This window comes from Erithacus rubecula (assembly GCF_903797595.1).
Source record: "Erithacus rubecula genome assembly, chromosome: 6".
Taxonomy (NCBI): domain Eukaryota; kingdom Metazoa; phylum Chordata; class Aves; order Passeriformes; family Muscicapidae; genus Erithacus; species Erithacus rubecula.
In genome coordinates, this window is record NC_136688.1 from 18603093 (window position 1) to 18891450 (window position 288358).

At 40.4% G+C, this 288358-nt stretch overlaps 1 protein-coding gene across 1 annotated transcript; it reads left to right on the forward strand.

The window, feature by feature from the left end:
• The first annotated feature begins 18123 nt into the window (after nt 1-18123).
• Nucleotides 18124-182540, forward strand: GALNT18 (polypeptide N-acetylgalactosaminyltransferase 18). Its single transcript, XM_079310158.1, has 11 exons — nt 18124-18658; nt 80713-80905; nt 90531-90697; nt 120917-121100; nt 122409-122606; nt 125211-125325; nt 136948-137133; nt 139590-139727; nt 142979-143074; nt 169527-169691; nt 182072-182540. The coding sequence occupies exons 1-11, from the start codon at nt 18424-18426 to the stop codon at nt 182216-182218; spliced, it is 1824 nt and encodes a 607-aa protein (XP_079166284.1). The 5' UTR covers nt 18124-18423; the 3' UTR covers nt 182219-182540.
• Nucleotides 182541-288358: the final 105818 nt, after the last annotated feature.

The window sequence follows — 288358 nt, forward strand, 5'->3', positions numbered from 1 at the left end:
TTGTTTCCCAGTGTCCAATGATGTACAGGCTTATGTTCTGATAGTTCCACTGAAGTTTCACACAAAGATCAGGGAGGTTTGGATCAGAGTCATTCCCTGGTGTGTGATATCCACTCCTGTCCTTTGCATCCCCACTCCCAGTGAGCCTTAATTCTGTCCCAGTGTCACTTCAGCAGAGAAAGCCTCAGGAAATGCTGCATGAAGGGCATGATTTTATTCCTTTGTGGGCAGAACCCCTAATCCTGTTTGCAGTCACACAGGCTGCTGCCTGGGAAGGGAATCACAGAAAGGAAAGCTCCAGGGAAGGAGTCACAGTGCCACTGCTGTGCTATTAAACACTAGGTGTGTTATGTGGGAGTGCTGTTAAGGGTTAAAGAGCAATTTAAGAGCAAACTTTGCTGCACAAAAAGGCAAAACAAACACGTTTCCTTCCTCCCCTTCCCAAAAGCAAAGCTGGGTATCTGGAGACTTCTGAAATGAGATGGTGTTAGCAAGTTTCTTGGAGAAAAATTAAATGTAGGGTAACTAATAGAATTTATTGAAACCTGGGAAATTATATTGCCCGTTTCCAAGCACAGCAAGCTGTAATATTCCATAGGAGAGCACTGAAATCACTTGACTGTCACAGGCTGCTGTGACAGATGAACCTGAGGAATGCACTTCTTGTCTTGCCTGTAAACCCAGCCCCCCAAAAAACCAGCCCTGTGGTGAGCCCAGACTGTGTGCCAGGAGCCAGTGTCCTGCTCAGACACCCTGCAGCAGCTGAGGTGGACAGGGGGATGCCAGGGGCTCCTTTTGGACCTGCTGGGCTTCAATCCTCTGCAGAGCTGAGTGAGCTTTACCCTGGGACAGGTAACCTCACCAAACAAAGCAGGGGTCTGGCTGTAGGTGCTGCAAGAAGGAAATGGATTCAGTGTGTGCCTTTCCCCCCCAAAAAAATACTACATTCCTCTTTTTTTGAAGGTCATAATAACACAGTGCCCGTGCTTTGTATGTGGATTGTGCATACAGACATGTGTGTGACCTCTGTGGGGTCACAGAAAACGTAATTCTGAACTGTACATCTCAGTACCCAAATGGAATGGTGCAAAAACCTAAAAACAAAACAAAACAAAAAAATCAAGAGAGAAATGAGGGCAGCAGCCTGCCAAATGCTGCTCAACTGTGCTCTTTGTCAGGGTGATTTCTTTAGATGTTGACCTGTCAGCAGCTATTTTGAAAGAAGCCAGGATTTTGGTCAGCAAATATGAGGTGACCTGATGCTTGCAGTCAGCAGGAGGTTTTCAGAGTTAGGCTACTGGGGAGCAAAGATTTCTGTGCTATTTATATTCCTTTTCAGCTGTGAATTTTCAAGTACTTTGCATCATTTAAGCCCAAATACGGGCAGATGTTGAATGCCTTCAGCTAGCAGTGAGGTCACAAGGATGTGAGGTAAAATCCACATAATGAGCTGAGCTCATCAGGTTAGCCCTATCCCAATTACTTGAGGAAATTTTACTGAAACACCATCATGTTAGTTTAGTCCTCATGTTCTCCCACATTTATTAAAAAGGCTACTACTCAAGCAGAGACAATCTCTGCAGGTGTTAGGCAAGGGAGGGGGGCTATTAAAGAGTGGTTATTGCAGTGCTGTCTTGGACCCCAGCGTGGTCTGGATCAGCATAGTTGTGTTGTGATTAATGGCCTTATCAAAACTCAGAAAAATTACAGGACTTACACAAAGGAATGCAATATCCTGTGCTACCAGCACAGAACTTAATAATGAGTCAAAGCATGAGAGCCTTTGATGTCATTAATAAAATCTATCATGGGATGCAGGGAAGCATTTGCAATTGCATCAGTCCTTGGGAAAAAGGCAGACAAGACAGCTGTGGTGATGGAAAAGATAATACATTAAAGAAAAATTAACATATCTTTGGGGATCTTTTTAGCAGGAGGTGAAGGGAAGCTTTACTTCATTAAGGGAAGCTGCAGTTGTCTGAAAGCTGGAGAACATCATGGACAGAAATCTTCACTGTTAGAGGAAGCGTTGCTAAAGTGGGCCCCCTTTGAGGGGCCTGGGTGTTTCATTAACCTCCTTCTTCAGGTGGAAGCTGCACCTGCTTTACCTTTGTGTCAGCTCAGGAATCCTTCTGGAGAATGCCCCCACTGCTCCTCCCATCTATTCCAGCTGATGGTAGCAGTGAAAATGCAGTCAGTGCTAAGGTTCTTAGTTTTAGCTAAGCCGTGCTGTAAAACTCCTTATATCTCCAGAACCTGGAGTTATTGTTTTCTTGGCTTGTTAAATTCTTGCCTGGCTTGGCCTTTCCTCGAGCACTGAAATCTGCAAGCCTTGTGGCCAGTTCATTCCCTGTTGGCTTCACCCCCTGAAAAGATGGGGATGCTTTTATCCCTGTACACTCCTGTGAAATAGGAAACAACAGGATTCAAGTCAGCAGATCAAGACAGGAGGCACAGGATGCAAACACTGAATCTGGGAATCACCTGAGAGCCTCTGGAAGGTGCCTGCTTTTGTGTCCTGCTCCTTCACAATTCAGAGGAGCAGCTGGGGGAGCTGGGCTTGTTCAGCCTGCAGAAAAGGAGGCTCAGGGGAGACCCCGTCACCCCCTCCAGGAGGATGGAGCCAGGTGGGTCAGTCCCTTCTCCAGGTAACAAGGGATGGGAGGAGAGGAGATGGCCTCAAGTTGTGCCAGGGAAAGTTCAGGTTGGATATTGGGGAAAAATTTTTCAGCAGAAGGGTTGTCAGGCATTGCAGCAGGCTGCCCAGGGAAGAGGTGGAATCACCATCCCTGGAAGTTCTCAAAAATAGGAGGATGTGCAGTGCTGGATTAGCAGCAGGACCTGATCATCTCCAAGGTCTTTTTTAGCCTGAACTGTTCTGGGATGCTGCACTTGCCAAAAAAACTGTGCCCAGACCCGAGGAGAGGGAGTCCCAGGTGGCCACTGGCATTTGGTCCCTTGAAATCTGGCACAAAACAGAGAGGCAGGGTCGAGAGAAACAGGAAGGTCTGCAGGATATCTACAGATTTTTCACCACCCAGCCCTGGTACACAGCATGAACATGAACAGGCATGAACAAAGGATGAAGATGAGCATGAACAAAGTTCCAGGATTGCTGTGGGAGGCTCCTGCTCCTGCCCAAGGTCTCAGTGGCTGCTCCCACCTGTAGTTCTGCTGGCAGTGATGCTCACCAGGCACTGCAGGAGCTCTCAGCCTCTCAGTTCTCAGTGTTGCTGAGATCATCCTGGTTGTGCTCAGAGGAGGAGCAAAGGCCAGATTCCAGGTTTTTCTTCCATCCTTCCTAACACTCTAAACTGGCTCTTAAACACCTAGCTCTTATTAATGAGCAGATATTTTCTGTGCTGTGGCTGAATGACTTAAAATAATTGAGAGCTCACTGGGCACATGGCCAAAGTTATGAGCAAGAAAAATCAAATCATTTATGGATTTTTCTCCTTATTCAGCCTACTTGAACCACCTACTGATGCAAAGCCTGGAGGTCACAGGTTGTCATAAAGCTGAATGTGAGATTATTTTAAATGAATCTCATTGAGCTGGCTTGGTTTCATATAAGACTGAGGTGTATTCATTTACCCCAGCTAAGCTCATCTTTTTACAGGGCTTTCTCAGCTCACCTTCCTTTTTTCTGCTCTCCGATATTTGTCAGCCTGAACCATCCAGAGGGCTTGCAAAAGGACCACTCAATGAGCTGTAATTTGAACAAGGAGCCTCCAAACTTGGAATGGTTCAGGGATGCTCTCTCAGGGTGTTGCCTACATCTGCTGCTTGCTTCTTGAAGCGTTTCTTCAGCTGCAACCTGTTCACTCCTCCCAAGATGCTTGCCAGGGGAAAACCTGCCAGGTGCTTCAGGGATGCTGAAGATGCACACAGGCTGCCTGTGACAGGCTTTGTTCCCTGCAGGGAGCATCTCTCTGGTGCTGGCTGGGCTCCCTGGCTTCAGGAGATCCCTGCAGGTCACTGATCCAAGGTACCTTCAACTCTTGCACATCAGCACCAGCCCAGGCAGGAGCAGAGGATGGAGCTGACCTGCAAAGGAAATGCTGGATGCTCTCACTTTATTCACCTGCTCTGCTTTTTATAGCACAGCACTGTTAAACACAGTGCCTGTCAGCAGAGTTCCAGTTTGTTCCCTTTCAATCCTCCTGATTATTTGTCAGGAGGCTATTAAAATAAAATCTGAAAGGAAAACACACCTGCTAGGTGAAGACAGATTATTGAAGTGTCAGGAGAAAACCTCCTCCATATGCACTGCAATAAAAGCAAAGACTCTTAAAATAGATTTCTGTGGCTTGCATAATAATTGGAGCACCATTTACTGAGGAGACAGCAGCAATGTAAGCAAGGAAACTTTCCTGTCTGGTGGTGGAGGGTGAGGAAATGCTGTATCAAAGTGCCTCAATCACTGCTTTAAAACTATAATCTGTGCCAGTCACACTGAGAACACATTGTGTGTTCTTTTGCACCATCTGCCCAACAATTGGTTGAACTTAGTTTGAAAGTGATGGAAAAGCAGCCCTCAGTAACTTGAGAATATGACATTTATCACATTTAATATCTAACAAAGAAAATGCCTGCTAATAAAAGGGTGTGCTAAAATAATAATGGAGAATTTCTTTGGGTTTCTGTCTTCATTTCTGTATAAAAGTGGTGATGAAATGCTACCATCTTGCTTGTCAATCTGTAATTGGCTTTTAATGGTTGGCTGCTAAGTAGTAATTTTTTTTCCTTTCACTGGTTGCAAAGACAAAATCTTTTGATGGGACTTTCCCAGCCTAGAGGAGGTGAAACTGTTTCACTGTTTCTAATTGTAGATGTACCTTAAATGCATCCTATGCTTAGGTGAGCCTCTCCTGTCCCATCACCTTCACCCTATCCTATGCACAGGTGGCTTTTGTTTAAGTTCCCCACTGTTGAATTAATTCAATTTTTAATTTAAATTGTAATTTTTAATTTAATTCACACAATTGAATGAATTGTGTGTTGCCTGATAGTGAGGGCAGGTGCATGCACAGAGCAGGCATTACCACACCACAATGCCAAGCCCTGAATAATTCAGGGTGTGAGGTGGTGATTTTGCATTTGTCAGCTGTGGCTGTCTTGCCAAAGGCTCCACTTGCCTGCAAGATCTTAATAAAATGACAACAGTAACCAGTCAAATCCTGAAATTATTCTAATGAGAGCATGGACTAATGCTCCACATGGTGATCAGTGCCTTTATAAATCTCTCACCAGGGCTAGCAGAAGCCTGTTCCTGAGCACGCCAATGCTACCTGGAGCCACTCAGGTGCTCCTCTGCACCATGGAAATTCTCTCTCAGAGAAAAGACAAAAGACTCCTTGCAATTTTTGCTTGTGTTACAGGTCATCTCCATATCACAGTATTGAAAAAAACACAGCATTGTTTTTCTTATCCTGTGAATGTGACATTCTTATCTGTCTTTTTAGCCTGTGATGCCTGTCAAAAATAAACTGTAAAAGGAAGGGGTGGGGGGAGTCTTAGATATTGAGAGAAATGTAACTTGAGTGAAAGCCAATCTGAGTGACATGTTCACCTTCCTATTTCCTTTAAATAAGGAAGGCAGCTGAGGAAACTGAGTTAAGCTCTGCTGGTTTGCCAGCCAGGGGCAGTCCTTGCTGTGCCTGAGCTGGTTCAGGGGATGAGGAGCTGGATCTTCTGGATCTCCACGGGTGCTCAGGGCACGAGTGCTCTTCAGGGCAGACAAAAGTAAAAATGACTGCACTGCTGCCTGAACATGCAGAATGCCAAATGCACAAAAGACAGGAGAAGCTCCCTTTCATCCTGCAACTTAAATGTTAAACTTCTAAAATTCTGTGAGTTCTCGTTTTTGCCCTCGATGGGGAGTAATAGCAGTGGAAGGTGCACATTTGTGTCACAGAAGGGAGATGGAAATTGTGACTCTCTTACCTTTTAATGTCCCATCTATGATGTGAAAGGCTTGCTCTGTCTCATAACCTGAGGAGGACAAACATATTCTGAATGTACTTTTCCAGCTTAGTCATTGCAGACCTCACTTTTCATACTTGATCTGTCACCTAACTATGCCTGACATGGTTTTTTTTAACCGATGCAATGAAATTTATTGTCCATTAAGTTCCTTTATGAATGAGCTCTGTTTCCCTCAAAGAAAAATGTGTAAATATACACCCCCTAATTTACACTTTTGCCAAATATTTCATGTTCCAACCCGGCCAGTTTTGACCAGTTGATGAAACTATTTTTGTCAATTCTAAAACTTTAGATTTTTGGTGCCAAAACTATCTTTACTACAAATAACTGCCCAGCATTTAATAGCATATATTGATCTGGGGTATCATTCCTATAACAATTGGAACTAAGCCAAATATTTATTTCTGTAGGGAATAGTCAGAATCATGGTCTCTTATACATGAGACTGTAAGCAGGGAAATAAAAATTGTGCTCTCCAACAGGGCAAGAACTTTTCATCAGATCTGGTGGGAAAGATTCTCTCTTTCTAGTTCAGGAAGATGGTTATGAGTTATGTGATGCCTTATGTCTTGATTTAGGGTATTTATTAAATCTGGCTTGAAGGATGAAAGCAAATGTTCCAGGTTTTTGTTTGTTTGTTTGTTTTGTTTTGTTTTTTTCTTTTGTAAAAGCTTGGGCTTTGAGCTACAGGGGAGTGTGTGAGTTTTCCCCCTCTCTGACTGTTGCTTAGTTCTGTTTTAAAAAACAAAAATACTTCAAAAAGTCTTGTTAATATCCTACAGGGTTGTGAACAAACTCTTAGATTATATTTTTTTCTAAATTAGCCCACAGATTCTTTCTGTTTTGCAGGAACCAAGTATGTTTTTTGACTAGTTTCTTTTTATTTCCCTCTAAGAATGTCAAAAATTTGGAAGTAACACAACATTAGAAGTACCACATCATTAGAATGAACTCTAAGTTACAAGGGTAATAAAATGATACATAGATTTTTTTCTTTAAATAAAAATGCCTTTATCCACAAAAAAAAAAAGCCTTTCTGTGCAACAGCTTGGAGTTGCAGGGTAAACATATTTAGTTTTTAGGGAAAGGCTTTAATGTCAGATTAGACACTAATGCTTTTCATCTTTGTTAAAAGGAAAGAAATTAATATTTCTCAATGAGTTATTGATTCTATTTGTGGTGATGTTGCCCAAAGGTAATGGTCTTTAAGGAAATAATGTAATTATTTTAGTCATAGTTGTGTTTTTTAAAAAACATAATTTGTATAAATTGATATCTTCTTTATGGTAGACATGAATTAGTTTGAAATATTTTCTGCTCCCTGTTGTACCAATGTTCTCCAGCATTTGACCAACAATGGATGTTTTGTGTCTCTGTGACAGTGCTGGAGAGAAAATTTGGATCTGTGAACCAGTGGAAGGTATTTGCTGCACACACCCTCACTGCAAAAAGAAAGAATCTTCTTTCTTGCTGTTGGACTGACATGTGCTGCCTCATTTAACCAAAACAGAATAATGGAGCATTGCTGGATTGTGGGGATATTCCTGGGCCCTTTGACCAGGCACAGGGAAGTGGAAAATGTGCTTTAATGAAGGGAGCTGGCAGCACTTTGCTTTCACCCCTCCTTTTCAGTTTGCCACAGCCATTAACTCAGTTTGCATTATGAAAATAACAAAAGCAACAAACACCTCCCCCCCAAATAAAGGAAAATTATTTCCTAAAAGTCCAAATTAAAAAAAAAATATGAGTCCAGGAGGACTGGCTCACTCATAAAAACAATTTTCTTAGGGGCTTGGCATTTATTTTGCCCTTGAAGGCTTAAGGACATGAAACTATTCTGTTCAGGCCTTGTGAAAAGGACCTTGAAATGGAACTTTAAGATGGTGTGATACCAGTTTGACTTTTCAGAAAAACAGAAATCTGAGTTGCTAGGACAGTAAGAGAACCATTGCCCATTTCACAAGTTCTTCTCTTTGCCATAAAGCAGTTCCCAAACTGATGTCCTGTTTCCAAACCCCAAACTCACCTTATTGCTGAGTCTGAGAGTTCCCAGTGGATTGGCAGAATGTGTCACAGGAAACCTACAGGCATGAAAATTTTACTGAGAGGAATGGAGAATGATGAACTGGCTCAGTTTAGCAAACAGGAGGTCCTGTTTCATGAGAATCCCAATGGAAAAAAACCCCAAATTATGCCCACCTGGTTTTCCTATAATCAGAAATTGGAGCTGGAATTAGTAGAGGTAGCAGTGTGTTGAACATCACTGAGTTCTGCAGATATTTCACAGAAATACTATTTGACTGATGAGTCATCCCCAGAACTCGGCATTGCAATGAAATAATGCTCAGCATGTGATAGATAACTCCAAGTTAAAACTGGTGGAAATTGCTAGAGCTGGGGGAAGAATTGCATCGAAACAGGTTTGGGGTTTTTATCCCCCCCAAGTCTTTTACAGCAAGAAGCAAAATAGATGGATCTCACCAGGAAATAAACACCAGATTAGGTGTTTATTTTCTCTTCACCAGTGGTCTTTCCTTCCCCTTAGAGCAGGAAACAAAGCACAGAGCTGTATCTTGTGCCACAGGTGAACCCTTAATTCCAAATGTATCATTTTTATTGCACCTTGTTTTTTTCCCTTTGCTGCAGGTTGGGCTGTTTTCCTGCCTTTCCCCAAAACCTCCAGACCTTCATTCTACCCTTTGCTCTTTCCATTTCACTGCAGGAGGTTCCGATATTAGTTTTATACAACACAAATCAGTATGTGAATCCTGGCCCTGCACCATTTTTTCAGCTGAGAAGTCCAGCTGCAGGAGGAGATCCCACCAAAAAATGACATCAATTCTCAGAGTTAAAAGCTTTGCTTCTGAAACATTTGCAGCAGAACTTTTCTATGCACCCTGGAGAAAGAAACAAGTTTGTAAGGGTGGGGCTGCTGTAAATAACGTGAGCCTTGGGCAGAATTCCTGTTGCTACAATAGCTGAATTATTTACAATCCACACAGAAACTGTGTCTGGTGTGATTGCCACACCTTGCAGCCTGTGCTGCAGGTTTTTATCAGCAGCTGGGTGGAAACCCCACCCCAGTTCAGTGAAAGTGGTTCTCTTGATGGTTGATGGAGATTTCACCTCTTCTGGTCCCAGTGTTTTTGGCAGGAGGCCAGTGGAATATAATCCTACAGAGGAAATTATTAACAAAACCAAGGCCATGAAAGTGGTAAAAATGTGCAGCTGAGATGCTCTAAGGTGGGAGAGATGTGGTAAAAATTCAGATTGTGCCTTACACTCAAACCCATGTGGTCCTGTAACTTCTTTGAACTGTGCAAGCTGGACTTGTGAATATCCTTTATTCAACAAATTTCCATAGTAAAGCCACCCTGATTATCATTTAATCATGTGAGATTTCAATAACAGCAAGAATTCCAAAAGTTCTCAAAGTTCAAAGAACTGTTTTTAAGGAAGTTTTCTGTGGGGCATGAGAGGCTGCTCCAGCTATTATAAATCAAAGAGCATAAAGAACAGGAAGGTAAACTGGAATATCTGCATAGGGCAATTCAGCTGCTTGTTTCTTTAGATGACCTTGAAGTATTGCTGTTATTATTCTGTGAGTGAACATGCTGTGTGTTGAACTTAGAGTGGCAAACAGAAATTCATGCCCTCTCCTGCCTTGAACTGTACAAAAGTAGGCAATTTTTATAAAAAATAATTGTTATTCTTAGTGTTCAGGTTACTTAAGACCAAACAAAGGAATAAACAATTTGGTTTTTTTTCTGGAATCCAGTATTGGATTTGGCAATGAACAAGAAGTTAGCAATAATCACCATGTGAGTCCTGTTTATTCTTGAACTTGACTAGCAAAGACAATACCAGGAAGGGTAAAACCACTTCAGCACATTAAAAACGAAGTTTTCTTTTGCACTCCTCCTGCCAAAAAAACCCTTGGGATTTTTATAATCCTGTGATGTGATCATCAGAGTGAAAGCTGTGGGCTAGGGAACTGCTGGGTGCCTGTTACAAAATGCACTTTGTAGCTTTTCTTTGGCCTAAAGAAGGTGTGGATTGTGTGTGTGTTGTGCTGATAACAATTCAAGATGGAAATTCAGCTGGAAATAACATTGCAGTATCTGGCTGTATGTGAAACCAGCTTCTACACTGGAAATATTCCAAACTATGTGACAGTATCTTGCTTCTGCCCCTTTTGCTGAAGACCATAAAGCCAGTGCATCCCAAAGGAAAATAACTGAAGGGCTGTAGGTGTTGCACAGCAGAAGGGTGTGTGTATGTAACTCCAGTGTACACCACAGGGAAAATTTAAATTTCTTTGGTTTTGGTTTGTTGTTGTTGTTGTTGTTGTTCCTGGGACATCCCCAGCCTGGCAGCTGGAGCAGAGCCCTGAGTGCCACACCAGGGTTCCTTAAACACCTCCCCAAACCCTAATCACCTCTTCTGGGAAAAAAAAATGTCCAACCTAATATCTCCTGGCACACCCTAAACCCCCTTTGCTTTGCATCTGCTCTCCCTCATCCTTGCCCACCTGGCAGGAATCTGGAGAAGAGGCTGTGCCAGGGAGTGATGCTCAACTTTTAGGATGTTCAGAGGGGCTCCTCTCCTGATTCTTTCCATCAATCCACCCATTAAAGAAGAAAGCAGCAGCTCAGGAAACACCTGGCTAATGTCACAGGCAGCTGGTACAAGAGGAAAGGGCAAGAAATAGAGTGGGGAAAAGGGTGAGGCTGGAAAGCTGATTTATTCTGGAAGAGCTTTTCAGGAAGCACAGCCTGCCCTTTGAAGATGCACTTGGAGCAGCACACACTCCTAGGATGGGGCTGCTGTGGCAGCAGGACAATCTCCACCCCCTCCAGCCCTAGAGCCCTCAAGGCAGAGGAGAATGGAGCTCCAAAGCTGCAGAAATTGTCTCTGCTTCTCTTTCTTCTAGAAACTCATGTTTCTAAATTACATATTTGGGTGTAAATCTGGCAAAAGAGCATCAACAGAGGGTTTAGTGCTTTACTCTAACCACTGGCTGAAGGGCAGCTAGCCAAATCTCATCTCTAAAATGGTTTGGATAATGTTAATTGGGAAATGGAAGAGTTAAACCAATTGGTTTCACCAGCACTGTCTTTCGGTGGTGTCTGTCCTGCCTTACATTAAACCAGCAAAGCAGAATCATGCAACTGCTTATAATTTCTGGTTGAACAGTAAACTGAACCTACAGAAGTGATTCATTCTTTCTGACCATCAGTTTGAATTAAGAAGGACATCCACTTTTGTGTTCCATTTTCTCTGATCTCTGCTTTGAGTTTACAGTCACTTCTGAGGTTCTACCCTTCCAATCTTCAGGAGTGGTTTCATTAACTCTCTCTCCTCTGGCATAATGCTCTTGAATGCTTCCTCTGAAACTGTGTGAAGATCCAAGCCCTCAGAAAACAAAGAATTTGGAAGAAATAATCACCCCCTGTCTTGCAGGAATGGAGGAAAAGGAGTACTGCAGATTTTTTTTTTTTTTTTTTTTTTTTTTTTTTTTTTTTTGAGACATTAGAGTACATGGATAATGATGACAGTTGGTGTTGGATTTAACTGGTATTTGGGTTGCAAACCCTTCCTAGGAGTTTGTTCTTCATTATGGTTAAGGAGAAGCTCCATTCATGCATTAAAAACTAATTAGGACAGAAAGGACAAAGAATAGGAAGAAGTAATCAGTTTCCACAGAGAAGGGGAGGCTGGGCTCAGCACAGGCAGATGTGATCAGACAGGCATGTGAGCAGGGAGGGTACCAGAGCCTCAGCAATTCCACAGCTATGCTGCAAAAGGTGGGAGAAGCCATGACCCCAAATTACCAGTTGATCAAACAGCATAATGACGAAAAAATTTTAAAAAATCGCAAAAAACCCAATTGAAGTATGGGGTGACTGAAGTAATGTGAGAAGGAGCTGCATGGGTGAGACTCCCACTGGCCAAGAGCCATCCAAGAAGGGCTCTGGGACAGCCCTGCACAACCTGTTTGTGCTCCTTTGGAATATGAGAATGCACTGCTGCACAGCTTTGGGAATTTGTGTGAGCAATTTCTTGCAGCCACTGGCTCAGCCAGCCTTTGAGCCATTACATTTGTTGAGGCTGTTCCAGGCAGAGTCTGGCAGGAGCACTATTCTTGTCCCTCTGTATTCAGGGCTAGACAGTATTTGGAAATAGGATATTTGGCTGCCTCAGTTCTTGTTTGACATAGTACAATGATTTGTATTACTACAGTTAAAGATAGAAAAACCAGCACTCAGGGATTGTTTGAGAAAGCCAAGATTTTTAGATGTCAAAAATAATTTTGCATTTAGTCCTTTTTTTCATTTAATTTTTTTTTTTTTAAATCTAAATATAAAAAGATTCAGAGATTGCGTGGGCTGCAAACTCTGAAAATCTGTTTGAAGTGTTTCCAAGGTTTGACACCCCAAAATGAAGAGACTTAGGGACAAGGGAGGTGTAGGGTGTAGACATATGACAGCTCTGAGGAGAACAGAACCCAGTGCTTCTCTGAGGAACTGCAGACATGCCACTCACAAAGGACCATATGTTGCATCTTTTGCTCCTGCTGGTGAATTGCTGGTCACACATGAGTCACTTGAGATGGATCAACTGAGAGTTTCGTGGCTAAAAAGTGGTGCAGTGTAATGCTGCCAGAAAAAAAAGAAATCACATCAGCTCATAAAAGTAATGGACACAGCAGCAGAGCAGAGATCAATTACACTATGAAGTGATTTTTGATGGTTTTGCTAGAAAAACATTTCGGAAAGACAAATGGACAGGATGAGCTTGGCAAACACTGGGAATGGAAAATGCCATCTGGAAACAGAAAATGCAGACGTAAATTTAATAGCAACTGTATCAGGGAGAGAGAAAAATGCCTTCTAAGCATGAATCTGGTTCTGGAGCAGACAACACCCATGTGCCCCCAGCTCCTGCAGGTTGCTTTTTAATCTAAGTGTCCAGTAGGTGTTTCAATGTCCATTCTGGCTCTGTTCTGTTCCTTTGCAGGAGGTTCTTTCTTTTCCCATTACTGTGTGCAGTGAGAGCTCAGCCCAGAGGACAGGATGAGGCTCTTGCATTGTTTGTGGATGTGAGTTGGGTGTGAGTATTAATCTGTTGGAGGGAGGGAAGGAGACTCTGTCAGGGTTGGGATTGTTCTTTGTAATACTGTATTTCTATTTTAATTTTCCTAGTAAAGAACTTTAAAGCTATTCCTAATTCCCATATCTTTGCCTGAGAGCCCCTCAATTTCAAAATTATAATAATGATTTGGAGGAAGGGGGTTTCCATTCTCCATTTCAAAGAGAAGCTCCTGCCTTTATTGGCAGACACCTGTCCCCCAAACCAGGACAATCCCTTAGCTCAAACCCAACTCCAGAAAATGCAGAGGCATCTCTGCAATTCCTGCATTTGTCTTTTTATGGTTTAATAGAAGTTTAATATTGGTTTTAAATTAGTGCTAGTGATGACTAGGGATAATAGATACCAAATATCATCAGATCACTTCCCTGGGGACTCAACACCTGACCTTTATCATCAAAATAGGGAAAGCTGCCTCTTTTGAGGAGCTAAAACCCGGTTTTATATTTTGAATTTTTGGGAAGATCTCATCTGCAGAAGGGTTAATCTCTGCTTGGGATGTACAGGTGTTGATTTGTGTGTGGAGACTCAGATATCAGAGTTTCCAAAAAAAATTACCTTCTCAGAGTAATTCAGATTTTCCTAAATTTATTTAGCCATCTCTCTCCACAGTATAAAATGCTGTGTTGCTTAGTGAGTGCCTTTGGAATTTTTTTATCACCTTTCCAAACAAAAGACGTGATAATCATGGGTGAGAGGGAAGAAATAATAGAAGAAAATCTCCTCAGACTAGATAATAATAAAGATGATATCTACCCAAACTAATAGGATTTCAGCTAAGAATCTGAATAGAATGGGATAAAAATAAAATTTAAAAGTTAAGCTTTCCCACTGATTTCTAACAAGGTGTAAGAAACTTGTTCTTATAAAATGGGGTAAATACTTTTAGTTCTGAAGTTTCAAGTACCATCTTACACTTAAAAATGTTTTAACCTGCATCAAAATGCAGCAATAAAAATACAGTTGTTAAACATTCCTCTTCCATGACCTGTAATGATAAGTAAGAAATACCAACTGAATTACTTTACAGCTGCCACTTATCTTGCATTATTTTCTAGATTGTGAGGTTAATATTTCCTCAGCACTGTTTGAAATGGTGCCCTATTGCAGCAGTGTCATTGGGGGAAATCCACATTAAAACCATAAACACCACATTAAATACCAGTTTTAAGAAATATGAAGTTATTTGCATAGCATGACATAGCACAGCAGTATCAGGACAAGGATAAAATCAAGACACATTTTAATAATCTGCACAGTAGATTGTACTGCCTCAAGCTTAAACACCTGAAGCAGAAAACACCACTTTGATTTAAGAGAAAATATTTCCTAGACCTTCTGCTCCCCTATAATTTAAATGTTCAAAAAAGAAACATTTAAGGGTTTTACTGCCTAATTTTCTCCTTGACTATAATGTGAGGCTGGCAAGATTTCCATTCTCCTATTGTTCCTTTTCCTTTTTTTGTTCCCATTAAATTATTAAAGTGGACTGCTTATGTATTTATGTAATATGTTGCACGAAGGGGTCTCATCTGTATTGTAATACTAAACACTAAATCAAAATGACAAAACCAACCCATTTCTAAATGGTATACACTTGGATACCTCCAACTTTGAATAAACCCATAAAAGAAGACTTTTAAAGAGACCTGTCTAGAATATTTTTACTAGAGGCATGAAAGCAAAAGCATTTTTTTGTGTATCAAAGCATCTGAGGGTTTTGCTATGATGTCAGTTTTACAAGTAGCTTCAGTAAAAACAAGGCTCAAGTTAGGAGACAGGAGTGCAGTTTTGGCAGCAGGAAAACCTGCTTATAAATTAAATTTTTACATGATCAGAGGGCTGATGGGGACAAAAGGCTAAAGAAGTATTAATAGCTACTGTAGGTTAATCAATTATGTACTGCTATAAGCAACCTGTTAAGGCTGTGAGACACATTATCCATGTCTTTCCAAATGTCTGTGTCACTTATGGATGTGCTTATAGCCATTAGAAACAAGTATTGTTCATATTTGTTTATAAAAGCAGTTAGTGCTTAGGATTTCATACATTTCCATGGAAATTATGACTTATTAATGCTTGTTACTCATCCCTTACCTGGACTAATTTCAAATAAGTTGGGTTTTAAATTGAGAAGTCCCTGACTAAGTCCTGGATTCTGCCTAAATTGCTGAAGAATTTATATTTTGTGACTGCAGGCAGGATTTACAAAGATTAAAGGAAGTGTAGGTAACATTATTATTAAAGGCTTGAGCCACAGCACTTCCTGCTCTGGGCTCCTACCAGAAGCAAAGCTGTAACACTGAAGTGTTACACAAAGATAGGAAATAGGAAAAGAGGTGATGGTGTAGACAAACATCCATTGCAGACCAATGGATTAACAGACTTACAGGGTGGAACTGCTCTAATAAATTCTGTCAGTGTTTTGTCTTTTACAAAGCTTGAACTTGTTCATCGACTGCTTTGTCCAGCAAACTTCCTTCTATTATTGAAGACATTTTTTTTTTCTTAAAATGCAAATACTGTTTTCTCATTCAAATACCTTGTGTTCTATATTCTAATTTCCAAGTGAGTTCTCCTGGGCTCACCTCTTCTAGTGTTAGCACAGTACTTTAACACTGGCCAAAATTTCAGTAGGTTTTCAGAGAGGCTCAGGAGACAGAGGGGGCAGTTTGTTTTCCCAGCCTTGCTGGCAGAGCTGACTGCAGCTTCTGTTGTGCTGGTTTGTGTGTGAGCACTCATCATTTTTACTGTTTCTATGGAGTACCAGCGGATGGAAAAGAAGAAGTCACTCTGCCTTTTGGCAGGACACTTGCCTGCCTTCTCTCTTGAGCACTGGGTCTGGCTTGCAATTAATTTAAAAATAACAGCCTCAACACCTTTTACTTCTCTTAAGATGTTGCAATGTGCATTTGAGATGCTGAAAGGTTTGAACACTCACATGTTTATGCTTCGATTTTAAGTCCTGGTACCTTGCAGGGCTTTCTGCACATGGGCAAACCCCGGTGGCACAATCAGTTCTGGAGTGTGACTACAGAGTGCAGCCAATCCACAGCATCTGATATTCTTGTTTTCATTGGATAAGCGTTCAAAGTAATTTTAGAATGTTAATTAGCACGTGCCTCATTGTTTCTAATACTGGATGTGCTGGTTACATTTCTGTCTTGCAACTATCAAAAGAAAATGATCTCATATAGTACAGAAGCCCCTATTTAATAGGAATGGAAAAGATTCATCATGTGCCTTCTCTCAAATCAGTGACATTTCATATTGAGAGGAATTTGCCTTTTTAATGTGTTTTCAAAAATAACGTAAAATGTGAGGAGAAGAGAGGAAAGCAGCTAGGGGTATGCCGGACTAAATGGTGAGTTACTGATCCTGATCCTGGAGCTCATTCTGGATGCTCTCGGGTAGAGCGGGTCCGTAAGGAGGTGGGCGAGGCGATGAACGGAGGGACGCGGGGCTGCATCCCGGGATGCGGATGGGACGCGGGGCTGCATCCCGGGGGTGTGGATGGGACGCGGGGCTGCATCCCGGGATGGGACGGGAGGCTGCATCCCGGAATGCGGATGGGACGCGGGGCTGCATCCCGGGGGTGTGGATGGGATGCGGGGCTGCATCCCGGGGGTGTGGATGGGACGCGGGGCTGCATCCCGGGGGTGTGGATGGGACGCGGGGCTGCATCCTGGGGGTGTGGATGGGACGCGGGGCTGCATCCTGGGGGTGTGGATGGGATGCGGGGCTGCATCCCGGGGTGTGGATGGGACGCGGGGCTGCATCCCGGGGGTGTGGATGGGATGCGGGGCTGCATCCCGGGGGCGCGGATGGGATGCGGGGCTGCATCCCGGGGGTGTGGATGGGACGCGGGGCTGCATCCCGGATGGGATGCTCGGTGTTCCCAGCCCAGCCCCGCGGGGAGCGGGCATTCCCAGGGGCTCAGAGCCGGGCACAGGGCAGGGCTGGTGCTCGCCAGCAGCCCGGAGCCCGGTGCCAGCCCCGGTGCCAGCCCCGGGCTGCGAGCGGCGGCACAGCGGATCTCACAGCCCCGGAACGGAGAGAACCTCCGGGATGGGAACCTCGGGAACGGCCGGGAGAGAGGGAGAGGGAGGGAGGCAGAGAGGGGTGAGAGGGAGGAGGGGGAGAGGGAATGGAGGCAGGGAGGGAGAGAGGGACAGAAGGAGGGAGGGAGGGATGGGAGAAAGGGAAGCAAGCAAGGAGGGTGGGAGGGAGGGATGCAGGCAAGAAAGGAAGGAGACAGGCAGGGAGGGAGGGAAGCAGGGAAGTAGGCAGGGAAGGAGGGATGTAGGCAGGGAAGGAGGGAAGCAGGTAAGCAAAGAAGCAGGGAAGGAGAAAAGCAGGCATAGAGGCAGGCAGAGAAGCAGAGAAACAAGGAGAGAAGCAGGCAGGCAGGGAGGGAGGCAAGGAGGGAAACAGAGAAACAAGCCGAGCAGCAGGCAGGCAGGGAAGCAGGCAGGCAGGGAGGGAAGCAGGCAGGCAGGCAGGGAGGGAAGCAGGCAGGCAGGAGGGAAGCAGGCAGGGAGGGAAGCAGGCAGGCAGGGAAGCAGGCAGGCAGGCAGGGAAGCAGGCAGGCAGGGAGGGAAGCAGGCAGGCAGGGAAGCAGGCAGGCAGGCAGGGAAGCAGGCAGGCAGGCAGGGAAGCAGGCAGGCAGGGAGGGAAGCAGGCAGGCAGGGAAGCAGGCAGGCAGGCAGGGAAGCAGGCAGGCAGGCGCCGGCGGGTGCCCATCGAGCAGCCGCCGTGTCCCGGCTGGTCCCCGCCCCGCGGCCCCGCAGCGCCGCTGCCATTAGAGCCGGGCGCTGTCGGTCGGGCCGGCCCCGCTCCCCCGCGGCCTCCCGGGGCTCCCGGGGCTGCCAGCGCTCCCGACCCCGTTCCCCGGAGCTCCCGGCGCTCCCAGCCCCGCTGTCCGGCACAGGCACGGCGCTCCCAGCGAGCGGCGCTGGTGCCGGTGCCGGTGCCGGTGCCGGTGCCCGGGGCGGTGCCTCTCGTTGCGGGCACGCCTCGCTGTCTGCTGCCGGCATCGCAAACTTTGGGCTCTCCCGTGCGCTCACAGCCAGGATTCTAATTGCCAGCCCTCCCCCTCTCCTAGGCAGGCGGCGAGTGTTTTTTTATTCTGTGGATCGGAGGACTTTCTGCGTGGAGATGGACTGACTTCGGCGTGCTCTCCGTTTCGGGGAAAGGGTGGGAAAAAGGATTTCTTTTTGTCGCGGCTCATTTTTGTTTTCTGGATCACAGGATTTTTTTGGAGCTATATGGAGGGATCTCAGGATGGTGTGCACCAGGAAAACCAAAACTTTAGTGTCCACTTGCGTGATTTTGAGTGGAATGACTAACATCGTCTGCCTCCTGTACGTGGGCTGGGTCACCAACTACATTGCCAGTGTTTATGTGAAAGTGCAGGAGCCGATCTCGGAAAAAAAGTTAGAGGAAGACAAAGGGGACACTTTAAGGATTATAGAAAGGCTGGACCATTTGGAAAATGTCATCAAGCAGCACATCCAAGGTACCACCTCACCCCGACTCGCTCGCCCTCCTCTCCATCCCCTCCCGATGTGTGTCGGCTGGACACGTTTCCCATCTTGCTGTTTATATATTTTTTTTCTCTCTCTTTTTTTTTTCCCCCCCTTCTTTTCTAATTGTTATTTTCCAGAATGGTTTGCTGCTAGTGGAATTCTTGCTCTCCTCGCTCCCCCCTCCCCTTAAGCCTGGCTCTGCTAATCCGTGCTGGGTCTGCGTGTTCCTCGGGATGGTGAAGATGCTCGGGATCCTAACTGGGGCGATCTCTCTTTGTGTAATGCCTTTTAATTTGATCGCCTCTTAGTGGGTGCCCTGGGAGAAGGGTGAACATGGGGAGGCACTGGGAGAGAATATGGTTATTTCCTGTGAGTTTTGGATTTTGCATGACTTTATTTTACTGGGGGATCTTTAGTGTCTTCCTTTATATTTTCATCATTTGCACGGCATCATATCCTCTCAGCCTGACAGTGAATGGGATGGTGAGGAGGCTTGGGAATAGGTGAGAACTTGTACAAAATCTACAGGAACCATCTTTCTCTACTTCTGCATAACCTCCACTGAATGCTCAAACTCTAGTTCTACCCTCTCCTAAATCTGAAAAAGAGGAGCAGACCATGTGGTGAAGGATACCATCACCAGTGAAAAAAAGACCTTGCTCATTTCCAGGCAGCTTTGGCCAGCTGGGAATATGGAGCAAATGGGGTGAGCAGGGTGGGTAATCCTGGATGAGCTGGGCTTCCCTGTGGTCAATACACACAACTTTTTAGTGCTATTGAAGCCAGCTGCTTTGCTTTGACTGGAGTTAATATCTTTCTAAATATGGCATATCATCATTCATTTTGTATATGCACTCGTTTCTCAGTCTTGTCATCTTGCTCCAAGGAGTAAAAGGCTGAATTTTACTATTGTTTTTCCCCCCTTTATTCCCTGGAGAATGGGTTATAGCTGCTTCTTCAACTTTTAAGTTCTATCGTGCTGTCCTTAAGTTTTCCTTGGTTCCTGGCATGGGTTTGTAAAAGGAAATGTATTCTTGTCTGTGTGCCAGTGGAGTGCACTGTGGAGGCACATATGAGAGCAGGGATCTTCCAAAGGGCTCTGGCTGAGAGTGAGATACAGAGTCGGGATGCTGGAGTTCTGGGAAGCTGGAATACAATTCTGGAATGGTCTGCCTGGGGAGGTGGTGGTGTCACCATCCCTGGATGTGGCACTGGGTCTGGCCAGGGTCTGGCTGGGATGTTGGGCTGCACTGGGAGGTCTCTTCCAGCCTTGTAATTCTGTGAAAGTTAATTGACTTCCCTTAGGAGGCTGGAGCATAACTCCAGTTTTGTTGGTGTGAAACTCAAACAGCCTTGTTTGTTTTCATGGAAACTAACAGCTGTTCTCAAGGAAATGAACCATGTAGGTGCCTTTGGTCACTAGTTCATAGAGCAATAGAGTAAAGGTGCACTTCAATCAGGGGAGGGTGGAGGGTAGAGCAAAGGCTTTTTTTTTTTTTTTTTTTGTGACTATCCATCCATAAGCCAAACCACATGTTTTTTTCCTCTAATAATGCTTCTTTTAAAGTTGAAGAGGGTCTTTCAAATCAACTAAGTGAACAGCTTGGTGATAAGTACTAAAATATTAGTGGGTTAAGAAAAAAGCTTTGCAAGCTTCTCATGCTTTACTGAAACTACTGAGTCTTTAAGATAAATTAATGAATGAAATAAAAATTACAGATCCTTAGCTCAAAGTGGATTTTCTGTACTTTTATTTGCCAAATAGTTATAACTAGGGTTTGCACAGGAATTCCTGTGGCAGATATTGCAGAGTAAGGTGATACTCTAAACAGATTTTGCTTAGAACTGTGAGATGCTGTGAATTCTGGGTCATTCTGGTGCAAAACTCACTGAAGTTATTGAAAAAAAAATATCCGAAGCTTGACTGGGTTTGATTTGAACCTGAAGGTCTGCTTTAAGAAATTATAAGTGTTGTTGGCAGAAATTGAGTAAACTGGCTGCTGTAGTGGTTCTAGACATGGTTATAAAGGTTGTCTCTAGTTTGCTGTTAAACTTTTCCTTGGAGCATTTCTTTTTTGTTTTGGAGAGAGGTCTCAACAGCTCAGATGTTCTGCAGTGCTGAACAAGCATTGAAATTAGCAGAGGTAATGGAATTACATTCCATAGGATATCCTGCAAATACCAGAGAGCCTTAGCTGCTGCATTTTACACACGGGGTTGTGCTAATATTCCACTTTAATTTGCTTGCTGATTGTTTGATTAGATACCATCTGGGAATTCCTTTAGCATATAAATTGCAATCTTGTAATATTTTATCAAGTGTTCTGGAAATGAGAAGTAAGACCTTCATGTAAAGGAGTGCCTTCATATAAAACCCTTTTTAAGGAATGTCTTTTTAAAAAGGCATTTTTACAGTGAGAAGAGTGTGACACTGAAAAGAGATTTCCAGATAAGAGTGATTCAGAGGGAATCAAAGCTGCTGTGGCTTGTGTTGGGGAAGAACAACACGGACTGGGAAATCACAGAAAGAGGAATCTGGTGGAGCTGAAGCTCAGTGCTGAAACTTGAGCTGCCCAAAGCCTGGGAATCCTGGTTGCTGGCTTGTGGCCAGGCACAGCTCACAGGGTGGCTTTGGCCAAGTGACTCCACCTTTTAGCAGTGGTGTTGATTACTTTGGGATGCTCTCCAGCCAGTGCCAAGGAGATGCTCCTGCCCCCAGCCCAAACCTTCAGCAGGAGGAAAATGCTCCATGCTGGCAGAGAAACTGAGAGGAACTTCTAGTTCCCACTTGCTTTGGGGTTTGCAGACAGGATGGTGTCTTTTTTGAGATTAATTGTATATATGAAATAAACTGAGTAAGTCTTTTTCGAGATTAATTGTGTGTGTTTGTGTGTATGAAATAAACTGAGTAAAGGAGCAGCTGGGTGGCTTGGTGCCTTTCCTGCCTGACAGAGTTGTGTGGCACATGGGCTGTGAGGTATCCCTGAGCTTTATTCCCAGACAGCATGCTTTGCAGGGCTGAGCTTAACAACTGTTAAATGGGATGAAAAAATCTGTGTTCTGTTGAGTTCACATACACCAAATGGGCTCAGAAAACCCCAGACACTCTCATGTTATTAAAATCAATATGAGAGTGCTTCAGACAGATCACAACATATCCTTCATCTCAATAATGCATCATGCACTGGCTCTGACACCCAAAACTTGCCCTGAGTCGTATGAGCAGTTGGAAGATCAGGGGAGTGGGCAGGCTGCTGTTAATCTGATATTGGGTTTGTATCAGTGACAAAGTGACAAACACCAGCCAGAAGGGAGAAATGTGCTGTTTTCTGCAGCCTTGCTTCAGGCCATCATAGTTCATAGTTTAATTTTCCTTGAAAAGCTAAGCTGTGATTAAACTCATATCACTCAAAACACTGCTGCACATCATCCTGGCTGTCTTATTACACACTGTCATTTTAGTATTTTTCAGCCCTCCTGGTTTTAATCAGATGATGTTTTCGTTGGGGAATTACCTCAAAAGATTATAGATTGTGAAGTCTATGGCATGAACTTGCTTCCTTGCCCCTGCCCCATTCCTCCTCCCACCCCCTTGGACCTAAACAGTATTATTAAACAGTTGAGACATGGGCTAGATCTAAATTGAAGTTGTAACACAGAGTTCATTTCTGGACTAGCTGAATTTTTAGCTAGGGTCAATGGATGGTTCCTAAGACATCTTTGTCCTACCAGGACTTCAGTCCTCCATCCTTGCCAGCTGCTCTTATCAGTGGAATATCAGGCACTGTGTGGACTTGGGAAGATTTGTGAGAGAAGAGTTGTTTACATCATCTTTCATTCTGCTGCTTAGGATGATTTGCTGTGTGGATTTACTTGAGCTAATATTAGCTGTGCCACAGTTGGATATCTGATCACCCTCTGTGGTCAGCTGGGTCCCCAGTGTGTGATTCACTCAGTCCCTGTGTCAGGTGTTAGGGTCAAATTATTTGCTGTCACAAACTCTGTATTTTGAGCTTGGGAACTAGGTCAGCCCACGTTCTTAATTTTAGCATGGGAAAGATTTGAGTAAGTAAATGTCATTGTTTTTTATCTACTCTTTATTTCTTGATCTCAAACACAAAGAAGGATGTCTTCTGTCCTGTGCAGCGTGGCTAACTAGCCCTAGCTGGGTTCCATACAGCCAGCTCACCAGGGTCCAAATGGCCACTCCACCCTGCCTCTGACTCCTGAGCTGCTTTCCTTTGGGGAATAATTAATGGCTAAACCCCCCAGCCCATTTCCCTCAAGCTCAAAAACAATTAGGCATGTTTATCACTGGCTGCAGCAAATTTATTCTGCTGGGAAACCCAAGAGCACCAGGCAGCAGCCCTGGGAGCACTCAGCCCTTGCTCCACTGCAGAGGGCTCTGCACTCCCTGAGTATCCCTCTGCATTCCCTGAGTATTCCCCTGCACTCCCTGAGTATCCCTCTGCATTCCCTGAGTATTCCCCTGCACTCCCTGAGTATTCCTCTGCATTCCCTGAGTATTCCTCTGCATTCCCAGGGTCTGTGCAAGCACAGGGATCTGCTGTCCCAACACAGGTAATTGCAAGGGAAGCAGTTGCTTGCATATGTAAGACAGGCAGGATTAATCCCATTATTTTTCCTCTCTAGACTGTGACTTCTCAAGTCACTCTGGATGGCTGCATGTCAGCACAGATTAATTGGAATTTAACTTTCATGTTCTTTCATGCTTAGGGATGAGCACACTAAAGAAACCTTAATATAGTTATTTCAACTTGTAGACTTAATTTGCTGTAAATTTTCAAGCAACACTGGAAGTATAGGTATTTCAAGGACAATCTACTGAAGACTTAATGTTGTTGATTACATTGACTACACCTTGATATTACATTATTACCATTATTAAAATTAACTTTTTTGTGCTTTTAATATCTCTAGCTCCCTTCTAATTATATTCCTGCTGGTTCTTCCACTGAGGATATATGTCACTGGGATGCAATGGGCAAAATGGAGGGGTGGGAATTTGGCCTTGTTAAGGTAACTGGATTTCATTGCTGGATATTGAATGATTCCTTTCATGATTAAAGTTGTTTTCTTCAGAATGAGGTTTCTCTTGTTTTTCTTTTCCATTTCCTGATTTTCATCTGGATTGTTCTGTTTCCTCACATTTATACAGTGGCAATGGCATGGCAGATTTATTTGAGATTGTTTCTTTTGACAGAAACAAGAAAAGTTTTACTTGGCTGCAGAGTGAGAGTAGATGATAGTTTTGTATTTAGGAGAGGAATTGACCTCTTTCCTTCAGTCATGACAATTTCATGGAAGTCTTCAACAGAAGGTTAAAACACAGTGCTCCTGTGTGTCCCTAGTGTCACCTGGGCTGTGCTCAGGGTCTCAGTGCTGGGGCTCAGGGACATTTTGTTAACAGTGTCAGGAGGGCTGTGGAAATCCTGTTGTAGTTTTGGTTTTGGCATTTCCTATCTCCTAAATCAAGGCCCATATTTTAAATGTGAATGTTTGAATTTTTCTTTTATTAGAGCTGTCACAGGTGATCTCTGAGAAAATAGGATTTTTATAAGCAGTTTTCTGAAGTGTGTAGGAAAAAGATAGTATTTCTGGGTTTTTTTTCATCATAGATAAATGATCATTCATTTTAGGGAGATAATACAGATTTTCAGGCTGTGTTACTTGCTCATATGTAATCTGAATCTAGCTAAAGATCTTTTTCATGAATCATCCAACTAATGCAGAGAATTACCTGTCCCTGCTTTCATGGTGGATTCAAATTGCTTTGAAGCTCTCCTTTCTGCATCAAGTCATGACTTGCCAGAGGCTTTGCAGGAAGATTTGGCATGCTGGAGGTAAAAGTGAAACTTGTCAGATAAACTTTTCAAGCACTGCAGACTCAGTGAGTCTGTGCTCATCCATTACAGGATTATCCTTGCACTGAAATTCTGTGCACAGAACAAAAAGGGCCTGCAGAACTGAGCACAGAATCATTTTAAAAAATAACTTTGTTCTGTGTGTTTGCCTTTCTCTGAGGTGTTTGTATTTTTACCAGCTCTATCTGGAATGATCATACTGTGCCAGCCTTTCCCTCTTCTGCTTGTGCTAACAGGAATATTCTGAGTTGCTCAAGTGAAGGGTGTGGGAGTAGCATGGTGTAATTTCTGTGGAATTTCTGATTAGAAGATGTTCACATTTAACAGTTTGGAGGACAAGGAGGGTCGAGGAGGAGAAAAGCACAGCAGAAGCTGCACAAGGATACCTGAATGCTTTATCCTTGTTTAGTTGCTATGAAATTGCAGTTATGGGGTGGAAGCTCTGGATTCCCCACTGGTTTTATGGAAACTGCTGCTGGGGAGTTTCGATGGAGTGGAAAGAAGCAATGCACCATTTTTTGATTCTCTTCTGAGAGCTTTTTGCTTTCCTGTCTCTCTCAAAACCAATTTCACACTTAGTGGATTGCTACAAATATTTGCTTGTTAATTAACCCCAAATGTAGCATTCAAAGATTGAAGACTTAAATCGATTTGATTTAGTTTATATGGATCTTATAAAACACATGTAGGACCTTTAATGAAGGGTTTTTTTTGTTTTTTTGGGTTTTTTTGCATACAGCCAGACTATCATAAGCAAAATACTGGGCCTGGAACCAAAATCATGATGTTATTTTTCTCCAGTGTTATAATTGTGTGTGGTTGCTCTGATCCAGCTTTTTCAGAGTTAGAACCCTGATGTTAAAATTAAACTTAGGTGTAGCAGAATGAAGAATTTTGTGTTTCTCTTTAGCTGATGCTTTCACGTGGCTGTAAAGCTGTGCAAGTTTAAAATTAATTTAAAACTGTTGGACATAAACCAAGCAAACCAGCAGCAGAAAAACCCAAACACAAGCTCCAGAGGGATGTGCAGACTTCACAAATGCCAAGAAGACTGGTGAATTTAGGCACCAGCAGCAGCAAAACCAGGAAAAGAAATATAAAAAATAACTAAAATATTGTCTATATGATGTCTCCCTCTGAAAGTATGGTGAAGCTGAGGATCCTTTTGGAAGGTGCAGGTGGAATCCCAGAGTGAGTGGGGATTTCTTTTGGGAAAAGTGAGCAGAAATAAAGCTTTTGATATGGGCGCTGCCAGTTCTTCAGGGTAGGCTTTTAATTGCTCAGCCCTGCTTATTTTTTTAATTTTTCCTTAATTAAGCTGCTCTTGGAGAATTTCTAAATCTATGACAGGGTAAAATTCCTTGTTATGAGGAAACCTAGAGACTTGAAAACACGTAGAAGGAAATTCAGTGTTGTACTGTGGGAGACATCCCTCAGCTCCTTGCAGTAACAACATGTCAATATATTTCTGTCTGCTTGACAATACGTAGGAAAAGCCTTTGATTTTATAAAATTGCCTGTAATTTCTCCACATTTCTTTTGATTCTATTGATTAAAGCTTCCTCTGCCCGCCTGGAGACATTAAATAGCAAACCATCTGCTAAAAGTGGATTGGCAACATTCCTGAAAATTAACATTCCGAAAAAAAAGTTTAGTCTAAATATACTTCAAAGGCTGTTTCTATTCGTGTTCTGAGATGAAAAGGAAAACAAAAAGTTCTGTTACAGTCTGGCAAAAGGTTGCCAGGTAAGAATGTCATGTAGCTTCCTCAAAAAATTTGTTTATCTGTCTTAGGGAAAGAAGGAGCAGGGAGAAAGAGTTATTTCTTCAGTGCTCTATGTGTTGGCACAGGTTCTGTGGAAGATAATTCTGGATATTTGCTTCTCCAGCAGTTGGATTATTATTTCTAACTGTCCTGTTAAAACCAACTTTTAGGTAGTAAAGTCTTCTCTGAAGGCATTTACACCCTTTCTGTTACAAACCCCCCCCCAAAAAAATGTAAAAAAAAAAAAGAGAAAAGATACAAGGTTTTTATTTGAAAGAATGAGAAAGTCCTGGAGTGTCTCTTCTGCCATAAGATTTTTTTCCTTACCTTAAAAACCTTTAGGTACTGATAGATATTAAATTATTTTTTTAGACTGCATGCTAAATGTTTTTAATGTATCTCTTTCCCTTTCTGTTCAATGTTTATGTTACACATTTATTAAGAGTGACAGTGAATTTGCCTTTCTGCTGTTTGATGAGAACAGATGTTATTTTCTCCTAACTTCTTGACACCTGTCAGAATTCCCCATGCTCATTCAATTATCATCCAACAAGAAGGATTTATTCAAGCAACTTACCTAGAAGAGCCAATTCAAAACAAGATACCCTTTCCACTGCTATTGAAATAAACTCAAGAAGTCCTGTTTATTTCATTGGAATGAGTAGCTCTGTCTTTTAGATAAAAAAATAATTTAAAAAGCAATTTTCTGAAGTCACCTCAGACAGCAGGAATAACAGGGGGAGTAGAAGGCCCCAGCTGAAGGAATTTACACATTTACACTTTTCCCCTTTACCACTTTTTAAATTTTTTTTTTCCTGTTAATTAATTTATTGTGTTTTCTAGGAGTGGTTTCTCCCCCCCATTGCCCTAATTACCCCTTACCTTGTAATTACCCTAATTACCCTTTAAACCTTGTGCACCTGGGTTGTAATAAGTTAAGAGTTTTCAGTTGGTGGACTTTGGGAATTGCATATAAAAGAATCAGGAAAAGATATGGGATTTCTGTTACAAATGTGCAATAGTTCCTTTGCTGAAAGAGATTTTTAAAAACTGAGTGACTGCTAAAATATAAATATATATATAAAATATATATAAATAACTTATTATTACATATAAGTAATATTATATATATATATATAAAAATATACATACATACATTTTGAATTGGCTCTTGATTGCCCTGACATGTGTGAGCCTCTTACCTGACACAGAAAGTGCAGTTAAATCATTAGTATGAGTAAAATCCTTGAAATTGGAAATTATGCCAAAACACAGAGGGGCAGAATTTCAGCAAAATTGTTTTTTGAAATATTTGTACATCCCATTTCTATAGGTGTCTTAGAGAGGTTTTGAATTTTTTTTTCCCTGTAAGTTACTTTGGAGCCTCCAATGTTTAATCTCCTTTAGTATGTGTTACCTTTCTGAGACAAAAAAAAAAAATTAAATTGCTTGAGGCATACCTCAGGAAATGGAGGTAAAACCAGCTAATATAAATTCTGAGGAATTCACACAATACATTTTAGTTATTATGTAATTGCTTAAAATTATGTAATGTTTGCATTAAAAGGAGGAATCAGATACCTACTGGGTTGTCTCACAGTAAGCTTTCTATTTTTTATTTCTGAATTATTAGAAAATTATATTATTATAAGAAAGCAATCTGTCGACCTTTCTTTCTTTTATAATCTACCAGTCAAATTGATGTAATCAGAGGTTAAAAATCTTGGCAATAACTACATCCATCTCATTACATTGCCATTTGCCCTTCTACGGGAGCCTGAACCTGAAAACAAATCCCCAGTAAAGCTCTTTGCCACTGAGCAGCAGAGGCAAGAACATCAGGAGCATCTGCTGCTGGCCAAGCTGCAGTCAAGAATTCTGCTGCATTATCCCCTGTGTTTTCTGATTATTCTCAAACCAAAGCCAGATTTCTGAGACATATGATATTCCCAGTGTCTTCACTGTGTATTAAGGTGCAGACAGTCTGTAGAGAGTCACAGCATTATATTTACGTGGCAAATTGGTTTTTGGGTACATCCTAATCAGTGTATGAATATTTTTCTGAAACAAAGCACAGAAACTTGACACTGTTTGGGGCCCTCTGCAATAAACACAATGACTAAAAGAATGTTTGCAGCAGGAAGATAAATGCTGTTACATTTTTAATAAGTGCATTTTTTTTTTTCTCCCATAATGGAAATCCTTTTGCTGTTTTTGTTGGGCATCTTCCTTGTCAGAGGACACACTTATCTCCTCTTGTTTAGGCTCAATTTATGTGCTGTGACTGCTTGGGTAAAATGCCAGCTGACCTTGTGACAATTTTGTATTCAATGGGGCTGGGGCCCTTGTGGTGCTTGTTTCTGTCACTAGTTTGGATGCAATTCCTTTCCTTGCTTTGCTCTGCTCAAGGAATACTGCCTTATATTTTAAATTTGTGAAGAATAAATAAAGATGTGCAAGGAAGGTGCTGTGTTTCTTTCTGGGAACAGATTTTTATGGTGCAGATGTAGTTTCAACCCTATTTTTTTGAAATTCAAGGTGGCAGAGCAAGCACATTTGCAGGGTTACCATGTCAGCTTCAGGAAGAAAAAAAAAATAAAATTGTGCAGTTTGGCCTAGCAAGGGAAAAATTGATAGTCCATCACTTTTTGGTGCTGTCAGCTCTGCACTTTGTATTGCCTTGGCAAAATTTCAGCTAGAAGGGTTTTGTAGAGTTATGGATTGTCTTGACAATGACTGAAACTTGTAAAAAAAAAAAAATCTTGCTTCATTTGATGACTACAGTGTGGTTGCTTTGTAAAGCATATATTTCCTGTGGTTTCCTGTAATGTAATTTAGTGCAGTAGCAGATGTTTTATTCCTTGTTAGGAGTACTTTCCCTAAATGAAGTCTGGAAATTTACTGTAGAGGCAGCAAAGCCATTAGGAGCTGTAGTGGTGCTATACATGAAGCAGTGCTGTACAACAATTCCTGTCCATTATGGTGAGCTGATACTTCACAGTAAAACCCATTTGAATTTATGCCTCAGTAAGAACTGCCCAGCAGCTTACTGACAGGAGGCAACTGGTTTTCCCTGAAAATTTCACTTCCATGAAATTCTTTACACATGGATTGCAAAAAGCCCTCCAACAACAATACCAAACCCTCAAACCAATGTAATCACTTGAACCTTTGCACAGAAGACCAATAAAGACAATTCTGCTAGGTAACCAGGAATATTTTGTGAATTATTGCAAGCTTTAAACACTGTAAGGAACTACAGTTTAAGCATCCTTGAGTTTAGCATTAAATTGCTGGGGTAATGACAGATACATAGATTTCCCCATAATGACTCTTTAGAACAGAAGCATCCAAGATTTGCATGTTTGATTTTTCTGATTTTGAGAATATGTGCTTCCTAACCTCCCAGTTGCCTTCTACAAGTTCCCTAAGTGGTTTTTTTTTTTTCCTTGTCTTGGAGCTGGAAGTTTTCCAGTTGTATTTTCTGAATTGCATAGTACTTTACCCTTTTTTTATGCTGATGACTCCTGCAGTCCTACTGGCTTGGTCAGTAAAGCCACAGCCAGCAGGAGTGGCACTGGGATAATCTGCTTCACTGTGTATTTTCATAGAAATTAATTCCACCCTGACCCTGTTGTTTTTCCAGACCAATCTGTAGCCTTGACCAGTTTTCAAAAACTATGGCTGGAGCAATTACTGTTGAGTTTTTACAAGTACAGAAAAGCCCAAGTGATTTATTCTGTATATTCCAGATTGTTATGATGTGTAGTGTTTTCTTCTTAAAAGTTGTGGGGGTTTTTTTGTTGTTGTTTTGTTTTGCTCAGTTATATAAGAGTAAGAAAATGTGTGTGCAGAATGTTAAAATTTATTATGGCAGTCAAGTTGATGAATTCAGCTTATCCCTGTGTGCCAGTTAAAATGGAGAGGGCAAATGTTAGTTATTCACCTTGGGAAAAATGCATTTATTCCCTTGCAAAAGAGTCCAAGGTAAACTTTGAAAAACATTTTTATGAAATAACCTTCTTGAGAGAGAATTTCAGTGCAGCTTTTCTATGTCTTTATTTACTTGTGCAGCTGAGAGGAAGAAGGGGGAAACAAAAGCCCCACACAAATGTATTTGTACAACAAAACAGAGAAAAATATATACTTGGAGCTTGCTTTCTCCGTAGCACATTTTCTGAGTCAACAGTTTTGCTGTGATAACTTTTAGAATTTTGCTTGAGGTTTTTCAGTTCTTCACAACTTAGAGGGCAAAAATAAACCCACACCAAATCCACAAAGTTGGCCAAGAGCCTGCTGCCTTTGACTTGACAACAGGCAGGATTTATTAAAATACTTAGCCTGGAGTTGACTTTTGAATTGAGCTTTTTGTGCAGGAAAGTGTTGAATTAAGATAATGGGTAATTAAACTGAGTAATTCCCTCAGTTTCTGTATTTTGTGGTGCTGTCCAGGGAGAGGAAAGACAAGCAAGGTTTCAGTGCTGCTGAGGGTCTCCTGCTCCTCTCACATTTCTTCCTGGAAGTTTCTGTGAGTCTGAAACTACTGAAAATACTCCAATGACAATTAAATGTGTTGGGTCTCTTGCTGGTTCCTTGTGCAGGTCTGCTGAATGCTATCCTAAATGCTTTGATTTATGCATAGAGGCATAGAAGATGGGAAAAAGTCATAGAAATCATAAAAAAGTCATTTATTGTTTTCAAAGAAACAAAAAAAAAGAAAAACAGAGTTTGATTTTTAAAGGAAGTGTATTGTTAAATGTAACTGTTTCAAATTATTTCTGCTATCATTTTGATTGGCAGTCTGGGTGACTTTGTGCCTCACTAATATTTGAATATTTTGCTTCACTTGGGTAGCTATCTTGCATGTTAATTTAAAAATTGCTCATTTTAAACCAGTGTTTCACAGGAATTCTTCTGAAGCAGGAGCAGCCTTTCTTGTGCAGAGTGTAAAGGAGCAGGGTCATGCCCAAAGTGGATACTTCCAATAAAACTGTTCCTAGGTCTAGTGTGAGCTCTGCCTTCCTTTCCTCCTGCTTAGAGCTGCTTTGTCCATGATGAAAAAGGATTGTATTTAATTGTTGTGCCTCAAACCTGGAGCAGCACTCAGGTTTTGCCTTCCTGTCCCCATTGTGACCATTACAGTGGGAAGAGATTCAGCTGATGGGAATTTGTGTTAAGGCACCCTGGAAAGGAAGGGGCTCAGCCAGTCCAGAATATTTATTTTCATTTTTCCATGGAAACACCTGCGTCTCTCCATCAAAAACCTTTCATTAACCTTACCCTAGCATGCAGATCCCTGCTGTGAAAGGAGCCTAATGTGCAGATATCCACCCTGTAAGTGTTTACAGTCAGTGAGATCAACCCCACTTTAAAGGTTTGTCAGTCGAAATCTCTTGAAATCAATAGAGTTTTAAGCTGTGTCTCTGAGCAAGCAAAAAAATCCTGTTTTTTCTTGCCTGCTAAACTGGTATTTTGTTGTGTGTCGTGTTAGATATTAGCTCCTCTTATGTGATGCTGTAGCCCATTTAGGTTGGCTGTGTCAGCCATGTATGAGGTTAAAAATATGCTATTCAAATAAATGCAGTCCCAAGATGTTTATCTCAGTGTTTTAGCATGAATATAATTGTCTGTTGTATTTGTGAATATATACATAAATACATTGACATACTGGCTCTTTGTTCTCGTTGCATCTGTAATAATCCCCTGTTTCACTGGTAGTTAAATCCTCATTGTGTCCAGTCTTTTACTTGGGATACTCAGGCTCATAAAAATAAATAAATAATATAGATAAACCAGACTTGGGATGTGTTGTGCACAGTTGTGGCACTGCTGCAGAATCTCAGTCAGAAACTAGTAGATGAGGCAGAGTCTGGTAAGCAAACAAGGTGTTTCTGTGCAGGCTGGAGATTTATATATACAAACTCAGGAAATTATTTCTGCTGCCATGTGGGAATTTTGAGTGACAAGCCATTATGAGTCCTAAAAACCAATTTATGGCAATGCTTCAGTTCTGGCTTTTCCTTTAGGCTGCTGCTTCCACTGGGGATTGGGAATATGAGAGTGGTTCTGTTGTTTTGTGCAGATTTCAGTGCAGCATCACAGAGATAACACGTGTAAGCAGCACAAGTTCTGACTTTTCTTTTTTCCCCTTCATCCTGAAGCATTGCAACAGTGCCAGGGTCACCCATCTCAGCATCCTCTGTTACAGGCTTATCTTAAAAAAATGCCAGTATTGTAAAGGAGCAGTCATGGACAGGAAGGATTTGTTGTGTTTTGCTCTTTATTGTGGAAGTGACAAGAACAGGAAGGGTTTTGCCTGTGGATTGGAGCTGAAGGGCAATTCCCAAACCAAGGGGATAATTTCTCCTGGTGAAAAATGTGGCATGGGAGAAGTGAGAATGGAAAACTCCAGGGATTGAGGCCCTTGGCTGTTCTGGTGCCCCTGGCACAACCTGGGTGGTTGCCGCCCCCTGTTCATGGAAAGGGAAAAGGAAGCCACACACTCTGAAAACAATTTAATTATGCTTTAATTACCCAGGGCTACTGATCTGGTGGCTTTCATAAAGGCTTCATTAAAAAGTGAAAACAGGGAAAATGATAAAAATGGGAGACAAAAGAATGATTTCAGATGCTGCCAGTTAAGAGGAATTTGAAACGTAAAGATTACGGAGTGTTTTGATTTTTAAAGGCTTTAGATAAAGTCCAAGATTTGGGAAAAAAAAAAAAAAAAAAAGTTCTGGTAGGTGCAGTGCCATTTATACCTTGTGAATGTGTGTGTTCTTCATCTGCAGACAAACAAGCTAATGAGCTGGACTGGGGATGCCAGGATGAATATAAATATGTAGAATAGCATCATGTTATGCATGGATGTTGTCACAACTCCTTACCTGCCATGGCAGTGTCACCTTACAGGTTCTGATGTGTTTGTGACAGCAAACTGAAGGTCGTGCAGGTCTTACTTCAATGCTTTTTTATTCAATGTTTACCTTTCATATTTTTCTTCTTATTTCCCCCAGGATGCATTTTAAGGTTTTTTTTCCGTGTCAAATTAATTTTATTCAGTTTATTTATTTACTTCCAGAATGGCTCGGCATAAAAAGAGAAGATTAAAGGCAGAGGGAAAAAAAGGCAAGCAAGCAGAAGATTCTTGCACAGTGTGCATCTAGAAATTAAATGAATATTTAATTTGAGGCATCAGGCAAATTAAAGCTGGTTGGTTCCATCCACTTAACCATGGTTGTATACAAAGAGTTAAACAATTGCTGCTCATTAAATGTATGATACTAATTAGGGTGCTTAAACTGTGTGTGAAACAGCATATGGTATGTTAACTCATAAAGCAGGTTTTTTCTGGTCATAGGACTTATTCATTATTTAATAAGAATATTTAATTTATGGACACAGAATCAGAATCACAGAATAAGTTAATTAAAGTTAATTTTAAGGCTCTTCTGTGAGCTTTTTATATGTGGCCACATGTATAAAGAGCAGGTGACTGTCCAGTGATTGCCATCAAAAGTCCAGTCTGAAATTTCTGTGAGTCTGCAGCCTTTGAAATGTTTTTTTTCCTTTAGTTCAGTTCATGGTGCTCCAGACTCAATACCATTAGATCAGTCATGATGGTGATGGTTAAATTGTTTAAATTCTGAGGAGCATTTTTTTAATTTCTTGATTTGGTGGGGCTGGAGCAGCACAGGCTCTTTCTGAGCTCTGGGTGGAAGGAAGAGATAGTAAAAGGGTTTTGTCCAGAAATAAATTCTGCCCTTTGCATTAAGGAAAAGCAGCTGCTCTTCACCTCTGTGGCCATTCATGACAGAATAAAATTGTCTCAAAATAGGACAGGGACTCCTGAGAGTATTGTGGTACAAGGAAAGAATTTGTGGTGAAAAGTTCATCTGCACAGCTGGTGATTTTCTAGGAAAATCCTCTGAATTGCCAAATTTTGGTAGGCATTTCAAGGCAACAGCAATTTCTGGGAGGTTTTTTTTGAGGCTGGCAGCTGCAGTTGTCTGGGACTTGCCAAGAGCTGCTTATCACAAAGGGTTTTGGTTATTGGAATGGAAGATGTTTGATTGATCAGGAGATTTCCAGGACTCTGCTTTATTGAGTTTCTCACCCAGACAGGCAGTGACCAGTGTCCTGTGGGGTTTGCTGTAGATTTAATGTCTCTTCCTCCTGCTTTTGTTTCTCTCCCTTCCTGGAAATCCTGCTGCCTGGCAGATATTCTTGGATGATAACCCACAAAATGGAAATTTTCATCCCAGCAACACCTGAAAAACAAGTACAAACTCTGAGTTTCCACTGATGTTTGGATATAACACTGGCTCAACACCCCTGCCCTTTCCTGACCCCTCACTTGATTAAACAAACAACCTGCTGGCACCTGCAGGAAGGTGGGAGCTGGGAAAATCAGCTTTGCTTTGGTTGCCATAGTTCTGGCAAACTGGAAAATCAAATCCTTCCCATTTTCAGGTGGGCTTGGGAAGGATGTGGCTTCTCTGGGGGAATCATTCAGAGCCTGAGAGGTGTGAATGTTTTTATGAAGCCAAGGGGGAGAAAGGTATGACTGCATTATTTTTTTAAAGGAAATTTGTTCTCAAAATGTCACCCTTGTTCTCACTAACTGAATTGGCACTTCTGGCAGCTGAGCCTGCACAAAAATAAAACCTGGGTCCTAATCTTGCTTGTAATAAAGCAAATATCCCCATGAATATTTTATTTATAACCATCCAAAACAGAATGATCTAGAATTTATTAAGCAGCCAACAGTTAAAATTGCAGATTAAATGTATGTTAAGTGATTTGAATTGTAAAGAAGAAGAAAGACATTTAAACTATTATAAAGTTTAAGTTGAGGATCCCTTCCTGTTGTATGCATGCATTGAATTTGGGAGCATAAGTTCATGTTAAGCCACATGTAAATTAGGGCTGACATTATTCTGTCCTGTCTGACATCTCTGAATAATTAACAGGGAGAAAAATAGAATTTCACAGTATATCTTCAGTTTGGAATTCCCTAAATTTAAATATCTACTTCTGCATATATCACTGAACATTCCACTTCTTCTCAGTCTCCTTACAAATCTTCTTACATATGGTCTCCACCAAAAAAAAATTGTATTTTCACATAACCCAACTCTACAGGCAGTAGAGTGAAACTCCCTTAAATTTAAATGCTTAGCAAATAGTTTTGTTTCAGCTGGGAACCACAGAGTAAATTGAAGGGGGGAATTTAAAAATTGTATATGTGTCTATATTGTATAACATTAGTTCATGGAATTGTAAACTTTACTGTCAGTGCTGGAACTTCAAAATATATAGAATAATCATTTTAAAATACGGACAGTTAAAAAATTAGGACTAGGCAAACTTTTGTACTGTAGCCAGGAGCTGCTGACAGCTGTAGTGTCAAACACTTCAGTTGTTCTTCATTCCAATTAATTAGAATTTTTTTATTCAGTAAAAAATACTATTTCAGTATGGGGTGCAAACAAATTATATTTGTGAGTTTGAGCTGTGTTTACAGAATAAAGAGTTAATCTAGTTATTAGTACCAACCCCATTATATAAAAGTACAAAGAGTCTGCTTAGATGAGAAAGCTGCTCAGTGTCTGGAAGGAATTTGACTTGCAGGACTCTGAGATTGGGATTTGGTTTCTTTGTTGGTCATAAAAACAGAGTTTGCTGTGAGAGATATGGAAAGTTCATAAAATCTTCAGTAGGAATTAGCACAGAGGGCTGGAGCAGAATTTTAGAGCAGGTGTTTCCAGTTAAATGTGATCCCAGATTTGTCTGGTCCTGGTTTGCTGCAGGACTGTCTATTGGAATTTGCCAGTGCTGGGAAGGTGAATTCAGTTTGTGTCCACCAGCAATCAATTTCCAGATGCAGATAGCTAAAAGACATGTTAATACAGTGTTACTTGTCAGAAATGTTCTTTAATTTATTGAGATACTAAGGTAACACCTTGAGGGAAAGTGATGAAGTTGAGAAGACCTCGTGGTTCATTTCATGTAACTGGAATTTTTTAAAAGCTCTTCATTTTTCCAGCCAGCTGTGGTAGAGATGTCCCTTCTTTGGAGGGAATAATGATAATAATAATAATAATAATAATAATAACCAAGACTTCTGCTCCTTACACATGAACACATTGGAGCCCTAAAAAAAGAACTGCTCAATAGTCTATGCACAGGTTCTTGTGCTGCATGGTCTCTGTACTCTGCTTAAATTACTTTTTAAAAGTTTCTAACTTATCTTCAGTTTTGGTCATCAAGCATTTTTATTCCAGAATTAAAAAAAGTTCTTCTGTGTAGTTCAACAAGTGCTGGGTCAGATCTTGGACATGCCAGTTCTGCCACTGATTTCTGGGTTTGCTAGTTGTTAGCAAGCAAAACTTCCAACTATCCTGTAGGAAAGTGATAATTAGGGGGGAAAAAAAAAGGTGTGGAACAATACTGTTTGTCTGCAGAAATTTGATAAAGTCAGTATTTGACTTTTCCAAAGATTTTACCTCCTGTTCTTAACCTGTGTTGAAATTTAATGTTGTTGTTCTCTTACAGGGTTTCAATTACTAATGAAAAAGGCAGGTGAAAAAAGTGTTTAATATAGTAGGTTTCAAAGTAGCACTATCATCAAAGTTTCAATATGAAAATTATAGGAAATAACTTAGTTTATAATTTTTAAAATAGTTTTTATTAATTTACTTGGGTGAGAATTATTTTTTGTTTATGGATTTTTTTTAATAAATAGCTCTTTGTGGTTTTGATGTTGCAGTGATTAGTTGCTTGGGAGAATGGAATTTTGATTATTATATGCTTTTCAATTTAAAAAATAGGGTTTTTTAAAATTATTGAGGACTGTATTAATTATGGGGCACACTAAGGATTATATGATATAATATATATCATAATATCTAAGGATTATATCATAAATTTAAATAAAGGCTCTTTTTATTTTTGAAAAAAACAGGTTTTTGGGGGAGAGTAGCAGGGGTTTTTATTTTTTTATTATTTAAACTCAGGGGATCATAGCTATTTTAACATTTGCTTGTTTTAATGTCTTTGTTCATATTTGCAGTTAGTACAGTCACAATTACTTCATAATATTTTTATGTGTTATAGGAACAAGAGTCTTTCTGGTGGGGACAGGGATGGAGGGGCAGCTCTGTGCTGGGGGTGTCTGAAAGTGCTGCAATTCAGTCCCTGCACTCTGGGGCTGGTACATTTAATTTCTGTCACACCCCTGCCCTGGGTGGTGAAATCCTGCTCAAGTGAGCTTGTTTTGCTGTTGCCCTCTAAATCTTCTGCATGGATCTGAGTGTTGCTGGAGTATTCTCAGTCAGAGAAATGATTCATGCCAAGGTGAGTTATCTGATTTTCCATTTTTTTCTTGAGAACCTGACCTTGAAATGCACATTTGGCACTGAGCTGAGAAATTATTTTTTGTGAACTTCATAGATTCCTACCAAACTACAGAACTTTCTCTGGCTGATGAAATTTCTTTTTTTTTTTTTTTTTTTTTTTTTTTTTTTTTCTGGGGTGTAACTTGTGCCTTCACCTGCTTTATTTTCCCAGTTGGCAGTTTAGACTTGTAAATGTTGGTACTAACTTATTTTGGGGGATTTTCTTTAATGAGGTTTTTAGCCTGTCACCATCCTGTAAATAGAGGGAGATTCTCAAACTGATGTCTGAGCAGCCAATCTTCTGCTTGGGTGTGTGAAGCTGCTTCAATATGAAAAAAGGAAAAATATTTCCATAGCAACCCATTAGAAGCACAGAATGTTTTTTCTGTGCAGGGTTTTTGCTGTTGATGTTGTTACACCCTTCCAGTGGAGATTTTTGGCTGCTGTAACCAAGCCATAAAAAGCAGCCAGTAACAGCAACATTTGTTTTTCTATTCAGGACTTTGTTCTGTGTGTATACTTTTATAAATAAATGTGAGCTGTTCTTAATGAAATTACCTCAGGTTTCTAAAGCAGCTCCATGCTTTGCCCTCATTACGCAGCATTTCTTTTGAGACCTGAGGTGCCAGAATCAATTATTCAACCATTATTATTATCCATTTAAATGTCTCTATAGGGGAGCCTGAGAAAACTGTTTGGGGGTTTTTTAAACATATTTCCTGAGAAATTCCCTATATGCTCTGCAAAGAAATTATTTCTTTGTGCATTTATCCGACTTTGGGAGTAATTCCTGGAATACTTGAATTTTGCCCTTGACTTCTCTGCTGCCCTCTAACCCTTTTACCATTGCAAAAGTTAATAGCTTTGAATAAATATTGAAGTAGGTAGTGAGTGGTCTCTCAGAAAAGAGTTGATTGAAGAAGTGGGGCCTCATTCTACCTGTGGTGAAGGAACTGATGAACAAAGAGGATCAGAGGGTAGGGAGAGCTGCCCTAATCCTGTCACTTACAAGTTATGATTATCTGGAAGACTTTGCTCATTAAGTTCTAACTGATTTTTATGTTTTTTTTAAATCTGATGTCACTATTTAATTAAAAATGCTAAGGGGAAGTTCAGGACAGTTGGATTCAGTGTATGGGAACGTGACCCATGGGTTTGTGTGAAAAATCCCTTTCAAGCTGCAGGATTTGGTTGTCTGTAATTTGCTTTCCTGAGCCCTGCTGGCAGAGAGCCTTCAGGCTGACAGGGTAGCTCTTGCCTTGGTCAGTTTGTGAGCTGGTTCTCCTGGGGTTGGTGTCCAGAGCTCTTTGGGAGCTGTCAGTTCAGCTGGCAGCTGTTTATTCTGCACTGCTGATCCCATTGCAGAATGGCTGTGACACCAGTCAGCACTCAGGCTCACCTGTGAGAGGAAATTCAGATAGCTGGATCCCAAGGGCTGCACCCCATCAAGGGAAAGCCTGGCTCCTGGTGCCTTGCTAAATGCTGCCATGCCCCAGAACTCCATCATCCACAGCTCAGTGATCATCTCCCACTTACTGGTAAGGCTTCTAACACCAGAAATCCTGGTTTCCTAAAGCCTCCATTAACATTGTGCCATGCTGAGAAACATCTTGTCTTATCTGTGAAAGAAGAGTTTACTTTCTCATCTTTTAAACCTGAATATTTGTGGTTTTTTCTTACCAGCTCTTCTCTCATGGTTACTTCCTGCTAACATTCCTTTTCTCCTTTTTAGCACTGGAGTACTTTGCTACTAATAAGCTGCATCTTATAGCTGGAATATGTCCATGTGGCTGAAACCACAGGTCATAGAGGAATATTGAAATTAAACTGCAGTCAAAGCTTTCTTCCTGTCTGAACATATTTTACTCTCATGTTTTGAGCACATTAGTTTCTCAAGGTGTTACTCTCCTTTTGTGATACCTTTCAAGGCAGTGAAAATGTGTTAAAATTTAGTAGATAATGTACAGACATAATGTCAAAAAATGGCATTGCTTTGCAGATTAAGCACCTGAACCTCATCCCATGGTGAAATGCACGTTTAGTGTGATTTGGTGTGACCAGAAACCAATTTTCAAAGCAATTGGCTTTGCAGTTCAGTCAGTGCAGCATTTCATTACAGTGACTAGGAACTCTCTGCCTTCTTTCCTCTCAGCTAAATCCAGACTCTTCCAAGGCTCAAAGTAATGTGTACTTTTTCTTGCTTTATCTTTGCTCTCAGGATTTGCTAATACTCCCACAGCTGCCTTACATGTCATTCTGTTTTCCTCAGAGGCTTCGAGGCAATTCCTATTTTCTTCCCCCTCCCTCTGAAGAATTTCAGAGATTCAAAACCAGAGCCCCAAAGATTGGTTCAAGATGTGACAGGCTGTGTTCAGGTTTGAAAACTCCTCAAGTCTGCCACAGGTTTTCAAGTCCATGATCTCCCTGCCTGAAATCCCCCCCCCCTCCATGTACAATTTTGGCTGGTTTCATGGGTGAATGCTGAATTCTTGTGTGATATCCTGGGGGCACTCACTGGTGTGCCATTACTCTGGTTAGCTGCTGTCCCTTATCTCCATTCTGTTTTCCTGCTGCCATTCAGACCCCTCAAGGGTTCTGGTTGCTCAGAATTCTGTTCCATCTGGTTCTGCTTGGAAAAGAGCAGGAAAAATGTAATGGCTAAACTGGATTTTGCTGCATGCTAAGGCAAATCTTTTTTTGGTAGTCAAGAGCTGCGTTATGACCAGCACTGGAGAGAGAGAGAGAGTGTTAATTTAAAGTTTTAAAGTTAACTTAAAATTAAAAGTATGTGAATATTGATTCACCTATAATTAAAATAAATAAATAAATAAAAAGAAGTCTTTCACATTTTGAGAGAGAATCCTCCAGAGCCCCATCAGCAATGTGCTAATGCATTTTGTAAGAGTGAGTGTGTTCCTGCAGCACATCCCACCCCAGGTGAAGGGCAGGCCAGGCTGTTCTGCCCTTCTGACACATTTGGAATGCAGCAATGTGGAACTGAAATGCTGGGAGGGCTCCTGTCCCCCCAGGCTCTGTGGGATAATAAACCTGTGTCTTCCATGGGTGTGTGAAAAGGTGCACAGCACCAGCAGCACTGGAAATATCTGGGAATAGCAGTGCTGTGTGTTTCAGATCTGCCAAAAGTTGGAGACACTTTAATGCTGATTCAGCCCCTATAGTCTGAATTGATATAAATTATATTTTGAGGTATAATTTCTTTTTACTTTTAACAGAACCTACTTACACAATTCTCCAGAACTCTCTTCCATCGAGCAAACCTTATGTGTATGAGTCAATTGTATATTTCCATAAAACAGTACATGCACTCCTCTCCTCTCAAAATACCTTTTAAACAACCTGTGTGAGAGAGAACAGAATTATGGATTTGAATATTAATATATATTGAGTGTCCAAGTTATTTGGATACTTGCATGGCCAGAGTGGGTTTAGCTGCAGTCTGAGGTGTGTGCCTAGCTAAGCCTGGCTCAGCTGGGCTCAGCCTGCCTCTCAGCCCTTCCCAGGCTGGCATGCTGGGAGCATGCCAAAGTGCTTAACTATTAATGGCACCAAAAATCAGTGGTTATCTTATTTTTTCTCTTCTGCCTTCACTCAGAGTCAGGATTGAAGCACAAGAAACAGATTTTCCTGTTTAGACTCAGTTTATTAATTCTTGTCTAAAGTACAGAGGGTTCTGCAGCACCTCTAGCTAACAACTAAAAGTGAAAAAATGGAGCTGGATCTTGCTCATTACAAGGTCTTTTAAGGCCTAACTATCCAATTAAAAGCTATCTATATTATTTATACTTTTGACCCAATAACCAAACCCCTGTGACCCACACTGCAGGATTTTCTATCCAACCAAAAATTACTACCCAAACCCAAAAAGAAGAAGGAAAAATAGCCAACTCCCAAGAATCTCCATTTTGTCCCATACCTATTGCTATATTCCAAATCCCCAAATTCCAAACCCTTCACCATGTTAAATTACACATTTCTATTCCAACTACATACCAGTGATCCCCACTCCATCACTCAATTTTGGAAGCCTTCTCCAAGTCCTCAAGTCAGAAACAGAGTTCCCTTGAGGGTCAGTGCTAGAAAGCACAGAAAGTTCCAATTTTAAATCATCAGACTATCTTTCTAGTTTTCAACATCTGTAAAGGAGTAGTAGTTAGGATGTTGGATTCTTCTTACTGTATTTACTTGGAAATGTTGCATGGTGGACTTTGATTTTAGAGGGAAAAAAGCAGCTTTGTGCAAAACAGGTGATATTTTTCTTGCCACACATCACTATTGTAACTTTTTTCAGTTCTGGAACATGAAAATTTCAGTACAAAACAAAAAAATTGAATTAAAAATTACCTATTCAGCTTTGATAAAAATTTTAGTGCACATCCAGTGTCATTAGGTTTTGGACCAAATTTCTGGTAAGTGATTAGTAAGATGAAAGTCAGCTTGTTCTCTCACTCAAATAATATTTAACTCTCAACTAAAGATTAGAGAGCTCCCAAAAGCTGCCACAGTCTGCATTTGAAGACTAGCAGCAAACTCCCTATTGGATTATGAGTGGTGGGGAAAGAGGGGATTAATTAAAAATGTCAGTTTTTGAGGGAGTGGTGGAAAGGGTGACAGGGTTTTTTTGTCCTTCCATGTTTTCAGAGATGAGGAATGTAAATTTGGAGCAGTGTTCAAACTGAGATTTACATGCATAAAAGATTTTCTCAGAAGTCATTAAGAATTTTTTGGAGTTGGGTGAGATTCTCAGGAGAATTAAACTGGCCATGCTGGGCAGCACCCACTGTCAGGACCCTGATATATAATTTTAATACATATATCACAGGATTGTGGTAATATACAGATATTAGATTATATTTGTAAAAACATATAATTTTTTTCAGTAATATGCACATTTTTGCCATGTATTTCTCTGCATTTCTTTTCATCTGTGGAGATGTATACATAATTTCTATGAATAAGGACAACTTTTATGCATCTCTACTCTTGAGTTGTTCTGTAGAGAGTATCCAGAAAAATTATCATCTATATGGAGTATTTCCCTATAGTAATTTATTCTGTAGTGTGTAGCCTGCTGGGACTTATTATGTAAATGCTATATTTGTTGGCTCAACCCCATGTTTTTCTAAAAGAATGGTTTTTTCATTGCTTTGGGGAAAAAAAAAAAAAAAAAAAAAAAAAAAAAAAAAAAAAAAAAAAAAAAAAAAAAAAAAAAAGTTTTGATAAGGTCAGTGTTCACTTCTTTCCTCACCTGTTATCCCTGTACTTCCCTTACAACAAAATATGTGGAATGACACTGCTCAAGAACATGTTACAGGCAACAAACGAGTCTTAAAATTACCCTAATAACACAAAATTACCCTAAGCCATGAGAATTTTCCTTTCTGAGTTTCATAATAATTTCTTATTATCAGTTTTTAATTTCAAGCTGAGGAGCTTGGCAGCAGCTGTTGCAAGTAAATGCAATTACTGTGATCTTGGGAATTTTTTTTTTTTTTTGTGGCTTCATTATGCTCTGAATTCATTCTTGACTTCTGTATTGTCACAAGGATTTTGCAGAACTTCTTTTTTTTCCCAGTGAACCCACACACAGGGCAGATGGATTCTGTTTGTAAATTCCCAGCTCCTGTTTGTGAAAGTGCCTTGTGCTGCTGGAATGATGCAAAAATTCCCAGAGTTTGGTTTATTTCTTCTGCTTTTGGCCATGGGTGCCACTGACTGGAGAGAGAAGAGGAGCTTTCTTTGGGAAATAGTGATAACCTTCAAATGTCAGTGTTATCTACAATCCTCTCACCTTCTTCAGGCAGGTGTACAGAGGATGTTCAGAGCAGGGAGAGCAAGTTAAAAACTGGCAATAATGAACAGGCCATGTAACACTCCCCTTTCTGCTCACTTAACAACTCAAAAGTATGCTAAAAATTCTGGAAAGAAAAGGTTTTGTGTGGAACTAGAGTGGGAGTGAAGAAAAACAAGAGCACATTGTGTTTGGGAGGAAAACCAGACAAGTTCTCTCTAACCATGTTGTTTTTCAGACCTTGTGTGCTGGAGGTTTGGAGAATGAGGGATCTGCTCCAAATACAAACATCTCAGAGTTAGAAGGACAGAGGGAATAGGATTTATTTTTCTGCAGCTCTCATTTGGTTTTATCTGGAGAATAGGGTCAGTAACACCAATTCTGGGAACATTCTGTGATATTACATTAATGTAAAGCTGCTGGAATCTCATTCTGCTTGATAATATCCAAGTGATATGGCACAGATGAGATGTGAAGAATAATAAGGCTGGGAAACTTCATGAAATTTTGAAAATATTAATAAGAAAATGTGTTCAGAAATCTGAGAGCTGTATGAGAGAGCAGTACTGAGCTGTAAGTCAGATTTAGCCAGTGTGCATTGATGTCGCTTCACAAAGACAGATGAGGTTAAAGGAGTGCTCTGGTATATAAGAAATCAGGCAAATTGGCAACTTCTCTAAGTTTCTAAGAATATTTCCAAAGCAATAGATATGTGGCATCAACAGTGTTGTCTAAGTAGCTAAATATGCAGCAAGAAGATTTTCTTTTTCCTCAGCCCCTGAAAATACAGTTTTCCTGTGATGTGCTTCAAGGGACACCACCATAGTGTATCTACTGTAAATTGTCTTTTAATGTTCTGATCAGAGACAAAACAATGTTGTTCCCTAGTTAATATTGGTGCCTGTTCCTTGGGATGTAAAAATGCTAAACCAGAGTGAGATCTGATGGAGCACTGAACCTGGACTTCCCTGTGAGCAGAAAAGCAAGCTGTAGAATATTGAAGGTAGAAGTGCTGTGGACATAAGGCTGCCAAAAGGAAAATAATCCTGATTTGAAGTAACTGCAGTGATGCCCTGCTACTGTGCCACTTTCACTGCCTTCTGTGCATTTACATGAATTAAAATGAATTAACAGTGCCCAGCTCTTCACTTTCCTCCCAGACAGAAATAGGAGAGCTCTTCTGCAAAGCCAAAGTGGATCAATGAAGCCATGGAAGAGGGAAGGAGCCAGGAGGAAAATGGGGATGTTGCAGGAGGTGATGAGCATTCTGTTAAAAATAAGATGCCAAACTTGGACTTCATTATGCAGCTGACATTTGTTAACACAGTGAAGCTGCAGAGCATGAACAAATTGCCTTTGGGAGGAGGTGAATTCTGAGGAAGGACTGAAATGTGAGTCACATAGCCTTGTGTCAGAGGTAAAACCTGCTGCTCCTGCTGCTCTCCCAGAGAATCAGGATTGCTGCCATCCCCTCCTCACCCTCAGCTGTCCCCTGTCCTCCTCCTCCCCATTTCTGCTCTGGGAGAGGCTTGCCCTGCCCCAAACCATCTGCAACCCCAGCAGCACTCGTGGTGTGCACATGGAAGAGGATGGGCAGGACACCAAAGAACGGACAAAATCAGAGGCTGCTTTGGTTTTTATTATTATTGGCCTGACAATGTGCACAATCCCTGCAGCCCACAGCACTCTCATTTCTGATGGTGATGGACTCAGGCCAGCTGAGGGTTGTCATGTTGGCACCAAGTTTCACTGATGTGAAAGTGAATTTCAGTCAAATGTTGTTTTCCACGTGGAGTGCACCTTTTCTAGGCAGTGGCATGATGCTCTTGGTGTCTTCTCTCCATTCTGGTTTCCTGTTACACCACAGTTTCTTACCTAATTTCTGGATTAAACAGAAACCACAAACAACAAGAGCAGGGCAGGCATGCAGGATAAAGTTTTCCATTCCCTTCTGAAACAACCATTTTCACCCTCGGATTTACAGAGGCAGGTGTGGTTTGTGTTTAATGCTGTCTGTGGTTTTCCATGCCCATTCCCTCCATTTCTCCTTCCATCAGTATGACCTGCTCCTCACCAAACACTGTGAGTGTTTTTGGGACAAACACTCCCAAAGCTCAGCATTCCTTCTGCCAGCCTTTCTTCTTGCCATCAGGGATCTATTGATGTGATAGCCTGGCTGACAGACACCAAAAATGCACGTCCCTGCTCTGGTTCACATTTTCTTGTGAAAATAGCTCAGGTAGAAACAATTTTAACTGGGCTTTTCTGGTCACTGTTCCATCCCTGTGCCATGTGCATCCAACCTGTGCCTGTTCACATTTTGCTAAGAGACACCAATTTAATTTAATTTCTCAGCATTGTGCCTTTATTTATATAACCACTGATAGCTAAAGATGGCATGCAAAAGAGAGTGAGTCACTCCTCAGTGTGACTTTTTTGGTGATGCTTTATTTTACATAAAAATGATATTCTTGTTTCAGTGGCTCTTGGGTACTCTGAATTTCTCTGTCAGAACTGTGTGTCTCAAATGCCTTTAAAGCTTTAAAGTGAAGAGTAAATGAAGTTAAGATGCAGTCTCTCCTAGGTGTTGTTAGACTGTTACTAATAATGACTTTTTTATGGCTTTGGTTTTTAGTATTGGTTTCTCAGAATTGCATTTCTTCACATACTGGTTCCATATAACCTGACACTCTGACACAAAGGTTGAAAATATATTTGCTAAAAAGATCAGCCAGGAAATCAATAAAATTGTTGGAGGGGTGTTGTTTGTGGGTTTTTTTTTTCCGTTTGTTTGGTGTGGTTTTTTGTTTTTGTTGGATTTTTTTTGTTTGTTTTTTGATTGGTTTTTGGGTTTTTTTCTTGTTTTGTTTTGTTTTGCACTCAGGGATGTTTTCACTGCTCACTGCCAGCTTTGCTCCCCTCCTGCACTCAGAACTGAGTTCTTGTTACAGGTGTTGAGAGCAATACCAGAAGTCACAGGACTTATGGTTACAAGGTCTTTTAGGGATTTATTAACCAATAAAACACTGCCAACAAGGATATTTATGTTTCTCATCCAATAATAAGAAATTTTGATTACAGTGTGACCTTTCTCAGCCAGTCCTTTTCAGACCCACAAACCTATTCTGTCACCTTTTTCTTAAACTTTATAACTAAGCTTTTTGTACTTAACATGTCTTGGCTTTAAACTTTAAATCTACATTTTACTTCTAGCACCTAAGCTTGGGAGCTTTTCCCAAGGCCTCAGTTCAAATCCTGTGTTCTTTTCCAGGCTTTGATTTACAGGCTCAGTGTTCTGAGAATTTCTTGCATTCTGACTCCAACAGCAAAGGATGCCACAGCTCTTTAAAAGTTTCCCAAACATTATTGTGGCACTCCAATACTGTCACCTGATATACCAGGTGAGAGAAGGATTTTGGGCCAGATGTTCCTCCCCTGTGTCTCTTCCAGCCTGCTGGTCTGTGATGCTGTGTATGCCTCTGTTTCCTTAAAACTGGCTTATTTTAATAATCTAGAACAATTATTAGAACTATTATGTGTTCTTGAAGTCTTTCCTCAGCCTGGGAAGTCACAAGAAATAACACAAGATCTGGTATGATCTCAGCATATGCCTCTGTGTTTAGTTATCCTTTCCTTGTCAATGATTTGGCAGCAGTGTTGGAAGTGGAAATATCAGCAAAGAGAAACTGTCACTAAGAAAAAGCAGCTTGTAACACAAAATGCCTACTCAATTCCTCTGTTGTTGTTACCTGTTTCTAAGCAGATCTAGATTAAAACAAGGATTACACTGATCTCAAGGACTAAGAAAAGTTTAGCCAAAGTGTTTTTTGTAATTATATTTCGTGTGGTCTGTGGTAAAGGCTTCAAATTCAGAGTCAAATGATGATCTAGCAGTGCCATGGCAAGTGGACTACTTTTAATTTATTCTCTTTCCTAATAAATTCTGAACAGTCTTGGGTTGAGGTTGGGCTGAGTAGGTGCAGGGCTGCCAAATTTATTGTGCTTATCTGGACTTCTTTGATATTGAATCCTCAATTGCCCTTCTGTAAATGCTCTTTGAAACAGGCAGGGATCACCTCTCCCAGGCTGAGCTATCTGCATTTATTCCCCCTATTTCCCACAGCCTCCCCTGAATGCACACCCACACTTTTATTTCCTGTGTATTACAGGATTAATTCATGCAGGTGCTGCTCTGGGTTTTCTGAGCTTTCCTTTAACTTTTTTCCCTCTTGCTTTCCTAAAGGAGTGCTGCTAATGAGAGCTCTTCTCAGCAGCTTAGTCCTGTGCTCCCCTTGGAGGTTTCCTCACATTATGTCCATATTCTCCAGCAGCCTACAGGAAAGATGTCTGACAAAGCTGTAATTTAAAAAAAAAAAAAAAGTGTAAAATTGTAACCATTTTTCCCATTAAAAGCATGTTATCAAAACAGTTCTTCACAATTAGTTTCCCTTGATGGCTCTTCACAGGAGACATGTGGATGAGCTTCAGGTAAAACAAACATTTAAAGGGCAGCCTAGCATTTTAAGGGACAGGTGCAAGAATAATTTGTGTGTGCAGTTATATTTATTAACATGGCATTTAGGAAACCTCAGATGCTGTACAACAGCTTGTCACTACTTGGTTGTTACTAAACAGGAGGAAAAATTGTTAGTAATGAAACCATGCAAAAATAAGAGTTATCTGGTGTCACACCCAAGGAGCAGAAACAGATTGTTTGTTTCCCAGGTCAGGTTAAAACCAACACCAACAGCAAATTAACATTTTTTTCACTCTCCTTCCTTAGGTTTTGACTTTAGTTTTCTCACACTGAGGATGAGAAATGCTACAAGCAAAGTGGGATGTTTTTGAATTGCCAGGAGGAGATTTTGGTGGAGTTCATTGCCAGTGCTAACTGTGCAGTGGGAACATTCCTGCAAAGTGGAACTTTAATAATTTAACTATTTATTAATTTAGCTGTTTTAATTTTTGCTCAAGCTACTTCTGCATTATTACAACTGACTTTAAAGCAAGTGCTGTTTGCAGGTGGTGCTGTTAGTCAGAGAAGTCCTCAGCTGCTCATGCTGATGTCCTTAATTAAAATTAAGGAGTGGCTGGTGGCAGGGCCAGCAGTCTGATTTGTTTCAGGTGAAGGTTTGTTCCTGGCTGCTGTCACCACTCTGATCAAAATCTCATTATCAGTTTTACTGGAGAGATATTGGTCAGCAGAGAATTCAGTTTGTTTTCTCTTTCCAGCACTGGCATTGGCTGTGGAATGCAAGCAGGGAAAAATGAAATAAATCCAAGTCAGGCTGTTCCTCTGACCTTGTTCTCTTCTAATCCATGAGCAGCCAGGTAATTGCTGTGCCAGGCATTGTTTGTGAGGCTTTTCAGTTGTGATATCAAAGCTGATTTTTGTCAAATGTTTTTGTTTGCTGTGCTGATGTCCCAGGTTACCTAGGGCTTAGACACCATGACTAGCAATGGCCCTTAAAATCAGAGACTTTTTTAAAAAAAATTAAATTAATTTTTAAAAAGGCTTTTTTTAATTAAAAAAGTAGTGTAAAAGCTGGTCTTACTGTCCTTTGCCTGTGTTTAAAGGAGTGGAGTAATTGTATGTTCATTAGATAGAAGCATAGCAAGATACAAATGTTTTAACCTTAAAGTAAATTCAGATTGAAGACTAATTTTTAATGATCCAAGTAAGTGACAGAAGTGACTTTTTTTTTTTTTTTAATTCAAATTTAGTCCTTAAAGCTTTCTGTTCTAAAGTAGAGACTGCCACAGTTGAATCACTGAGTTTGGTGCAGAATTTACAGAATTAACACACCTGGTCTGGATGAAATTTTGGAAAAACTTGCAAATTCTTGGGGTAAAACTGGGAGAGGTCAGAGAGCTGCTGTGAGGGAGGTGCAATGTCAGGAGCACTGGGGCTTTCTGCCCTTACCCTGACATTGTAAACTAAAAAATCCCTTTGGGCATGCAATTGGAGTATAATGTACTGCAGGTCCAGGGGTTTTGGGTCAGTGCAAGGTCATCAGTTGCACTGTGCCAATTAAGTCAGATGTTAGAGTAATATCATAAGTTAAAGTCACTGCTTTGTTGTCCTTCCATGAAGAAGCTGAATGAGTAAATTCACTTGTGGTGAATTAATGTCTGGCCTGGCCATTAGCATGGCTCCAGTGCAATTATTCTGCAGATCATAACAGTCTTGAAAAGTAAATAGTTTAGAAAAGCAAAAACCTTGAAGGAAATTACAGAAGGCATAATGGCTTTTTGAGAGGCATGCCTTTGCCTCCATATATTCTTTTGTTTTTTTAATCCAACAAAATCAAATTGGTCTGTTGTTATTTCTGCAATATTTTTTTTTTTGTTTCCTGCAATCCAGGATATTTTTAATGAGGTTTGTCCAGTCAGACCAGCAGGGACCTGGATTGCCAGAATGTTTGTTAGAGGGGAGGAGAGTGTCCTTGTTCTTCTACTCTTCTTTTTTTAATAAAACAAGGATTTTTAAAAGAAGAAGAAGAAAAAAAAAAGGTTAAACAAAAGGCATTCTCTGCTTGCTGTGGCTGAAGAGTCCCACTTTTGTCACTTTGCCCTTGAACAGCTCCTGATGTCCAGAGTCACCTTACCCTGATTTTTCACACAGCTGCTCTTTAATCTAAGGAGCTGAGAGGGGCAGTGGGGGGAGGAAAAACATTCAATGTGCTTAATCAAATCTGCCTCTTTTTCTCTAAGAAAACAGACATGTTGCTCTGGCAGGACTTCTAGGATGCAGTTTTTGAACGTTTTTATGTACACGCACCTCCCTGCAGTCCATTCTTCATTCCACATGGGAAAGGAGTCTTGCAGGGGAAATCCAATGAAAGTTGGTGTGTTCATTAGTTTATTGGAGTATGAGGATTGTTAGCCCCCTGACTGATCATTTTAAACTTTTAAGACAATTTAAAGCAATTTTCTTTAGCACCTTAATGCAGCTCTTTTGGTTCATTATTGTATTTTTGACAGTACAAGTAAGCTGTGACCTCCACCAGACCTGTTAATTTCTTTAAAAGGCTACTTGAAAGTATTCAGCATTTCACTTCTGTGAGGCACCTAAGATTGCACTTAAGGAGAATAAATGCACTTTGGAATAACTGTGTTATTCCCAAAGGTGAGAGAGTAATTCATCTTTGAATGAGGAAATGTATCACACTGAAATCTTTGTAAATTCATAATGGAGATGTTTTAGCATCCAGTGTCCCCAAGCCATACCAACAAGGATGCCTTTTCAAGCTTTTGGGCAAGTAAATGTTTAAAATTATTTTGACTTTGGTGTAACTGTAGGTTTTTTTTTTTTTTTTTTTCTCTGCCAATACAAAAGATGGAACAATTCTGTTTTCTTAGATGCACAGTTATAGTTCTATTATAGTTCTATCATGTCTTTCATATTGAACAAACTCAGTATTTCCTTGAATTATTGCAATATTTCCATAAAATGAGTTGGATGAATGAAAAAATTTAAAAAAACCCCATAAAATAGGCAGTCTGTTTTCATCACTTTGGTAGGTCATCATATTAAATAAGGTCATTAAAAATTTTCAGCTGGCATTTAGAGTTGTGTACAGACATCAGATTGGAAGTTCTGCTGACTCTTAGAGAGGACAAGTTCTTTTCCATGCAAAAAATAGATTTTTTTGTAAACAAATAAAAATCTATGTCCATAAAGCCTGTGAACCTCCTAATGTGGTATTTGCTGTCCAGTCAGGAGTCACATTTAAAACCACACTTCTTAAAAACTTAAATAATGCACTGTTTTCAGCCTTGATCTGACACAACACATTACTTAAGCAAGGCTGGGTTTTTCTGTTTTTCCTTGTGTTTTGCTTATTTTCATTTTGAAATGCTGACCTTTGCATAGGAGTTTAACCATTATTAAACAGTACTTAGTTACCATGAAAAGAGCAGACAATAATTTCTGACCATGTACTGGTACAACCTTGCCTCTCTTACATGCTGATGTATATTTTGAGGTGTCAACCAAAAGCTTGTATTACTTTCTATTATAGAAACAGAATAGACAATAATATAGAAACTTTTCCCTTTTCCCTTTTTTTCCCCCCTTTTGCCATTTCCCCCCTTTTGCCATTTTCCCCCCTTTTGCCATTTTTTCCCCCTTTTCCTCTTTTTTCCCCTTTTCTCTTTTTTTTCCCTTTTCCCTTTTTCCCCTTTTCCTTCTATTTCCCCCTTTTCCCTTTTTTTCCCCCTTTTCCCCACTTTCCCTAATGAATGTTTTTTAATAAAACTCTGGCAAGTGTTGCTTTAATCTATTTAAAAGGAAATAGGTAATTTTAAGGAAGTTATATCTCTGTTTCCACACTTAGGGTACTGAGAGTTTTCCTCATAATTTGGCAGTGCTTTCCTGGCTTTTTGTGTCATCCAGTATTTGCTGAGCAGAACTGAGCTAGGTATGGAAGTTTTTTTTTCTGCAAAGAGCTGATTGATGAGCTTCGCTCTGGATACTGTTTTCTTGAATGCATTTCATCCTCTTAGCAATAGCACTGCCCACTTTCCTCTTAATATTTTTGAAATAGCAAGCAGACCTCTTTTCCACTTTAGTTTTGTGACTTTTTTTTTCTCCAGATGTGGTTCTTTTGTAAGGAAAAAAAAAAGAAAAAAGAAGGAAAAATCCCTACAAAAAAAAAAAAAATTTCAGCAAGAAATGGGTGTCAGAGGCACTGTGAGAATAGATGGAGTTCTATTGGAAACTTCAAAGAGTGGAGATAGTGAAGGTGTGGCTGCATTAGTGCACACAGAGGTGTTAGAAAGCAGTGTTTTATTTTACTGCTGTTGGCTGTTCTTCCCTTGCCCCAAGCTTGGCATTGCTCAGCCTGGTGGTCTCTGAGCAGCATCAGCTAAAATAGAATTGCTGTGCTGGGTAAGTTTTAGAATAGATTTCTGTGAGAAATAGGAAGGAACAAAACATTTTTAAAAAGCCCCTCAACTTGCTTAGTTGCATAAATGCAGGGACAAAGTAGTGTTTTTCATGCAGAAAATACTGTGGTGTGTCAGCATGTTGGCACTGGTGGTGAATAAGCTGTTTTAAACACGTGTCCCAGAAATAGGAAATATGCTGTGATATTCAGTCTGGGCACCTATCTTAAATGGAGGAGAAAGGACACAAAACAATTACCATGTCTTTGGAATTTTGGACTTTATTGAGAAGTGAATAAAAAATGATTGTGAACTCTGTAGACAGCTGTTAAGCAAGTAAGCTTTTAAATATGTCTAAAAAAATAGACTAGGAAGCAGCACACTGTGGTAATGAGCTTTGCAGTGTCCACCTTTATGCATGAATAAGTGTTTAGTATGTTTTAATGGCATTCCTGAGGCTGATGTTGTACAAGCTGCCTTCATTAATGACCTTTCAAAGCCTAGTGAAGGCATTACTGCAGAGATTAAATCCACCTGCACAAAGGTAATTTCCCAGTTGGTGAATCCCAATATATTCCTGGTGAATTGGGAGACTGTTCTGGAGAGAGAGAGCACCAAACACTGCAAGTTCTTGGACATGGTTGTAAAAATTTTGTTTAAAAAGTTTGGAAGATGATTTCCACTGTATCTGATTGCTTTCCAAACAATCATAAATGTCATCATCAACCTTGCTGGAAGCAGGAGGATGAAAGTTTGGGGAGGAATTAATTCTGTAATATTTGTTCATGAGAATGAAAATAGAAACAAGGAAACCTTTAGTTTTCCAAAGCAAAAGCTGCAAATCTTTTGAGATTTTTTCCTCCTTAGTTTGTTTTTGTTCCTGGTACCACTCAACAAGAACATCCTCCAGGCTGCATTAGAGAAATATTAAAACGAGTCAAATTTGAAAGTATGATAATTGATTAATAATAGGTCACTGTTTAAGCTATTTTAAAGTTTTTATTGGAATGAATAAAAGCAAAGCCATTGTTTTTAAAGCATACTTATTGTTGTGAGAATAAGTACTCCATTTCCTCCTGCTTTGGAGGCTGTAGAAATGTATTGCTGTTCAATAGGAAGTGCAGAACTGTTGGAATATTTATATTATGACTCAAATCAGGGGTTTCACTGGGAAGGTAATTGATAAATTCAAGAGTAGCAGAAATGAAAATTGTTTTGGAAGGAAAAACAGAAGTTTTCATGTTCAGAGATGCAGAGTTTTTACAAGCACTGATGTAAAATGAGTATGAACAAATATCTTGATTTTTTTTCCTCTATCATAGCAACACACATTCTCTGTCAATACCAGGAGGGAGAGAACATTACCAGACAAAACTACCAGGCTGGAGCTCACCCTAGGGATTTACTTTTAATTATAGAGACATTTTCAGTTGGGAAGTTGATTTTTCAATTCTTGCTAGATGTTTTCCTATAGATGGAATAATCCTTCCTTCATGAAATAGAATTATTAAAAAATGACTGTGTTGATAATGCAGATTTAAGAATCTTGACATGCAAATGTTCCTAATAAAAAGAAGAGCAAACTCTGTGTAGAGTGCTTAGTTAGCAAAGAATTCAGTATCAGAGTTTAGTATTGCTCTGGAGTGCAGTTATCTGAAAATAAAATGTATGAAAACAGTCAAATACAAACAGGATGTTTTAGGGCTTTGGGGGGTTTTGTGAAGTCAGGCAACTTAAGAGAAGTGGAAACATTTTAATTAATTTTTTGCAAAACCTCTCATTAAAACTTGCAAATGCTTAACTAAACAAAACCTTAATTGAAAGTGTCAGTAGTGATCCATGGCTGCATTACAATTTTCTTCTTTATGCATAATTTCCTTTGCCATTTAGCTGGATACCAACCACTCCTCTGACCTGTCAGTTCAGACACACAGTGCTCTGTAAAATGAGTTAAAATAGGCTTAGATTGAACAGGATGTGAGCTTTATTGGTTGGGCTTTTTTCTGGAGCAGCACCAGTGTTCTGAACAGTTTCATGGATGCAAAAAATGGATGGGTGCTTTATTCCATGTGTACTCTTTGCATCCTTGAGTGTGATTGATTATTAAAACATGTTTTGATGAAAGGTAAAAAATTATTTTAATGGCTGTAAGTCCAGATGTCTGTAGTAAAATGGATGATATAAAAATCCTTAACTTGCATAAAGATAGCAATCTAATCAAATGGTGTTGTTTTTAATTCAATAATAGAAGAAGCTGTTGAGTAATCCAGTTTATTGAATATATTTGAATATATTATTGAATATACTTTCCAGACCTTGGTGCCTTCCTCTGAATCATTATCAGAACAATTGTCCTGCTGCCCACAAGACCAGGGCAAAGTTGATTTTAGCAGTTTCAGGAGGAATGCAAGTTCTTTTGTGCCTTAGGGGCAGTCAGGCAAGCTTGCCCTATGTTCACCTGAGCTGCTTTGCTCTGTCATGGTTAAAATTAGGTCTAAAAGGTTTCTTTCTTTGAGGTATCAGCAGGCAAGACAAGTCCTCACAACCCAGGAGAGGAGATTTATCTGTTGCATCCTCACCCTGCTCTGCTTTTCAAAATGGTTTCAAAGACACACTCAGATATAAGGGAAATTCATTTTAAAGGGAAATCACCTGAGCCTTGGCCCCAGGTAGTCTTGGGGCAATATAGGATTTATCTGTCCTTTGAAGCTGACAGTTCTGTCAATTTACATCTTCTGTTTTAAAGTCCCTTTATGTTTTGAAGGGAAAAATTCATTATCATCTTTCACAGGAAAAAAAAAAAAAAAACCAAACCAATCCAAACCTTTCTGGTTTTCTCTCCAGTGAGAAAGTTTTGAAAAATGCAATAATGGGAAACCAAGCTAACAGGGAAGATCCCACTATGCTATTCTGCTGGAAATCCAAGGTTTGAACCTGAGCAGAATATGAGTGGATTTCAGCCCTTTTAATACAATCCTCTATTGTTCTCAATGGTGCTGTACCAGGTGAAATTCTGGACTGTCAGCTGCACTGAGAAATGAATGCCAGCCACAGCAAACACTGGATCCAGGTCTCTTTGTAAATTGTGACTCTTACAACAAATGTCATCTGGACTGAAAATAAACCCCGGCTGGAATTGGGATCCAAGGAACTTGGATCCCAGAGAAAAATGGATATAGAAATGCACTGTGTAGTTGGATTTCTTTCAGAGGGAGGTGGGGGAGCACAGGAAAAAGAAAAGAAAGCTCAGATCAGTAATTTCACATTCTGGCAGGAAGATGTGTGTAATAAAGTCCCTGGGCTATAAACAGTTTGGCATGTGGAGTCCTGTGAAAAAACTGATAGTCATCTCAGTTTGCCTGAGAGAAAACAACCCTTAATGTATAAACCAAGCCTAAACTGGGAAATGGAGCATATTGCAGGAATAGAAACTGGGTTTTGGGGCTGGTTTTAATGGCACTGAATGCAAAGCTGTTTGCACAGCTCCAGCAGCACGCTGGTGTTTGCAGTGCCCTTCCTTGCAGGTTTTGGCTCTGAGTTCCCCAGCTCAGGGAGGGAAGGAAGGGCTCACTCTGAGACCCTGGGGCTTCCACAGTGGCATTTATTCATCAGTTCTCCAGTGGGCTCACGTTCAGGCAGGGCTGGGTTCCCTTGAGAAAAACAGGAGGTATCTCACATTTGCACCCTTAAGAGGCTGTTACTAAACTTATTTTTGGAGTGTGGTGTGCAGCAGGGCATGGCAGGGGCTGAGTGCCATGCAGAGTGGCACAGCAGCTCAGGGAGATGGGCTTGGCTTGGCAATCTCGTAGTGGTGCTGTCAGTGCCCTCCTTGGCAGGGTTCAGCTGTGCTGGTGCTGTCCTGCTCCTGTGGCAGCATCAGGGGGCTGCTCTGGGCTCACAGAACAGGGTCACTGCAGGCAGGGCACCCAGATTAGTGTAATCCCATCCTGCACATCAGCTCTCACTCCCTGATTACAGCTGACCTCGTTTCTTTTTACAGCTGGCGTGTTTCCTGACATTTCACCTTACCAAGAATGTAAGGCACAGCCAAGTGTGGCATTGATTACCCTCTCCAGTACCTGTCACGCTCTCACCTTTTGGCAGAGGCTCACCAAGAAAGAGTTCCAAAAATGCCTTGTGTAAAACTGGAGAGAGAGCTGCTTGTTTTGCTTGGTTACTAAGGCTCCCGTAAATTAATATCTCACCATTATGAATAGTTAATCCTCTCCCTCTCACTAAAATTCAGAATAACAGAATTACATCTAATTCAATGTAGTAACTCATTTCTCCAGCATTCCACACCAATAACTCTCCCATTTCAGATAAAGTGATGAAAGCACATGCGTTTTTATTTACCTTGTTTCAGGCCACTGCCCAGAACCAGAAGGTTTCTTTTCTGAATTAAGTCCTGCAAAAACCTGCAAGTGATGTGTTTAGTTTCTGCATGACCAGCAGAGTTTGCTGCATGGCTTTTGGTTGTTAAGTTACACTGCATAATTACCTGCTGGAGAAATTGTCAGTGTGTTATATAACATGTGTTGTGTAACGAGCACTGCTCTGTGCATGCTATAATGTGTGTTATATAATGAATCTAGAGATACTCTTGGAAGGTTTTTCTGCTGTGTTTTCCTGTCTCAGCCAGTGCATATGGGGGAAAGAAAAAAATGTGTTGAGCATCAGCTTCCCTGAAATATTCTCCTGCTTTCAGGGAATTGTGGAGGTGGTTACCACTCACTTTCTATTCTGATTTCTTGAGATTGCAGATTCCTTTAAAGCAAAACAGTCAGATTTTAAAAGAACTGAATGCAAACACTTGATTCACTTGAATATTCTCTGTAAGAATCTTGCTTTTCTCCCATCTTTCTGGCTGGGGTTTAGGGTCCAGCTGGTTCTGTGGCATGGCACAGTCTGTAAGAGTTTTTCCAAGTGAAATTCCATTAGTTCTCTCCCAGCTGCTGCTCCCCAAAGTTTAATTTTGGCTCTGTGTGGGGATGTTCTGTCAAACTGCAAGTGATGGGTTTGAAATGGGTTTGAAGACTGAAATGTCCTGCTGGCAGGAAAGCTGGGTGAGCTGTGACTGAATAATGGCACTGTGGTCTGCATAAATTGCTTTTAATTCATGTAACTGTGGTGCTTAGATGGGTATTTGTGCACCTTTCAAGAGGAGCACGTGCTGAATTACACAGTTAATTAATAAATACACTTAATGAACTAATACATCCTGTATTGCACTCGTGGTCTGATGCTAACACCAGCTGGCAGCTGCTGGCCTGACACTCAACAGCAAACTGAAAATCTCCAAATTTCTTTTCCCTTCCTGCTCTTGTGTGAGGGTTCCTGATTTAATTTGAGCTAGAGGATGTGGCATTAATGCTCTGTCAGTAACAGAGAACCATGTAGCATCCAAATCTCAAGAGTCTTGTGCATATCTTGCTCTGTTTATTTCTTTAGCAGTTGGTTGCATTTATGAGAAGCAAGAGTGTTTAGTTAATAAAAAGGATAATTTTCTTTGAGCTTCATTACCTTGGAAATTCTGTAAAATAGGTAAGTTGGACCTCTAAGAGAACATCCATCAAATTGGAGAGTCTTGCTGCTTCTCCTGGTAATTGGGAAGGTGCTGCTGTTTAACAGACTCCCTAAATTGATTTATGCTACCTGTGAGCACCCTGTAGCAGCATTTGCAATGCTTTGGAAAGTAGATAATCATTTCAAAATTAAGAATTCTATCAAATATGACCTGGAGGGATCTAGTTTCATGTGTTGCCCTAAAATTTACAGAAATTCTGCTTTGGGTCCTCAGAAAATGTGAGATTAGAAGAAAAGCAGGCTCTGAGCAAGATTCTGTGCAACTACTGTGATTTTCCTTTTTAAACTGTCTCATAAAGTTAGTTAGTTCCCTCTCCTCTAGCAATTATAACTTAATTTCTTTATATTAATTTTGATTCTTATTCAGAGAGTTTTATCTCCTCATTACATACTCCAGCTGTAATTTAGCTTTTAAAGCATTGCTGATTAAAAAGAGATTTATTTCACTGAGCTAAACATTATTTTAAAATGAATACAGAAGCATCTGCTAACACACCTCCCTCTGAATATTGTTAATTGTATGAACAGAGCTATCAGGGAGTCAGTTTTGTCATTATTAGATCCTTCCAGGGATTGTAGAGTTTTTCATTTAATGACTTGCAAAGAGTTTTTGCCATTTGTCATTAAAAAGGGACTTGAGAATAAGTTGATTTTTCCTGTGGTAACCAGTCAGTAGTCAAGGTGCTCGTGTGGGATGAGGCTTTGAATCTCTGACCTTTCTTTTTTTTTTTTTCTTTAAATATCTTTTTGGCACTGATGAAAATTAAACTTCAGGATGTCACCCTTGACAGAGTGACATGACTGAATGTGTTTCAGCAAGAGATTTCTTTCTGGTGACTCACTGTTGTCTTACAATAATTTAAAATTTTCTGATAGGCCAGAGTTACAGGTAGAATAGGAGTTGATTTATTTGTTAGAACTGCTTTAAATATTGCATGAAAAAAAGAAACTCCACAGATGTGCCTTTCACTTCAGGAATATTAATGGCTTACATTTCTTTTTTTATTTAAACTCTGTGTGTGTGTGTGGTGGATTAAAGAGTCTTTGTGTTTCGTGTTCACATTTTGGATAGAATCAAATTAATCAGAGGGTTGGCATTTAGAAAAGGAAAATGGGGGCAGCATAACTGTAGCCTGAAGGTTTGTTTGAGTTATGCAGTCCTTGGGGAGGATAATCAAATCAGAAAAACCAAGCTGCATAGTCCATAACAATTAATAAAATCAAAAATTTGAGGAATGCTGGATGAGGTGTGTCTCACTAAACTGGGTGTGCAGTATGAAATTTAGAATTTGGCTATGATCCTGTAGAGAACATCAAATCTGAGTTAAAACAAAACCTGAACTGCTAGGTAGGTAGCTCAAATTTGAGACTTTTATAGGGAAACTTCTTCACTACTTGAATATACCCAGTATCTTACCCTTTTGATAAAAGGCTGAATTTTAGCATTAAGAACTCCCTTTGCATTATAGCAAGATGAATCAGTAAAATAAGTAATGTTATTATCCATGAGGCGTGTCAATAAGTTTGAACTCTTCATCTGTATGATTATCATGCTTCAAATATAAATCTACCACAATGCCTGGTTATATGTGCTGGGAAATAAATAATCCATGGATTTTTTTTTTGCCACAGAATGTCCTCTGTGCCTACCCTGGGGCAGGAGATATTTTATATATATATATATATATATCTGTGTGTATATATATGTGTGTGTGTGTATATATATAGTTTTTTTTAATTTATTTTTTTATATAAAGAGAGGGCTGGCACTGCTGGGGAGGAGCAGGGAGAATGAGACCTTTGTGGAGATATGCTGGAGTTTGGGAATGTTTCTTTGAAGCAAATCCATCATGGACAGATGAGTGAATAGTCAAAATGACAGCACTTAATGTTTGCAGTGTGCAAAACTTGTTTGTTGCATTCATGCTCTTGTTTCAGGAAATGAATTACAGCCTCTCAAAGAAAGAAAGGGATTATTTCACATCCCAGAAATGGCACATTAATGCTGAATGACGTTCTAAAAGCTAAAAGTGGCTTCTGGAAGGAGTACAGTTAAATTTCATTTCTGTTCAATCTAAAATAAAATTTGCTAGTGAAGTGTAAGCACGTTGTCTGCCAAAATGAAATACTATAATTAAGTAGTTCATTTAAGAAATTCAGAAATACAGCATCAAGTCTAAGCATTTTAAACTCAAATACCTGAATCAAAAAATTGACCAAGAAAGGTATAATTTAAAAATACTGAGTTTCCACGATGCATTTCAATTTTTTAACCTCATTTTTGGACTTTCAGATCTGTTCTGCAGTCAGAGTGGTTGAAATTTTATTTTCTTGAGGAAAGCTGGAGTTGTTGATTTCAGTGTTTGTGGCTAAAAGAAACATTGGTGAGAAGCAGAAGGTTGAAACCAACAGGAGTGTGTTTTGCCATGTCTCATCCATTGCAGGTGAAACTCTTCACATGCTGCATTTCCAGCCCTATGAAGGGGTCACATCCTTGTTTCAGGCATCTGTGCTCTTTGGCTTCTCTGGAAATCTGCTGTAGATCAAATTTATGGGTTGTGATAAACACTTGAAGGGAATTGCTTAATTCTGTCAGCTGTTACCAATAACATAAATTAAAAAGTTGCCTGGAATCAGCTGTGTGCTCCCAGTTCAGGTGAGTCAGGCAGATTCTCTTTTTTTTTTTTTTTTTGTCATAGCTCAGTGAATTAATTCACATTGCTTTGCACTCAAGCCCTGCTGCAAACCCCTGTGAGTTCTGCTGCCACTTGGAAATCATCTGAACATCCCTGAGGTAAAAGGTTTCTGAGCTGGAGTGCAGCAGCCCTTTCTCTCAGAGCCCTCCTGGCCATTTCCCACTGGTGCTTTGCCTTTCCCACCTCACTGGGCTGTTCCTGTGCAGGAATTTTGAACTGCACAGAACATGGGGTTCTCACATCACCCAATTTTGGGAGGCAGTGTCAATCAGCAGCATCCCCTGACCCTTCCCATCCCCAGCTTGTGCCAGGTTTGGCTGGGAGGGTTTCACTCCTCACTCCCCTGGCAGTGATTGTTCTGGGGAAGTTACAAAATGACACAGTTTGATTTTGTGTGTTGAGAGAAAAACAGCTGTGAAATTTCATAAAAGACCCTTAGGAATTCTTTTTTTTCCTGCCCTTTCTTCTTGCTTCATCTTGCCAGTGGAAGGAATATAAGGAAGTGGCTTGCATGATAAAAAGTGCCAGATCTGGAACTAACTCCTGGTCCCTGGAAAACCTCAACTATCAAAGGAAAAGGAGAAGTCTGAGTTTAACTCTGAGTTCCACTGAAGGGCTGCAGATTTATTGAGTGTTAAATGTCAGTGCCAATGTAATAAAGATGGTACACAGTCAGTGATGAGAACTTTTCTGAAGAAAAATCCTTTTCAATAAGTTGTCAACCTGTCTGTAGTGGTGAATTGTTATTGAAAACCAAAAAGACACAACCAGAAAAAGACAGGTAGGGAGAGAATGGGAGCACCTTGTGAGCTGCTCAGCGTTCAGAGGCATTTCTGCAAGCTTAGTCCTACATTTGTTGTTTTGGAGTGTTGACGTGTTTTGATAATGAAGTTTTAGGATCTGTGTTTTAGGAAGGGGCATATCTGAAATCTGTCATGCTTCACAGGTGTTGCTTTTCCTGGCCAGAGAGGCCATGGTGAAGCCCAGCTGGAGCAGAGAGTGTGTTTGATTTGTCCTTGCTAAGCAGAGCTGTGGTGTTAAGACCTGTTTCCATGGCATGGTCTAAAAAAACCTCGGCAGAAGATTCTGTATGTTCTCCTGGGGATGGGAAGTTGTTTAAATGTTATGCTTTGGGTACTGAGGAGTTTAAAAAGTTGTGTGTGCCATAGGAAGGTGTTTGGGAGGTGAGGCTGGGATCCCTCCAGTGTGACAAATAGCACTGTGCTGTCTCTGGGGCTGCCTGAGGATGATTTCCAGTGGTCCAGGAGCAAGCAAAATGTACAAATGCACATTGTCTCAACTAAAAACCTGATTATTGAGTATGGTGGGTAGTCCTGGATTTTTCTTGAAGGTGTTAAGTTTTGCTTTGACAGCCTTGCAGCAGGTTGAGAAGAGAGTTTTTGGGCAGGTACTGCATTATGCTTGAAGCCCTTTCATCAGTTGCAGTATCTCATTTCTCTTCCAGCATTTTTTTTCTCTATTTCTGGTCCCAGGCTAGTTTTTCATCATAAATAATAGAAACAAGAAAAAAAATTAATTCAAAAAAATCCCTCTTCTAGAGCATATTAAAGGCATTATTTATTTAAAGAGTTTAAATTTATTGCCTTACTGCCAATGCCACGTGCTAATCATGAGCCAGTTTGGCAGCAACTGCAGACTTCATTTTCTGCAAGACTTTGTCTACTGCTTGAGGCTGATGAAACCTGAGTATTTTGATCACTTAGAGTGTGGGACTCACATGCCAAACATACCTGCAGTTTTAAACAATAAATCTTGAACAGAGTAAAGAGCTCTTCTCCTTTATCTGAGCACCTGATAGATGATGCTTTAACCACTAAAGAACCCCAGGCTAGATGTTAGAGACACAGAGAGCTTTCTATTACAAACAAAAAAAAATAAAGTGGTGTTTTGTACTGTGGAGTGATGAGGTTAATAACTGTAAAAATGCAAATCTTGCTGAAGATAAAACTGGGCGAGAAGCTGAGGCAACCTGTGGCTCTTGCCTGAAGTGGAAAATCAATGTCTTTGTTTTGCTTTAGGGAAGAGTGGCTGAGGCTGTGCACTCCCAGCTCCCAGTGGGGATCATTAGGAGCACAAGCAGAGCTCAGCTCTACAGGGCAGCAGGGTGTGTGTCTGATGAAGGGAAGCTAAAAACATCTGGCTGATGCTTGAGACCGTAGGAGAGTGTTGGAATCTGCTGTTCCTTGGAGCACTTGCCAAAATGCATTCCTGACCAAGTCACTGAGCAGTGAGGATTTAATAATGCTGCAGCTAATGAGTGATTTCAGCTTTGTGGAAGGGTAAATGTTTTGGTAAAGCACTAAACTATATTATTATTATTATTATTATTATGGTTGAAAGGATTACAAACTGAATGCAGCCCATCAAATCTGGCTTCCACAGGTCGTATTCATGTTAATTAGTACTCACTGCTGTCCCCCTGTAGGAGGGTATCACAGCTATCACAACACCTCAGAATCACTGTGGGTATTTGGTTGACCTTCAAGATTCTTTGGAAGATGTAATAGGTTATCTGTCTGCACTGGCTCTTCTTCCACCCATCTGCCAAACTGAAAGGATCAGCTTCACGAGCCAGGTTGTCTCATGGAAAATCACTTCATTCTGCTGTCACTTCTCAGCTTGTTGGTCTTTCTGTGGTTGGATAGTGCCTTCTTGAAGGCTTTTGTTTGCTAGCCAGAGTGATGGCTATGCAAAAATGTAAGCAGATACTAAAATGTGGATCATTTCCCATCTTCTGAATCAGTAAAAGTTGTAAATTAAAAACATTTTGCAAGTAAGCACAATCAATAGTTGGTCTCATAAAATATAACCAAGAGCTGTTAAAACTGCTTTTTATTCAATCCTGGATCTTTTTTCAGCATATCCTGTGGGATTTGGCAGGGAATTTTTACAAGCTGCACTGTTTTCAGAATGGTGCCCTGAGAGCTCTGTCCATGTGTGAAAACAAAATGTTCTGGTGAGCTGGGCAGAACTGGTACGCTGGCATCACAGCTGTCCTGTCCTCCAGATCCAGTGGAAATGGAGGCACTCTTGCTCCTGGAGGGAGGAGCTGCAGATGGCAGGAATGGCACAAGAACTGAACCCATCCCCACCAGAGCTGTTTTCTCTGGTGGCTCCTTTGGGGATACAGCACTTGCAGCAGACAGAGCCTGAAGGGAAGGGAAGCCAGAGTGTCTCTGCCTTAATTTACACACTGAGTCCTGGTTTCTCTTTGGCCCCAAATGATCTCTGTAAGCTGGATTAGTCTGAGAGTCCCCTTGTCCTGGGAACAAAGGATTTATCATTTCCTGTATTGTGTTTGTGAAATCTCCTCTGGCTGTTTCCAGATAAATTCCATCCGCTGTGTTTTTCAGTGATGTGCAAAGCAAGTACAGGTAGCAAAATGAGATCCTGATCTCTTCAGGAGAGAGGAGAATTGAGGAGAAGGGAGAGCCAGTGTAAATAGTGATGTGTGCCCCAGAGAGGGCTGCTGCAGAGATGAGCTTCAGGGGCAGGACAGAGATGCACAGGGGAGGAGAAGGACATTCACAAACAAATATTGTCACTGCAAAGCAGATCTGCAAACTGAAGAGTAGCTGGGGATCAGTGGGGTGAGGTTTCTGTAGCACATGTGGGAGAATTGGCCTCCTACTAACATTCAGGGGGAACTTTTCACTGAAATGTGAGGACAACAAAAACAGCTTTTCTGCTTGAAACTCTACTGGAAAGCAGCAACATACCTTGTGTAGTGAAGCTTAGCTTCGTTGTTTCTTTGTCAAAACTTTAAAACAATATGATTTTTTTTTTAAATGTCCATCAAGTAAAATTTTCTAATTGGAGTTGGGCTTGAGCAATACAAATTAACATTAATACTCTTTGGAAAGCCTCTTGTCATGCATCACCTTCATAATAGGTAATAAATAAGGTAAAGGTTTTAACTGCACATCAGGAACATGACAGAGCTATAGAGTGATTTCTGTTGACAAAGACTTTTAAAAAGAAGCACAGCCTATCTGCAGCTGGAGAATATGTGCTAATTAGTGAGCTGATGTGTCAGCAGCATCACCAGGTTGCTCAGTATGGGGCACCACAGTTTTACAAGTTGCTTTATGGGCTCTTAAAAAGAAGCATTACTAGATTAGTCAAACCCATGGAAAATGCTTTTGATACTTTTTTTTTAATAGATCAGTTGAATTTTTTGCAAGGTAGAGGCTAGATAATTGCACTGGTGACTACTAAAATCAAGTAATGTTTCCCTTTGTGTTCTGCACATCTGATAGGCTGACCTTGCAGATAAAATCTCTGCCTTTTGCATGTTTTGCATCTCCATTGACATAAAAACCATTACCAGTAGTGTGTCACCTGAGAGCATTCTTGAGAGTTTCTCCTGAGTTGCCACTTGGGTTTCCAGGCTGGATTGCTCTGGTTAAGTAATGAGTTTGATAGTGCTGCTGGCTGTTAGCAATGCAAACTTCCCTCACTTGGACACAGAATTCTCCAGGCTAATCTAAATTCCCATTCAATAGTTTCTCATTGGCGTTTCCTGAAGACTTCCATTTATTAAGAGAATAGTTTGGTATTTAATTTCACAGAAAGAGTAATGATCTTTCTAAAAGTTTTTGAGTTTTCATCCAAGTAATTAATCTCATCTGTGCATAAGCTAAAAGCTTGCACGAATATATTTGCTTCAATGAATTTTAACTGATTAGAAAAATGTTTTCATTGTGGGAATGCTCTGCTGTATCTACCCTTTACTATTCCAAATAACATTTTTAAAATGTAGCTAGCAGAATTTTCTGAAGTATTAGAATACCATGATAGATTATGATATGCCTAATCAGTAAAGCATAAATTAGCAGTTTTTAAACCACAAAAACCATTGTTCTACAACTATTATGGGAAAACGTATCTGAGTCAATTTTTCATTAAGCACTGAACACAAAATAAGCTGTGAAAATTATAAGTTTGGGTACCAAAGACTATTTAAATAGAAACTGGAGATTCACATGGCCCTCCTGGTTTTGTTTCTGTTGCTAAGATGAAGACTGGGGGTCAGGTTTTTTCCTGTGAAAACAGGAATTGCAGACAGTTTTGGGTGGTTTTTTATATCAGCTCCAGTGTCATTTGCTTTCTTGATCTGAGGGAATAAATGAACAGATATGACTTTGTGTAAATAGGCATTAATCTTAATAATAATGTACTGTGGCTTCTCTGACCTTGGAGAGTCCTGGCTTTGCCTGAATTTATCATGGAGAATCAACAGCAATTACAAGAAGATTGCCAGTGTCCTTGTGAGATCTTCAGTCCTGCAGAGCTAATTTTTCCACAAATCTCATGGGATAAACATTTGAGCTTCCTACACTGACTTGTTTGGAAGCTACTCTGAGGAAGAAGAGGGGAAGAATGAGGTGAGGAGCAGAAAATGCAGCTTGGTTTCCTGGCTGAGGTATCATATGTGTTTTCATGCTCAGTTAACTGTGTTTATACTCTTGACTCTAATGTAAAGACTGGTTTTATTTAATATTTAGAGTATGATCTGGGCAGAATCAGAGATGAAAGAAACACTAATGATCTTAGATGCAAAGGCAGAGCTATTTCCCTTACAGGAGAAGGCATCCTTTTAAATATTTGAAAAGATGAGAAGCAAAAAGCCCCAACAGCTTAACCTGTATGTTTGTTTTTAAATAATGCACATGGAGAGTATTACTAAAAGCTGCACAGAAACCTATTTCTGTTGGTTGGAAAGATCCTCCTGAAAATTTAGGGTGTTGCTTTTACAGTGCAAGCCTTCTGCCTTGCTGTTTTAATTTTAATAATGCTTCCCTCCCCCACCTTTCTGCTGGAAGTGGTTCAGATGGAAGATGGGAAGAACAAGATTGTAGCAAGGGGATGCTAACAGACTCTGAAATATGATCATTAGCAGCTGTTTGAGATTCAGTGGCTGTAATATGTTAATGAACTATTAAATTATGCAGATAGAAATCACTGAAAGAGGAATGACATCAAATGGAATTATGTGACAAATGTGACAAAATCTCATTCCTCACTCTCCTGTTCTTTTCTGATGGGAAATATTAAATTAAAAAATAGAATTCTGTGTTTATACATTGAAATTCTGTGAAGAAGCTTGCATAAATCCAAACTAATTAATTTTCTTTGTCAAGTATGGCTAAAAGACAAAGAGAGGATGATGTTAGAAGGCAGCCCTTAGAAACCCAGTTAAGCATTGCAAGACACGATCATCCATCAGCCAGTCACAAATGAAACAAAGTTTTGGGTTATCCCTCCTTAGTTTGCAGTGCTGTTTCCTTCCAGTCTAGTTACCAACTCTTGGAAAAATACATGATAATTTTGGGAGCCCTGTAGTTTGAATATACCTCATATAAAGCTGTTCATTTAACTGATATTCGTGAAAGAGAAACTCCATTTCCTTAGATGTTAAAATAATTTGAATTAGTGCTTCAGTGTTCCTTTATGTTTTATCTTCTCCATTAAGGACTGTTTGCTTCAAAAGTGTGACTTAGAAATGTCCTGAACAAAACATTAGCAAGGGCTGAGTTGGTCCCCAGCAGGAAGATGTGAGTAGTCAGTGCAGGAAACAGAAGAAGGAGCAACACTGTGATGTGTGAAATGTCCTTTTACTCCAAGACAAAAGAGATTTACATTATTTTTCCCCCTGCATAATTTACTGCTCTGCACTGCTGGTGGGAGGGAATGTAATGAAAGTGCTTCCTCTTCTTGCTCTTACCTGTCCTCTGCTTCTACCATTCCCTACAATGGCAAAAATCTATCACAAGACATATAGGAAGAGATATCCTGATACTCAGGGTTATGCTGAGATTAATGTTAATAATTGGAAATAGAAGTTTTAAAGAAGTTTGAGGATTTCTAGAACATGGCTTTTTTGAAGTGTTGGTAGCTGTGAGCATCAGTGTGAGAGCTAAATACCTTTAACAAGAAATTCCTATGAGTCTGTTGAGTGCATTTAAATTAGGGAGTTGTTTTCCCCCCAAAACATGGAAAAGGGGGCTGTTTTTATGAGACAGGTTTTAGCTTTTATGTCTTTGCTCAGTTGCAGCACTTGTTTGTGGCTGAGAAGCTGCACATGTTCTGCCTCAGCAGGATTCAAAGTCAGATTATGGCAGTATTTCTCCTGTAGTTCATAGTGCTGCTCACTGAAGTTCTGGCTGCTGGTATCACTGTGTAAGTAGCATCTCACTTAGGTACACCCTTGTACATTTACTAATTTAATTTTTAAAAATAACATGAAGAATTTAATGTAAATATCTAAACCAGATTCCCAAAATACAGTCTAAGAGAAAACTGTGTGAAAATTTGAAGACAGACACTTTCAGAGACTGTATAAACATGCTTTGGTGTTTTGTGGGCCAAGGATGTATCTTTTGACTCTGGAATTTTTCCTCTACATGTAAATGGAGTTTCTTTAATTGTCCCAAACACTTAAATTTTACCACCAAAAAAAAAAAAAAAAATAAAAGAAAAAAAAGGGTGATAAAACAAGCATATGTTTCTACAGTGTGCAAGGGTTATAAGACTGAAATTTAAGTATGTTTCCAGGAATACTTCAGAGGAGTTTTGAATGCTCTAGCATCATAAGAATAAATCATTACACTTAGTGGCTGGTACTGTTTGGCCTCCCAGCTCTGGTAGAGTCACTGTCAGGGAACAGATTTGCAGATAGTTATTAGACCATGTTAACTGCACAGATGGTTTGCATACCTCTGAGCAAGAAAAATCAAAAATGGGAAAAGAGAGGGGTAAAGCAGGCTGTGTAATGAAGCAAAGAAGTGCATGTGTTGTTAGGGCTAAAAGATCCAGTTTAAAGAAGGGATTTTTCCTGAACAAAATTATTTGTGTGCTGTGTATTCTAACCTGCTGTATGATTAGGTCAGCTGGGAATGGAAACCCTCTTGGTAACAATTGTTCACAGAACCAAGTTTTTACCAGGCTGAATATCTGAGTCCATGTGACTTTTTGCAGGGAAAATGGTGCTACTGAAATATCTAATATTCCTCACAAGCCACACTCTAAAAAGGTTGGAAAAATCCAGTAAATCTCCAAACAAATCCTCTGACACTAATTAAGGAAATGGAACTGGAACATAAACATCTGCTCCTTGTAATGCAGAGTGCTGGAGCCTGGGAACAGGGGATCCAACATTGTCAGGATTCAGTTCTTGTGGCACAGGGACAGCGAGCTCTTGGGGACTGGGGCTGGTGCAGCCTCTCTGCTGATGCAGAGGAATTGGGGAAAAGTGATCTTAATGCCTTTGCTAATGAGAAGGAGGAGGATTTTTATTGGTTTTGTAAGCATTTCAGTGATGGCTGGTACTGAGCAGCTCTGAAGTGTAGCTTTGTTTTAATACTCCTGCGAGGCAGGGGATGTGCTGTTATTCCTGTTTTACAATGGCAAAATGAGATCCACGGGGAAAACATTCTGGTTTTTCTGTGAGAGCTCAGCTGTGCAGAGATAATCAAGGAATTATTTTAGGAAGAAAACGAAATCCTGTTTTTCCTTTACCACTGTTGGAGGGTACTCTGAGCAGCAAGAGGAGAAAAGCAGTCTAAGTCTTAGACTAAGTTCCCAATTCAGCCATCATCCTCCACAGGAGGCCAGAAGGTGTGTGCTGGCTGTGGACACTTTGTCTCATAAAGATTGTGTAAAATCAGACTGGAAAATACCAATGGCAAATCTTGCATTGACTCTAGGTGATGCTGAGCACCTAAATAAGTGGAAATTTGATATCTGTGGTTCCACTTGTGGAAGTAATTGGGAGAACCTGGTGGTAAATTAAGCCAAAAACATGGTGATGGAAAAACAGCCACCCCTTCCTTCCCAGCCTGCTGGGTCTTTGGCAGGAAAGTGACTAAACAAAAAACTGGCATCAGTGCAAATGTCTGAAGGGGCAGAGCCTCTGTAACAACATTTATTGGAGGAAAAACCATGCAAGATTTTGCTCAGTTCTCTGATTCTGATCAACCTACCCTCATGTAAATCATACAGGATGAGCAAGATCTCATCAGTGTTGCCTTGCATGTCTTTTTTTTAGACTGCTACATGGGCAGAGATGCAGCTGCAGAGAGATGCTGATGACAGTAGAAACACTGCTCTGCTGAACCTTTTAGCAGGCCACTCTCCCAGAATTGGGATGGAGCCCAACTAGTGCAGGAGCTCCCTTGGTACCAGTGTATGTTTCTTTAAGGACTTTGGATAAGCACAGTTTTCTGGCCCTGGGTAGCCCACCCAAAACTTGCTATCTGGGAGCATTAAGCTCTCAAAATGCAGATTGTATGTTTTTCTGGTGAGTGAACTTTACGTGCCAAAGCAACCTGGGAGTTAAATCTCCAACTCTTGTCACAGGGAGGGATTGCATAGGTGCATTTAATTCAGGTGGACAAGGAGGCAGAGGCATTACAGAATCCCAGCCAAATCGTGGCTCTGCTCCTGGAAGAAGCTGTGCCTCCTCAGCAGGCTTTCCAAATCCTGCTCACCAGGGACACAAACACTGCTGGGGGGTTGGGAAATCTTTTCTGGCTAAGGTTTGGAGTTGTTTATTAGAGCTAAGGCAATGAGCCTTATTTCTCCTGCCAGGGAAATCACCTCCTGCTTTCTAATTTGCTTCAATTATAGTTGTAATTATTTGTTTTTATTGTATGAAAATATTCCATTTTCCAGGTAAAGCATTTAATTCTCTGACGTTGCCTCAAGCTAGGATTTGTTTACAAAATTCCTGGAGCCTTTACTGCTGCTATCTTTACTTGACTGCCAGCTGTGTTTAGGTGTCAAAGTATTAAAGGGCAGCTTTTCTCCAGGAGAGAAGATTAATTGGAAACAAACTGTTAAGAAACTTCATTTGCTGTTAGAGAAAATTGCTTGCACTTTGAATATAGGAAATCATTGGTTTTATTGATGAACAGTTATTCCAAAGGGACATCAGCATCTCTCTAGTCTTCTGTTCAGAGCTGGTTGCTTTTAGAGCTCCTTCCTTCACTGCTACTGTGTTAATATCCTGACTATTATCCCAAAGTGATTTATTTCATTCTTTTTTTTTCCAATAGAGTTTGATTAGCCCATCCCACCCCAGTGACTCATCAGTAATTAATTCACAAGCCCTGTGGATTTCAAACACCTGCAGGGCAGGTGGAGCAAATGAAAAAAAGCAGTGCTCATTTTGGACATAACCTCGGGATTAATGAAATCTGTTATCATGCTTAACAATTCCTGAAAGCATTATGTAAATTGAGAATTGAATGGCTCACAATTCTCAGCTGTTTTATCAGAATATATTCTTCTCATATCTATCCTAAATAGTCTCTACTACAATTAATGCTAATAAATAACAAAGTCTCTGATTGTCTAGTACTAAAGATATTCTACCAAATTGGTGAAAGTCTTTTTTAATTACACATTTTTTAGGCATTGGGCTGATGTTTGCTAACACTCCCAGATAATTCTGTTTCAGTTTAGAGCAGCTAGGATTAGTAAACACCTCTCTGGGATTATGTGTATATGAGGGATCTCCTAAGTGCTCTCCTCTGTTTAATGCACATGAAATGCAACTGCAGTATCCTTCAGCAGCTTCTAAAAATAAAGCAGCATCTGCTCCTGTCCATTTTAATATTGCTTAGATGAGAATTTTACCTATAGCAGAATATTTTAAATGCTCTTATGCATTCTCTAGGATGTGTGATACACAGTGTTATTAAAAAAAAATAGAAGGAAACTTTTGCACAATTCCAAAATAAGTGCCAGTAAGGGATGGAGCTTTTTCCCCCTCATCCTTTTGCTTTGTGGGTTTATCAGAAGCTCATCATCAGGTGTGGAGTGAGGACAGGAAGAAAAAAAATGTGTCTGAATTTTACCAAAGTGTAACTTTGGTTTATGTTGCAGGAAAGATAATAAATTAAAAACCATAGAAGATGTTTCTACTTCTCTTCTTCTGTGTTGATTTAGCACATTTGCAAGAGTTTGATTTGTGAATCTCAGACCTTTTCAGTAATGCTTCTCACACTGAAGTCACAGAGATCTGCAGGGAAATCTGTAGTCTTATGATGAGAAATTACTAACTAAATTGCTTATTGTATCTTGCATAATAAATTGAATTTTCCATTATTTTCATTTTATTTCCTATTTTGGCAGTAATTCCAGTTTTTCTTGGTTTCCTCATTTTTTTCCTTTTGCTTCTTATTTCTGTTTAAAACTGTATTTTTAGCTATGTTTGTTTCATTCTCTAACTGTATTTTGGGTTTCAGGTATTTTTTGTCGTGTTTTGCTGGAGTTTTCTTGTTTCTTTGTTTTTATTAAAATCCTATGGGTTAGGATAGGGCTATGATGACTTAAAAAAGAAAAGCAGACAAGAAACCCCCCCTCCAAAACATGGAAATAACCAGCCAGCCAAATGTTCTCTTACTTCACACAACAGGAGCAGAGGCACAGTCAACTTAATGCAATTTTAAAAAGATTTTTTTTTTTTTTGAAAGTTGGTCTGATTTTTAAATTTTGCAAAGGAAATGCAGAGTGTTGTAAGTTTGCAGCCATTTTTTCTGCAGTTCTTAAATTAAGACAATAGAGGAAAATTCTCAGGTAATAGATATTTCTCCAGGTTTCTAGTTGTAGGATAGTGAACTGAGAATAGTAGCAAATTGGTTTTTTTAAAAGTATTTATTTTTAAAAAGTTTTTTTTTCTTATATATTTATTTTTAAAAAGTATTTGTTAGGTACAATCTAGAAGTTTCTCTTTACCTTCTGTTGGTGCAGACTGCTTGTCCACATGCTTGTTGTCTCCCTTTAGCATGTCTTGCACTTGCTAAACTAAAGTATCATCTTTCATCATTTACCCAAATGCCTATGAAACCGGAGGACTTAATTTTATTGCATTTTCTTTAATTTTTCTGCTGTTTCAGGGAGAATTCTTGACACTTTGATAGGCTCAGAGTACAAATCATCTACTTGGTATCAAAGACGAGAGAGTGCTTTTAATTTGTCATTTATGTTTTTCTGCCAAGAGGAGAACTATGTTGTGCTTTATTGTTTTTTTTTTTATTTTTTTTTAAATTGCAGTGCAGTTTGCATCCTTTAAAATGTACCTGCTCCCTGCTGTTGCATTTGTCAGTGTCCAGTGCTTTAAACATGAAAGGGCACTGACACCTGAGAATGGAAGATGCTTTTATAGAAGAGCATGCTGGATCTTCAGAGCCAGCCCTGTTATTCTGCAAAATTCTATTATTAATTAGAATTAATAGGTATTAATATCTGTTATTAATTCTTCAGGTTCCTTTGAAAACTGAAACTCATCTCTGTCTGTTGGGTTACTTGGGGAAATTCCTGGGAGTGTGAAGTGGCTCCACTGTGGAATAATGCCTGCAAGTGTTCGAGAGGTGCTTTTTGAGTTGGAGCCCTGTCAAGCAGACAGTGCAAGTGTTTGTGCACTGGGGTGATGGTCAGAACACGGTGCTGGAAGGGTGGAGCAGCTCACAATATCTGATGGTGCAAACATTTAGGAAAAGAGAAAAGCATGAGTGAGGCAGCTGCTGCTCTCTGAAGCTTCTGTGTTCGTCAAGAAGTGGCCAAAACAAAATTCCTCAGAGCACTGAAAGAGCTGAATGGAAGTTGTTGAAGTAGAACTAATCTGAGGGAGCTCAGTACAGCCTGGCAAGCAGAGAATAATCTCATTTTGCATGATAACTGAAAGAAGGAGCCTACTTTTGGTGCTTTGATTTGGGTGACTGTAGAGGAGAGTTAGTTCTGTTTCCTTGTGTGAATTTTACTTTTGGTGTGACTGTGCAGCTCTGTGTAAAAGGAAAAGCTGTATGCATGTGACTAATGAGCTGTGTCACAGCCTGACAGCCCCTGGCAAAACAGTTTTCAAAACAGTGAGGTGCCTTCTGTGTTTACCCCAGGTGACATGGATTTGGGTTTATGATATAAAGCACACTGAGCTTTTAAAGCCTCTCAGCTGTACAGATGCAAACTTCACTAATCCCAAAGAAAAATGTGGTCTGCTATTCATTAAATGCAGATGAGTTTCCTTTCTTAGTAAGCCCATTAGCTGATGCCTAAATTTAGGAACACGTGCAGTTACAATTAGTGGAATATTCTGATCCTTTTTCTCTTCTGTCTTGCACTGGAACTCTGCTGTCTTTGGGAGGTCTCAGACCCCAAGCCCTAATGTGGAGCCTGGTTTATTCTGTTGCCTTTGCAAAGTGCTCTTTATATAAAAATCTCTGCTTCCAGGTGATAAGGAAGTGAGGAAAGTTGTCATTAGAAACTCAGCTTTGTGTCTGAGCATCAAGTAGAAGCAATCTCAAGTTTTTGGCACAGCTGTTTGTAGGATGCAACCTGCATCCTCATCTCTGAATTTCTCTTGTCCTCCACTCTTACCTGGAAAAAATACTCAGTGCAACCAACTAACCTAATGAAAAACTGTTGGCTTCACAAAATTGGGGTTTAATTTGTACCTTCTTTTTATTTGTACAGGGCTCACTATCATAAAATTTCCTGGACATTTTAAAAATATGATCACAAATAATTAAAAGAATGGCAGTTATGTGTGATGATAACTTGGTGTAAGACAGGAAACATGTTAGACCAGTGCAATAATTCTCACAAAATTGCACAGATCAGAGATTATGGCTTAAATTGGTCCAGCAGTTTCCTTGACAATCTGATCTAATCAGCATTTCAGGGGAGTTTGTTCCTCCTAACCAGAACCATGACCTGAAACAAGGCTGTCATTCTGCCTGCCTGAAAAATTAGGGAGGTAATTGTGCCCATCTCATTCTTCTTTTTCCATTATGGGGACCACTGCTGGTTCAGGGCACACACACTGAAGTTTGTGATACTGAGATTTGTGTATCACAACTGAATACATTCACCAAATCAATTTTCAGGCAGTTTTTTGGCAGATTATTATTGTGTTTTTAGACTGTTATTCCAAAAACTGTGGAGTGTTTGCCTACAGATCAGGTTTAAGTTAATGCCTTAAGTACAGAATTTGAAATGAGAGAAATAACTTTGCCATTGAAAACGTACTTCTTTTAATGAAACTGGTAATCCTTTAAGTTGTAGTCAATAAATAATTATTCTGACCACTCTTTATCTTGGAGGTCTGTAGTTGAGAAATTGTGTGTTGATTTAAATGAATTGATGCTGTCTTAAGATCTGGTTTCCAAGTAGAAAGAATGCAGAGACCTAGTGCTTAAGACAAGCTGAAAACTGTGTTTTAGAAAGTCTAAAGACTTGGAACTTGTCTTTAATATCCTCACGGTGTGTTTTTTGAAAATATGCCTTTTATACATTGGAGAAACAAAATTGGTCTCTGAAAAAATGTTGATGTCAATGGATACAGAAAGCCTTACAAGTGCAGTATTGCACTTGCAGTATTGCCTGTCAGAGAGTTCTCTGTCTTCATCTGGGGGGAAATAGGTTGTACTTGCAAATTTCTATTTCCTTAGATAATGCCATCCCAGTAAATGAGAAGTTTTTACCCTGTTTTCAAGTTGTCCAGGCTTGTAGTAACGTTAACTTTGCCAGAGTGATGCATGGACCTGTCTGGCCTGATTCATATCCATGGCACAGTTATGGCTAAAGGGGAATTTAATAGGCTGGTAGTGAGAACATACTAGTAGGAGCAGCAGTGGCCAGGATTTATGGTGTTTTCAGATCAGAACAGGCCAGATGGAGAGCATACAGAAGAAATACAGAGCCCTTACCAAGACCTTGTTCCTGTAAAATGTTCCTGTAAAATGCTGTGTGCACCCACATCATATATTTTAGCATTGACTTGATACCATAATAAACATTTCATTTTTCTCCTGTGCATTTTCTTACCCATAGGAAATAACCACTATCCTGGATTTTGTTGCTTAATTAGCAGTTTATAGGTTTGGTACTTGTAGTTCTGAGAGGTCTTTAACAAGTTCTTAAGAAGTCTCAAAACCCTCAGATTTCTCTCGAGACCCAAATTTTCCTGTTTCTTGCACTGCCCTCTAGTGCTGAGCACCTTTGGAAAGTCATCTCCAGACATCTTTCTTTGGTGTAAAGAACTTCTGTGCCACGACTTTTTAGGGGCTGTTGGGTTATCAGAATCTGCCAGGGCAGGAAACATCCCCCTTCTCTACATGAACATCTGTCCTTGCTGGGTGCTAAGTACCAGAACTAGACTGAATTTCCACCCTAATGTGCACTATAAGCGTGAGATTATGTATCAGGAAAAGCTCCAAACAGAAACTCCCTAACAAAAACAAAATATATGTCAGTAGCATGCTAATGGCTTATACCACTGTGTATATTGGCTGCTTAAAATGCAGTAAAGGTAGCATATAAATTAATAGCATATAAATTGTGTTTCAGGTTCTTAGAAAAAGTAAAAATTGAGAAAGCTTTTGGCACTTCTTTTCTATATGAGCTGTCATACACAGTTTAATCTTTAAAATTGTGTCTGATTGTATACTATTCATAGTGTTACCATGACTTCTTGGTAGTTTTTGAGGAGATGAACTCTCTTTTGTTGGGGTTTTTCCCCACTCCCTGTCTGTCTGATCTGTCCTGACTGCAGGGTGTGCTGGGCTATGCAAAGACTGGATGTGGAGCTGAATCATCTCAGGGTCCCTCTGTGTTTTGTATGTAGCTCAGATCAGGCTTATTTTTCCTTAAGATCAGGGCTGTGCTGCTCTGTCATCTGTGCAGACAGAGTCTGACAGGCTCTGTCACTCTCTGAGGAACCCTGGCAACTTCAGTGTGACTTACTAAGCTGTAAGCAAGCAGTAGCAGCAGAATTTTACCCACTTAGATACAGCATTTTTTTCTTAGGAGCACTTCTGCTAAAGTTATTTCTTTGAGAACAAGACTAGAATGCCAAGAGGAATCAACTTTATTTGAATATTCAAAACAGTGAAGTTCACTTTTCAGCACAAAGCTATATGAATGTTGACACCTTGCTAGCAGTATTGTGATTTTTTGGGGAGGCAAGAGAATAAGTAAAATAACTTTTCTTGAGGGAAGATTTTACTGTAACTTTCAATTTTTGTCTTCTGAGTATCCTTTTCTCCATGGCTGATGCAGTGGTGCAGCTTGGTGAGCTGCTTCTGCTGTTGCTTGTCAGTGTTTCACCACACTGTGCAAACCAGGATGCTTTCATTTAGAGGTGCACTCATCTGCTACAGGATTTATAGCAGGGTCCTGCATGGACCAGCAGTCTTGCCAGACAGGAATTGTCAAACAGCAATTTTTCAGAATGCTGATAAGGTGTTTTCATGAATTGCAATAAATTTTAAAAGTGGGATTTTCCTCTGTCTATCTTGCTGTATGACCAAAGTTTTTCACACCTGTAAACATTATCATGGCTCTATGACCCAGTACCAGTCTGGGATTTTTACCTGTCACTCTGGCAAGAGGATAGGGAGGGTATGGATTGCCTGACAGATGAAGGGCACCTGTATAGAGGAATAGACTTGAAATGATCTTTCCTTCCATAGAAAGCTGGAAGGCTACTGCCTGCAGGAAATAGAATACAGATTTTTTTTTTGAGTGCTGGGAGGCAGAGCCAGAGTTTGAGGCCATTAGGCCTCATGAGAGAGCTGAGCTTTGTTTTGCCTTTAATTATAGTCTGCTTAGATGGACATCAAGAGTCCACCTTGCATGGTGAGGTGAGGCACAGCTGTGGCATCACCCCTGGATTCATGGCCTGCTCCTTCCTCTCTGGGCTGGGAAATCAAAGGGTCAGGACAACTTGGGGGAGCACATGATCAAAGCCTTTCCTCCAACTCTCTGGCATCATTTCCAGTTCTTCTGGTGAGCAGCCTGTTCCCCCTGAGCATGCATCATTTCGTGCAGGTGTTGGTGCCTGCTGCATGTCTGCAGCTGACACGGATGGTTTTGCTGACTTGCTGTGTTCTACCTCCTTGTTACTGGCACTTGATGAAATCAGCAGCTGAGGTTACACTGCAGGCTTTGTGAAGCAGTTCTGTTTCCATGGAAGGCATTTTCACAATGGCAGAGCTTTGATGTGAAGCACTGCTGCTTGTGTGAATAGACCTGCAGTCAAATTAGGGGCAGAACCAAAATGAAACTTAGGGATTTGTGGGAACAAACAGCATGTCTGATTCTGTCTCTGCAACTGTTTTTGCAACCCTTTTCTGAATTGATCTTTTCTCTTAATTGTGAACCTGTTCATGGTAACTTTTCTTAGGAAGAAAAACTGAAATCTGAATGGAGATGAAAAAATGAGACTCTCTTAATGGGCTTCAAAGGCTTTCATTAAGATTAAACCAAAGTTATTAATTTATTGTGTTAATTGGCAATAAATTAAATATTTGCTTTCTTCCAAGGTTGTAGAATGAAGCAACTATCAGACAACAAAATGTCTGTCCCTTATTATCTCAGTGTTGTCTGTTGATTTGGTGTCTCTGACTTTATATACAGTGAGCAATAGGAAGAGAAGAGTGAATTTCTCTCTTGGCAGCTGGTCAGTGAGATCAGATGAGGCAATAGATTTATATAAACATTAATTGCATAACTAGGGAGTGTGAGTATGAGCTAAAGAGACAGATGATTTTGGAAAACAAGCTGTGGGGGTTTCAGCTCAGGTAGGCAGTGTGTGACCAGCTCTAGGCTGATGCCATGACCAGCCACTCTTCTGGAAGGAGACTTCTCTGGCCCAGGTGTGCAGCCAGCTGACATCTGTGTAATTAATCTCTGCTGCTAATTGATTTAACTGCAGGCTGTCAGTACCAGTGGGTGCAGCTGTGCAGGGTGTGTGGAGTTCCTGCAGGCAGGACTCCTGATAACATCTGCACTACCTGCTGCAGGTAGCAGGCTTCCTTCCCACAGGAGAAATGGGACTGAATTCTCCTTCTAGGTGCAGCGCTGCTCCTGGGTCACCTCTGAGTTTCTGCTCTCCCCACCTTGGTGCTGTGCCTGCAGGAGCAGGGGGCAGGAGCCTGGCTGTCACACCTCAGGCCATGACCTGTTCATGGGGCCAAGGCATCAGGTGCACTTCTTGAATAGTCAAAAGGCAGCTGTACTCATTATTTTCATTTTTGTGAGAGACTGGCTGAAGAAAGTGGCTTCCCCCAAGGGTTCTCAGCCAAATAAAGGAAAGAAAGGCTTTGCCATCAGAGATGGATGTTTAATTCCATTGATTGGGATTGTAATTGAAATTTCCTGCTAATGTTTTGTTTTCCTGTAGAGCAGTGTATTGAAATAATGTGTTTGCTTAGAAAAAAAAAAAAAAAAAAAAAAAAAAAAAAAATCACTGCTTTTGCTAAGTGGTTTAGTAGAGCTTGTAAACCAAATTCACAGATATCCATTACTGGAAAAACTTAAACTGAGATGCAGCCTGGATTACTGACCACTTTTTCAATCAGAAAGCAGCAAGAGATTCACAGATCACTTAGGAAATACTCTGGCCCACAAAATCATGAGATAAAATTCAATGTATGCCTGTGTGAGTCTGTGAAGGCAGTTGTGTCTGGGTTGGCTCTTCATCCATGAAAAGACAGAGACATCTGTGACCTCCTATGCTGCTGTGATTTTTGAACTGGTATTCAAATGCTATTCTGCCTTTTTCAAGTTTAGACCCTCTAAAATGATCTGAGTTTATCCAACTTGCACAGTTGCCAAGCTCCCCTTTCAGACATTCATCTGTGTGGTAGCAGGGCCTGTCAGAGCAGTTTCCTCCTTTGACTGAGGGTTTAGTTTGTCTTTCATCTTTGAAGAGCTGGAGCTGATTCCCAAATTCAGGCTGGAAGACAGTAATTTGTCAAGTAAAGAAACATGTCATATTTACAGAGTTTGGAACATCGTGTAGGAAGCAAGTGCCATTAGTTTCCTGTCAGCCTTGTCAGGGAAAAAAGGAGAACATCTTGAACAAATCAAATAACCTAGTCTTTTCAATTTATGTTTTTTGCATTTTGGGTTCTTTTTAGTAGGAGATCCAAGGATGCTTCCTGGCATTCTTTGGGAGTCAGGATTCTGATGGCAGATCCTGCTAGTACAGAAAGTGTTGTCTTTAGGTGTTTCCATGAAGGTTAAGTCAGCTTCCAGACCTGTAGGTGACTCTGGGTGCTGAGGAGGACTTTGGGGACCATTTACAGGTTTTCAAAATAGTCACTTTATTTTAATAAGTCTCTGTGTTTGTAAGGACAGCCCTTTAGAAAGGGGAGTTCTTAATTTTGTTGTGTCACTGTTAATGTGACTGCTGATAAATAATAAGAAAAAGAAGGTATTTTTTCTTTGCACTGAAGTTCTTCTTAAATTGAGTTCTAGGTGTATCTTTCCCCCATAAGTTGAGTTCTAGGTGTATCTTTCCCCCTTAAATTGAGTTCTAGGTGTATCTTTACCCCTCCTCTCTGTTTGGCACAGCGGCCAGAGATGTGGCCTTGGGAAATGAAAACCTTTTCTAATCACACCAATACAAAGTGATGGTCCCAGTAGTGTCATCACACACACCTGAATATGGACTGAAAACTCAAGTAGGCTGGATTGATAAACTGGAGCATAAAGTTACTGCATGAGTGAAATTGGTTTGCTGTTTAAACATGGGTGCCTAGCACTGTGAATTTTCTCTGTGTTGAATATGTAGTTTTAAAGAACTTATTTTTATACACAGACTTTGGCAGCCATTTTATGCATTACATACAGATTCTTTGTTTTTCCCTTCCAAAACTCCAGACTTTTCCTTGCAAGATAATCCAGTATTTCATGTTAGCGTATAAAAGAAAAATAACATTCTTTTCTGAATAAGGCTTCTTCAGAACTTTAATTCATTTAGATTTATCAGTCCTGGCCTTTAGTCAGATTGTGATGAAAGAGAATTGTTTCGACCTAACTCGATCTGACTTTTAGATTTTGAGCCTTCCACGCCGATTGCTGCAGCGACATGAGAGTCCGTGAGGGCACGTCATGGGAAGACGCGGATGGAGCAAGTGGAGCTGGAGTTGCACTTTTTAAAACAGCAGATGCTCACAGTTTCCTTTTGTGTTTGTGTCTGGCAGAAGCTCCACCCAAGCTGGAGGAGAGCCCGGCGGAGGCGTTCGGGGACTCGTCGCTGTTTGCGCACTGGGGGCAGGAGCTGAGCCCCGAGCAGCGGCGGCTGGCGCTGAAGCAGTTCCAGTACTACGGCTACAACGCCTACCTGAGCGACCGGCTGCCGCTGGACCGGGCCCTGCCCGACCTGCGGCCCAGCGCGTGAGTGCAGGGGCAGCTGATGGCTGATCTGGGGGGCAGCTGATGGCTGTGTGCCATCTGGGGGTCACCATCCATCCCTGCCTGCTGTGAGGCCAGGCTATGCCTGCCAGCCCCAATTCATCTGTGGGGCCATGATGGGTGCCCTGCAGGACCCACTCTGTAACCCACCAGCCCCGTTCCACCTGCAGGACCCACTCCGTGACCCACCAGCCCCGTTCCACCTGCAGGACCCACTCCATGACCCACCAGCCCTGTTCCACCTGTAGGGCTGTGCTGTGCCTGCCAGCTCTGCTCCACCTGCAGGTCAGGTACAGATGGCAGCCACAATGAGTCAGTTCTATCAAACAGATGAAGGCTGTACATTTCATTTCAAGTGTCTTCTGAAGCACTGCTGTACCCTAGATCAGTCCTGTTAGAGCCCCACTATGTATTCATTAACGTTTCTTCAGGATCTGTTGGAAGCATCATCTCACCTACATTTTACATCAGTTAGCAGGTGTGGTTTGTCTGCTAAAAGAAGAACCTTTTAATGCTAATTTTCAGTTCTGTCAGGTAATCTGTCTAAATGAGAGCTGCTTTCTTTGAGAGCCCAGAACTGCCTGATCAAGGTCAGTGGGCAGGTGAAGCTGGTGAGTTTCAGTGGTGCAATACACCTTTGAGCCAAGCCCTGAAACTCCAGGAGCTCCTTCTCTGGGCTGATCTCTGCTCGTGATCACATCCAGGGTTGTTCACAATGGGTGGGGATGTGCATGGGACCAAGGGAGGGAAGAACTTTCCTTCCCTTCAGTGCATCCGGGGCTCGTTCACACAGACAATTAATGCTCAGCTTTTTTGAAGCCTTGATGATATATCTGATGCTTTGAACAGACAGCAGCTCTGGAGATGGAGAAATGGGTGGAGGGAAATCTGCTTTTTTTGCAGCTCATTAAAAAGAGAGATCATTAAAATAAATATGCTGGGTACTTAGTGACTCAAATGTGATCTTATTCACTTGTTCTAACCAAATATTTTAATAACTAAAGCAGTAGTGCATTTTGCTGCACATTAAGTTGATGCTGCACATTAAGTTGATGATAGCAAAAATATATGAACGCCATCCCAGGCAGCACTTTAGCAGTATCTATGCTATATATTATTATGTATTGCACTGTAGAAATATTTTCTGTTGTTGATTTGCTGAAATACTGATTTCAAGGAAATCAAAGTCCATGCAATTGTACTTGTGTTCTGGTTAAATCAGTTTAGCAGTGCCTGTAGGGACAGTCTCCTTTTTGTTTTTTAATTGTAAACTAATCCAGAGGAAAAAGAAATCTTTTATCTAGACATCAATGATAGAAATGTTTTTGTTCTTACAGGTCTTTTTAAATTACTCTTCTGAATGATTTAAATATAAATTTTTTATAACTATGTGTTTTAAAAATTAAAAAGATGAAGAAAATGAATGTAACTGTAGCTGAAAATAAATTAAGGTTAGGATTTTAAAAGAAACTCTAGTTAGAAATGAGTCATGATCCTAATTCCTGTGAAGGTTTTGATCCTTTGCTGACTGTCTTCTGGAACCATGATGGACATCAGTGTATGTTTAGGGACACATCCACACAAAATAATGGCTTGGTAAGGATAGCTCAGACAGGCTCCTCACCCCATGGGCTGTATGGCAGGCAGGGACTGACCCTGAGGAAATGAACTGTGTTGTCAGGCAGTATCAAAGGGTTTGCTCTATCTACAGCACCCTGTGGAGTGCAGAGCTACAGGTGTTCTGGAAGTCCTCTTGTTGAAAAAAGAATTCCTGATCCTGACAGCAAAATTCTCATTTGTGTGAGAGCACATGCATGAATGTTCTGGGAGAACAAGAGCCAGCCCTGTGAGGATATGTTTTCAGTGTAATAATCAACTTTTGGGATTTCTAGCACCTGGTGCAGAAGTCACTTTCTGAGTCTGTGTAGCTGTATTTAAACTATCCTTGGGCAGGTTCTGGGCTCAAGCAGCACACATGACAGCCAAGGACAGTGTGGTGAGAAGAGAGCATGCAGTAAATGCCATGGAGACCAAGTTAGCCAACTTTGCTGGACCTCAGCCGGTTGTGGTGTTTCTGTTCTGAGCAGAAATGCATGAGAGCACAGGTATGAGGTGCCAGAGTGGCTCTGGGCAGAGTTAGCCAAGGTCTGACCAAGCTCATTAGCCTGGATTTAGCAGTGATTCTGCAAGAGTCAGCATGACAGTGGAGTCCCACCAAAGGAGTAGATCTCACACAGTTCTCTCTGGGCTCAGTGTTGTCTGTCATCTGCACTCAGAACCTGTCCTATGAAGGACAGGAATTTGGGAAGACAACAATATTTGCAACTGAAACCTAAGGAAATTGAGACTTTGTTAGCCCCAGCTGAGAGCAGGAGAATTAAGTGATCTGCCAAAATTGTGATATTATCCCTTTTATATCATACTGGTATGACTCAGCTTTGACCTTTGTGAACATCAGCATTAATGCCATGACAAAAGCAGAGGACAATTAGAGATTGCTGAGCCACCACACAGATGGAGGAGAGGGCAGAAATCCAGCCTTGCCCATTCCTTCAGTGTGAGTGGCATGAGGAGGCAGCAGAACACATTTAGCAGTTAGGGCAGTGCACTCTGAGCTCTGGCCTCTCTGGAAAAAGATTGTCACATTGGGTGGAAACATCCAGCAGAGCACAGCTGGGTCAAGCTGTGGCAGCTGTCACACCTTTCAGAAGGAGCTTCTCATGCTTTGGGTACTGCAGAGTGCTTTCTGTACAGCCATGAGCCTCCTGTCCTGTTCTGGATTTGGTTCATTTGCACTGTGAGTGTTTGTGCTAGCACAGGGTGTCCCCAGCACAGTCCAAAATAATCTCTTGTAAGTAAATAAGAGATTAACTGCCCTGGATACTTTAGCCTCCTGAAGTAATCCTCACACCTTGAATAGGCTCAGTTCTTGCAATACTCAGAAGACAGTGCAGGGTTTATTGTGCAGTACTGTCTGTGCCAGGGCCTGGTTTTGTGATTTTGTGCTGCTGAAGGTGGCTGGTGTGTTGTTCCCTACCCACAATCTATCTACATCACATGGCAAATAGCTTCTGGCCCTAATGAGCTTGGAAGCACTGAGGAAGCCCTTGCTGCATGCAGGAACAGAGGATAATGGTTCTGTGTTAGTTATAATTCTGTTGTGCTCGTTACTTTTAGTCGGGCTGGCAGTACCCACAAAGCTTCTTGTGAGTGAAATGTGAATGAAAGAAGCTCATGCAGAAATTCATTATAACAAGTTAGGTTGTTTAGGGGTTCTGAACCTGTCTCCCAAACTCCTTTTGAGCACCAAACATTCTACTTTGCTGGCTTGTAAATTTTTGTTGATCCACTGTGTTGAAGCACACATGGGAGAGGGAGGCAATATTCTTCTTTGAATGTGTGATGAGAGAAGGAGGCGTAGCAGGAAAGAAGGTTTGCAGCAGGATCCCAGCAGAGGAGCTGTTTCAAAGGGTTTGGCTCCTGCAGAGACTGTCTGGTACAAAGAACCCTGGCCAGTAAATGCAAACCAACCTTTTCAGTCAGTGTAGCTGACTGGAAGAAATCAAAGGAGCAAAAGAAGGAAGCAGAGGCAGGAAGGGTGGGAGGCAAATGAAGCATTTAAAGCTCAGATGTTTTAATTCTTTGGAAATTGTCAAATAGCATGGTATAGCATGTGGCTTGCAGCAGGTTTGCCCTTTTCCTGGCTGAAAGTTTGGCATCTAGAAAGGTGCAGAGAAGGGCTTTGGCTATTTTGTAAGCACTATTTCTTTCAAACAATTCACCCCTCCCAAACTGATTATTTAGAGGCTCAGTTTGGCAAGGGACAATGGTAGAAATCTTGAAGACAGCAAAATTAGGTTTGTGATAAAATGGGCACAAAGAGAGCAGGCAAGAGACCCCCTGAATGCAGATGGGACTACAAGGAAGAAAAATCAAACATTGGCTGGTTGAGGAGAGTGATGTGGTTTGGGACAAAAGTTGTTTATGTGTGTGTATACCTGTCCAACATGTCCATCAGTCTTATGGTGGTAAACACAATCCTGGATGTGGCATGCATCAGACTTCTATAAATATTCAAACTGATGTAAGAAAAGCATATGATTTCAAATAGTGAGGTTTATGCTGGGGATTTGTATGTAATCTCTATTTCTCTCCCAAAGCCAGCTCTTCCAGCCTTGTATTCCATAAACCTTTGCTCCCACATGTCCCTGTGAACAGTTCTGTTCTGGTGGGTTTGTGTTAGTGATGGATGTGGCTCCTTGTGAATTCCTGACCAAGTTCTTTTGTTGCTACTCGTAAAAGAGAACATTAATATAGTTTGTTGCTTTTGGTGTTTCAAAGGAATCATTTAAAAAGAACACAAAAGCATGTGATGTTTTGTTTTGGAGAGAAGTCCTAAAATTACCAAAGTTTTCAGCATTCTTGTTAACACCTAACATTTAATTCTGTCATATTCCACTCTCTCTTTTACTTACCTCTCTACCTCTGATTCTTCTTTTTCTTGTCTCACCTTTGTCTTCAGAGTGGTTCCCACAGCAGTGGGAGCTGCCTGAGCAGGCACCCTCTGGGTTCCTGAGCTGAGCTGTGCTTTTCCTGCTGGGATGTGTCTCCTCAGATGGCTGCTCTGGAAGTGTTCCACATCACTGCAGTGGGACCAAATCTGCTCCAGGCTTCAGGCTGCTCTTACAACCCACATTAATGATGATGTACACTTATACAGGGAAGAAAATACCTTTTTTTTTTTATTTTATGTTAACCTACCTGGTTAGCATAGCTCAGCACTAAAAATACTGATAATAACAAAAGGAAAAATGAAGTATGATCACATAATTAAATTGTGAACATAAATACATAAACAGTTGTGCAGTTGTGCAGGAGTTATTACAATACTCCTGCAGTTCTTTTGCCAGAGTTTTAGTGCTATTTATTTCATTTATGCCAGGATGTTTGGTTTTTTTTTAATTACCCCCATATATTTTGAACTTCTGTTTGCCATTTTGACTGTGCACAAAATGTTACCAGTTCTTGAAGATAGTACAATTCTGTTTCTGCTTGTGCTTCTGAGAACCCTGTTGGAACAAAAACTTGTTCCCATTATGTTCCTAAAACAATACTTGAACCCCAAAAATTTTTAGTAGCATCCAATAATTGCATCTTGCATTATATGCCATAATTTTTTTTCTAAACAAAAGCAAGGGTGTTGCTATTGTTTGGTGTGATACTCTTGGTGGAAGTTTTTCAAAAAAATAATTTGCGTTCATAATTTATGTGCATATTTGTATAAGGTCTCAGAGATAAGTTATTAATACAGGAAATAATTTTTGATTTGCTGCTCTAGTGCATAGTTTATGCTAAACTAATGGCTAATGACTGGCTAAATTGAATTATCACAATGCATGGAGGAATAGAGTTGTCTTCTGGACAAATATTTGAAAGAAGCCTCATAATATATGCTGCCCTCCATTTAGCAGAGCTGTGCCTGAAATAGAACTGCAGGAGTTTCTCTAAATTCCTGGTAACCATGACAACTGCTACTTTGGTGCCATTAGCCCAGTGTAATTGAGCAGGGTGGGTTGCTCACAGGGATTTTTACTCACTATTGCAGCTCAAAATGCCATTTGGAGTCTGTGCCTGAAATTCAGTGTCCCACTGGATTCAGTGTGCCTCGTGGAGTTTTGTTTGGAGGAGCCTCCTGTGAGATCCTGACATCTCCATCCCTACAGCTTCCTCTCCTCTCCCCCCTTCAGCATCCTTGACTTTTGCACACACCCCCTTCTCTCTCTGGAGCTATTTCTTGTTCATTCCTATCACTGTGGAATCTGATTCCTCACAAAACTTGGCGTACAGGTGATGATGATACTTGGGGAAAATGCTCAGGCACTCTACATTCTGTGCAGGATCTGGGGCTGGGTTAATTCTGATTTGTTTAAATTAAATTAAAAAAAAAAGGTCATTTTTATTGTCAACAGCTGATATGAAAAACAACATAGAGAGGAAAAAGTGTTTTTTAAAAACTACAGACACACTGAAAAATAAGTGAATCTGAGCTGGAAGTAAAGATAACGAATGAGTCTGAATGGGAAAAAAAAGAAAACATGAACTCAGTTCAGGAATGTACCCTACTTGAGAAGACTGAAGAAATTAGACAAAATAGGGGTCTAATTCTATTCTCTAGTGTCAACTGTAGTTATCTTTTAAGGTATTGTGTGCAAAAAGGGAACCAAATTACATTCACAGGATTAAAACCTTTGCTCATGTCTGTACAAGTTGCTAGCACTGAAAAATTTTGTCCAGAATGATAAAAATTGCAAATATGTAAGATGTAAATGAATGCAGCTGGGAAAACCAATAGAAATAGTTTCTTTTAAATGGATGGAAGACTCATCAGAAGCAGAAATTTTGTTTGAGCATTTCAGTTTGTACATGGATTAATTGCAGGGCTGTTCTGTCATCTACAACCTATTTGGAATATAATTTGTCACTAGTTTCTTGCAGTAGCATATTTTACATTTATGTCAAGCTTAGCTTAATTGACAGAGGAGAAAAAAAAAATCCCAATATTGAAGGAGGCAACTTCTTTGAACTATTGTCACTATATTTTTATAGCCATTTTCAAAAATCCCTCTGTTTTTCTTAATTCTTTAATAGATGCCATATCTCACCAGATAGTTTCATTTTTTGCTAGAGTTTCATTTTATCTTCTTTGTACGTTGCTATGGCTGAAGATAGCAAGTATTACTGTGCCAAATTAGACAGCTAAAAGATGGATTGTCTATAGATTTGTTTGCTGGACCATTTTGTATCTGTTCATCTTGGCTGCAAGCACATCACTAAAATAACGAGCATTGCAGATTCTTTAAAGGGTAATACTGAAGATTATTTTAGTAAGTTTAAACCTGTTAACTAGTTCATAGTCTATTTGAAGACAAATTTTCAAAATTTGGATGCATACACCATTTGGCATGAACAGGTCTGTTTTTTGAGGACTTGGATCTGTAATGGTTTTAGGGTCTTTTGGAAAAATGTCAGTGTTAGTATTTAAGAATTCTAATGTGATTATAAGTATAGAGGCCTCCCAGCCACTCTGAGCCTGAAATATGCATGTTAGAAATCCTTTTGTCAGATACCACATAAACCTGATGGTCCCTAAAACTCACATTTGTCAGTGATTTGCCTCAGGTTTGGCAGTGCTCAGCCCAAGTAAATGGAAGCCTGCTTCAACTACTCTGTCATCTGGGCAGGAGTTTCAGAGATTGTTTTCAACAGGACTTTCTGAGATTGTTCAGCACTGAAGGTGATCTTTTTTTAAGGAGCAGTTTCAGAGGTTAAAATACTCACTCTAGGGTACAGGAGGCAGGTATGGAAACTATCTTTTCTCCTTAAAAAGGCACAGTTTGTAGAGTCTCCACCACTGGAGGCATCCCAGTGCTGTCTGGACAAGGAAAATGCTGTTCCTGGGCAGCTGGCTCTTGGGGACTCTGCTTGAGCAAGGATGGCTTCCCCAGGCCATTCCAACCTCATCCATCCCATGATTGTGTGGCATCCCTGTCAATTGCCCTGCCATCTGACTTGCAGGCTCTATGGAAATGCTTTTATTTCATCTGCCGAAGTGTCACTAGTAAAAAGGAAATAATAAATATTAGCTTGCAAAAGAAAGAAAAAAGTGATCACATCAGAAGGCATTTTTGGTGGCATTATAATCTAGAAGATTGAACATAGCTATGAAGAGTGGAGTTTAGGGTTTAAAATGCACAAACATCCATTTGAATGTGTGCTGCAGGTCCCTCCCCCAAGGGATTTGCCCCAAACATGAGGTTAGAGAGACTTGGTATCACTCCAGCTTAGTTTAATTGCTCCACAGAAAATGGAATGACCCTGAAAAGAGGGACTGAAAATAATCACAGCAAGCTGGCTAGTAGTTGGCTCTCTGGGGAGATCAGGGAGGATTGAACTCATGCTCCCTCTGTCCTGGCTGAAGGTTTTAACTCCTGCACTACTGGCTAAAAGAGAAAAACAGTGCTGCCTTGCACTAATTGCCTCTTACTGTAGTGATTTATTTTGCATAAAACCCGCTCCTGGGTGCTTTAAAGAAAACTTCATCCTGATGCTGAAAGCTGTCTTACCAATGACTAGAGGATTAACACACCAGTAGAAATACAAACTGATTTGGGCAAGAAAGTTTTGGATTGTTATGCTGCAGATTGAGCCACAAGTGGGAATCAGTAAATCCAAACACCATTTTTATTATTTCCCTCTGGAATTGATGCCATGGAACAAAAAATTTTGGATCTCTGTGACAATGAGGTTTCATGTTTGTTTCTAAAAGGTGTATGAGCTAGGTTATTAAAAATATACTGTACACTTTCTAAGACTTGAACTCTTACTACTTTTTCCAGATTGTTTTCTGTTTTATATGTCCTTATAATTCTTTTGCCTGATGGCAGACAGGAAAGTACCTAAAATATTAAATAGCTTCTTCAATGTGATTTCCATCAGTTCAAACTAATGACTGAATTAGAAAATTGGTTGACCAGCTGAATTTTGAATATTGTGCTATCTCAGTCAGTTTGGATGTTATGTGTCCTATGCACTGACTTTTTTCAAACCTGTAAAAACACAGAAGTAAATTAATCACCTTGATTTAACTTAATTTTTGTACAGCATCCAGCACATGAAGAGAATTGCTTTTGAGAAGTATTTATTTACTACACAAATTAAAATAAAAAATCCTAAAAGAATTTTTCTCTTTGAACTGAAGAACAGATTTAATTAAGGAGTCAAATTCAAGCATGATGTAACAATACTGAATCCATCCATGCTTTCTGTATGTGAAACATTGGCTGTTACTTATGCTTTCCACAATTTCCAGGGGTTCCTGGATGTGGTGAACCCTGGCATCTGGGAAGGAGAGCCACTCAGGAGGTAGAGAAAAGCGTTAACATCAATCATTTCCATCTACAAAGTCTATCTAAAAATGCTTCCTGAGTCAGCCTGTGCCTAATTTCATCCTAGTGAATAGTTTCAGATCTGAGAAAAAGGTAGAATTAATTGTTGTTCAGAAACGTGGCGTTAAAATACTAAAAGTTCCACACAAAAATAGTTAATTCCTTTTACTCAATTAAGTTGTGGCTTTATTAAAAAAGCAAGTATTTTACTGACAGTTTAAAAAGGTAAAGTGGTAGAAGAGCTTTCTACTCATGTAATTGAAAGATTTGTATCCTTTTTCAAAGAAGGAGGTGAAAAAAACCCCGTAAAACACTGAGGAGCTTTAAAGTTGTGGGCAGCACTTCCATGCTGTTGCTTCCATGAGCAAGTTGGAATGTGGCTGAAATACCTATTTTTGAAAAAGAAAAGAAAAATGTACCAGATATGAGAGTATTCCCCTTTCTGATTAAACCCATTGCCTGTGCTTACAGGTGAGTTTTCCACTGCTGGATGTGTTTTCCTGGCTGCACCATCTGTCGTAGCTTTAGTAGCAGGCTGTTCTTTGGAGCTGTATCTTTCATCGTGTTCTTCCAGCTGGGGGTGGATTTCTCTGAAATGGCTTTTGTTCGCAATGTGACTGCCAGCAATTCACATCTCTTCATTTCCTGAACCCTTCCTTCAGGTGCAGAAACCTGACATTCCCCGAGAGCCTTCCCGAGGTCAGCATTGTGTTCATCTTCGTCAACGAGGCGCTCTCGGTGATCCTGCGCTCCATCCACTCGGCCATGGCCCGCACTCCTGCTCACCTGCTCAAGGAGATCATCCTGGTGGATGATAACAGCAACAATGGTAAGAGACTCTGCTTCTTCCCCCTCCCTGCCCCGAGGCTGCCTCATTCAAGAGAAACCTTGGATTCCAGCTCTTGCTCATCCTCTTGGCCTTTCGAATGTTGTCGGTGGGTTTTCCTCCTTCTTCACCCCACACTTGTGCTGGGCTGTCTTGATCTCTGTGGAGCACTCTGAACAAGTGGGGCATGTTTAAAAGTGTGTACAAAAGTCAGAATGTTTGAGGTGTCTGGTAGGCAAAATTGTGACTATAACAATAGATTACACCTAGCAAGTTTCACTCTTAGCTCTTCAGAGTGTTTTCAAGCTCATATGGTTTCTGTCCTTCTCCTGCTTCCACTGTATGATTCCACATGTGTGCTCTCTGTTTTGTATAAAATGTCTTTCTGTATTTCTGTCCTGGTTTGAAGAACCACGTATCTGCCAATAAAGGCAGAAGCTTTTCATTGAAATGGAGAATGTAAACGCCCTTCCCCCTAATCATTATTATAATTTTGAAATTAAGGGACTCTCAGGCAAAGATATGGCAATTAGGAATAACAGTTCTTTACTAGGAAAATTAAAATAGAAATACAGTATTACAGAAAACAGTCCCAACCCTGACAGTGTCAGAATACAATCTGACACCCCATCAGTCAGTCAGGGTGGTGGCACAGTCCCATTCCATGGTGCTGCATCCTCCTGCAGGGGCAGATGTGGTTCAGCTGGAGCAGTGCTCCTGGAGAAGGTGCAGTTTCCTCTGAAGCTCCAGGGATGATGTGGAAAGGTCTGGCTTTCCTCTGGAATCCAGTGGAAAGATGGATAACTTGCTGTCCAAAATCTCAGTTTTTATCTGGGTAGGAAAGGCTTGGTTCCTCCCCTTGGATTGAGCATCTCCCAGTGGGATGATGGAATTTTATCAGCCATGCACTGGGACTCAATGGCCATGAACAGGAGGTATCTCCTGGAAGGAGGATGGGCTGTGGAAAGATAAAGATGATTGCCCAGCTGGTTTAAAGCTGGCCCATTAGCAGATAATGTGTGCCAGGAGATCAGGGTCACTCCCACACCCAGTTCAATGGATGGTGACAGAACAGACATTTTTAGCCACATCCTGTATTGCAACCCAAGACAATTTCTTACACTTCTCCTTTAGATTCCCTCTTCTCCTGTCCTCATTAGCAGCCCTTACCTTGCTGTTTCTCTGCTGTCTGCTCAGATGTTGCTCTTCATGATCTGAAGGATTGCACTGCCCATCTCTGATGGTTCAGTGCTTGCCAGGGTGTTTGTCAGTGGGGCCATGCTGAGCACTGTTTACAAGTCTTATTGTCTAGCAACTTTAGTGATGAAATTTTAATAAGCACAGAATGCTGAACTTAAAGAAAAATTCTGCTGTGCTGGGGGGTTTAATTCTGAACTGTTAAAATAAAAGGAGAATCTGAATTTATCCTGTTGAAGGAAAAAGCTGGATAAAGGGCTTCTCTTATCCTTGCTATCACTTGCTGCTGTTATCTGGCTATATCCCTGTAGCTAAATCCTGTGACTTGCTGCTGATCAAAAGTGTGTCTCAGATTTGTACAAAGGAACTTATTTGGAGGCAAGTAAATAAGTTCCCCACCCCAGGATATGCACGTCATCATATCCACTTCTGCTGACTGAGAATGAAGGAAAAACTGCAATCCTGACTCTCTGAAAAACTCAACAACTTGGTGTAGGCCTATGCCTTTAGTTTTGTTCTCTCCCTTATGCAACACCTGGCAATTGGATAGGAGAGAACACAGCATGGAAATACAGCTTTTGGGCTGTGATTGTGTGAATCCACTCCTGCACCTTTCAAATGGGAACTCCAAGGATCTGAGTAGCTGCTGCAGCTGCAGAGCCTGAGGTCTCTGGGCATTGATAAACTGGCCACAAAGCAGACATAAAAGGAGAAAAATAGTCTTGTGGAAAAAAAGTGGCTTCCAGAGTTTGGGTCTGATATTGTAGAGTTGCTAGGCTGTTAGTGCAGTGGGCACATTGCAGAGCAGTGTCACAAATACCAGTTTCTGAGAGCCTGCCATCACTGGGATGAACTTGCTAACAAACACCCTCTGCACTGTGCTCTACACACTTGTCAAAATTATTCTTTTTCATTATTTCATACCTGAAATAGATCAGAAATCACAGGAACTGCTTTATCTTTCAGGAAAACCTGCCCAGCCATAATTTTTTGTTAGTACTCATATCAGTACTGTACTGTCTAATATTTTTATGATTTGCTGTGCCTTTTATTCAGGCTTGCATTTCTTACTCTCCAGTGCCTTAAATCCTTGGGTTCCTGGCCCCAAGCAGGGAGACAGAAATTGAGAGGAAGGTAACCTTTGGTTTGGCTGCCTTGGCTTGGTGTTACATGTCATTTTAAACAAAATCACACTGTGCAGAGCTATAGTTAGTCTCACAGAAAAATTCAACCCTATACAGGATTTTATGCTGCTCTTCTAACGCTTTCTCTGGCATCTCTTCCCTGCAGTAGTAAATTAGATTTCTACAGTCCTCTTTATCCCATAAAGTATGCTGAAGACATGGTAATAGGCATATATATGGAGCAGATGGGTGTTTGGAACAGGAGTGATTGTAAAGATGATTTATGGGCTTTCCTACTATTAGTTTAAATCTTGAAATATTTATTTTAAAGCTTACTTTTCCTTTTACAGTTTTCTATTTTCCACTTTTTCTCCCTTCCAGCATTGCTGAGATGAATCCTTTATATTTAGTGTCATTCTGTGTTTTTGTTAGTAGCTCTTTAGCTTGTGAGTGTTGCTGCTTGTGAGATAAGTGAGTTACTCTGGGTTTCCCTGGGATGTTACCTGAGGGGGCAAGCACTTGGTTTGTGCTTGCAGTGGGCTCCAGCTCTGCTTCTCACAGGGATCTGTCAGAATCCTGATTATCAGTGATATTTTTACTCTCTGGTGTTTCCCAGGGATGGCAGCTTCTCTAACTTGATGGAAGGTTTCTTTCTGTGGTGCCTCAGCCATGGGCTTCACAGGCAGGAAGCATCACACTGAGGGAAGTGACTGGAAAGAAAAAAGTGAGCCCAGAGATCTGTCACAGTCCAAATGGGCACCTTTTAATGAATCCCAGATTTCTGTAGGCCTGTATTGTGGAAGAGAGCAGTGCAGGAACTAGATGGTTTTTCTAAAATTCCAGAAGGCTGATTTCAGAAGCCATTTATTCAAGTGTAGAGCCAGAGTCTGTACCTTTATCCTGAACAATACATGCTATTTTATTAATATTTTATTTCATGTACTTCAAGGTATGTCAAGCAAATTATCTATGGCATTCCCTAAACCTCAGTTCACTTTTTCAAGTTCCCAATTATGTTTCAGGAGACCTCAATTAATCTCTTTGTGAAGTTTCCCTTTTTTAAAATAAATGTTTGGAGTTAGAAAACTGTGGCAATGCCAGTGTGTGCCATTTAGAAGCAGAAAATAGATTTTGCAGGTCCTAAAATGTTCATCCCTTGCTTAATAAAGCCAATTGCATGGCTTAATGTGTGTATTTCACCATACCATCTTTTCTGGTGGAATTCTGATGACAGTTGCTCTGAATTGTTTCATACATGCTGATAGGTACATTAGTAGTAGAATTTAATTGAAGGATAAAAAAGGCACATTTCAGTGACTACCTGTATACTGCATAATGAGAACAAAAGTTTTATTAAAACAAGTCAGATATTAGTGTTGTTTATTTGTGTCTCATTTGGGTTTTAGTCACGTTGGTGACTAAGCAACTGTACGGATTTCAGATGTTTTGTTGTATTTTAAAGTGTCAGAACAGAATCTTTGCCCATTCTCTTCAGTACTGCTGTTTGCTTTGCAGAGGTAATGCACACAACAATTTACATTTTGGCAATATAATTATTTAGTTTTTCATTCACAACCAGTGCAATTTTGTTTTTATTTTCAACAAGAGGCTTAAAATTAATTTTGAGTGGCCACACCCACGGCTGTTGGTGGTTAATTAGACTCAGAAACATATTTAGAAGCTTTGCCTGAGCTGGAGACTACTGGCATTGTGGTTTATTAGCCCCTGGTTTGTGGCATCTGCCCTCTGGGGACAGGGTGGTGACTTTCTGTGGAGCCCTGGCTTGGCTTTGGAGTCTTTTTGCTGTCATTGAGCATCACTGCATTACAAAGTACTTCTTGAAGGTATTTTAAAGATTTGAAATCTCTGAAAAAGCTCATTGTGAACCATTATGAGTTCAGCTTCAGGGGGAGCAGTGGGCATTCATGTGTCCAGAGTATGTCTTACAGAATTGGACACTACAGCAGTAATTATCATGCTGTGGGACATTTTTATTCACATTATAGTTAATAGTATTGCTCAGATTTTGCAAGGTTCCTTCCTTTTCCCTGAAGCTTTTCTTATGAATGAAATATTCCTACATGTTCAGTGCAATGATTCTCATTTTGTCCTGAGATTTCCATGAATGCAGCTATTGAACTGCAGTAATAATGCTGGATATCACAGGATGTGAATTTTACATCTTGCAGTGTGACAATTAGCACAAATTGGTAAAATGGGTCAGGTGCAACCATACCCCCTGTGAGAGGCTGTCCTCAAAACTGACTGAAAAGAAACTTCTCAGAAAGCATCCAGAGCTTTTCATTAAAAAAGCTCTATTTCTTTGGTGGTTCTTAAGAGATGTTTGGGAATAGAAGAATGTCTGATTTTATTTTTCTTCACAAAAGCAGTGATGAATAAGCTTCAAGACTACTGTTGAAATGCATGCTAGATATCATAGCACAGCATCATTTGAGGATGGCTTATTTGTAGATCATACAACTATGAAAAACCTATTGATAGCAATCTCCTGGGGAAAACCTTTGCTCTTGCTTTCTTTCTGTTTGGATCCTTGTTCTTCCCTTACCTGAATGTCAGGAGAGTTCCAAGACAAACAGGAACATCTGAAAGCAAGGAAATAGGCCGAGTTTATCCAAACCTGCATTCATTTTTAGGCTGTGGTTTATGTTGGGAAGGCTTTACTTTGTCTGCCTGGATTGATTCTCTGCATTGGTTAAAGGTCTTGATGCTGAAATCATTATTGCACAGACTTTACAAGCAAGCTCTCAGAAGGGTTGACAGGGATTGACATGAAAAGAGGGCTGTGCAATGCTGGTTAGGAATCAGATGTTAAAAAGCATATATTTATGTGCAGAGCAGGAAACCTGTCCCATTGTGAGTTTGAGAAAAACACGAGTGTTGTTACAAACTCTGCATTTTACTTTGGCTACCTTGAGAGCTGCAGCTTGAATTAATGAAGGCAATTCTTTGAGCATATGTCTGTGCTGTGCTGTGTGTTGTGTTCCACTGCTGGGGCTGCAGTGAGGTGTGCCAGCTACTGTGGATGCATCTGAAAAGGAGGAGGAGTAAGGAAATGACTGGAGGCAAACCCTTGTCCTCTGGCCATCTGTTCCACTCATCACCAGAAGTTAGAGCATAATGTTCTTCTCATTCAGGGCTGTGAGGGACTGTCCTGGCCATGCAGCTCAGAACTCTGGTGGAAAAAAATATGAAACACTAATGTAAATAGGCTGTGAGATTTTTATGAGGACACTGGGTTCTGAAGATGATGTCCTGGACTGGCTGTAGACTGTTGTGTGCTCTTGTCAGTCCTTGTGACAATTAATTTGATCCCTGCTTTAAAGGGGAGAGCTTGTGGAGTAGGATATCAAAATGAAGTGAGAAACAGAGAAGTACCCTGCTGATGAATAAAGCCATTTGTCCCAATTATTCTTCCTCCTGTGTGGTGAGGGGTTTTCTGTTTGATTTGTTTTTACAACTCATCCTTCTTTGTGAGCTTGTGTGATTCAGCTGGGTCTCCATTTTGCATGTTCTCAAATTCCAGGGTAACTGTGCTTCTTACTGTCTCCTCCATCCCACTACTTCCTGCACTTTCTCACAAACTGCATCCCCATATGTCCCCCATCTCACCGTTCTGCTTTCCTTTGCTTTTAGCCACAGCAGTTCAGCTCCTGCCTGAATCATCCCTCCCTGCCTTACTCCACCTCCAGTAATAGTCTGTTCCTTCCCTTTTTTGGCACATTTTTATAATTTCCCACTTTCTTCCTTTCTCTCTCCATTGTCTCCTTTTTGGTACATATTTTTCCATTCTCTTTTGCTTTCGTTTATGCATAATTATGTAGTATGCTTTTAATTCAGCTTTCCTAACTCCCCCATGCCTGAAATCCAGAGTCCATCAGACTCAAGGACTCCCACTCCATCACACGAGGGGCAGGGTCAGCATCCCTTGTTGGAGGCAAGGCTCTGGTTTTTGTGGCCTCATCATCACAGTTGTGTGAAAGCTGTTTGATAACCAGCCTGGAGTTCTTTATTGGGAACCATCAGTCTCCTTTCTTTGTAACTCCAGTGGAAGGTCCTTAGCCTCCCTTTTCTGGGCAGTGAGGAGAGTTCCAGCTCTGGGGGACCATTGCCTCTGTGGAAGCTCTGTGTGCTCCAGAGGTGTTGGCAGTGACCAAAATGGTCTTTCAGCAGAACAGTTATTTTAATCTTCTGCAATACACCACAGTTCAGTCTGTTGGTATGGCTGGAAAAGCAGCATTTCAGTGTGTGTGCCAGCTGATAGCAGAACCTCTGTCCACATCAGGGGGCAGCTGTGCAGGGCAGAGCTTTTATTGCAGTCTCCTGACATCAGACTTTATGACTCAAGCATTCAGATAATGCTGTGAATTGAATCTTCCCTAGCCAACAGAGGCAGAAGTTAATGTATGGTCATCTGATCTGTTATTCCACCCATGAGGTCATTTAGCTCATTCAGTTCTGACCCACCTGCAGTGTTACAGTCTGATAAATACCTTTTCCTGGGTCAGATTCAGCACACCAAGTCTAGGAGGACTGGCCTTGTTTCCTGGTGGCTGTGTTTCACCTCTAATCCCAGTGTGCCAGCTCAGAATGCACTCCTGTTCACATCTGCTGTGTGCCCTGAATGCCAGGTGGGCAGTGCACAGTCAGGGGCTTCTCATCCTTCATCCCCTCACTGTGAGCACACTCACAGTGCCCCGTGTTCCTGGGCACAGCAAAGCCTGAAACAGGTGAGCAAATGACAGTTCCAGTTTCTAGGTGTGATAAATAGCTGCACACTGGCACTTTGGACTATTCTGGAATAATGATTTGGGTCAGCTTATACAAAATAGCATCACCTGTGTCAGGTGTGATTCAGAAGCCAAATGTGGCCACGCTCAGGCTGCAGTCACATTCACTGGGAGCAGGCTTGGTTTTAGCTCCTCTGGTAGAGATGAGGAGTTCACCCTGTGTGCTCTGCAGGTGCTCTGGGCTGCTGGCACCCTGACTGAGCATGCCAGCAGATAAATACTGCCCTGGTGCACTTCTCAGTGCCATCACTGTGATTTTAGCCTTAACAGTAATCTCTGGAGAGCTCTGAGAAATTGCATGATTGAAAACCCTTTTTCTTTCCCCATTTTTTCCCCTCTCACATTTGTCAGATTACTGTGCCTTCAAAAATGCTTGAATGCTTTCTCTTGATAGTGTTCTCAAGCACATGTCACTGAATTCAAGTAGCAGCCACAGGTATAGATTTGGTGCAGTGACAAACATTCCTGTAGAGCTCATGAGAAAAGTGCCAATATCTGTTGATGTCAGTAAGATACTGTGATTTGGTCAGATTATTTCCTTTTGACAGCTTCTTCTCATGGAGGCTTTGATAGAAAATGTATTTGAAATATTCTAGTAATGTAAGCTTTTATGGGCCTGAATGACTTCTTAAAGGATTTCTTTCTCTTTCCTTATCAAAAGAATGGCACTTATAATTGAAAGAGTTTGACAGGGTGTGGGAAAATACTCTGCACTGTCAGACAAAAGAGTTAAAGGATTTTATCCTACATAAAGTTAAGAAATGAAAATTGCCTTTTAAATGAAATTCATTAAAATTTACCTTTTCTTCTCAACCCAAGCATGCTTTTCTTAAAAAGAGAAATGAATAAAAAGATAACTTTCATAAAATCCATGCTGAGTTCTTAACTTTAAGTAGTGGTAAAACTTCCTACCAGAGCTGATAATTTCAAACACTTCAATTTCTTTGTGATAGAACCTCAAAATTCTTGATGTGGTGGAGGGTGCAAGACTGATAAGAGGTTTGCCTAAGGAAGTATTTGGGAGTGTTGTAGCATATCACTAAATGATAACAATCAGTTAACAAAATATATGAATAAATTACAGATTCATCTCTGGTTACCACACAAAGGCACATTTATAGGCATTGCCAGATATTTTAAAGGCATTGTGGAACCTAGTGTCAGTCTAAGGTCCAAGTACAGAACATTTTAACCCAGGATATGTGAATTCTAAAAGTTTAAATCAATTCATGTTGGCTTTTCTTCTGGCCTACTTTTCTGTAGATGTGCTTGGCATTGAGTTTTTTGGAAGTGTTCTCAAAGTATCTTTGATGGCCAGATTTTAAATTACTCAGCTTCACTTGTTGACTGCTGGTGATTTCTGGGAGTGTTGCTAAAATGGTGTTCCTTCCTTTCACCCTGGGAAAGAAACCTATTTAAAGTGCTCTGCTTCAACTGGGAAAACTTTGGGGAAGCTGAATTTAAAACTGTATGGAAAATGTGATGAAGGTGAATAAAAGCTAAAATTTTCCTTTATGGTGATGAAGTTAACAAGGGGAAAATGAGGACTTAGGGGTTAGGCTGTGAGAGAGTGAGAATTCCTGTTTGTTTTCCCTCACCTGATTTATTTGGAGACAAAAATTTTGTTTTCATTGGGCCTCCATGAACGGAGTTGTTAACACCACTTAGTGGAGCTCTGTTCTGTGGGTCTGGGGTTTCATGAGTCTGTGTGGATGGAGATACAGGTTATACCCTGAAAGTATAAATACCCTTCCTGTTTTTGTGATGTTCACAGTGTCTGGGTGTCTGTGAGGTTTTGGGTAAGTTCTGCAGCCAGTTTCCCACACAACCAGGCAGATCTTGCTCTCCTGACAGTCTGATAGGGACAACTCCTGACTGGGGACCTGTGGAATTCAGTTCCACATCCCTATGGCCTTCTGCAGTGGAGTTTGTGAATAAACTGATGATTTTATTTTTATTTTTTTCATATTAGTTTCCTTTCAAACGTAATCTGAGAGCAGTGGTAGATGCTTTTTGGTACCAGCTCAGAGGACAATTTGCCTTTCATTAAATTTAAAGGGCTTTGTCTGCACTGCAGTGTGAACTTTCCACTGGGTAATTCAGAATCATGATGAATGCTAAATAATATGGCAGCATGAATCATTGTTGTTTTGGTTTGGCAGCAGGGAAACCTTGCTGGAATTGCTAAGTGCTTTCAGCTCTCTCCAGATAACTCAGTGTTGGTGCTGCATTGTTCCTTTGCTCCTCACTGACACACTCCTTTGGCCCAGTGCCTGTCTAATCATTGTTTAATGTTTCAAAAGCTGCCACCTTCTATTTGAAGCAATCTTCTCAAGCAGTGCAAATACCAGCAGATTTGCATACAGTAGAAATAATTGGAAAAATAAAGTTAAAAAAATAAATAAGAAATGAGATGTTAACAGCGTTAATGTTTGATGAAGGCAAAGAAAAATTTCTGCACGGCTAATCATGTTATGGTGGAATTTAAGGAAGCCTAAAGATATTTCTGTGGCTAAATAGATGGTCTATCAGTCTCACAGGCTGTGAAATAATTATTCCTCCCGACCTATTGCTCCTAATCTCAAGCTTTGCTCATGTACATGAAGTGGAAAGAGAACAACAAGGTCTTCTAAAATGAGAAACAAGTTGCAACTCATTTGCCAGCAAATAAACAAGTTGACAGCTTCTCTGCCAGCAAATAAGCAATGATTTCTGGTTTTTATTACCATGAATGACTGCAGTGTCAGTACTTGAAAAATGTATTTACGTTCCCGTGTCAAATAAGCGACTGTGATTCCCTGCCTGTAGTGTTGTTATTACTGTATGGGAAAGAAGTCTGAACATCTCCCTGTGGTCTGCTGCTTCTGTGAAATGTCTGGGATTACATTTCAGTGGTGTTTGTGCCCTTGGAACTTCTTTGTTCATAGGCTTTGACAACCAGTTTGAAACGTGCACTGGGTCTGGTTTTGTGCATTCTCTCATCAGGTGTCTGTTTCCTGAGAAATGTTTTTTCTCTTTACCTGCCACACAAACAGATAAACCTCAGGGAGTACCAAAGCACAAGTTGTGTGACTCTGTGTGTGTGGTTAATACCTCACAGGCAAAACCAAAAATGTATTCCACAATTGGTTTTAATGTTCATTAATGCTATTTGTGCTGCACAGTGTTCTGTAAAAGGGCTGTGCCATGACAGCCTCTGGAATGCCTTGTGTCCATCAGGGAGACCTGCTGGACTCTGGAGGTTCCTGTTCTTCTAGAATAAATGTTATGACATCTGAGCTTAGGGTGAGAAAGGAGACTTTAGGAAAGCTTCTCCACCAGAAAAATTCAGCTATAGCATAGCCAAGGGGGGGGGGGGGGGGGGGGGGGGGGGGCAGGGCAGGGAAAGAAGGCCCATAGGTTGGTTAAAATAAAGGGAGATTTTTCTGACTGAGAAGCAAAGACTTCAAAGACTAACTAAGGACAAGAGAAACAGTCAAGGTTATTTTGCCTTTTTTAATTTTTTTTTTTTTTTTTTTTTGTCTACACTGCTAGAGCTGTCTGAAGTAAGCAGTGTCTGCCTTTGGAAATTTTCATTTAGCGAGTCTCCTTGCTTCAGCAATTATGCCTCCCAGAGGAGAAGAACATCACAAAATAATGAAATTACAGGAAACCTTAATGGCTTGTTAAAAGAAGATCATCACATGTGGACACAGAATGATCGCACAGATCATAGGAAGAGAAATTTCAGATGAAATAAGAGAATCTGTACTTTTAGCCTGCAAGCCTGGAAAATCAGTTGTTACACAGTGATACAGAAGTACTTTGCAGTTGCCTGGTACTCAGTTGACCCTGAGCAGTATTTTATGTAACTAAAACTAAACTTTGACTGATGTACTCTTCTCCTGAAATTTGAGTGAGTGCCTCTCTAACTGTATCCCCAGTAGGAGCTCTGGAAGAGTTTGATGGCAGGGAATGTTGGTAGTTGATATCCTTGGGAACACATTGAGCATGGGAGCTGCTCAGAGTTTCTCTCTCAGCAGCCTGGAACACTCTGCAAAGCTTCAGACATCATGTGGGCAGGAGCTCTTCTGCACCAGACACATCAGTAAATCCAGTTTAAAGCAGCCAAAATTACTGCTTTACTGCTTGCTGTAGGATGGGATTTTCTGTAGGTTTTGCAGATGTGCAGTCGTAGTCCCTGAGGTGAGAATGGTACAATAATTTCAGAGTTCAAGCTTGCATGACAGACAGCTCTTGGTGCTGGTGTGCTGCCTTTCTCAAAATGATGCTGAGATTAAACTAAGCATGATGCTAAATCAAAGATCAGATGCTTAAAAGCTCTCCATTGAAAATTATTTTTAAAAACAAAAGAAAAAAAAAAGGAGGTTATTCAGCTACTTTAGAAGTTGTAGGGTTTATTTTACTTTTTTTTTTCTTGTAGCTTTTTTAATCCTTGTGTCATCTTTATCAAATGTCTAAAGCTTTTAGGATTTGTTTCTAATTTGTGGACCAATCTTGAAAGGTGCTGCCTTCTAGGACTTACTTTTTCAATAATAGGCTGTGTTATTCAGTCTCACATAGAACAATATTATCCATAAAATTGTGTGATTAGTCCAGAGAGGAATTGAAGGAAATCCAGTTCCTCAGTGGTGCTAGGTGAGCTCACATAGTCCATCCCAAATTATGAGGGGCTCATCACTGGAAGAGAGTGTTGTCTTCCCAAAGGGATGTAACTGGAACCTCTGTGATCCTCTGAGCTCACAAAAGAAATTTCAGCTCCATGGAGCACCCATCTGAGAGCTAGCAGCCGGCCAGGAAGAGGATTGCAAAACTGAGCCTGGGTCACTCCCAGAGGTCTACAATTCATACTGCAAGCTCTGCACAGGTTAGCCATGTCCAAAATTTGTTCTTTTTACACTCTTTCAATCACATGCAAAAAGTTAGGAAGTCGGGAGTCTTTTAAAATATCTGAAAAGAAAAACCTTGGGAAAGGTGAACTAATAAAATGGTCTGTTAAATGAACCATCATTTTATGGCCCTAAACTTGAAACACTGAGAGAAATTACTTAGATGTTGTAAAATGGGGAAAAAAGGGTCTAATCAGCTTTCCTTATAATGGAAAGTGCCTTAAAAAAATATGCCTGTTGCTTCAGAGTGTATCAAACTGAGTTTAATCAACTGTGGAATACTGCATAATAGCTCAATCAACTGCAGGTCAGCAAGAAAGAAAGTAGAGGGATTTTTAGTAGAACTATAAAACAAGATGCATGCTCAATAGTTTGCTTGACTTCCTGGGTTTGGATTATCAAAGTTGTCAAAGTAACATGAAAAACAGCAGTGGGTGATTTCTGTCTCTCAGGAGCTTATGCATCAAGACTTGACTCTGATATATGACAAAAACATATTTCAAAAATTGCATGAATTTTTATGGTGTTGCACAGTGTTGTGTGCACCCTGTGGTTTAAGGCTCACATAGAGCATTTTCTAGAAAATGCTAAACTGTCTGGATGGACTCTGCTCCACTGCTTCTCTGCCTGTCTTTCCCATCCTAATAGAGCAGTAGTGGTTGATTCATTTAATGTAGAAAAATGGTCACTTAGCTTAGACCAGGTACAACCTGAGTTAGCAAATCTGTGTGCTGGAGATGGGTTTTATTTCAATTGAGTTTCCACACTCAGAAACTTTTAATCAACAGCAGGTTCCTCTGGTTATCAGATCCTGGCTTTCTGCAGGCTGAACTAACCCTGCCTGCCCACCTCCAGCTGGACTGAGTACATTTCTGATTCTGGTCATTTTTGAAGATTCCTATCAGTGTGAAAATGCATTTCTGTCTGTGCCATACATACCTATTACAGCGGGAATTCCTGTGATTTATATAACTGGCTTTGGCAGGGGAAAAGTGTTTTCTCTGCTTTTGTACTATATTTTAAAAATGTGGTGCCACTTGCAGTTACCTGTGTAATCAGTTACTTGCTCAGTGGTTTCCTGGCTGAGAAAGACCTATAAAAGCACCAGTAAGGATAAAATAAATATGTTTCTCTTTTTTCATGGGTCCTTTTAGAAATGGAAGGTCATTCTCTGTGAGTTTTGGATAATTTGATTAAAGACACTGTTGAAATTGAGGAGTAAACTGCCTGCATTATCCTATTACTAGCAGAACCCATGTCAACTAAGCTTCAGCCCAGGGGCTCAGTAGCCTCCCAAAAGGGGCTTGACTAGTGACTGTTTCTAACTGAAAAATGCAGAAATTAGGGAGAACAAATAGACAGTTTTGAAGAGAGTGATGATCAGATCTTTGGCCTGTCACTGTAGAAACTGTTCATGAATGCTGAGAGAGCCTGCACTGACAGTTCCTGACAGTTCCATGTCTGTTTGGTAGGATGAGACACCAGCAGTGCCCTGTCTGGCATTCTTCTGGCAAACATTGTCCAGATTTCTGTGTCAGGATTCTGCAAGACATACTTAAACACAATTTTAAAATTTATCCTCCTTTGGAAAGTATCTAACCCTCATAACTGTCCTGTTTTGTGCATTATGAACTGAATACCTCATCATGCACCAGCTGTGTATATTGTATTGCTTGTGTCTTTTATATTATTTTGTAAGCTTCCACGTGGAGACAGAGATATTCCTTGGTTTGGGTGCTATTCAGCAATTAGGTGCATAATGGATCCCATCCTCCTTGATGCCATTACATTCAGTGAAATTATTTGTGTCATATGGTACCAGAATTCATGAACAATGACTTCAGTCTCTTGGCCTTCATAAACAAAGTGATAATTCATCACAGGTTAGATGTATGCATGAAAAAAAAAAAAAAAAAAAAAAAAAGGTTAAAATCCAGGGAACTGTATGTACTGTGACAACTGTCTGGAATATTTATTAGACAAGGTTCAAATTCCTGTCATGTTATTATTCTTTTGACATTGAGAATACATCAAATAGCCAAATTGATTTCTTTCTGAAGAGAGTTCAGTGCAAATCACAAGGTGGTTGTAGACTTTTTGGCTGAGATGGTAGATGAGTTTTATTCTTAATCACCTGACTTGAGTAAATTTTGTTTGTATTTTTTATAAAAGTGCTGTAAAATGCTTTCCCTTAAATCAGTTATGGCCTTGGTGAGATTTGATATATTTGATGTTTTCCTGGTTTAGCTTTTAAGACTTTGATTAGTTATTTTTCCTTCTTTTATTGAAATGGATAGCTTTATATCCTAACACCTTCTCTGTATTCCTCCTGCAATTTCATATTTGAAGTGTTTTTCCTCAAACTAGTTCTTTGCTCTTTTTTTGATTGTGTTCAAGTGATTTGGCAGCGAGGAAATTTGGATGGTTGTTCCGTGTTCTGTACAAAATCTGGTTTTTAAATGTTACTGATGACTGTGTAGGGTTTAGAGCCAGCTGAGTGTCTTGCCAAATTGTTAAATTGTGAAAGCTCTCATCCCCCCCCAGGCTGCTGCTGTGCCTACCCAGCCCTGCTCGTGGGAGGATTCTCCTGCAGCTTGGCCATGGGAGATAGTGCTATCCATCATTCCATTTCCCATCCCAGGGGCATCCTGAAATGCCTGCTGGAAAGGCAAAGCTGCTACAATGAATTTGCCATCAGAAATATGTTAGTATTTATCAGTGTTCAAAGGGACTTGTTACTCCAGAGTAGCTCTTGGTCTTCAGATTTATGAGGAAAAGGTGTTCTTGTCAGTGGAGAGCTGCAGAAACAGTTTCAAGTCTTCTAGGCCAGTTTTTTGGTTTTATGGCTCATGTAAGGGGTTAGCCTGAAGAAAGTTATTTTTATGGTTTCAAATGCAAATATCTAGATTTAATCTCTGCAGGTTTGGGGTTTGTGCTCCCAGACAGCAGACCTAGGTACATTGTTAATATATTTGTATTTACAGTGTGCTTCATTTGATCTGTCTATAAAGAACATTGGTCAATATTTGCTGAGTAAACTGAAAAGGAGTTGAGACAAACTTCTGCCAGGATTAATTGAAACAAGTGTCTCTCTGTGTTGGGGCAAGAAGAAGGACCAGATGATCTCTCAAAATCTGTTTAGTGCTGCAGTCTGATGGTATATTTGTCAAACTATTTTTGGGCTTACAACAGAAGAGCACTAAGGTGAAATTCATAAATGTTGATTAGTCAGCATGTGGACTTTCAGGCAGGGATTTCATATTCAAAGAAACCTCTTACAGTTTCTGAACAGCCATAAATATTTCAGACTATGTTGTTCCTGTTGAAGGGAAGGTGACAGAGTTGCAACCAGCAGTAGAAAGTTCTCTCTGTATTTGGTAGGTTTATTTTCATTCTACTGTAAATAATTTCTGACCTCAACATTTGGCGAGGCCGGGAGAAATATGAAAAAATTAAATTCCCTGAAAGCCCTTAACAACCCTGTGAATGTTCTTCTGCCAGCAGGCAGAGCTAGAGATATCTTTAGCATCTCTCATGTTCTCATATTTGAAATAGTTGGTCACCATTGACTGTGTCCACATGAAAAAATGTTTTTGAGATGTTCTTTTAAACAGAGATTCCTATATATGAAAGAAAAGCCATGAGGCTCTGCAATCTGTTTGAATTATGCATGGAGAATACACATAAAAGGCTCGCAGCTTGTTCTGTGCATGGCAGCCTGTGGTGCTAAGATCACCAGATTCCTTTGCATTGCTGCTCTCTCATTTACCATCTGCAAACAAGGAACTGCAAAGCTCCATTTCTTCAGCAAACTGGTGCTGTTGGGAAGACTCGTGGCACAGAACAGCTGCAGCTTGATTGGGATTTATTAACTGGTGCTGCGTAGATTTAAAGTGGAAGTGTTTTACAAGTTTACTTAGTCACTGATAGGCAGAGTTTCATAAACAGTGGAAGAGACTCAGTCCCATTATTTCACTACTGGTGAGCCTGTTTGTTCAGCTGGATACTGTAGTGCTGTGCATCTGCAGGTCTGTGAAAATAGGAAACTTCTACTCATTGATCCAAGCAAGGGCTAAGGAGTCAAGCTTCAGACTTATGTTTCAAAAACGTTGCCCTTACAGTGTCTGAAATATGCACTTAGTTTCTTAGCAGGGCTTTATTTTATCTCTGAAATTGAAAAAATACCATTATTAAAATCAGATTCTGTAAAATTATGACTGGGTGTTGCAAGCTCACAGAAGGGCCAAATTACTCACACCCCAGTTCCTGTATTGCTCTCAAACCATCTACTCAGAGTTGTAATTTGTTCTGTGTCTGCCCGTTCATTTTATCAGAAGATAGGAGTGCATCTGAAGAAATGAATGCATCCTGTCCAAGGCAGATGTGAGCTCTGTGAGAAGTGACCCCTGAAGACCCCCAGTCCCACCACCTGCTCAAAGAACAAGTCACCCAAGGCTATGTCCAGTTAGGTTTTAAAATCTCCAACCTCAGTAAGGTCTTTGTTACACTAGTTAAGAACCTTTAAGGTGACTGGGAATTTAAGCCAGAAATGAAAGTTTAAAACTTAAGAAACATGTTGACTGCATTCTGGCATGTGAACATAATCACTTTTGATTTATGAGCCCGGCTGAGCCTCACTGACTGTATTTGTTTAATTCAGATGCTGAGTAGTTCTCACCAAAGCTGCTCTTGTCATCCTAATTCATGGAATTATTTCTGATGGCCAGATGCTAAGGAGTTGTAAAAGTGCCTTCTCTTCAACAATTAAAAGGATTGAGCTTCAGTACAACCTCTTGTATGACTAAAAGACTGTGCTTATTAAAATGCAGATTAAAGAATAGTTACTAGTATTTTAAGAATGCAGTATTGGCATTGAACTGCACTTGCAGGACAGCACACCTGAGGTAACTGTGCCTGAACCATCTCAGGGGGTTTGGTGCTGTGTCCCAAGGAGCTCAGCCAGGCTGTCCCAAGAGGATGAAATGACTGGATTTTAGTGAAGAGGATGGCAGGATTTCAGTGAAAAGCCTTCAGGAGGTGTGCCCTGTTTCTCCTGCTGGTTTTGCCCGTTGCAGTGCAAGTCAAACCAGTGGGATCAATGGGTTCCAAAATCCAAGTAGCAGATGGGTGGAGAGAAATAAGGCATTGTTTAGTGAGGAGAGGTGTCATGTGTGGACAAAGCCCAGAGGAAGTGGAGGCATAGCTCATCCAGCTACTCATGAACTTCACATGCATCTGATCCCAGCTGGTTTCAGAGGGATTTGTGAGTGCTAGTGCATATCAAATATCAGGTCCATTTCCCATCATTAGGGGAGGATAGTTTTGATGGGAGAGATGAATTCATTAGGGAATGGTCATGTGGAAACAATGGTGGCATGGTTTGGCATTGAAGCAACCTGAATCCCTTTGGTTTTGCCCAGGGATAACTTGTGCCATGCTCCCTAATTAATGTCTTTAGATTGACTTCTCTCTTTACTAAGATACAATTGATATGTTCTTTGTTTATCCACCTGGAGGGATTAAACAAAGCATGTACCAGATGAACAAGTCTTTATTAGGATTTGATACAAAAAACCTTTTCTGAAGCATGATTGCCACACAGCAAATTTAATTAGTTTTCACAAATGCTTCCAATTAACACATACAGTGTTTGCTTTTTAGCTACCAAGGAGATACATTCACATAGCAAATAAATAAAGGAACTCTTGACATAAGCTTTCATGTGCAGCTTAGCAAAAAGACTTGAGAATAACTTCTTGTTAGGAGCTGGTAGTCTTTTTGCTTTTCAGAAAGTTATTTGTTTTTGCTGTAGATTTGAGCTTTTTGTTCTTCTGGATGGTAATGGAAATGATAGAAAAAAGAGAAACCTCACCTGCCATGGTTTTCAAAGAGAACTTAGGAAACCTCCTGATTCTCTGTGTTCTAATCACCCTGATTTGTCTGTGGTGAAAGACAGGAACATTGACTAGTCTCCAATTTGTAGTATTTGAACTGTGACCACTTTTAGTTTGCCTCTTCAGGCATTTAGTCTTCTTATGTTTATGGCATTTACTGGAGCTGCTTTTCCTGATTTGAGTTTCCTAATTGGAATTGCAGCATGTGGTTCAGGTTCTTCACATTACCTGCTGCTGTTGCTCAGGTAGCAAACCTTGCCAGTTCCTTTGACAACAGCTTTGCAAGCAGCTCTTCTGAGGCATCTTTAAACCTCTCAGGTAGAAATTCTGTGCAGCATGCAAGTTGCCTGCATTTGATTTTTTGTTTATGCCAAAATTCCTCTGTGGAAAGTGCTGGATTTTCCTTGTGGTACTGCTAAGAAACCAAAATGTAAGTACTTAACAGACAGGTAATATTAATTTGTCTTGTTTCCATAAGCAGAACCTTGCTTTGAGCATACTGGATCATATATACAGAAGATGTAAGGAAGAAATTAATTGCCCTTTGTTTAGGCCCCTTAACACTCTCAGTGTGTGTAGGATGACTGTGTTTGCTATGTAGGGTACAATTTATACATTTTTAACTTAACACAGGGCAGGTTTGGAAAGTGGGGGTAATGGGAGAGCCTCAAGAAGCTTCTTGCTATTGTTCTGTGGAATAAATGCTGCTCAGGATTTTTAAGATTTGGATATTAATTGTAACTCTGAGTTTAGTATTACTAAGCATGGAAGCAAGCTCCTCCTGTGACATAAGAATATTGCTGTATAATCCCTCTGAGGTTAACTGAGATGAATGCTATGTAGGGAAATGAGATCATTACCCAGTCCAAAGTTGTCTTCAATGCAACATACTGCAGCATGCAGACAAGGTAGGAATTTAATGCTCATAGATGGAGAGAATTTAATCGTGGAATTTCATTACAAATTTAGCTGTTCAGGAAGCGTTCTTTTGAAGATGCTAAAGGGTTTAAATCTGAGAAGTCAGGCAGTAACTATTCTGAAAAATGTGGATATACTACAAATCAAATTGCAAATCATTGCAAATAAAAATCCAGTCCAAGGAAATTAGCCATTATCTGTGCAAAATCATTATTCACAGTGAAAGGACGAAGAGGATTCTGGAAGAATTGGATAGGAGGTAGTTTCAAGCCTTTGGATATCTATAATAAATGGAGTCTGGTAGGTTTTGTGCAAAGCTACAGACTACAGCATGGCTGGCTAAATGAGATACAGGGAGGACCTAATGCTAGCAGCCCTTCATAGGAAAATGTCCTGGAAAAAAACCTTAAAATTCCCAAGTAATATTTTATATAAATGTCAGGATTCAGAATTTTAATGTGTATAAAAATAACAACATCAGTAAAAATTAGGCTGGGAGCTGTTATGGAAATCATTTAAATTTGCTGCATTTATTGAGAAGATGTTGGAATAGTGTGGTGGGGGAGGGCCTGGATACAAGTGCCCATGTGCATAGTTTTCCACATGAACAATCAGTTTCACACATCCTCAGTTGTCCTTCATGACTGATGGCTCCCAAAAGTCTCTCTGCTTTGACCACAGGTATTCAAGCCTTGCTTCAGAAGGTAAATTTTGAAGTAAAGGGCTAAAATTAAATGAGAAAAAAAAAAAGAGAAAGGAAACAAACTGACATTATTGTGAATTCTGTCAGAACACAAATGTTGAACAAACCTGGTGTAATATATCTCAATATTTGCAGGAGTCACTGTAATTCAAGTATATTCTCCTCAACTCTTGTTTACCTAATACTTAAAAAAAACCACCTGAGCTGCTCCCCTGGTTGCAAATCAGGAGCCTTTACTTCAGCACAGTAAAAACACACTTCTACTGCTTATAATGAAAAAAAAAAAAATATTGGCTCTGGTGCCAACTGCTTCTAGGGAGCAGGAGAGGCAAGGCTGGTGTGTGCTCCTGTGTGTGCATGTTTTATGCAGCAAGGTTTCCACCCTGCTGGGAGGCAGACTAACTGCCAGATTAACATACTCTAGTTTTGAAATAACCTCCTCCCAATTAAGCAGCATTTAACCAAATCTTTCCCAGACTGCAGTGAGATGCTAACATCAGTGCTGTGTAATGAATTGAAAAGCTGTGTTGCATTTTAGTTCAAGTTACTATTTGGGCTATTTTTAATGCCTAGCCTTTATTTTTTTTTTTTTCTCTGAAAGCATAAGGATGCTGCTGCTGTCCCTCACATTTTTGTCATGCAGAAAGGCAGGGCATAAACAGCAGTTGTGATATAACAATTAACTCCCAATCATGTCTTTAGAAATAATGGATTGATTGTGATTAGGTGCCTACAGAGAAAATTTTTATAATAACTGATTAAAGGCTTGAAATAACTTACTACATGGTGATATATTTAAATATACAAATTCTATGGTATTTTGTTCTTTTAGTTCAGGATTTTTAGGAGGCAGTGGATGATACAGTAATTCTTGGAGATCATATGTGCTGGATTTAGAGATTTTCCACAGCTACCAAATGGCACCATCCCAGCACTGTGTTGCTCCTAAGGAGTAAGCAGATATGCTAGGAAGGAAGCAACCCAGAATTTGTTGCTTTAATTTGAAAATGTTCATAGTTGATTCTTCCAAAAAACAGTTTCTATCTTTAGATGGAACCCTATGGCTCCTATGGTATTCAAACCAAATAATTTCTGATTTGAATGGGGGATTTACAGGCGTGAAAACCACATGGATTTTATCCATACTTTAGGAAGCTTGAAAAATGAGCAGTTGTAACTTTCAGGTTCTCAAAATTGGCACGAATTAAAAGCCATGACTTAGATATCTCAGTAGCTGGCTCACAGGTTGTCCCAAATGAGATGGCATTCCTCAAAGGGCTGTTTATGCCAGGTGAGCAGGATTCGATGGCTGTGCAGGTAATAAAATGTGTTTGGCAGAATTTTTCAAGACTGTATGATGACGTAAGAGGATAGGTGAGAGCTGACTGTTAAGAGGTGTGATTTTAACTGGCATTTCCAGTGACATCTTGTGTACTGTTGCATTTGGGCCCTGGACACATAACAGTGTTTGCTGAGAACATTTAATTGGATTCAGTAACTCTAGTATTTCCCATGTAATATTTGTACCTGCAAGGGGTATTACCTGATTTACTCTGGCTGTATTGCCAGAGCCCTATTAGCTACTGGAATAACAACCAAACTTGCTCATATTGGGATAATTTGCTTTTATTTTTATTTTGAGAAACATCAACTGCAGCTCTGCTGATACAAAACCAAGTCATTTTTGTGAACTAATCCCCTCTGCTGAGAAGAGCCCCCCTGCCCAGGCAGGCTGTATTCCTCCCTGCTGGGTTGGGTGCTGTGTTGCTATTGCTGTGTGAATTACATTCTTCTGCAAGCAGCCTTTCAAAGATAACAGCAGGTCACACACAACATGATCACAGATAGCCAGGAAATCAATCTTTCTGGCTTGGAATATGGGCAATTTGCATCTGGTGTGTAGGAGTTGTCTGGTACAGTAAGAGTGGTTCAGTCAAAATAGAAAGTTACCAAATATAACTCTTCATTTGGCCAAGTTAAAGAAAAAGGCATTGTGAAATGGTGTTTCTGCTGTCCTGACCCTGGAGGATGCTTTCATAGCATCTTTGGGTTTTGTGCATGTGGGTTTGCTCCCAGGGAAGGGATTCTATGCAATAAATTTAAAGTTAGATTATAATTTCTGATATCAAGTAAGATTTTAATAAAAAATCAACATGGCATGCAAGGCTAAGTCCTATTTATTCAAATCAAAACCTTTTAATGCTCTGTGTCATTCTTTTAAATAATTGTGTAGCAGTGAATATTGATTCATATTGTTTACTTGGACCTGTTTTGAGTAAAGGATTGGATTGCACAGATCCTCTTCCAATAAGTATTAGTGATTGCTTTCTCTTTCCTCTTCCTTTTATAACCCTATTCTGAGAGAGAGTTTTGATCCAGAGGGGAATATTAACATCTCTGTTTCATCCACTTCTTACTGAGTATTTGCATATTCCATTTTTGATGTGGCTTATGTGACTAATTTCCTCAGAATCTGCTCCAGAAATAAAGTAGTTACACTTGGACTAGTGTGTTTTAATTGGCAGGGTTTTTTTCCTTATGAATCTGTTATCACAACATGGAGTGCCAGAGTGTTTCTTGGAGTCATGATTATTTATCAGGTTTACTGTAGAGTGAGCAGCTTGCTGCATCTTATGGTTATGAAAGTACAGAGGCTTCTAATGTGCTCTTTAGGTTGTATTTTTCTTGATTTATACAATCTGATCTGACTCTGTTCAGGCATTTAGCCTCTTTCCTGAATAGTGATTTTCCACACACATCCACAAAAAATAGATCAGAATTAAATGCTGTATGTTGGGGGGGAAAAGGTGCCATTTGGATTACTGGAAACAGCTGGGAGTAGAATGCATTTATCAAACACTTCTTTTAACATTTAAAGGTCATTTTACAATGAATCCAGGAATGCCAAGGAATGAAATGATGAACTCAGAATTTTGGCTGAGGTTCTTCCAACAGTATATTATATCAATGTGTCAGCTCTAATGCATGCTCTTGGTGCTTGTTATGCCTCTCAGTCTACAGCCCCTTTATAAAACTATTGTATCCAAATAAACATCAGGAGGGATTCTTGCATCAGATGTGATATGAGTGTCTGATTGCAGAGGCAGTGCTGATTGCTGCCCTCATTGCTGTGTCACATTATTGTAGCTATCCAATAACCCCTGACAGGAAGCAGTGGTGCCCTGAAATCTGGGTGGGACAGTGTTCCTGCTGAGATTCATTCAAACATCCAGCAGTCTGTACATCGAGTGGAACCATTAGGTTTATATAATTAGCTCTGCTTTTAAAGAGACTTTGAAATGTAAGCACCTTCCTAGGATTCTGGTGTGGCCCTAGAGAGTCAATGGCAGCAGGCTCTGTCCCTCTGGCTGGTGGCAGCACTTGGCAAGTCCCTGTCCTGTGTTCAGCTGTGTGTGTGTGTTGCACACCTGACTGGCAGTCTAAGAAAAGACATTTTTTGCCTTTTTATTAGTCCTGCCTTGCCTCCTAAGGAGCTGAGAGGAAATGTGTTTTATTTTCCTCTATAAGTGCTAACACTTCCCTTTAGTGAGCTCTGCTCTGTGTCAGAGATAAGCATGTGAGTGTCCTGTTGTTGGGGGGATGGAGGGGCAGTGTTCAGCTCCTTTGGTACAGTGCATTTCTGTTAACTTTAGCAAGATCCCATGTGGCAGCTGCCTCATAATCCTGGCACAGGGATGTGGAAGAGTCCTTGGGTCTGCTCTGAATCAGAGCTCTCAGGGCTCCATATGGGCCACGGCTCAAAATGCAGAATCACAGCCTAATGGGAAATTGTGTGGTGAGAAATGTGCAGCCCTGGGATTTGGGAGATCCAGGTTCCATTCCTCCCCTTCTGCAACCTTGGAGATTCATCTGACATCTCAGTTTGTGTCTCTGTCTTGCAAAGTGTTGGGAGACTGCTGCTAGAATGTGGGCTTGGTGGGATGCACCTTACATGAATCGAGTGCTGTTTTCAAACAACACTCAATAAATAATAGAAGGGAAATAAAAGAGACTTGCAGCCCTTGTAATAAAGACATTACCCCAGGAGATTAGTAGTAACAAAAACAACAGCTGTAATATTTATTTCTTCTGTCTCCCCTCCTCCATAACCGAGTGTTGACCTGTCAGAGTTTCCAGTTTTCATAGTTCTTTCCATACTTTGGGGATTTATTAAGAACATTAACAGCAATATTTCTGTTTAGGAATTAATGATCTGAAGTGTGGTATCCCATTTTCATGGCTGGGATTGGAAATACGCATCATTTAGAAAAAAAACCAAAATGAACCTAAGTAGTGAATATGTCTGCTAGATGTCTCATGGAAGAGTTGCTGGCACAGATTTCTTCTACAAAGCCTGTTTTTTGTTGGAAGCTGTTGAATTGCTGTTTTGAAGTGGATTTATTTGCTGTATGTTGTCCTTTTGCTGTAGGATTCCCAGGACCTCACACAAGGATTCAGTTAAATGCCCACCTGAGCTCCTTCCCTGCAGAGAGATGTTTGTGAAGGAGTGAGAACGGATCAAAGCAGCCCCTGCTAAACCCCTTGAAAACTTCCCATTCCTCTGTATAGGTTCTCCTGGGCAATTAAATAAATGTGTGTGTAGGCTTTAAGAGGGGAAATGCATTTCTTTTCCCTGCCTTTACCGTGGGAGAAGGATGCTGTTCATGTACTGGAGAAAGCCTTGGCTTGTAATCCAAGATGTGAGCTGGAATAGATTGTTGTAGGCAATTTGTCTTAATAGACCTGAGGAGGTCTGACAGCAGCTGGGACTTTGGCTTGCTGAATGCAGAGGTGGTGAGTGTGAAAGTTCATTCCACTCTCTATCTTTACATGTGGATAGCATGAACTTCTGAGATTAGACTATGCATCTCTGTCAGCAGTGCAGGTCAGGTGTGGGAGTGCAGGAGAAGGATTCCATTGCTTTTTTGTTTCTGATGTGTGTCCAGATCAATTCCTTGCATCATGTTGGTAATTTCCCCTGGGTGGTTTATCTATTACCAGATAACAGAGGGCTATTAAATACGTGTGCACAGCAGACCCTCCTTATCTGCTGGAGCATTGTTACCCTCTGCTGCAGACATTCTCTGTACACATGTGCATTACAAATGACATGCCTCTGTGTGCTTGTAAATATTTTCCATTTGGAATTATCTGCTTCTGGTACAGAGATGAGAGGTGATCACTTGAGCATGAAAGATAAGGGACCAGAGGTAAGAAAAATAAAAATGATGAAGCACTGAGCTGCATACGAAATAAGTGACATCATGCACATATCCTATTAGATAAAGTGCAGCAAAACAGTTTCTCTTCTATGCCTAGCTGCTGCCATGAATTCAAGTTATTACATGAATTCAGGCTGGTTGCCTACAGAGGGACTTAGGGGGAAGAGAGGAGGGGTTTTGCAGCAAACCTGTTATAACAGGCTTGCTTTATTTGCCAGAAGGTGAGTTAGCCATGCTAATACGTGTTAAAGTTGGAAAGGCAGCTCTTCCTGTTCCTAAGACTTAGAGCCAAAAGCAGTTGGGTAAACAAGATGGAAAAATCTTGGTTTAAAATTATTCGGCTTGTGCAAATTCTGCCTTTTTGCCACTGGTCTTTCATGCAGAAGTGAGATGTACCTGATGAGACAGATGTTCCCAGAGCAGCAGCCCTTGTGGTGAAATGATTCTTGAGATGTGCCAGGTGGCTGTTGTGCCTTCCTGCAGTGCAGTGGCTCCTGTTGTGACCTGCACAGGGAATTCAGGAAGGCTCTGGGATCCTGGCCAGAAGCAAGCTGACCACTGGTCCCTTGGCTCCAAATGCAGCCATAAGCTGCTGCTGTACTCTTGCAAATGCTATGTTGATTTGCCTTTAAAAGTGTCTTTTATGATCCAAGGAAATATCCAACACTTTCCTTACCTAAAGTCCAGAGTGTGCCTTCTAGGCAGCTCAGTGAGCACAGAGATAAAATAATGAATTGGCAGGATTTTACCCCTTTCATATAACGTGTCAATCCACTGTTTTTGGCACAAGGAGGCCAATTGTTAATTTAAACATAGTTCTGTATTGAAAAGTAATTTTTTCCCTTCTCAGTAAAAGAAGTCATGTTGATGCCAAGGCCAGGGTGAAGAGGGACATGGTAATTCCTGGGCCTTTGATGTGGAAGTATTGCTCTAAAGGAGAAGCACAAGGTTTGCAGAGATGGCAGTGACGTGCAGCACACACTGCTGGGCCAAAGTCAGCAGGGACTCTTAGGCTTTAGAAAATGCACAGTGTTATGAGTGTTATTTTATTTATATATTTGTTGTTTTAGTTCTGTTGGCAAACTTACAGCTGAGAAAAAGCTCAGTGAAATGTCTCAGGCAAGCATAGTGTGGGGCTTCATAAACGGGGTTTTTCTGAGATGCAAGCTCATTGAAATATGGGAGTATGTTAAAGTGTGAAAGTTACTGAAAGATACTGAAAGTTAGCCTTAAGTGGCTGTTCTTAGAGTGAACATGAGTGTGCAGCATGTAACTTGTTATTTATGGCAGGACTGTTAGTATCAAAGATCTGAAATTAGAAGTCTGGGGGCAGACCCCAGCTGCTGTGGGACACTGCTGTAAGGGGCTGAGGCTTACAAAAGTAACCCACTTCATGCTGCTGGATGAAAAGCATGATCTGTAGATGCTTTTCCTTTCAAGAAATGGGCTGGCTGATGCTTTCTGACCCCCATGCTCCTTGCTCCATCCTGTCCAGCTTCTGCCATTTCCTAAGAAGGCAGAGTTGTGTGAATCCTTCAGCACTGCTTTGTCACACTGGGTAGGGGAGCTTGACAAACAAAATCTTTGTCAATTTGTTAAAAATAAACAAACAACCTCTTAGAAGAGTTTGAACTTAATTATGTTAATATTAAACATAATTATGGCACGCTAATTATGTTTTCTACATTTGTGAGGAGAGTTGTGCTGTGCTCTCCAGACATCTGTACCATATAGAGACAGGTGGCAGGGTGCAGCATTTCCAAGTGCCATTTTCCCACTCCATATATGGCTGCTCTTTCATTCCAACTGCAGAGTCTCATTCAGCTTAGTCAAATTGAGTCCTTATTTGAGAGATTCTGTGCTGAAAGGCACATGCATCTCTCTTTGTAAGCCTGTTTGTTTCCATAATTAGACTCTGAATCAACAGTGTATTGAACATGACATATTTGCTTATTCCCTGTCTTCTCCTTATGGTGGCATAAAGCTATGAAGCACAATAATTTATGGAAAAGACTGTTTATTATTCAAGCAACATATCTTGAAGTGGAAAAAGAAAAGAGCATGGGTTAAAATGATTTTGCTGAAGACCATAAGTGCCACAGCAAAGTGTGTGAATAGTTCTGGGGGAGAGCCCCATCATTCAGACTGGTTGGGCTGGGTGCTCTAAAACTGTCAAAAACAATTGAAATCAGATTTCTCATGTGAAACTGAGGAAGACATGGGAATGCACAGGGAAAAAACTGACTCAACTCTTTTCCTAGGGCATTGAAGTGTTTTCCAGAATTGTGACTTTCTAAACTTTGTTGACATGTCTTCTCTGTCTCGTGGCTGAGTGAAAATGATACATTTTTTTTTACAGCCTTCTCTTCTGGAAGAATCTGCCCAATAGGTCCTGTAAGACAAAGGGTGCACATAATGCTCTGCTCAGCACTCTGCCTTTGCAGAGCAAAGCTGATCTGTTTTAAATAACAAAGGCCAGAAAGTGCCTGACTGCAAAATCCTGCTGTGTCTCCTGAGCACAAGCCAGGGTAAGTCACTGCTCCTGGGCCAGTGTTGGAGATGAAGGGAAAAGCAGCAGTTTCCTCAGGCACCTGAGGTGATGCTGAAGCCCAGGGGATGCTGACTGACCATGGGTGAGCCTCCAGGGTTCCCCTGAGATGCTCTCAGGCCATTCCCTTCATTTGCAAAGAGCTGCAGTGTAACCAGAAAATCAGAAGCGTGCACTGCCTGATAAATGTCACAGCTCTAATGTGCAGCTGAAGTCATGCTGGTGGCAAGCCAAGATTGGGGTTCTGTTCCATTTCCATCTCTTTCCATTCTACACCCAGCTATGGAATGGATCCTGTGTTTACTCAAGCTTCTAAAGTCAGTCCACATTAGGAAAAGTCTAAGGCAGGAGTAAGAATAGCCCACTTAGTGAAAAGGAGTGACTGAGGGAACAATGACTCTGTCAAGGCTACTGATTTTCAAGTCCTTGACTAGAGCCTGCTTTCCTTTCACGCATTTTATCCTCAGTGATGATGCTGCATTGTTGTGGAAAACAAAGCCTCCTGCTATTGCAAGGCTGGGAGCAGCCACTTACACCAAGAACAAAGCTTGGATCTTCATGTTTTGATATTCACCCTCTGCAGTGGTGCATTTTGGGAGCAGAGAATAGGTTTGTACTATTTTTAGGTGCATAGGATTAGAATAACAGAAATGTCTCCTTTTCAATGTGCTGTTAGCTAGTGGTTGGTTTGATAGTTCTGTGCTTGCTACAAGTCCCTGTGTTGGGGGAGAGCAGTAAGGACATGTGGTTTGGCACAAGCATGATAGAAAATAATGTGGGGTTTATTTTACTTCATGAAGGAGAAAAAGTGTATTGATCAATAAGCAAGCCTAATACAAAACAGAAGAGTGCTCTGTGCTGTGTAAGTGGCTCATACTGTTTATTCCAGGCAATCACAGACAAACAAATTGAATAGATATTGGCAATGCAATGTCGAAAATTCTGGGAATATATCCAATCAATTCCTAAAATATTGCTGCAGTTCAGATGTTGTGATGGGCATGACCAGCAGACCATTCCTTTTTAATTGTTGTTTGTATGAAAACCTGTAAGAATCAGGACTTTGCTGTGGTGTTCTCTCATTTAATGCAGAGTTCATGGACACAGAGGTACGTGGCATGGCCTGTCCTGCAGGGTCTGAGGAACCAGCAGCATCAGCTGCTGGCTGTCCAAGAGCCTTTACACACAGGGAGGAGTTTCAGGAGACTTTGTGAGCTCTGTCATCTCAAGAGAGGAAACACCCACCTCCTTTCCAAGGATGGATGTTTATTGTGGCTCATGAAGTGTGCTTGCTTTTAGTTTTCTGTGCCATTACCTGTTCCAGCATGCCTGCTGTCCACATCTATTTGAGGTGACCAGCTCCCAGAGTGGAAGGATGCCTGGGCTCCATGTAGGACATGAGCCCAAAATTGCCATGGGAATGTGCCTGAGAGGGCTGTCCAAACATTCCCAAACACAGGCAGGTTCTGTGCTGTCACCACTTCCCCAGGGAACCTGTGGCTTGCCTAAGTTTTCACAGAAAGGATTAGTCAGCACTGAGCTTTAATGCAGATTTGATAATGGCCACTCTGGCATTATTCTGATCACAGCAAAGACATTCCTGGACTTGTGGAGAGATTCAGACTAAGGGAATTTATTATCCCAAAGGGAATTCTGAATGATACCATAATGTAAATAGAACATGGGAATGCTAATAAAGAATAAAGTGAGCAGTGCTTTTAGTAAATAATAATTGTGATACAATATTTGTACTCCACATACTGTATTTTCTCATGCAGTGGTCTTTAAACTAGAGCTAAGATAGCTGTTAATCTAAGACTTGTTATATTTTAATTAGGAATTATTCTCCTTCAGAGCTTTTATTGGTCTTTGTTCTAAGAAAAAAAGTTGTTGAACCTTTTAGTCAAGACAGAAACCATTGTCAAGGTTGAGAAGGAAAAATGCAACAGGAAAAAAATAATGCATTTTATTCTTACTTCTCTTTTTTCCTTGAAATATGGTAGAGAAGATTCTTGGAAAATACTTAGGGTTTTTTTTTTTTCTGGAAATATAAGACAGGTCCTTTGTTTATTGCTACAGTAAAATGGTCTTAAGTAGCTATGGCACTTCATTTTGTGGCATGTTTTTGTTAAACAGTGCCAGGATTCTGATGGCAGTCATGTAGGCTAAATAGTTACATATGAAATTTTTTTTAATGCTATATAATTCATGGTCCTTCTCCTTTTTGTTTGCCTCCTTTTAGACTGACAATTTGAGAATTGTGGGTAGCTGTGTGAAGGCTATTCCTGTTTTGCTGTTGCTTTTGTTTGTCCAGCTAGTTGGAATCCTGAAGCCTGGGAGATTGGAACTATCTGTGCTTTCTGGCACTGACCCCTAGAAGAACACTGCTTTTGATCTGAGGCCTTGGAGAAGGCTTCCAAAACTGAGTGATAGAATCACTGGTGTGTAGTTTGAATAGAGGTGTGTAATATCACATGGAATTTGAGGTTTTAGAATATAGTAATAGGTATGGGGCAAGATGGAGGTTTTGGGGCATTGGTTTTTCTTCTTTCTTGTTCTCCTTCTTGTGTTAGTGTAGTATTTTTCAATTGCATAGAGGATGCCCCACTGCAGGTCACGGGTGTTTGGTCATTGGGTCAAAAGTAAGAATAATCTAGGTGTTAGTTTTTAATTGGTCAATTAGGCCCTAAAAGACCTTGTAACAAATGAGATCCATCACCATTTTTGCATTTTTAGCTTGTTAGCTAGAAGTGCTGCAGCACTCACTGTTCTATAGACAAGCATTAATAGACATCGAATCTGAACACGAAATTCCATCGCTTGAGCCTTGAATCCCGACTGACTGAAGAGGGAAAAGTGAAGATAAACTCTAACACAGCTGCCACTTGTTGCTAACACCGAGTTCTTTCCCTCCTGCAGAGGAGCTGAAGGAGAAGCTGCAGCAGTACGTGGATGAGGTGAATGCTCACAAGCCTGGTTTCATCAAGGTGGTGCGGCACAGCCGGCAGGAGGGGCTGATCCGCTCGCGGGTCAGCGGCTGGAGAGCGGCCTCGGCGCCCGTGGTCGCGCTCTTCGACGCGCACGTGGAGTTCAGCGTGGGCTGGTACGTGCCTCTGCTCTGACCCTGGCACCCTTACAACCCTGCTGGCAAATCCAGCATGGGCTGGTGTGTGCCTCTGCTCTGACCCTGGCACCCTTATAACACTGCTGGCAAATCCAGCTTGGGCTGGTATGTGCCTCTGCTCTGACCCTGGCACCCTTATAACACTGCTGGTAAAATTCACCATGGGCTGGTATGTGCCTCTGCTCTGACCCTGGCACCCTTATAACACTGCTGGCAAATCCAGCCTGGGCTGGTATGTGCCTCTGCTCTGACCCTGGCACCCTTATAACACTGCTGGTAAAATTCACCATGGGCTGGTATGTGCCTCTTTCACTTCTCTGACCTAAGCACCCTGTCCAACACTGTTGGTAAAATTGACCATGGACTGGTACATGCCTCCTTCACTGCTCTGACCCAGGCACACTTTCCAACATTGGCATTCCATTCTCAGACTGGCATTCCTCTTGCATTTAGAGGGTGAGTTAGAATTCTCAGCTTTTCAATGAAGATTCAGACATCATCATGGACACAAGCAGGAAAAATGTGTTTGTGCTGTGTAATATGATCTAGATCCATTTTTATGGTTCGAGTTATCTGCTGATCTAATTACAGTGTACTTAAATCATATTGGAAAGCTGCACATTAAAAATCTCCTTCAATAATGGAGCCCTTTGCCCCTGAGGGTAAATGTATTTTCTTTTCATTAAAAATATTATGTTTCTTTTATGTTCTGCAGTGTAAAGAAAGAGGTGTTATTTTGGCCACTCTGCAAAAGTAAGCATAACTAAAATAATGTATTTTAACTCGTTCAGTCTGCATTTAATATCTCCCTTGCTCCTTAAGTAAAAATGATGGTGAAAAGGCAGGAGCTTCTGTCCCTAGGATAGATCTATTATTAACTCTGATCCTGATGTCCTTGATAATGTTGAGAGCCTGAAGTTATTGTTACTTGGTAGCATGGGTATAAATGCTGTGTGTTATGCTGATTCTCATTTCTTCCATCCAGCAGCTCAAACCAAGGTTAACAACAGGGCATCCCAGAGAAGATGTTGCAGTTGTGTTATTTTGGGGCAAATCTTGCACTGCCTAAACTCCGTCTCAAAGCAGAGAGGGCTCTGAATGGGCAACAGCTTTAGACTTTGCTCTTTCTGAAAAATACAGCATAAGCTGCTGTATTGTTTATTTGGTGGTGGACTAAATAATCTTTAAAGGCTCCTTCAAAACCAAACTGTTCTGATTTCCATCAGTCCTGTCCTTGTATTAATATGATCTTAACATTGTATTTTTTTTTTTTTTTTTTTTTTTTAGGGCTGAACCAGTGCTCACCAGGATAAAAGAAAACAGAAAAAGAGTAATTTCTCCATCATTTGATAACATTAAATATGATAATTTTGAGATAGAGGAGTATCCTCTCTCAGCACAGGGCTTTGACTGGGAGCTGTGGTGCCGCTATCTGAACCCTCCTAAGTCCTGGTGGAAACTGGAGAACACAACTGCTCCAATAAGGTAACAGTGACCTGAGTTGGTGTCACTGGCAGTGCTCTCCTGGGTGTGACAGGGGTGAGTGGGCTCTGGTCTCTGATAGGTTTCACTGACTGTAAAGTTCAAATACTTAAAAATCCTTGAGCTGTCCTCTTCAGCTTTGTCCTTGACACCTACACAGTCATCAAAAAAACTCTTGTTTTCAGTAGATCTTTTTAAAAGTTTTTAAAGGAAACTCTTATTTTCAGTAAATCTTTTTAAATAGGTTTCCTGCTGAAGTGGAATGGTAGGCAGGGCTGCTCAGCAGCATTGCTTTCTCCAAATGTATTGCCTGCTAATTTCATGCTCGCAGGCCAGAAGTGGAATTTTCTTTGCAGCTACATGACGTAAGCAGAGTTGGTGTGACAGCTGTATTCTTTATAATGCTGTCACATAGGTGTACAGCTGTGCTGTGTTAATGTTTGGTCACTGACACTGAGAGCAAAGGCTGTATTGGGTCCTTTGGGGCAATCTGGGTCTGCACTTTCTTACCATGCCCAGAGTGTTGTGAGGCTGGTACAGAACAGCACCTTTGTGTCAGGGTATTGAATATATAAGGTGTATATGGCCTCTGAACCACTCAGCAGCTCTGCTGAGATTGCAGCCCTCTCTTGTAGCTACACTTTCATTCCAAGGATGAATGTACCACTGGTACCTGTGCTCTAGATCCCTGCAGGAAAAAAGTGTGAACACAGTTTGCACCACCTGAAAAGCAGAACCTCAAACAGCAATGGCAGCTGTTTTTCTTTCAGTAGCTCTGTCTTTACAGGCAGCCCTTTTTCTCAGGTTCTGTCAGTTTAATGCTCTCCAAACTGCACTGACCCAGGAACAGGACCTAGAATTGGAAAGCAGGAGATAAAAATTAACAGGTTTGCCAGAGACAGATGTAAAAAGGGGTGATAATTTCCACAGCATTAGAAACAGTTATTGCTGTTAATGAACTCTGTTACCACTATAAAAACATTCCTGTGACGACAGGTTTGGGACAGTTGGGGTTGCTCAGCCTGGAGAAGAAAAGGCTCCAGGGGATTTACAGCACCTTCCAGTACCTAAAGAGTACTTTTTATTTCCAAGAAACCTGGAAAGGGACAAAAGTAGGTAGTGATAGGACAAGAGAGAATGGCTTTAAACTGGCAGGACAGGGTTATGTTAGATATTAGGATGAAATTCTTCACTGTGAGGGGGGTGAGGCACTGGCACAGGTTACCCAGGGAAGTTGTGGATGCCCCATCCCTGGAAGTGTTCAGGGCCAGGCTGGGTGGGGCTCTGAGCAGCTTGATCTATTTGAAGATGTTGCTGCTCATGGCCAGGGTTTGAAATGGGAAGATATTTAAAGCCCCTTCCAGCTCAAGGCATTCTCTGATCCTGTGATTAATTATATAGAGTAATTATTATGATTTTTAAAACTAAAAGCATTGAAACACAGAGTAATGAGCAAATGTACTGTTCCATCTTTCCCTCAAACTCTGTTCTGTATGAGGGCTGGGGAGTGAGTGTCCTTTATGAATTTCACATTTGTTCCCTAGCCCTTTCCCTGGCACATTTTTTTAATTCAGTGCAGTATGCTGCATGTGTGTGTTGGATAATTAAAACAAACACACCAACAAACAAAGCCCATGTGTATTGATGGATGGTTTCTATCATGCCTCCATTATGCTTTTAGAATTATAGCAAAGGGAAGCAGGTGCTCTGAGAAATACTTAAAAACAATAACAAAAGCAAAGGTACCTATTGTAAAAGAAGCATAACTTTTGTGTTGATGTTAACTGCTGTTTTCTTCATTAATAAATACATCAGAAACAGTCTTTCAGTGTTACAAAGTGTGTACTATAGCACTTAGAGGCATTAATATATTGATTTCTGCAGAAGTGATTAAGACAGCCTTTGATCTGTTTGAAATCAGCTGTGTCCACTAGCTGTAGCTTGAGTGTTCTCAGTAAAAGCAGGGTGATTTCCCCTGTGCTGTTCATTAATATCCTGTCATTACCAGAGTGCCTGAAACCAGCATAATAATCTGAAAAGTTTTACTTATTTCTTGCAATTGTGGATTATTAGGTAGGAGAGAAATGGAAAGGCTAAATGACTCTGTATCCTTCTCCAGTGCATCTCATAAAGGTGAAATTGTACCTTCTGTGGCTGAACTCTTACCTGATTCAAACTGGTTCTGTATAGTAATAATCACTTGGTTCAGAGTGTGACAGAAATGGAGCTTAGTGACCCAGTGAAGCCATGTGATCTGTTTAACAGAGGCTTGAGTTTTTAGCAAGGACAGAGGCTGCACTGGCTGGTGCCTCAGGAGCAAAACTGGGGCCCCTGGGTCTGGCACTGTTAGCACTGAAATCCTGGCTGCTCTGGGGAATATTTATGTCCAGTAATTTCACTCTAATTTCCTTCAGTGGTGTTCATTTCACTTCACAATTAAGAATATTAGAAGACAAGGCTCAAAAAAACTCTTTGAGAAATGCTTTCTTGAGAATCTCTTTTGCTGCACCATTCTATCTAGCAATGATAAATACAATCTGTGTCTGAATAATAAAATTCTTCCTAATTTATCTGCTAATTTTGGTTGCTGTTGGTTTATTCTTCCAGAAGTCCTGCATTGATTGGATGCTTCATAGTAGATAGAGAATACTTCCAAGAGATTGGGTTGCTGGATGAAGGCATGGAAGTGTATGGAGGAGAGAATGTGGAGCTTGGAATCAGGGTAAGGAAAATAATCAGTACTAATGGTATATTTAAAATACAGCTTGCTTCCTATTCCAGGGGAGAAAAGCAATTCAAACATGGCTGGTGGCATGGAAAGCAGATCCACAGCTCTGCAGACATGTACATTTATTTGAGGAGAGAAAGAGGGGAAAAGAGCAAAAGCTCTCTTTGTAGAACCTAATCTGGGACTAGGGTAGAAGTAGAATTTAGGATTGGTCTTTCAACAGTGCTAGAATTTTCCAGTTACCTAAAACTCCCTGCTCACCTGTGACCCCAGACTCAGTAAGGAGAATAGTTTCTCACATGTGTGATGGGAAAAACCTTTCTAGATTACTTGTTTTATTAAAATTAGGAAAATCACTGTGGAGCAAAGTGGAATATAGAGGCATTCATGCTGCCTTCCAGAGGGAAGGGAGTTAAGGTATTCACTATGTGCATGTATTTTCTTTTTCCATTGTACACTCTTCAGCTGTTTACTGTAATGCAGCATTGTGTGGGATTTGTGTACTACTTTCTGTTCTCTTTGAGAATCTCTCAGGTTTTTGATAAGAGCAGAATTCTTCGGTAGATAATGGTGATGAAAAATGGTGTGATGTGTTATAAAACTAAATTCTGTACCCCACTATGAAATTTAGGGGAAGGCAACATTGTGTTTTGAGCCTTTTAGTTGCCAGAATAAAAGCATACTGTTGTACAATAGCAAAAAAAAAAAAAAAAAAAGGAACTTAGTGTAAGAATATAGAATTATCTCCTGAGACAGCAAGATATAACAAAAAATACTCCTTTTTACTTATGGTTCCTTGAAATTCTTTTTCTTCTGCCTGTCAGAGACAAAGAGTTATTTCAGCCCAAGTGGAGCACACACCCCCTTTCAGCTACACTAGAGCACTTTTTTAAGAAAAGGAAGAGAGAAATGCAAGACTGCTTCTTTTAATAGCACCATTCTTCTCACTGTGAGGGCCAGAGACCTGCCTTCTGCTTCCAAAAGCTTATTTTGCAGCTCAGTGTTGTGATGAGTTGAAAATTAACATCACTTGGATTTTTCTGTTCTTTTTACAGCTGACAAAAAACCATTGTTGCCTTGTTGTGAGCACCAGGGGTTTTCTCTCTGCTTGCATCATGAGATGTACCCTGTCTGGTCCAGAGCACTCAGCCTGGGAGGAGCTGATTGTTGGTGTGGTGATAGACAGGACCAGAGAGACACAGTCTGTGCATAATTGACATTTTGGACTAGGCTGGATCCCTGGAATGGGGCCTGATACTGCTCTGATTTCCTTGTGGCTTTTTGTCTGTCTCCAGGGGAGACCTACATAAAAAACTTCCATGTATAACAGATTGTGGTGTGCAGGGTAGCCTAATATATGCTGCCTCATCTGACTTTATGCTGGCTTGAATCTGTTCCTGGCTACATGAAAACTAATTGCAGAGCTGTAATAAACAGATGTTTTAGCAGTTTCTCACAATCCTCAGTCTGTCTGAGATCACAGGAGGCTTAGGCTGGATATCAGAAGGTTTTTCACCCAAGGGTGGCTGGGCTGGAACATCTCTAGATTACTTGTGTCCCTTCCAACTGCAGGTCTGACAATGAATCACTTAACCAAAACTGTCATTCATCCACACAAACTACATTTTGATTGCAGTATTAGTGCAATAAATAATGTTTCCATTTTAAAATGCTTCTCTCCAATGTATGGCTACATGTTCCTCACTGTACCTCATCTTTAATTGCTCTTTTCATTTGTTCTAGGAAGTATCTGGATTTTTCTAGTATTCTGCTGTGTGATAAGCATTATCACTCAGGATAATGGACAAGCAGACACTCTCTGTCCAAAATGGCCTGCTAGGGAAATTTTATGCATAAGCTAGTAAGAACAAACATCTAGAGGAACTGGAGAGTTTATTTTTGGCTGCATAAATAGCAGCAGGTGTTAGGATCATTTGAGCTACCTGTTTATCTGAAACATGGCAAGTACAATATGATCCTGTGTCCTTATATTACTGATTTTGTTCCAGAGGATGTAAAACTGCTGTGAGAAATTAGACCCTGACAAAATGGAGACTTTTCTCATTATCCTCACCTAAGAGTTATTTTTGTCACCTCATCATCTGCACAAATATCTAGTTACTTGTGTTACATTAGTGCAAGAAAATCCCCAACTATTGGAAACTGTATTTGAAGTATCCATTGTTGGTAAACCATAACAAGCCACAGACAGCAGGACTTTGGAGGATTCTTCTCTTGATTCTGAAGAATTTGTTTCAGTACTCAGCTCTGCTGATCTCTGATTTAGAATACTGTTTTAACTTCTAAGATTTTTACCCTTGTCTGTGGCTTTGTAACAGAATTTGTAAAATACAAAACATGTATTATTAAATAAATATTAATAGAGATTTTTTTTTGCCTTGAGCTAGAAGCTGACAGATGAGTTCAAAACACGAATGCATTTGATTCTCAGAAGAAACACTTTATTTACTCCTCCAGCAAACATTTTCTTGCAAAGCTATTTATTTGCCCCATAAGACAAAAAGAGGCAGGCTGGTTGATGCAAGACGTGATAGAATCTTCTTTGAGCAGTTCAATCACTTAAAGCAACCTGCATGCTTGATAAATGCTCCCAAAAATCTGTTATTTGGGCCACTTTTAGGGATGCCTTAACAAATAGTGATTTGCCTCAGGTCCTGGACTAAGTCATCATCAGAGTCAAGGGAATGCAAGCCCAGGCTTTGACTTAGAGTAATTCTGTCTGTCACAAAGACTTTGTGCTTGCAGATGAATTCGTGTTCACTAGGATAAAATGGCCCTGTTAAGTAGGTAAGAGGAAATTTTATTAGAAGGTAAAAGCTCTTTAAGGGAAAAGGATTGGGTCTTGTTCCCACTAAATGGTCTATCAGGACTTTACATCAGCTGACCCAGGAGGAAAATTGCATTTATAGTCAGACTGAGTATGGCAGACTACTTCTGTACAGTATATTGTTGTAGTGAAATTAATTGCTTCATTTCTTGCTAGTCTGGTGGTTTGTCTGCAGACCTTTTGGGAAGCTGATGCTCTTTCTGTCAGTGGAGAACTAGAGGAGTGCAAGGAGTAGAAATGGAGAAATGAGTTATTTGAGCAGAAAAAAGTCCCAGTGTTCTTTGGGCTATTTTCCATACATTAGGGTCCCTTTGTGGCAAAGCAAGCAGATGTGAAATCTATCATGCCTCTCTCTGATCAATTGGTTTTGAGTTCCAGAAGTTACTTCCATTATTTGTTTGGTTTTCTTGGGGTGAGTCTTGTTTTATTGGTTGTTTGGGGGTTTTAAATGTGTTTTTGTGTGTTTACCTATCTTGTTTTTCCTTTAACCCCCTCCCCCCACCATGTACTTGTGGGATCATGGTTTTTCCTTGCCTGTTAGTTGAGTGAGTCTCTCCCATTTGGTGCATAGAAACTGATGGCTGCTTCCATGTTACAGCAATTTCCAATCCCCACTGTCTGTGTATCCTGACTGTTTCTCACCTGAGATCTTTTTTGCAGTATTGCCCTTGGGATGGTGTTCTTTTTGTTAATCACAAGCAAGTGAAGATATTTACACTTGTCCCCATATCTCCATATTTATCTGGAAGCATTCAGCCATTTTTCCTCTTTCCCTAGAAGTTTCCAGCAATTTTACCTGTCAGTGTTCCTAACACAGGCCATAAATTACATGAAACTGTGACTGTATTGCATGTAAATAGATGTCTGATTTTATTAAGGAAAGCCTTTGCACAGTTCTCCTGGGCATGGCTGGGGTGGAGATCATTTTGCTCCTAGTAGCTGCTGCAGTGCTGTATTTTGGGTTTAGGATGAGGATAATGTTAAAATACATCAGCAGTGTTCAGCTCAGTGTGGTTTCACTGCACATGGGCTATTCTGGGTTACTTTTTCTCCTCCTCCTTGCCATGCTCTTGGCTGCCCTGCCAGCTGTGGTCTGCCCCACACCTGCTGCCTCTGAACACCTCTGCTTCAGGAAACTTCTTATCTTTTATTGCAGGGTTAGTTCTAATGCTGATCAGTTTGTGATGTGCCATTAGTGCTAATCAGTTTGTGATTTACCTTGCTGCCTCTCAAACTGTTTTGTCAGGCAGGTTGACAGGCTGGTGTGCTGAGAGGCAGAGATGTCTGGGAATGAGCAAAGAAGGAGAGGGGATTTTTCACCAAGCTGCTGCTGTGTTGTGGAGCTGCTTGCATGGAGAGGGAGCAGTGGGATGTGTCTTGTGTGCCTGGTGTCCCTTTCTGTCCTTGCTGCTGGGCCTCCCTGCATGGCACTTCACTGAGCAGTGTACATCTTGCCCAAACACCCCTCGGGGAAAGGAACCATTCCCCATTCTTGCACTTGCAGCTATCATCACTTGTAGTCTCAAAGCCATGTTTTTAGCTTGTTTCCAGCAGGAAGGCCAGGGAAGGATTGGCTGTACAGAAAACATCCTTAGTACATGATCACAAGTGCTGCTCTAAAGTACAAGGTTGGTGATGTGTAAAGACAAAGGGCTGAGAAGTCTGAAATATCTTTAGTTGCTACTCTGAGATAACTTTAAAATACTGCTTTTTCAGATAATGCTTTCTCTTTAACTTTGCATTAAAGCTTTAGAGCTTTAATGCAAATAGAGAGAAGTTTATTTTGCTTTTATCCATTTTGTGAATTAAGAGGAGACTATTTCTAGATTGATCAAATGATACTTCTTACAAAATGTTGCCAATGCTTTTCATAGCCCACACTTTCACCAAGACAAAAATAATTCCTTAGCAGTGCAGTATTGGCATAAGCACTTGCCTAGCACCCTGTGTAACCAGCAGTGGCTTATCAGTGTACACAGGATTATTCCTGAGGTTAATTCTGTTTTGCAAAGTACCTCACTGTGTTAACAATCTGAATCCCAAGATGACACAGACTAAAATTCTCTATTTGCAGGGTTGTAATTCCAACAGGTTAAAAAAGAAAGGCTCTATTGAGAATAAAATAAGGACTTGTTATTCCTCCAGATTGTGCCAGTCATGACATTACAAGAAACTGGCTTTTTTTGGCTTGTTCTTGTTTCAGTCACTCCTACATTGGAATAATTGTTTTTCCCCCTGTTCTGCCCATGAATGCCTCAGCAGGTAACCTGCAGCTACAGCACATGTAATTATACATTACCAGTGAATCAGTTTTGTGGTTTTGCTGTTTCTGGGGAGAGAACATTTTATTAGCTGCTCCCACAGGAAAGGAAAGCATTACAGCAGCAGCTATCAGGGGATATCACTGTACCCTACAAGGAAGGATGAGGAGGCACATGGAGGTTGCTCACAAATGTTTTTTTCACCAACTGTGCATGTGTGGTTGCACATTACCACCTGGGAAGTAATAGAGATACCTTGATGTTTTGTGAGTGCTCTTCTCTGGTGACCAGTGGCAGCACCCAAGGGAATGGCTGAAGCTGAGTCAGGGCAGGTTTGGGTTGGAGGGCAGGAAAAAATTCTTCAGAGGCTGGGCACAGGAGCAGCATCCAGTGAGATGAACACGTTTGGAGGAGAGCTGAAGGGACAGAAGCCTTCAGTGACCCTTGGCATGTGTTCCCTCCAAGGGACACAGGTGGGGAATGGCTCCTGTAGTTCAAACCTGCAGCACACCATGTGCAGTTTGACAACACACTGTAAAAGTTCCACAGCTTGTGAAGATACATGCAGAATTAATCCCTGCAGAACAAAACAATTTTAAAAGTACATAATGAAGCAATTAGCTAAAAGAGGAAGAAAAGTAATGACAATTTAATTTGGGAAGAACCTTTACATGTATTAGGTTTTCAATGAGAGTGTTTTATGAAGGCACAATTAATGTAAAATGAGGCCTGTGAGGCAATTAATGAGGACTTCAAAAGTTAGATTTAAGGGATAATTTACATTTTAAAAATTGAGAGCAGCTCTAGTTATGTTAGTCTTTTATTTTCCTTTTAAAAATTCTTTTTGATTGGAGGGAAGGTGTTTTTAGGTTACCTACACTTTGACATTAAAATACCAGCTTGGTTATGAAAAAAGGCTGTTGTTGCCTGCAAATAAGTTTACCTGAAAGTATGGCAGGATTGTGTGATGATCAGAAATATTTAGGGAAGGTTATCTGGATTCAGTGAAGATAAGACCTAAATAAATATTAATATTTCATCCAGTGGGGATAGCTTCTGGCTCTACAGATACAGATCCCCACCAAATGTGCATGACAATCCAAACACTTACAGGATGTGATAGAAAACACACTGATAGCAGCTAGAAATATGAACAGTGATTTCAGTGGTCTTTGTGTCTGAAATCTCTGTCCTGTCTGCAGTCACCTGTCAAGATATCAAAATAAAAATGCAGATTCCAAATGATTATGGTATTGAATGAAAATAGCTTCTTCATACTTGTCTGTAAAACATCAAGCTCATTTACTGGTTATCAGTAAACAATTAATGGTAATGACAAAGGCTGACAAGATTCACAAGTAGTTTTTACAATTAATTGTTCCCAAAAATATATTTCAAAGATACTGGTAACTAATTAGTTTGTATCCACAGCAGTAATTAATTTACACTGACTGTGTTTTTTAACTTCAGGGCATCTTTAATGAGTACTTCTAATTTTGTAATTTGCAACCTTCACAGAAGCTAGAAATTACTTCAGCTTTTTGAGAAATCACTTAATTATTGAAAGGTTTTTGTTTGCAGTCCAAGTGAAGTGATGGTAGCAAACAAGGTCACGTCAGCTCTTGGAGAAACTGCACAATCTGTGTAAATTTAATGAATGCACTACTTGCTAATAAACTGCTCAATGACTTGTAGGGTTTAGTTTTATTAGATTAAGGTTCTATAACATAAAAAACTAAGTGATTAAAGAGATAAAAAAGAAACTTCTAATGCAATATAAATATTCGAGAGAGGGATTGGCTTCAGAGTTGTGATTATTTTGATTAGACATGCAAATTCAAATTTAAATGGACCTGGGGAGGATTTACCAAGCGATGTAGTGGAAGAGATTTTCCAGTTGTGGCTGGAATTTGCTGTAGGGAATCTGTAACCAGGTTGGTTTGGGTATTGTAAGGAAGTGAGTGACACGCTCTGTGGGTGCTGGTGGGACTGGCTGGGGGTCACAGGGGTTTCAGCCCTTGGCAGATTGCTCTGAGAAGCTGCTGGGTGTGTCCCTGCATTCATTCAATGTTCCTGTCCCCCCTCCTTTGATTTGCTCAGGTTAGGTCATGGGCTGTGCTGATTTTAGTCTTTCAGCTCTGTAGTGTTCACCTTGGTGCTGCTGCTGTCCCTTTGGACCTTGAATTTTGTTACAGAATTTCACTACCTTTTGGTAGTGATGAAGGAACAAGGAACCCTTTCAAGAAGAGGAATCCCTCTAAGCCCTTCTTGGGGCTGTACCAAATGTCTGAACCTCCTCAGGAAATTGAAGAATAAAGAGCCTTTCTCAGGCTGGCTTGGAAGGGAGCATTGGAAACACACTGGAGTGGGCTCAGAGCTCTTTGGAAGGCAAACTCCAGTTGCTGTGTTCTTTTCCTGAAAGACTGTTTTTGCAAAGTGAACCAGCAGGACCAGAACCTCGAGAATTCCCTCCAGAGCCAAGCAAACCTTTTGCCTTGCTTGAGCAATCATGGAAAATACTCCCAAAGATGCATAAACCCTCTCATTTAAGAATTTTCTAAGGCAAAGGCCCAAGTCCAAGTTGCTACAGTTTTGCAATTGATGCTTTTAAAGCATGACATGTGAATTACTATTTATTGTGTCACTGTGATGAGAGAATATGCTATTTTTTACAACTGCATATGTATATTTTGAGCTTTGGCAAGAAATTGAGAATATTGCTGGTAATTTCCAGCAATATCCTAGGCAAATTATCTTCATGGACAACAGGAAAAGCTGCTGAATTTCCTTTTAACCATGGTTTAGGAAATTAATCAAGTGTTGTCCTTGCAATTTGTACAAGCAGGTTAGTCATTAAGTATCACTGATTGCAGCCACAGTATGCTCAGAGATACAACATTTTACTTCAAACCATTCCATGTGGTTGAAAAAAGTCTTTGAAGCTCTTTTATCTTTAGACTTCTTGCTAAAGCCATGGGTGATAATTTGAAAAAAGCTCTACTGATTTTTAACTTTTGTATGTATTTATAGCCATCACATAAAATTGCAGTGCTGGAAAATTAGAAGGGTGCTATTCAGTGTGGTTAAAGCCTGAATAAAGATTGCTAATGACAGCAAAAACAGCTGCAAAATCCACAGGGGAAATGTGTGAAGCTGTGAGGAACTAACCCCTCAATTGCTATTCCTTCTTGTCTACAGGAATTTTATCAGATGAAGAACAGGCCACTCTAAAAGGCTTCTCAACTTCCCTCTGAGTAGAGTATTTGAGAAAATATATTTCTTAGTATTAAAATAATAATTTAAAAACACCCTAAAAATTGTATCTGACTGAAAGGTATTTGTTCAGAGTAATGAATTAGTCTTTCCTGTGCACTTCTGATGTGAGATTTATAGCATCTCTAGGTTTTCTGTAGAAAAACCATGCAGCTATCCACAATAGCTCCAACACAATGGTTGGAGGACCAGGCATTATTGTACGTGAGTGAAAGGGATGGGGGGAGGTAGGAGTGGTCAGGCTCAAGTGTGCAGTTGGTCTAGAAGGGAGAGAAACTGCAAGAAATTCCATTATTTGAAATATAATCAGGGAAGAATTAAAAAAAACCTGATTCTTTTTGTAGCAATTAATTGTGGTTTTTGTTTATTATTCATACATGCAGCTCAGTCTAGTGTTCACTGTTTGAGTAGCAAAGCCCTTCTTTCCTTGGTTGGAGATTTTGTATATTTTAGGGAGCTTGGAACCCAGACTTCCATGAGGTTCCAGGAGAGCTCCATCTCATTTGAAAGTCACACTTCAATGCCTGCTACCTACATTTCTTTTTTTTTTTTTTTTTTTTTAAACAACTCCCTGCTCCCTAAATGCAGTGAAAGGTTTGGATAAAAGAGATTTCTTGCTGGACTGTAATCCCACTGGGAGTGAGAAGGAACATGGGCTTGTCCCAGGAGCAGCTGAGCATGTCAGGATTGGACTTTGTGCCTTTTTAAAGCATCACCTCTGCTCCCACTCAGCAAGGTTTCATAGCTGTATCCAAGGTCATGCTCCTTGTTGAGTGCTGCAGCTGATTTTTGTGGATTTTAGGAGACTTTTGCTTGGAAACAGTATGGTTTTGAAACTGTTTAATGCATCTTAGCAGTTCTGCATTAATAGAAATTAATTAGTCTTTGATAGCAGAACAAAGACTGGCAGTGTCTGGGAGAAAGGAGTGGCCACTGGAATTGATTAATTGGTGCTTATTCAGGTAGTGGGTAATTGTTATTTGCAAGCTCTGTTAAAGAGTTGGTCATCTCAGTTTGTTTTCTGAAAACATCTCACTTTATTATAAAGTCAAATCAGAGTTTCCTGATAACTGAATCAATGCTAAAATTATAAATGACTGCTCTTCTGAATTTCAGTTCCTAGAAATTTGCTTGGAAATTCAGCTTATTGTAGAATGTGAATTTTTTGGCTCAACTTGTTGTCAAGATGGCATTGAGACAGAGCTCTGAAAATCCCACAAAAGATTTGGTGTTCACTTGCTGGCCTTGGCTCTAGGCCATCCCTGGCTGGAATGAGCAGAGTACACAGAGCATGTGTGCTGTGCATTGTCCTGTCCTGGGCTAAGTTATGACCATCTCTGCATCTTCCTTGTCTTTTATGATTCTAATTTAGGCAGTGTACAGTGAGTAACTCTGAAACAATTTATAGCTGCATGTCCATGCTGTACTGAGAAATGACTGGGACTGAAAGCAGGCGTTGTGTGGGCACAGCCTGTGGTACTTCACATTTAATCTTTATTAGGAGATGTAGCTGGACCATTTATAATTCAATATTTGACAAACTGTTATTTTTGTTAGATCATTAAGCTGGATTGCCCACTTAATATGATACTTAGAAAGTCAGGACACAAGTGTTGTTTCCAGATTATTTATTCTTGTGCCAGATCAATTGCATATTTATTTTTAAATATTTATGATCATCTCGGTTTTGCCCTGATTTTGATTATGGTTATGTTTATTTACTCCAGGGGTCTTCCAGATTCTGGACACAGAGATGTGCTGAAGTCTTTTCAGCTCCCTTTTTGATGGTACAGCAGGTTCATGGGTTAGCTCCCTTTCTACAGAGCTCTGCAAACCAGGGCTCTATCTCTTCTCCCAGCATATGCTGAATGCAATTAGGCACCAGTTCAGAAAAAGCTTTGTAAACATTCTGAATTCATGCCACATTTTCTGGTCTCAGGAGCTGCCAAATGTCTAAATGCTGTATTCAAGCCAGATGTCTAAATATATAAAATGAATGACTGAACAAAGTGCCTCCTTAGCAGAGCATATGCCTATAGGGTGGGCAGATCTGAGGGGCCTGAGATCAGCTCCAGAACAGGATGTTCTGCCAGCCCCCATCCCTGCCACCAGGAGGGAGACCAGAACATGATCCCCTGGAGGAGTGTACAAGGCAGCATCACCCTGGCTCTCAGTTTTTGCTCTCTTGGAATGAGGCACCAAGCCTCAGGAGTTCTGCTGGCAGCATCACAAGGCAAGCTCTGTCACTTCTCAGTGAGTGCTCCTGCCTCTGGGACACCCAGGCACTTGTTCAAACAGTTTGGGTACATCTGGGCTTTCACCTGAGCAGCATCCACTCAGCCATTGTGAATGGGCTGCCTTGATCTTGTGAGGAAGTTTGCATAATACAAGACACACAGAAAAAGAGCTGCTGTGTAAAATAACTCTCGTACTTCCCTGACTCTTAAGTTTGCCAAAGTGGTTTCTCTTTTGTTGAAAGCAGAAAGAGTAAACCAGAAATTAAAGCAGTAATTATGACTAACGTTGTGTACTTTAGCTCAGTTGTGGGCAAAACGGAAATCTATTTGATTATGAACTGAAATCTGCTCTGTTATGTAGAGTAACCTACATAAGAAATCTATTATGAGAGTAGTTTCTGGTGAAATTCTTCACACATTTTCATTAGGCAATCTCAGTCTTCATCACTCCTCAAAAGGAATAAACCTGGTCCTTTCTCAACCATGTTTAAAGAAAAGCATTTAAAGAAATAGAAAGTTTAAAGGTGCATTTCTATTCCTCATCTTCACAGAATCTGAAACTTCAGTGGCCTAAGCTGGCTGGCTTAGTTTCCCTGTTATGACAAGCTGCCTGGTTTGAGATTCTGGATAGTGCATGTATGGACTGTGCAGAACCTCAGAGAAGTCTTGCAAGGCTTGAAACTTGAACCAGGTGTTTGAACTGTTTTGAATGCCCTGTAAATAAATTTATTCATAATCTTGAGAACAACTGAATTGACCCAGTGCAGTGACAGGCTACTGGTAATGTAAAAACTCTGTAGTAAGATTAAGTAGCAATAATAATTCCTGGTAAGGCAAGGCAATAACTCTCCACTCCCAACCTTTGTGTAGTCCAACAAGTCTCGAGTGGTTTTTCTCCTTTGTGACAGAGATCGAACAACTTGAGTGTGTTTGCTGGAGGCCAGCAGAGGTGTGGGCAGCTGCCCTAGCAGGATGTGCTTTCCTTTCTCCCTGCTAGGTGTGGCAGTGTGGAGGGAGTGTGGAGGTGCTGCCCTGCTCCAGGATTGCCCACATTGAGAGGGCTCACAAGCCCTACACCGAGGACCTGACCGCCCACGTGCGCCGCAACGCGCTGCGCGTGGCCGAGGTCTGGATGGACGAGTTCAAGAGCCACGTCTACATGGCCTGGAACATACCCCAGGAGGTGAGTCACACTCCAGGGCCTCCAGCCTTTGCCTCTAGATCCTTTAGGGTTTGCTTCCTACCCCAAGCTGTGATTTTTCTGGTAGGATTTGGTATTTATGTCTCGCACACAGGCATAATGTCCATGCCTATACATGCACAATTGCACATAAATATATGTATGTAGTTGTGTGTCTTAATCTACAATAATATTTTTTTGTCTTTAGGTTCCTTAAAAATTAATTTCTTGTCGAGTTTGTTCTCTTCACTGGTGACTCTCCATGGATATTTTAAACTAGTAGCTGCAGAAATGAGGGGGAAAAAACCCCATCAAATCTACATTGCACCTCTGAATTTGAGTTTGAGTCTTCTGTTTACCACTACAGAGAGCTGTAATTCCACCAGATTGGTGAGGAGAGATCTGCCAGGGGGTGTTGGCATCTATCAATGCAGATGTGGGGTATCTGATAAGTATTGCACATCAGAGGGAGGGTGGCTGCTGGGTGTCATGACATGCTGCACAATCTTGCTGTAGCTCCCCACTGGCCTTGTCCTGATCTCTTTGCCATGGGTCTGCTTGGTCCATTGTATTGAAGAGAAAATGTCAGATGGCCAACATCAGAGTTTGCTTGATTTTAGCTGTTCTTCATTCCTGTAGTCCATGGTATGTAGTCTGTGAGCAGCTGTGAGCTAAAGGGCTCAGAGGAAGGGCACTGTGCTTACTCAGAATCTGTGTGGAGAGATTGTTTCCACCTAGAAACTGGAAAAAAAAAACCATGACTCTATTGAATTTGGAGTTTAACTCAGAGTACAGCTCTCATCATTACAGCAGAAGCAGAGTCTAGACTTAAATTAAAGGGCAGATTTGTTTTTCTCTAATAAAATCTCTCTGATTTGACAACAGTTCAGAGAAACTGGTTTTGCTGCAATTTCTGTGTCAAGAAATAAAATGCTATACTTCTCCTTTAGTTTAATTAGAAGAAAATGTTAGAAAGAAAAGATCAGCTAAATACATGACTGCTGATGTTGGTTCAGCTGCTCTCAATAGCTTCTTGCATCTCTCATGATAAAAACTAGATAATTTTGGCAAAGTGGGGAAGTCAATTGCCCTATTTTTAGGTTGCAGCATTAGCTACATAATTTGCTATGACCATGATAAAGGGAAGGACTTTTCTGAACGTCTCATGTTCACAGAATCCATGATACCTTCTACATGTCCCTGTTTTGAGTAGTTGCACAGCAGTCCATACAAGAATAAAGACATTTCTGCAGTGGATAAGGATACTTATTTTATGTCAAAGCAATTTAAAATGAATTTTATTTGTGATTAGCCTGGTAGATTTACATTTCAGTTTATATTTCATATTATTAATTGTTTTCTTGAAGATTGGTTGATCTTCATTGATTGATCCAAGTTTTAGTTTTTTGACTTGCAAGTATAACATTAACACAAAACTTAGAAATTCCTTTTGCTAATGAGGATTACACTACTATACACTGATCTTCATCATACTCATACAGATGTGATGGTTGTGCTGCTTTATCTTGTGTTAAATTTGAGATCCAGTTCATAAAGAATGCAAAGATAAATTGCAACTGGACAACTACAGGAGTAATTCACTATCTGGAACCTAATGCATACTACTAATGGACTGTGAGATAATAGAAATGTATTCAGTTACAAATTTCCATGGGATATGTGATTCCAAAATGTTAAACATGGGACCTGACTTTTTGCGTGGAAGAATTCCCAGATCTCTGAGAAGTCAGATGTTTCCAAAGGTTTTAGTCTTTGGGAGATTCATAACAATAATAATAATAATAATAATAATAATAATAATAATAATAATAATAATAATAATAATAATAATGAGTCAGACTCATTTTGCAGTGTGCTATGGCTGCCCTTTTGGGATCCAAATAAGTTTCAAAGTGCTTTTTCAGGGAGGTGAGCAGAGCTGCTGCTCTTTGCAGTCTAACAGCAACCCAGACTTCAGAAATGGCCAGAAAGTGTCACACAGTAATTACTGGGCCACAGTGGGACACCAGAAGTTCTAGGACAGCTTGCTGCTTCTGCCAGTTCATTTTGGGTTTGGGAAGTGCCAGGAAATCAGAGAAGAGCAGTGATAGTTGTTGGAAACTGGATCCAAACCCCAGAGGAGTCAGCAGGAGTGGTCCCATTCACCAAAGCAGGCTGTAAAAGAGACCATGGTGACCTGTGCCATATTGAACTGGGGCACTTCTGGGGTGTGTGTGGGTAACAGACTCACTTCACAACCAAAACCTGCTTATTGTCATCAGTGAAACCACATTTGACCCTTGGGGCTGTGCTGTGCAGGGCACTGATGGTCCTGACAGGTCCCTGCCAGCTCAGTTGATCCTGTGGCCCTGCAGTGAGGGAGTCCTGGGGGTTTGCTTTGCACAGAGGGGTATCACTGATGCCTCTCTGGCTCTTTCTGCCCTGTGTTCCATGTGCAGGACTCGGGAATTGACATTGGGGATATTTCAGAGAGGAAGGCCCTCAGGAAGAAGCTGCAGTGCAAGACCTTCAGGTGGTACCTGGTCAGCATTTACCCAGAAATGAGAATGTACTCAGACACCGTCGCCTACGGCGTGGTAAGGACCCTGTTTGCATTTCCCATTGCACAAACATGGGGGGGAAAAGTGTCACAGGGGAAGGAATTCATGAACATAGTGCCTGACCCAAAGTGAAAGAACCAGATCAGTTTGGAGTCATTAGTTAAATAATGCTGTTAGTTAACAGAGACGTTTGAGCTGAGGTGTCCTGACCATTACCTTCCTCACTGGCTTTTTGTTGTTTGCTTGCTCCATGGCTTGTATTGCACACAGAAATACTCAAGGTGTGACTTGGCAGACACATTGGAGCTGACAGGTTTGTGGCAGCAGGAGAATTCACAAAACAGACTCAGAATTTCAACTGCAACCTTCTTAAGATTATAGCCAGCACTTAACTTAGAATCATGGAGTCATTTAGGGTGGAAAGACCTTTAATATTATCAAATCCAACTGTTAAAAGTGATGCTTTCTCTTATTAAATTTTAGTCATTTAAGGGAAGTCCTGATTCACACTACAACAGGTATCACAGTCAAAGACTGACATTCCAAGCTATCCAAATCTCAATAGCTAACCCAGGTATAAAGCACTTCTAGAGAGGTTCAGGAATTACACTGCATCCAACAGAAGGTGCAGCTAATCCACACATTTTGGGCTCAGCATTACTTGCAGTGCCCCTGTCTGTGATGCAATCACACTTGAGTTGCACGGTGCTAATTCAGGCAGAAGCAATTCCTGCCTCTCAGAAACTGGCAGGGCCCCAGACAGAGAGGGCAGGTGTGCATGGCATGGATGATGAGCAGAGTAAATTAACACAGGCCCATAATAAGGTGGTAGACCCAGGATGTCCTTCTCACATTCTCTTCCACCACCCTTTTTACAAAAATTGATTCCTGTGAATTAAATTTTTCTTTTTGCTTGACAATGCTGATTAGACAATGCAAGAGCAGATCATACAGGTGAAAGGTTTGTCTTCAGACATTCCTCTTCAGAAGCAAAACTGAGCTGTGCAGTTGGCCAGTGTGGCTCTGGAAGAGCCCTGAGGGTGCTGTGGAGCACCTGCTGTGTTGTGGCAAAGGAAGGAATTGTACATCCTGCAAAGTTCAAAGGATTGTACATCCTGTAAAGTTCAGGGCCCCTGTGAGGATCAATTAAAGGAACCACACTGGCTTTTCACACAGGCAGACAAGAAAAGCTCTTCCAGCAAAGGTTCAGATCGTTGCTGAAGGCATGAGGGAATGGTTACCTTCCAGACTGGTTCAGAACAGTGCCAGAATCACACACAAAATCCTGCTGTGTGCAAGGAGCCTCAGTGATGCCATGGGCCAAGTGTGGAGTTTCCTGGGGAGGAGGAGGCATAGCAGCTCACTAGGGCATGGTTCTGCTTGTAGGTGGCTCTGGATAAAAATGTCTTTTCAGGTGGAAGTGATGCAATATAAATAAAGGAAGAGCAGTGGAAGAGCTAAAGTCCTGGTCTCAGGATCAACTCCACATTGAGCAAGTTAAAATGAAAATCAGCAGCAGTTATTTGATACTCTGCTGAGAGATTTTCATCAACCAAAAAAAGAAGAGTTTTTTACAGAAATACTGAACACAGTGGTCAGCCTGGAGAAGAGAAGGCTTCAGGGAGACCTTAGAGCAGCCTTCCAGTACCTAAAGAGGTCTGAAGAGAGCTGGAGAGGGACTTTTCATGGGGATGTTTAGTGATAGGACAAGAGGGAATGGCTTTAAACTGAAAAAAGACAGTCTTAAATGAGATTTTGGGAAGAAAGTCTTTACTCTGAGGGTGGTGAGGCACTGGAAGAGTTTGCCCAGGGAGATCGTGGATTCTTTGTCCCTGGAGAGGTGCTTGAAACCAGACTGGAGGGATCTTTGAGAAACCTGATCTAGTGGAAGGTGCCCTGGCCCATGGCAGAGAGGTTGGCATGAGACAATCTTTAATGTGTTCTCCAAGCCAAGCCATTCAGTGATTCTGTGATTTAGGTATTGCCCAGTAATGCCCGTGATTATCCTCAGCTGAGGGAGATGGGGAGCAGCCCATCCTAAGGAAACACTGGGCAGCCCTGACAACAGAGGGAATGTTTTGTGTAACACACAACTCCCTGTTTGATGAAATACTCTTGTATGACATGAGATTAAGTGCCCCTATCCTTTTAGTGAAAAAATCACTTGGGTGTCTAATATTCTTTTGTGTCTGCATTGCTGTTTGCTTGCCCATCTTACAGCAGAGAAAGGTGTGATATTTCAAAACAAGTCAGCTGCTTTCTGATTTTCTAAATGCTTCCATTCATCAACTGGCTTCATTTTTATGGTAGACAATAGAGATACTGCTACATTGTCATCAATTTTTAAAAATCCTGAGTAATTGAAAAAGCTTTGGGAATGGGGCTGAAGGTTAGGATATAGGCACCTACAGAGGCACCCCACATATTTACTTCCTGAATCCTGCATTTCCTCATATGCTGTGAGAGTTAGGGAAATAGTTGCATCATTCAGGTCTAGCTTATGCTGTGGCATATAGCTAGAGTTGGGGTTAGTGGCAGAGTAATTTTGGATTGTTCTTAAGATTAAGTCTTGGTAGGTTAAAATTGCATTACTCAGGTTAATTGTTGGTTGCCACAAAGCAAACAGATTTTGTAAAGTGATCGTTCCTAAGAACTGAGGCCTCAGTTTGAAACAGCATTCTTAGTTAACAGGTCAGTGGCTGCTTTGTCTCTGGCTTTTTGCTTCCTTTATTATGGGGGAATATTATTATTGTTGTGGAAAAGTTTCTAACATTAGCACTAGGACAAGCTTTAGGATTGGAGTTTCTGGAGGAGGTTTTGAGAGCACATAGGTGATGATAGACCCAGGCATGAATTAATAAAGCTGATATTTATCATTATTTTGGATAGAGAGGGGTGCGTAGACATCTGTTTGTGATTGGAGTCATGGCTATTGTTGCATTATGAATGAGGACTAGAAAGCTTTGAGAGAGAAGATTTTCTGTCATTCTCAAGGCTTTAATTCTTGAGGGTAATGCCAATATTGATAATATAATGCATATTTTCTCTTTAATGTTGAGGTGCATCCTGTCCATTACTGGATTTGGAATTAGGTTTGAAGTTGCAAGTCTTGCAGAGATGAGTTGGTGGTTTTGATTTTATTCACTGGCTTCAGCCTCTGCCTTGTCCACTCTTCTTATTTCCTTCCTCAACTACGTGTTTTATTTTTTCAAAGAAAAGAAAGTAATCACACCATCTTTTTCTCATGTAAAACATGCTTGATTTCTTTTTCTTTCTGTTTATTTTAGCTGCAGAATTCCCTGAAAAGTGATTTGTGCCTTGATCAAGGGCCAGACACAGAGAATATCCCAATCATGTACATCTGCCACGGAATGACACCACAGGTGAGTTTGTCTAATGATCTCTGCTTTTGCTGCTGCTGTCAGCAGATTGTGTGGGAGGGACCATCTTGTACCTGTCATTGTTTTCCTGCACAATCCCTCAGGAAGGTGTTTAGTAGCTCTTCATAGAGACAGAATTACTTCTGCTGCACATTGAGAAGCACTGGTGTAACAATGCTTTGACAAGGAAGTTGATTTACTCATTTTGAAGGAATTTAAGGAATATGAGAGTCAGCACTGACCCAGATTTGCTGATAAAAGCCTTCATTTCTGATCCTTAGCTGTGCATGTCATAAGAATGAAGCAATGCGTTTGAAAACATTTTGCACACACACATAGGTTGGTGCTCACAGTTTATTTATGCATAATCTGAAGCAGTGTGGTTTTTACTTTCTATGTTTACTGTGCCATTTCCACATATCTGAATCTTCAGCCACCTTCTTGTCAAATTCCAGACCCTATTCTTGTGAAAACCCCTCCTCTAAATCTCCTTTTTTTCTTTATCTGCTTTTGTCCTGCTACTCTATTGTGTGCCAAAGACTCAAATTACCAAAACCTTTCGACAACAGCTGGATTTACTAACTTGGCAGACAAGAGGGTTAAGATCTGTGTCTCCCCAGCTAAGTACATGGGCTTAAGGGAAAGGGTTTCGAGGCAAATCTTGACAGGAAAAATAATGTTTCATGGCCTAGAACGTGCTTGTCAAAGACAGATGTGCAGATTATTTAACCTTAAAATAACATATGCAAAAATGTCATAAAGGAAATGGATATACTTGTGGAGGAGTGACTGGAGAAACTGAAAAATCCCTCCAGTTTGAATGATTTTTTACCTAAGTTTTCTATTTGCTTTCTGGAAAGGACCCTCTAGCACTGCCCCCTGTGGAATTGTGGAATGTGGTTTTACCCAGGAGCTGTCAGGTACCTGGTTTGACTGTACAGCAAATGAGTATCTCAGGAATAAACCCAGAGCAGCAGGTCCCCTGTGCCTGGACCTCAGAGTGAATTGGAAACATGAAAACATGAACTGCAAACATGAGTTTGGGGAGGTGCAGACAGAATCTCTTATTTCCCTGCCCCACTGCACATGCTGCAGCTTGTTCTGCACTGGCTGGCTTTGCTGAGAACCTGTAATATTGATCACTAGTGGCATCTGCTGGAGTAAATTATGAATGATGGAGGCAGAAATAGCTGAAAACCCCATCCATCAGACTCACTCACTGCATGGCTGTGCCTTGTTTGTCTCACAGTGATGGGGGAAGCATGGTTTGCCTGCAGGAGCTTCGCAAGGCAGTCCTCAGTGTTTGCAGAGGAGCTGTGCAATTCACCCCTGAGCCAGGGGATGCTCATCCCCTGGGAGCACATCATCTGTGGGAGCAACACACTGCAGGCATGCCTGCACATTCCAATTAGAAACTGTAATTATAGTTGAGAGACAAACAACAATAACAGAAGTCAATTAGTGCAGTTGGGTATTCACCAGATAAAGAACTTCCTTTGAATGTCGGCTCAAGTTCTGTACAAATGAGATAACAGCAAACAAATTACAGAGGGGAAAGAGGCAAGGGAAACTTTTCTTGACTAGACTCTGCTCCTTCATAATTAAAATGTTGTGTCTCCTCCCCATTGCTATGTATTTCATGTTGTGACTAATCTTAAAAACAACATCCAAAAGGGCCCAAATTTGGGTAAGATCCCAGTAGTGACTGAGAACTGTTTCAAAAGTGAACTAGACCTTTTCTATGTTAGGGATTATGGTATTAAGAGGGAAAGAATTAACAAACATCACTCAGAACACTTCCATGATATTCCCACTGCAGTGCTCCTTCTCTTGCTTAAGCAGAGCTGCAGCCCAGCCATGTACTTTTCCTCTTGCATGTTGGAAATACTTGTATAAATATTCCTTTTCATTTTAGTGATCTTGCCAGTAGCCACAAAAGACAGTGGTGAGAGGTTGATTTTATTCTAGTGAAATGCTGTATAAAGGAGCATGTTTTCCCCACTTGGCAGTTTTCCAAACAGATGAGTGCCCTGATCCAGGACTGCCTGGATGAATGTTTGGGTGATGCTGCTCTCAACTTGGATACAGAAAGTTTTTCTGTTGCAGCTATTCCATTTACAGTTTTATTGCTGCCACCACTTGGCACACTTGCATCCAGATGTGCAATAATATATCTGACTGCCTAGAACCAGTCCCTCATATGCAGTTAAATTGCTATTATTAGTTACTATTACAGCTCCTCTTCTAAATTGGATAACTTCCTTTTTTTTCCCACTAACTGCTTTCAGACATTTTTGAATTTTCATCATTTTGCATGAGAAGTGGCTTAGATGAGGTGTTTCACATTGAGGAATTGTTTTACAATCATAGGTACAGCTACTGTTTCCTTTTAATATGCTTTATAGAGGAAAGACATCATCAAAGTCAATAGAAAGGGAACTGCATACTTTACCTTAAAATTCCATGCTCCATTTTTTTTAGACAGTATCAAAAACATCATGTGTAGCTTCATAATTAAAAGCAGTAGAAAATGGCAAGGAAAAAGTATTCCTAAAATATTGCAATGAAATTATCAGCAATATATCTTCCCATGGTGTTTCAGTTTCATGTTAAATAGAATCAGGATTAGTGATGGTAAGACTCCTGTGATTCAGTTTTCCAAACCTTTCCCCAATCCACTCTGTGTCTACTGTAACTAATATTACCATATTCACAGTTCATTCCTGAAGTATCTTGGAGTGCTTTATAACTGTGTTTCAAATAGAGAAACTGATGCAAATCTCAAACACTGAGATGGAATGGAAGATCAAAATATAATCTGTCCATTTCTGTAGTCCTCTGATACTGGAAATGTGAAAGAATTCCACAAGCAGTGTGTTTGGCTTGGCCTGAAAAGGCAGAAGGCACTTGAAAAGCTGGAGTCTGTGGTTTGTTGTGTTTCCTATCCTCCCTCCACCTTCAGAGGGTTCCTTCCAGGGCAGCTGCACTTTGTGCTGGTCCCCAGGAGCCTGGGCACTTGAGGAGTTAGGGTGCCATTCACTGAGCAGAGCACCTCAAATGTTTGACTGGTGGCAAAAACCAAAAGGGTGATGATCCTGCAATGCCCTCACATGGATTTAAGGGAAGCATTGCTATTCCTTTACCTTTAGTAAGAATGAATTCATTACAAAATACTGCAGAGATTGTTAGAGTTTCTTTTGAGAGTATCCTTATCTAAGTAGTGGCATCTGAACAGTGGGCTGCTTAAGGAGATCACCCTCCCCTGATTCTGCTGCTGAATTTCTCCCTAAGCATCACAACCTCCCATTCCTGCCTTCAGACACTCTCTGCCCAACCCAGACACTGTCATTTCTGCTCCACTGTACAGCCACACACAGAGTGTAGGCATGACTGCCCAGACTCATCTGCAGGAGCATCCTCATCAGCCCTGAGCCCTGCTGCTGCCTTTCCAGCCAGCACAGCAGCAGGCAGCTGTGGGATGTGTCAGACCAAGCCACCAGGTGCTTTTGGTACCTGTGCTGTGCTGCTGGCCACTGCTTGTTTCTGTGTCTGGCTTAACCTGGCACATCAAGCCTCTCCTGCTGTGCAGCTGCTTAGCACAGCTGGACTAAACCCAGCCTCTGCAACTGTTGAAACAGCCAAAAAAGTAAATGCAGCATGGTGAAATAGTTAACGACAGAAGTTAAACCAGGCTCCTACTACACTGCCTGGTGGTGGTAGAAATCGTGTGGCTTTCATCACATAAAATCAGCTCAGAAGCAAAACACAACTGCTCCCCATCAGAGTGGTGATAAAAGGAATCAGGAAAACTGGGAGGTGAGGTGGCTTGGCAGGGAGAGGAGATAAATGTGAAGGCAGAAGAACAGCTCTGGCAAAACAGTACCTGAAACAGAAACTTTATGTGAGGCTCTGGGGGTTTTGCTGGTTTTTTTTTTCAAGTGGTTCATGTAGAAAAGGATAAATGTTCTAATTCCTGAACTTGTCAAAATAAAACAAAAATACACTCATAGGTTTAGAAGATCTATTCCCTGCTGTGTCCCTGTTCTGCATGGAAAAGATGGTTGTGGTAGTTGCAGTAAGTGCCTGCCCCAGGCCTGACTGCATTCCCTTCCTGATCCTGGGATCTGCCTGAGCCTGGATGTTTGTTTTTGTTGAAGAATGCTGTTTAACCAGGCCTGTAATCTTGAAGGCAGGCTGATAACAGGCATGTCACTTGCATTGAAACTGCTCCTGAGTGATAGTTTAGAAGATTCTTTTATGAGAATAAAATACCACATTATTAGAGACTTTATTATATAATAAATAAGTACCATCAATCAATGGAGTGATATTTAAAGTGCAGATTTACCTTGAACATTGCTTGTGACTGTGGGGATAATGGGCAGTTCTGTTCCTTTGTTCAATAGCTTCTGGCTCATGTAATTCTCAATTTATAAGCAGTTAAACCCCAAAGCTCATCCAGTGATATGTAAGTCAATAGAAACCAGTTGGATTTTGAGGAATTCAAGTTGAGGACTAGGATCAGAAGACTAAATGGGGAGAATCACTAGAAAAGAAATGAAGGTGAGAAGGGGCACCCATTTATATAATTTCATATTCTTGCAAGAGATTGCAGAACTGACACCAGTGACTGCAGCCCTGCCTGTATGAATTATTGCATCTCCACTGAAGGCAGTGGAAGGGAGTCCTGCCAACACATAAAGCTGTGCCAGCTCACAATCTACAAGACTCTGACCTGAAAGCATAAAGTCTTCTAAGCACCATGTCTGAAATACTGGGAGCAGTTGCAAAAACTCCCAGAAACCTCTAAAAACTCTTTGCATGGTTAATTAATACTTTAAATATACTTTTAAAATACTTTTGAAGTGTTTATCATCTGTATTTTTATAAAAGATCTGTTTTCTTTGGTCAGATCTCTTAGCATGGTGTTCACACACGGATATTTTTAATACATTTCAGGAAATGTCTTCTGTCATTTAGAAGTTTATTAAGTGTGTAAAACATATAAACATTGCAAACTGAGACTCTGTGCAAGAAAATAGTTTAGCAGAAGGGCCCATGTGCAACAGCAGCTGATTGTCAGGGCATAAGGAGGAAAACAAGAAAGCCTGCAGGTGGATCAATGACTGGCCCTTCAGAGTTGAAAAATCACCACCCTGAAGATGAAGTGTGTACAATAAAACAATAAACAGTAAGAACATTTCAGCCTGTTTTGGGCAGTGAAAGGGAGCAGAGCAGCTGTTCAGTGACATGGACACTCAGGTGCTGATGTTTGTCCTGGAGGCAGTGTTGGGTTCAGCAGCTCCTCTCCTTCCTAACCTTGGGCTGAGCTGGGCAGTCCCTGCTCAGGGATGATCCTCTCAGGTGTGCAGACACACAGAGGGCTGTGCAGCACCCAGCTGTGCCCTGCAGCTGCTCTGCTGGGGCTGCACTGGGTGGTCCTGGCAGCCTTTGGCAGCCCAGATTAGGGGGTTTGTCAGGGCAGGTGAAGAGCAGTGTGCTGAATGTTTGCCTTGGGGGGTCTGTATTGTATTGTATTTTGTATTTGGGGGTGGTTTTTGTTCAGTTTTTTGTTTGCTTTGGGTCTTGGGGTTTTTTTGTTTGTTTGCTCAGTTCAGTAGATGCCCAAGTCATAGAAGATAATCTGGAGAGTCAGTGAAACTGCCTTGCAAGCATGGTTATCAGCATTAATAAATTGGTTTTATTTTTTTATTTTAAACATATTCTGTAAATCGCTGTGGCAATTAATGTCTTATATAAGGCATTACAGCTAAGTAGCTTATTAAGGCTACTTATATTTCTGCTAATTTATTTCTGTGCATAAATCCTGATTTTGATCATAGTAAAGCTAATAGGAATTGTGACCTTGTTTGAAAAGGAAGCAAAATCTGGTGTTAGTTTTCTGGAGTCATTTTCCAGGTGGAGTTTTTCTCTACCTATGGATTCAAAGCTGCAGCCTCGTTAGAATATATGACGAGTGCATCAGGGAGCTCCAGAGAGGTTTTAAAGGCTTCCAAAACTAGCCAGTCCTTCCTGACCCTGCACAGGCAGTGCAATAGTTTATTCTTGGTGATGTGTTGTGGATGAAGGCATTTCACATTGTATAATATTTTAATCTTTTCTTTTTTTTCCTTAAGTTTGATTCTGGCCACATTCTCATTATTTCCTTCAGTGCAAAGTTTCAGAGGGAGAATCTATTAATCTGATTTCTGGGTTTGGAGCAGTTTAATACTGAGCCATTTGCCATGAGTGAATTATTTCTGTACTTGCTGTGGCAGCATTAAGTTTGCAGTTGGATTCAATCTTAAAAGTCTTTTCCAGCCTAAATAAGCGAGTTTTTCATTGCAGGTGAAGAGCAGTGGTGTTGAATTTTTAGCTTGTGAGTGTGGATCTGATGGACCTGAGGGATTTGCACACACTATTTTGCAACTGAATAAGAGTCTTTATAATAATAGGACAGAGACCAACCTGTCTCTTCATTTCATGACAGTATCAGACATAATGAATATCATTCTCTGTTCAGGGGGTAAAAGGCACTGGAATTCAAAAGAATCAGCACAAGAGGTCCTTCTTCAGGTTTCAGACCTGGATAGGTCTTTTGTATGTTACACTTCACTGGTTGAGAGCAAAAGCAGAGGAAAAAAGCTGTAGAACTGCATTATTCTGAATCAGGGGGAATATCTTTTACATCCCCCAATTTGGAAATAATGGAATGGATATTTCTGCTTATTTATTTCTGTGTTTGAAACCATGTAGTGTGAAAACATTGCATTTGCCTTTGGGAATTGAGAGAACTGATCATTTGGAATTGAAACTCCAACCATGGTGAAATGAGAGAGTTGAAAAATAATCTTTTCTTTCCTAAGAGTAACATTGATTTTCTCATTTGGAAGCATATAGAATTTTTGTAGTCTTGGAGAAATAGTTTTGTTTTGAAGAAATTTTATCTTTGTTTCAATAGAATGGTCTAGAATGAAAAAGAACTTTAAAATGTCTTACGTGCTTCTGAAATCTGTATTCTTCCCTAGTGTACAGGATCACTGCTGAAGGTGAGCATGAATAATGAAAAAGGAAAATACTTCTGTAAGCTGAAATTAGTGATCTGGCTAAAGCACTAAGCTTGACATTCAGGCTTCAGGACCTGAGCTGAAGTTAAAAAGCAGGAATTCAAAAGGTAGTTTAATTCTTTTAAGGGCTGTGAGGAAGAGTATTAAGAACTTGAATGACTTCAAAACTTAAAGCCAAGAAGGCTCTAAGAAAATAAAAAATAGCCAAGCATTTTTCTGGTTGAGAAATGATTGCTACTTTAAGCAGGTAGATGCTGCAGGAGATTCAAAGATAACTTGGCCAGTGCCCCAGAAGACATGTGTTTGAAAAAGCAAATAAAATCCCTAAACACAAAATGTAACAGGAATAAAAGCAGTTGTCTGTAATATGCTGTATCTGTTCACTCATCCATTCTTCTAAATAAAAGGGAAATGCTCATCTCAGAGAATGGATAAGAGCTCTTTTATGACAGCAGAACTATTTAATATTTTACAGTAGAGGTACTGGTGTAATTTTCCATATATTAGAAGATGTGCTAAAAAGATAGAGAAGCATAAGTTAACCTGTAATGGGAGAAAAGATTGCAAATGCTGATCAGAAGCAATGTCAGAAGGGTACTCAGAAAATGCTATCAAAGACTTCCTCAGCTTTTGCCTAGCAAAGCAGGATTTCCATAGAGATAATAGAAACTTCAGCTGGCAAAAAATCTGATGTAATTTACCTAGCCTTGATAAACTCAGCTTTCATCACATTGCTGCAGAAAAGAATAATGCATCATGTCAGCAAAAAATCATAGTGAGGGAGCTTGTGGAGGGCTCAGGCAGCACCCTGAGGCCCCAGAGGGTGCTGCTGTGGAGACACAGTGGGGTGAGTTAATTATCAATTAACACTCTGTTCCCCTCTGCTGCACCATGGCTTAGGCTGGGAGCTTGCTCACTCTGTGGTTTTTTTGGGAGGGTTTTTGTCTATTGCTTTTAAGAAAAACTGGTTAGTTGATGATGCTGTACATCACAGAAGGTTCCTCACAGGTTTTGTTTGAATAATTTATGAAGTATTTTCACTTTGTGTCGTGTCATCATTAACTTGCCAGTTTTCTGTATTGCTTTAGGTGTTGCCTTTGCCTCTCAGACTTTGGGTTATTCTCTTCATCTTGAACTCTGTGGCCTTTCTGTATAGCTAAATCCATCTTTATCATCTTTTCTGGTTATCTTGTCCACAGTTGGTATGTCTGTTACTCTCTTCTGTGAAAGAAGAGAAGCATGTATCTGCTCTCTTTATAGTTTGACCAGAAACAATTTATTCAGTGTTTTGTTAAATAGGTGAGGCTGGTGCAGGAAGAAGGCAAGAAGAATATCAAACTAATTGCTTTCCAGGCTATTTAATGCCCTCTTTTGATTTTTAAAAAAAATTTTTTTTTAAATTTTATAAGATTCAAATAATTATTACTGAGCTTCTCATGGTCACTGTAAGAGTCTTTCTTCCCCAGTTCACATTTCTCAGGCAATTTGCCCAGAATATCTTTAATAAAAAACCCCTGCATTGAAAATGTAATTGAAACAAACTGTTCAGAGCAACTGCAGTGCCTAAGAATTTAAAATTATCAGAGCATTTCAAGCTCTCATGTACTGTTTTAATTTAGAAGAGATTAGAGTTGTTATCCTGAATATTACAGAACCGTTCTCATCTAGGAAATAAAAATGCACATACATTTCCAGACTTTTTCTTTTTTCCTTGTGCTATGCTATAATAAGTGACTTTTTTTTTTTTTTTTTGTAAAATTGATTTCAGAAGGTTAAAATATCAAAACATTTGAAAATGCGGAGGTGAAATATTGCTGGGCTTCTAGATAATAAGCCTGGCACTAGATTTTGGGTTTGCATTCAGAGCTGTGGGCTGGTGCTGAGGGGATTTGGAGCCCACACCCCCAACATGCTCAGGGTGTGGAGGTTTGGGGGCTGCTGCTGCTTTCTGCAGGGCTTTGTTCCTGCTCTGAGCTGGGGGCCCAAAGCTCTCATCAGCCACCTTGGAAAGAAGCACTTTGGGGTGAGATGAGGCAGTGCAGCCTCAAAAGGGGAAGGGCTTTCCTTTGCTGGCTTGGAAATGGTTTTATTTCTCACCCCTGGAGACCCAGAGCAGCTGTGGTGGGTGCCTGCACTCCAGTCTCATAATCTCATTTCACATGTGGCCAGTGCATTAATTTGGAAACGATCAGAGTTGGATATTATGGAGCTATTACTAGAGTTATCCATATTTTAAACATGTCTCTTCTCATTGCAAATTGGCAGTTCAATCTGCAGTTTTTAAAACCAATTGTCACTTACAATCTAAACTCAGCATAAAGCCAACAGTTATTGGAGCACAGGTAGAACACTTGGATGATGTAGTAACTGTGGGATGGTTGTCAATTTAAACATTCTTTTGATTAATATTACACTGTCTCTCATTACTTCATCAGTCACAGAAGTGCTGAAGGTCAGATTTTTGTTTCTCAAATTCTTTAACAGTACATTATTAACTATTAGAGAAAGTAGTTAATGCAGTAGATAGAAAATTCACTTTATCATTACTTTATTTTTATTGATAATTTTATTATGTCATTCCATTAATTGAAGTCATCCACTGGCTCATTTAGAATTCATGGATCAAGTTCAGTCCCCATGAAAGCATATTTAACTCCCTCTGTAATTACATGAGCCTTATGACTTCCACAGCCTTCATTGAGATTCTGATCAGCAGTTCAGCTTCAGCTTAGGTTCTCCCTGGTATTCTCAGCACTTGCAGAGTGTGGTTATTTGCAGAAATGTTTATGGAGTGGTTGTATCCACAGTGTGTTTCTGTGAGCAGGGGATTTTTTTTGTCCTGCTCATTAACCATCATTTGTCCAATTGGGAAGCACAGAGAATGCCAGAAATTATTTGTTCACGTAAAATGTTGATTGATTATTTATGAGTAACTCTGAGAAAAAAAAAAAAAATCCCTGCATTGATTTGGAAGCCAGGGAGTGAGTTATGTTTCTCAGATAATTTATCTGAAATCAGCAATCAAACTTGCTCTTAGCAAGAGCTGAGTTTAGTCTGAGCCTGAATATATTTACAAAGTGGTTGCATTTTTCTCAAAGAAAATATGGGTTAGTAGAGATTTTAATCTAGGATGGTTTCCAGAGCCAGGGGCTAGAAATCCAAGCCAGTTGGATGCCAGTTAGGAATCAGGTGCATATTCCTGTCAGAGCAGGCCATCACAGGAAGGAACTGTAGAGATAACAAAGCTGACACAAATCTGGAAACATTTCATATACAAACACAAACCATTGCACTTGGATGAGAGCAGGTGGGAATGTGGAATCCATGGCATCTGGGGGAGTAGAGTGAAAATCTGGTGATGCTCTGTGGCTCATGGGTCTGTGACATGTCAGCCAAGTGACAGTCACAGCTGGGACTTGTTGGAATTTCAGTTCAGTGAGAGGGTTCAGAAATAGCACTTGGTTGTTACAGTGGGTGAATAAAAGTATGCCTCCAAAGAAATTGGGTGGGGGCTTTTTTATAGCTTAAAAAAATGTTAAATTTCTTGAATTACAATTCCTTTTTTTGTTGGTTTTGGGTTTTTTTTTTTTTATCATTTTTTATTTCTTTTAAAGTGTGATTGCACAAATTCTACAGGGATAGCTCTGTTATGCCAAGCCTGTCTGCTCAGCTGGCTGTCCATAAGGGCTCAGAGCAATCAAGTGGAAAAGCTGAGGAATGCATTCAAGTCATTCTGATGCTCCTGCAGAATTAACTTTGGGGTTTTTTGGCAGGGAACTTCACTGACTGTGGGCATTGGTGCTTTGTTGCTCTTGCTGTGTTAAAGATGCAGTGATTTGTTCAGCATGCATATTCCATTTCAGCAGTTATTTTTGGTGCTTTCAAGCTCTCAAATTAGCCTTGAAACTGTGAGCTCTGCATTGACTGACTCACAGTTGGCAGTTTGGGAAGTTAAAAATAGCAACACAGCTCATGAGCTCACTAGTTTGGCTAAAATAACATGAAGTTTAAATAAAAAAATTTAAAAGGGTTAAACTGAGGTTACTGCATTAAACCTGGAATTTTTTAGATCATGCTGCTTTGCCTTTGGGATGGAGGTCTCACCAAAAGGGCAGGGACAGGACTCAGCTTGGCAGAAGTAGATCATGGTAAATCAGGTAAATCATTTTGATTTGGAGGTTTCATTTGATCTATTTTATATTAACATAGAACCAAATCCTTACATTATTTTCTTGTCCTTAAACATGCTAACATGAGAAACTCTTCAATTGTTCAAACAGGAGCTATCAAATACCACTGCATTGGTGGGACACAGTGTGCTGAAAAGGTTTTCTTTGTTAAATTGTGCCTGCACAGTATTTTCATTATATGGGGCATATTTTGGGTACCAGCTGACCTCAGGCTTGTGTGCTGTCAGCACTGCTGGATCAAATTATGGCAATGACTGACTAATCATAATTTAATTTATTTGTGTCCAGTGCAGTCACAACACAAAGTCCTTTCCCCTTGTGGATTGATTTAAACATCTCACCAAGTTTAACCTCTTTCTTGTTAGCAGCTATGAATTTGGGGTGGTTTAAGCATTTCTGGAGCAGGTTGCTTTTCTCCTCAGATGGCATTTTGAAATTCAGCATCGTAAGTAACAGGAGGAGCTGTGAGTGTTTGGTAAAGGGAGTCTTGGGACCTTCCTGAGCACTCGAGGCACATTTGAAGATGAGCTGTCAAGTGAGCTGCAGGTCATTGTGCCGGATGTGTGACAGATGTGCTGAGCACTCTGAGGTTCCCAATTCCCCAGTCCAGCAGGAGCAGCACTGAAGGATTATGGATTCACTGCAGGCTGCAGAGCACCCATTCCTGGGCAGGGTCTGCTGCAGGTTGCACTTGCTGCACAGAAATATGAAGGAATTCTGTAATTTGATCAATATTCCCTGAGACAGCACTGTAGGGAAGGTTACTGAGAAGAAATAACACCACCTCCAAACACTGTGCCAGGTTTGATGTTTACTTCAGCTTCTTTGGTGCTGCTTAGACTTCTAAACATCAATGCTGATTCACTTTTTTGTTAATTAAACATTAAAAATCTTAGGATTCTTCCTTTCCCTCCAACTTCATTGTTCTCCAGCAGTTTTCAGCTTTTTTATTATGGGAAACTATTTCCCACAGTCACAGGATGTTTGAGGTGAGAAGGAACCTCTGAAGATCATCTAGTCCAGCCCTCCTGATTCAGCAGGGTCAGCTAGAGCATTGAAAATACCTCATGATACTTTATTTTCCTATTCTGTCCAGAAAAGCAGACAAAGCCCAGTTCATCTTGGGCAAGAGAAGAGTCTCCTGTGTGGGAAAATAGGTGGCATTGAAATAATTCCGTCAAATTTGCCAGCTCCAATACAAATATGTTGTGTGAACAGGGGTGAAGAGAAGTTCTATGACCACAGGCTCATCACTTCTCCAAAAGGCTAAAAACCCTCCAAGACTTCAGATAGATATAAAAGAAACTCTAATATTTCTGACGCCTCTTCTTTAAAGGAGCAAACCAAGCATTAAAGATACAAGGTGACTATAACTAAATAGAGTAACCCATGAAAATGTTCCATCTTCAGTAGGAGCCAGTGGCAGCAGTGAGTCAATGGTGTCAGTAACAGTGGGGATGGAGCCCCCAGCTGATGGTGAAGAATAAACTCTGGGTGCTTCAGGAGAACAGGACAGTGACTCTAAAACTCTAATTTCAGCTCAGCTGGCCCAAGGATTTCAGTCAGTGCCTATAGAAATGATCTCTGGGTAACAGCCATGAAATGGCTTTAATTAAATAATAATTACATCAGGCTTTAAATGCAGAGCAGCTTTGAACAAGTCAGAGAGATACTGTGTGCAACAGGAGAGTAAATCTGGTGCCCCATGTGGCATAAAGAATGTAAAGTTAGTTTTATTTAGAGAGTGCTCAGCAGCATACCAGGATCAGGTACATAGTGTGATTCAGCATCTCAGGTGAGGATGTAGCCTGTCACCTCAGCTTCCCATTCATCTCCCAAATTGTTCCATGACTGTTGCAGGAACAGAATTTTCTGGCACCTTGTTTTATGCAGCTCAGTTGGTGAGGAAGGGGCTCTGTTGGCTGGAAGCACAAAGAGATTTCATATTGAATGATCAGGACTGGGGGCAGTGTGATTTTAGCTGTTCCCTGTCTTCCTGCAGTGAATCTGGCAGGGGCACAGAGTGGGTTGCCCTGGAGAGTGGCACTTGGCTGGGTTGGGGTTCTGCTGGAAAGGCTGAAGGAATCACTTGTGCCTGGCTGCAGTTGTGTCCTCAGTGTGTACCAAGGGCAGATCTGGACCAGCAGATGATTGACTGAAAATCTCATGCTTGGTTTAGTCTGGGGGAAAGGTAGATGCAGTCTGTGTGGCTTTGGGTCAAACTTAGCCCTGCTCTTTTGGGGTTGTGCCACACTGAATTCGTGTCCCAGGTCAGGACAGCCCAGCTGGGACAAGGACAGGGTGGGAACTTCCCTGGGCTCCTGCACAGGCTAGGGTGGCTCTGTGGGCAGGATGCAGTGCTGCTGTCTCCCCTTGCCAGTGTCCTGGCACAGAATTCCCTCTGTTGTGGGCACAGGCCAGTGTCCCCTGGGAAGGAGGGGAGAATTCCACTCCACTAATTATTAATTATTTCCCAAACCACTGTTTCTCCAGTGCATGCCTCTGGCAGCCCTGCTCTCTGAGGGAGCATCCAGCCCTAGAGGGCCTGTGTAGGGCCATAGATTTGTGCTTCAGGGACAACCTGCACAAAACAATACAAATCACTAGTTTATTGTGCAATACACAATTGTAATAATCCTTACTAGTGTTTATATTCAAATGCAAATTAAGAAGCTAACAATTGTCGTTGTTGGTTTACAACAATCAAAAGGATATTGTAAAATTAATTTCCTTAAAAGAGTCCTGAAAGAACTCTTATTTATATTGTGAATATTCAGTGACTTTTAATTATGAGTGACTGATGTGCCTAGTTTTTGTATTAATTCTAAACAGCAAGACAGCAGGCTTTTTCTTTAAGTCTGTGTCCTGCAGATATTGTTATGGGATAATCTACTTCAGATATTAAAATAGAGCCTCCTAAGACAGGCAGAAAATGCAGGGAAAAATCTGACATAATCTGTCTTTGGTGCTGAAGGCAGCTGAGCGTCACAGCCCAGTGGTACCTCAGCAGCCTGGAGCTTAGCAGAGATATTTTAGCTATTCAGTGTTGTACTTGAAGGTCATTTAAACAGCCTGAATCTAGAGTTGTTGGTTTTATTTTGCTGCCTCATCCATCTGATAAGCTGCTGCTCAGAAATCTGAGCCTGTTCTGCTTGGCCTGGGAGGGCCTGAGTTTATATTGAGCCTTCCCTGTATGATTGGATGGGCTAGAAATGAAATTAAATGAAACGAATGGAAATGGGGGGAGACCTCATACCATTTGCATGATTGAGCAACATGCCTTTGCATCTCCCAGTATTTGCAGTTTGCTTTCTTGCCAAGGTTTACAGCCTGATCTGTGCAAGGGGCACAGCTCAGAGTTGGCAGTGCCCGTGGTTGTAGGAGAAGTGAAGCTCACTCAGCCAAGCACAGTAAGGCTTCCTCAAGCTGGGGCAGTGAATTAATGTCCTCCTGCACATCAAAGCAATTTTCTGCTTTTTGAACTGCTTTATTTGTTTGTTTGTTCCTAGTTTGCAAAATCTTTGATGATTTAAATACTCATGGTAAAACCTTGGTGTACAGTTGCTTCTAAAGGCATTCTCCTTTTCCATCTTTCTGTTAAAAACTGCCATTGGCACAAAAAGCACATTTAGTGATAGAAATGTGTCAGGTGATGCTTTTCTTTGCCCTTCTTCGGGGGGCCATAAGAGCAGAAGAAAAGAGGAAATCTCTGGGATATAAGCACAGTATGAGGCACATCCCAATCTTACTTGCAGAGCTTTGTGAACTTTGGAATTTATTCATGAGCACAGGCAGATTGAAGCTCCAGCTTCTGCATGAGGTCACAGTGTGCAGGATCTTCATTTAAATTCTAGATGTGACTTCTTTCTGTGAGTGTCATTTGCTGTCACCCTGAAAACAGTGGAGCCACTCCTTCAGGACATTTGGTGGGCAGGGAAGGTGCCTATTCCATTAAGGCACATATATTTCTCCACTTGCCTTGGAGAGCTTAAAAGTATTTCAGGGAAGAAATTTTCTTTTAGGATACAGTTGGGATGGATAAAACTTCATGAGCTCCTGTCAGTCTCTCCAGAGAGAGACCAACAGTAAAGATTGAAACAAATCAGTTGGAGTGATAGGCTTTATTACTTGAAATACATTATCTACAGCTAAGGCATAATATTTTTACTTCTTGTAGACTACTGTGACTAAGGATCTGCTTGAATTTTGATGCTGTCCTTTTAAAATATGAGAAATTATTTTCTTCAGTCTAAGGGGCTTAGCTTGGTTTAAGAGGCAAAATACTCCTGAGTGTGCCCAGGTGGGAACAGAGTAACTTTCCTTTGTTCTCCATGGAAAGGAGACTGTACCAAGCTGCACCTCTCACCCCTGCACAGGCTGTTCACCCATCAGCACAAACCCAAAGGAAAATGGAGATGGCCTTTGGTCTTGTATAAAAAGAGAAAAGCTTAACTGTTGATGACAGAGACAATCAACAGAAAATGGTAGATGTGCTCTTTGCTTTGGTGGCTATCAGTCATGTCTGCAACATCAGAATTCAAGCTGTCTCATCCATTAATAATCTGTTGTGAAGTTGGCTGTTAAGTCACATAAGTCATTTAAAGAAAAGGACATCACAGCACAGACATCAGATGTCTGAAATTTTATTCATATTATGACAAAGCAGGCAGCTAAATCAGACAGAGATTTCATTTGTTATAGTTTATTAAAAATAATGTTACTGAGCATGAAGCTAGGCTACATATAGAATTTGCCTTTTCTGTCACTGTAGGTGTGTATGACATGATAACCTGAGGCAAACAGTGTCAGGTTTTACTCTGAAAAGGACTAATTCTAACCTGGGAAAAGATTCCAGCAGTACCCACTGAGCAGCTCAAGTGGTGGAGCTTGGTACAAGAGGTGCTGTTTGTCACTGGAACTGCAGCACTGGCTGCTCTGTGTGTGGAAATGGAAATGCAATATCCCAGCTGTAAGAAATTCCTGGAGCCAAAGAGATAGAACACTGAAGAAGTTCTCTGTGCTCTGTGCTCTGAGTTTCTCTCACTTTCCTGTGTTTGGACAAAGTGGAATTATTTTTGTGTTGGTGTTTGAGGCTCTCTGCAGAGGGTTTTGTCTCTCCTCACTGTGTTGCTCCAGACCACTGGTGCTGCTCATCCCTGGGTCTCCAGGTGGGTTGTGTTCCTAATTCACAACTTTCATATTATTCATAATAAGACTTTGAGAGTATAATCATTTCAGAGAGGTGAGGAGGTCAAGTGGGAGGTTAAAAGTGCTGCTGAAGGAAACACTGCTAATAGGAGCTGGTGAAAACTTCAGAGCCTCCCTTTTGTCAAAGTGCTCTGACGCACTGGGATGTTCTAAGTTACTATCTTAGTTTTAATTTGCATATGAATTTTGGCATTTCCAGTGTAACTTAAGTCCCTAAGTGGGTTCTTTGGTTGCAGGTGGTTTGACATTTCAATTTGTCCTCTCAAAGGTGCTTGCATAAAGGTCACTTTATAAACTGAGCTCTGGCTGATGAACTCTTGTGGGTGTATTTGTTCTTTGGAGTTTTTCTGCGGAGAACAATAAGTATGTTCTTGATAGTAGTTGGAAAGAAAAAAACAAAAGAGAGATTGTCACTAACCAGCTTAGGTTAAAATGTGTTGCCTCATGTAGAAGTTTTAATGTCTTTATTTTATTGTCTTCAGCACCAAAAGTAACTACATTTTAGATATTTTTTTTCCTTGAATTTGCATGTGTTGGTGTCAATGTGGTACCTGTGGAAAACTGGCATAGAATGCGTGTGGGATTCTAAGAACAGGTGAGACTGGCTCAGCTGATCTTAGAAACAGATTTGTGATTCCTTCCAGTGAAGCCAAGAGAAAGAGTAGGCTTAGGTGTTAAGAAATACCTGTAGAGAGCTGGGGATTCTTCCAGAGTTGTACAGTAATTGCCTTCCTTTGTTCCTGTCACAAAATGAGGAAAAATTACAGCACTTGTGGAACACAAGAGGAGTTAAAGGACCTCTGTACCCACAGTCATTGCTCACTGCCATACAAAATTAAACATGACAGGCCTGGATTACAGAGCAAAACTAAATGAATCTACAAACTGAAAACCTCAAACAAACAAACCAGAACTTCAAAGCCTTTGAGATCAAGGTGTTTACTGTAGAGCATCTTAAGAGGGCGTGGGGCTTGGTTGTACTTTGCCTTAACTTATCCCTTGTAGACAAAAAACTTCATCACATTTAATTTAGAAAACGTAATAGTGGTAGAAATAACACAACTTGTTTTAGAAAACTCTCAGAAGGTTATACCACTAGGAGAACCACTTTCTGAGGAATGGTAAGCTACCTGATTCATCTCTGACATTGCATCTTTTTTATTGTTATGCTTATTATTGCAGTTGTAGGCATTCCAGTAATAGCCCAGATGTCTTCTATGTCAGGTGCTCTTCAATCTCAGAATAAAATCTCTGCCCTTGACTTGAAGAGCTAAAACCTACAAATGGAGCATTAGAAACAGGAGATTCTGGGAGAGGGGAGAAGGGAATCTGAGATGTACTGACAGAGCATTCTTCAGTAATGCTTTGGATTCATCAGCAACATTAAAATTACTGATTTGTTTTTTTTCTTTTTGGACATTTGGGAAATTCTGTGGAATGGGCAGAGAACAGCCAAAGCTGGCACTTAGGAGCTGGAAGATAAGCTAGTGATTCTTGCTTGGCTGATAAGTAACAAGAGAAGGGCTCAGAAGGGCTTGGAAAATGCAGACAAGCATTTTAAGCAGTGTGGAAAGCAGAACAAGAGGCAGGACATTGCCTTCTGACAGGCAGCCTGAAAACCAAGTTTTCAAAAGTGTTCAGGAGGGATTTGAAATGAGTCTTGATATCAGTGAGGAAACCAGCAAGGGTCAGCTTTATGTGGAAAAGCTGTATTTTATTGCAGGATAAATAGGCTGTGTGGCAAGATTTGATGACTTGGGAAGAGGTTCAAGGTGAAGATGTGCATTATGTAAACACACAATTACCTGAACATGACTGCCTGTAATAATCTAGCTATGAAAGAATAGAAAAATCTGCTTTTAAAATTATTGATGCTGAGCTACAAAATGCTACCCAGATGGCAGTGAGCTAGCTCAGATTTTAATTTGCCTAGAAGTCAGCTCTGCTTTAAAGGATGGACCATATCAGCATATGGAAAAAAGGCTGTTTGTTTCCTGGTGAGTGGGTTTTGGAGGAAAGGAAATCAGGGTAAGAGAGACATGGGGTGATTTAGGAACCCACAAAGAAAACTGTGAAGGTTAAAGAGAGATTGGTGGGAAGAGGGATGAAGGAAACTGCAGATAGGTCCAAGTCACAGGACCCATAAGACAACATGTTTTTAAAAATACAGTACACAGATGCCAGAATGGTTCTGGATTTTTTACTGCCTTTTTTAATTACTTTTTTTTCTTGTGAAAGAGATGTAGAGATCTTGTGCAGAGAAAAGAGCAAAACTCAGAGAAACATTAGGAAGCAAATCAAGTAAACTTTCATTTATCCAGGTCCTGTTAATTCTGTACTTACCAGAATTAGGAGAACTATGGCAATAAATACTGAGAGTGTACATAAACCCCACGATTGACAGCTTTATGCAATTTAAAAAGTGGGGCTTAAGTAATAGGATTTTTGTTTGCTTGTTTTAAATAAAACCAAAGCAGAATACCAAAGTAGGCAATACCAGAATTTGGTATTCCACTGCAATATGAGTTCATGAATTTAAATTAAAAAGAAATGGCCTGGCATTTAGTACCTGTCTGTTTCCTATTAAAATGTTAACGTTTTTGTGTCTTTAAGCATGTATTTATAGCACCACACTGTATTATTTAAAACTCCTGAGCACGTTGGTTTTATTACTATCAAATATTGTTGCTCAGAGCTCAGGTCTTAATTAGTGCATGGACATGAAGAAGAGCAAGTAGGTCAGATAATCAGTATGCTGGAGCCTTAATTCAGTAGATACAAATCTGAACACTGAAGTGAAATAGTGAATCTTTCTTACACTTGAATACAATTAAAATCTCAGTTAAGGTGTTGCTACACTTGGTATACCAGAGCTGTTTGTCAGCTCTTCACTAGGCAAGATTCATAGTTAATAGATCCTCAACATGGATAAATATCTTCATAATGGTTTTAAAGTTGAATTATCAGGCTGCAAACCTGCCTCCAAAAATAGCATGAATCATCTGTGGCTTAGGGGTAACTTTCTGGAATTCTCAGCCCATGTTCTCTATTTTCTTCCTCAGCAGTGTTTTAGGGCAGCACACAACACAGAGATGCTGCTGCTGCAGGACAGCACAGCCTCTCTCCTCTGCCACTTCCTACATGAATAGCAGATGGGAAAACACTTGATTTTTGTCTTAGTGATGTATGTGTTTGTGTTGCTCAAAATGAATTTGGATTCTGTTGGGCATTTTCTTAGCAGGGCTGCAAAGCTCTTTTCTTTCAGATGTAGCAAGAAATGCCAGAATAGGAATCAGGAACAATGCAGACAGCCAAGTGGAGGCAGTGGGGGCTAAGTCTGGATTTACTGGAATCCACCAGGCTTCTCTTTAGCTGGAGTTACAGTCAAGGATGAATCTGCTATGAGACTTTGGACCTGGTATGCTAATATTTTACTCCTGACAATAAATGACTTCATGGATTCATTTGGAGAAAAATATGGTTCAGAGATGGAATAAAGTCGTGGTGAATCAGGCTTCTTATCCCTCATAGTTATTATGCCAAAGGCAAGGTAGCAAATAAATACTGCTGGTGGTGAGCATTAGGTTTGCTCATTAGAAATGCAGAGTCGTGTAGCAGTCTCCAGTGTGATTTCATCTGGGAACATTGCCATGAGGATTACAAATGGCTTTCAGCCTGAAAATTGGTATGTATTGCTCTAAACTTACAGTGGGGAGTTGGCAATTTATCCTTCAGATAATCATCTTGTGTTAACTTGAACATCTTAGAGTAACTTTCTGCTACATGATAAACCAGCTCCTATGAATAATTTACTGCAACTGGCAACCCACTTCAGCTCTGAAGTCTTTATGAAGTCTGGTGGCTTTTCAAAGTTTCAGAACAAACTTGGAGCCAAAAATCCCATTGCACTCCAAATCAGTGGAATTTCAGTATTAATTGCAATGGGAATCACAATTTGACCTTTTAGGGCAAACCTCTCAGGGAAGGTGCATGTGGTATCATAGAAAAGACCAAAGCTGTGCATTTGTGTCCAGGTAAGCAGAGCTCATTTAGCCTCCCCTGTATGGGGAGTGTTGCAGATTTTATCTTGTGTAGGTGTTTGAAATATTTTCACTGGGAAGAATGATGTTGGTTGAATTTCCTGGGGTTTCATTTCTTCTGGGGCAGATTTAGGTGTGATCACCACTGCAACACAGCACATGAGATGTGAGTGTTGTACCAAAATTACCCTTCCAGCCCTACAGGAAGCCTGCCATGGCAATCAAGCTGGTGATTCAGAAAGAGCAGCAGCAGCTTTCAGTTTTCCAGTGAGGTCTGTCCCAGCCCTCGGGTCTGGCTCTGCCTGGATGAAGTACCAGAGGGAATTCTGGGGTCATGCTTAGCACCATCCCCCTGCGTGAAACAGAAGCAACCAAAGCTTGTCAGGGATGTTTAACATCACCAAGGTCTAGGTTCCATATGCATATCTCAGCTCTAACCCTTTATAAATCACTCTTATTTTCCCGCTTTGAGCATTCTTGCAGAGCTCTGCTTTGTGCTGGGCTCCCTCCGTGCCCCTGGCATGTGTGTGTGCTGGGCAGGGATGCACAGCATCCTTTCCAGGAGCACTGGCTGAGCAGAGGATGAGCTCCTTGGCAGTGAGAGGGCTGTGCAACAGCTATTTCAAGATTACAGCTGAAAGCAAAATTTCTCTCAGAGGAGATGGGAATAAAAGGGCCAAAAAGAGCCTTTGTTCTGAATGTAGCAATTGAGATTTCGAGGAGATTGTGGCTCCAAGCATGAACTCTCCATTTTATCTCCCCTGCTGATTTACTACACGAGGCAGTGTCAGGAGAGAGGGAGAGTCCTGGCATTCTCCAAAAATGAGCAAGGGTATTTCTTGATCCAGTGACAAATAAAGGGTGAAGTGCTTCTCCTCACTTCTGCACTTGGCTTGAGTAGCAGTACTTGAATACAGCTTCTGTTTTCATTGCAATATTGTAAGCTTTCTTGATAGTTTAGCAGATTTTTAGAAAATGTTAAGCTTAGAATATTAAATAGAAAAAAATAAGATTGAGCAAACCAGTTCACCTGGAATGCAGGTGTGGAGAACATCTCAAACACCTAATTTTCTCTAATACATCCTAGTCATTATGATGATTTTCTGAGAATCTTGTGCAGGTCTGAGCTACCACTCATTCATATTCTCATCCTTTAGATATCATTTTTCAGGACAAATAAATGTTTTTCTTAAGAAAAAAAGATAAATTCTTTAACAAAAGCAAGTATGCCATGACTAAACCTCACACTTCCACCTCCTGTGAGGATTTGAGGAGACATTTTATTAGTTTTCATTATGTGATACCAATCTCAGTTTTCTTGTCTTAATGTGAATAGACAGATATTATTGGGTAGAGCAAATGGGAATGAAGCCATGGCTTTAGATAGGACACTTCTAGTAAAATAAATTCAAGCAAGCTCCAGAATACTTGGTCCCTTAGTTGGAAGGTGCCAGTTTACAGACATAAGGATATTTGCAGGCCAAGTTTCTCAGCAGATAATAAAAATACTGAATTCTATTTACAAGAAATCCCCTCATTTTACAGTCTGGGGGAAGATGAGTTATGAAGAGTTTAGTTTTGAGACTGGTCTTTGAGAACACAAGAGAGGCTGGGACAGGACCCAGAGTGCTCCTCTTGAGACCAGGTAGGAAAACTCTGTCACTTTAATAATTTGCTTGCTGTAAACCTCCAGACTGATAACACAGGGTTTTGTTTTGAGGAATTTGCTTCCCATCACTTCAGTCCCTGAATGCAGCTGGAGCTGCAGGGACAGCAGGGAGCCCTGACAGCTCAGAGCCAGCCTGTCCCTGTGTGCAGAGGGAGAGGTGACACTGCCAGAGGCCCAGGGCACACATTGGGACACTGGGGATCACAAACCCTGCCCAGGTTTATACAGAGTTTCTCACTGACACTGATGCTGAATCCTTGCAGCTGCAGTTTCTGAGAAGGTAAGTGCCTTGTGTCAAATCTAACTGATTTCCTGAGCAGCAGTGCTCCCTGCCAGGTGCCCAGGAGACATAGCTCTGCATCAATAGTGCTGTAGTGGGAAAGAAAGAAGGTGGTAAAATGCTGGGGGCTAGAACAGACTAATGGAATGTGAGGAGGCTTGTTTTGTTACAGATGAAGGGAGTAGTTAGCTGGTGCTTTGGTACCAATAACCAAGCAGGAGTCTTTCTGTGCAAATTCAGTAGCTCCTCTGGGAGTATGTGTGTGATGGTGGTGTGAAAATGTGTGCTTGTTTTCATAAGGAGCTTGGAATTAATGCTGTAAATCAGCACACAGCAAGTTTCCTCACTTCAGTGGAAGTAAGTATTTTTTTATCTCAGGTCTAGTCCCTTGAGCAAGCACTGCTGTGACATTTGCTGCTGTAGCTCAAATGAAAAGTCCAAGTTCTGAGTAAAATTCTCAACGTTTCCCCAACAACTTAATAGTTCATGTTTAGTGTTCAGTCATTTGGACTTCCAGGACAGTACTGGAGCTGTTCAGCAAATCACTGCCCTGAATTACTGCAGGATTTCTGTCCTGTTGTGTTGCTTCATGGTGTTGTTTGCAATATTGTAGAACAAATGTGCTGGGAAAATGTGTTTCACCAGTATATTTTCAAGTGTTTTAAACAAGAGTGGCTCAATTGTCCATTTTATGCTGAAGTGGGCTGCAAAAACAGCTTGTGTGCTTGTTGATGCTTGTGGAAAGCATCCTCCTCAAGAAGGAGTGCTGTGACCATTTATCTGTTCAACAGCTTGTTTAAATCACAAGTGCAAGCCATGTGTTTATAGGGCTACAGGATAAAGCATGAGCATGTGTTTAATCTGTAAGGCCCTACCTTACCTGAAGGTCAATTTGAAATGTGTTCAATAAAAAGGCATAGTGTGCCTTGTTAGCATGTATGTTTTGAAAGGGTAATTCAGTTCATTTAACTCAGGTGATCTCCTACAGCCTGCTCCAGACAACTAATTTGTGTACCATCCTTAAACAAAAAATCCACAAACTATAAGCCACAAAATGCAACCCCTCCCACAAAAAAAGTATTTTGGAAAGTGCAAGTTAGCAAAGAGTAACAGGTGTGAAAGCAATTAAAGTATTTAAATATAAATAAGTATATAAATATAAGAAACTGTTTAAAGGGGGGCTTTACCGTGGTTTCATGTTTAGTAGCTTTAGTTTTCAAGCTAGAGCAGTAAGCAGTAGTGTCAATAGCTGATTCTTTTATCAAATGGATCTCCTCCCTTCATCCCAGCAGAGTCATTATTGTGTTCTCTCAGTGCAGGGACTGTTTCATTCATTCAGGATGTGGGAGAGGAAGCAGAGACTCTTGGTAGGTTTAAGATCTGGCCAAGCACAACACAAACCAGAACCTCTCTGTTGCTAACATGCTGCTCAAATCAAATTTTTAGAGATTGTGTGCTTTTGATGTGATTCTTCCATCAGAAAAACACAGCAGCCAAGCTGCAAGGTTGTGCAGTGTTTTCAATTCTAAAGTGAAATAAGAAATTGATTTATTGTGTAAGAAACTAAAATGTTTGTAATGATGTACAGGAGAGTTAAATAGTGTCCACATTACTGGAAAAGCAAAGGGACACCTTGGAGGAGCCTTGCAGGACTGGCTGCCACCCTGCCACGTTCTATTTGTTTGAGCTTGTTTTTATGTGCCACTTCCTGAGCTGAAAAGTGCCTTTCCCAACACTAGGTGAGAATTCAAGACTTCTCACCTCTTTTTCTAACTGGCCCACAATGAAAAGTGAAGTGATATTAGCAGGTAGGCTCTCTTAATTAGCAGCCTGCTAATTCAATCTGTTAAGCACAATTGTATTTGATTGTTGTGCTTCTGTAAAGTTTTGCCAACAAGCAGAATTGAGTAGTTCCTCCAGCTAGAGCCATCTAATTTCCCTTTATGTTTCCTAGTAGTAATTTCAGGTAAGAGGTAAAGGAGCTGCAACAAAATCTGTAGGGTGTCCTAACAATCCCCTTTTAAGATCATCTTGATCTTACAGCCTTGCTCTGTCACTACCCTACTCTTTCTCAAAAAAAAAACCCCAAAAAAACTCTGAATAGATCATAAACATGTCTTAAATAGTTACTCTTGGCCCGTCTAGAAAGTGCATTCTAAATGTTTATTGTTTTTCTAAGTTTTGTTTTGCAGGAATGTTAATAACCTGAGCTGTGGATGCAGTGTGATGTTGTCAGTGTGCCCACAGTTCTTAACAGTTTACTTCAATCAGAACCACCCTTTCTGGAAATGTTTTCTGCCAGGTCCTTTTATTGCCCTGCTCTGCTCCTGTAGGGAATGGCTGAACTATTCAACTTTGCTCTGTTCAACCTCTGAAAACTTCCACCCACCTTTCAGCCAGCTCAGGCTTAGTATCATTTCTGTGGGGTAAAAACAATGAAACTCCATTAAGGGGGGGGAAAGCTTGGATTAGTCTAAAGCATTAATGGTAACTGAATTAACTTGAATCCAGCTCTGTCAGGTTACATCTGCCCTGGCAGAGTTAAAGGAGGGTAAACAGGGGACACAGTCTGCCCAAAACTCACCATTTGTTGTGATTGTCTTCAATCCCTGCATTGAATGCTTCCAGCATTCCTTTTATTTGTTTGTCAATTAATTAATTTACTTACTTATTACATGAAGCTCCTAAATCTTTGTAAGATCTGGCTTGCTCTGCTTTTCTGCTTTATCTCCTGCTTTATTGAGAACACTCACACATAAAACAATTTACAACATCAACAATGAGCAAATACCAGAAAATTCTGGGCACTGAAAAGATTCCCAAATACACCCAAGCATCATTTCCAGTTTCCTTTTTGTTACAGACAAATATAATAGCTACAGTAAATTACAGGGACATTAATTTGGTGCTTCTGTCCACTCTTGTCTGTTGTGACTCTGCCACCACTGAGCTACCAAAGACTTAACACCTACAGCATGATGTTTCCATTTCATCTTTCTCATAGTCCTTCCAAGAAAAAGATCTGATTTTAGCAAAATAAATTCAGTTTGTGAGTAGCAACCAGGCAATCCTGGCATAGTCCTGTGCTACCTTCCTGGGTTGACAGGTAACCTGTCAATCTGAAAGAGGATACATCCCTCCATCCTTCCCCTTCTCCTTCTTTCTTCTAGAGAAACCTCCCACATGTCTTTGTAGTCAGATTAGAATTTGTATAACATAATAAACTCATGTCTTTGGTCCCAAGTGCAATCCCTGAGGCCTTTGAGGTCCCTTCTTTGCTAGAAATAGAGAGCACCAGTGGCTCTTGGTGTGCCCAAGGCTTTTAAGGCCTTTCAATAAATACCTGTTTTGTCCATTTAGCTCTGTCTAGTCTCTGTTCCAGGTCAGCTTTTCTGGGCATCAATATAGAGAGTAAAATGAGAATGAATGCCCTGAAACATGGCTGTTCTGTTCTCTCTCCTGCCTGTATCTCTCTCCAGTTGCTAATAAATTTTTTTTTTTAATCTAGTGGCTGCTTCAAGTGTGGGTTTCAGCATTTGCTTGTAGAAAAGCTTCATTCATCTTTCTATCTGTCCTGTAAAAGTTTGAGATGCTCTGAACTCCTGTGCTGCTGTTCCCTTTCTTTAGCTCTCCAGTGAGGTGTTATCCTCAGATGAAATAATCTAATCAGAGCTGATGGCCATATTCAAGCCAGTCCCAGGGTGGGTATCTTCCTCTTTGAAGACCCTCAGTATGACCATAGAAAACAGTAGTAAAAAGGCACAGGATGAGACAATATTGTATTTGCGTATCTCCTCTGAAATACTTAACCAGCATTTAAACAATTATATGTTAATTTACACCAACTTTTAAAATGTTGTATTGCTTCCTGCATGAGAGGAAATAATTTAAGAGCACGATGGGGTCAGCCTACTGCTGTTGAGTATATTTATCTTTGCCATTAGTTTTTGGTGCTGCTTCTGTGCAGAGGCCACAAATGCTGTTTGTGCTTCCTGTTGCAGAATGTTTATTACACAAGCAGTCAGCAGCTGCACGTGGGTGTTCTGAGCCCCACCATCGACGATGATGACAACAGATGCCTGGTGGATGTGAACAGCAGGCCCAGGCTCATTGAATGCAATTATGCCAAAGCCAAGAGAATGAAGCTTTACTGGCAATTTACTCAGGTAATCCTTACCCAGCAGCCATTTCAGAAAGTTTTAAAGCTCTGTTTCTGTGTTGAAGTGTGAGTAACCTGTTTGCTAACAGAACAGAACCAGATTTATCCTTGTTTTCTTTGCACAGAACCAGGAAGCTGGTTTGAGTTTTGATCCCAATGTTAGCTACCTCAGTAGGGTACAACACTTGTGTTACATTTTAATTTTTATTCACCATTAATAATTTGTTCACCATGAGTAACTTGAGTTCACCAGGGATAACTTGTTTCTAAGGCAGAGTACTGTTATGGGGGGGAAAAAAAAGGTTTTCTCAGTTTAGTCAAATTTAAAATCTATTTAAGAACAAGGAACAGAAATCTTTTTGTTTGTTTATTTTTTAGAGTTTCTGAGTTTTAGCAACTCAGAGATGGGGACAGTGGATCATTGGTGATAACAGCCTCATAATGAGCCAGTTCTGCAGTTTCTTTCTTAGAAAGGCTTCTGCACATGAGTGTGAGAGGTGCAGAAAGAGGCTCAAGGACAGGCTGAGAGGAGCTTTCCCTGTGATGAGGATGCTGAGGACACTAAGGCCAGGCCTGGGGTCTGCATTCAGAACTGATTTGGAGATACAAGGCAGAGTAAAGAAGCCACAGCAGTTCTGGGTTCAAGAAAGATGCTCTGCCACATAACTCTTGTGGAGATCACTCTGGTTGAGCTCAGAGGAAATGCAAAAGTGGCTCAAGGCATCTCAGTGTTTCCACAGAGAAACCCTGGGTTACCCTGAGGACAAAGCAGGTTCCAATGGTTGGAAGCTAAAGAGAGTCAAATTCTGCTTTTCAAAGAAAGATGGGTTTTCCCTAAGGTAAGTTTAACAGAATGGAACTTTGCCATGTCAGGTACTGTCACACTGGTGTCTCACTGAAATGGAATGACATTACTTTCCAAAACAAGTTTAGCTTCTGGGGGAAATCCATAGCTAGTGTGAGTTTGCATGGTGTCACAGCTGCTCCTCTGAAGTTTTGAGTCAAGAAATCTAGTTGGGTACTCCAGCCCCCAGGCTGAGGCTCACCATTAAAAGCATTTTTTTTCCTGCATTTAATTTTTCTGTAACATCCATGTGAGTTGGCAAATATCTTCTCTGTCAACTCAATAATTTCTTTAACAGCCATTATCCATATACTTCAGATCTTGTTAATACAGTTAGTGTCAGTCTTGGTGCAGACAGCATCTGGACATTAATCAGTAAAGCACAGTATTAGCTTATTTTGTGTTTATACTTGAAAGTCATCTGGGTCTTTAAGAGGTAGTTCTCAAGCAACAGATGTTAAATCCCTAAATGGGTCCCTCAAGGGCAAAGTTTTAATTATATCTTCTCAAAAAATTGTAAAACTAGTCTTCTCATGAGAGGAGCCTCACTGTATCCATCTCTGCACTTGATTTTTTTTATACCATTTCTAAAAAGTATAATTAACATTGAAGAGTATTTCAGTAACATTTTAGCATAGTCCAGCTCTCCAGTGAATGCACTGCATACCCCAAAGTGGTGACAATGGTTTTTACTTCAGGATATTGCTTCTATGTCATAATACTGATAATATTAGAGTGTATTTTGGGGGTTCAGGGGGCAGCAATAGAAGGCCTTGATAATTTGGCTATTAAAATCTTTAAAAATAGCACTTAGTGGAAGGTTTGTTGCAATTCCATGTTCCAGCTAAAATCTCTCAATGAAGGTAAATTTGACTCTATGGCCTCTTCCTTATGCAAAGGAGCTTCTCCCCAAGAGAACTGAAAGCTCATTAGTTGTTTCTTCATGATAAATTAAGAGACAAATGAAATAGTTAAAAGTTTTCTCTTCAAAAAAGGATTTTGATAATACCCAATACAGTTAAAATATCATCATTGCTCAACATGCTGCCTGGTAGCCAGCCCTGGGTATGTTCTGTAAATTGGAAGAAAGTTAATTAATGTCATCAGGGCTAGCCAAAATCAACTGGTGACCTCCATTTGCAGTGCTCCCATTTAGTCTGGTGAAAAGATGTGATTGTGTGGCTGTCTTGGAAGTTCTCTCACTCTAAAAAAACTCTGTTTTAATCATTATTTTAAAGCTCTGGTATTTCTTTTCCATATTGTGCAGTGAGCAGGACTACTGTGAGTATCAGGACTGTAAGCATTGATGCATATTTAATCTAGAAATTTGTGAGCTATTAATTAAAATGTAGCTGCTGGTGTAGCCCTTTGTAGCATTTTCCTTTAGCTGCAGCTGTGCTCTTGAGCCATTCCATGAGAATGTCTGATGGCATGGGTAAGTGAAAATACAGCAGAGTGGAGAATTGTCTCAGATAGGGAACAGGAAACAGACTGGCCACCCAAAGCAGGATAAAACAATTGAACTGGATCAGCACAAAAATCTGTATTTTCACTGCTTTACAGACATTTATGTTAAATTAGTTTGAGTGGGGAAGCACTATAATCTGAGAGGCCTCTCAATAGTCTGTGGTGGGACACAGCAGACTGGTTGATAGAAAATTGTAATTAAAAAAAAAAATATTCTTCAGGTAACACTTTACTCCTCCTTTGTACTGTGTTGTGATGAGTGAATTCCACATGAGAAAAGTAGAACATGGAGTTATCCTCAGGGGATTCTTTGCTTCTATAGATCTATTAAAAATTATTTAATTAAGTCACATACTTTAGGTCAGAAGTGTATACACATATATACACACTTGTGCATATATATCAAACTTGATTTCTTTTTTTATCTTATATTTTACTTTGGTTTTAAAATTTGATATTCCCCTGCTATCTTCAGTTGCAGGCAGCTGCAGTCAGGCACCAGATGTCCACTGCTGCCTTGTGGATAAACTTGTGCTTTGATGGGCAGGCACTTGGAGGGAATCACTACCCCTGGTGTCTTTGTCCTGTACAGAAACTTGCATTGAGCATTCAGAGCTTGCAGTATGTGTTTGGATAATCAGGTTCTATCCTGATGAGCACATTTCCATGCTCCACAGTTTTGTACAGCTGCCAAATGCAATGAGACCCAATGAAATGTAGGCTTTGGTGGCATTCTTGCTTCCAAAGCTTCTTCGAGTGTTTATAACAGTAATTATGTCAAATTATGTAAATTACCCCAGAAAAGACTCCCATCAGCTGGGTGGTGTTCAAGAATTTTATTGTTCAGGCTGTTTGTCAAGTCTTCTCTTAGGGAAATGTTTGTTTTGGAAATGATCTTATGCTGGAATGTCTTATTGGTGTTTGACTGCTCACCTTGTTCAGTCTGTCTCACCACTTTTCATTCAATCAGAACAAAGCTTGTAGCAAAAAAACCAGTAAACATGCAGAAATTAGGGTAGATAAGAAAGAGGCAAGAATTCCATGGTTGTGGAAAGGTCAGAATTTTAGTAAAATATGACTTGAAAGATGATCTCAAGGAAGCTGCTTTGGCATGATGAATCATGAGGAAAGGCAGAGCTCAGGCTGTGAGCTGGTTTTGGCCAGGAGCAGGTGCAGACTCTGCTGGCAGCAGCAGCAGCTCCCATGGAGCAGGGGCTGGCACCCAGCTCCAGCTCAGCAGCATCTGTCACTGTCACAGCCCCCTGTGCTGAGGCTGGTGCTGGCACAGAGGGGCTACCAGCTGTGGGAAATGGCCAGAGCACCTGGACTGGTGAGACCCCAGGACAGCTGTTGGTACAAACTGTTGTGGCCAGCCCAGTTCTCTGATTTGTTAGGCTTGTTGATGTTCTGTAGAAGCAGTACATTCTCAGTGCTGCAAGCAGGTTTTTTTGGAGGGCAAATCCCAAATCTGGGGGATTTTAAGAAGGCTCTCAGTCTCCAGTGTGGTTTCTCAGGTTTATTGCTGGTGCAGTTGCCTGCCCTACAAGTGAAATTTGTCCCTGGCAGCAGATCAGGTATTCACTTACCCCACTGGGGGCTCCTCCAGAGGCATGGCAAAGCAGGTGGAGGAAGTTTTTCTGTGTTCACTCTTTATCTTGAGCTCTCTCCCTGTTTCTGTTTACTTGGACAGGGATGTGACTATTCCATTCTAGCCAAACGAGCCATGCTCTCACTTTTTGCTGCTGTGAGAAATGCAACAGGGGAGAGCTCTGTGTAAGAAGAGGTAAAAGAGAGGACACCAGGCTGAGCTAAAAGCTTGGGATTAATCATTTACAGCTGTTTCCTACTTGGTTAATTTAAGTAATTCAGCTTCCAGTGTGGTTGCCATACAAAGGTAGGAAGAATCTGCATCTATAGGATGGGCACTCACCACATCCTTCATGGGAGGGAGAAGATGTTAAATGTTTGGAGGGAGTGCATTGTGCTATGGCCAGAAACGATAAATAAAATTTGCTTGCTGACAACTGTAGTTACAATATGTATTTCCTAAATATCTTAGTAGGAATTGCTTGGGAAGGAAAAGGGAATAAGCATATTAATTGAGTTGTTACAGGTATTCCTCAGATAAATATGATGATTTAGATCTTTTTTTAAATCTTCTGTTTAGCAGTATAAAGAAAGAAAGAAAAGACCTTAAAATTACTGCATTTACATCTTGTTCCTCCTGCAGACTTTGCCTTTCAATGCCTGTTCCCCCCTTTATCTGATGCAAATAAAGGTTGTGCAGTGCTGCCTTACTACAGCCACATCCCAGAGAAGCACAGGAATGCAGCTGCATGGCAGGGTTGAGCTGCTGGGCTGGCAGGCAGGCAGAGAATCTCTGCAGCAGTTTCAGATGCCCCCTTGCTGGGCACACAGAGTGCAGAAGCAGAGCCCAACACCATTATACAGCAGCCTAATCTTAATGCCCACTCCTGTTTTCATCCCATCCCTTCCAGAGGGATCCATCCCAGCAGAGCTGTGTGTGCCTAAGGAACAGTGGCCCCATCCCCTGCAGATCCTCCCTCTAGCAGAGCCACAGGCTGGCAAAGCAGCATCAGTGGTTCAGCAGGAGTTGGGATTTGTGTGGTGTTTCTGACCACAAAGGATGCAAATCCTCCCAGCATGTCTCTGGGCTGAAGACATCCTGTGCTGCTGCAGAGCTGTGCAATTAGGCAGTGCTGTTTGCCTGGCAGCTCACAACAGAGAGGGATGGTGATCCTATTAAAAGAGACACAGACTTTGATCCTGCAGCAGGAATAGAAAGAAAAACAGAACCTAATTACTCAATTAAATGAGCCAACAGACTAGGTTAAGCCCTGTATTTTTTTGTGAGGCAATCTGATTTTTAAGTAACCAGTGTTGCCAGTTTTGGAGTTTTGAAGCCCAGACATAAAAGAGCACTTCCACAGACCCCAGGGGCCCAGGCTTGGTGCAGGGATCCAGTACATCAGCAGCATTTCTATATTTGGGTATTCTTTGCCCATTTTTTGGTCAAATATTACCCCAGCTTTCCTGTACTTCATATTTGAACTACCTGGATAACTGCACGAGGTGTTATAGCTGGAGGACAAAGAAGCTGAACCCTTGTTCTGCTTAGACATGAGAAAACTATAGTTAATGGTTCCATTTTCATTTTGCTCTAGTAAATTTGTCCCTAAGACATGTGTAACTTAATATTCTTGTCATATTTTAATATGACAATATTAATTCTAAAAAAGATGTATTAACATATTTCTTTTTATTCACCATGAACTACATCTTGCTATAAGCCTATAAACATTTTAGTACCGTTTATGGAGAATAGAATTAAGAAGCACAAAAATCTAAATACATACAGATCTTCACCATTTTGAATACTTGACTGCAACTTAAATATGAAAATGTCTATGCAAAAAACAAGCACAAAAATATGGAGCAGAAATATTACTATAACAATATCGTGTTTTAACAACTGATGTTAGATTTGCTTGGCATTTATTGCTAACTGATGTTAAATTTACTTGTTAATTATTGCTGTAGCTAGTGGTAACCAAAATTTTATTCTATCAGTTTAGTTTTCTATTTGAAGTCATTTTCTAGTAGCAAGTTGTAATCTTTGCAAATTGGTTTAGAACTTGCCAGCTAGAAAGTTTGTGTGAAGTACAGCAGTAAAATGAGTTTTTAGTGGGTGCATTTCAAATCTTTTCTAGCATATCACATTATGCAGTATTTACTCTCCTGAGAACTACATTTAAGCTCCAAAGACACTTGTGCTGAATTAATTTAGAGGAAAGTTAACAGATACCCTTGTTTCTCCTTCATAACAGATACCCTATTTGCATATTTTAGCATCTAATTTGAAATGCCACTTTTATTTACAAAGAAATCATTTGCTGGGGTTGCACATGATCCTTGCTAACTTCAGGTACATCCAACAATCACAGGTGACAAAGTGACAACAGTTCCATCACTGCAAGGCACTGCATGCAAATCCAGTCTGAGCAGCTGAGCAGAGCCTGAGCTGAGCTCAGGAGATCTGAGCTCTGCTTTGGGCTCCTCCTTTGCCCTGCTGCTCCAGTCTCTGCTTGGGTTCTGCTTTCCCCAGCTCTGGGAGGGATGGAAGGAGTTCTGCTGTTATTATTTCTAAATAATGGAAACAAAACTCTGTTTCTATCAAGTCAGTAAAAGTTGCATTTTTAAATCCCAATGGACAAAAAAAGCAGTATGTATATAAGCAAGATTTGGCTACCAAGTAATCATCTTACAGTCTGAGAAAAGGTGAGAAAAATGTTCCCTTGGAAGTCAAATAAATCAGGATGAAAAAATTGACAAGAAAAGTGTTTGTTATTCAGTGGAATGATCAGGCCATCAAGCCTGGTGTCCTGAACCCAAGAGTGGTGACATTCAGTATATCAGACAAAAAAAAGAGATGACTTTCATTACTGTCTGAGTGAACTGCACAAGGTTTGTGCTGCAGCAGCAAGGACATTCCTTCCCCAATATCAGTTACAATCAGATTTGTGTGGTTAGTGGGGAAAAAGCCATTTTCAATAACTAGACACTATGATCAGAGTCCCAAAGAGCCCAGCCTAAATTCCCATGTTTGACTGTGCAGATCAACTGAAATACTGGTGCAAATTCATTTCTTAATTTTCTTCACTTGCCACTCAATTTATTTCTTAGGCTCTAGAGACTGGTTTAATCACAAGCATATAATGATAATGCAAGTAGTTCAGTTTCTGGGTTAAAATGCATTAAGCCTTCTTCTTATGGAGCATCCAGATTAGAAAACTTAGATTAATTAAACACAACAACACATACACAAAATAAATAAAATTGTCATTCAGTATTTTTGTTTTCCAAGGGAGTTATTTCTCACATATAATCTCATCTAAACCCCATAAACCTCTGGAAATTTGTTAATGTGGCTGGGAAAAATATAAAAATCTTAGCTTTCTTAGTTGTGCTGAAAGGAGTTATTTAAATATTCCTGGAGATATTTAAAAGGCACGTGGGAGTGGCACTTAGGGACATAGTTTGGTTTGGTTATGGAACTGATAGTGTTGAATTAATGGTTGAACTCAATGATCTAAAAGGGCTTTTGCCACCAAAACACTTCTGTAATTCTGTATATCACAATGATATTACTTGAAATCAAACAGGGAGGCAAAACCAATGAACACACAATTTGCTGCATCACAGATCACAAAATTAATTAACTAAATTAATTACCTCATCCAGGAGACTGTCCCAGGCAATGGTCAGTGCTTCTGTTTCATAAAAATGAGCTCTGTTGAGAGCCAGCACTTCACTGTCAGTCCAGGAGGAAATTCCCTTCTTGGCCCCTGATGTGCTCTCTTTGAGAAGATTGAGGCTTGATTTGTCCCAATTATCATCTCAGCATGCCTAGAAAGAGTTATCAGCACTCTTAAAATGAACTCAGCCCATCAAGAACATTTAGTCAATCACTGAACATTGACAGTAAATTCAACAGGCTTTCTATGGTCTCATAAATCATAATAGTTGTAGCAAATTTTTCATCTAACACTCCCTTTTTCCTTAGAAACTTTACCAATTCCTCACTGCTATTCACAGGTATTCATATTTTTGAACACTGAAGGCAGGTACCGCTGATTTTCATTCCCCTACTAAGCAAAGTCTTGTTTTTATTTCAAGTTCCTATATTTTGCAATTCCCCATCATCTGAATATTCCATCACACTTCAAAACATCTTTGTTGCCTTTCTCTGTCTCACACTTCAAACATCTTGAAGCAAAGCTAGATCACAGCAGATGAATCAAGCCTGAGTTGCATGCAGAAATAATTTATATGTAATCTCAGAATGAAAGAGAAAAAGGTAACTTTTCTGAGCTTTTCACAAAATGCATGATTAAAACATTCAAATAAAGCAAATGTCTCCAGCACTCCTGTCTTTTTCAAGGTTGTATCAAGATATTGTTTAACTGCACAGGCAGATCTTGCATGGCCACAATCAGTGAAAAGAAAGATTGTTAAAAATTCTGGGATTCAGTTAGAGAAAAACTACCCTGCAGAAAACACTGGACAAAGCATTAACTTTGAATATTTTCTATAGGTCAAGTCTCACACAGAACTCTAGAGGTGTTTAAAACACAGATTTACCTATATCCCACTCTTCTGCTAGAGGCAGTATTAGGTGCAGCAGTTGTAGTTGTTGCTGTGAGCTGGCATAGTTCAGAAACACCTCTGAAGTTCTAATTTAGAGCTGGAGTATCAACGTTGGAGCACTCAGTAGCCAGGCAGTGCTGAATGTGCTGGGTTCTGCAGCTTTCTGGATGCTCCCAGGCAGGGCTGCAGGCAGATTTGGGCAAAGGAAGACACAAGAGACAAGTGTGAACATCAGTGGTGAGGAAAATAAAATCAGAAATTCCAGTCTGTGGATCATCCCTCACCATCGTGCCTCTCTGCAGCTGATTCCTTCAGGTTCCCAAAAAGGCAATTTATTTCTGAGTGACCTGTCCTGGTACTGCTTGCTCAGGACAGCTGTGCTCAGAAAAGCCAGCACATCATCCTCAACTGCCCAGCCTCAAGCCACTTTTCCCTTTTCCACCAAGGACTTGCTAGGTCAGTGTCCTGGTTTGAAGGACACGTGTCTGCCAGTAAAGGCAGAAGCTTCTCTTTGAAATGGAGAATGTAAACCCCCTCCCTCCAAATTACTATAATTTTGAAATTAAGGGGCTCTCAGGCAAAGATATGGCAATTAGGAATAACAGTTCTTTACTAAAAAAATTAAAATAGAAATACTTTATTTCAAAGAACAATCCCAACCCTGCCAGAGTCAGAATCCAAGCTGGCACAGTCAGTCAGTCAGGGTGGTGGCACAGTCCCATTCCATGGTGCTGCATCCTCCTGCAGGGGCAGATGTGGCTCAGCTGGAGCAGTGCTCCTGGAGAAGGGGCAGTTTCCTCTGAAGCTCCAGGGATGGTGTGGAAGGCTCTGGTTTTCCTCTGGAATCCAGCGGAAAGAAGGTGCCCTGGTGTCCAAAATCTCAGTTTTTCTCTGGGTAGGAAAGGCTTGGCTCCTGCCCTGGCTGGAGCAGCTCCCAGTGGGATGATGGAATTTTATCAGCCATGCACTGGGACTCACTGGCCATGAACAGGAGATATCTCCTGGAGGGAGGATGGGCTGTGGAAAAGATAAAGATGATTGCCCAGCTGGTTTAAAGATGGTCCATTAGCAGATAATGTGTGCCAGGAGATCAGGGTCACTGCCACACCCAGCTTCAACAGATGGTGACAGAATCCACATTTCTGGCCACATCAACCCAGCACAGTGAGCCTGGCTCTCAGAAGATCAACATAACACATCATCATCTGGATTTGCTGCCAGATAAAAAACCAAACAGTGCCTTCAGCTCTGCATTCAGCCATGATTATCAGGGCTATGTATGGATAAAGGATTCCCTTTTTAATCTGCTTGCCACTCTACCACAGCCACCCCCTCCCCAGGCAGTGTTCAATAGTTAATTCCAAAAATCACATCATATACCTGCAGTATTTGTTTTTACTGATGCTTTTCTGTATGTTAGGCTACTGCTGATACAGTAATAATTCATGTTTCCTTTCTGAAAAATATCCTTAGTCTGGCCAATGCGCTCTACTCCAAAACTTCAATTTTCTTAGTCTTATCCCAGTTTTCTGTAGTAAGACACATTTCCAGCTATCATATCCTGAAGAGCTTCTTATTATTTTAGTGAAGGCTTCAATTTAATTATTTGCAAGTTATTATTTTCTTAATCTTTCTAGCAGGACTGCAATGTATTATAAATCTGTGATAATTTTTTTATACATGTGGAGAAATGTTAGTGATAGGTATATATCCCCATGTTCCATTTCTGATTTTTATGCTCTAATTTTTGTTCTATTCCAGTTATATTCTCTGTATGAAACTGCATTTCCTTGTACCAGGTTGAATTGCTTCTATTTTAATACCTTAATTAACAGTATCATGTATTTCTATATCCTAGAGAGAGTAAACAAATCAGACCATCCAATCTAGAGTAAATAAAACAGAAAAGGATTGCACAGAACCACCAGTTATTGAAACCTGCCCTGGGCATACAGATGAGGCTGTTTCATTTGATTTGTCACAGCTGCAGTATTAAAGATTTGGTGCAGCATTATGAAAATTTAGCATTTATGATCATGTAAAACCTGAGCACTCAGATGTCTTGGGAGAGGAAGGAGACAAAATTGAGATGTAGACATTAAAGTGGTGTTACAGCTGAATGATGTGTCTAATCCCAGTGTCAGAGGATGTTTTGCAGTATTTACACACTGAGCATCAGCAAGCTCTTAAATTAATTTGGAGGGGAAAAACAACCTCACTGCAATGAGGCCAAAGTAACCAAGGGAGTGGGGGAATGAGAGTAGTGAGGGGGGGGTGTGGGGTGAGTCTAGGATAAGAGAAGGAATGGAATATAATAAAGCTTTGACAAAATTTTCATCCTAGTTTCTTCAAATTTCTTGTATGTCATGCAGTGTTCTGCTTTTGGATAGTTTGAAGTTGATGCTCCCACCAGACAGCCAAATTTAACTGCTGTTATTAATGCAGATGTCAATACCAGGTATCCAGCAGTGGGAAGATGCAGTTCACCCAGCATTTCATTATGGAGGGGTGTTAAGATGCCTCTGCAAGCCTGTCTGTCCATGAAGCAATCAGTGGGAAATGTTTCAAGGCTGCACACAGACCTGCCAGGAGGATTCATGGGAGCCACACATTTCAAATTTTTGTGGATTATTCTAGAAAAGGTCCATCTATTCCAAAGCTATATTTAAAATGTGGAGCTTTGAAACCTGATCCTGTATTTCATCAGCCAGGCCCAAAATATTCTTTTAGGAGTCACATCTTAGAGAAAGTTCTTGCTAAGCATTGCTGGTGGGATGGGAGAGGCCCCTCAGCTGGTGAATGAACTTGTGCAGAATGGCACAAGCTGCCCTTGTCTGGGGAGCACTGAGGCAGCACACAGCCTTTCTGTGGGGTTATGCCAGCATCCTTGAGATTATAACAGAAATCCTGACCAGTTCTGCCTTTATAGTGCAAGGTATAACACAGAATTGAGCTGAACTCTGAGGTGGTGGGGTTTTGTGTGGAAATGGGTGCTTGGTTTGGGTTTTTTTTATAGCAATTGCTTTTCCCATGGTACATATAAGCAATTTAAATACTTCTGCTCTTTTCATACTTCAGGTGTACTAATCTGCACTGACTCTATTCTTTGATTGGCAGCTTAAACCAGCAATTCTCTGTACAAGTCCAAGATGCTGTAGAGAAAGCCACTTTTCAGACTTCTGTGCAATTACTCTACTCTGTGTATCTTGGAAGAAACCTCTCAGACACTGAAGTGTACAAGTTATCTGTTGCCTTCCTTAGACAGGAGAGAGGAGGAAAGAACCAACTGAAAAGTGATTTAAAAGGAGGAAAATGTAATTCATGGCACCTGCATGACAATTTAATTGTAATTGAGGTCTGTAGTTATCTGTGTGGTAGCAGTGATTTAAAGCTTGATGCTTTAAACTCAAAAGTGAAAGCAGGGCTTTAATAAGGCAACATTAAGCTGGGAACTGAAGAGAATCAATACTGAGGATTAACAACAAAAGGTTATAAAAGGCATTTCAGTGTTCAAGGAATAAACAATTTTTGGCATTTTATCCTTTATACAGCAGACTCTGGCTGTCTTTTGCCTTATTTTGCTGTTCAGAAGTGCAGCAGGGCCACAAAATCAGGGAACTGAAGCAAAGAGGAAAGCTCTGTGGTTAAGAAACACAGCTCAATTCCAGAAATGCCATTTGCTGAAATGGAAACCAGGCAATTGGGGCTGCATTAGGGATTACACCGAAGGTTCCTTGTGACAAAGGAGCCTTCATTCCACTCCAGCATTGTCTTGTCTCTAACTGGGAAGTTTTTCACAGTAGAAGGGCACTGGGATGTTCTGTAACTTACATTACCCCACAGCAGCAATGCAGCACGATCAGTTGTAACACAAACACTTTCTTTTTCTTTTTCCCCCGTCCTTGCAGGGAGGTCCTATCCAGAACAGAAAGTCCAAGCGCTGCCTGGAGCTGCAGGAAAACAACGAGAATGAGTTTGGATTTCAGCTGGTGCTTCAGAAGTGCACTGGGCAGCGCTGGTCCATCACAAACGTGCTGAGGAGCTTGTCATCGTAGCAGACTGCATTTTGTACCCATCTCTTTTGCTACCGTGTAGCATTGTCGCCTGCTGTACTGTATTCCCCCAGCTCCCCTTCCCCCAGCTCCTCCCCTCCCTCTTTTTTGTCCCTGATTTGATTTTGTGAGTGTGTGGAAATGGGGTTTGTGGGCTGGAAATAAGTGGTTTTTATTTCACAGTGATGTTTTCACAACGTTTATAGAGATGCTGAATGACAGGTGATGGGTAGCCTATCCTGAAATATTTTACAACTGTAAATAGGAAGCAAATGGAGAATATTTATAACTCAAACTTTTATTGAATAAAAAAGCTCAAATGCTATTACTGTCTAGCTGTCTCCATGGAAATCCATTTGGAAGCTAAGTGCTGGTTTCATTCTTTCATTAACCCCAGCCTGATGTGGGCATGTTGCTGCAGAGCATCAGAATTCTCCAGACTTGTGATGGAAGTTCTGCCTGCACACCAACAGCTGCAGCTGTGGGAGGGAGGATTTCCTCCTTCTCCCACTCTTAGATCTGTCCAGGTGTGCAGATACAGGGGGAAGGTGCAGTGTGAGGAGGTGTGCAAAACCCCCAGAGTATTTTCCTTCTCCAGTCCCACTTCATAAAACCCCAGAGAAAACCCCAGGGCTCTAGTGAGGCAGGGAAGAGAATTCAGGAAAAAGAAGGGGGAAAAATCTACAAGAGAAAAGCAGCAGCTACTGGAAGAAAACTGAAACATAAACCCTGACATTTTGGGTTGTGGGTTGGCCTCTGTTTCAGTGACTGAACTTTTCTTCTGGTTCTTCATTGTTCTTACAACCCCTTTTTTAAATGCACTTGTTCCCTGGGTACCACAGACTTGGGTAAAAAAGGTTCCATCCAAGAGAAAAAGGAAATAATTCCCTCTGCCTTTCTCCCTGCCTTGAAGGAGGTGTGGAAGCAATTCCATATCACTTCATCTCTGCTAAGACTGGTGAGGAAAGAAAATTTGATGAGGCAAACCAGAACACTGGGATTACTAGAATCTATTTCCAGCTGCTTTTATTTGTATGTAAATTCCTTCTCCTTTATTACTCTATTTGTTCTTTTTATTCTGTTTGCTACCTTAAGCAACAGTCCTAACCTGTTTTGGAGCTGGTTATGTGCCAGACTGCCTTTTGCAGTCTGAGTTCACATGCAGGATCAGCTCACAGCATTGCTTCCTGGGGCTGTTCAATAAACCTTGGGGCACTTTAATTTTAGGTGCTCTAATTTCTGCTATATATATTTATCATATATAAGTCATGTATAGTTACCACGGTGGTGTGAGTCTTGAGGGATGGGGGCATCGGGTGCAAATCCTGATCAAAAAGGCTGAAAACAGATTCTATTTATTTGTTTTTAAAGCTATCAGACAATTAAGATGGCTTGTGTGTGGCTGACAAGCAGAAAGGCAGGAAAGCAGAAGATGGAATCTCAGTGTCCTGGCCCCATGACTGGCACAAGCTCCTTGAGCAGACTGTGCCAAAGCAGATTAACCCAGCAGTTACCAGCAGCTGTGTAAATGGGACACTGCCAGCAGGACTCCAGAGCAGGCTCCTCTGTGGGCAGCAATAACAATAAAAACATCCAATAATTATTTTCTGAATATAGATGATACTGGCTTTTGCTTCCCTTTAAAAGATAAAACGTCATGGTTTCTGGGGTCATATTTTGCCTTTGGTTTTGAAACAAATGTGAGCTTGCCTTACAAATGACATTCAAACACAGCCTATTCTCCTTTTTTGTTGTTGTTGTTGTTTATTTGGGGTTTTTGTTTGCTTGTTTCATTTTTTGTTTTATTTATTTTTTGTTTCTTTGTTTCTCAGCATTTTCTCTACCTCTCAGAAGTAGTAAGGGCTGTTCAAAGTGACAGTCAGTTATTAGGCTGTTTGATTCTTGTCTGTACAAGTCTCTTGCACCCCTCAGCTCCAGGGATAAGAACTGCTAGTTTATAAACTTTGAGGTTCATTTCAGAGCACATTTCTGTTTCTACAGCCCTTGGTGCTCTTTCTCATTGTCTGAGATGTGGAATGACTGACTCTAATGTTCTGGACAGAGATCTCAGCTCTGAGGAGGAGGAACTCAACTCACTTTCCAAAATCCTGCAGCAGGTGACAGGGAGTGTTGCTAGGAGTGAAAATCTAGGAAATGAGGAAAGCCTGTGATAATGTCTGGTGTCTGCCTGCCCTTGCCTTGTAAATTTGTGTCAGATGCAGGGTGCATTAGCAGAGTGAGCATTTCACATGAGTTTTGCATCCCCTGGAGGAGATTTCAAGCCATAATTGGAGGCAGCCTGAATAACTATGAATGGGTCACGAGGAACATCAGAGCAGAATCCACTCAGATAATTCCCTTCCCGAGGGGAGGGAGTGAGAAGCACTTTGCAAACACCAGTGGGGCACTTGCTGCACCCTCTGGGGCTGCTGCTTGTTTCTCCACATCACAAAATCCTAGCACAGTGGGCAATGACAGCACTGCTGGAGCTCAAGCTCCAAATCTGTCTTTGCCCTGAGAAGCAGATTTTGTTGTTCACGCCTCTGATATTTCATTTGTCTCACCCTGGATGAAATCTGACCCAGTGCAACAAAGGTTTATGCTTTTCCTACTCTTGTCTGAGTCGTGGAATCTCAATTGTGGTATAAATGATATTTTAAGTATTTGAGTTGCAGTTGTTTTTCTAACAGAGCCATGAGAATCCCTGCCTGTCTGTTAGGTTCTGCAGCTGCAGGGAACTGTGTGAGTAACAATTCTTTAACCAAATAATTGTCTGGGATTTTAAGAATTCCAGTCCTACACACATACTCCATCCACTTCCCTTTAAAAAAATCCCCTTTTAAAAAGTAAGGCACTTCTTTTACCCCCAAATTCCTTTCCAGGGTTGGGAGAAAAGTCAAAAGTCAGTGTTGAAATAAATTTTAAAATTGTATGTTTTGTCCGCTTCTTTCTTGGACACAGAAAACTTTCTAGTTTTTCTAGATTAGTTCCCAAAGCATAAATAACAGGACAGATTAGCCTTGCTTGGTGTGAGAGGTTCAGTCAGACCTTAGTGGACAGGACAGTTACAAAGTTGGCCTTTGAAGAATTATCTCACAGCTGCTCATGAGATAGATTAAAAAATTCCAAAGTTTACTTGAAATTATTTGAATGTCTCTATAGTTCATGTAAATAAGATTCTCTTAGCTGATAAAATGAGATTAAAAAAAAAAAATTAATTCAAATCATGTGGCTCAGCACATCCTACCTGATCCAATTATAAGATCAAATAAAGAGAGGTAGGCTCTGCTTCTGCTCTGAATACACAAATGTTACTGCCATTTATGAGAACAAATCCCTGAATTGCTTTTAAGTACTGCAGAAAGCAAGAGCTACTTACTGCAGCTGACTACTTTGCACAATTAGAGGATCCTCATCCCAAGCTAATGGCACTTACCTGCCAGCACAAAGTCAATTAACAGCTGAGGATATCAGAGGATAGCAGTGATTTCTGCCACCACAAGGACATCAGTGCACTTCAGATCTGGGAGGGACCTGGAGGAATGTGCCTGTTAGCAAATGCCAGTTTTTTATTCATTCAAAGTCAGTCCTGTGTGTTTGATACCACTGCAGTGCTGTAGCTGGACATTAATAATTATTATGTTCCACTGGATGATGTCAGTTCAAATGCAGGAATCTGAGACTGAAACAGAAAAATATAGAATGTGTAGGATATTACAAGTTTTTCTTTGATTAAATGGCATGCGTGTCCACATTAATTAAAAAACCCAACCACCTACATTTTTATTATTCTCAGGTGCCATCTTTGCTTTCTTTGCTAAGGACACAACGAATCAATCCTAATTAGAAACCTGATTGAACAGTCCAAGGAGAAAACCAATACTTAACCAAATGTTTCTAATGATGATCTGTCAGTTTTCTTTTCAGGCAGCTGCCAAAGTCATATCTTTAATTGCTTCTTTTAAATAGATTTCTACAAAGATCTTCCTGCTGGATTTTAAATCATCACCTAATGGGGTATCTGGGTCTGTCAGAAATTAGTAGCCTTATCAGTAATTTGAAACTCAAGTGACTAGGGTGACATCTAGTAAATTAATGAAAACTATTAGGTGGAAAAATATTATTTAAATGTTTGGAAAAAAAAACCCCACCACTCTCAGCTAAATCCCAAACTCTCTCTGGGACAGCATTTCTGCTGTGTGTATCAGCTGATTTATGCCAGCTGAGGATTTTGCTTACAGGAGGAGAAAAATTATGAGAAATCTTCCAGTTCGAAGGAAATTAATTGAAAAATTCCGTAAGATTTTTAAATTTTCCTATGAAAATATAAATTAATTTTTTTAAAATGAGCATTCAACTGAATTTCTTTTCTTAATTTCCTTGAAGTCAAATGTGTGGCAGATCCTGACATCTCTGTTCTAGAAACAATAAAACAATGTGTTGTGGAGCAAAGAAACAGCAACAACACTCTCTTCCCCCTCAGCCAAAAATCAGGAACTAAACTTTGGAAATATTCATATGTATGTATCCAGTAACAGAATTTCAATCCACACCTGCATATTATATTTGCTGAAAAAAATTTGGGTTAAGTATTTTTAGCATTAGAAATACATCTTTGAGCCTAAAAAAGAACTACCTGATGGGCAGGCATAATATTTAAATTATAATGTTTTTTAAAATACAATCATTTGTTAATTGCTTGCGTCCAGCATTTGAAGAAGAGGTGAAGTGATCTTCCAAATCTTCCATTTGGAAGTTGCTGTTAGAGCTGGGAGTCTTGAACTTACCCAGATCTGATTTCTGCTTCTCATTGAATTATAAGTCATTGCACTTTTCAGTGTTGTAGGAGAGAATTATTTCCTTACACTGCCAAGATCTTGTTCCTGTCCTCTATTATATCAATTTAATTAAATAATGAAATAATTTAACTATTTGATCAAGTAAATCAAAGTAACATTCGGAAGAACAGGTGTCATCCATAAAAAAGGTACCAAAGACTGGATTTCTTTACACCCTGAGTTTTCCTAGAGGACTGTCAGTGAAAAGTTACACAGGCATGTTCTTTGGGACCTTGACTTTACATCTTTAATCTTCACAAAAATACAGTGAGTTTTGTAAAATAACTTATTAAATATGAAATCCAAGAACCAAAGGAAAAACAAATAGGATTTTTTAAAAATTGAATCCTTCCTCACTTTCCCAACCTTCCCAACGTATTTGGATTAAATTTATTTTAAATTTTGTGTGTGTGGATTTCACCAACTTTCCAAGCTTTATATATTAAATTTTATTTTATATTTTTGTGTGCATCTCACCAATTTTCCAAGTTTTTTATATTAAATTTTATTTTAAATTTTTGTGTGTGGATCTCACCAATTTCCCAGTTTGATATTAAATTTTATTTTATATTTTTGTGTGCATCTCACCAATTTTCCAAGTTTTTTATATTAAATTTTATTTTAAATTTTTGTGTGTGGATCTCACCAATTTCCCAGTTTGATATTAAATTTTATTTTATATTTTTCTGTACATCTCACCAATTTTTCCAAGTTTTATATATTAAATTTTATTTTAAATTTTTTGTTTGTGGATTTCAACAACTTTCCAAGTTTTTTATATTAAATTTTATTTTATATTTTTGTGTGTGGATTTCACCAATTTCCCCAGTTTTGTATTAATTTAGTTTTGTATTTTTATGTGGATTTCACCAATTTTTCCAAACTTTTTATATTAAATTTTATTTTAAATTTTTATGTGTATATCACCAATTTTTCCAAGTTTTATCTATTAAATTTTGTTTTATATTTTTGTTTGTGGATCTCACCAATTTCCCAGTTTGATATTAATTAAATTTTATATTTCTATGTGCATTTCACCAATTTCTCAAGTTGTATATTAAATTTAATTTTATATTTCTATGTGGACTTCACTAATTCCCCAGTTTTATTTTAATTTAATTTTATATTTTTATGTGGATTTCACCAATTTTCCAAACTTTTTATATTAAATTTTATTTTAAATTTTTATGTGTATATCATCAACTTTTCCAAGTTTTTTATATTAAGTTTTATTTTATATTTTTGTGCATTTCACCGACTTTCCAAGTTTGTTCTATTAAATTTTATATTAAATTATTTTTGTGTGGATCTCACCAATTTTCCCAGCTTTATTTTAATTTAATTTTATATTTCTATGTGGATCTCACCAATTTCCCCAGTTTGATATTAATTAAATTTTTTATTTTTATGTGGATTTCACCAATTCCCCACTTTTACTTTAATTTAATTTAATTTAATTTAATTTAATTTAATTTAATTTAATTCCATTTGATTTCCCCTCCCTCTCCCAGCTGATTCCCATTCCCTGATTCCCTCCCAGCTGAGTCTCCTCATCCCGAGATTTCAAAAAGGATTCGGGGAGAGGCAAAACCTCCTTTGTTCCCCTTTTTTCCCCTTTTTTTGTACTTTCTTTTAATATTTTTAATACTTTTTAAAAATTTTTTTTGTCCTTTTTTTGTCCTTTTTTCGTGCCTTTTTTTTTTTTCGCTTTTTTCCCCCCCGTTTTTTCGCTTTTTAAAAATTTATTTTTCTTATTTTTCCTTTTTTCCTCATTTTTCTTTTCTCCCCGCCGAACTCGCCTCTTCCCCCGCACGATCCCATCCGGATTTTTTACCAGGTTTTTATCGTTTTTTTATGGTTTTTTTCCGACTTTTTTTGATATTTGCTAAAAAGTGCAGGGGGGTGTTGGAGGGACAGAAACGTTTCTGGGATTTGGTTTTTAATGAAATGTGAAAATTAATTTTGGATTTTTGGGGTGAATTTTGGGGATTTTTGGCTTTTTGGGTAAAGTTTGATTTTTGTCTTGCTGAGTGAATTTTGACTTTTGTCTTTTTGAGTAAATTTTGGTGATTTTTATCTTGATGGGTGAAATTTGATTTTTGGTTTTTTGAGTAAATTTTGCTGATTTTTCTCTTGCTGGGTGAATTTTGATTTTTGATTTTCTGAGTAAATTTTGATGATTTTTGTCTTTTTTGTGTAAATTTGGATTTTTGTCTTTTTTGTGTAAATTTTGCTGATTTTGTCTTTTTTCTGTAAATTTTGGTGATTTTTTGGTTTTTTTGTGTAAATTTTGGTGACTTTTGTCTTGTTGGGTGAAATTTGATTTTTGATTTTCTGAGTAAATTTTGGTGATTTTTTTCCTGTTTTGTCAATTTTGGTGATTTTTTATCTTGCTGAGTAAATTTTGATTTTTGTTTTTCTGGGTAAATTTTGATGATTTTTGTCTTTCTGTGTAAATTTTGATTTTTGATTTTTGATTTTCTGGGTAAATTTTGGTGATTTTGTCTTGTTGGGTGAAATTTGATTTTGGATTTCTGGGTAAATTTTGCTGATTTTTGTCTTTTTTGGGTGAATTTTGATTTTTGATTTTCTGAGTAAATTTTGATGATTTTGGTTTTCTGAGTAAATCTGGATGATTTTGGTTTCTTGAGTAAATTTTGCTGATTTTTGTCTTTTTGTGTAAATTTTGGTGATTTTTGTCTTGCTGGGTGACATTTGATTTTTGATTTTCTGGGTAAATTTTGGTGATTTTTGTCTTGTGTAAATTTTTATTTTTGTCTTTCTGTGTAAATTTTGCTGATTTTGGGGTTTTTGTGTAAATTTTGCTGATTTTTGTCTTGCTGGGTGAAATTTGATTTTTTATTTTCTGAGTAAATTTTGATGATTTTTGTCTTGTTGGCTGAATTTTGATTTTTTTATTTTCTAGGTAAATTTTGGTGATTTTTGTCTTGTGAGTAAATTTTGATTTTGTCTTTTTGTGTAAATTTTGCTGATTTTGTCCTTTTCATGTAAATTTTGGTGATTTTTTCTTGCTGGGTAAATTTTGGTGATTTTTGTCTTTTTTGGGTGAATTTTGGTGATTTTTGTCTTGATGGATGAAATTTGATTTTTATTTTCTGAGTAAATTTTGATGATTTTTGTCTTTTTTGTGTAAATTTGGATTTTTGTCTTTTTGAGTAAATTTTGCTGATTTTGTTTTTTTTGTGTAAATTTTGCTGATTTTTTCCTTGCTGGGTGAAATTTGATTTTTTGATTTTCTGAGTAAATTTTGGTGATTTTTTCTTGTTTTGCCAATTTTGGTGATTTTTGTCTTGCTGGGTGAAATTTGATTTTTTTATTTTCTGAGTAAATTTTGATTTTTTGAGTAAATTTTGCTGATTTTTCTCTTGTTGAGTAAATTTTGATTTTTGATTTTCTGAGTAAATTTTGATGATTTTGTCTTTTTGTGTAAATTTTGATTTTTGTCTTTTTGAGTAAATTTTGCTGATTTTGGTTTTTTGTGTAAATTTTGCTGATTTTTTCCTTGCTGGGTGGAATTTGATTTTTGATTTTCTGAGTAAATTTTGGTGATTTTTTTCCTGTTTTGTCAATTTTGGTGATTTTTGTCTTGTTGATTAAAATTTGATTTTTGTCTTGCTGGGTGAATTTGGATTTTTGTCTTTTTATGTAAATTTTGGTGATTTTGTCTTTTTTGGGTAAATTTTGGTGATTTTTGTCTTGCTGGGTGAAATTTGATTTTTATTTTCTGAGTAAATTTTGGTGATTTTTGTCTTTTTTATGTAAATTTTGGTGATTTTTATCTTGCTGAGTAAATTTTGATTTTTGTTTTTCTGAGTAAATTTTGGTGATTTTTGTCTTTTTTGGGGTGAATTTTGATGATTTTTTTCTTGTTGAGTAAATTTTGATTTTTGATTTTCTGGGTAAATTTTGGAGATTTTTATCTTGTTGGATTTTGGTGATTTTTGTCTTGCAGGGTGAATTTTGATTATTTTGTCCTTTTTTGTGTAAATTTTGGTGATTTTGTCCTTTTTTATGTAAATTTTTTGTCTTTTTATGTAAATGTTGGTAATTTTTTCCTGCTGTGTAAATTTTATTATTTTTATCCTGCTCTATAAATTTCATTCCTTTGATCCACACACAAATAATTCACATTTTTTAATATATTTTAATATATTTCTATATATTTTTATATATTTTTATATCAATATTCATATCCCTCCTGCCAATCACTATTCCTGAGCTGCAATATTCTATTTTTTTTAATTTTAATTCATTTATTTTATTTAATAATTAATATTATTAACCATACAGGTTGTGTGATGCTGAGGGGAAAAAAAATAATTTGAATTTTGAGCAAAATTGTAAAATTGACTGATAGTCACTAAAAAAAAAAACCGAAAAAAAATCTTTTTTTAGCAGGGAGAAAAATTCTCCTTTTTCCATTCAGGGCTCTGTTGGGGTAAAAATTATAAAAATGAGAAAAAAAATCAATTATTGATTTAATAATTTTTATTTTCAATTATTGGACATTATTTTCATTATTAGCAATTAATTATTTTAATATTTATTTTTTACTATTTATTTCTTTATTTTTGTCCTCTATTTATTTCTTTATTTTTTATTCTCTTTATTTCTTTATTTCTTTCTCTTTTATTTCTTAATTTTTGATTTTATTTATTTCTTTATTTTTGTCTCTATTTCTTTATTTTTGTCTCTATTTATTTCTTTATTTTTGTCTCTATTTCTTTATTTTGCCTCTATTTATTTCTTTATTTTTACTCTATTTCTTTATTTTTGTCTCTATTTATTTCTTTATTTTTGTCTCTCTTTATTTCTTTATTTTTACTCTCTTTATTTCTTTATTTTTGTCTCTATTTCTTATTTTTGTCTCTATTTGTTCTTTTATATCTGTGTTTAATTAGGTTTGGGATATAAAATTGGAATTATTCTGATTTTATTAATTGTTCAATAATTTGTGTTTAATTAGGTTTGGGATATAAAATTAGAATTATTCTGTTTTTTTAAAGATTTAGTGACTCTCAGTCAATTGTTTCTGGCTCAAAAATCAAATTTAAAATGTGTTTTGTGTGATATAAAACTGGCAGATTTTGGGTAAAATGAGATTTTTTTGGTGTTGATCAGCTCTGAGGAAGGTTTGATACTGCAGAATAAAAATGATTTTTGGGAGAATTTGGATATTTTGGGGTTTTGACCCGAATTTGGGGTGGATTGAGGGGTTGTTGTTTGTGGGGATTTTGGGGCGGTTTGGGCAGAATTGAGGAGTTTGAGGATTTGGGATTTTGGAATTTGGGAATTACAGATTTGGGGCTTTGGATTGTTTGCAATGATTTATATCTGTGCAGAGACCAGATCTGCCCCATAGAGACACCCCTGCCCCATAGATCTGCCCCATAGAGACACCCCTGCCCCATAGAGACACCACTGCCCCATAGGGACACCCCTGCCCCATAGAGACACCCCTGCCCCATAGATCTGCCCCATAGAGACACCCCTGCCCCATAGAGACACCACTGCCCCATAGGGACACCCCTGCCCCATAGAGACACCCCTGCCCCATAGATCTGCCCCGTAGAGACACCCCTGCCCCATAGATCTGCCCCGTAGAGACACCCCTGCCCCATAGATCTGCCCCATAGAGACACCCCTGCCCCATAGATCTGCCCCATAGATCCTCCTGCCCCATAGATCCCCCTGCCCCACAGATCCCACCCTGCCCCATAGATCTGCCCCATAGAGACACCCCTGCCCCATAGAGACACCACTGCCCCATAGGGACACCCCTGCCCCATAGAGACACCCCTGCCCCATAGATCTGCCCTGTAGAGACACCCCTGCCCCATAGATCTGCCCCATAGAGACACCCCTGCCCCATAGATCTGCCCCATAGAGACACCCCTGCCCCATAGATCTGCCCCATAGAGACACCCCTGCCCCATAGAGACACCACTGCCCCATAGAGACACCACTGCCCCATAGGGACACCCCTGCCCCATAGAGACACCCCTGCCCCATAGAGACACCCCTGCCCCATAGATCTGCCCCATAGAGACACCCCTGCCCCATAGATCTGCCCCATAGAGACACCCCTGCCCCATAGAGACACCCCTGCCCCATAGATCTGCCCTATAGAGATACCCCTGCCCCATAGAGACACCCCTGCCCCATAGATCTGCCCCATAGAGACACCCCTGCCCCATAGATCTGCCCCATAGAGACACCCCTGCCCCATAGGGACACCCCTGCCCCATAGATCAATGCATTGGGACCAGCACTGAGCACTCAGAATTAGTGTGGGCTCCCATCCATGAGAACTCTTCTCTTGGTGATTGATGGGGTGGACAGAGAAAGCTTGAGAGAATCCTTGGTGGTTGACACCATTAATTGAGCTGCACCTCTGCTAGTAACAGGGTACCATTCACATATATTTGGGATAACACATTATTATTAGGATCCATTATTAAGTGTGCCAATTTGTTTACAATTAACTGAAGAAAGTTATGGCGTTAGAAAAATTATTAAAGTAGCTGACATAAACACATTTAGTAATGACAGCAATGCCAAATAATAAACCTTCCAAGAGGAATTACTGATATTAATCTAATTATCACTATTCATGTTTGACAGCACTGTATAGATGTGGCAATTATTAATTTTATGTTCTTTTAAGTCCCCTTTTAAACATCAACTTGCAAGCTATTGGTATCTCTTTAGAAATGTTGCAGAAAGCTCCCCCAAGGCTCGAAAACTTTTTAGCACGAAATATTCATTCTGCATAATAAAGAAAATATCTGAACTTAAAGAAAAATACTTGGATTTATCTTGCCTGGGCCCTTTCTGACATCATTGTGCACTTAAAGATAAGGTGGGGAATTGTGCTTGAGAAATAACTCATCCTATTAAATGCTGAAAATGAAAAAAAAAAGATCTTGGTTAGAAAGTGTGAAAAATTGCTCTTGCATTTGAAGGTCATATAGATTGGATTTTTTTTTTTTTTTTTATAAATTGCCCATTAGCCAGTATTTCTGTTTTATCTCTGTGCTAGCAAGAAAGTGATCTTTCATTTCGTGGCTGAAAAAAAGCAGTAAAAAAGTAATTTTCAGAAAAGAGAATGATTGCTTTGTCTTAGCTATACTAGAAATTTGATGACAAAATTGACCTTAATTCTAGAAATACTGTGACTGAGGCAGGAAAAAAAAATCAGGATATAAAACAGCAAGATGTCTGCTCTATTGGTCTTAGATGGGAGAAGTCAGGGTGCAACAGTTCAAAGGTGAATGTGGATTTACTGTCCTGAATTACATTTGGTTACTGGTACCAAAATTACAGGCAGATTGCAGAGTTTGCCCACTCACATCCATAATTTTGGCCTGAATTTCTCAGATTTAAGTGCTGCTAAACCTACTGATATTGAAGGAGTCAATAATCCACAGTTTTGAAAGTCAGATAATTTGAATCTAAAAAGAAGCACAATTAACACCACCTACAGGAAAGGCTGAGGGGTTTTTGGTGATCAGGCACTGTGGGTTTTTTAGTGTTCCAAGCCAAACAGAACTAACCACAGTTTTCAAACAAAATATTTTTAGGGGAAAAAAAAGCCCTTCCAGTCAATCAGTACTAAACAGAGAGCATATGCCTAAGATTTTAGAATATATTTTGGGTTTTTATAATTGTATGGATAAGACTAATCATGCCTGTTATACAGAGACAAAAATACTATCTGTCTATATGCAACTTCAGTGCTTCAGTTTGGAATTATGTTCACCAAAAAATGTGAAAAGTAAATTCCAAGGCTTCCCTAAAAACATGTCAATAATTAAACCTCAAGGTTAAGTAATATCACTTTCTCCTATGTGTAGAGACAGTGAGGAAAAAGAATCCTCCCAGTATTTCTAATACAGAATAATTTGACTGTGACTTTTTTTTTTTTTTTTTAATTATAAAATAAAGCCCATGTTCACTGCCTGGTAAAGTGATTCTTGGATGCAGTAGTGACTCAAACCAGACTCTCTGCCGGTTTTTCTGTTTTTTCATCACCTAAAAGAAATAGCAGCCTTTTCTTAGAGGACCTCATTTAAGAGTACAGCAAGGCAGGAAAATAGTAAAAGGAAAAAAAGTGTGTTATGCATGAGAGAGACTTAAGCAAAAATGCATTGAGTTAATGTGACTTGGATAAATAAATGATGTAAATGACAAACTTAGATTTAAATTACTTTTATTTCCTCATTTATTCCATAGTTATAGGGGATTATTACTGGTTGTCCTGTTGACAAAGTCAAAATCAATCTCTAGATGACCTCAGAAGGAAGTATTTGTTGGTGGTTTTTTTTGATTTTGTATTTGTTGTTCTTAGCTCTTGTTCAGCCACATGAATGGAAAGCTTTTGAAGCCAAAATAAAGGAAAATTCGTATGTGACAAGGCATTTCTCAGCTGCTTTGCCAGAGTGACAGTGCAGTTTGAACCCAGGATTTAGGGGCTCAGCTGAGGAATCAGAGCTCACCTCAAACTCCAGAGGAAATGTCTGATTAGACCACAGGGAACCCCAGAGTGAAGGATCTCTGCTCCCAGAGCTGGCAGTGTCTGGGCTGCACAGCCTCACAGACCTGTGGCAAGAAATCAGAGGAAACTGTGCTGTACCTCACTCACAGCAAGCAAATCTTCAATTCAGAGGCTCTTTTATGTGTTATTACAGGTACTCAGCTTTCTTACTCAGAACTGTAAAGGGCTGTGACTGCTGTTGGGTGTCCCCAGATGAAGTTTTAGTCCAACAAGGCATTCAGAAGCTGGATGAACTCCATTTCTCTTGGATTACAGTCATACACTTTATTTATTGCACACTTTGTAGTCTCATGATGAGGCAGAGGACAGGATTACTCTGTGCTTTTCACCTTCTCCATCTTTCCCCAGTGCATCCCTTTCCCTGAGAGGATTCTCTGATGCAATTTTCCAGCGTCTTTGCATTTGCAGTGATTCAACATCTCACAAGCTGGAGGAGATCTGAGGTGACACACATCATCTCCCTGGCCTGTGCCTTAAATCACAGTCTGAGGGTTCAGATCTTCCTGTGCCACATGTTGGTTGAGAGGTTGCTTTACAGCTCCACCTCTGCTAAGATTTCTGCTGTGTGCAAAAGGACACAGAGCAGTTTTATTCTCTAGAGTGCAATTAGGGAAGTGTGATCAAAGACTTTCCAGAGCTGCACAAAAGAAATTTCATTATGTGTCCTCAATCCAGTAACCCACACAGAGGACATTTTCAATATTGTGCTGTGGACAAGTGTCAAACCATCTTGCTGTGTCCCTCAACATCTTCAAACTAAATCTGGTGGAAGCAAAATTCTGTGCCCCTTCTGAAAATGAGTGGAAAGGGAAGGTTTGTTTCCATAGGAATTCCATTCTGGAACTGCTGTGCAGCTGTCTGAAAACTGCTGTGAGATCTGGCATTGTCTCTTCTCCAGATGTCTGAGAGAAAGATTTGGTTTGTTTTGTTTTCTGAAGTAAGAAATCTCACCAGATGTTTAGAATTTCTACTCTCTTACTCTGGTGTCCTATTGTCATTCCAGGGATTGACTGTTGATGTAGCAAACTGTCCTCTGGTTATTAAGGGAAAAAATCAACCAATTTACAATTAAAAAAAAACAAATGAATCAACCAGCTGGCACCAACTTCTCTTTGCCATACTGGTACTGGATTAACTTTATGGGCAAGTTCTGTTTGCAAGGCTATAGAATCATAGAACCATGGAATCATTTATAGTGGAAAAGATCTCCAAGGTGGCTGGGTCCAGCTGTTAGCCCAGCATGCCAAGTGCACCATCAAACCATGTCCCCAAGTGCCACATCTGCATGGCTTTGAAATGCCTCCAGGGAGGGTGACTCAAACACTTCCCCCAGCAGTCTGTTCCAGTGCTTGACAACCCTCTCAGTGAACATTTTTTTCCTGATATCCAATCCAAACTTCCCTTGGTGTAAGCTAAGGCCATTTCCTCTCATCCTATCACTTGTCACTTGTGAGACCAGCCCCACCAGGCTGCAATCTCCCCTCATGTTCCCTTGTAAAGAGTCATTAAACTGCTAAGTCCACTTTGTTTCCTCAGCCAAATGCTTCTAACTTCAAATCCTAAACCCACAGCCTTGGAAACCATGGCACCAGCTGCTTTAGGGAAGCCTCTGTGCATGTTGGTGGGATATCCTTGTGAGTAAATAAGTCAGCTTGCTTACCAGCTTTTTACTACTCACACTTCAAATTGCATGCTATTGAGTTAGATGGTCAAATCTAAGTTAAATCCCTGGTAAAGAGATATTCTTTTCATAGTGAACAAAATCCCACAGCAATTTAGGTTCATAAGTTAAGGTGGCAACAAATAATGCATGCATTATCTACCATTTCCTGTGTTCCACATAGAAGTACAAAAAATTTCCTTTTAAAGGTGCAGTCAGAGCAGTATGATCATCATTGTTAGGCTCTACATAAACAAGCAAAATGGTAATTTGGATTTAGTGTCCATAGTAGTACTTTCTGCAAAGCAAAAGACACCCCTTTACCAGTGTTACAATTTCCAAAGCAAAACAGGATTGTGAATGTGTAAAACTAGGCACTTGATTGCTAGAGAAAACATCATGATTTTTTCTTTAGAATTGGATGAAATACTTTTAAAAATTCATTAAGAAAGAAGGGAAAAGAAAAAAAAAAAAAAAAGCCTGAGGTTATTACTCTACAAATAATACAATACTGAGGAGTCCAATTAATTTGGGAGTAGAATTAACTACAGAGGCAGCCACCATTAACATTCAGGTTCAAAATAATATCATTTTTAGTATTGGCTGTACAAATAGTGTTTTTCATAACATAGCACAGTTCCTTGCAATTTCATAGGTTTTTAATGGCATTTTACAGCCATACACTTCCCAAACTTACTGGAAGGTCCAAGTTAAAGGGCTAATAGACTGTCAGCTCTGTGTTGTCCATTAATGGAATATTTTACAAAATAACTCTAATTATGAAAGTCAAGGGACAAATACATTGGTGTTTGCAACATGTCCAGGTTGTGCTTCCAGTCCTGTGTCTGATTCCCAATGAACCACACAGCAGCAGGTCCCATGTATGCCTGAATGTAATCCAGCAGCTGTATTCAATTTATTTTTTTTTGCTTCAGTTCCCCAAAAGACTGCTGCAGTACAAATCTCAGAACAGCATCCAGCATCAGGCTCTTCACAGGCTGCTTTGGTTTTTGCTTGGTTTTATTTCCAAAGCAGTTTTCAAAAGGGACCAACACCTAAATTTTTAGAATCCTTGCCCAGGACATCTAACACCTTAAGCTAGGTCCCTGTGACAGTGCTTTCTTACTTATTAATAATGACTGTGCTCTTTGAATTCTATGAAACATGAAGGTTTTTAAAACCTCTGTTGTAGCCTCAAAATGCTAGCAATGCATGAATTGCCAAAATTGTCATCATATTCCCCACCCCTAGTTCTTTCTGCTTCCATGATTCCTTGTGGTGCACTCAGTCTTGAAAGGAAAAAAATGAAGGAGTACAGGCTTGATGATTTTCTATCAGGGCAGAGCTTATCTAGACTTGCAGTTCTGTAGTCAGAGGCAATGGTGTGGTCCCTTCTTGCTTCATCTCATGGAAAATGGCCTGAGGAAGAGAATGGTTCATTGTAAACATCTTATTACCAGCTGAAAGGGAGAACATGAAGGTCTAAATGTAATATCTAAACAACTTCCCTGGAGACAGCAGCAGTGTCTGACAAGTCTGTGTTGTCTATGATCTCACATGATCATCCTGAGACATTTTAAAAGCATGATCAACTAAAAAGAAATGAAAAGGATGTGCAGTCAACATTCTCAGAAAGCAAGTACCCTTTTCTGCCAACCAACCTGGTAAAGAATATTAGGTAACAAGCTTAGCACTTGAGTAATTTCCAGGCATCAACAGAATTCTATTTGCTTATAATTGGGTTGGTTTGAGCCCTCTGGTATGTAATATACACAGATTAACTGCAAATGGAGAACTTCCTGCTGCATTGCACACAAAAAAGTGATTCAGGAGCTTACATTCAGCAAAAGAATTCACAGTGAATGGAGAATCTTTCCAGCTTCTACAATGAATAAATGGTGCTATATCAACATGTTCAGCATGCTCTGAATTCCTTCTGAACAGTTTAGTCACAAAGAGGTACTGGATGGTTTAGATTTGTTTTTTCACAGCATTTAGGGAAAAAATGTCAATTAGAAACAACCTGGGAAGGGGAGTGATGCTGGATTCTTCCTGCAAAACGTATTTCACAAATATGCAATGAACACTTCTGTTCATGCAAACAACAGACAGAGACATTTTCCCACAATACTGGAAAATCACAAAGATGGAACAGTAAAAAAAAAAAAAAAAAAAAAAAACCCAAACAAAAAAAAACCCAATAAACTGGGTTTTACAGTTGTAAACTGGTTACAATTTAATAATGATGTTTGACCCACTATCCACCCTCTCAGTGAGCATTTGTATTCTATGAACATTGGTTTTCCAGGTGATTTTTCACCCACTCCAGAATGCACATTCCCTCCTTGACTTGGTTTCCAAGTACCCCTTGAGCTTAGAAATATGCACATGAAATTAGGCCAATACCACAGAGGGGATCATACAGAAGCTTTACCCCCCACATTAATTTATTGTCATGTCAACCAAATGAACAATGAGAAAATACATATTCACTCAGTAAGTACATCATTAGTGCTCAGTGTATGTCCTCATATTTATTGTGTGAACAGGTTTATGACTTTATCTTTGTATTCCCTTATTTTTATTTACTTTTCCAAGTTTCTCTTTAACTAAGATTAAAATATTCATGCTATGTATTTCTGATAAAAAGCAGATGACAGATACAGAATGTTTTCATCTGGAAGATCATTGCTCAGACTTAGAGGGGCAAACAGCAAATGTCTGTCTAAATAGTGCTCCACATCAATCTTGCCTTAATCTTCCATCTCACTGAGTTTTTGTGGTCCTTCACACTCCATTCACACCAAGAGATCATAATTTGGTCATTTTGTCAGCTGAACAGGATCTGTCTCTTCCTCCCTTGTCAGCCTGAGTCCATCACACTGCTGTAGGTGCTGCTGCATTTTGTGGCTTTGGGTCTGGAAAAACTCAGGGGCAAGAGCAAAGAAGTTTCCATTCCAAACTAGACCAAAACCAAAAATTTGGCACGTTAAGCACACTGAAGCCAGCTCAGTTCTGTGCAGTCCTGACAAGACTAACCCTGGTGACCAGTGCAGGTTTGAACCTAGGCAGGGCAGTGCCACCAAAGCCACTGTCACTCCACCCCTCCCTTTTTCTGGATTCAGCTTCACCCCCAATTTCTCTCCTTCCTTCCCCCCACATGGCAAAGAATAGGGAATGTGTGTTATTAGTTCATCACAGTTGTTGTTTTTAACAGCAGGTATCAGAAAATACTAAATAACCTTGAAAAAAAAATATTTCATTGAAAGCATCAAAGAGACTCCATTTAGTTGTCTTTTATAGACAATTTTGCTGTTATCCTTGGACTGCAGACTTAAATGAAATTATTTTTAAAAATCCCTGGGGTTTTCAGTGTTATATGATTTTTAAAAGAGTTTCAGGAAAAGCAATAGTTAATTACTTTTAGAGTCCAAACAACTTTACCTTTACATCTTGCTTTACATCTCCCTGTAGCTTCAGACTTAAATGAGTCTGTCCTTCATACTTACAGTTTTTCTCCTCTGTAGAGTCTAGGGAAAGTGAACATAAATCACCAGTGGATTTCTTGTACTGACCGACCCACTTAAATTCAGAAATTGTGAGATTCTTCAGAGCAGTGACCTCTTTGTTAGAGCAAACATTGGAAAAAAAAAAAAAAAAAAAAAAAAAAAAAAAAGAAGAAATCAGTGTTTAGTCTCTCCAAAGCAGTGAAACAATCCAGATTAACAGCACAGATTGCAAGCTGCAGAGGGGAGTGATGCTGCACAGCTCCTGGGATCGTCCTGCTTTGTCAGGGAATTGGAGAGAAGTTACAAGGTTAGGGATCTTGATTAATATCTGCTTTTCTGCCCATGTTTGGCTATGTTCTTCAGGTGCTACTTTTATAATCCTGGGAGTTTCAGAGTGCACAATGGCTGGAGTTTGTTTCTTGAGTAGTGCCACAACAGACATTACCTAAAAATGTGATGAGGTAGCTTAGAAGACTTTAGGAACTTAGAAACTGTTGAAAACTAGTGGATAAAGTGGCTACTATGTAAGCCTTTATAAAGGTCTCCACTTTTTTTTTTTTTTTTTTTAAATTAAATTAAAATTTCTCAGTTCTCATTAATTTACATCAGGTAAATTTGTGAAACTCTAATATATGGAATTACTGCCCCAACAGGAAACTGTATAGAGCTGTGCTGCTAATCTTAATAGGATGATGGCCCCTTATTTGGGCTTCTAATTGTCCCATCCTAGGAAAAGAGAATAGATATCAGCCCACAGCCCTTTAGAGGTTTTTTTCTGAGTTTCTGATGAGTACAGACTATGAGATGAATTTAAGTCTTTAAGTACTTGAGGATAAGTATGTACATCCAATTTGCCATCCTATTGTGAGAGAGAACCTTATCTTTTCCTGTGGATTTTTTTCCCCCAAAGGCTTTCTTTTTCTTTTTAAGCTCTCTGTATCATTGTATTTCTCTTCAAAGTCTGTGATTATGTGGCTGCTTCCAGGGAAAAGGCTCAAGGAGGGTTGAGATTCTTTAATCTTTGCAGATGCACAGCTGCTTGTCATTAGTGGTCTCATAGTGGTGATGCTGTTATTTTGTACTACTCATGAAAGCTTAGTTTAGGATCTACAGCTTCTGGTTAGACAATTAATTTGGACATAATGAAATACTGCTGCAGTACAGCATAGAGTTCTAAGCTGTGTAAACTTTTAATATGTGTATAAAACTATGTCACAATTCTCTAGTGCTGCTTCTGCATTGCTCTTTTATGATATAATAAATTGTGAAATCAGAACCACTATTTCAGTGAAATAAGTAAGATAGGATTTTTTTTTTTTTTTTTTTTTGGAGATAGCAACCTAATACTGCTGCTGCAAGTAAAAGTAACCATTTATTAGCTTGCCCTAGGGAATCTCTTCAGGTTTTCCAGTGCCAAAAAACATGGAGACTGTCTCAGCCTGTGGGGTTTTCTTATGGACATGTACATAGTTTAATCAGCCGAATCAAAACATAGGAGAGAGGGGTTAAGGGTGTGATTAGCCTGCTAGAATAAAGCCTTGGCTGCTGTGGTGTGGTCAGAAGAGTCTGGCACAGAGGCACAGTGAAAGCAGCTGTGATCTGGACAAACAGATTGTGCTTGGGTCTCCTGCTGCTGTTGGCTTCTCATGGACTGGTCATAGATGAAGGTGCAGCTTTCAGTAATAAATTTATCTAATCAGGCAGTCCTTGCCTTCTGCAGACAGAAGCTGTGAACCTGGCAGCCTCTCTCTGTGAGGTTTTATGAGGTGTGTGATTCAGTTTATTAGTGGTTTCACCATGTCCCTTCTATCTCCTCCTTTCTCTCCTTTCAAAGGCTGCCCTTGTCTTTTCTATGCTGCACCATCTATGCTTTCTGTATTTTCTGGGCCACATAAAGTGTGCAGGTCTGTAATGAATAATGTTTGAAGTGTAGGAGAATTTTAATTTCATTCTTGAGTACCTTGTCCACATGGCCCTTAGAGGTTTCTTGCTGTAATTATTACAAGATGGAGTTATAATAAAAGACTGTGAATGCTGAGTCAGGGTCTCTTTAATCTTTTGTGTATCTGAGTTAAAGAATGTGAAAACATTTCTCTGAACATCTGTGCTTCCTCATGGGGACAAGAGCAGTATTCCATACTGAGTAGTACATAAATTCTGTGAGATGTCCTTATGTTATTTAAGGCATAAATCCGTTTTTGGATAATTTCTTATAATGCTCTACAGTGGTGGGACACAGTTTTTTGTCTGCCAGTTCTTGGGGAGCAGTTTGTAATGCAGAACTTGGCTTAGAACCTCTGCCAAATTAGTGTGTAGAACAAAAAGGACAGATGTAAATTTCCAAACTCAGCTGACTTACAGTATTTTGTAAACCTCAAAGGCAAAATTATTAATAAGGGTATTGAATTTTTCTATTGCATCTTGTTTCAGTTACAGACTTCTGTATGTAAATTTGTTCAATGTAGTAGTTGTCATTCTGAAAGCTGGGCAGCAAGGAAATGTTCATGTTTGAAAAACTACTCAGCCACTTCATGTGTTTTTTTCTTTTTTCTCAATCAGAGATTGTGTAATGTTCTGATAGCAAATGTGTTTGGGTTTTTTAAAATACAGATATTAATTGATATTAAATGGTAACACTTTAAAACAAACTCTGAGCAAATCATTAAACAAATCAACACAAACCCCATGAGCACTCTTCCAGATTCACAAATCCCTTAGTTTAAAATTAAAAAAAAATCTCCTCTCTTCCAATATAGGATGATACTCATGTCCTTTTTTAAATTCACTGTTATCTCAGTAAATTATCTTTTTCAAAGGCTGCCTGAGATAGACACCATACAGAATCTCACTTCAAGTTTAAAAAAATCAGATTAATTTTTGGGCTGAAAACATAGTAATTTTACTTGTGAACTCAAAGCATTCCTACTAAACCGGGAGTGTATTTTCTAAAACAAAGAATTTGTATTATTGCTGGGATGGCTCCCACTGTTGGAACCACTGTTGTTTATACTCTACTTAGAAGAGCTGGCAAAACTCATTTTACTGAATATAAGTTACAGTTATATATGTAGTTGTGAGAAAACTTCAGTAATTATATCTGCTGTGACTTCAGTTCTCTCTCCCTGGATAATGCTCTCTGTGATTTTTTCCCTGGGGTGTCCATGAGGGACTTTCTTTGGGGAATATCTCATCATCCTTGTGTCTGAAAGCAAAAGGTCACAGAATCCTGCAGAGCAGAGTTTGAGCAGGCTGCTGGGAAACACTCACTGGCTCAGTTTCTTAAAAATTCTTGATTTATCCCTTTAAGTGCCTGGAAAAATAATTCAGATGCAAACTCTGCTCCCCTTGAGAGATGTGGGTTTTCTTGCTGGGTTTTCAAGTGAATTAGGAAGGCAGAAAATGGCTAATGCAAGTCAGTAACTCATTGCAGACTGGCATTGTGGCTTTTTCTTTAGATTACAAAAATGCACTTTTCTAGAAGAAAAGCTTTTGTTTGCCTAAAAGTTATGGATTGGATACAAGAATCACTTGAAGAAACTCTACATCCTGCTTAGCAGAACAGCTACTTAAACTCTTTTTGGCATCAAAGACTGAATTTGTACTGCTGTGAAGAGGATTAAATCTTTCAAAGGGGAAAGCAAAATCTCTAAAGAAGAAATATTGATAGATCAACTTAGAATAACTTCCAGATATTTCTTCAGAAGTTCTATATAGCAGAGCATAAAGAATTTCATTAGCAATGGTGTGTAACTGCAAATGGAAATACTTTTGCAGTGGCACAGTAATGGGGAAATAATAGGAATTAATGTAGGTGAAGAGATAAGGTTAGTTCTAGAAAAACAAGGAAAAATGAAGGGATTTTGAAGGAACTCCTTCAAAGCTCTGAAGAGACTGTGGGAAAAGTCCTGTGGGGTACTCCTGGAGGAAAAGCTGCTCAAAAGAAGTGTAATTTCAACATAACCTGTGAGCCCTCCAAATCACAGATTTGGGGCCCCCCTATATTTGTACAGCTCTGCAAATCTCTTTGTAATTGCAAGTCTGAGCTCTGTAAATGAAAGAGCTGCATAAACTTTACCTTTTAGTGTCTGCAAGTGGAAATGAAAGAGCAACCCAAGAAAAAAAAAATTGTATCTCTCTTATCTGAATTAAACTCTGGATCTGAATTTGGTGAATGACCCACTTGTTTCAATGGAGAAATGGGCATTCAGTGCCAAATTGTCTTGAACTTCAGGGAAATTTAGATATTTCTCTCCTTTTAGTCATACAGTTGTAAACTTTTATGAGTAATAATATAAGAAGAATGGATAGTTTAAGAATATGGAGCTTACAAGAACTGTATAAGATATTATCCTTGCCTCTAAAAGTTGGCAATCCAAATTAAACTGACACAACTCATGGATAAATACCTTCAGTGGAGATTTGAGCACAGAAGTGGTTGATGGAAGTGTGTGTTTATTTGTTGCATTGCCTTTTTTTTTTTTTCTTTTTAGTTTTGTTTGTTTGTTTTGTGTTTTGTTTTCATACAGCTGGGGGAAAAGTGAAGGTAAAAAAAGATGATGGGGAAAATACTCCACATTAATCAATTTAGTAAGGGATTCAGAATAAACCCAGCCTTTTTCCTTTGTCTGATTGTGAATTTTCGTGTTTGTTTGGGGTTTATTGTTGTTATTGGGGTAGAGGACAAGCTGTGATCCCTTGGGGAAGGAAGGAAGGAAATGAGGAGCATAAGTATCAGAAAAAAGAAGATTGCTGGATTACCACAGGGAACACTATAAGTGCCCTAGAAACAATTAAAACAATGATAGTATCTCTACTTCAGTTTATCAGAAGATTGGACCTCTTTGTAAAAAAGGGATGAAAGAAGTGAATCAAATTTTTATGCATTTTTTTTGTTGTTATTCTCTAATATTGGTTTTGATTTAGAATATTTCTCTTGTTTGTTACAAGATGAAGCTTAAGTCTTAGGTGGAATATTTTCAGTGCTGAGATCAATGGATGACCATTTGCTGTTCTCTCATTCTGTTCAGAGCTGTAGCAGGTTATTAAGGTAATTCTCTATTAAAAGTGTGTGGAATGTCTGAGAATAAGAGTAGTTGTTGGGCAATGAAGGCAAATGTAAGACTGACAAAGCTGGAGTCAGGAAGAACAGGCTGGTTGCTCTCTTCATCTTTTTCCCTATTTTGGGATAGCATTGACTCTAAATCAATTTTACCCACAAAGTGGCATCCATTTCCCTAGAATCCTTAAAAACTCAATTGAGGATCAGCAGTGACATTACAGTAATGATGAGAATAATTAGAGAACTGGACAGGTTGCCAAATTAATGAAACTTGGTGAAAAGTAGGATGAACAGTGGTTGATCTATGCTTCAGAACTTAGTTGTCTTGTAGAAATACCTGCAAAGCACTCTATTTCTGTAAACTTCCTGATTCCAAAGTTTGGCATTTATATAACTTTTTTTTTTCCCTATGTCCTTGTGGTTTTTATTGCAAGGGGATCTGTGTAAAAGGAAGACCTGGATTTCTGAATTTCCTCTTTTCCTTCCAAATCCTTACTATTTTGAGTACCTTCAAGTGATTGAGAAATGTTTTAGATAAAAACATAACTGCCCAACGACTCAGCTGCCATGACTCAATGGTATCTCTCAATTCAGTGAGTCAGACTTCATCCTGCAGAGCAGGATCTCAGATGATTTCTGAAAGAACATTTGCAAAGGCAACTGTCCAGAATGTAGCTTTAAATGTTTTAGTTAATATGTGCAAATACTACACAAAGCCTTATGCAGACAAGACTTACTGCTTTAATTTTGTACTCATATTCTTTTTTTTAAAGAGTGCTGAGGATATTTTATTTTCCCCTTAGTGAGATTTTATTTTAGAAGCTTTTAGAGCTGAAACAACAACAAGAGGTTGAGTTTCTCTTTGCTGCTTTGTCAATATGAACTTTCAGGATTTAAATGGTCAAGTAGGTTTTTCTCAGGTTGTCAAATTGACTCTCAACTATTGAAGAGTCTGTTGACAGTCTGATAGATTCTTCAATAGTCCACAGTAATGCTTGTGTTTATTTGAAAACACAGTGAAGCTAAGATAATCCTGGAAGCAATTATTATATTTTTTATCTAACTATTTTGTCACTTAGGTGCTTTAGATTCATTGGTTTCAGTTTTATGCTTGCCATTGCTTTTAATAACAAGATATATCTCATATCTGACTTTTCTTCAGTGTCAGACTGGACAAGTGTTTTGTGATGAGTTCTCCAGTCAGCAGGAAAATGCACTGGTTTATTTTTGGTATTTTTTTCCCTTTCCTGCACATGAATGATTCAACAAAGAGAAAGCACAACTTTGCATCTCTCCATCTGATGGGTATCAAGCAGTTCCTCTGACTCATGTGTCTTCTTCACAACTAGAGAATACTGTGCTCTGTGCTTCTCATTCACAGAAAATACAATACATTCCTGGCCCTCAAAGCATCCTGTGGACCAAGGCGTACAAATAGGAAATAGAATAAGGAATTCATATTCAGTTTGCAGGACAGAAGTTGGTGACTGCTACTCACTCTGGAAGGAATCTTGAAATAAACTCTTCAGCTGGTAAACCCCACTGCTGGGGAAAGGATGGGCTTGTAATCTTCTGAGATTATGGCTCAGAGAGAATTCTATACATCACACAGTTCTCTTACATGTTCTTTCAAAAGCTATTAGGGTGTTTTTAGATAACCCTGTCTAAAGGCTCATTTTGCACAAGACATGTAATGAAAACAACACTTTCCTGTTATACTTAAGGGTAGGGATTGCATTAATGAAACAAGAACAAGCACTCAGTCCCTTCAGCTTTCCATCTTTCATTGAGGACTGGAATTTAAGGAGCAGACCATCTTTGTGTAGCTTCATTTTTTAAAAGAATGCTCTGCTTTTCTGAGCTTTACTAGACCTGTTTTTCAGATCCTGTGTCAAAGACCTGAGGGCACTGAGGCCTTTGGTATAAACCAGCCTAGTTTAACCCCTTGTGAGAAGGTGCAAGGAATAATTGAACATGAAGAAGAAGATGCTAAGGGAATCATCTTTCTTTTCATTTTGATTGACACTGAGTTTTCTCAGTTTCCCATTGAGAGATCACCAGAAAACCCGTAAAAAAAAAAAAAAAGGCAGAATTTTTGCTCCAAGCAGCTAGCAGATGGGTTTGTGTCAGATGTGATAACATAAAAAGGAATGGGGTGGGGGGAAAGTAGCTTCATCTCTCCCCATCTACTTTTTCAGCAGTTTCTAAGTAGTGCTTACAGCAGAGTCTCTGAGTCACTTAAAGGTGCAGCCTTACACTGGAAGTGAATGGGTCCAAGGCTCCAACTTATTCATTTCCCCATTACCTCTAGATGTGACTCATTCAGTCCTTAAATTTTAGTCACAGGGGTTTTATTTTTATGCTGGCTACAGCCAGCTCTGCTATCTGTTGCTGTTCTGAATTTGGCAGTTTATTCAGTGGAGCAAATGATGCTCCCACTGGCATCAGAGACAGGTTCTTTTAGGCCAGTGAAAACAAAAACTGCTCAAGGTAGGGTTAAACTTGAGTTTTTCTCCTTGTGCCTTGCTCCAGCAGTGCTCTAAGCCTACCTAGCAGGTCTAAATTGCTAAGCAAGGCTCAGGAGAGGCTTAGTCAGAGCTTCTAGAAACATGAAGCTTGTTGGGAGACTGGAGAAAATGTCCTGGAGTGCCTTTGAGCAGTAGTAAACTACTTATCCCTGAGTCCTAATGCCCTGACTAGAATTAGTCTGATTAATCTCTGCAGCTCTCCTGACAGGCAGAAAGAAGAGGAAATCTATTACAGGAATCACTGTTATTCTACAAGAAAAAAAAAAACAAACAGGAAAACATTAATTGTGAATACCACATAACACCTCTAAAATGCACAATTTTAGAATCTAGATATCAGTTTTCTTGGTTATTTCTGAGTTTAGTTAAGGGTCTGCAAAAACAGCATAAATTCATCTCATTTCATCCCTTCCCTTTGCACACACTTAAACAAAATCTGGTTCAGTCATAATCTATCAGGGATACCAGCATGAGATGTGAGCTCATCAAACACTGCTGTCTGTATGGCTGGTGCTTTGGATCCCATTTGAAGAGTTGGAAGAAAGTGGATTTTTTTGAGAACAGGAACTCTAACTCCTGCTTTTCTGCTAAAACCAAAGCCTTTGGGCCAAAGATTTTCTGTTTACTGTTTAGCTTGAAGGAGTTAAATTTCCATGCTCTTCTAAACTCTGCATGCAGTCCCACTGACTTGCTGACACATGTAGTTGTAGCTAGGAATGAAAAAGCTTTAAGATACAAAGCTTTTTAACAACATAAGGCCTGTCCTGATAAGGGGAAAACTATTTTGTAGTTTCTTTACACACAGTCCAAATTACATTTTTGTGGCTGGAGAATTCTTGAATTGGAATGCTATTCTTGCTTTAACAGTGTTACGGTGGTATTTTGGTAATTTGGTAAATTATTAGATAGAAGGGGTTTGGTGCAATTTAGTGACTGTGGTTAAAGATGGTAGAAGCTAATGTGGAATGAGCTGTGAGAGAACAGCTGCTCAGCCTGAGGGTTAAAGAAAAAAAAAAAGAAGAAGGGTTGTATTGGGAGATGTTTAGTTTCTTGTTTCTCTGTTAACTTTGTTTTTCTAAACACGAGAGAGAGTGTGTGAGAAGCACAACCAAGAGCAGCTGCCTCTGGCTTGAAAAAGCCTTTCCATTTCCAGAGCTCAAGGTGCTTCAGGAAGGAGCACAATGCAGGGATTGCTAGGGAGAGCAAACAGGCAAAACAGCACAAATTAAGTACCAGCTCCAGAGACCATGCTCATGTTAAAAGAATGTCAAAATTGTATCATATTGCCTTACGGTGCTTACTGAAAGTAGCACCTGTTGCCAAAATAGCAAGTTAGTAGGTCAGAAGGAAGAAATGAAATGTATAAAGATGTGGGGCAAAACCACACAAATGGAATAGCTTGTTACAGTCTTTTCCCTCCCTTCCATAATGTGGCATGAAGATTTTTCTGATCCATCTGTCACAGCATCAGTAGTAGAATGTAACTGGGTATTAATTATTGATAGCTATACAGAGGTAATTGTCACTATTTGCATTCCAAAAGGACAGCTGGGATCTACCTCTACTTTCTTAACTTCATGTTTTGGAAGTCTAGCAGGAAAAACATAATTAAATATGCATTATAATACCAGTCAGAGCTAGGGAAAACTAATTGAAAATACTGCAGGAAGAGTTTGGAGTCTTTTTTTAAAGAAAAAATTGAACCATAGAGTTGAGGTGGTGCAATAAGCTGTAAAAATTAGAATGAGAAGACAGCAAGTAGAGGCAAGGAAGAATATGTGCTCACTAATTTGATAGTCAGTGTGACAGGAGTTTGATCTAGTACCCTGAGGATAGGCTGGTGTTTTCCAAGTCCATCAGTTACCTTTTCTCTGACTGCCCTGAGTGGCATTTCTTAACAGATTACTATTCTGCATATTTAACACCAGCCAAAAACACTACAGTGACTTTACTGCTCCTAAATAGAGGGAAATAAACTGCTGATGCATAGCCCTTGGAATATTCTATAAGAGCTTTTGACACTCAGAGTGAGAAACTGCATTTGAAGTAATATGCACTTAAAATCAAATATAGTAGGAATTCAAATGAATGCAGGCAACATTTGAAAATGATATGTAGCTTCACATGAGCATGTTATCTAATATGAAAATGTTTTATTAGAAATAGAGGGAGAGTAAAAGCCTGTGTGGGCTGAGGTATATGTCTTTATTGAGATTCAGTTCTGTTAAATTAAGCTGTCAGGATTGTGCAATAGCACAGTTCCCCTAGATGTGTGTGTGTGTATAATAATCTTTTTGTGGAGGTGGCCTTTATCTCTAGAGGGAAGGGACTGAACAGAGCTGAGGACTTCTCCCCCCCCCAGAACAAACAAACAAAACAAAAAAACCAAAAACAAACAAACAAAAAAAAAAAAACCCAAAAAAAAACAACCCCAAAAAACCCACAAAGCAACAAAAACACTCCTAAAATGTCACATTAGTTCAAATACGGTTTTGAGTTGTGGCAGCAGACTTTGGGCTGGTTCTGATGCTATCTGCAGGAATTAGATTCCCTTTTCTTCCACAGGGGTGTCTTTTGCCTCAGAGTCCCCCTGCCCAGAACTGGAAATTTATGCCCAGCTATCAGTGCTTGACCAAAACGTGGTACTGATTCCTCAGAGCCCTTATCTCTCCAGTTTGTATGAGAAATTGGTTTATTAAATGGTACATCAGCCCTGCAGAACCAAGGGCTGGTCTAAGGCACTCAGGTGCTCAGCATGTCTTGATTTGTGAAATCCAACCCAGTTTGTGAAATCTCAGTAGTACAGACCACTATTATGATTTTGGGGTGATGTTACTCCTTTGGGACACATCAAACCTACACTGATCAGAATAGCTCTGTTTCATGTGATTGAGACTAATTTTGTTTTGTTTTATATTTTCTAAATGATGGCAAGTGTGCTTGGAGGATCAAAAAGCTGCCCCAGATGTGATGTGAGAGGTTGAAATCATAATTTCCTCAAATTTAAAGAGAGGAAAATTAAGCTGCCAGTGGAACTGAGATCCATTGCTTGTTTATGTTTCAGAGTAAAACTCCTGGCATGTTCTGGTGTTGCCTTTTTTACATGGTCTTTTCTTGTGCTGTGCAGAGCTGGTAAAGGAAAAGCTGTTTTAGGGATGGGCTACCACAATGGTAGTAATGAGTGCTGTTCCTTGGCTCACATGTTGGCACTCTACTCATTTGCTTATTCCCTTGCTTATATCTACTTTCCTTTATTGACTGCAAAGCATTATTCATTTCACTCTAAAGTGTGTTTATGAAATACAGCAGGTGGGTTTCCTCTAGAAGTGCATGCAGAAAGCTAAATGGAATTATTAATGTTCTGTTTATAAATTGTTAATATGTTCATTATTTTCACCTTGGCCAGGGCACATCTACTTTTTGTTAGACATTTACTTTTTTGTCAGCTGGCTTGGTTTTTTGCTCTTCCCTGGAAGCATTAACAGGTCAATGAAAACAAGAGTCCAGATCTCAATGGATTTCAGTGAATTTTGGTTCCAATCCTCTCTGAGCAGCAAATCTTCTAGATTCCTTGAAGTCAGTAGTGTCCAGTTGAGAGTGTTTGACCTTGTCATGTTTATGCTGTTACAGAGTTCTGCAGCAGTTTGATTTATTACCCCAACTGGTTACTGAGCTGGCATCTGGGTTTTATTTGACCATTGCAGTAATAGTGAGTAACTATTCATTAAAAGCATTACAATAAGCATTAAAAACGCCCAGGCAAAACAACACACTTTATTTGGAGGGATCAGCATTCCAAGGTGCTTCAGGGGGAAAAGGCAGGTTTCTCTCTGCTGCTGATGGTGTCAGGAACACTCAGGGCAGAGGCAGCACAGCTGTGGGATGCAGAGATCTATCAGTGATGGGGAAGATTTAACAAGTGCTGTGAGCTGTCCTGTTCCAGCTCCTGCCAAGCTGGTTTGCAATTACAGCTTGGGAAAGCAGCTTGGTGCCTGTTCTGTTTTCACAGCTTGTTTTTTTACTCTGCCTTGGTTCACGTGGTGGTGTATGATGGAGGGATTTTTGGTTTGTAATTTTATTAAAAAATAGTAACCACAAAAGTTGTGGTGTGGCATAAGAAAATACCCTGGAGATGCTTTTGATTCCCTATAATGTACCCTTTAGTTTTTATACAACAGAGCACTGTTTAAATATCCTGCGATGATATCATGGAACTGTGGCATTGTCTAGAAACTTCAGAAATTAAGAAAACAGAGGAAGCTAGGTTGAAAACTATCAGGGGAGAAATATTGCCTAAATATATGGCAAAGGGCTGGTTTTCCTGAAGCCTTGGATCAATTTCAACTAATACACTAAAACAGGTTTTCCACCTTGATGTGGCAAAAGTAATATCCTTTCTCTTCATAACTTAATGGAGTATGAAAAGTTTTTTTATGAAACATTAGCCATATATGTTGAGTTTTTTTGAACCAGGTATTCCTCTACATTCCCATATCCATACTGAACAGTTTGGTTTATATTAAGAAAAAGATTTATTCATTTTAATGAAGTAATAGCTTTCATATCCAACAAGATTAAAAATTAGGCCAAACAACAAAAAACTTCAGCTAGGTGAAAACTTGGCACAGGTATATTCAGATTAGTCTGTGGATTCTTCAATCTGACTTCAAATAGTATAGAAACTTTGGCATTGCCAATGTGCTTCATTTTTTCTCTTGCAACACCACACTCTATTAGCCAAAATTCCTGCCTTAATCTATGTGCTGGGTCTCCATTAGAACATCTGGCCAGCCTAAGGGCACAGAGCTGTGCAATCCTCCCAGACCAACACAGTGTGTATTTCTTTGGACGTGACAGAAGGCAAGCTCACTTTCTGTGGAGCATCTCTAATGAGGAAATGAGCTGCTGAAGGGGATGGAGTATTGACTTACTCTGCTGTAGCACATCAGCAAGGAATTTCAATTTTTAGAGTTGGAGCAGCTCCAGCAGCCAAGGCTTGTAGGACTAGAACAAGTGAGCCTGGATTGAAGATTTTGACAGATCCATCATCCATAGGAGGAAAATGGACACTTGCTGATTTTGGCTGGGATAGAATTACTTCTCCTCACAGCAGCTGGCACTGGGCTGCATTTTGGACTTGCTAAAAAGAAAAGAGAGCTGCTAGCACAGGGGTATTTTGGCTGCTGCTGAGCAGTACCAAGGCTTTTCGTGCCTCACACCCCAGTAAGGAGAGTGGGGTGCACAGGGGGCTGGGAGGAGGCACAGCTGGAACAGCTGGCCCTGCTGCCCAAGGCTGGCCCCACACCTTCGGGGTCCTGCTCAGGGTACAAAGCTGGAGTTGAACCAGGAGAACACATTTTAAATTCTCACACTACAGTAAAACTGACAAGTAATTAAGAGGATTGTGCCTTGTCAATAGTGTAATAACTTTCACCCTGGTAGTCAAATTGGGGTTGGGGTACTTTAAGTACAGTTTCCTTATGGAGTTGTGGATTTTCGTTGCTTGATTTTATGACACTTAAAAGGGATATGAGGACAATAAGAAGGTCATTCAGTATGCAAGTGGCAATGGACTTACCTTGATTTTTCTTGGGCCAGTGCCAGCTTTACCCCAAGCTGCACTGAGGTAAGGGGCACAAAACATCTCTAGCCTTATCCCCTCACACATATAGCTGGGGAAGAAAGGGTCTTCCCATTCCAGGAGACAAAGCTAAAACTTCTTTTCTTCCACCTTCTCTCCTCCCCCCCTCCTAAAAACACTGACAATGCTGGAAGCTTAAAAATTCACAGCTGAGATCCACAGTATTTTTTTTTTTCAGAATTGAAAGGCTTTTCTGTTAATAATTTCTGTCAGGCACTAAGAGCTGTACAGAGCTCAGCAGCAACAGATGGAAGTAACAATAGTTCATGTGTCTTTTGTGTTTCCTTATCTCTGAATATGAGTAGAATAACTGAGCAGTTTCTTGTTAAGTTTAAACTGGACTTTTTGTGCTGCTGTTACTCAGAATGGGTGACCCCATAAAGCTATTTTTGGTCTGAGACAAGGGATCCACATTTGTTGCCTCCAACTGGGGGGGTGGGTTTAGGAAAAGAGAAATTATTCTCAACCCCTTGCCTCTGAAATATATTTAACTCCACAGTTTCTCATTTTCTCTATCTAAGGAACATGCAGTATTATAAAATAATATTAAGAAGTCCCTGGAGCCTTACAGAGCACCCAGTTTCCTCCGTGTGAGATGCAGAGGGTTTTGCAATGACTGCACTTGTCTGTACACTTCATGCACTTTCTGTGCTCTGTATATTCTCTTTTTGATTGCAGTATTGATTGCCACCTGATCAAAGCCTCAGTCACACCCCATCACCTGTGAAACACAAAATTAAATGGAAGATCTGCTTACAGAAGCCTTTTACTCTTCTTAAGAAAGCTACCTAAATGTGCAGCTAAATTTGCCTGCTTGCAGTACATACTGAATTTGCTTGTGCCATTGTACTCCTAGTCTATTGAAAGATGAGGAACATTTTCTCCCATGGGTGTGAGGATATGTTATTTAGTTTACTCTTCATAGAATGTGGTTGTGCCTTTCTGCAAGAAGAGAGGGACTGTCAGGAAAATTCAATGGTGGTGTGTATTTGATTTTTATCTATTTCTGAAATTAACAGTGAAAATAATCTTCAGTGAATTGCCTCAAGTATAACATTACTCTATAGACTTGTCTGAAATAAAATCTTATCAAGAGTTTGATAAAAGATGAAAATTGAGAGGAGAAAAAAAAGTGACTGGCTTGGCCAATCAAAGTGTATCAGTTCATAAATAAGGAATGGAACAGGGTTTGAAGATATGAGCTTGTAGCAGGAGCTCCTGGGTTGCCATGGCTGGCACATCTCAGATAAGAAGCTGTCATGGCAAGGGCCCTGTTTTACAACAAATTAAATACTCCATGCTACCTTGCAGCAGAATTAAGTTCTCTATTTTGGGACTTAATTTTGAAAGATGCTTTGTCTCTGCCTATCAACCTTCTGCCATACATTCAAGCTCTGAGGGTTTTCTCCTTTTCTAGAAAGGCAGATATAGAAGAAAATTCTGCACTCCCTCAGTGATTATGTATTTTTTGTCCCTGTTAATACAAGAGCAGTGGTCTTATGCCAAACTCCTAAGTCTATTGGGCAGCTGATAGTATTTCAATTTATTTTCATACAGCTCAAATTTAATCACTAATACTCTTTTGTCCTACCTCTTTCTTCAGCCATATCCTGTGTCAAAATCCTATCCTTGTCACCAGAATGTCACCATAGCTTTTCCATTTGTCATTGAGCATGGAAATTCAGAACTGGGGGAGTGTGATTTGGGTTGAGTTTTGGGGAATTTTTTTAGGTTTTTTGTTTGGTTTGTTTTTGTTTTCTTGGTACTATTGGCTTTTGTTTTGTTCTTCCAAATAAAACACAAGCAGTGTTCGTAGAGACTTAATGGCTGAGAACAAAATGGTTGCTCTTTCTGAGTGCTGGAAGAGTGCTAAAATATGAATATACTGAACAGAGAAAATAAGAGATTTAGAATAATACTTGTGCATTTCAAGGAGTTCAGGAGGTGAGAGAGAAGGGTGAAGAACTCTATTAGCATTTTAGCAAACTGTAATTGAGTGCCCTAAAGCTGTCACTTATTTATTTAAAGCTGTGGTTAAAATTTTCAGTAATTGCTAATGACTTCAGAATTCCTTTTGAAAATTCGGTCACTTTGATTTCCACGTTTGAGGTAGGTCATAAATGCTGGAGTTTTATGGAAAGTTTGAGAATGAAGGAACCTATAAAAGGTGTGGTCTGTGACAGCCTGGTGCAAACTGCCTTGAGTTTTTCTCAAATCCAGGACAGTTTTCAATATTGATTGTGGTGTAGACAGTTACTAGCATTTTACCTGGTTTTGTAGTTCTTAAAATGAAGCTATTTCAGAGCCATAACTTCATTTACATCAAGAAAGAAGTAAAGAAGAGAAGGTTTTCTCAATTTGTATTAATGTGTCTGACTTTTGGAGCTGTTTGAAATGGTGATAACCCCACTCAGTGGGACTCTGTAAATATCAATTAGTGCTTCCTGAAACGGCACAGATTTCTCCAGAACTCTTCAAAAGTCAGCATTAACTTAGAGCACAGAATCATCCTGAAGAGTAACTTTCCATTAAGATGAGCTTTCTTCTAATTTCTGTAAGGAATTCCAAAGTTCAAACTGTTCTTTTCTCATTTCCTAAGCACCATGCATGACTGACTTCAGCTGTAGGATTTTGCAGCTCATCAGAAAGAACAGTTGAATTGCTCTCAGTTGAAGATCAAAAAAAGAAAAATCTGCTTCAAAGATTACAAGGATTTTCCTTTATATTTTAGTATTCTGTATCAAGTTCTTTTCTTCTGCATTCAGCACTGCAGATATTTGAGTGCAGATATTTGGTGCTGCTCTTATCTGTGTGTGTGCTTTATAGAATCTTTATTATTTTCAGTATAAAATATTTCTGCTTCTCAAGCTTTTAGGATATGAGTGTTTATTCACTGAAAAATGTAAACATGAATGAGAGAGGCTGGTCTGTAGCATATAGAGGATCTTGATTACTAATTGATAAGGAAAACTATTAATGAACAGAATTTCTTGAATACCATTATGGAGCTTTGCTTTGGGATTATACAGCCACTGGTATGAGATCAAGCTCTGAGGATAGTGGACTCACAGAGTGCTAAAAATAAAAGAGGACACATCAAACCTTACTTCTACATTTTAAAATATTCATATAAATTCAGGGAATTAATTAGATTGAAAATCCATAATAAAAAATTAGTTGTATGTGTCAGTAGCAGAAATATTCCTGTTTTCTAAAACATGTTTCAGCAGCTTTGCTTTCTTCATCCTTGGTAGACCAATGACCAACCCAAATGCAATTATCAACCAAAAATCTAAAAACTCCAAGTACTTTCTGGAATCTGTGTTTATTCAGACCAGGAAGAGATTGAGTGCTGGGCCAAGAATCTCTACCCCCGCCTAGACAGGTGTGGAATTGATTTGGGGCTCACAGAAAGGTGTTGACTGTTTTAATTTGCTGTCCACACAATCTGCAGCACCGAAGAGGGAAAAAAAAAATCTGTTGCATTCTGAAAGAGATGGGGAAAGTGATACCTTGGAATACCTGAAGTGTGAGGTTTGTGGTCTGTGTGGTTTGCATGCACTGAGTTGAGGCCCTGGGTTGTTCAGTGTGTTCAGTGTGTTGTCTCCTGTCTGTGAGCAGCCCTGGCTTCCCAAACATCTGGATCCCTGAACCAGATGCAGGAGGAAAGGAACTTTTGTGTCTCTCTGCAGTTCAGGCTGTCATTACCTCTGACAAACTTGATGAGTGACCTTGGGCAAAGTATTTTCATAATCTTCCTGTTCTCGGTGGCTTTTTTATTTATTATTTTGGGTTGTTCTTTTGGGTTTGGGGTTTTTTTAATGTGTTTGCCAAGCTGATCCTTGTCAGGTGTATTGGGGATTAGGTCATAGAGGAAAGGCCAATCTTTCAGTGGAAGGCAGCACAGAGCTAGATCCTCAAATGACACACTGCAGGACAGGATTCTCATCATTATTTGGGGGTGTTCTGCCAAGGGCCTGGTACTCAGAGCAGTACACACAGTAAAATAAATCTTTTTTTTTTTTTTTGCACTGGGAGATGAAACCTGTTATCTCTGTTTCCTTGCAAGTGCCTCTCTCTCCTGTCCTCCATAAGCCGTCAAAAAGAAACAAAACTCCTAGCCTGGAGAAAGAGCAATGCTGAAGGACAGCAGAATTTATGTGCATGTGGCATTGTTTTATCACAGGCAGGCTCAGAGCTGGCTGTGCTGCTGTCTGCCCCAGCACAAACCAAATGGCCAAAGCTGCCCAGCAAGGAGGAGCTGGGGCTCTGCAGCTTCCCAGGGAGGCAGGAGCTCCTCAGGACCTGCAGTTTAGAAGTCACAGTCCTTGTACAGCTTCCATTATTGCTGTTAAATTGTCTCTTGGGTGTAATATAATGAACTTCCCTTGATGCCTTTCCAATGCATTTATTTGTTTAATTGTGGTGCTTCTTGGATGGAGAAAGCTTTTCCCACGGGGCTGTTGGTTTGGGGTTTTTTTGGGGTTTTTTTTTCCTTTTTTCTCTTATTTCTTTCCTTTTACAAATGTACAGTCCACCTACGTGGCATACAATTTCTTTATAAAAAAGAAATTTCATATTGTTTTGTTGCAACTGTACCTTTCTTACATACTTCAGGGGCATTTTTCTGTGAAAATGTGCCTCAGGAAGACCAGGGAAGAAAGCTGGTACCTTCAATTCATGTTGTAGGGAAGGTGACTGTTTTCAAACAAACACTTTTTTTGCTTCCTTTTTGCACCCCTATCAGCTTCCCTCCTGAGAATTTCTCACTTCAGGTCAGCAAAGTTGCATCTTGCTTTAATAACAAAGGTAATTAAACCCATTTAAATGTATACTTAAACCTATATAATGTTACATCATATTTTATTAAAATTTATATAATATTATAACCCATTTAAATGCATTTTTAGCCTACCCTGCTCAGATATTATTAATTTAGGGAATGAGTTGCATGGGAAATCCATCATAAACTTTCAGTGGTTAAACAAAGGAGGAGGGGGCACAATTTAGTAGGAAAGTAAATTGGAGGGGAATAAGCTATTTGTTTTTTTCCATGTCTCAGATGAAAATAATTAACTCATTTATCACAATATCAGCTTGGTCATTTTAGGAAGGTCAGGCTAAAGAATGAATAGCAGCAAAGCACATGATTTTAAAATTTAAAAAGCAAACATTAAGAGTTCCAGTGAAAGAAACTTCAGTAAATAAACCCTTGACATCTTTTCACTTTATGTAAACAAACATTTAGGATTAAATGTATTTCATGTGTCTTCCCTCCCCCAATTCTTTTAGAATTACACACTGAAAACATACATGCATTTATATATACACACATATATATATTCACACAGTAGCATGAAAATTGAGGTGATTTGTTTCCTTCAGATTTTTCTGGATAAGAGTTCCTTTGGCTTTGCCAGCTTTCCATGCACACACCAGTTCCTTCCAAACTACCTCCATCACCTTTGCATGCAAGTAGTTATTGCTAAAGCATGGAGAAGGCAGAGCAGAAACCCTGGGCTCCTTCCACTCTGTAGGGTCCCTTGATGTTTCAGTTGTCATCATTCCCTGTGGTAAGAAGGATTTTCGTTTAGTCTCAGCTACGAAATAGAAAATTTTCATTTTGTTGCCGTATTTGTTTTTTTTTAATTATTATTTATTATTAAATAACAAACATCAAATAGTTGGGGAAATCTCATCTGAATGGAACTGCAGTGCCCCAGGTCCCTAACTACAGCAAATCTCACTTTGGCTTGGTGCTTTTTCTGAGCTCAGGACTGTTCTGTGGATTTGTTTTCAGAGGATGACTGCACAGACATGCACACTGTGTTTGCATTATCTGAGCCAGAATGGTGGATGCCAGGATGAAATCCTAGCTCTAGTAGGATTTTTGGAGGACAGATTTTTCCAGCACACAGTGGAAGAGATTTTTACCTTCTGTATTAACTTAGATATTCTGGAAACACTCATGCCACACCACAACCAAACACTGTCTTGAAGTGTAAACACAGAAAAGGGTCTTTCTCCTAAATTACCACACGTGCAGTCATCTGTCATGAGAATAGATACACTTGATTAAAACCCTACAATTTTGGCATTCATTGATTTATGACTATTTCCGAAAAGTTCTGCAGCCACTCAGTTAAATCATCATTTGCTTCTTCTTAAGCTGTGATTGAACTCCCAGCTCTGATTTTTATCTGCATAAAAGACTACTAACTAGAGTTTTAAGGCTTGGTGATTCTTACACCTCCATGGATGGAGGCTTAAATTCATTGTGCAACTTCTCATGAGGTGCACAAGAGTATGTGCCACAGTAAGACCTGTGCATACTGATGAATTCACAACTTTTTACTTGATTGAGCACAAGCACTGAATTGGCTACTTTTTGATAGAGATTCCCTGAAATAAAGTCCAGAGAATTCAAAGCTGAAGAGAGCAGTTGTGGTCTAATTTTGGTGCAGCAGTGCCTACACTCTGCTGTAAAACACTGCTCCTTAAGATTCCTCTGGCAAAATCTAAATGAAATTTGAGGCTGTCCTATTTGATATATTCCTATTGAATTTATAGAGGGGGAGGGGGGGGAAGGGCATAAAAAGCCATTTATCCCCTATATTGAAATAGTGTTGTTTTTCATGAATCCCATCAAATTAGTTTATGACACTGTACATGCTATTCTTTATCTCGAAACTAAAGAGGAAAAAAAATTGAAAACTTGATTTTATTGCATATCTATACAGAATAATTCTTCTCACTATTAGAAAAATTCTTTGCATTGTATTTGAAATTAGTGAGCCCAGTCACAGATTATAGTGGCCAACTTGGTGCCACGTTTATTCTGCCTGAGGAGCTAAGAAGGTGATCTAATACAGCAGAAGGCAGATGTGAGATGTTTCTGTGATTATTCCATTGATTTGATCTGCCATTAGCCCAGCTGAAGAGTTTTAGACATGCTGAAAATGATGCTGATGGGTGGAAAGGCCATTTCTGTATGAAGGGCACAGAACACCAGGGTGACAATCAGGGGTTTTGCATTCTGAGGCTTCAGAGAACTTCACAGGTGAGCCATTTTTTCCAAAGGCTAAAAGGCAAATTTTAGTATCTGATTCATGAGCAAACTGGGAGAGAATCGTTGCATTAGATGAAGAGAAAAGAGATGGGAGTTGTGCAAACAATAGTGATGGTGACAGAATTCCTGGGTAATAGGCAGGTCAAGCAATGGAGCCTGTGATGAAGAGCTCTGCTGCATGGCAGGGAAATAGATTCAACTTGGCAGCTTTTCCTCAGGAGGAGGGGAAATGCCAGAATAGGGAATTAATTACCCCCTGCAAGTGTACACTGAGTTTCTTTTTCTGGAAAAGGGCAAGAGGTGTGTTGGTGCTCTGTCAGCTGCAAGGAGCCGACTCCTCTGCTGTGTGTCCCTGTCCTCTCTTTCTGATGTGGGAAATGCTCCTCACTTGTCAAGTCAAGCTTCAGTTCTCTGCTCCTTCAGCTCTCTTCAGTCCTCCTGAATGAACCAAGCTCAATGTGTGATAGGGCAAATCAGCCACTGACAGATTTTTTTTTTTTTTTTTTTTTTTTTTTTAAGGTCTGGAAGGACTATTTCTTGTCATTTGTTTGCCTTACTCCTCTCTACCTTTCATTTTTCTTTTCATGCTTTTCACTTTCTTATCTCTTCTCTCAAACATATCCCAAACACACCTGGTAAAGGATTTTCATATCCTAAAGTTCATCTACTCTTGCCTATGGCATCTTTCAGTCAAGCAAATGTTGCCTCTTCCTTTACTAACCTGGCTTGAAATAAAACTCACAGAGCAAAAACTGGGTCTAGTGCACCCTTTACTCAGAAAAAAATCACAACCCAAAGGCAGACAGGAGATGAGAGCCAAGAAATCAGGAGGATTTGCCCTTCACTTGAGAAAGGTAAATTAGAAACCTTTTTTTGAAATTGCTTGCTACCTATTGCCTGTCATCTAGCAATGACTAGAGCTTTAAATGCCCGGCTGTCAAGGAAGATGTTTGTTTGGTTTTTTTAATGTAAGTGTGAATTTCACTTACTGTGAGATGTCCCAGGCTTGGTGGCTGCTCTGGAAGTCATTGCAGGGATTTCCAGCCTTGAGGAGAGGAGGGATATGGAGCCTCCTCGAGTAAAACACATGTGAGATCAACATAAAATCTGCTCAAGCTGAGCTTCTAAGAGGATTTTCCAGTTCAGCTATGACAAGGCTGGCAAAATTGGGTCAGGCCAAAGCTTATATTATATTGTTGATTCTTCATGGGGTTTTTTGGGATTGTTTAATGCTTTCATCTCTTACTCTGTTACTTAGAACACTGAGTTCTGTTCTTCAAATTAGAACCTAAATAAGGATAAAATTTTTCTTCATAGAAAAGTACCAGTTTTGTTTTCCTCCTCTCTCTTTTTTTTTTTAGAAACAACTTGTAGGTCTGGAAATTTGAGATATTCATAGCACATGGATGAAAGCCAGTGAGTTTTGATAATTCCCTTTGCAGGTTCCCTATCAGCACATTGTGTTTGACAAATGACTCCAAAATGGGAGAGTGTGCTTTTTATTTTATCCTTAGGTTCACCACTGCACTGCAAATCCAACTCTGCTTTTGAGAATTAGCTCTTAGACTTGTAAATAACAAATTGCTGGAATTTACTTTAAAACCTTCCCTATCACATCCCTATTGTCTGCATGGGACACAAGCCAACTGAAAATATTGAAAAAATACGCATCCCATATGTATATTGGGAGAACAAGCTCACACTGAAATTTTGTAATTGAAGGTAATTGAAATTTAATTACCTTTCAATTCTTTATTAATAATGGCTGTTCCTTCTGCTGAAGGAAATCCTCTGTGATGACAGGAGGCTTCATATTAACCAACCAGTTTCTCCTTTCTGATTTTCATTCAAGAAGACTGTGGAGGACAAGACTATTTAGCAGGAGATGTTTATGTGCATAAATCATTCAGACAAACATCTGGAAATTTTAGGATCAAAGCATTCCAGCAGTTTTTTAGCCAGTTTCCATGTAAACATGATATTAGTGCATGTTGCCATGGGTTATTACAATGGAAAGAAGAGGAAGTTATTAGAAAAATACTTAATTTTTTAGTATTAATTCTGAATGGTGTTTGTACTTAACTGTTTTATAATAATTTGTTTGTCTCTTCTACTGGTTAACTAATCATTCAAAGCCAGGTCCCCAAGACAAATTTCCAGGTTGTTTTTTGTGAGCCTCCAATCTGACAAATGAAATCTGGTCTTTGGTGATACTCATGAGAATACTCAGCTGATTCTGATTGTCACCTAATTCCTCAAGCACAAAACCTGTCTGCACTTAAAAATTTGGTGACAAGGACTAGCTCATTGCATCACTGTGTGTCTTGCTGCCCACAATTTCCATAACACAAGGCAACTGAGAATATTTTCTCTCCAAATCCAATTGCTATTGGTTTTTAATGAGGTTGCCTTTTCATTAAGTAGGCATTTGTGTTGATTAGGCTTGTGTTATCCCACTTTTTATGATTTTCCTTGCTAGTAAAATTACCCAAATAGTACATATTAAGATGAAAGCTATTTCTGAAGTGGAATTGAGAAGTTCATTCTCTCATGCAATAAGAGCTGTATTGCTGTCAGTGCATCTCAAAGGGAAAAGAAATTAGATTATTTCTCTCTGTAAAAGTAATAGCTTTCAAAGAACTGTTAATGCTGATGAGTTCATCAAGCATTTATCATGCCCAAATCACTCCTTTCTGAAGTTTCACTTAGAGGAAAAAAAAAAAAAAAAGACAATCAGTCACTGGTATTTGTTTAAAAAGCAGATAAAAGTGCTGCTGGAGATTACACTTCAAGTGCACAGCTATAAATGGAGAAATGTCTTTGAAGAATGATGCTCTGCACTCCAAATAGAAGTGTTTTATGAGCTGCTTGCAATGTAAAGTCCAGAACTGGCACTTACCTTCCATGCCATACCTCAGTCTGCTCAGCTCTGGAATATTCCAGTGGCTGCTCCTGAACTCTGAAATCACAGGTGGAGTCCTGCAGCACTTCCAGTCCACAGCATCATTCAAACATGTTGTGTGAAGAAAGAGGCTTTCTCCAGAGGGAGAAAATAAGATGAATCCTAGGGAAAAAAGGTGCTGAAAGCCTGCACTTTGGAAAGTTCTTCTCTCTAGGTAATGACAGGAGGGCTAACAGGGACCACAAAAACCAGGACCAAGTTCATTCCCAGCTCCTGTGTGCAGGTGGATGATCATGCAGACATCACTGAGGCATCCAGCTCCCCTTCTGTCCCGGTTACACCTGAGATTCCAAGATTTCCTTGGCTGCAGTGTGTCAGATCTCCCTGTGTATAATAAATTCCCGGAGAAAATACCTTGCTAGAGCTCTTGGCAGCCCATTTCAGTGAACTAAAATAATGCACAAAGCTCATTAACATGCCATTTGTCCAAAGCAGGGCATTTCCACGTGTTTCAGTGGGTTTCACTGGTACAAAAAAAGGAGAACCAAATTTAAGGTGTGTTTTCCTTTAGATGAGGGTGATACAAACCTGATAACAGCATTTTGTCTCCTTACCCTACTGGCATGCATTTTAGGTTTTATCAAAAGCATGGCTACTTTTTGGCAGTAAAAGGGCCATGGTAACATGTACAGGTGAAAAAACAACTTCAGTGTGCTGAAAAATCTAACTCGGGACACTTGGATGAGTTTTGGGATGCTTCATCCATACCTCATCAAAACATGACAGCTGGAACCTACAGCATCAGATTTTCCTCAAGAGTTTTCAACATTTGAGTTCTGTGTTCCTCATCCATATTTGAACATCAAGTTTTAAAGGGAGGCAACCGTAAAATGTTTATACATGAGTATTCTCTACCTGGGATTAACTGAATCAAGTCTACATGTGCCAATTTTATTTTTTTTACTCTATCTTTTCCTCAAAATGTGTAAATCTCTCTCCACTGCAGGACAGCTGATAAATCCAGTGGGCATTTTATGACTAGTAAATTCTGGAGTTTAAGTGCTCCATTTCTGAACCTTCATCCTACCCTTTTTTTTTCTTTTTTTCCCCCTCCTCTCTTGAAACATTAAATCAAGAGACCTTGGTAAAGGTCTGACCACAGATACAAAACTCCTTCTAATGTAACAATAGATAATGTTAATGTTTGCTTCCAAGGTGTTTGTTGGTTTGTGTGACCTGGTGTTTTATTTTGGATAAATCTGCAATTTGTCAGGCACTGGCTAGCTTTGTGGTATCCAGAGTCATGTCAGGCATTGCCTGTGTAATACACTGGGGTTCAGAGAGGTTTGTCTTTGGCCCCTTTCAGTCAGGGAGTTTGGCTACTACAACCTCTCTAACTAATAGATATTCAGGAGATAATATTCCAGTAAAACATGCATTCCATTTTCAAGTGTGTTTGCCTGAATAATAAATTCAGACTTATGGTTTCACTATCTGTCCCTGCAATTCCCTTTCCTGAGTAAAACAAGATCTGCCTAATGCCAAATAATTCACTGTACAAAAGTTGGGAGGGGAAAGTTGCTCTTCCACCTTGGTTTTCTGGAGCTGGAATTCCTGCTGGGCACACTGTTTTGGAGGTACAATCCTGGGAAGTGGCACAGCCCAACAATCACCCTGAGAAGGTTGAGTGAGCTTCTGTCCTAGCACCACCCCTGCAGCCCTGCTGGAGAGCTCCAGGGAGTTGCTTAGGGACAACTTGGATTAAAACAAGGCAATTCCCACCTGTCACACCTGTAAATCACACCTCCTGTTTTCCTGGATCTGTATAATGCTTTACAGGTTTGTACTGTTGATGCTTGTCCCAGTTAGGACTGCACCGAGTGACAAAACTTGAGTTCTTCTAGGGCAGGAGAAAGCATTTGGCTTATCTTCTGAGTCCAGGGAGTTATGAAAAGCTGCAGTTCAAAGACCAGTAGCTCTAATTATGAATGAGAGTCCCATTTCCCTCAACAGCAGAGGGAAGCAAGAGTAAATAATTTCTTTGCAAGAAGTTCCCTGGAAGTCCAAGCAGACCAGTCAGGTTTGAATGGGCTGAGTCAGACTGACAAGTGCTGATAAGGACGGTTCTTTGAAGACTTCAGATCTTTAGATAGAGAGGAAAGGGTATTTCTACACATAAAAAGAGCACTTTGAAGAAGCCAGTGCCAGTGGCAACTGGGAGATCACACTGCTTGGGAGATGGCAAACACAGCAGGAGACAGAATTCATTGCACAGGTAGATTGTCAGAGTCCCATAACAATGGATTAAAAAAATCAGGCAGTGCACATTCACCATCAGTTTTTCTGCCCTTGCCTTGTTTATGTTCCTCTGCAGTTACCAGTCAGAATTGAGCACAAGAACTGCAGTTTGCACTGATATATGGAGTTTGGACATGGATTAGGGATCTATTAAGGGTTCTAGTCATAGAAATATTTCTGAGTCCAGCTGGTGAATTAGAAGTCTGTTCTGCAGGCTGCCTGGTTAATCCCTGGAGGTGTTTCAAAACGTGGTGATCAGTCACCCACCAGCCCCATGGGAACTGTAATGGATTCATTTTCAAAACCATGAGAGACATCTTTCAAATCTCTCTTTCAAGGTGTAGGATCTGGGGGTAAGATAAGCCTGGTGTTGTGTTTAAGGTCACACAGAGTCTTTGGCAGAAACTGGCTGTGTATTTGCTCCTGTTCCTGACACCAGATGGCACCTGCACCACCACTGGAGTTTGGAGGGGTTATGGTGGGGTAAAAGCAACACAATCATTTTTGCAGAGGTCTATTAATATTCTATGGACCAGGGTGGGAAACAAGTGAGTCTTCTGTTTGGTTTTTTTTCTCCATATTCTCCCATCCATCTTCTAATGGCACCACTTTTGATACCAGAGGGCTTGGCGAACCTTTCCAAAAGGAAAAAAAAGGCCATTTACTGACAGTACAATTTGAATGTGGAATTCTTATCTTGTAGCTGTTTCATGGCTGTGCAGAGCAGCATAACAAATGAGAATGTGTGCTACTTGTAAACTCTGCTTCCCTGGCTTCCTGGGGCAGGCAACCACGGAAAACATGAAAAGAATATTGAAATCCATTTTAGCTTTGTATTTTCTAATTATTACTGCTGGGATTCAACATTCTCCTTATGGGAATTAAACTGCATGAAACTGGTTTTTATAGCAGAGTTCAGATTATGTAGCCCAGTCACTGTTTATGGTATCACCCCAGGGGAAAAAAAAAAATCCATCAGAAAAAAAAAAATCAATGTCTTTGTACTAATTCTCACTGGGCTCCTATGGATACTGTATGATTTAAGAATCTGCAGCTGGATATTTTTATGTCAGTAGACATTTGATGGTGCTTGGGACATCGTGTTGTACCCTGCTACATTTATGTGTCAGAATGTACTTCTGCTTAGTTGTACCTGCATTTTTTATTATTCAGGATAATAGCAAGGAGTTACTTTCTAGACACAGTAAAGTACAACATTCAAGCTTGTAGATGAGTAGATTTTCAAATTCTGCATGCTTGCTTTTTTTCACAGTGACTTATTAGGGACCTGTACATATGGGAAAATAAGGGATGAGTGGACCATGGCACCCTGGTTATGCTTTTGATTTTTTTTCCTTCAGTAATTGTGTATAGACAAAAAAACTTAATCAGGTATTTCATTTTGTTTGGGAAGCACAAAGTTATCTCTTATAAAGTTGGCTCCCAGCACTTAGAACTATAGAAAGTGCTATAAAGTAGATTTTGAACTACATTTATTTGTTACTTATTTTCTTTTGAACATTTAAAAATCTTGTTTATGTTTCCTTTAGCCTGGACAGCCACTGTCTCCCTCAGAACCTTGTTCTTTTCTCGTAGATGAGCACCATCAGCTCTCACAGCTTTCTGTGCCCTGTGCCTTGCCTTGAGCTCCTGCCTCACTTTTTCTTTGGGACAAGCAGCTCAAGTGTTCCTATAGCTCCTTTATTCACCTCCAGCTCCTTCCCATTTTCTTTACATTTTTCCCATCAATTTTGTGCATTCTTGGCCAGCATTCTTCACACTTCGGATTTTTTCAGCTAATTGTTGAGCATGGTAGAAATGCAAGTTCATTAAGTGGGGTCAGAAGCCCAGAACTGAGGGAGTCTTGGGGCAAGTTTGGAACTTTTAAACATAAAGAAACTTGAAGGCAGGCTTTAAACAGAGGGGAAAAAGAATATTTTATTTTAAGAACCAGCGGCATCTTGTCAGTTTTTCATCTTTTAAAAAAACTAACCCCACAAAACCTATAATAAACAACAGCAAAAGCAGTCTGGAACTAAGGAATTTTCTCCCTCTGCTTTTCTGCCTTTTATTCTCCTGCCTTTCTCCTGTACCCCTAGAAACCAGAGAACTTTAATCTAAGCTCTCTTTCCCTTCATCCTCTGGCCTGTCACTCCATTGCTGCAGACACAAATAACCTTTCCTCCCAAAGCCTACCCTGACAAAAATAATTTTCTTTTGATCATGCCAGTAGCTGAATTGCTCAGCCTGGCTTAGTGCTGGGGTGTCTCTGTATTCCAGGCTGGCTTTGTCAGGATGACAGGATATCTCAGGATAGCAGGATGAAGACCTGTTAATGCCCAGGTGCCTGTGGATTCTGCCAGGCTGCTCCTCCTTGCTTTCAGCACCACTCTTTCCTTGGCAGGCTGCTGCAATCATTTGCTTTCTTTATGGACCTGAAACATCTTCCCAAAGGTTCATTTTTTTGTTACCACCTCGGCTGTATGTTCTGTTTTTATTCTGTTTTCCAGGTGATAAAAGTTATTTAGAAGTGTGAGTGCAGGGATGATTTCTGCCTGTGCATGTTTGCCTGCCTGCATGCCCAGAGCTCCTGAGAGCAGGAGTGCCCCTCATTTTTGTGCCTGTGCTGTTCTTCCCCTCTGCTTTTATGTGCCTTGCAAATTGTGAATTCCTCAGAGCAAGGATGATGTCTCCTGTGTTTGTAGAAGAGAGGGTGGCATTGCAATCATATTTATTAAAAGTGTTTCTCCTCAGACTGAATGCACTGAGAAGACAAAATTCAAGGAATAATTCTCCATTGTCACTTCTGGCAAGTCCCAGAGCTCTCCAGGTATGTGTTTCTCATGGAAATCCCACTTTCCCAGCAGTTCTCTGTAATTTCTACACAAAGTTCTACACCATTGTGCCAGGAGGGCACGGGGTGAGAGGGAGCTGCCCAGAGCTGCAAATCCAGCTTTCATGTGCTTCTCATAGAATTTAAAAGCTTTTATCTGTTGTGTTAGCTCTAGGAGAGAAAAAATGAACAGGCAATATTAAAAAAAAGCCCCAAAACATATAAACATGCAGCTTTGTTTCTTTATTCTTTCTACTGCCTTACTCCCAGGCCTGTCACAGCCCTGTCTCCCCAAAATAAAACAAAATAAAAACTGTTTAGGGTACATATTTCTATGTTCTCAAGGGGAAACTTGCCAAATTTTAGTGCTATATTCCTGTGTGGTTCTTAATTCCTGAAAACAGAGATGTATAAAATAATTTTGTGCTGCTTCACTTTTCCTCAGTGCAATGGATTTGGATGAACTTGCCTGTCTCTTATCCTAGCAAAGTATAATTTTATTAATGCTTCTAGCTGCATAATACAATATGCATGTATTTTAGTAGAAAGATGATTGCTTTGATGATTTTTTTTTTTCTTGAAGTCCTGTTTCACTGCTTGCAGATGAAACTCAGCACCTGTATGTTTTTGGAAGGAGTATTAAAATAGTAGGGGAGGGTCTTCATGGTGATTTAAAATGAACATACACTTCAAAAATCATGGTTTTATACTGGACGACTTCATAGATTGCTGGACAAAGTACTACTTTATGCCTCATTTAAACTTGTTGTACACTAGAAATAAATTAGTCACCTATTTCATGGGAATGTTAAAAAGACCAGTGAGTTATTTAGGCAGGATTTTAAAGCAGCGCTATGAGTTGGTGGTGAGTATTACTGGTGAAGATGCTCAGATGCACAAATGGTATTTGGTATTTGGAATTTGCAGCAGCCATTCCAGCCTCTGCAAATGTTCAGAGATTTGCTGCTGTGACCTGGGGGAAGCTGCTCAGCTCCTGTGCCAAATGGTAAGGCTAATGAGGTACCTCAAAGGCATTTAATCTGCAAAGAGCTTTGACATCCTCTGGCAAGAGGAGCCCTGTCAGTGAGCTTATTCAAGTCGAAGGTCATGTGATGGTTTTTGAAAATGTTTCTGCCTTGCTTCTTCATGCTTTCTATTTCAAATATCACTTTTATTAATTAATTATTATATCATTTGCTATACTTAAGTTACTTGACAGGGAATTCTGTGTGTGCTGAGGATGTGATCCATAGAATCAGTGTCACTTAGAAGTGATGCTGATTTATTCTGAAGTTCTTCACAGTTTTATTTCTATTCTATTTCTATTTTATTTCACCTGCTGCATGGCAAAGACACTGCAAAGCACTTTTAGCAGTATTGTTTCAAGATGCTTAGACAGAAATCCAAGCCAAACATCTAACTGCAGTGGGAGGGGAAAAGAATATATTCAATGTTCACTTAAAGGCATGGCATGCACAGCACAGGAGGCTCTCCAGTGGTGGCTGAGGTGAAATGTGATTTCTGAGCAGCACTGTCCTGCTTGCAGGACTCTGATGAACAGATGTTCTGGCATGGCCACAACAGGAAGATGCTGCTGGTGTGTTTAAAGTGGGTCCTTGGAACCTTGGACTTGTGATAAAGTGCAGCACCAGGCTCCTGGTGGCAGCAACAGCTCCAATTTTTCTTCATGAAGTATGGTTCCACTGCAATAACTTAGGAACACTGTGATAAAGTACACTGGAGAGAGGAAAACCCTTGCCTGAGTACTTCAAAGAGGTGGTTTTTTTTGGAAAGTTACTCCCCTGAAAGTTCAGGAAAATGGGCTTTTATTCCTGAGGAAAGGTTATTTAATGCTACTATCACTTCAGTGTGAGCAGTGTTAATTGTGGCAAAAGGGGAAACAGGAACAATTTCTCATCCTGCTGCTCTTGAGTAGTGACTGAACTTATTTGAGGGTTCAGAGAACACATCCTGAGGAATCGCATCCCTCACTTCTGTACCTAATAAATTTTTGGTGAAGCTGAAGCTTAAAAGAGAAGCCAGGTGCAGCAGAAACTTTTCTTTCTACAAAGAAGAGCACGTGCTAAGCAAAACCTGGGTCATGGCAGGATTCAGTGTTTAATCCACTAATCTCTGAAATTAAACACTTCAGGTCCTTTGAAAATTTTGGCAAATTTTTCTTTTCCTATCATAACTTTTGCTGAGTTTTTTTGTTACAATTTCCCTGAAACTTCTTGTAGGCTGACAATTTCAACATACCAACACCTGCGAGTGTCAGAAGTTTGTTTCAGTGGGAACCTGCAAAGCAAGGTTGGGCAGCAGAAAAATGTCTAAAAAGTCAAGGAGAAAATATTTCACTTAGGCTTGAGCACCTGTCAAGATCTGAGAAAGAGTTTAAAACAATGAATTTTATACTGTAATTTACATTTATTTATTTCTTTTTAAACTCTGAGACCTAATTAGTGCTTCTCCAGAGCTACTTTAAACCACATAATGTCATATAATATTGCTGTTTTATGAGCCATCTCAATTTTGGAAAGGAAAGATTAAAAGGTAATTTTTCCTTTTAAAATTTTTCTTTCCCTAGCCTAATTATATCCAGTCTCTTGTTTCCACGGCTGTAACATTGATATGTGCCCTTTTTTTTTTTTTTTTTTTTGTTTGGTAAGTGGTAATTTATTTTTATTTTTATGGTAAATGTAAATAGTTATAATAGTGTAAAATTAAATCTAATATTTTGGTGAAATTGCTGCAATGACAAAATGATCAGCAATTACAAGGTATCAGTTCTGAAAAGGTAAATGACGGCCAAGTTCAAATAGCTGTAATGCTTATCATAGCTGTAATCTTATCATTTTATAACATCATTAGAGACATAATTATATGTAATATCATTAGAGATGGAATCCTCGTGTCCAACCTGGGTTCTTGCCCAGTTTGTCTTCAGGAAAACTCAGAACAACCATTTTTTTAATTGCTTTTTTTGTAAAATTGTGATGACAGAGCTGGAGATAGGCATAATGTCACTGGTCTGAAGGCATTGATACCCAGCAATATTTAAAAGCAGATAATTCTGGATAAATTTGGATCATTTTGGCTGGAGCTCACAGGAGTGCAAACACACCTTGGACAGCAGCCAGACCAGACCCAGCCACGCTGAGCAGCCTTTGGTCAGCTCTGGTGCCCAGCAGGTTGTGCTGGGAGCAGAGTTTGGGGGAATTGATGGCTCACACAGGCTGCAGTGCTGTCCCTTCACACTTGCAAATGATTCCCTGGACACAGCAGCTGCTTTATGTAAATATATGCAGGGGTAGGTTATAATATACCTCACTAAGCAATTCCTTGGATGGGGAATTTCTCCTGCAGGAGGTTATACTTGAGTGCATAGGCTGTGTAAAATTACCAGTTTTCAGAAAATGTTACAAAATGGAAATGGTGTTCTGTTGTGTGAGGAATGACAGCCCTGGTGCAAAGTTTCCTGAGCATCTGTGGGAGTGGGGGAGCAGGGCTGGCCCCAAATTACCAAGATGTCAGAATGGATATTTGCAGAACTGTGACATTTGCTATTTCCAGTAACAGCTGGAAAAACCAGCTGGATCCCCACTGTGTATAACCAGTGGCTGTGGTGCTGGCGCATTCTGGGGGACATGGAATTGCTCCTTTCCCAACATGCTATGAATAGAGAGAGTGCAGCACTAAAAATATCTGCAAGATAATTACAGAAAATTGCATTTGGGGCTTTAAACAACACAATAAATAACCAGAATGCTGTGATAGCCTGATTTCTCTGTGACCAGCTTTTAAACATATCATGTTCTTCCAAGACTTTGCAAACTTCTGTGTACAGTTCCTCTCTCCACCACACACCCCACTGTTGTTTTTTTTTAAATACTGTAAGCTTTTCTGTCACATTTAAGTGAACTTATTACCTTGTGCTCTCTGCACCCTCAGCACCCAGCTTTGCTAGGCAGGAGGTAAGTCTGAATAATTGCAGAATCCCCCCAAGTTAAGAACTGAGAGTTATTTTCTGATCTGTGAGTCTGCCACTCCATGTATCTCATGCAAGGTGCTGCAATTTGAAGCACAGATTTGTCACCCCTGCGTGTCCTGCACCCTTTGCCAAAAACCTTTTTTCCCTTCTCTGTTCTCCCTCTGGCCCTTTGCATGTGCCTGCAGCCTCATGGTTCTCCCTTGCTGGTCTCCAGCAAGGCCAAATCAGTTTCTAGGGGGTGTTTGTGTAGAGTGGTTTGGAAACAAGTGAATCTCTGAAAAGTGCAGCCTTCAAAAGTGACAACACATGTAAAATTCAGCTCCTGTCCCCATTCTATAGACTGGTGAATAATGGGATAAAGAAAAATACTTTGATCTCTGTGGTCACTGTTTCCTTGTGCTGTTACTGATCACTAGAATTTATCTTTAAGAAAAACGTGGACTCAAACTATCTGTGAAGAACAGGTGATGTTTTCTACAGACAAGCTGATGTTATTCCTATTTCATTATTTTGTTCAAAAAAATCTTGGGCTTTATATGTGGGCAGGAAGTTGGAGAAGCATGTATCAGAACCTAAGGTATGAATTAGAATTGTTACTATTCTGAAGGGAAAAAGGCAGATCCAAAATACATCCTCAAGGGTAACAGCTTTAAAAAAAACCTCAGCTCTTTACAAGGGTTTGCTTAGGAATAATGAACACATTGTTTGTGGACAAAAAGAAATCATATTCCTTACTCCTATTCCAGCTAAAAGCAGTTGTTATGGCAACTGTTGCAGCATCTTTATTGGTATTTCTGTTGTACTGTTTGGGAGAGGCCCAGATCTCTCATGCTCAGCTGCATGTGGCTGAAGGAATGGGAGACTGAGATTTTGCCAAGGAGCAGGTTGAGGATCATGGTTGTGTGTTTTAAGTTAGCTTCACCCTTCCCAGGGGAGAAGAGGGGAGCAAGAGCAGCCCGCAAAAGCAGGCAGAGCACCAGGATACTTTTCCAAAGCTCTGGTACCCAGCAGGGAGGGCTGCAAGCACAGCCAGCTGCTTCACACATCACTGGTGGCAGCCAAAAGTGTGTGCTGCTCCCAGGGCACGGCAGGGCAGGGCTGTCACTTATTGTCATTTATCCAGTGTCCCTGTCACTCATCCAGTGTCTGGTGATCCTGCCCAAACACCTGACAGAGGCACACAGAAGCTGCTGTATTGGGAAATACCAGAGTTCTGCACCAAGGTTTGTGTTCTCTCTTTGAGCAGTCCCCAGCTCCAACACCTTCCCATCTTCCAGCTGTGTAATTGGGGCTGCATTTGCAGCTTGCCTGCAAACTTTTGTGTACTTGTTTGGCCTCAAGCCAAACTTGGGCTTGAACCCATTTTATCCTCAATGTGTTTGTACAGTTCATTGTTTCCTTTTATAGTTGTCAACTCTGTTTTACACAGTTTTTGTGGTGGTTATTACTCTAACAGTGGAGCACCAGGAGGGGTCAGAAAGGTGTTGTATAAACCATTGTTGTTTCACAGGAAACTGTTGGCAGTATCATTCATGCCAGAGGAATTTCTGCTCAGTTTTAAAAGCAAGAGGTGTTATTTTTGAGTAAAACACTGGAACAGCAAAATCTGCTGGAAAACTCAATTTTCCTGTACCTCTGACTCATGTAGTAATCTTTAATAATCTGTTGAATCTATTGTGCCCTTAACAGTGCAAGGCATGATGTTGGGGTAAAAGAACAGCATGGATCAATAGGCAAAAATGGAATTAACAATCAAGGGGCACAATGGAATTAATAATCAAGTGCCAGGATTTTATAACCACCTTCCTCCTGCAAAGTGTGTCACTGCAAGTGGTCCCACAGAAACTGATACACAAGAGAAGGTGATGGCTCTCCAGCTAATTTGACTCAGGTAATATTCACCTTTCACAAATGTTTTCCATAAAGTAAATGACCACTTCTACAGACAATCTAAGTGAACAGACAGGTTTCTAAAACTAACCATCAAAACTTGAATTGTGGGAGCTTAGATGTGATACACAGAATTCTTTTCAGATCTTTCCAGATGATGAAAGCTCCATGGGATTCAATCTCCCCCAGAAAAATTCAGTCAAGGATTTAATACCTGAAAGCTTTCCTTTCAAGGAGAATTATTTAAATCAGCCATCCTTGACAGGAGTTATTGATTGTGAGACCAAGTAGAGGAAGTCATGCTGTGGAACAATAAAATGGTTTAAATATGAGCAAGTTCAAGTCTGAAGTGACACTTTGAATACTTCTGTCACTCTGCTAAAAGAAATTGGTGTAAAACAGGCTTTTTCTTTACCTTTTTTGATTGCTAAGTACACAAAAATCTAACATTTATGTGCCTGGGCACAATACACACAGGTTAGAGACATGGAGGTGGCACACATTGCATTCAGCTGCAGGCAGGAGCATCAGGTATCTCACACAGAGCCAGCCAATGAGGCTTCCAGGTAATTCAATTGTGTTTAAAGAATAGGAAAGTGATACCTGCCAGAAATTTAAAGTTACCATTGATACAGTTTTTTTTTTTTTTTTTTTTTTTTTTTTTGTTTGGTGGTATATTTTTCCCTGTGTACCCAGGTAAAAAGTGCTCAGCAGCAAAGCATGTGAGGAACAGTAAAAATCAAGGTTGTTTTTTTTCTTCTTCTTTTTTTTTTTTTTTCCTTTTTTTTTTGTTTTCTAGTGTGCTGATCTTTCTTCACCTCTCAATAAAAGAAACTCTCTTGAAATGGCTGCCACATCTGATGAGATATGGTCAGCAAAAATGCCTAAAGCACAAGACCTGTTTTGAAAAGTGCTGTACATATGATAACTTTTAATTCTTATCTTTGCAATGCTTGTGTTGTCCTTTTTCTGCTGTTTAGAAAGGCCTCAGCATCCAATTTTGCTGGTAAGATTCTTTTTGTGATTGCCACTGCTTATTCAAACTGATCTGTCCACAGGTTTGGGGCTTATTTTTAGAACTCCTCTTTAATTGTCATAATTTCCAGAGCATTTAATTCAAGTGATACTTCTTGTTATACAGCTGAACAATGTCTAGGAGAATATAGAAAACTATAAAATCATGGTAAATCGCAAAAATATGGTGCAAAGAAAACCTTTATTAACAGATGCTGGTAAAATGAATGTGGCCTTTGGTGGTTTTTGAATTGGAATGAGTGCAGCAAAATATTCACAACTGGTATGAGACTATCTGGCACTTATGGGCACTTCAATACAGGTATTTCCTATCTGTGTTTGAAAAAGGGGCAGATCTTCCTGAGGTTAGCTGTTGGTATGCCAATTCTAGAGCAAGTGTTCCAGATGGGGAAACAAAACTATGAAATACAAGTGATTTTAGCATTGTCAGCAGGTAAGGGAATATCAGTCCCAAAGACAAGCTGAGGCTCACAACATTTGTTGTGTGTGCTGATAGGAGCTGTGGTTCTCTAGGAGTAAGATAGAGCCAGTATTTAAAACTTTTTTCTATTGTTTATTAAAAAAAAAACCCCAAAATTAATAAGAATGCCAGCAGAGTTTAAAGGCTGAATTTAACTATTAATACTTTTAGGTCTGAGCAGTCAACACCTTCTAAACTGTGGCCCAGTTTACTTAGAATACTCAGTTTCCTTCCTTTTAAAAGCTGAATGAAAATTTCATGCATCTTTGGCCTTTTGCAACTTTGTTGTTTTCATATCCTAAGATGATATTCTCATAATTGAAAAATTCTGTCCTATCATGCATGCACCTCAAATGAGGCTACTTTACTGGAAATAATACATTATCATGGAAGATATGGGTTTTTAGTGCTAAAAAAGTTTTCAGATGGTTATCACAAAAATCCTCTCAGACTATTCAGAACAAGACTGAATTCAGATAAAATAGTCACTTCCCTTGACAATGCAAAGCTAATGCTGGTCAGTAAACAAAAATAATTGCTTTGCTGCTTTAGAATATAGCCATAAATGACAGACCTGAGACTCAATTCCTGCACCTTTAAGTACTTTTAAGGCAAGTTGGGTAGTAGGGGGAAATTTGGAAAATCAGTGGAGAACACACTGTTAGATAAAAGCCTGGCTAATTGCCTGCTGAGCCTCTGTGCTATTCACAGCTATTTTGTATTCTGGTTGGAGAAGAAGTGGAAAACTTTTAACATTCACTTGAACAGCTGTTGGAACATGATGATGTCTGCTTTTTCTGTCAGCATTAAAAACAGATTAGTGCTGAAGGTGTTCTGTGTAGCAGTGATGTAATTGTGAACCAAACCTGTCATTTTGGTGTCTCATCTGCATGTCTTTAAGACTGTAGTTGGATAAAGCGCACTTTAATGTGGTTTTTATTCTGTTGTGGTTGGCCAATAAACAGTCTGTGTACATGCATGCTTGTGTTTTATATATAAATGTACATGTATTCGATGATGTAGAGATATATACACATCAATACACATAATTCAGGTCTGTAAGCAAAAGAGTGGTGCAATCTATTTCAGTATGACCTTACAAAATCTGTTTCCCTTTATATCTCCATCTAAGTATTCAGTGCTACCCAGTAAAAAATGACATATGACAGCTACTTGCTTAATTAACATTTTTGCAAGTGCCTCTGATTAACATAAATAAAAAAGCTCAGTGATTAGTTCTGACTGATTAACTTCTGCTTATAAAAGACACAGGAGTCTTGAAGTTGGAGGGTGAAATTTTGGTCTTTCAAAAAGATGAGACCAAAAAACCTGCCTCTTCCACAAAAGCAAAAGAGGACAATCCTAAACCCTGCTTCCAACAGATGCTGGCAAAGCTGGAAAGATCAGGCAGGCAAGGATAACCTGGAATTCTCCTGTCAAAGTTCCAGCTGGGAGTGACCAGGTATGGTGTTGGTAATCCCTGCCCCTGAATATCTGTAGATTTGTAAAAATAAGCACATAAACATATCTGTGAGTGAATTCCTAGAAGCTGGATCTCTTCTGGTGACTGTAGAGCCTAGGGATCTCTGGTACCAGCCAAACCCTGACACCTTCTGATGCCAAACCCTAACCCTTCTCCCTAAGGGTGTGGAATTGCTCTTTCCTGCACGTTGTCCCCACACCACCAGCACAGCTTCTTTCCCCCCTCTATTGCCCCATGTGCTGATGGGGTGACAGAACACTGTGGGAAACCTTGGGAAACCACTGTGGGTGATATCCTGGCACAAAGTGAGGGATATCTGAGAAGATATTTGCTGTCCATAAATGTTTAAGCAAGTGCTGTAGGAAGAAGGATTGGGATTTCTTGAAATGTTATGTTTCCTTTCATTGTCAATATATCCTTATCAGCTGGGAGATGTGCTAGATTGTGCTGTTGTTATTTGACAAGAAAAACTGATCAAAATATATGGGAATAGTTGTCAGGCAGTGGGAGGAAGAGGGAGCTGACTGGATCTTTCTGGTCTCCATCTCTGACCAGAGGCAGCTGAGGAGTTATGTGACTTCTGGAATGGTATTCTTTGCTAGCATTTCCTCTTTAAAACAATCAAAACCCCCCAAATACAAACAACTATTGTTAGGGAACATGTTTTACCTTTTGAGGCAACTTATAGTTGAATAAGGTTCTACAGTCTTCCAGAAAATAAAGATGAGTTTTTTTCCCACTTGGTACTTTTGATAATTTGTCTTTTACAGTGTGAGGCAGTGTTCCTGTGGCTGCGTAATTTTTGTGAGCTGGAAAAGAAAGTGGTGATGGGGCAGTTCATGACTAAGAGTGCCCAGTGAAATGTGGCCATATCCTTCAGTTCTGCTTGTGCTGCTGTGTTTTTCTGAGAGGCTTGTCAGACAAAATCTGCTCAGAGACCGGAGGTCTCAGAGCACAATAATGGTGCTGCTTATGTACACTCATAATTTTACTGTACCCTTTTTGTAGGCTTACCCACAGATTTAAACCCCTTTCCCTTTTATTGTGTTACCACATAAAAGTGTTTGCTCCATGATCAACCAAGGGAAAAGTATATTCTGAAACATGCATCTTACCTATAGCCAAATTGCTGCAGTATAAAGTAATGTTTCAAATCCAGATTTATGGGGTTTCCCCCACGAATTTTTATTTGGGTCATTCTGCTGTAGTTACTAGGATTGCCGTGTGCTCAAATTGAAACCCAAGTCATCATTGAGGGATTCCCTCTAAGGCTGTTGAAGAAAAGTGTTCCTGAGAGCAGCCCTGTGGGAATGAAGGGAGCAGCAGCCCTGGGTGGGGAGGAAGGATCAGCTGCAGACACAGAACAGTGCCAGGACAGGGGTTCCCACTGAGAGAGGCACATCCAGGCTGGATGTAAGTGGGATGTTCTTGCTGTGGGGTGGTGAGGCTGTCAGAGATGCTCCAGCCCTGGATTCCATCCCTGAGGGGAATCACTGGAGCTGCCAAGCTGGGAGTGCCAGGGAAGGACACCTTCCCAAAGGCAGACAAGGACCTTTGAATATCTGTGAAAGCTCGTGGCAAGCAAACCTTGTGATCACAGAACTCTGACAGAGGCTTGGCCAAATATAGTGACACTCTCCTTTTTCAAGGGGCTGTATATTAATCAATTTGTAAATAGCTTAAAAAGTATCAGCTCGGGATTTCTCATTTTCTCCTAGATCCTGAGCTTTTTTGGGACTTAGGAAATTTTTTCTCTCTGCAAATGGCTTCCATTTCATGACTGGACACTCTGGTCCCTGCAAGTGGTGGGGCTGGAATGGCGTAAGAAAAGCTGCCTGTTTTCAAGAAATGCATTTGTCTTTATGATTCACACAAGTCAATTCTTTCTGAGAACACAATACATCCTGATAATGCCTCAAATGCCACCAAACCTCTATTAGATCATTGCTTGCAAACACTACAGCTTCTTTTAAATCATCCTCCTGTGAAAGATCATGCTTTTAAAAAAGAAGAAAAACACCCTGAGCCCCTTAAGATTCCTGAGCAATTACCTTAAAAGCCTTTTTGCCGAAGAAAGTGCTATTTTTTCTTGCTCATCAGCTTTCATGACATGTACAGTAGAGCAAAAGAACTGAATTTACCTGTCTAATTACAAAGGATGTCCTGAATCACCAGAAAAAAGCAGCAGCTCATTCTGAGCAGGTATTGCAGGTGTGTTTGGCAGTTTAGGTTCAAGCTGTGTATCTGTCAATAAGGGGCTCTTAAGCTTTTCCAGACAGTTGTGATGTGCTTTATCTATGTCATACAATGCATAATACATTAGTAAATATTATACAAATTACAAATGGATTTTAAAAACAACCTGCTATTCTTAAAGGCTAAAAGCTCCCTGACATAAACTAAAAGCTCCCTGACATAACTAAATATGCAATGTTACCTCAAACTGAATCGTGTTTAGCTCATGCTTGGAAAATTCAGACCAGAAAGGTTTATATAAAAAAGTAAATCCTTTCCTAAATAATAAAAAAAAAAAAATTCAATCCAAACTGAAAAATTAATGGAATGGTCGTTTAAATTATAAACAACTGATTTCTTTGTGCATCTCTTGCTAATAGGTGGAAGGAAATAAGAAAATGGATTTATTAGTTCAAATGTGATGTACTTGAAGCTGTGTCCAAGGTTCCTAATCCATTTGCATCCAAATTTGCTCCCCCTAATTTGTTTATAAACAGGTTTCAAAAAAGCTAAGGAAAAAAGTTGCAAATAAAATAATTAAATATAATTTAAGGCAGAAAAAAAAAAAAAAAAAAGAAAAATCACTAACAAATTCTAGGATTATTACTGAAGCACACAAACTTCATCTACCAAGTCATCCTGAGAAACAGGCAGAAAGACTTGGAACATGTCAAGAATGAAACCAATGCATCTGGCACACAAAGTTTGCCATTGGGCACAGAAACAGGACTGAAATAATCCCTCCAGTAAACACTGCTTAGAGTCGGAAAATTTACAGGATTTAGGAATGGAGAGGACTGAAACAGTAGCCAGCAAGAGCCTGATACAGTAGGGTTTTGGGTTTTTTCAATACTATAAGCAGCTCATCCTCTGCCTCAGAAACACCTTATTTTAATTTTTTTATAGAAAAATCCACACCTGTACTGCTGAGATAATCATAAGGCACCTTAAAATGCAGACTAAAACCTCAGAAAGAAAGCAATGACACAAATATTGCCTGAGGATATCGAAGACATAGAGAGAAATTTAGAAGCACATTGGGAAGATTAAAAACACTCCTCAGGATATTTTTTTGCTTAGTTTTCAAATGCAAGAATCCACAAGCTGGAGCATTTTTTGTGAAGCGGCTGACACTCAGCCAAATCAATCTTAGCTTGGGATGGAGAGACAGGCAGCTGCCAGTCCGTTTTCTGTTTGAAATATCAGTGATGTTGGCTTGCAGTGTGAGTTTTGCTCAGCAGGGATTGAAAAGGGAGGAATGCACTGCTGAGGGATTCTCTCCTCCTGGTGTGGCTCTGAACTGCCACCCTGACTGGGCTGGAGTCACTGCTTTGTGTGAACAGGAGGCAACTCGGCTCCACACACTTGAGGAACCATCCCTTTCCACATCTGCTGCAATCCAAACAAGTTTATTTTGTGGTGGGTGAACTTTTCCTACCTTATTGAGAGTCTGAATGCAGGCTGTAATGATGCCTCTTTGTGACCCTATCTTTAAGTAAATGCATCAATATAAGCTTTGGGAAAATACTGGTTAAACCAAAGCAAGCCCTTACCTCTGAGCTGGACCATCATCTGAACCTCAGAATAGGTTTGCCATAAAAATAAAAGAATGATTCCCAGTTTTAAGGTAATGCATGACAGGAGCAGTGAAGTTTGCACCCTACCAATGATCCACGTGCTAATAATCCACACATTATTCAGAGTATTAGTATCACAACATTACAAAATGCAAAATGTCATGTTTTACATCCAACTAGCCTCTTCATCCAAAGAGGAAAGCATTTCAAACTTCTTATGAATAATGAAATATTGAACCAAAAATATATTTTAAGCGTCAAAATCTGTTAAAATGACAGAGTAGTACAGCCAAGAAGCAAGAAAAAGCAAGAAGCAAGAAAAAAATTTATAGTGTAAGGGAGCAGAGTAGTATAACTCATTTCCTCAGCTAAGGCAATGATCAGTGATCCTCAGAAGACCAAATCTCATCTCATATTTTCAACACATAAATAAGATATGCCTCAGGGATAATGTAACTGAGATCCTCACACAATACGCCTTCTATCTGAGAAATATTAAGTTGAAGTTTCAACAGGAGGGCTGGGGCAGAGCTTTTGTTAGCACATCAGTCTGCAGGTACAAACTGGGAGTGGTGTGACTCCTCCAGTCACAGAGCTGCTGTTCCTGTGATGTGCCACTCCAAAATCCAGGCATGGCCACAATTCTGGAGGTACAGAACATGTTCTAAAGCCAACGCTAGGCAGAGGAGGTGCTGCAGAGCACTGGCTCTCAGCAGGGATGGGTGGGTGTGCACGGAGAGCCTGGCTGGAGGGGACAGGAACAGGGACACTGGCCTTGCTGCTGCTCCAGCCACATCAGCACCACCTTCCAGTGCACACAGGGCTTAAGGAAACTGCATTTCCAGGTGTATTTTGTGATGTCATTTCACAAACTGATGTAATTGCTGAACAGGATGGCAGCACGGGTGGACACTGATCCTTGACATCCCGCTCAAGGACTTCCAGTAACACAACCTCCCCAATCCAGGACACCTTCCTTTTAAATCTGTAATTCCATAAGGATCAGAATCATTCCTAAAGAGTAAAAGAGGGAGGAAAAAAAATCACAGAATGTGTGAAATTCACCAGCAGAATCTAAGACTGATGGGTGAATAAACATGAAGCCACATCTTTGATTTTATTAATTTTTTTTTCCTTCTACAAAGATGAGATAAAGCCAGGCAAAGTAGCAGAGAAATTTTTTAACATCACAGATACAGCAGTCTACCCATCATACATCATCAGATGAAAGGCATGTTGTGCTTATTTTACTGCAGATTCATTCATTATTCTACCTGACAGCAACCTGGAATGTTAAAAATAAATATCCCTGTACAGCCTTATAGTCAGTGGCACACAGCAGCAGCTGGAGATCTGCCAAGTGCAAATTGAGTGGCTGGAGGAACTTTTTCCCTGTGTTGACAGAAGCAGCTGTCCATCCTCATAAAATCTGTGTGGGCCATTATATTCTCCTGCTTAAGAGTCAGAGTTTTAGAGTGAGCCTTTCAGAAAAAAGCAATGTTGTCCATGGAGATCCCATTTCTGCAGAGCAAGACTCAAGTACCCCAGGAAGAACATTTGGCAGGACCTGGCCAAAGATATTTTGGGAGGGAGACTTTTTATCTCTCTGTTTTAAAAAGTGAAAATGTCCCATTCTAAAATGCTGACAGAACTCTGTTTTTTCTTTTCAAAACTACTGCAATCCTTCTTGAAATATCAAAGCCTGCATTTTATATTATCATGAACAAGTTTTATTAAATAGTAAGAAAACCCACATGGTAACTCATTTATGAAATATTCTTGTTACAGACTCTTGTCTTAGTCATTGTAATTTCTTTATGAGGGTATAACCAAGATTCATTTATGCTACAATGTTTCTTTTCTTAAGTTTTTGATGTTTTTTCAAAATACAAGTGATGCCTTAATGATGTATGTTCATCTAGAAAGAGTTCCATTCACATTTTTTGCATCTTCTCTCAGAAATTACAGTGTGTCTTTCTGTGTGCTGAATTTTTTATGAGACTTTCAAATGATAGCATAAAATATCTATGTTCGAGTGTGCAATAAACTAAGAGTACCATAAATACAATAACCAAAATAATTTAATACATACTGTTTACAAAAATGAAAATCAATCAGGTTTACCTCTTAACCTGTTTTTTGGTATTTTGCCATGGTGGAAGTCACCTTGGGGAAATTACTTAACACAATTCTTCAGGTCAGCTCTTTCATGTTTTTCATAGCAGATTTTGCCTATTCCTGTTGCACTATAGCAACTATTTGCCTATTCCTGTTGCTCATATTTGTGACAGTGAATGTGACACTTTCTTACACGTTCTATCAACTAAATGCTGAAATCTTGATAGGTAGTTTTTTTGTTTTGTTTGGGTTTTGCTTTGTTTAAATGGCTTTTTTACACAGGTTTTTCAGTAGTTATTTTAGGCATTTTACAGGCTTTTCAGTAGTTAGTTTCAGTAGTTTTAGAAGCTGAGAAATGCATAGTCACTGTCCATCACAAACATTTTGTTAAAGCCAGTCATATGAATCAAACAATGTTTGAGCAGAATCTGTAGAACCTACTGTAATATAGAAAAAGCCTTCCAAAGAACTAACCAGATTACCCAGAACTAGCACAGCTCATTTCCTTGGGGAATTACAGAACAGTCTTGTAGAGAAAATTTCAGCTCCAAATCTATCAAAATAATATGCATGAAGCATGTACCAAGAATAACTAGAATAAAAATGAAATAATTCAAATAAATGGATGGATTAGATTAAATGTAGTATGGTCACAATTATCTGATTCAGCAAAGACAGGAATATACATTTAAATCAAAATTAAAAAGCTATTTTCAGCAGCAGCAGAAAACATTAAGGTAACTTGAGAACCAGAGGCAATAAACCTGATAAAGTGACTTTTTGCAGGAATGGCCTTATGTGATTGTATCAGAACATTGGCTGATGGGTGCTAGAGGGAAGAGGGGGTAATTCTTATGCTATCAATCTGAGATTTTTCTGAGCCTTCCAATTCAGCAAAATATTTTGATGCTTGGACTTTTTTGTTAGTTCTGGCTGAAAGCAATGTTGAAATAGCATTTCCCTCAGGAAACATTCTACTCTTCAGTCCTTTCTAGATATTATTTTAATCATGACTCTTTAAATAGAGTGAAATGGGCTACCTAAGCATCAAACTGGGAATTGTTAAAGAAACTATGCTCTGACTAACTGTTTCTCCATTTCTGAAAAATCCATTTACAGGGTTGCAAAGGTATTTACTTTTATAGGCAGGCAGGGTTTCTGCTCCCACAGCAATTTTGCTCTCTATATGAACTAGCACTTTAGGAAAGAGAAAATGGAAATACCTATCTTCTGGCCTTAGAATTAGTTTTTAAATTTTGAAATTCTTGGTCTTACATTTTTAAAGAAGGAATGATACTGGGTTCTTCAAGACCTGCTTTCATTTTACTGGGAGTATCTTGTGTTCCTCTCAACTTCAGCTTTACAACAAAAAGATCTCATGATCAAATGTATTTCAGTTCAGATTTTAAAAATGTTGGCCTCTTGCTCCTTGTGATATCACCACTAGGTTATAAATTAACAGACTTGGAGTCAAAGCACTCCACTGCAGCTTGGCCCAGTTCAGTGAAACCCTGAATTGTGTATTTTTGGCTCACTGAGGTCCATGGGAATCAAGCACAGGCCAGTCCTTTGGGTCTGGGTACACTTAACCATGCACAGCACAGAGCTGGGGACACTCTCCTGTGAGCTGCCCTGCCTCATTTGCCATTGCCATCCAAAACTGACTAAACAAACTCACTAAAGCAAATTCAGCCCTTGTAGCTCTGTAATTTATAGTCTGAGTACTTGTTTCCAGATTTCCAGATCTGTTATGTGACTAGATCCAATGAAAATGGTTTCTTAATGTATCTATGAATGTAATACCTGTGAAAAAATGCCATTTGCCGTGTAAGAAAAGAATTGTTAAAGACTTTCCTCTGTCCCAGTTATTCCAGATCAAAGCTACACAGTGAAAACCTGCTAAAAGAGAACCAGATAAAGCACAAACCTGTTAGGCAAATCAAAGCACTCAGCAGAAAATGATAAAATACTGAAATAACTATTTTAAAATTGCATCCCTAGAACTCTCAGCTAGATTAATACATATTTTAATACTGCTTGACAAAGTGTGGTGTCCCTCATTTTTCTTCTATGACATACTATGAATAAGGAAAGTATTTTCAGGAATGAATCTGTTAACCAATGTGTCTATTTTTCATTGGCATATTGATCTCAACACTCCATCACTGGGGTATGGAGAAAATGTGAGTTTTGGAGCTAGAGCTTAATGCTTTATTTATCTGATGTCATACAAACCTACCATCCTTGTACATCGGCCCCTAATCCTGATCCCAAAACAGAAAGTGCTGGACCACACCAGGTGATGGGTCCTTTTTGTCATCCTAGCAGGTTTTGTTCTGTAAATTTTAAAGCTTTGGAAACTTCTGCATGTTCTCTGAGGTACAGGAAGGTTTGCTATTAAAAATGACCTTTTTCCAGAGTCTAATCAGAAATATCCTTTTAGAAAGTGCATGTGACCATTAAATCATTAACTAAATGTTATAAAATAATTGAGATAATTTTACAACTATATTTAAATATCATTAATAAATAATTATCTGCTGATTGCAATAGCATTTAATAGTTTAATTATTTAAATTATATTAATATCCTTAAATTCCCATAAAACATGTTGGGGGTTTTTCTCATCAGAGGCAATTCTTTCTAACAAAAAGTGAAGAACTGTGTTTATTTCAAGCACTGTTATGACCCAACACAGGGCCAAACACCCTGGTTCCCTGTATATTAACCCTGCTTTTTTCTGTGCTCCAGCTGTGTGCTCAAGGTGCCCTGTTGCCTCCTATGGCTCTGCATGGTGCCAGTAATTAGGTACACAGACAAATTAGATCTTCTGTATTCACAAGAAAAACTAAAAGGAGGCAAGCTGTTCCAAGCCAGCCCCACAGAGGTTAGAGTGACCCAGGTTTTTATTAATGGATTAGAGTGAAGCAACTTTGAATGATCAGTGTTTGTAACTGGAAATCTGTGAGGTTTATTTTAGAAAAATTTGGTGGCAATGGAAAGCAGGCATGTGGCCATTTGGGTCATTGTTATCTTTAACAGGATGACATAGGAAAGTATAAAAACATCCCTTAGGGAAGCATATGAGGAAAAGAGAGCAAAGGGAAGACTAGAGTGGAAAGATGTCCCCACCTGAGGGCCTTGCAATGAGGTGTTGCAGTCCCAGTGTCTGCTGGTTGAAGTGATGGGTGCTGGCTGGATCCATCAGGTGAGGAGGGAAATGCATGGAACACACAGTCTGTTGGGTTCTAGTGGCTGGGATTTGGGTGTGAATGCCCAGGGACACTCCTGGAGGAGAGGTTCACATGGGTGATGGAAAGGTGTGGACCACAGGACACTTTGGGAGTGCTGGCACCTGATGAGATGATGGCCCACAATCAGCAGAGATGAACAAATTCAGGATTTGTGTGAATGTCCCTGACACTTCCCTGGCAGAGGAGTTATCACAGCTGGGCTCTTTTGGGTGAGGACACAGAGACAGTTCCCACCTCACAGGGTTTGCCTCTTTCCTGACCTCGTGGGTGGGTTGTGGGTTGAGAACTGAGTGAAAACATGGGGGCTCTCTCTGCCTGCACATACTCACATTTTCAGGCTTTTGTCTTTCATCCTCCTCAAACATGAGCCATGTAGCAGGAAAGAGGTTCTTGTCCTCTCCAAAGAGAACAGAGAAAATTGTTAGCTCTTGAGTCACTACTTCACCTCATCTTCCAAACACAAAATCCCATTTGACTTCACCCATTTTACTCAATAATTTCCTTTAAAATTGCAGATATTCTCACATGACTCTTGGGAATACCAAGCCTCTAAGACAATGAAATGCTTACATTAATAATCTAGTGCATATATGTAATGCATACCAGTACTTCACCAAAATAACCAGAGAAAGATCACTCACATATGTGCTGATTACAAGTCATGAATAATTTTCTGTGAAGCTCGTTTTTGTTATTATTATTATTACTGTTTACTTAGGTTCCTTTTATCAGCATCATCAAATGCCTTTGCAAGGAAAACTTTATCATCCAGTGTCTGTTGACTCTTACTGGAAAAACCATTTTGCTTCTGTGGGATGGAGATGTGTTTGATTTCAGGTCAAACAACCAGTTCTACTTCTTAAGCATCACCTCTTCCACCTCCTTCAACCACTTACAGCAACTTTCCTTGCACCAGGACCAGCCCATCAGGCATGAACCATACTACCATGAACCATACCATGCTTGGCATAAACATTGCCAACCACAGACCTATTTTATTATTAAATTTTACTATTAACCCATCAGGCATGTTATGTTAGCTAATCTGCCACAAAATATCTCTGCCACTACAGGGACAGAAGCAAGGACATGATTCTGTTGTGCAAGTATGAACAAGAAAAGCGGTGATTTCCCTGACAGGCCTGGGTGGTTTTGTGCATTCAGCAACAGCAATGTATGGAAAGTGGAGCTTCTGTGCTCTGCTTTGGCTGTAACTTGTCTAGCATACCAAAAATATCCAGGACCTTAGCCAGCAAACACAAGTACATTGTACTCCTGCCTTGGATGTAAAGTCATATTCCACACAACTTCACCTGGGGAAGGGCTGGACAGAAGGTCGAGTAAGCACAAAACTAACCAAAATCTCTTCTGAGCCTCTGAGTGCTGCATTTCTTCCTCTGCCATTAGTAAATCCCTATTGTCTGTGCCAGCCATGAAAGCAAATTGTAATCTGTAGAACTGACTGAGCACTGTGGCATTTCCATTCCTTATGCTTTATGCAAGGACAGTAAAAGGACTGGTGGATACAGGAAAATGCAGGGAACATTCTCCTTCTGGTTGATCCTGGTTATTAGGGAAAGTAAAGCACTTTTTGTTCATATGGGTACATGTACTACTAGCTGTTCTCACATTTTAGCTGTCAAAATGAGTAAACCAGATACTCTTGCAGAAGGAATTAGAGGTCCAATTGCTAAGCTAAAGGCACTTAGCACTCCTGTCATATCATATTTTATTAGAGGGACCAGTAAAGGATCACAACTCTCAGACACTGTTCTTACTCCAATCCTCAAAAATAGTATAAGTTACTTTTCTATTTCAAAATACTTTGGAGTTTCCAAGATTCTGTCATAGAAAGCAGTGAAATAATGTCTAAGAAGCCTGTTTTTTCCTTTTCCATTCCTATTACTACTGAGCCTGAAAGGTGAAAGGTTGTGTGCCACGGGAGACTGCCCCTGTGTGACCTCCCTGTATAATACAGTTCCATCTTGGATTTTCTAAGCAAATAGTGGCAAGCTGTGAGCACATCTCCTACTGTTTGAATAATTACTTACAAGATAACATTTCTGTCCCCCACTGCTCTCACCAGTCCTCAGCAAGACCTGGGGAAACTTGAGCACTTTCTGACTCTATTCCCTCAGTTATAAAACCTCAAAATTAAAGAGGTTTTTTACCTACTTGTGAGGCCACTCATTCATCCCACCTAACTGGCCATGATGAGGATGCAGACCAAGCCAAGACCATCCTTCTGCAACATTGTAACACCACAAGCACCCCAAAAAAAAGAGCAAAAAGAAAGCATCTTAAGCCTCTTCCACTGGGTGTGTGCACTTAGGGCTCTTATTGAAAAGAAATATCTCAGTTAAGTCCTTCAAATAATAATGAAGTTACTTCTTTTTATTTCTTGGAAAATAATTAATTTTCATTTTCAAGGCTTGTGATTAAAATCCATAATTGAATTTTCTTCATTGAGGGCAGATGTGCAGAATGCTTGGGGGCAGGCAGAGGTCTCCTCTGCACACTGCTATTCCCAGAGGTAAAGAAATATTTCTGCCCTAGAATGTCCATTTATAGCTCAGCTTCCTCTGTGCTTCTGTTTGAGTTTCCTCCTCTTTCAGACTCGTAGATATTTCTGAACTCTGCTGGATTTGACTGAGCCCATTTTTGATCCTCTCCACAGGCTGCAGGGAGCACATTTCATACATCAGTCTTGTAAATTAATTATGTTAACAGATGAAGGGTGGAATCATATCAAAGGGTGTGCACATACCTCTGAAATCACCTGAGCCAAAAGACTCTCTTCTTACAAAAATTTCTGCTTCTAAGAAAGCCTGAGGCAAAACCTGTGGGAGTGCTGGGGATACATCCCACTGACTTCCCTATTCATGAAGGCAGTGAAGAAACAGAGGCAGCTCTGCAGCCGTGGGAGCAACCCAGAGTCCCTTTTTTACACCCTGCAGCTTCTGCCAGTGCTGATCTGCCATTGTCTGTTTTTCTCCTACTGCTGCCTCTTGTGCCAGACCACAGCACTTACTTTAAAATCCTGTAAAATCCTTTAAAATCCAAACCTTATTCATCTTGTCCCACACAATCCTGCCCGGGACAGTGAGGAGCTGCACTGTTCTCTGTATCCATGTGCCAGCTAAAGTGACCAGATTAACCCAAATCTGCCAGATTGCATCTGGCCAGCCCGTTTCTGTGAGTCCCAGCATTTGCTGCACCTACCTACAGTTTAAAGGCCACTCCTTAGTTTAACTCCTGAAATCACTGCTTCCAGCTACCAGAGTTTCCTTAATAAAATGTACTGTTTCAAATGCACTTTCTTCTTAAGCAGGTATAACCATTCTCTGTAACACAGCACTATTTACGTTTTCTGTGTGCCAGGGAAATGAAGCAGAAAGGGTGAGAAAGCTGGTGTAACTAAAAAAACAAGTAACAGTGCAGCACAATTTATCTTGGGTAGGAGAAAGTCTCAGGAGAGAGTTAATTCTTGGAGAGTGGTAACTATTTTGCTTTTCCTCCTAAGACCTTTCTCACATTGCAAGAGAATTTTACAAGATGAGAATGAATCTTTAGTTGAACTTTAACTACAGGGCATCAAACTACCAGCTGAAGGAAAATGAGAAATAACATGACAGTGCTGCCCATTCTTTTTGCAAAAGATCTGCAGCATCTCATTGCAAACGAGATGTCAATCCTGTAATTAGCAATTCAGTCACTATTAATTGTGTGTGTGTTACTTCCCATCAATCACTGTCATTTCCATGTAGTCAGGATGTTTTATGGAACTCAATTTGTAAACACTATGTAAAAGTTTAACTCACTTTAAATTAATGTTCCTAAGCAGGAAAAAAAGATGCTTTAGCTGTTTCTTTTAATAAATGGACTTTTAAAATTCTAGTAGGTCCTAAGGGAAAAACAAAAAGATGCATTAACGGCCACCAGTCCACATCCAAAACCATTGCAACCAACATGTAGCACATACTTCCTTGTCAGGAGTAGCAGAAAGCTGAAAAAGCCACAAGTCATTCCAGCAATTCATATTTTATGAAGCAATGTCTGTTCTTGATTTAAGATGTGTCCAGCAAGACATAATCCATGGCTTGCTGGCAAGTGGGGTCCAGATTTTAAAAAATATTTAATCCCCTGCCTCTCAATTTATCAATTTCAAACATCAGAACTTGCTTTATTTTCATCTGATAGATTTCAGAAAGCCCTCTGTAGGAAAATGGTATTTGTCATTAGTTATAAGAACATATAAATTACATTTCTCATATAATGACTACTGCAACCACCCTTTCACCTTAGATTTGATAGATTAAGCAGATTGAGCTCCTGGAACAGTTCCTCTTTAATAACATTTTTTCATATGCTTTAATTATTCCACTGGCTCTTCTCACTAGTGATCAACAGCCCTACAGGATTGTGAACATTTGTCTTCCACTGGGAGACCACTGAAAGTGCCAAATAAAACAAAACTTCTATTTAATATTCTCAGGATTGCATTAAAACCCTTGCTGCAAATTGCATTCTTTCTCTCCCATGCCATAACTACTGCAGACTGAAAATTAATTGCTCATCCACTGCTTGTGAGCATTTAGATCCTGTGCTTGGCATGGGCAGTCTGTTCCTTACCCTCACTGGGAGGTCCATAAAGCACAACCAACCATCAGAAAACTTTCCACGTGCCATGAAATGAATCACAAACTGTGACTGTCTTCAGTCTGTCTCCTCTGGAGAGCTCAGCCCAGGGCACAGATTGGAACTCATCTCTGAAGCTGCCAAAAATGCAAATTACAGGCTGGCTACCTGCTTTCCTTTCTCTTTAACCCAAAGTTAATCTAAAAAGTGTATACATTGTCCAGCCCAAGCCTGATTTGCACAGTTTTCAGGCAAACTGTTTACAAGTCTATCTCTTTAATAATGTGTTCCTTTGCAACAGAAAATATCTATGCATAAAAATTACCAGAAACAGAGGGGCACCTTTTTACATATGGTACCACTTTCAATACTTCATAGTTTTTCCTTACTCCAATTTGAGCCCCACAAGCCATCGTGTCAGGAATGATTCCTGGAAATATCCACACCTCATTGGCTTCAAATATAAAGTTGATGCACCTTCCCACTACCCTAAAACCTGGGGTTTCATTTTAACATGCTTGTGTTTTCTCTTGGAAACCCAGCAGAGCTGCTAGCACCAGAAGCTGTTATTTTTCCGCATAAAATCTAATGGTGTACAGCATTTGTGGACAAATCTGCTCAGGAAAACAAAACTCAGATCTGAAAGAGGATGACCACAGTCAAAGTACCCAAAAGACAGAAAATAAACACTTCAATAAAGTGAGTAAAGGGTTTACATTCCCAGCTAACAGAACATATCCATTTTACTTAAATCTATGTGCCCTGATATTCATATTTTAGACTGCTTTTTACTGTTACCTATAAATAACCAATGATTTATCTATAAAACATTCTTACAAGCTTTGAAATCAATTTGGAAATATGGAAAACACAGTGGGGGAGATGGCTGTACTGAAAAATAAAATTGAAAATGCTAACAGAGTTTTGACATTTAGGGAAATTACAGACAACATTCTTAGGAATAAACAGGATTTATCAGTTCAGTAGTTCACTGTGCATATTTTTTCCACTGGAGGTACTGCAACAATGAAAGGGCCCTAAGGAAGCCTGAGCCATTGTTTAGGAAGATACTTAACAATGTTTTTGGCTTCCAGCATGATTAATCTTATTACCTTCAATGGAACTATTCACATGCTCCAATTAGGCTTCCTGGAGTATGTTTGCACAAAGCAAAAAGGGAAAAAAATCACAGCCCTCCAGAGCATCAATTGTGCACAAAACTCATTAAATTAGTATTTTGTTTTTACAGCTCCTGTAACTGACTGCCTCAAAGAGCAATACAATACTGCAGCCTATCAGCACTCCTTTTATTTTTTATTTTATTTTTATTTTTTGCCAAACCTTTTGATCCATTCTGACTGGATTGTTTTTCATTTTCTTTCACTTGCAGGGTGGACCTCCACTGAGACTCTGCCTTTTCTTCAGATGCAGAAGGAGGCTTTTTACAGTGACATAGGGCAGCCTGTTCAGAAAGACAATATTTATTAACTGCTTAGCATTCAGCACCTTGAGGACCCTAGGTCAGAATGGACAAGCACAGATTACAGTAATTTCTGCTTTCCTGAAGAACAGTTTGTGATTTACTCTCTTGGTGTGCTTGTCACTCAACTCTGTGTTGCTTTCCAGGCTCTTACAGACTTTTCTCACGTTCCACATCCCTTATGAGCAAATAACCCATCCTGGTGTGGCTGTTTCATCTTTATGGTAACACTGCTCATCCTGAGATGGTGTTTGGAAGTTCACTTGGCTTTTCTGACCAACAGCTCGAGAGAGAAATTGCTCCCTTTGGTGCTATTGGGACAAAATGCAAAAATAAATGAATAACAGAATCAAGAACACTTTCCATACAGGCATTGACTGTTTCCTCCATAGCTTCAATTTCCCTTGCAGTAATTCAAATGTCTTCAAAAATACTATAGGGAAATGCTGTTCGTCTGAAATTCTGGGCACTTTAAACGAGTCAAGACTTTACACAGATTCATTCCTTTCACTTCCACATTTTGACACATTGCTAAGTGAAAAGTCTGGTGCACATCTGGTTTTAGCTCTGGTTTGCCAGGCTCCAACAGCAGATATTATTAATCCTGTCTTGCACATACAGTTCCACACTGCTTTGCAACATTTCTGCTTCAACAACTTGGTCTGAATCAGCTCAAGTTCATGTGGGAGCCAACAAAAAAACCCTATTTTAAACAGAAGTTTGTGATTAGCTTTTGTATCCAGTTGCACACAAACACAATAACAGATGGAAGGTCAGCAAAGAGTGGAAGAGAATTAATTTTCCATGTCATTATCTCTCCAAGATGGGAAGTACAAAACAACACCTATTCTACTCCATGTCTGGCACCACGGGATTCTGTCTTTGGGCCAGATGTGCTCTGCCTTCTGAAGGAAAGTGGAAATCTAATTAGAGTATGCTGTGGAGAGGCTGACCTTACACTCTGAGTTTTCAGTAAAGTATCTGTCTGAAGCACTTGACATGGTGTAGGCTGCAGCTGTCAGCTTCAAGAGCTCCTTCTGAAAGCCCTAAAGAAGCAATAATTGCAAGGTAATGATTGCAGCAGGGGGTAAGTGCAGCTTGCTGCTCCATTACAACAATAACCTTTTAATTACCAACAATTAAAAGAGGCCTTTTCTAGGGATGCTGGGGCAAATTCTAGGAATTGTGAAGTTCCTACAATTCTCATTAATTCCAAAGGACCTTTCCTGCACTTATCACCACTCAGGATTTCACTCAGAGTAATTAGGTTTTTTTAAACCATTACTTTCTTCTGAAGTTTCAGACATCCAGCCAGACCTTCAGCAGGACACCTGATAAGGTAAGGTGCTTTTTTTTTTTTTTAAGAAGTTGTATCTCCTCTTTAAAGTGCTCACTTTAAAGGGTTTACAGGTCTTTATTTGCAAATGCATTATACTGAAAGACATCAATGTATCTCATCTGCTGGTTGTGCCCTTCAGTGTGTAAAATTACTTGAGAGGATATCACAAAAAACCTGAATACAGAGCATTTGCCAGCTCATCTCCTCTTCAAATTAAATTCATTGCTTTAAGAATGCAGACCTTTCACTTGATCTGACAGGTAGCAGAACAAAGCACTTGTATTTCAGGTGTTGTCTGTCATGTTTTATCTGAGGAAGACATTTACATATTCCAGGAATGCCAAGAACACAGGCTCCCAAATTCATATACAAAATGGAAGCACTCATTAATCACAGATTAACTAGGCAGCAATCCAGAAAAGCAGCTTGTTCCAAGGGCTTGATACCAACTGAACAGGCCTCAATAGATTTCTAATATACCTGAGAACATTTTGTATTTCTAAAAATTCCAGCAGCAGGAACGCCAAGAAGAGATTGCAATAATGAATAATTGTTTGCTATTACTGCCAACGAGTTAATATACTAATGGATACCAACTCCATTCCCCCCTTGGAAGATAGCTGATGGTTAATGCATGTTTTTATGTGGGGACATTACTCAAACCCCAAACCATGACGTTACTCTTGAAGAGGAGGTTCTGCTACTTTGCAGAACAGAAATGCTGTAGAGTGGAATAAATGCTGCCCATTGTTTCATTGCAGTTCTGCAGTTCTGCAGAGGGCTGTGTTAAAAGCCAGTGTCTTTTCAAGACTGAGCTTCTAAATTAGGATCTACACTGCAACTGGCGCAGAAACACAAGAACTGGCAACAAGAATTTATTTTTTCAATTTTCCACACAAAAATATACACCACTGCCTACTGGGGATGTTTAGTCTGGAGAAAAGGTGGCTCAGGAGAGATCTGATCATTCTCTACAAATACCTGAAAAGGAGTTGTGGTAAGGTGGGTGCTGGTCTCTTCTCCCAAATCATATCTGATAGGACAAGAGTTTGTGCACGATTCCAGGCATAGCTAGATATGAGCTGCTGCTTAGCTCTCCCCCAAGGAAAGACCAGTGGTCAGGAAAGGGAAGCCAGGGGAGCCTTAGCCTCAGCTTCCCCTGGCACAGACTGGTGCAGAGATGTCCTAAATTGCTGATATTCCAGGCCAGGAGGGCGTGGGTCCTGCAGGGAGCAGTTCCTTGGAGAGCACACATTTGTCTGGCAGACCTGCTGGTGGCACAGCTCATGCATCACTCACCACCTTACTCTGGGGAAAACCTCACAGGACAATCAAACAGTGAAGAAAAACAACTTTTTTTTTTCTCCAGTGAGCAGCAAAACTTACTCTGCCAGCAAAATAGAGCAGCAAGCTTTTCAGCCCCGCTGAAATCACAGACAGGTCTGTAGGGGCATCTTTGTTCAACCTCAAATCTTTTTAGGAACATGGAATAATCTTCACATTCCTCCTGTGGGCAGGAGAGCATTAGGACCTGCAGTTACAGCCAGTACAGAAGCACAAGGAGGTGGGACCTGCCCACCCATCTTCAGCTGGAGAAGGTTTGGGTCCATTTGAAGTTCCATGCTTTTATCCTTCACTTTGCTAAGAGCCAGCACAATTAGTATCAAGCTGGGCTGCTTGCTCTTCCTGTCTGCTCTAGGCAGCTGATTGTAATAAAGAGGTAAGGAGATAAAACAAAAGACCCTGTGCAGCTTTTGGAGCACCAGCTCTGTTTTGCTGGTTTGTTCAGACTCACAGATAGAGGTCGTCTGGCTGATCATCAGAGAAACTCAGCTGGGCTTTTCTAGAAATACAGTGAATCCATTGCAGCTCAAGAACAGAGAGTTAAAAAAAGAAATGGGGCCTGCTCACCTCTGCAAATGATATCTATAAAGAAACCCCAACAAACTGCTTCCTGCAGTAAATTCCACAGAAATAATCCAAAATGCAGTATAATAATTCAAAGTGCAGCTGTACCAAGGAAGTATATGAGCATCCTGAGATATTTCCTGGATGCAACATTTTGAAAGATTAAAAAAAGGGAAGATAACTGTACTTGATTCAGACTTCTGATAATCTGGGATCTATCATGCTAACCTGCTCTTCAGAAAAAGAGTTTTTACATCTGTGTGAAATCTTGCCTGCCAGTTGTAAGGAAAGGACAGGAACCGGGAGAAGAGAATAAACCTCCTGTTTTATCCTGAATCACAGTCTTTGCACAGATGAAAAAAATGCAAAAGTGGAAACAAATTTTGCCAGCCTAAAGTACAATTTCTGCCTTGCAGCAGGAAGAAAAGAGTAAGAGCTGAGATTCACCTTCCTCTGTCTTAGGGATGCTCAGTCAGGATCTCCATCACAGGCACAAAGCCCTGCAAAGGAGGAGGTGAAAAGGCACCTGAGCATGGTTGAGGGCATTTCAGACCAACTCTGCTTTATCCCATCATCCCAAAATGACCAAAGTGTGATCACCCTTTCGTACCTTTCACAGCTTTCGCTTCCCTCAACAAGAAATAGTTATTCTAGTTGTCTAGACAAGAATTCCTACTCATAAGAGGGAGCTCCTTCTGGATCATGGAGCTCAGATCCAGATTTGTTTCTGCTTAGCATGATCAGAGATTACAGCAACAATTATTGCAGGGAAACACCCAGAAAACTTGGTCCTCATTCTAATTACAAATTGATTTTCCAAGTGCTTCTTTAGAAAGCAACAAAGAGGTTGAAAACCTGTAGCTTGCAGATATTTGAGAATCCATGGACTACTTTTCATGTCTACATGACATGCTACCTAAGGAAACAAGCTCAGGCCAACAAGATCTAATTAATCAGGACTCAGACCATCAGTGAAAAATTTTCAGAGGCCTGCACACTGAAAAGGTTTGAATTACTGCAGTAGGGTAAGTTTTTGTCTAATAACTCTATTAGATAAACAAATTATTGTATTTAAAGGTGCACCACATTTTACTTTGTCCTTTAAAAAAAAAACTAATTTCCTCGCATCTTTACATCTTTCTGTACTCCCGCACAGTCTACCAAATACAGAAATCACACCCTGAAAAATATAACTAAGCTATGACCTAAGTCCACCTTGTGGACACATTCCCCGAGCCGGCGCCCGGTCTGTGCTGCCACCTTGTGGACACAGCCCGGTACTGCAGCCGCCGCCGAGCCGGCGCTGCTTTCGGCGTCGTTGCCGGACTCCGGCAGGCGCCTAAGAAAGGCGACATTGTCGGCGTCACCCTCCCCTCAATTCACAGACTCCCCCCGCTCCCCGCTCGGTCCGGCCAGCGGCGGGAACGCCTCTGCATTGCGGATCTCCAGCGAGGAGAACAGCATCGCTGCCCTGCTGGGGAAAACGGGAGGGGTCTCCCTCACTCCACACTTCCCCCGAACTTGGCTTGCAGCTCCCTTTTTTTAGGATTGTTTTCCTTGTAGTAATCAATAATTGTTCTTGTTTTGTTGTACTAATTCTGCAAGGTGACTGGCTCAAACTTGGCTGCATAACTTTTAGACATCCCACTCAGAATGTCCACGAGCTGGTAAAGCGATACAGTAATTCTCACCGTGCTCCGCTCCGCCCCGGGCCCCGCTCTTTGCCTCGACCGCCCCGCCCAGCCCAGCCCCGCCCGCCCCGCGCCCCGCCCCGCCCCGCCCCGCCCCGCCCCGAGCTCTCTTCAGTTGTGAGGCGATCGTCGTTCCTGGCGGGTGTTCGGACGCGGGCTCAGCGCTTCACGCGACACTAGCGACTGCCGATGCAGGTAGACGGCATTTTTTTTTTTGCGGAGCGCCACGGCAGAAGCGTGTTTCTCCCGCTGCCGCGGCGGCTTCGCGCCCGGGCCGCTTCGCAGCCCGCACACCGCAGGCGCAGAGGAGGGTTCTGAACCGCGAGACCGACCTCAGGCAGACCGGTCACCTGAAGCGGGTGGGCGCCATTTTGTTTGCCTCGCGCCCCGCTCGCCTCGGAGGCAGGACTGCGCTTTCTCGAAGCCTCCGCCATCTTGGCGGCTCGGGCCATGAACATGGCGGCCGTCAGAGAATTGCGCACTTCGTGAGGGCGGTTTCGGGGGCGGGCGGTTTTGGGGGCGGGCGGCTTTGGCGGAAGGCGGTTTCGGGGGCGGGCGGCTCGGGCGCCGTCCGCGCCTTGTGGGGGCGGGCGCGGGCGCCGTGCCGCGGCTTCGGGGGCGGAGCCTCGGGCGCCGTGCCGCGGCTTCGGGGGCGGAGCCTCGGGCGCCGTGCCGCGGCTTCGGGGGCGGAGCCTCGGGCGCCGTGCCGCGGCTTCGGGGGCGGAGCCTCGGGCGCCGTGCCGCGGCTTCGGGGGCGGAGCCTCGGGCGCCGTGCCGCGGCTTCGGGGGCGGAGCCTCGGGCGCCGTGCCGCGGCTTCGGGGGCGGAGCCTCGGGCGCCGTGCCGCGGCTTCGGGGGCGGAGCCTCGGGCGCCGTGCCGCGGCTTCGGGGGCGGCCGCGATGTGGGCGGACTTAAACACTCTGTGTCCGCCTGTCGGTGAGGCACCGGGTGGGTCTGCATCCCCCGACCGTGGAGTACTATAGGGCAGCTGCGGGGATATAGGGAGGAGGGGTGGAAAGCGGCCATCACGGGAATGCATGGTGTTCCAGTTTGCGAGGAGAAGTGCCTGAGAAAACTCAAAAGGGCTGCAGAATGTTGGTGAAAGAGGAATGCTGGAACTCTCTGGCGCCAGCTGTGGGGCGGGAAAAAAGCATTTTGGGTCAAAATTGAGCAGTGTGTGCACAAAAGCTGCCGTTAGGTGTGGGGGACGTGGAGCAGACATTTTTTGTTTAAAAATCAAAAGTGATCTCGAGAGCGAAAAATTGATTTTGGAAAAGAGTCTGGGGTAAAATTTGGCTTGCATGTGTTGGCAATATTTTGAGATAAAACCTGAGGCGATATTGAAGGGCCAGAAAGAATTTTGAAATCTCACTAATCAAAAAAGAGTGAGTGAAAGTAAAATAAGCAGACACTGTGGTATAGAACTTTTTAGGAACAAGTTACGTGTTAATCTCTAGGAGGTATTTTAAAGGGAGATTTTCTGTAAGACTTCGGGGCACAGATTAAAAATTTTTGCAATAAAATAGTGGGTGATGTATTGGACACAGCTAGGATACGTGTTGGAGGCAAAAGCAGTGGCAGTGTTTTGGGAGGGTCCAAAATCCCTTTCTTGTTAGAAAACCTGCGGTGAAGTACGTGAAATAAATTAATTTTCTTCAAAAGTGAATTGGCAATAATTTAGAGAGGAAAATTGAGCACATGTCAGGGAGAACCACTTTTAATACAGAAGTTAAAAGCAGCCTCTTTGACAAAAAATGTGGGATAATCTGGAGACAGGTGACATTTTTAGCTGAAGACCTGGGCTATTTTAGGAGGGTATTATTGTGGCACAGTGGGAAGTGTAGACAAAATCTATTAGAAGAGCTTTTCTGCTGTGTGACAAAGGGGCAAACATGACCCATTTGATTTATAAACTACTCAGAGAAGAACCCAGATATTATCAACATTTTATGTCTAAAAGATTCTAGACGTCAAATTGGAAATTTATAAAATTTTCCCTTTAAGGATAAAGGTTTGTAAACAGCATATATGCGTATAAATTTTGATGCTTTGTTTTACTAACAAATGCACAACAAACTCAAAATGACAGTTGCTTCCAACACCTGCGGCTTGAAATTAAAGAAACTGTTTTATACCAAACAATTTTCAGTTGAGAGTGACTATAGTACAGATATCAAAATACACATATTCAGCAAAAGTTAATATAGTAAAGCCATGACAAAAACAAAGGCAAATGTTGTGTGCGAATCATTCCAAGTGAGCTCAGGAGGGTCAACACACAGAGAATAATCACTACAAACACCATTGCAAAAACGAATACTGTACAAGACGGACTGCTAATATTTGGCATAGGGTGGTTTCAGACTCAGCCTGTAGAGCTGCTGGGTGGAAGGTACTGTAGCTGGACCTTATCACGACTGAGTGTGTCGTCCATTGGCAGGCGCCGAGGGACGACGGGACAAGAGCAAGGTGGATGAGCGGCAGCTTCGAGGTCAAGAGCGGAACGGCGAGGTCAAGAGCGGGCTCGGAGCTGAAGAAGGAGCGCGAGGGGCCTTCCGGGCAAAAGGCCTTGGTGGCACGGCCGGGGCACCTTCACGGTGCGGCCACTGCCTTTGTTTGGCCTGGGCGACCTCCCTGTGCGTGCAGGGCTAGTTCTTTGCTGTAGTTGGCCTTTTGCCGTTGTGCTCCTTTTGGCTGCTTGGAGAGAGGGGCAACCCCGTACCGAGGGTGAGAGCCCCTGTCTCCGCACCTGAGGGGGGACGCGGAGCTCCCCGAGCCCCCAGCCCGGCCGCCCCGTAGGCGGGGCAGGGCTTTTCCCCAGCCGTGGCAGCTTTCTGCCTGCTGCTGGCCCCTGGCCAGCGTGACCCCCTGTACTCGGGGCGCGTCACAGCCTTTGTCCCATGGCAGCCCTGAAGCGCCTTGGCGCGTCGAGCCCCTGTGCCCTCCCCACGGTGCAGTGCGGTGCAGGCCTGATGCTTTTGTCCCCCGCTGAGCAGTAGGGATGGCTCTCTTGATGAGCCCTTTGGCTGCACGGAGCTCTCTCCCTCTTCTGGGACTGTCTTTCCCTCCCTCCCTCCCTCCCTCCCTCCCCTGTCTTTCCCTTAGTTTGTGTGAATGAGCCAGTGTGCGTGCTTGAGCCTCCCTTTAGAAATAGGACAGCGTAGCTTAGACTTGGCAGCGTAGCTTAGACTTCCCAGGAGAGCGAGAGCAGCTCCGTGCAGCCACAAGGCGGTCCCTAAAATGCCTGCGTGGACAAAGCGTCCGGCCTCGCCCCTGCTTTCTGAGGAGGGTACGAAGCCGCTTAACGGTAGCGTGGGCAACGTGACCCGCCTGTAGCCAGGGCCTGGGTCTGGGCCTAGGGTGCCCTTTGTGCTGGTGAACTGGCAGCGTGCGGGCCCCTTACTTTGGGCACGTGTCAGAAACCTGCTTGTCCCTTTGTCCCCGGGAGCAGCCCCAGGTCCCTGTAAGCAGGGCTGGGGAGGCTTCCTTAGCTGGGTGACAGGAACCGCTGCGCCCGGGCCTTTGCCAGGGCGCAGGTTGAAGAGGTGCTGCTGCCACCTCGCCGGCGGCCTCGTTATGGAGGCTGGAGGGACTCCGGCAGACGGCTGTGTTTGTTGCCGTGCGGCGCTGCGGCCGGCCCGGCCCCTAAGCGGGTCTCGGGCCGGAGCCCGTGCTCCGTGGCGCTTGTTGGGAGGTGCCGGGCTGCGGGGGGCGGCCCCGTACGTGGGGTTGTGCGCGCCCCCTGGTCTTGGCAGGCGGTTGGACGGGGACCCCCCTGTAGTCAGGCGGGTGTCCCTGGCCCCGGCCCTTGAGAGGCGTGGGGCCAGGAGTGGTGGGGGCCGGGCGTGTGCCCTCCCTGTCGCCAGGGCTGGGCTCCCGGCCCCTGGGGCCCTTGGGTCCCTTGGCCTTTAGGCCGTGAGTTGGGCTGCCTGACTGTGGAGTCTGGTTCCTGTTGCCGTGGGGAAGGGCCGAGCTCCGTGTCTCCCTGGGTGAGGACCGGCCTGTAAGCAGGCTGTGGGTCTGGGCGCCTTTGTGCTCCCTTCAGCTGGCAGCCTGCCCCGAGCACCCTCCCCGTTAGTGGGGAGGGGGCCGGAATCAGAGAGAAGGAGCCTCCGTAGGCCTCGGGGACCAGGGCCGCCCAGTAACTTGGGGCCAGTGCTCTGGATCCCCGGGCACTTTGCAGTGTGGGCAGCGCCTTGAGCCCCTGTAAGCAGGGCTGGAGTCTCCTGTGCGCGGCTCTGCTTTGGGCCCAGCTTCTTTTGCCCGGAGGGCCCGGCTCCCAGCGCAGCAGGGGACAAGAGCAAGGTGGATGAGCGGCAGCTTCGAGGTCAAGAGCGGAACAGTGAGGCAACAGCGAGCGACGTTGTACGCCCTCCTTATTGAGCTGTTTTATTGATCGCATTCTTTTTTTTAATAAATAAATTCCTTTTTATGAGTTACATAGTATTTTTTAATAATTTTTGTCAATGTTAAAGTAAATGTAATTTTTGTAATCTATGGAACTGCTTTTCTATTAATTTCCAAGAACATTCAGTGTTTTATGATAATAGTGCCATCATGGACTGTCTGTTGTACACTCATATCTATAGTCCCTATACTTTCTACAGGAATAAATATTGTTCGTTGTATTCAAAGGACCTCCAACGTGGTGGGAGCTTTGGCCAATCAACCGTTATAGGCCAGTTGTAGTCTTCTTTCTGGAAAAAAGATACATACAGTTAAATATATCTCAGTGAATTAGTCTTAAAATTTCCACATTCAAACGGGCATTTGTCTCTAGATATTTCGTTTAGATTTGTACATATGCTTCTTTTGAACGCCCTCATCTTAATCTATTGTGTTTATCAGGTTTAACTCCACAGACAGATCCTTTTCTTTGATTTAGACATAATCTTGATTTTTCCTTTTAAACTAGTAATACTGGAATGGAAATAGAGTGCCAAGGAGTAAAATTACTTCTATAGGTTTGCTTCTTGGGCCAATATTGGAACTGGTGTTAACATCTAATTGTCCTGATCCCTGGTCTAGCAGGGATTATTATTAACACAGGCTCAAGTTTATTTTAACCCAAAATTGTTGGCAAGCAGATCAGCACCAAGTGTAAAATGTGTGTGTCACCTGAATGCAAATTTTCAGTCAGTCTTTTTGTTTTTTAGCATTATCATATAGGACCATTGAGATTTTTCAGGGTTTATTTTATGCAGATGATAATTGTGAGAACTGGACAATGTGAATCTCTTGCCTGAGTCTTAGGGAGCCAAACTGAACTAAGTACAGATGTAGAAAGGCTCTAGCCTGCATCACAGATACTGCACAGAGAACAGTCTTTGTGCTGCCCTGTCAGCTCAATGCCTCGGTCTGGGAAGGTTTGGGAGTCAAATGTGTGGAATTGTACAAATAACAGTAACTGGGCTGTGATCACCCAGAGGGACAGTCCGAAACAATTCCTCCACAATCTGCTCTGGGGGAAAACACCCTGTGCCTGCTAGGAACTCTGACTCTGCTTTTCCCACCAGCTCCTGAGCAGTGTCAGGGCCACCATGAGGGCTTTACAATCCAGACAGACCCCAAACCCCACACAGTGACTAACACAATCGAAGGATTGCATTGTGTTCATCAGAAGCTCCAAGCTCTTGTTGCGAATTCTGTGACAATAATGCAATGGAGTCCCACGAGCCTCGTTAAAGCTCTTGGTTTCATTCTTACGTATTTTTAATCCCTTATTTGGTAGCTTGTAAAACTTATCCTGGAGTTCAGAAGCAGGGTTGCTCTGACCTTCACCTCTGATCCCGCAAACAGCACTTGTGCCAGGGTGAGTGAACTCAGCTCTTCCCTCCCAAACATGCCCTCCCTGTGTCCCTGCAGATGAGCTCAGAGCCCCTCCTGCCCTGCCCTGCTCAGCCCAGTGTCCATCCTGCTGCCCACAGTGGCCAGGCAGGTCCCTTTGCCTTTCTGCTGCCCCTCTGCAGCCCGAGGCCGCTCCCCTGCTGGCTCTCTCTGCCTCATCCCCAGGGAGCCTCTCCTCCCTTCCTGGCTGCCTGTGCCAGCCCAGGGGGACACAGAGAGTGCTCAGAGCTGAGCCCTCCCTGCTGCCCCTGCGGAGCTCTGCCCAGGGGCCTGGCCTTTCCCAGGGAAACTGTCTGCTGGGCTCCCTTCAGGCCCCTCAGCAATCTCCTCCAAATGCCACCTGCCTGCCCTTGGCATCCCCTGCCATTGTCCTACACAAACACTTCTGTGTCCCCTCTGAGCCACCCCGGGCTTCCAGCTGAGTGAATTGCACGAGCCGTGCCCAGAGCTCATGATTCACCCAACCTAAACATAGAGCAAATGCTGGTAGGGCTTTAAGAACTGGAAATAACAGGAGGCGGGGCCGAGCGGTTCCGGACTGTGATTCATGGCCGGTACCGAACTCGGTACCGGAGGCGGGGCCAGGCGGCAATTCAGGGGCGGGCCCGGAGGCGGGGCCGGGTCCGACTCAGGTGTGCCGGGTCCCCGTGGAACGCGGCTGCGCCGCTCTCGTCTCGCTCTCTGCCGCAAAGCGTCGGCATCCTCGCCCGCAGCGCTGCGCCCAGCAGGACCCAGGGACCGCTCCCGGCGCTGCCCGGAAACCCAGGTACTCAGGTGGGAGCAGGGGCAGGCACCAGGCTGGGGGCAGACGGCTGCTGTGGAAATGATGCAGGTGCAGGAGGCGCCGGCGAGTTCTCCGCACGTGCGGCGTCCGGTGCCGGTGTTCCGGCGACGGGTTGGCGAGCTGTCTCGGACCGGGAGGGGCTGGGAAGATCTGAGCAGCGCTGGCGGGCGTGTGCTGCTGGAGCACCCGTGGGGGGGGGGGGCGGAACGGGGGGGCGAGCACGTGGCTAAAGCGCGCGGCAAACCGGAGGCGGGGGGCTGTGGCGAAAACGCCACGGGCGGATCCGGGACCGCGGCGGTGATGGGCACTGGCGGGGCAACGCGGGCCGCTCGGGGTGGTCGGGGACGGGACAGCGGGATTCGAAGAAGGGGCCGCGAGGCTTCCGGGAACGAGGGAGGGAGGCGGGGTCGGCGTGACGCGAACAGCGGGGGGCGGAGTGGTGGCGCTGACGGCGGCAGGGCGGTGTGCAGGGGCGGGGCCGCGGCAGTGACGGACACGGGGCCGGGGGATCGCGGGGGCGGAGCCAACGGGCGGGGCCGCGTCACACGGGACACGGTGCTGGGCGGGGCCGCGGGGCCGCGCGGGGCTGGGTAGAACCGGTAACGGACAGCGCGGGATAACCCGGGAGAAGATTGGGGGCGGAGAGCGCGGCTCGGTTCACGGGGATGGGATGGGGAGCCGGTGGAGCGGGGGAGCCGAGGGGCGTGGCGGAAGCCCCGGGAGCGGCGGGGGATACTACGGGGTCTGGGGTAGCCGGACGGGCCGGGCAGGCACTTGAGCTATACAGTCCATACAGGCTTTCCCCTATAACCCTATACAGTCCATACAGCCTTTCCCCTATAACCCTATACAGTGTGTGCAGCCTTTCCCCTATAACTCTATACAGTGTGTGCAGCCTTTCCCCTATAACCCTATACAGCCCATACAGCCTTTCCCCTATAACTCTATACAGTGTGTGCAGCCTTTCCCCTATAACCCTATACAGCCCATACAGCCTTTCCCCTATAACCCTATACAGTGTGTGCAGCCTTTCCCCTATAACCCTATACAGCCCATACAGCCTTTCCCCTATAACCCTATACAGTGTGTGCAGCCTTTCCCCTATAACCCTATACAGCCCATACAGCCTTTCCCCTATAACCCTATACAGTGTGTGCAGCCTTTCCCCTATAACCCTATACAGTCCATACAGCCTTTCCCCTATAACCCTATACAGTCCATACAGCCTTTCCCCTATAACCCTATACAGCCCATACAGCCTTTCCCCTATAACCCTATACAGCCCATACAGCCTTTCCCCTATAACCCTATACAGTGTGTGCAGCCTTTCCCCTATAACCCTATACAGTGTGTGCAGCCTTTCCCCTATAACCCTATACAGCCCATACAGCCTTTCCCCTATAATTCTATACAGTGTGTGCAGCCTTTCCCCTATAACCCTATACAGTCCATACAGCCTTTCCCCTATAACCCTATACAGTGTGTGCAGCCTTTCCCCTATAACCCTATATAGCCCATACAGCCTTTCCCCTATAACCCTATACAGTCCATACAGCCTTTCCCCTATAACCCTATACAGTGTGTGCAGCCTTTCCCCTATAACCCTATACAGCCCATACAGCCTTTCCCCTATAACCCTATACAGCCCATACAGCCTTTCCCCTATAACCCTATACAGTCCATACAGCCTTTCCCCTATAACCATTTGTAGGATTTTGGCAAATTTCCCTTTATTTTGTTCTCAATAATCAAACCCGGTGTTGCTCTGTCATTATAAATAGAAATTATTTGTACTTTTGGGGATCCTTTTTATGTGTATTTTATTTTATTTTTTATTTTTAAGATAAACTTCTGTCCCTAAACTCTGTTAATATGGGATTGTGTGAAATGTGGGATTTTTTAATTGTTTTTATTTTAAATCACATCTCAGTTTTAATCTGAATTTTGGAATTTCAGGGTTAATCTGTTTGTCACTGTGAGAAATTATAACATCAATATTATATTAACACAACTTTCATGTTATAAATTTAAAAAAATAATTTGAAAATAAAAAAAATAAAAATATCCAGAATTCTATGGCTGCTGAAATTTTTTTTCTCCATTTGCACTTTAATTCTCTGCTTTTTCTGCATTTTTTTTCACTTTCCCAACCTTCCCAACGTCTTTGGATTAAATTTATTTTAAATTTTTTGTGTGTGGATTTTACCAACTTCCCAAGCTTTATATATTAAATTTTATTTTATATTTTTGTGTGCATCTCACCAATTTTCCAAGTTTTTTATATTAAATTTTATTTTATATTTTTGTGCGTCTCACCAATTCTTCCAAGCTTTTTATATTAAATTTTATTTTAAATTTTTGTGTGTATATCACCAACTGTCCATGTTTTCATAATAAATTTTATTTTGTATTTTTGTGTGTGGATCTCACCAACTTTTCCAAGTTTTTTATATTAAATTTTATTTTAAATTTTTGTGAGGATATGAATAACTTTTCCAAGTTTCATATTAATTTTATTTTAATTCCCTCGGGTCACTCAGCCCCTGCCCAGCTGAATCTCATTCCCTGATTCCCTCCCAGATGAGCCTCATCAGCCCCGGGATTTCCTCACCCACGGAGATTTTAAAAAGGATTCGGAGAGAACCCCCCCCAGGATGGGTCAGGCAGGGAAGGAGGGAGGCAAAAAACTCCTTCTTTTCCCTTTTTTCCCCCTTTTTTTGTGCTTTTTTTTTTTTTTTTTTTTTTTTTTTTTTGTTTTTTTCCCCTTTTTTTTTTTGTATTTTTTGTGGGTTTTTTTTTTGTTTGTTTTTTTGTTTTGTTTTTTTTTTGTTTTGTTTTTTTGGGTTTTTTTGTCTCCGCTGAATTCCACTCTCACTCTGGAGGATCCCATCCGGATTTTTTACCAGGTTTTTAATCTCTTTTTATTTTTTCCAACATTTTTATCTTTTGCTAAAGTGCAGGGATGAGGGGGGGTGGGGGAGGGTCTGAAATGTTTCTGTGACTTGTTTTTACATTAAATGTGAAAATTATTTTTGTCTTGCTGGGTGAATTTTGATGATTTTACCTTGCTGGGGGGATTTTGGAGATTTTCTCCTTGTGGGTGAATTTTGGAGATTTTTTTCCTGCTCTGTAAATTTTGGTGATTTTTGTCTTGTTGGGTGAATTTTGATGATTTTGTGTTGCTGGGTAAATTTTGGTGATTTTGTTTTGCTGGATTTTTGTGGGGTTTTTTTGCTGGTGGGATTTTGGAGATTTTCTTGCTGTGTAAATTTTGGTGATTTTTTTCCTGGTGGGTGGATTTTGGTGATTTTGTCTTTTTGAGTAGATTTTGGTGATTTTTGTCTTGGTGTGTAAATTTTGGTCATTTTTTTCCTTGCTGAGTGATTTTATTGATATTTTCTTGCTGCGTAAATTTTATTGATTTTTTTCTTGCTTTGTAAATTTTGGTGATTTTTTTCTTGCTGTGTAAATTCTGTTAATTTTATCCTGCTCTGTAAATTTTGATGATTTTATCCAACACACACATAATTTACATATTTTCATATATACATATATATATATATATATATATTAAAATATTCATCTCCCTCCTGCCAATCAAGATTCCTGAGCTGGAATATTGTGAAATATTTTAATGAGGCTCCAGCAAAAATCACCCAGAGCTTCCAAAACCAAAATTTCATTTTTTATTCTCCATTTTTCATTTCCCCAAACCTGCTCAATTTGAGTTTTTAAGGGTTTCAAATCTATTTTTTACATCAAGAAATGTAGATTGTAAAAAAAAAAAAAATTGAAGCATAGAGGTGACTTTGTGGTTTTTTTTGGGTTTTTTTGAGTGAAATGTGAAAATGCAGAATTTTTGAGTAAAGGGGAAGGAATTCTGGGTGTGATTTTATTAAATAAACTCAAGGGTTTGAAAAAACTCTGAATGATTTTTTTGTGAATGGCCAACATTTCCTCAGGCTCTAATTTTAAATGTGGATTTGTACAGGTTTGGGGGGAGGGATTTGCTTAAAAATGAAAAATTATAAAGGAATTTAGGGGGAAAAACAGGAAAAATATTCACCCCCAACCTCAAAACTCCCCCAGACCTTTTATAATTTTTTTTAATTTATAATATTATTTTTTTTAATTTTTTTTATTTTTATTTTTTTAATTTAAAAAAAATTTTGTTTTTAATTATTTTAAAATTTTAATTTTTTTTATTTTTAATTAATTAAATTTTATTATTTTTATGTTTAGGGTTTTTTCTTTTTAATTTTTTTATTTTTAAATTTTTTAATTTGTTTTTTAATTTTTAATTTATTTTTTTAATTTTTCATATTTTTAATTTCTTGATTCTTAAAAATTTTTTTAAAATTTCTTAAATTTAAAATTTTTTATTTTTAATTTTTTTATTTTTAATTTTTGTATTTTTAATTTTTAATTTTTTAATTTTTATTTTTAAATTTTTAATTTATTTTTCTTTTTAATTTTTTCTTTTCAATTTTTTTATTTTAAATTTTATTTATTTTTAATTTTAAAAATTTTTTTCTTTAATTTTTTTTAAAATTTTAATTATTTTATTTTGAACTTTTTTTAGTTTAGTTTTTTTAATTTTTAATTTTTTTATTTTTAAATTTTTTCTTTTTATATTTTTAAAATTTTTAATTAATTTTATTTTAAAATTATTTTATTTTTAATTTTTTAATTTTTTCTATTTGTAATTTTTATTAATTTTTAATTTTTTAAATTTTTTTAATTTTTAATTTTTTTTTTTTTTTTTTATTTTTATTTATTTTTTTTTTTTTAATTTTTTTTTTTTAGTTTTTTTTTTTTTTTTTTTTTTTTTTTTTTAATTTTTTTGCCTGTGGTAGAAAAATACAAAATAATTGTGGAAAATAAATGTCCATCACCAGGAGTGAGTGAAGCTCTTCCAGCACAGACATTTCTATTCAATATTTACTCAAATAAATAATATTCTGATGCCAGACAATTAGAAAAATAATTTTATTTTTAATCAGACACGAGTTAGGAAGAAATTTGCCAGCTGCTCCCTGCTTTACTTTAGAATTTTTAAATAAAATAGAATTTATTCTGCATCATTTCAGGGTTTTAAAAATTTAATTAATTAATTATTTTATTTGATTTCATTTTATTTTATTTGATTATTAATATTATTATTAAACACAGACATTTCTGTCTGTGTCCATACAGGTTGTGTGATGCTGAGGAAAAAAAAAAGAAGGATTTTTGAGCAAAATTGTAAAATTGACTGATAGTCACTAAAAAAACCCAAAAAAACTTTTTAGCAGGGAGGGAAATTCTTGTTTTTCCATTCAGTGCCTTGGGCTCTGTTGGGGTAAAATTTATAAAAATGAGATAAAAGCAACAGATGGATTGAATAATTTCTATTTTAAATTATTTTACATTATTTTAATTATTATTAATTAATTATTTTAATCATTTATAATAGGTTAGGGAGATGGGAAATTGCAGATTATTCTGATTAATTTCAGACATTTAACTCGTTAGCATTAGGTTTGGTGTGTTTTTCCATTTATTTATTTCATAAAAATGGTGAAATATTCTGTTTAGATCAATTTCAGATATTTAACCCTTTAGCTTTAGGTTTATTGTATTTTTCCATTTATTTATTTCATAAAAACAAATTTAAATATCACGAGTTGATGGATTTGAGTCAGTGCCATTCTTGTGAATGGTGAAATATTATTTTTAAATTAATTTCAGATATTTAACTCTTTAACTGTGGCAGGTTTATTGTGTTTTTCCATTTATTTATTTCATAAAAAATGGTGAAATATTCTGTTTAGATGATTTTCAGATATTTAACCCTTTAACTCCTTAGTCTGTTGTTTCTCCATTTATTTATTTCATAAAAACAAATTGAAATACCCTGAATTGATGGATTTGAGTCAGCCCATTCTTGTAAATGGTGAAATATTATTTTTAAATGAATTTCAGATATTTAATTCCTTAGTTTTAGGTTTATTCTGTTTCTCCATTTATTTATTTCATAAAAACCAAATTTAAATATCCTGAGTTGATGGATTTGAGTCAGTGCCATTCTTGTGAATGGTGAAATATTATACACTCCTGCCCAGGTACACTCCTGCCCAGGTACACTCCTGCTCCTCCTGTCCAGGTGCATTCCTGCCCAGGTACACTCCTGCTCCTCCTGCCCAGGTACACTCCTGCTTCTCTTGTTCAGGTACTATCCTGCCCAGGTACATTCCTGTACAGGTACACTCCTGCTCCTCCTGCGCAGGTACACTCCTGCTCAGGTACACTCCTGCTCCTCCAGTTCAGGTGCACTCCTGCCCAGGTACACTCCTTTCCCTCCTGCCCAGGTACACTCCTTCCCAGGTAAACTCCTGCTTCTCCTGCCCAGGTACGCTCCTGTTCCTCCTGCCCAGGTACGCTCCTGTTCCTCCTGCCCAGGTATACTCATGCTCCTCCTGTCCAGGTACACTCCTGCTCCTCCTGCCCAGGTACACTCCTGCTCCTCCTGCCCAGGTACACTCCTGCTCCTCCTGTCCAGGTGCACTCCTGCTCCTTCTGTTCAGGTACACTCCTGGCCAGGTACACTCCTGCTTCTCCTTCCCAGGTACACTCCTGCTCAGGTACACTCCTGCTCCTCCTGCCCAGGTACACTCCTGCTCAGGTACACTCCTGCTCCTCCTGCCCAGGTACACTCCTGGCCAGGTACACTCCTCCTCCTCCTGTTCAGGTGCACTCCTGCGCAGGTACACTCCTGCTCAGGTACACTCCTGCTCCTCCTTCTCAGGTTCACTCCTGTCCAGGAACACTCCTGCTCCTCCTGCTCAGGTACACTCCTGCCCAGGTACACTCCTGCTCCTCCTGCCCAGGTATGTTGCCCGATGCCCCAAACAGAAAACAAACTAACAGAGTTTGTTTATGCGGTGCTTTATTCAGGGCCCGGGGAACCTGCGGACTAGCGTCCAAAGTCAAAATCCCACAGTTCCCTTTTTCCGTCAGGTTTTTATACCTTTTTACAAAGTGGTCTACGTGCAGAAATACACATTCTTCAAAACAATACAGATACATAAATCTTGCAGGTATCATTCCTAAAAGTTATAAATTCTGCATGCTTGTCTACTCAGAACTATAGGCTACCCCCCTTAATCCCCCTTGCATGTTTGCCCATCACCAGAACCCTTTATTTAATATTATACTTTAGCCTTATCTTGAAAGTTTCTAGATGTTCTATATGCTCTACTAAATCGTTTGATTATTGTTTTCACAGTTCTAAATGTTCTATATGCTCTACTAATTCTTTTCACTATTGTTTCACAAGGTAGGTTCTCAGGGCCTCTCCGAAAACTGCAGTTTTCTAAGCCTTAGCATGACTACTACTATATTTATATTAGTCCTTTTTCTCATTATTTTGGTACCAGGAGGGCCAAGTCAGGATTTCTCCAAAACCCCAGCTGCCACCAGGAAGAAGGCTGGCTACATTTGGAGTGACAACTAGTTCTTCCTAGATGCTCTTAGGAAACCTGGTGGGTGAGCATTTTTTGCAAAAGGATAGGGGCCAATGTTCCTGTCTAGGACCCTGTGCCTGAGGCTTCCTCCTGCTAGAATTCCAAACAATACAGGATGTCTTGCAAACTGGCCCCACTTAGAACCCTGGCAGTTTTTTGAGTTCCAAGCACCTCCTGTCAATGGACGTAACTAATCTGGTCAAAGTGGGTTTCATTTCAAAAAGTAAAATACCTGTGCTTGTATCCAGGGCCCTGTGCCTGAGAATGGGTTCTGCCTGTTAAAATTCCAAACTGTGCAGGATCCCTGGCAGCTGCAAACTGGCACCACTTAGAGCTCTAGCAGTTCTTTGCCTTCCAAGCACCACCTGTAAAGAGACATAACAAAATTGGTGAAGTGAGTTTCATTTCAGAGAGAAATAGCCCTCTGCTTGTGTCCAGCGACCTGTGCCTGTGAATGTGCTATGTCTGTTTCCAGGAGGACCAAGTCAGGGTTTCTCCAAAACCCCAGCTGCCACCAGGAAGAAGGCTGGCTACATTTGGAGTGACAACTACTTCTTCCTAGCTGCTCTTAGGAAACCGGGAGGGTGAGTGTTAATTGCAAAATGAAAGGGTCCAGTGTTCATGCGTGGAGCCCTGTGCCTTAGACTGGGCTTCCTCCTGCTAAAATTGCAAACCGTACTGACCATTTGGCAAATGCAAACTGGCACCACTTTGATCTCTGGCTGTGCAATAAATGCCAAGAACTGATGGGCCGGGGCATCCTCACCTCGCCCTGGATATGGGATGCGCTCATCCGAGCCGAGCCGAGCTCAGCCGAACGAACCGAGCGGCACCGAATTCGGCCGAACCGAGCCGAGCTGTGCCGAGTCGGACAGCACCGAGCTCAGCCGAACCGAGCCGAGCTCTCGCTGCGTTCGGCTGATTTCGGTTCGGTTCGGCCCAATTCGGTGCCGCTAGGTTCGTTCGGCTGTGCTCGGCTATGTTCGGCCGAGCTCGGTGCCGCTCGGTGCACTCGGCTGATTTCGGCTACGTTCGTCCGACTTCGGCTCGGCTCGGCTGAGCTCGTCTACGTTTGGCTAAGCTCGGCTACGTTCGGCTGATCCCGGCTCGGTTTGGCCAAACTCGGCTATGTTCGGAAAAGCTCGGCTGGGTTCAGCTGATCTCGGCTCGGTTCGGCTGATTTCGGCTGGATTCGGACGACTTCGGCTGGGTTCGGCCGACTAGGTGCGGCTCGGCTGCGTTCGGCTGAGCTCGGCTCGGTTCGGCCCAACTCGGTGCCGCTCGGTTATGTTCGGATGAGTTCGGCTTGGTTTGGCTGAGCTCGGCTCGGTCCGGCTGATTTCGGCTCGGCTCGGCTCTCAGATTTGCTGCTGTCAGCCCCCAGGAATTCTACATGACACACCATGCAGCCTCTGAAGAACTTGCGGGCTCTTAAAGCAATAGAATGTTGAACTGGAGCCTTGGTGCAGAGGCGAAGGATCAGATAGTGTTTAGGATCAGAATATTTGCCTGTAGCAGCAATTGGCTCCCTCGCATCTGCTGTTTCTTTCAGCCCCCAATGCAGTGCAGCGGGTGTCCCACGGGCTGCGCGCTTTGGCTTTTCCCTGGGCAGTGTTTGCAGCAGCGCTGGCTGCAGGAATGGCTGCAGTCCCGCGCGGTGCCCACAAGGCGGCGCTGTGCGCGCGGCGATAGCGGTGGGTGCGGAGCCAGGGCTGGGCGCGGCTCAGGGGCGCTGCTGGGGGAGGGTCCCGGGGGGACTGACAGGGGAGGGGCGGGGCCAGCGCGGGGATACACCCGCAAAAAAACCCAAAAACACTAACATTCCGCAAAAAACACCAAGAATTCCTTGGGAAGGGCTCCACAAAAGCTGCTGCGTTGAGGAAAAAAACATCCAAGCAAACCTAAGCTTTCATTGGTACTATGTGAAAGACCTGAGACATCTAAGCTTTAAAAGTTTTATACCCCTGAGTAAATATTAAAAACTAACTCAAAAAGTGAAAAGTACCTTATTTTTGTGTTTATGTCTTGTTGTGATTGAGCGTGAATCAATGAAAGTGTGTATAATGCTAATTATTAATCCAAATTTCATAAAGTAAAGTAAAATACACTGTTGTGGAGAAGAGAGGAGTAATATTGCAGTGTTAAAGAAGTGGGAAATAAGCTAGGGGCAATTGAATAAAAATTGAATTAAATCTTGAGAAATTAAAAAAAAAATAGCAAAAATGGCTCTACGAATAAAAATGTGCCAGCAAAGATACCTAAAAACAGCCCCTTAGGAATTCTGTTAAATAATTCGGAGGCTGATCCTTCTACAAAAGAAAAAGAAAAAGTAAAGATGATTCAGATTTGTATAATAAAATGGGCAAAACCAGAAATAATTCACCATAGGAAAAAATTAAAGTTTATAGTTGATACAGGGGCACAGAAAACCTGCTTGTTAAAAGCCCCAAAAAGCTGTAATATAAGTAAAAACAAAGCACGATTAATGAGGGCCGAAAGAAAAAAGTTCACAGTGCCTATCATTAAAAATACAGGAATTGAAGGAAAAACAAAAATGTAGCTGGGAAATGTCTTATTAGTTCCTAGAGCAAGCAGCAACCTATGAAGGTGAAATGTACAGGTAAAGCTAAAAATAAGAGTCATACCAGACGAAGGGAGAATGACAGCTAAAATTTTAAAACCAAACCAAGGCAATAAGGAAGAAATAAATAAAAAACTGTAAGCTAGGAAAGAAAATAGGGGAGGGCTGAATTTGAACCTCATAAGGGTCCCAATGAAGAAAAAAGAATGTCCCATCTGTGTAGGTCAGTGCCCCATATCCCTAAAAGGGTGCAAAGGCTTAAAGGCAGTAATAAAGGGACTAATAAAGGATGGGACATTGAAACCTTGTGTGTCTCCTCATCACAGCCCTGTCCTGCCAGTACAAAGGGCTGATGGAAAATAGAAATGAGTCCAAAAGTGACTGGAAGTGACCAAAAGCATTGAGAGCTGTTCCCCTGTGGTACCAAACCTTCTCTCATTTTGAGCAAACCCCCCCAGCATCAGTGGTTCAGTGCAATGGAGCTTAAAGATGCTCTCTGGGCATGGCCACCAGCAGGAGAGAGCTGGGAGAATTTTGCCTTGGAGTGGGAAAATCCAAACACTGAGAGAAAACAGCAACTGAGGGGGACAAAACCAGCACAGGGTTTTACAGAATCTCCCAAGTGATTGGAGCAGCTTTTGAAACAATATTACAAACCTTCCCCACTCCTCCTGGAGTGCAAATTGTCCAAGATGGGGATAATCTTTTATTATCCAAAAAAGCTGGAGCTCAAGGTAAAGAGGCTACTATAAAACCTTTACATTTTCTGAAGGAAGAGAGATTAAAAGTTTCAAAGAATGTAAAGTGTAGTAAAAAAAAAATAAAAATGGGGTAACAAATAAAAAGAAAGAGGTTACTCAATTCAAAAGGAAAGGGGTTAATACATGAAGGCCTCATTTTGATAATTTTAAAGTCACTGAAACTGCCCAAGGAAATAGCTGTAGTACACATCAAGGGACACCAAAAGAGAATGACTCCAGAAATAAGAAAAAATAACTTAGCAAATCAAGAAGCTAAAAATGCAGCAGAAAATGAGGTTGAGAAAATCATGCTAATTTTGACCCCAAAAAGGAAAAAATGGCAATTCCAAAATGTAGTGAAGCAAAAAAAAAAAAAAAAAAAAAAAAACAAAAAAATTATTAGAATAAAAGAGAAGTTAGATAAGTCTGGAAAATGAAAGCTTCCTAATGCCAGCCAATTACTTCATAAGGCACTTACTAAAAAAAATAAATGTTAGAAAATACACATCAAAAAACTCATTGGGGTACTCCAGGTCTGTGTAATTACTTCCTAAGAAATTACAAAAGTATTGGGATTTTTAAATTAGCAAAACAAGTAACTAAAAGATGCATAATCTGTCAAAAGGTAAATAAAAAGGTAATGAAAAAAACAACCCTTAAAAACTGTAAATTAGCACTCCAACCATTTCAAAGTATTCAAGTCAACCTCACTGACCTTGCCCAAGTCTAAAAGTGGAAGTTTTTATCAGTAATAACAGAGCATCAACTCATTGGGTAAAAGCTGTTCCCACTGGCAGAGCCACAGCTAATATGGTCTGTAAAACCCTTTTGGAACAAATTATTCCCAGGGATGGAATGGTTAATAAAATAAACTCAGACACAGGAACACATTTGACATCAAAAGTGCTACAGCAGATAATTCAAACTTTGGGAATGAAGTGGGAATTCCATCCACCATGGCATCCACAAAGTTGGGGCTGGGTAAAAAGGATAAACCAGACTTTAAAAATACTCCAACAAATGAATGATTAAAACCCAGATGTCCTGGGTAAAATGTTTACCTTTAGCTCTGTTAGGAACCTGAACACAACCTAGGTCAGACCTGGGAGTGTCACCTTATAAAATAATGTTCAAGTTCCCCTTCCTGACCACCCAACATAAAACTGCCACTTATGAATGAGGAGGGGAAAGTATTAAAAAATATATCAACACAATTGCAACAACCCTTAAAAATGTGCAATTAAAAAAAAAAATAATCCCTCAAACCACACCTCTAAATTTTCAAATCCACAATATCCAGCCAAAAAACGGGCACAGGTAAAAAAAGACAGAAAGAACAATGTTTAAGCCACAATGGGAAGGTCCTTTTCAGGCACTGCTGACAACTGAAGCTGCTGCCTGGACCAGGGAACACGGGTGGATCCACAGCAACAAAATCAAAGGAGCTGTGAAAAAACCTAAAAAGTGAACTGTAACATCTGAACCTGGTGACACTAAATTGACTCTTGAGAGAAAACCAGTTGGTGACAAATTGAAAGAAAATTAAAAACCACTGAAATAGCAACTTGATTTCATAAATAGAAGTTACTAATACTTGTTAACTAAAAAATACCTGAGCTGAAAAAGCAGTAAAAATCTACAGCTAAAGAGTGAGCCTTCAGACATGAGTGTGTGTGTGTACACACATAAGAGATTGCCTGCTTCTCTTATTTTAACTGCAGATTTTAATACACATTAAGACTTTTCTCCATTTCAGCACCTCATTTTTTTCAGCAATTGGATTTTTTTTTCAAGCCAGAGCAATTGTTTCTGTAGATATCAACAGCTATTCAGACATTTTAATGTGTCCAGAGAGTCACTGAGTGTTTTGGAGACTGGGGACTTTAGGAGAGATTTGAATTCCAACTGTTCAGCTACAGTTTTGTTTCAATAGCTTGACTTTCAGAATCATCTGCAGGACTTGTTTCAGTCACACTCGTAGGTTTCTGAAGGTTAAGGCTGTTAGCTCTGAACTCTTTCCATCAGTTTTATTGAAGACAAAAATGGACCAAACAAGGTGCAACACAAAAGAATTTGGTCCCAGCTTGCCAGCAGCCAACAGTTTGAGACCACAGCTATTTTTCATGAAATTAATTGCCTGAGATTAAAAAATAGCATAATTTGATAGAAGGCTGAAAAGTTAACATGAAATTAAAGCAAAATTAAAATTTTCTTATTTAGTTTAATTCTCCCTTACTGTTTGAAATAATTTTACATTTCTCTTACCAACACTGAATTCAAATTAATATTAATATCTGCTCCTTGCAAAGTTTTACAAAATTACCTTAATACACATTAGGTATCAGGGGCACGTTTTTTTTTTTTTTTTCTTTTGATGTAATAATCATTGAAGATTAAAGCAGTGAGAGCAAATGGTACCATAGGTGTTAATTTATTTCTGGAGTGTGTGTGAGGGTATCTACACATGGATGAAATGTAGCTTATTATCTAACCCTGGCAGGGGCAGCTATTACACTTCAGGAACTTGCTGAGCCAGGTAGTTTCCTACTCCTCTGAAAAGCCAAAAGAGATGGTATAATCAAGGCAGACAATACCTGAATAGACTTTTCTTACCTCATGCATCTCCCCTTCATGCCCTTAAAGGAAGCCTGCTCTCTCTGAATGGAAATTCTCATTTCATTGCCAGTCCTGTGGTTCAGCAAAATTAGAAATGTGCTTTCCCAGTGTTGGTTATGTGCACACCTGGCCTCAGAGCAGCAGGTAAAATCTCCTCTGTAATCTAGTCTGTGCCTTGCCTGCTTCATTTCATTTGGAATAAACTGCTATCAAAAAGAATAAAGTATGTGGAATATTTCTGTATGTGCCAGGATGTAGATGTAGATGAGAATTTTAAAAATTTGAAGGCAATTGGTAAATGTGATGCTTTTTCCAAACACTGGGAAAGTTGGGATTTGAATTTTGGGATCTTGGTCTGCACTGCTAAGAGTCCCTTGAACAGAAATATCTTGGAGGAAAGCTGTGCAGGGTGGATCACATTTTACACACTTGATTCATTCATGCAGGAATTGGTGCTGAACTCCCTACAGAGGTGCAAACCCAGCACAATTTCACTGCTCTCATATGTTTCCTGTGAGGGGAAGTGAAAGCCACAGATAGAAAAAAAAATTGTATCCTTGACTTCTGTTTCTCATATTGAAAACCTTTTGTTTTAAAGAGGGATTCAAACAAGATCAGAAATGAGAAGTGTTTACTGGGTAAGGGGACACCCTGTTCATCAGGAGAATTCACACTTCTTCACTCTAGAAGCAAAACAACCATTTCTATTCTGATTCAGATGTGCCCCTCCAGGAAAACACCATGCAAAACAGAAAATATATGAAGATGTTGTTGGTTCTTCTTCCCAATGGCCACCTCCAGTCTTTGATTTCTGTATTATTTATTTTTACTAGCCAATTCTAGAAAATTAACAATAAGATCAAATTTTGTCTTGGGGCTGCTCACAAATATTATTTTGTTTTCCATAAATCATATTGCTTCTGATAGGCACCTGATCAGAGTGCCTATCAAATCATAGCCAAAATCATCTTCCTCTTCCTGACAGCTTCCTAAGTTTAGGGAAGTGACTATTTTAGTCCCACTAGAGGTGGGAGTGGACTGAAACTTCAAGACTTAAAACAGAACCATTTCCAAATGTACTCAATTTGTACAATCCTCTTGGAGCAGGACATGGAAAGGACAGCACTGGAAATCTTTCTCACATTGAAGTGTCTTCACAACCTCTTAGGCTGCAGAAACATCCTGCATCCCACAAACATCTCACCTGGCAAGAAAACCATGACATGGGAGCAAATCCTGTCATTTTATTCCTTGGTACTCTCCTTCTAGTCCAATTTTAGTTTTTCAAATGTAAATTGAAGATTATTTCTGGCTCCAAGACAAGGATGTGTCTGTGGAGTTAAACCTGATAAACACAGTAGATTAAGATGTGGGTGTGCAAGTGAAGCATTTGTACAAAATTGTACCAAACATCTAGAGACAAATTCCCATTTGAATTTGGGAATTCCAAGCCTAATTGACAGAGATATGTTTTACTGTATGTCTATTAACACTTTTTTTGTTGTAAAGAATAATAATAATGGCCTGTTACTGTTGTTTGGGTAAAGTTTCCTGCACGTTGGGGATCCTTAGAATAAAATGATCAATATTGATTCCTGTTGAAAGTACAGAGGGTTTGGATATGGGTTCACTGCACAGGGTCCCTGTTGGGCATGTTACCACACAACACAAAATGTTCTTGGGAAATTATATAAAAGAAAGAACAATGCTGTCAATAAAAGAGCTCAACAGTTTTTGTGATTTTATGTAGAGAAGTAAAAGTTTCTTAAAAAGGCTTTTTTTTTAAAGTTTGAGTATTCCTTTGACCCAACCCACTTCCAGGCAAACCTTTAAATTGGGATCAGGTGGGCAGCTGCAGCTTGAATGGTTCCTTAGCAGAGAGGCTGTTGCTTGCTGTGCTCTCTTCATTCTTGTGAGTACTCCAGTTTTTTTTATATTTCATAACTTTTACTTCTAATGAGGAATATGTTCTCTCAAAAGGGAAAATATATAAAGTCAAATTTTCAAGAATTGGATTTGTTTTGATGTGCAAGACTCCTTAAAAGGCATTTCTGGGAAAGTTTCCTTTTGTGGTGCTCATGTTGAGATGAAAAAATGTGTTTGAGGTTTGTGGAACAGCTGCTAAGACTGGGAGTCAGTTGAAATTAAGAAAAGAGGAAATATGGAACAAAAAGTGGCATGAGTTCTATTATAAATGGATTTGGATTTTGGGTTTTGTCTTATTAATCAAACAACAAATTTAAATTTAGCAGCAATTTATTAATAACAGCAATTGTAAATAAATGACTACAGTGAAAGTATATTAGTTATATAGATGCAAACTTTAATTAGCATGAGTCACATATATAGCAGTTCCTAACAGGGTAATTGTTTGTTTGCTGGGGAGGAGGGTGATGGTGTCACATTGAATTAACTCAAGCCAGATTTCTAAGGAAAGAAAATCCCTGCTGCTGAGAGTAGAGTCCCTTCCCAGGGCAGAACATAATTTATGTTCAGTACCTCCAGCACCTGAACTCTGAAGAGTGGGGATTGAATAAACCAGTGAAAGAAGCAACTGTGATATTCCAAAGTGCTGAGGATGGCAGCAGGATTGCAGGAGAGAAGAGCTCCAGGGTGGGACAGACACAGACAGATTTCTGGAGGAACTAACAGGCTTTTACAGACAGAAGCAGCACCTTTGTTCTTTCTTCTTTTTGAATTTGTTGGAAGTTTGTTAATTTATCTTTGCACTTGAAGCCTTTCTGCCACTGGTACAGAAACCAGAGTTTGTTGGGAAGGAGTGTCAGCAGCTGGGTGTGTGTAGTTCATTCTTGTCCTGTGTCACAGCTGGGTGTGTGTAGTTCATTCTTGTCCTGTGTCACAGCTGGCTCTGTGTAGTTCATTCTTGTCCTGAGCTGCTCTGTGCTGTTGCACTGTGCCCTGGAGGATGTACCAGTGTCCCCTGAGAGACAATTGCATTGCAGTGATGATTATCCACATATCTGGGTCTTGTGTTTGGATTTATGCTGGAAAATAAATCTTCCTACATCTTTATTACTTTGTTATTGGATCACTTTAGCAGCTCTTGTGCACATTCTGAGTGGGATGTCTCAAAGTTATGCACCCAGCTTTGAGCCAGTCACCTCAGGCTCCCTTAATGCCCCAAAAATCTCCAGAGTGTGATTTTTGGGACCTGTTTCAGACACCCCCACCTTGGGATAAGACAAATTGCTCTCTGGGGGTACCTGTTTCTCTCTGCTGATAAGAAACAGAGCTGAGGGTGCCTGCCTCAGATCCTGGGCAGATGGTGACTAAATTAGAACAAATGGATCACACCTTTGCTGTCACTCATGATGAGTGAAACAGGATGAGCCTCTTCATTTGTGTGCTGGGGGGAGGAAGGCAAGTAGGAATTGGTAATTAATGTGGCTCCATGTACAATGAAAGAGCTTCAGTGCTGGCAATAAAAAGGTGAGGGGGTTATTTCACTGAAGAGTGTGGCTAAGATTTCCTGATCAGCACCAGCCTAATCAGAAGATGAGGAGTAACAATTAAAGGCAGAGAAGGTGACAAAAGGCACAATCTTGCCTAAACACTTCATTGTCTCCCAAAGCACCATCAGTCATGTGTGAAGGGAGCCCCTTAAGCTTTCTGATAACCAAAATTGATGATTGTAATTATTTACACTTACCTGGTGTTCTTTTCACAAAACTTTTAAACCTCTTCAAAAATGGGAGTGAATGTTGTTGTCCTGGATATACAGAGGGTAAAACTGAGCTATGGTGTGGCTGTAATGTGCCAGAGATTATGGGATTAATCTGAAGATGAAATGGCAGTTCAAATATTTTAAACCCTGTCATTAGACCTAAGCACCAACTCATGCTGCTTTTATCTTTCCTCTCTCTACATTGTCAAATGCAAAATATGAACTTGCTCCTGTGGCTTTTTTAATGGTATTTTGGAATGGCCTCCAGACTTTTTAGGAGCCAAAATTTGTGGTTTTGGTTTGGTTTGGGTTTGTTTGGGGTTTTTTTTGGGTTTTTTTTTTTTTTTTTTTTGTGAAGGCCATGAAACAAATTCATCTTTAATTTCTAAGTGCCATCAGTTCTGTACAAAGGAAGCAATGTGGAACTGCTCTGAGGTGCAGCTACATTGTGTACAGGGAGAGAAAGTTACAGAAAAAATATACTTGGATTATTTTATCTGCTAATTCCTTAAAAAAATAATCTAGCCACATTTTATAAATATGAGTTCCAGGATGCATTTTGGCATCTTTTCTGCTTTTATTGCAAACAGGACACCTTAATAAGTGTGATTGCTAGAGCTGATGGGAGAGCCCAGAGCCAGACAAGGTGCAACCACCTGACTTTGGTTGTGCAGCTTCTTCCAGCACTTGCATTGTCTTGGGGCTATAGGAAAGTACCCAAAGGTCCATCCAGCTGTAGCTCAAAATTCAGAGATGAAATGTGTTAGAAATGTGACATCAGGCTAGATATACTGAATCTTAATTGAATTATAAATGTAATTAGAAGGGCAAGAACTTTTTGAAATTAAATTCAAGAACTGACAGTGCTGCTGTGCCAAACAAAATAATTTCATTTCAAACACTAAATATGAAAAAAAAATTAAGCCCTTTATTTTATTATTTTTTATTTTATTTTTAGTAAGCATTATCTTCATAGAGAGAATTCTTAAAAGCATCATCGTTTCTCTTGTGATAGTGAGGAAAACTTTTTTAAAGAGTTTGATTTTCATTCTAAATTAAACATCAAAATGAGGAAAAAAAGGATCATATTTTTGTTTTTTAAATAGACAGATGAAAGATTTTGTTATTAATAATTGACATGAAAGCCTTTCGTCTTGAACACTGGTGTATGTAAACCTCAATAAAATCCTAAAAGTGCTTTTGTAGAACAAGAACAGTCCCAAAAATCTGAATAAAGCCACCTTTTCAAAGAACATGATGAGAAAGGGGAAAACTCTTAGATGTGCAGAGCAACACATTTTCCATTCCTGCCCTGGTTATTAGGAAGCTTTGAAGTATTCACTGTTCCTGAATCCAGTGTGTTCTGGAATTCATTTGGTGCCTTCATGTGCAGCTGAAAAGTTCCAGCCAAAGTGCTTTGGCTATTTTGTGAGCATGAGAATCTGGATGGGAGCAGGAAAATGGTGTTCCAGTCTAAATCTCATGGAGTGCTGAAGGTCTGACCTTGGGAATGATCACAGCAAAGCTCACATGAAATTAAAGCAGTAAACACTTGAAGAGGGATGGGTCAGGAAAAGAGATTTTTTCAGCTTTGGATTATGATTTTAGAAAAATAGGGAAACAGTTTGTTTCACTTCAGATTTCTTACCTTGATTTTCACTTCCAGATTATTAGGAGTATTGCTTTATCTTCCCTTTTTAATAGACTTAAAAGCCCAAACAAAGTTTGGTGGCCTGTGCATTCAGGAGCAGGAAACTCACCTGGGTTGATCCAAAGTGTTTCTAAATCTCCCCTGTGTTGGTTATTGTCCTGGTAGCTTTACATTCATTTGGGCATTGGTCTGGATATGTGCTGCCAATTTGCTTTGTAACTTAAAAAAAAAAAGGAAAAAAATTTTTTACAGGAAAACTGTCTGGTTGCATAAACAAGTTTAAAAAATTAGGATGGCTAAAAATTCAGCAGGATTTTGAAGCTTGTCAGATCTCCCTCATGGCAGTCATTGCTATTTAGATGGAAAGGTACAACATGAGTTTAGTTATTTGGCATTTTCCAAGGCCTTTGGAGTAGAAAGCAAAAGCTGTAATCAGAAAGTTGTCAGACATGAAGGTGCTGCTAATAACACATTCCATCTATTAAGAAAAATAAGATTTAAGAGCTGTAAATGGTGCTCAGAAAAAATTGCCTGGTCCTGCAGAGAAGCTTGACAGATTCTGCTTTTCCCTGGAATGAAGCAAGGTCAGGTTCAGACAGGCTGTGCAAAGTCTTTGGAGTATTCCAGAACTCCCATCTTTACAGCAAAGAGAATTTTGAACTTTCACCTTAGAAGAGCCTGTCAGAATGGAGGCAGAAAACATTTGTGCAAAATTCTGGCAGCTGAGAGAATTTTGAGACAAGTTACTGGAGTTTTAACTAACTGAAATGAGAAGAGCCTGGGCAGACATTGTTCTAGCCCAAAAATTGCCTGAGAATTCACTTTAGGATGAAATTTAGGAGAAGTGGCATCACATCATCTAAAAATAGCTGAGACAAGAACCTTGCTGACTGAAGAGCATGACCAAGCATATTATCTTATCTGCTTAATTTAAAATTAATGCACATTAGGTGGCAGGAGAACCCATGTGGAATAGGAGTGAGATTACAGACAATTAAGGTGAAACGGCTTTTGGAAATTCCCATCTGATTTTAAACGAATGTTTTTTGTTCATATTGTGAAAAAAGAATAATTTTCCAGGTAGAGTTAATGGAAAATTTGTAAAAGTTAAATGTTGCATTTCTGTCCTCTGTTTTTTGGGGGTTTTTTTCTTAAGGCACAGTAATTTAAGTATACGTGCTGAGTTTCTTGGCCTTATTAATTTTGTATTTTGATTTCTCCCTCTGTAGTACTTTGTTTTTTTAAATTTTGCATAGAAAACTTGCACAAAGCAAATCAAACTGTAATCTAAAGATAAGGATTCTACCTAGCCAGCCACCAAGATATTTGGTTGTTTTGTTCCTTAAAGCCCATGCTCCTTGGCTCCTGTGATTACTGGCAAATGCAGATAAACTCTCCATTAAGTCTTTCTTATAAAAAAAACTGGATGCCAGTCAGGCTAAAGTATTCAACTAACTCTGAATATTGAATATTTGGCAAATGATGTGGGCCAGCTTCTGAAAATAAGGTGCTGATGTTTGGTGCTTTTTCCTTGAGGCACCATTGGTTTTGCCACTTTCAATGTTTTGCCACAATTAATGCTTCAATTAGGGAAAGTGTGTGACATTTTTGAATGTTGGGATTTGAGGCAGGGTAGTAAAACTGTTGAGTGGGTATTTACTAGGCAGTTGTAGGACCTTGATTCACAGAGGGAGAGATTTTCACTGAAACCCCCAAAAAACAGGAACTTTAAGTGTTAATCATGTTTGGGCTGTGACAGGCTGAGGTTTTTCAATGAAAGGCTTTGTAGTTGTCAGTTACTATTAGGATATTTTTTTGCTTTTTGAAGTGTTGCTTTATACAACATGGAGAAAAAATTTGAAAAATGGCAGCTGCTGTTATAGATCTTGGGTATTCCTGTAGGAGATGCTACCATAAAAAAATAAGCAGCATCTTACAAAGTCATTCCATCAAGAAAAGAAAAGATCAAAGTCAGTTCTTGGTGACATTCAATCACTGTTTCTGTTTCACATGCCAGAGCAGGAAGCAGAGATGACTGATAATTTCTATAATCATTCTAATAATTCCAAGGGGCAGAAGGACAGATAATAATGTATGTATTCTTGGCTAAGCTGCTCTTCCTCCCTTGCTTTTTAGATTTGGCCATTGTGCTCTGTCTTTTGCAGATAATCTGTCAGGTCAACAATATCAATAGTTTTTATTACAGAAAGCAGATGTTATCAGCATCCTATCTGTCCATTTAATTAGAAATATGCTACTGCTGTTAAGCTTCAGAACAATCTGAGGAAGGAAAAAGAAAAAAAAGCAAAAAAACAAAGCAAGCCACCATATTTCAGAGTTCTTAAAGAGGCCCAGTGTTTCTGAAAGGAGAAAAGTGATGATTTCTTTAGGAATTCATACACAAGCATAAAGCAAACTCTAATAAAAGCCTGGGCTGGTCAAACTTCAGCTGGATGGGAGAAAAAACCCCCTTCAATAAACAGCACTAGAAACAAATCATTTCTGGCTCTCAGCAAGGCAACAGGTACAGTTATTCCCCCAGGCCCTCAGCATTAGTTTGCCTCTTAGAGGCAAGAATTTCCTTTTGTTTGTGACCCCAGGGAAGGATTAAGCCAATTTTAGAGAGAAGGAAAAGCACAAGGATGGTTTAGGTTTATATTCACAAATTATCTTCCTGGAGCCCTGAGGTGGGGGTCAAGTGGAACTGAAGCTACCAGAGGGTGGCACTCTGCAGGAAAGAAAAGATCTTTTTGTAAATAGCACTTTATTTACCCAGGTGTTTGCATCCTCAGGGTCCCACCACCCCACATGCTTTTCTGACATGTTTTCTCAAATAAATGTTCATTATGTAGCAGCTGCCAACTCCAAATACTCCAAAAGCATCAGAAGAAATTCTGCATTGTCTAGCCAAGCCAGGAGGTGGTAATTTCATCAATTCTGGGTTAGGTTTTTTTGTTTGTTTGTTTTAAAGAAGAATAATAATACTTTAGAAGCAAGAAAGAAAAAAAAGCCTCACATGCAGAAAAATTCTGGATGTTTAAAAGGATAACAGAGAACCCAGGAAGCTCTCAAATATTTCTGAGCATGTCCTGAGGATAACCAGCACAGTCTTGTCCATCTGAGGTTTCTCACACTATAGTGATGAACATTGAAAAGCAGTGGTCACTGAATGACTGAGAAATCCAAGCCATGTCACTCCCACCTCTGCTTCCACCTGTGGCAACAGGAATATCCCAGCCAGGACTGGGGAGGGACCACAGCACAGAGGGGACACCTATGGCATTATAGGCCTGGTGTTTTAATTTATTTCATCCACTTTCTGAGGAAACAACAATGTTTCTCAAGGAATTATTAGAGTTGGACCAAGATGACTTTGCTCTGGAACATTCAGAAGGAATCCTTGTGTCCTGAGTACCACAGTGTGTATCTCAGCCAGCTGGGCACTGAATTTGGAGAAGGCAGTGCACAGCCCCATCCAGCAAGGTGTGGGAAGAGGCAAAGCTCTCAGGCCTTTTGATGTTACCATTCAGGGCCCTTGTTGCTGTAGCCACAAGATATTTGTCATAAATTAGAATACCAATTCCATCCATGTGCTCTTCCCAGCTGAGAAAATGGATTGGTTCCATTCTATTCATTGTTCTGGATGTGCTGTACTAGAACACAGCAATTCTCTGCTGGTTTTCCAGAGTGCTTGCTCACCAGACATTGAGCTCTAGAGTTACTGAGAACATTGTTGAGACATAAATCAGACATGAGCAGAGAGACTTTTTATGGCCTTGGGACAAAAAGTTTAGAGGAAAAATAATATTTTCCTAGGTGTGGCCCTTTGATGTTCTCTGCATTGCAGGATGAAAGAGTTGGACTTGGTTCTTGGGTTTAATTTGTCACTCCATAAGTTTTTCAGATGGATATATGCAATTTCCCCCTCTAGATAAGATAAATAAAATAAGGATTTTTGAAAAAAGAAGATTTGGATTAAAGATGTAAAAGAACTTGGATGGTTTTGGTCTAAACCAATTATCTGGTTACAAAGCACTTGCTGATTTCTGTGTGTGTTCCTTGTGTAGTGAATTATTTGATGGAAACCTGACTGAAAGACATCAAAGAAAGTTTTGGCAATTCCTTCTCTGTTGCATATCAGTGGACATTATACCTTAATGTGGATCAGATAAAAGCTGCAGTTCCCTCTGAGGTGAATGGGAAGGGAAATGAATGCATGTATTCCCTCAGATCACACTGCTGTGTGTATCCATTCAATCTATCTGGACAGTTTGCACACAGCATGATGATTCCATGGTTACATCCCCAGTTACTCACTGATGGTTGTGGTCAGATCAATTCATTTCCATAGTTTTGTACTGTTGCATAGTGAAGTTTTGCTTTTCCTAAATCAAGTTTCAGCTAAGCCTCATGAATAAAGAGCATGAAATATGAAATGCCAGGTCTCCTGGCAGGGAAGTAAAGCTCCCTTTGAAATTTTTAAAAGCAGGCAGGTGGCAAAGGATGTTGGAGTATATTTACACCAAACTATATATCTCTATATCTCTATATATCTAATCTATGTATCTATATAGATATATAACTAGAAATTCCAAGGTAGCTCTGTAAAGATCAGGTCCTGAAAGGATTATAAAGAGTGAATTTACAATGGAAGGAACTAAGAGGTTTCTGCTTTCTTGACCCTTATCAATCTGGTGGCATGATCTTTGTGAGATACTGT

Excerpts from the sequence above, each read along its gene's own strand:
- GALNT18 (XM_079310158.1), top strand. The coding sequence starts at position 18,424 with ATGGTGTGCACCAGGAAAACCAAAACTTTAGTGTCCACTTGCGTGATT. Across the intron at positions 137,134-139,589 it reads CCTGGAACATACCCCAGGAG|GACTCGGGAATTGACATTGG; the intron begins GTGAGTCACACT and ends TTCCATGTGCAG. Across the intron at positions 139,728-142,978 it reads ACACCGTCGCCTACGGCGTG|CTGCAGAATTCCCTGAAAAG; the intron begins GTAAGGACCCTG and ends TGTTTATTTTAG.